Below are 273,528 nucleotides of genomic sequence, written 5' to 3'. Positions count from 1 at the left end.
GAACCAATCATGAGTGGGTTATAAGCAACTTTGAGTTGGATTATTAAGCAACAGTGTGTCAACTAACCCATCCCCCACCTGCCCTCCCCCTATCAGACCTCTGTCACTGACGTAAGTATCCAACGGTGCCTGCAGCACAACACAAAAAAACACAGTGGTTTAAATAACCCATTCTGCACAGACACGATAACCCACAATGGATTATATATAACCCACTGTGGGTTATTTAACCCATCGTGGGTTATCGTGTCTTCCGAATCCAGTCATTATCTCATAATTACTCCTTCTAACAGCTAACTCAGTTGGCTGAGTACAGACAGGATTGGAGCAAAATGGTGCCACTGAGAAAATTCAGAGAGGTATCAGCATGTTTTGGTGAACCCCAAGATATGTAGAAGTACAAAACATTTTTATTAAAAAAAATCAAAGGGGGGAGCCACCCCGCCACAGTAGCCCAATGGGGATTCAGCATGTTCAGTAGCATCCAAGAAATAGGAGGGCTGAGTATCAGTTGGAAAAGAAAAACAGAAGCAAGGATTGGGGGAGTGAATTAGTCCTGTTTGAGCCTCTTACAACTATAATATCCTGGATGTGGTTGACTGGCTAGCTGGAATTCTGAATAGGAGAATTTGTGCAAGGAGGTGAAGTACACTACAACATTTTATTACAGGTTTCATGTGTATTATGTAAACTTACAATATACATAATTTTAACCATCTAAGAATTTATCTACAGCAAATAAAACACACAAATCAAAGAAAATGTATAGACTTACAAGGGTAGTTGCTACTATAATTTTTAAAATGTATCTTAAGAACCCAAAATGTTCCGTATAAGTTATCTCTATCATCCTTGCAATGCCCCTGAGGAGGAAATCCGTAATAGTATGCTTGTATGATAAGGAGGGGACTTCAGTCTGACAATGTATAAGGCTGATTTTCCCCATGTTTTGATGGTAAACATATTGGACTTTGTGTGTACATTTTTTCAACTATGAATAGCAACTGTTGCCTTCCAAACCAAGGTGGGAACTGTGGGAGGGGGGATATGTCTTGTCTCCTGTACCAATGTCTAGATGAAAATATCACACACACACACACACACACACACACACACACCAGCAGCAGCAGCAGCTGTTTGACCCAGTGGGAAAGCTCCCATAGGTGCAATTAAAGGGAAAAATAAGGGGGGGGGCAGATGCCCCTTTTCTACTCACTACATTCAAGCTGTTGCTTCAACTACTGCAGAAGCTGACACAGGTTCTCTGGTTCTCTGGTTCCATACCAAAGCACAAAAAATCTCTTCAAGGGCACAGTGATATTTTGGATACAGCTAGGCAACTGAAAAATAAGATAATTTTGGATACTCCCAAATATGTGGCTTTGTGAGTGGAGAGGTGTTGATACCCCTAATACCTCTGTATTACAGAGTGAATGTATTTTCTGAAGAAAAAAAAGGTTCCTTAATGGTAGACATTGATTGACTTATGGAACTGTGTTTCTTATTTTATACTTATGTATATTTATACATTAGTTAGATTTGTATCTTGCTGTAAATGGGTCGGGTCAGATATGTAGGGAGAGTGTGAGTGTCATCAGACTTGTGTTTTGTCGCACGATTTGTGAGTCCTTTTGACAACGTCTGCCTCCCATGCATCTTTCGCTCCTCCTGGCCTTCTTTCCATCACAAAACAAGACCCTGGTAAGTTCAATTTATTTTTAGAAGCAAAACGTGCCACAATCTCCTGCTTTGTGCAGAAAAAGCGGAGTGATAAAAACATCCACTGAATGGGCCATATAGTCATTGTTTACTTCCTCTTTCTTCTCCATGAAGAAAGAGGAAGTACTGTGCAACAGAAGTGAGGGAAGAGAAGCATCGGTAGGGAACCATGATTTCGCCCCCGTCTGATGATCCTCTGTGACTTCCCCAAAACTGAAATAGAGCATTGCATAAATTATATGGCTTTCCCATATGCAAAACCAACGCCTCAGTCACTACACTACACTTGTTCAACATTTGCAGTGCTTGAAGCAATAAGGTGTTATTAGCTACATTAGGTTTGATCCAATGCTAGCTTGCCTGCCAGCAGAACTGAAACCGATTAGCAGAACAGATTTCCCCCTGCTGCTCCCTGTGCAACCCCGCCCCCAAATCTTCTCTGGAGAATTGAGGGACCATCTGGAGCAATTTTGGAGGAACATGGTGTTGAGAGGTCTGTAAGAGGGAGGAGAGCAAACTGAGAATTCCACTTGTGTTGCGTTGGATTTGACACATTGTACATTAATGTACTGTATTGTATTGTACATACAGTACATAAATAATAATAATAATAATAATAATAATAATAATAATAATAATGTAATATACTGTATGGACATATTTGTGGGAATGTTCACAGGCATGTGCAAACTAATTATTATTTTTGCAGCACTTTTAGTATGCAGATTGTTTTACAGTCTTGAGCAGTTTCACCGCCAATTCAGACAACACCATTAAATATTTTAATTTAGGATTTATTTTATTTTATTCCCTCTGCACTTACTTTGAAATATGGTTTCCCTTTTGTCACTTATTGACCCAGTTTGGAGAGCTGCCTTATCAGGGGTGGGGTGGGATGGGGTGGGGTGGGGTCTTCTGCTCCGAAAGGCAGCCTAGAAATATTTTAAATAAATAAATAATCCGTTCAGAGCCCTTTTCAGTCTGCTTGGCTTTTCACCACCCCAAATAATTTGGTGCCATCCACAAGGTGACTACTTCAATACATGTTTTTCTTTCTCTTAGAGATACTTCTGGTTCCTGTCTGTTAATTGTTTTCTCTAATAAGACAGTATTATATGCATCTTGTCGTGATTTGGTGTCTGGTGTTGTACCATGTTACTTTTTCTATAACTATGCAATCATCTGTCTGACAAGTATTATTATTATTATTATTATTATTATTATTATTATTATTTATTTATAAAGCACCATCAATGTACATGGTGCTGTACAGATAACACAGTAAATAGCAAGACCCTGCCGCATAGGCTTACAATCTAATAAGTTGTAGTAAACAATAAAGAGGGAAGGAGAATGCAAACAGGCACAGGGAAGTGTAAACAGGCACCGGGTAGGGAGAAGCTAACAGTATAGAGTCAGAACAAACTCAATATTTGAAGGCTATAGGGAAAAGAAAAGTTTTTAGCTGAGTTTTAAAAGCAGTGATTGAGTTTGTAGTTCTCAAGTGTTCTGGAAGAGCGTTCCAGGCGTAAGGGGCAGCAGAAGAAAAAGGACGAAGCCGAGTAAGGGAAGTGGAGGTCCTAGGGCAGGCGAGAAGCATGGCATCAGAGGAGCGGAGAGCACGAGCGGGGCGATAGTGTGAGATGAGAGAGGAGAGATAGGCAGGAGCTAGACCGTGAAGAGCTTTGAAGGTCAGCAGGAGAAGTTTATATTGGATTCTGGAGTGAATTGGAAGCCAATGAAGAGATTTCAGAAGTGGAGTGACATGGTCAGAGCGGCGGGCCAAGAAGATGATCTTAGCGGCAGAGTGGTGGACAGAGACCAGCGGACTGATGTGAGACGAAGGAAGGCCAGAGAGAAGAAGGTTGCAGTAGTCCAACCGAGAGATAACCAGTGCGTGAACGAGAGTCTTGGCAGAAGAGACAGACAAAAATGGTCGAATCCTGGCAATATTATACAGGAAGAAACGACAGGATTTAGCTACTGCCTCGATGTGAGGAGTAAAGGAGAGCGAGGCGTCAAATATAAAGCCAAGACTACGAGCTTCCTTGACCGGAGTAAGCGTGACATCGTTGACAGTAAGAGAGAATGAGAGGTGAGGAGAGGGTTTAGGAGGAAAAACAAGCAATTCAGTCTTTGCCATGTTAAGTTTCAAACGACGATGAAGCAGCCAGGCTGAGATATCTGAAAGACATGCTGAGATACGATCGTGAACATCAGGAGAAAGTTCCGGAGATGAGAGATATAATTGTGTATCGTCGGCATACAGGTGATATTGGAGGCCGTGAGATTGAATAAGCTTACCCAAGGGCAGCATGTATAGAGAGAACAACAACGGGCCAAGCACCGAGCCTTGCGGAACCCCAACTGAAAGGGGAAAAGAGGAGGACGAGCTGCCGTTAGCCGACACGCTGAAAGAGCGACCCTCTAGATAGGAGGCGAACCAGTTATAGACAGAGCCACAGAGTCCAAGGTCATGGAGGGAATCTAAGAGAAGATCGTGATCAACCGTGTCAAAGGCTGCGGTTAGATCGAGGAGAACATTAGAGTAGAGTAGAGTAAAGTAGAGACATTAGGCAAAAAAGTCACCCTATGATGCTCTTGTATCTTGTGCTGACATGGACATGGTGTCATTCATTCAATTCACAGGGCTCCTGCCCATAACCTGGGCAGGGGACATCAAAGTGGTCTGAAAATGTGCTTCCTTGTGAGCTGGCCCGTCTCTTTTTCAAATGCTTCAAGATCCAGCAGACAGAGATGTGCATTGTTTGAACAGCCTAAGAGAAATGTCTGATATTATATCTTCTGAAGTCTATATCCGCTAATGTGATTAGCTTTCTGTAGTGCTACTATCCCTTGCACTGCATAATCTAGATTTAATGGAAAACAGCTAAGAATGCATTAATGATAACTGCAGACCGATGTGATGTATTTGTCTCCAGCTGGTGCTGAATAGCTGAAACTGCACACAGCATATGCCTGGAGCAATTCCTTTGTCAGCAGCTAAACATGAATCCTTTGGCCTTGTAGGTTATTTCTCATATGAGACATCTCAGTTACATGGACGCTCCTGCAAATCAATCAATCAATCTTATGCTGAACACTTCGTGTGGAGTGTTCAGATTTGAGCCCACTTCACCTATGAATTGCCCAACTGTTTGTGGATGTAATTATGAGCATGAGCTAATGTGAGTAAGTACTTCATATTTAAGCCATACTTGACCAGACAGGCAGGAGACATCTGCAAAACATGACACATTAGAATGGTGTGTGAAAATCTTGGCCCATCCTTATGCAATTTCATGGCCACAGTTCTTTGGTCTTCAACTTGATCTCAAATTATTCTCCCCCAAGAAAGAAATGGGACTGGCATACCTAAAAGACCATCTGCTCTCATATGAGCTGGCATGTATGTTAATATCTGTCTACTGAATTTCTGTACTGCCCAATAGTCAAAACTGTCAGTCTAGGCAGTTCACAGAATCTCTTTGTTGTAGGGTGACCATATGAAAAGGAGGACAGGGCTCCTGACAGTTGCATAGAAAAGGGAATTTCAGCAGGTTCTTTTTGTATATATGGGAAATTTCCTCTTCATCACAACAGTTAAAGCTGCAAGTGCCCTGCCCTCTTTTAAATCTGCTCACTCTAGTATAGCCCCTGCAGCTTTAACTGTTGTGATGAAGAGGAAATTTCACCAGGTTCTCCATATATACAAATGGCACCTGCTGAAATTCCCTTTTCTATGCAACTGTTAAAGATACAGGAGCCCTGTCCTCCTTTCCATATGGTCACCCTATTTGTTGTATCTAGCAGTCTTCTACAGGGCCTCGACAACCTGTTGCATTCTGCCAACCTCTGAACTGCATTTGGCTAGAATATGGGAGACAGCTTTGTCTTTGGCCACATGAAAGCTCTGGAACACCCTTTCTAAGGAAGCTCCCGACTCTCTGGCGTTTCGCTCTTGCCATCCTTTTTGGCAATCAGTCCGTCAGATAGCTAACTTTAATCTCCTTGATGTGTAACTTTAAATTGTCAGTTTAAAAGTTTTATGTATTGTTTTCTGTCCCTTTATTTCCTAAAGAAGATCATTTTATTGTATTTTGATCTGTTTTTAATACTGGAAGTCACTTATACATTGTATGGAATGGCAGGGTAAATATAAACTTGGTAGGGATGGGAAAACCAAGGATGTTTGAGCTCACCTAAATTCCCCAAACTTCACTTTGAAGCTTGGTTGAGTTCACTCCCATTTTTGTTTGTGACCTGTTTTTCAGTTCCTTCAAATATAAAAAGTGTGCACTTTCCTCCATTGACTAAAGCGTGAAAATGCTTTTAAAACAAACAAAAAACACACACATTTCAAAGTGCACATTTTTTTAAAAAAATACGCATTTTTCTACATGTGATCAGAAGTTTGGGAATGTATGAAGGTTTTTCAAAAATGTGCTCTTGTTCAGGTTTGTGAAGAGGGCAAGTTTGGATGATTTGTGAACTGAAATTGTAGGACATGGTATGGAAAGTAGATGAGAACCTTTTCAGGGGGGCTTCCACACACAGTCTTCGGGGTGCCCCGAAAGCGCTTCAGGGCGCCCCGAAAGTCCTAGAGTAGCTACCTGGTCAGAAGAGAAGGAGGAAGAGGCGGTGGTGGCGGCGAAAAGTTCCCAGGGCTCGGCGGCTTCCTTGCCACCGAGCCCAACTCCCCACCGGCCTCCTGCTGCCGGCAAAAGAGCCACCCGGGTTGGAGAGCTCGCTCCAAGATCAGAGGTAGCATGTCTCTAAATACCATTTGCTGGGGAACATGGATGGGAGAGACAGTATTGCTCTCACCTCCTGCTTGTAGGCTTCCCAGATGCTCACAATCTGGTTGGCTATGGTAGGAAACAGGACTTTGGTCTGATCCAGCAGAGCTTTCTTATGTTCTTCAATGGCTGTAGTGGCTGAGGACTCATCTACACCAAGCAGGATATTTCACTATGAAAGTGATGTATAAAAGGCAAGAGCCACACTACTGCTTTATAGTGGTACTGAAGTGCCCTGACAACGGTTGGGGCCCATGACACATCTACACCAAGCAGGATATAACATTATGAAAGCGGTATATGGTATGTGTCAATGGGCCCCAACCGTTGTCAGTGCACTTCAAGACCACTATAAAGCAGTAGTGTGGCTCCTGCCTTTTATATACTGTTTTCAGAGTGGAATATCCTGCTTGGTGTAGATGAGCCCTGACTCTCCCTCTATGCCAGTGTTCGCTCGCCAACCCGGGTGGCTCTTTTGCCAGCAGCAGGAGGCTGGCGGGGAGTTGGGCTCGGCGGCAAGGAAGCCGCCGAGCCCTGGGAACTTTTTGCTGCCGCCACCGCCTCTTCCTCCATCTCTTCTGACCAGGTAGCTACACTAGGACTTTCGGGGCACCCAGAAGCGCTTTCGGGGCGCCCCGAAGACTGTGTGTGGAAGCCCCCCCCCCCCCAGGAAACAATACGGCAGGAATAGGATCTGGCCCCATTGCCTTGCATCAGTCTTATACGAGCCCAGCATGTGCTCAAGCTTTGCACAGAAGACCTGCCAATCTAGTCATCTGTGGTTTGAATATGACCCTCATTAGAAACCCTCAGAAACAGTATACTAGGGTGACCATATGAAAAGGAGGACAGAGCTCCTGTATCTTTAACAGTGATGTAGAAAAGGGAATTTCAGCAGGTGTCAATTGAAGAGGATGAAATTCCTTCTTCATCACAACAGTTAAAGCTGCAGAAGCCCTGCCTTCTTTTGTATCTGGTCACTCTACTATAGTTAGTGTAGCTTTAACTGTTGTGATGAAAAAGGAATTTCACCCTCTTCAATTGACACCTGCTGAAATTCCCTTTTTTACATCACTGTTAAAGATACAGGAGCCCTGTCCTCCTTTTCATATGGTCACCCTTCCTTCCTTCTTTCCTTTGCTCTGAAGAAATGGTCCTACAAACTGTTCACAGCAGGAAGGACTGGCAAGCAACCCTTTCAAAGGGTCATTAAGGTTTCCTTGCTGGCACAGTAAACTCAGCACATTGTGTTGACACAGGCTGTTGAACTCATGCATAAACTCTGCACAAAAACACCAAGCATTCCTATATGAGTTTTCGCAAACTTAAGCAATCAATGACTACTGCTATCTCCAAGATCAGAGGTAGCATGTCTCTAAATACCATTTGCTGGGGAACATGGATGGGAGAGACAGTATTGCTCTCACCTCCTGCTTGTAGGCTTCCCAGAGGCTCACAATCTGGTTGGCTATGGTAGGAAACAGGACTTTGGTCTGATCCAGCAGAGCTTTCTTATGTTCTTCAATGGCTGTAGTGGCTGAGGACTCATCTACACCAAGCAGGATATTTACATTTCCAAATTTAGGGGGTCCAGAATGAAGCACAGCCCTGAAGAACACTGGCATAGAGGGAGAGTCAGGGCTCATCTACACCAAGCAGGATATTCCACTCTGAAAACAGTATATAAAAGGCAGGAGCCACACTACTGCTTTATAGTGGTACTGAAGTGCCCTGACAACGGTTGGGACCCATGACACATCTACACCAAGCAGGATATAACATTATGAAAGCGGTATATGGTATGTGTCAATGGGCCCCAACCGTTGTCAGTGCACTTCAAGACCGCTATAAAGCAGTAGTGTGGCTCCTGCCTTTTATATACTGTTTTCAGAGTGGAATATCCTGCTTGGTGTAGATGAGCCCTGACTCTCCCTCTATGCCAGTGTTCTTCAGGGCTGTGCTTCATTCTGGACCCCCTAAATTTGGATCCAAATTGGGTTGGGGGAGGTCTGGATTGGTCCGGATCGATCCGAACTGATCTGGAGCTCCGGACGCCATTTTGGGTCAAACTGCGTTTTTTCCATTGACTATTATTGGCTAGGCTTACCCTGGAGTAAGTGAACTCTGACGGACCCTGAAAGGATCGTCTATTCAATGACATCTCAGTTTGATGTGTGTATCTTGAAAAACAAAAATGTTATAGCACTTTGAAATGAGTGGATGGCATGAACAATTTAAGTTTTAAGAAAGTATTGTGACACAAGCATAGCACCGCATGCCTAAGTGGCCAGGCTCAAGATCCTATATGGAAGCTATCATGGTGCCCAGTTACATGTGTGTATCTTGAAAAATGACAGAGATAAATGCATTTCTGTAAATTCCCCCAAAATCAGGGGATGATCCCATTTCCTTCAAAGTGGCCATGACTAAGGATATATTTAGAAGCTATCATGGTGCCCATTTTCATGTTTCTATCTTGAAAACTAAAAATGTTATAGGCATTTTTCTTTTCCAGTGTAAGTCTATGGGGGGAAATCCAGACCTTCCGATCTCGCTCCGGATTTGGCTCTGGATTGGTTCGGAGGTCTGTGTCGATCTGGAGCAGTTCAGACCCAATCTGGAACGTCCAGATTGGGATCCAGAGCAGATTGGGGGGTCCCTGCACAGCCCTAGTGTTCACTGTAATGCCTGAGGGCCAGTGACAGGCAGCTGCTCCCAGTCACTCCAAGTGCAGCCCTCTGCCTCTATCTCATTCCCCGCTTTCTCTCTTTTTGCAGCAGCTGCTCATGCTCAGCAGAGGCTCTCTAGCTTTGTCTTGTTTGCTTTAGCAGTGGCTGGTTGCTGTGATCTGGGCTACCAGAGGATGCTACAGGGGTTGGGAAGTCAGGAGGCCTGCTGTTCATCAGCTCTAAGATGCCTGGGGTGGGGAAGAGGCACACATGCAGGAGCAATCGTTGAAGTAGCTGTGGGGCGCAGCAAACCGAAAAGGCAAAGAACAATGTGATTGGCTAACTACAGTGATGCACTGTGCAGCTCTTAGAGGTGGAGGAGAAACTGAATGCATGAAAGAGAGAGAGAGAGAGAGAGAGAGACGCTGGGAGTTTTTGCAGCACTGAGTAGGGCAGACCACTCTCTCAGTGATGAGGAAAGGATCTGTTCTAAATCAAGGGCCAAATGAGACTGTTGGATTTTGTCTGCATGGCAACTGACTGATGATGCTGTGCTTGGACCATGCGGAGGGGAAAACAAGCCAGAGAAGCCCTCCAGCTCAGTACAGTGTACAGCACCATTATGTGAAAGAGGAGAGGCACCCACTGCCCCCAAGTCGTGCTTGAAAAATAGTGAAGGTTACATAGCAACATGCTACCTTATCCTGAGTCAGACCATTAGTCCATCTAGTCCAGTGTTATCGACACTGACTGGCAGCAATGGCTCTCCAGGGTTTCAGACAGGATTCTTTCCTTGTCCTTCTGAGAGAAGCCGGGGATCAAACTGGGGACCTTCTGTAGGCAAAGCATTGAGCTATGGCTGTATTGCTCTGTGCAGTCAAACCAGAGATCTATTGGACTGCATTTCTATGCTCTGTATATTTCCATGTTGGTTAAACCACCTCTTTGGGTTATTGACTGCTAAAAATCCAAACATGTGCATTTTCCTTTTAAAAATGAAGAACTAAATATTCTCTGAGGCTGTAGATTCTCAGAAACCGAGTGCTTATATTATAACAGCACTTGAGTCTACAGCTCATGAACTAACACTGAATTTTAAATCTAGCTGCCAGCCAGCAGTGACTCACCTCTCTTTACAATCCATTAGGTTTGGGATGTCATGTAGCGGGGCTCTTATTCAAGACAAATAAATGCTAGTCTGGAAATGATCTGCTTTCAGAATGGCAGCTCCTTATATCCTGAATTTGAGGCACAGAGAATTTGAGGCATTGTTGTTTGTGGCATTAGTTTGTTTAAAACGTTGGTTAAATACACTGATTAATACCATAAATTATGAGAACCTGCCAGCCTGCCTACCTCCTGTCACCCAGGGAGCTTAAAGAAGTAAATACTGTTTTTAAAACTGATGTAAAATGCCAGTCTGAGATTTTAATCATGTGGGATGGAATGCAGGTCAGAGGGTTATAGGTGAGTCATATATGAAGCCTCAGGATTAAAAAGAGAGCATGGGGAAAAGCATGCTCCCAGATGAAGCTTTTCATGGTGCCATCATTCACAGATGTTTATGGGGAGTCTGGATGTTATTGTCTTCTATTCGTAATCCTTCTGTGTGTTCACACCACTTAATTCTATCTTTTTTCTTTACACAGAAAATCAATTAACAGAGAAAAGATGGAACAGCTCATGATGCTTTCTGATTCCTAGTGCTAGGAGGCCTTTGTTGAGAATGACCCAGGCTGGATCTACACTACTGCTTTAAAGCGCTTTATAACAGTTTTATAGCGCTTTAAAGCAGTTAAAGCGCTTTATAACTGTTATAATGCGCTTTAAAGCAGTAGTGTAGATCCGGCACCAGAGAGGGGGGGGGGCTTTCTACACCTAAGAATTATCCCAAGAAAATGGAGGGATTGTCCCTGCCTGCTCCTGGGATCCCCTGTGTGGCATTTGAATGCACAGGAACAATCCAGCAACAATCCTGGGGGGAAAGGCTGGTGTAGAAATGGAGAGAGAGAGAGAGAAGATGGAGAATATAAGTGGTCCCACCCACTTACTTTTGCCTTCAGCCCACCACTAGTGTTTGAGTAAATGTGGCCCTCTGGCTGAAAATTCTGCCTCACTTTGGTCTTAAGTTATCCCTTTCTAGTAAACATATTGTTTATCTCTACATTAAGGGGAAAACTCATATCCTTACCAGGCTCATATCCTTACCTCCTCATTCCTCAGGTCTTTCTATGTTCGCTACCGGCTTCTTTAGACAGTGACCAACAGCGACTACATGATTTGTAATTGAGAACTTTCCCTCTGGGCAATACTTCATAAAATTCAATGAAATTCCATGACCTAGTGGTGGAATTAATCCTGAGATTATTTTAAATGCTGCATTATATCCGTTGGTTTTTTTTAAAGTGAGACTTCAAGGGAAAAGCACAGGAGATGTCCTGGAGGTTGATGGCATCATGTAAGGACCTGCAAACTTCCATGGGTGGCTAATCATGAGTGTGAAATAAATCACTCATGTAGAGAAGCTTATTGTTACAAATGCTGGCTTTGCCACATATTTGTTAAGGAAATTGCCTGGTAATGACCTAGGAGATAAAAGTAATACCTCTTTATTGGGACTAATTGTCAAATAGGATTTCTTTGGGCAGAAGATTGGCATTAATGTGAAATCCATCACTGGGAGGAACTTCTAGAAGTCTGTGGTTGGTGTGTGTGTGTACTGCAATTTCTCTCCCCCCCCCTCCGCCAACCTCTTATGCCATCTAGCCTAATGAAGAGTTCTAGAGAAGCCAAAAGTTTGAAAAATCTGTTGTGAAATGTTGGTTGGTCCTAATAAAAGTATTGCCTAAGTATGGATTTTGGATTCTGTCACATACACACACATGCACACACGACTCTAGATTTTGGATTTTTGTTTACTTCTGGCCATCTTTGTGTTTTAATGTAAAATAGATTGCAATTTGATTACTTCTGTCTCACTTGAGCTTTGACAGTGTGATTCCTTCTGTAGGACACGTAGCACACAGCTGGTGCTGAAATATTAATGGGTAGTAAATGAAGTTCCTATCAGAATATATCCACTTATAAATACTAATGCAAAATGATTAAGAAACATTTAAAGCAGCCTGCCTGGTACTGAAGGGTGGGAGGATGTGCCAATTGAGCAAAGCGCTCATTCCTTCTAAACTAATTAATTCTGAGAACTGATATAAGTGGGACTAAATTTAGAAACATTCTTATAATTGTGTGGGAGAAGAAACTGATATACTTGCAGCATCACTTGCATTTTGAAGGGATATTATTAGAACTAAACTGCTTATGGCCACAGTACACGAATAATTCAGTCCAGCTGAGTCTTGTTCAGATAAAAGCTAATCCCTAGACTGCATTTGAGGTTTAGAAAATTCCCATTTAGGTTGTATTCATGCAGATCAACCGATATGATTGTGCTTAATCAGAGGAAGGCTTTTAACTTCAATGGGCCATACACCTGATGTACAGAGAAAGAGTCCAAGTTTAATACAGGTTCTGGACAAAACAAAAATTGTGTGAATTCCAAAAGCCACTGTCTGGCAATGCCTTTATTAGAACCAACGCAAATATCTCAGAATAGTAATCATGTCTTCGGGTTCTCCAGAAATCTTGAGGACTTTCAGATGGGGGTGGGGGAGGAATTGCATTTCCTTCCTGGTTCTCTTCCATGATTGAAGCAAGCAGAACTACACAGAGAAGAGAGCAGCAACAATGTACAGGCAGCAACAATGTGGCCTGTACATTTCAATGAGATACCACCCTCTCTAGTGGCCATTTTATAGCACAACCTCCCCTGCACATGGCAGGAAATACTGACAAACCTGACCTATCTCAAAAGAGTCGGGTTTTCTGAGGTTTATTTTGTGATGCTAAACCTGAGGAAAGGAGCAGGAAGGCAGACGTCATCATCAAAATGACCCGTGAATATCGTAAATGACCAGTAACAAGCGTGCTATAAATCGCTCGTTTAAAGAAGCTCCTTCATCGGTAGAAGTTAAGCAAAGTAGAGGGGGAGAACAAAGAACCCGGCTTCTATTGTGGCCACAAAGTCTGCATTTATTCACAGTCTTGAAATGAAGCATAGTTTTAAAGAGGATCAACACTCCCATTTCAAAAAGTGTTGCAAGTAGCCTGACCATACCAACTGGAGAAGTCCAGACTCCTCAGGGAAAAGAAGGCCAACCAGAGCAACCGGAGTTGAGGGCCAACTCACCGGTAAATCAGGGGCACCTGGCCCTGCAGTTGCGTTAGGCCTTCTTTTCTCCGTCAGCCCGGCCTTCTTCCCCAGGAAATTGGAAGTCTCGCAAGACTTCCGGCGAGACGTCCGGTTTCCCGCGAGACTTCCCAGCCGAGATCTTGCAAGATTTAGAGTGCACTAAAGACCCGGCTGGCTGGCTGCTTCTGTGCCACAGCAGCAGTAGCCATTGTGGTGGGAGCAGCAGGCAGTGCAGCACAGCAGACGACAATGACCAGCAGCGCCAAGAAGGTAGGTGGCCGGGAGCGCAGCCATCCTCTGCCCCATCTTCAGGTGTGGGCCGGGGGCCGCTCAGTTGACTGGACTGGGCGACTGGGGCCTGGGCGTGGGCCAGCAGCACAGCCATCCTATTTTCCCCCCTTCGCTTGGGAGCTGGAGGTGTGTGTTTCTGCCTTTCCCTACCTGTGGCCTCGTCGTGGTTTCTATGGTGCCCTGCTACAAAGGCTGCTACAAAGGCTGGTTAGGGTGGGTGAGTGAGTGAGGGGACAGTAGGTGGGTGGATTTTCCAGAGGTGAGTCTTATGGAGTCTCCCCCTCCATAAATGCCTCCTCTCAATCTAACAGTCTCCCTTAAAAGTCTTCTCTATTGCTCTCCTTTTTCTCCTTCCCCTTTTTTCTCACCCCCATTTTCTAGCTGTTTTATTCCCCCCCATTTTCTCTTTTACCCCCTTTTTCTCACCCCATTTTCTGACTGTTTCCTTCCCTCATTTTCTCCTTCCCCCTTTTTTCTCACCCCATTTTCTGGCTGTTTCCTTCCCTCATTTTCTCCTTCCCCCTTTTTTCTCACCCCATTTTCTGGCTGTTTCCTTCTCTCATTTTCTCCTTCCCCCCTTTTTTCTCACCCCCATTTTCTGGCTGTTTCCTACCTCCATTTTCTCCCTCCCCCTTTTTTTTACTCATCCCCATTTTCTAGCTGCTTTATTCCCCATTTTCTCCTTCCCCCTTTTTTTCTCACCCCCATATTCCAGGGCACTTTGGAAGAAAAGTCTTAAAATTTGTACAGTAAACAAAAATCAATGTTGATTTCTGAAATGTTGAATGTCTCACTCATTCTTTATTTCAGTGATTTTAATATTAAGATATCATGTAGAACACTTTTGTGTTCATTGTAAGGTGTAGAATTACACCTTACACCCCTTGGGGCCGGACATGTTGAGTTGGCCCGCCTTGGGGTGGGCATGTTGGGGTGGCCACACCTCCTCGAGGGCGGCCATATTGTCCTCCTTTTTGGTTTCAAAAATATGGTCACCCTAGTTGCAAGTGCATTCATGAGGTTCGAACAAATCAATCAGTTCAGTATTGTTCAAAGTGTGAAAATGTATATAGCTACATAGTGAACAGAGACATTGGGTTTCATTTCTAAGGCAAAAATAGTCTGGTCCTAATCCAAAGCTTTTTGTGCAGGGCAGCAGCCTCTGTGCACATGCAAACTTGTCAGACGGCAGACACTGGCTGCTTCCAGATTAGATTTTTTATTGTGCAATCTCCCTGCCTCATTCATTGAATTTTAGGGAAGTCCCAGCGATGTCACCTTCTGTTTGTAATCCTCCTGTGCTTTCTCAGTGCTTCTTCCATTTTCTTTCTTACCAGAAAAAAAATCCATTAATAAGGAAAAAAGAAGGAATAGCTGCACAATGACTCTTGGTTCGTAGCAATAGGAGCTATCCATCTGGAAGCACCCATGGTCACTGTTTATCTCGCTGAACACCTCTTTACGCAAAGGGAGATGGGAGGTTGCATTCTCCTTGTGCTGCTGAGCAGTGCAACATGCCTGTGTTTTTTAAAGAGGCAGAAAGATCCATAGTGCTATTGCACCTCCTCCCCATTAGCCTTGCAAACCTCAGTCCATCACCTAGGAATGGATATTGTGTTGGCAGCACTGGGAATGGTGCACTAAGAATCAACTGTGAGGCCTTTAATCATCTGAATAACAGGAACAGTGAACACAGAGCAGTATGCTTCTGATGTGAAGTAATTTCCGTCCCAGACGTCCGGTCTTATTTGCAGTGCTAGCCTTGCAGAGGTTTTTACATGTGAAGTGAAAACTAAAACAGGGAAACAAGTGTCTCCTCTGGAATCTGTCCACTGTTTCTTCTTGTAACAGAAATGTGCCAAGAAAGGAAATCCAAAGAAAATGGGCAGAAAAGGCAGAGAGAGAGAGAGAGAGAGAGAGAGAACGATGGAGAGATGTTAGGCTTCGGGAATACAAAAGTGGTGATAAAGTGGGTAAACTGAAACTAGACAGGAGAAAGCTGTGTGCAAATGGACTTCTGATTTCACAAGGATGTGATACAATCCTGTCCTTTATTTTTATAGCTTCAGAATATATATATATTCAATCTAAAAAGTGTATGCCTGCACATGTAGCCAAGTCCGGCAGACCTCTGGCTTCAGCTTTGCAACTGGTTCACCCCATGACCCTCTTTACGGGAGGTTTTTTTTAATCATGCACTCATGGTCTGTCACGCATGGAAGTTCGCGGGTCCTTTTCACAATGTAATCAATCTCAATTGTTTTAAACTTTATTCTGCTGTTTTTTAACTCACCAAAAATGCAGTAATATTCCCGGAATTTTGCAATATTGCAGCGCCATCTACTGGCTGTAGAAATGGAACATATGCAACTTGCCCAACAAACAAATGGCAAAAAAAGAAAAAAGAGAGTATTGACTCAAGTATAATCCTGCAAGAACTCCAGGAGAAGAAACCCCAGCAAGGGTGGGAGATTTTAGCTTCAATGTAGAGTAGCCCCACAATTTGGCTCCCTCAAAGGAGACATTTTTTGAAGAGCTAAATTTCTCATGAGAATATGGTACAGTTGGATCAAAATTATTGAAAATATAAAACCATGTTGACAGCACATATGAAACGCCTAGCTAGTTGTGTATTTGCATTCATTAAAAACCTTGTGATTTAAACAAGTATAACACTTTTGTGACTATTTCTACATGGCGGGAGTCATGTGAAAGAAACAGTCAAGATCAGTGACATGTTTAATTGAATAATATTTTCCCAACACCAATTGAAGTGGAAACAAATGCCTGAGTTAGTGCTAAGGTTTTAACAACAACACCTGTATCATCGTAAAACTTACAACACATTTATGTTGCTGTCCTAGTAGTAGACTTTTTCAGAGACTGAGTAGCTATGACTACAGGACACTGAAGATACACACTACGATATGGCACACAGCTACTGCTTCCTACTTATTCACCATGACCAGACCAATATAGCAATATGATCATTCATGCTAGAGAATTTCTTATCTGGGTATTGGTTTTTTTCAGTATGGTTTCAGGACAGCGTGGAAGCTATTCAGCTCAACCTAATCCCTGAACTAGTTCACTTGCAGCTAAAGCATGATCACAGACTGCAATGGTTGAATTTGATTTAAGCAGCCTAACGCTGCACCAGTTTACAACCCAAGTGTGGAGGAACCCGAAAGGGCAGGTTCCCTTGGTTCACTGAGTGGCGGTCAAAGACTCTCAAAACACAATTTATCTCATCTTGGAAAAGTTTTATTACAAGCAGCCTGCAGTGCTGCAAGGTGGCAAACCCTATAGGATCTGAAGGACTGCCCACTAGTTGCAGGCAAAGCTAAGATACTTATAGGGTAACATCCTTAGAAGCAACAACAGAACTTCCTCATATAATAAACCAATCATAATACAGTTTTGCAATACAGTAACCAATGGTAAACAAGGCATTTTTGCATGTGCAGAGTGCAGATAATTCTAAGACTAGGAAAACAATACGTAGATTGCAATCCTGGAACATCTGTTCCTTTGTGGTTACTACTCTTCCTGTCCTCACTGGGAGGTTCACACTCTGACTAATGTGTCAACACTTCTTGTTGGTTGAGCAAGTGTTGCTCAATATATTTTCCATTACAGTTTGGGTCAAATTGCTATAGAACTTACTTTCTAATAGAAAGGGCTTACATCAAAACAGGGTGGGCACAGATAAAACAGCGCATTCACACATTTCCTCGACACAAGGCTATAGAAGGCATGATAAATAACCACTTTGTTTCGGAGGAAGGGCAGACAGTTATCCCAAGGGAAAAATGAAAAAACAGGAGTCAAGTTGCAAAGCTGTCAGTTTTAGGCTAAAGGTGGAAGTACTTCCTTGCTTTGAGAACAATTTGGGCCAGGTGACAAAAAATATTTTATTATTTATTTATTTATTACATTTTTATACTGCCCATCAGCTGAAGCTTTCTGGGCAGTGCACAATTAAAAACCATAAAATACAAGTATAAATTTAAAACATTAAAAGTTTAAAAGGCAATATAAAACCAGTTACATGAGAATAATAGAATCATAGTAGAATTGGAAGGGGCCTATAAGGCCATTGAGTCCAACCCCCTACTCAATGCAGGAATCCACATTAAAGACCAGGGAAAGCCTGTGTAAAAAGCTATGAATTCAGGAAACGTTTAAAAGATATTATGTTTTCCGCTTACCAAACCACACGAGGGAGGGTCTTTCAGAGGGTGGGTGCCACCACAGTTGCACAAGACCAGTTGCACAAGAGGTTTGGCACCTTTCTGTACGATGGAAGTCCAAAGCATTTGAGATTTTTTTGGTCTACGGAAAAAAACTAACTAAGGAAAGACATGATGGCAGTTGATAGAATTGTGAACAATAGCAATGGTCAGAAAATTATTTCTCTCCTGATAGTAGGTCTAGGAGGTCACCCAATAAAACTGATTTATGGTAGGCCAAGACACACAAGAGAAGGCCCTTTTCCCACACAATACATTTTTAATGTATGGTTGAGCTAGCATCAAGGGTGAACATAGTAGGGGCACCTGTTCCTTGCTTCTTCTTACCCCCCATTGAAACCTGCTTGTTCTCCTGCCTCTTGCTCTGGCCCAGGCAGTGGTGATGGTGAGAAAAAAAGAGCAACTTTCTTCCTGGCAAGCGAGCGAACAGGTGGAAGTGACCATGTGTTTGTTTCCAGGATGGTCTCAGTATAGCAAGAAAGGTATGCAGCTCAACCCAATCCCTAAGCATGCACACCTGGCAGTTAAAACTACTGTTCTATTCATTTTTATTTGGAGTTCCAGAAAGTAAAGTCATGTAGCAGAGTGTTCAAGGCCTAACAAAGGAATCGTATCTGTTAGCAGCTTGCCTCAGAAAAATGTCCCCACTGTTAACCTCAGGTGGTGAAGCCTGGGCACATTTATTTATTATTTTATTTGTTTATTACATATTGCGACTGCCCAAGAGCCATGCAGGCCTCAAGATGGTTTGTTCTTGTTTATTCATTATGTTTATATCCTGCTTTTCCTCTATGGAGCTAAATTTATTGATACTCAATTATATATTACATTTATAACCTGCCTCTTTTCCTCTTCAAGGAACTCAAAGCAGCATATATGGTCCTTCTCTCTGTTATAGATGGGAAAGCCTGAGGAAAATGAGAAAATGACAGGGAGGGGGGTGACTGGGAAAAAGACCCCCATTCCCCCCCCCCGGGTTTTGGAAATTTGTGGGGGATGACTCCCCCCACAGTGAATTTTGGGGTTTTCCCTGCTTTATTTTTCATACCTTCACATTTCTACTTGTCCTCTCATTTTATCCTCCCAAGAACCTTGTGAGGTAAGTCAGGCTGAGAAATAGTAACTGACTCCAACCTCACTCAGCAAGGTTCATCACTGAGCATGGATTTGAATCCAGGTCTCCCCAGTCCTAGCTCAACATGCTAATTGTTACACCACACTGTATTAATAGAAGGGGCACAAAGCAATCGCCATTGCACTGACTGGGAGGGGGAGGGAAAGGGGTGAAATCCTTCTCCCCCAGTGCGACAGGCCTGATCTAGTTCCCCCCGCCCCACAACAAACCCATACATCTGTTTTAACTTTTTTAAAAAAATGCAGGAGAGCTTGATATTCAACATGACCTGCCAAATTACATATTGAGAAACTTCCTGTATTGAGAAACTTCCCTTTTTCCCCTTTCTGTCTTGTCTGTTAGAGATGCAATCCTGCCTGTTCTTTGTACAGAGCACTTGGCGTAGTTTTTAAATGCTTAATTCTGTATTAAATGATAATAAACAAGATGACAAATGAGCCAAGTCCCAAATCAGCTGGCATTATCAAGCACATTTCATCTTTAAAAGAGAGAACCAATTTTGCTGTTTTTCGAGTTGACTTCCCACATTTGTGTTTAGACTTGGAGCAGGATGGAAGAACAATTGATGGTAATTGGCGTTTTTGTACTGGGATCTAAAGATGCTTGATATGACTGCCAATGATTGTGAAGGCACCACCTATCCAGTATCTCACATGGCAAACACACTCACCTGATCTCTATGAGTGTCAAGTATGAACCTTTCTTGTGACCTGTATACAACCTTTAAAAGACAGAAAACTAGATTTATGTACGGCCTTAAGGTCATTATTCTAGTAATGTTATCCAAAGGTTTATTTTACAGTTGATGAAGGACTGGGTCCTGATGTCAACCCTACACAAGTGGTTGTGCATATTGGGTTGTCGTAATGACCTACTTCCTCCACAACTGTAAGAAATACGTGTGATTCTCTTGCTGAGTGTGCAGTATAGGGCAAGTGTCTTTTATCCCCATTTTGTCATTTCCTTGCTAATCGGCAGAGTAGCTGAATTCACTCTATGCATTACCGCCTTGCTTTTCATTTCAAAAGCACTCATGGAGCATGCTGCTGAATTTAGCACTTGGGAAATAGAAACGAAGGTGGTAATGCAACTGCTCTGGGTATAACCTATAAAACCTTACACAGCTTGGGACCACAATACCTGACGGAATGCCTTTCCTGTCATGAACCTACCCAAACTCTATGTTCAACATCTAAGGTCCTCCTCTGGGTACCTACTCCAGGGGAAGCTCAGAGGGTGGCAACAAGAGAGAGGGCCTTCTCTGTGGTGGCCCCCCAACTGTGGAACATTCTCCCTGATGAGGCTTGCCTGGTGCCGACATTGTCATCTTTTCAGCGCCAGGTCAAGACTTTTCTCTTCTCCCAGGCCTTTAGGGATATGTAATGAGTCTGTGTCTGTTTTTTTTTTTTTTTTTTTGGCTCATCGTTTTTAAAGTTGTTATAGTGCTTTAAAATGTATGTGCATTTTGCATGTTTTGTGGTTTTAAATTTTTGTATATTTTTTTACATGTTTTATCTTATGTGAACCACCCAGAGAGCTTTGGCTATGGGGCGGTATACAAATTCAATAAATAATATTAATAATCCTGAATGGGGTATAAAACCAGAAGAAAATGTAATCTATTGACGGTTGATACATTAATGTTACATTAATAACAATATTACTTTTAATAATTACTGCACTATCCATATACTGTAGAGATATGTATGTGACATAGACAGGTCCCTAGACAGGTCCCCCAAGAGGGTTGGGGGGTCCCTTCTGAACAATGTGGAGCAGGGGGGCAATTGCAGGACTGAAGACTTGTCCCAAATTGGGTAGATCTCTGCTTGATCTGGGGAAGTTCCCTCCCCCCACCTTGTACAAATAAAGAGGATCTTTGGGGGGTGTATTTAGAGTACACAACTTTTGGATTGTTTTTACAGACATGTTCCTGGATAAAAGAAATCCATTGAAAACCAAGGATTTGACCCAGGGCTAGGTCTACACTACTGTTTTATAGCACTATTGAAGTGCACTGATAACTGTTGGGGCACAATCCACAGTCCATATACCGCTTTCATTGTGTTATATTCTGCTTTTTATTCCACATTTGTAATGATTTGACACAAGGTGTAGATCCAGGCCCAGATAGCTGATTCTTCACTTTAAATTCACTAGCTCTCCTTCCAGTTCTAATTCAACTGGTTCTGCAAGCCAGGTATTTGGCCTCTTAACTATACCTGGCAGTTAATGAACAACCCAACCTTTTCTTGTTCTCCAGTTACTTTAACTGATCACCAGTTTTGACAATTTACTTTTTTACTGTTTTCTTGCCTTTCAATCCACTCTAGGAATAAGTATCTTCAGAGACGTCTTAATTCATTTATAGGCAAAGGTTAGTCCTATTTAGAGTAGACCCATTTAAATGGTTGGGATTTAAATTAGACTAATATTACATACAACCCAAAGTAGCCAGGCAGCTTTTGCCAGGGCTCATGATAAAATCTTTCTTAAAGAGTTCAGTCTCAAGAACACCCATCAGAGAATTAAAATGATCATAGAATCAAAGAATAGTAGAGTTGGAAGGGGCCTAAAAGGCCATTGAGTCCAACCCCCTGCTCAATGCAGGAATCCACCCTACTGCATCCCTGACAGATGGTTTGTCCAGCTGCCTCTTGAATGCCTCTAGTGTGGGAGAGCCCACAACCTCCCTGGGTAACTGGTTCCATTGTCATACTGCTCTAACAGTCAGGAAGTTTTTCCTGATGTCCAGCCGGCATCTGGCTTCCTGTAACTTCAGCCCGTTATTCTGTGTCCTGAACTCTGGGATGATCAAGAAGAGATCCTGGCCCTCCTCTGTGTGTGACAACCTTTCAAGTATTTGAAGGGTGCTATCATGTCTCCCCTCAATCTTCTCTTCTCCAGGCTAAACATGCCTAGTTGTTTCAGTCTCTCTTCATAGGGCTTTGTTTCCAGACTCCTGATCATCCTGGTTGATGTTTAGCATAGATGGGTTGGTTACACATGAAAACCCCGTTTAAAAGATGGGTTGAGTTTTATTAATGACACACATCAAGAAATACTGCAAATAGAAAGGAAAAAGCAAAGGAGCAAATAATCATTTAAACCACACACACACACACATACACACACACACACACACACACGCAGAGAGAGAGACAGGTGGATAACCAAGGATGTCCTCCAGAAATGACCATGCTGGCGGGGATGATGGGGGTTGTAGTCCAACACATCTGGTGGGCACCAGGTTGGGGAAGGCTGACCTAGGGTATAGGACAACTATGGACCTTATTATTATTATTATTATTATTATTATTATTATTATTTATTTAGCACCATCAATGTACATGGTGCTGTACAGAGTAAAACAGTAAATAGCAAGACTGCCGCATAGGCTTACATTCTAATAAAATCATAATGAAACAATAAGGAGGGGAAGAGAATGCAAACAGGCACAGGGTAGGGTAAGCAGGCACAGGGTAGGGTAAAACTAACAGTATAAAGTCTGCACAACATCAAGTTTTAAAAGCTTTAGGAAAAAGAAAAGTTTTTAGTTGAGCTTTAAAAGCTGCGATTGAACTTGTAGTTCTCAAATGTTCTGGAAGAGCGTTCCAGGCGTAAGGGGCAGCAGAAGAAAATGGACGGAGCCGAGCAAGGGAAGTAGAGGCCCTTGGGCAGGCGAGAAACATGGCATCAGAGGAGCGAAGAGCACGAGCGGGGCAATAGTGTGAGATGAGAGAGGAGAGATAGGAAGAAGCTAGACTGTGAAAAGCTTTGAAGGTTAACAGGACCTACATGAAAGCAGAGGCAAATGGCAACAGGAGAACTCCAGTATTTTTATTTATTTATTGCATTTCTATATTGCAGTAGATATGCAACAAATGTGTAACAGACCACTACAGCATTAATGTCTCTCTATCAGTACAAGCCTGTACATATCTTCTCCAAAGTATGTCTCACTGAGTTCAATGGGGCTTATACCTAGTTAGGTGGGTTGGGGCTTGCAGCCTGTGACCCTGTTCAGACAACATGCTAAGTCATGGTGGTTAAGCATTTTGAGCTAAACATTATGGCTTAGTGTGTCATGCGAACTATGACTTAGCATATTGTGTGAACTATTCCTAACCATGGTGGATGTTGTGTGAACAGGCCCATCGTTACACAAACCTGAAGGTGTCTATATGCCCTATTTACCCTGTCGTGGCTGTGCATTGGTGCTGCATTATTTATATGCTGCAGTTGCCAACTGACAACCATGAAAGGCTTTCCAAACTGTGCCTTTTGAAAGTGTCGATTTAACGTGACTTTCCCCTTTGCTCTGAGGTCACCATGTTGTTTCTTCGTGTGTCAGTGGTGACCTTGGTTCGGGCTACGCAAGTGGCCATCACTCTGGGCAGATCAGGTAAGTGCAGGAGCACAGGGCAGGGGGCAGGGTTGACAAGCCAAAAGGCCACCAGCGCTGCGGTTTTTCTGGCCAGATGGCCTGAGCTCCCTTCTGCCGTCACTGCTGCGGGGTTTGGGGTGAACTGAATATCAATGCATAAGAACATAAGAAGAGCCCTGCGGGATCAGACCAAGGGACCAACTAGTCCAGCACTCTGCTCACACACTAGCCAACCAGCTGCCAGCCAGAGCCCAACCCTCCCACCCATGTTCCCCAGCAACTGGTACACACAGCCTTACTGCCTCGAATACTGGAGATAGCACACACCCATCAGGGCTAGTAGCCATTGATAGCCTTCGCCTCCAGGAATTTATCCACCCCCCTTTTAAAGCCATCCAAATTGGTGGCCATCACCACATCTTGTGGTAGTGAGTAGTTTAACTACGCGCTGTGTGAAGAAGTACTTCCTTTTATTTGTAGCCAACCAGCTGTCTGTGGGAAACCCACAAACAGGACATGAGTACAATAGCATCCTCCTGCCAATGTTCCCCAGCAACTGGTATGCATAGGCGTACTGGAGGTAGCATATAGCCATCAGTGCTAGTAGACATTGATAGCCTTTGCATCCAGGAATTTATCCAACCCCCTTTTAAAGCCATCCAGATTGTTGGCCATCACTACATCTTGTAGTAGTGAGTTCCATAACTTAACTATGCACTATGTGAAGAAGTACTTCCTTTTATTTGTCCTGGATCTCCCACCAATCAGCTTCATGGGATGACCCCGGGTTCTAGTATTTTGAGAGAGGGAGAAAAATGTCTCCCTATCCACATTCTCCACACTATGCATAGTTTTGTATACTTCTATCTGGTCTCCCCTTAGCCTCTTTTTCCCAAGCTAAACAATCCCAGTTGTTGTAACCTTCCCTCATAGGGGAGATGCTCCAGTTTCTTAATTGTTTTAGTTGCCCTACCCACCTTTATTCATCAGTAAAGACTTCTAGGCTAATATTGCCTTTGTGTATTTTTCTTCTCTTTTGGAGACTTTTCATGTGTGTGAGTGTGCGGGGTGGGTGGGTGGGTGTGGGTGTGGAGTTGCCATATATCACAAAAGAACTGTGAACTCTTGGGAATCCTGGCCTCCTCCTTAACCTGACTCGCAAGCCATCACCTCCCACAGTTTTGCCATCCCGTCCTTATACACATGGGAAACAATGGAATCAAATTCAGAGCAAATTTCAGCCCATTCTCCTCATCTTAGGTATACTCATCCTGCAGAAGTCAACTATCTACAGGTTTCCTCCCAAGGACTTGAGTTTAGGATTGAAGCTTAAGAGCCTGGTGGTCCATCTTTACTTTGAAGGAAGCACCCTTGAGTTCAATGGGAGCTACTTCCAAGAAGAGGAGTGCTTCCAGACGTGGCTTTTATAGTGCAATTGCCCCGTCTCATTCACGGAATCCTAACACTGCACCGCCAAACTTTGCGATCTTAATGTTGTGCAGTGTATTAGGATCTCAGTGCTAGCAGGAGAGTCCGATCCAGCGCAGAGTTCCAGGCGTGCCTGAGACACCCCACCCTGAGACCCGAGAAAAGACTCTCGGCTCCCTTTCAAGGAAAGAGGAGGGACAGGCCGGTGAAGTCCCTAAACTTGCCTTTAGGGCAAACCTCCCGTCGAACGCGCAGCCTCTTGTAACGGACTGATTTAGCCTGGAGCGCCAATCAGTCCCCAGTTTCCCGATGCCATGATTCCCTCTATGATGAAGCAATGGTACTTTCGGTAATGTTAACACCGCGGAGAAAAAGCGCGGGCTGATCCCGTGGCGTCTTCATAAACCCTGGACATCCGTTTCTGTCCCACACGAGTCTAAGCAGAGCCGACTCGGAAGGAAGCCCCGTCGAGGGCCACAGGTAAGTCTGCACGGAACGGTAGCCGGCATTTCGATAGGGAGAGGGTTTATTTCTCGCTCGCCGAACGACGCCGTTGGGAGGAGGGTTATCCGGAAAGCGATCGCGCCTTCTGGAGAACCGCGAGGAGACGCGATCGACGGGGCTGGGAGGAATGTTCCCAGCATTGCCGCTCTTGTTTACGGATAAGCGGAAGGATAGGCGAAGTTTGAGGGAGGGGCGGAGCCTTTGTCCAGGAATCGGCCTGCGGCGAAGGAGGGCAAAGGAGCGCAACGCAGGAAGCGTAACGCAGGAGGCGTGCGGCTAGTCCTCAGGCTCGCGGAGTGGCGACCTCGGTTGGAAAACGGGATTGCGCAGGGACGCCGCGGGTAGAGCCGGTAGCCGGCCCGCTCTGCCTTTCCCGCGCGCAAGGGGTGGAGCTGGTTTGCCCAGGGAGAGGGGCGAAGAAAGCCCAAATGAATTATTTTGCTTGGCAGGAGCAAGCGGGAGGCTTGGGCGACTGCGCTAAGGGCGAGGCTTTCCTTAGCTCAGTGGCAGAGGGCCTGCTTGGCACGCGGAAAGACTCACGTTCAGGCCTTGGGAAGTCCAGGTAGGGCTGAATGGGAATGAGATTCCTGTCTGAAACCCTGCAGACCCCCTGCGGGTGGGGGTGGGGGTGGGGGTAAATGCATGTCGAAGTGGGAGCATAGCTGCAGAGCCAGGGAGCCGTGGCCAAATCCAGCCCCAGATGGCCATGCTCCCTTCCCTGGCTCCCTTCCCCCTTGACCACTGATTATTTGGTGGTTACCCAGGTTTGTGCATCTCTTCCCCCTCCCCTTTTCTAGCAGTAAGAGCTTAAGTAAAACATGCTGGGATTGGGGACTCTTTAGCTCCAATGGAAAGTAGGCCCTGAGAGCTCCTCTGAAATAGAATTCAATCCTTGGGTTGAAAGAGCTTAACATAAGAACGTAAGAAAAGCCCTGCTGGATCAGACCAAGCGGTGCTGGATCAGACCTAGTCCAGTACTCTGTTCACACAGTGGCCAACCAGCTCTTGACCAGGGACCCACAAGCAGAACACTGTGCAACAGCACCCTCTTGCCCATATTCCCCAACAACTGGTATACATAGGCCTGCTATCTATGACACTGGAGGCTGCACATAGCCATCAGGACTCGTAGCCATAGATAGCCTTCTCCTCCAGGAATTTGTCCAATCGCTTTTTAAAGCCATCCGAAATAGTGGTCATCACTACAGGTTGGACACCACTGGTTTAGGGAGAAGCCCTCTGGCTTCACTCTGTTCCTGCCTCTGCTACAGCATCCCTGTTGATGACTGTGGCCACATCCTTTAACATTTTATCTTCTATTGTGGGAGGCAGCGGTTCATAATTGGAAATAACATACGTAGCAAGCCGAGATAAATTATCATCATTGAGAGATGGAGCTTAGTATCAGGAGGGCCATATGGAATAAGGCTCAAGACAGTGCTTCTGAGCATGTTTAAAATGCCTTTTCCTCCCTCTTGGATGGATACTGAACTCTGCTCCAGATGAACCATAGGAAGCAACATCACCTAAAGCATCTTCCATAAGAACATAAGATGTGCCATGCTAGATCAAACAAGGCTCCATCTAGTCCTGCACACTGTTCACACAATGGCCGACCAGCTGTCGACCAGGGACCAGCAAAGCAAGACATTGTGCAACAGCACCCTTCCACCCATGTTGCCCAGCAACTGGTGCACACAGGCTTACTGTCTCGGATACTGGAGATAGCACATAACCATCAGAGCTAGTAGCCATTGATAGCCTTCTCATCCAGGAATTTATCCAAATACCAGCAGATGATGATGATGATTTCTTACCTGCCTCTCACTATGGATCGAGGCGGGGAACATGAAATACAATAATACAATATAAATCAAATGCATAAAACTGATTAAAAGAGCATATAAAACTAAATGCAATATTAAAATAACAATCAGAACATCTTAAAATTCTTAGGTTAAAATTCATCTGGGTAGGCCTGCCGGAAGAGACTAGTCTTCCACAGTCTGGGAGCTGCAGAAGAAAAGGTCCTCCAGGTAACTGTTCCCAGGGTAGATATGGCTGACTGGAGTAAGTTCTCCCCAGAGGACCTGAGTATGTGGGGTGGATTGTATGGGAGGTGATCCTGGACCCAAACAATGTAGGGCTTTAAGGGTAATAACCAACACTTTGTACTTCACCCTGAAACTAATTGGCAGCCAGTGGAGTGATTTTAATGTTGGTATAATATGGTCACCCCTAGGTGTACTGGTGACCAACCTGGCTACTATATTTTCAACTAGTTCAAATGTCCGAACTAGGTACAAAGGTAGCCCTATGTACAGCGCATTACAGAAGTTGAGCCTCGAAGTTACCATTGTGTGTACTGCCATATTTAGGTCTTCCAACTTTAGGAAAGGGTGCATCTGGCGTATCAGCCGAAGCTGATAGTAGGCACTCCTGGCCGGTGCATCTATCTGGGCTGTCATTTGGAGCAACGGATCCAGAAGCACCCCCAAGCTGCAAATACAGTCTTTCAGAGGGAGTGTAACCCCATCCAGAACTGGTTGACACACCTCCAAACCCAGATGTGTTATTCTACATCTCACAGCATCCCCAAGACAGCAATTGTCTGGGATTGCTGGAAGTTGTAGCCCAGCACATCTGGAGGGCACCATTTTGGAGATGTCTGGCCTAAAGTGTCTTCCCCCACTTCCTTTCATAAGGATAAAGAGCTGAACTCTGAGAGGAGTGTATGGAGAAAGTGAATGAAAGAAAGTGCCCCTGATTATGTGCAGAGTTACTTTTTTCACCTATTTGTGTTAGCTATCTGTGTTAGGCTGCACACATCAGTGACTGGGAGTGAGGCTTGCACTTTGGTTCCTTAGGAAGTGAGCCATGGCACGTCTCATTTTAGAAATCTACCCCTACCATTGGGAAAACATGTGGAGAGGTTCTGGGATAGTAAAGTGCGGTTTATGAAAAGTTGACTACGTTGGTAATATTTTGCAGCAGTACCACAAAAGGAAATGATTGCTACAGATTAAGCAGAACACTTCTGTGCTGCGTCGCACTTTGGCCAGGGTTAAATATACATGTAAGAATTCTGCAACGTCCTGCCTTTTTCTACCACCTGACCTGGCAGTAGCAGCTAACTCTGGTTTATAAATAAAACTACATAATCAAACAAACCTGATAACATTTATTTATTATTACATTTCTATACTGCCCAATAGCCAAAGCTCTCTGGGCAGTTCACAAACATTCTGCCTTTTATGTGGGAACCATGTGTGCCACTCTTACCCTGTTGTTACATCTCATCCCCTTCCTCCTAATTTTGAATTACTGTTCACATTGGGATCCCAAGCTACGTTGGGATCCCAAGGAATATCTGAAGCTGCCTTATACTGAGTCAGACCCTTGGTCCATCTAGCCTAGTATTGCCAACACTGACGGGCAGCAGTGGCTCTCCAGGGAGATGCCAGGGATTGAACCTGGGACCTTCGGTGTGCCAAGCAGGTGTTCTACCACTGAGCTGTGGCCCTTCCCCATGAATGGATGGGCAGATTCACAGGAGGACAAGGCAGGCAGTCCTTGAGGCAGCCCAGTTCCTACAATAGCCTTACAAGGGGCGGAGGAGCAAGCTCATGGGCAGGCCGCGTGAATCCCAAATCAGTGTCCTCTCTCCTCCCCGAATTCAAGCCCTCCTTCTCTCCCTCTCCCTAATGAGCCACAGTACTATAGTTTAGCTATTCCCTGCACATGCTCAGAGGGCCAAACATGAGGCAACAGACTTAGGGGTCCGTCCCCACATGCAGAGCACACTTCTCTGCAAGTTCACAATGGGCTGGAAGGAATTTGGCTGGGAGGTAAGGAGGAAACCTCAGTGTGTGTGTCCCCAGAAGGGACTGGGAAGTGGGGAGTGGGAAAGGGGGCAGAGGTGGGTATCTGGTAGTGGTGATGAGTGATGTGGGGGTGGGACTTGACAAGGAAGGAGGTTCTGAAGCCTACTTGGAAAGGAGGGGAAATTACCTTCCATGAAGCCCCCCATCACTCCCTATGATATCACTCTTGACCCCTTCACTCCCTATGACGTCACTCTCAGCTCCTTTCACTCTCTGTGATGTCACTCTCGAACCCCTTTACTCCCTGTGATGTAACTCTTGACCCTCTTTAGGCCCAGTGACATCACTGCTACTCCAAACACCCCAGTCTCCACAACTTTCAGGACCGGACCTGGCTAGAGACTTACTGGAGACTGATTAAGGCCTAATCTACACCAAGCAGGATATTGCACTATGAAAGCAGTATGAAAGTGGTATATAAATGGCAGGAGCCACACTGCTGCTTTATAGCAGTATTGAGGTGCACTGACAACATACCATATATGCCCATTGACACATACCATATACCCCTTTCATAGTGCTATATCCTGCTTGGTGTAGATTAAGCCTAAGTTTTCTTGAAGATAGGAGTTACCCCTTTCCCCATTTGGTTGAACTTATTTTAGTGTCTTCTCCTCACAACCATTGTCTTTTAAATTAGACTGAATAATAATAATAATAATAATACCTTAATCATAATAATTTGTTCATTGCTGAAGTCATATTCAGTAAATGTTCAACACATTTTGCAGGAATTATTTTTTTTGGGGGGGGGGGTGTTTCCAGACGCAAGGAGCCCAGATGGTTTTGTCCTAGCAAGCACCCATGTTCTCCATGAACGCTTTCCCTGCAGTTAGACTGCTTGCAGACATTGCTGGAAAGAGCAATTTCACCCTGCAAGTTGTCATGTTGGGGATAGTGGTAAGCATAAGTGTGACTGACAGGTACCTGTTCGATGGCTGAATGGCAGGATTTTCCGTCCACATTTTAAGCAGAAAAAGAGACCTGCAATCAGTGCTCATTTCCCCCCCTCCCACTCATAGAATAAAATGTGTTTATAAGCCCTTCGTAGATAAGAGTTTATATATTGCTCATGGTAAAAAACCAAAAGATATGAGAATATCTATATGTATGGGTCCCATCTTGTAATAGAAGTTTGGCTCTTAACTAGCTACTTGCTGCCCTAGATGATTGCAGCAAGTAAAGGAATGCATTCATAAAATGGAAGACAATTGGTTTGGGGGGGTCCGTCCATGCCCCCGCTTTCAGGTCACTGGTGTGCCACAAACTGCTAACATAGGTGTGTATGGACAGGTTGGGTTGTAATTTGTATGGCTTTGCATTGTAAAGTTGATGTTGTTTTAAAATCTGCACCTAAAACACATTTTTAGATGCATATTCTTAAAGGACAACTTTAAAAAATTTATATATATATATCTTACCCACCTCTCCCTCTAGATCGAGGCAGGGAACAACATTAAATACAACAATACAATACATCCTTGGGATCATTAGGTACAGAAATAACATAAAATGTGAATTCATCTAGACAATTGGTGTGAGGAATAATACATTTTCTAGGTCAGTTTCTGTTGATGAAGAAATATAAAAACTTTGAATTATAGAGAGCAATTCGGTGTAGAATACAAATGTAGCTAATTCTGTGCTATAAAGAGACCTGAAAATAATTTGAAATACATAGTACATGCTGACCAGTCTGGTGTGTCGGATGGACTTATTTCTCTATTTGGATAGTTATAAACTGAGCTTCATCAAAAGATATCAGGGTGGTGAACAATAAATATGTAATGAAAACAATAAAATACCATTGTAAAACAATAAAGGTTTGTAATGGAAACCCCACAAAACAGACTGACTGGTTTAAAGGGCCCAGGAAAACAGAAAAGTATTGATCTGGTGCTGAAATGGCTACAAGGTTGGCGCCAGGTGCACCTTCATAGGAGTTTCACAAATGGGACACCATAATGGAGAAATCCCATTCCCTATTTGTCCTTCAACAAGTAGAAGGCATCTTGAGAAAAGCTTCCCCTACAGATCTTAAGACACAGGCAGGCTGGTATGGGGAGAGGCAGGTATTTGGCTCCCACGACATTTAGGTCTTTATAGCTTAAGCACCAGCCCTTTAAGTTGGGCCTGGAAGCAAAGACGTAACCAGTGGACTAGTGTAATAGGATCCTATCTGGCTGCACCCATTAAGGTTCCAGTAGCCACATTCTGCAGTAGTTGAGGCTTCCAGGTCGTCTTCCAGGGCAGGTCCAGATACAACACATTACAGTAGTCCAATCAGGAAGTTACCAGAGCATGGGCTACTATGGTCAGATTATTCCTAGCCAAGATGCTAAGGCCAAACTACATGCAGTATTGTGTTGAGTATTTGTACTGATGTTTCTGCAATCTACAGCGGGAAGAAGATACAGGAGCAGCCTTCTTCATCATGTTCCCTTAGCAGGTTTTCCACTGAAAATGGCCACTTCCCAGAATGCTCTTTTCCCCCCATGGAGAACAAAGATGCAAGTATCTTTACCTTTTCGCCCATGGGAGAGAAAAGTGTCTGAGGGGATTCTTAGTGGGTGGGTGGGTGCCAAAGGTAACCCTGCTCCACTCCCCATGCCAGTATTCCACTGCAGATTGTAACCTTTGCAGCTGGTGTAGGTTTAAAAAAAGAGTGTGGCAGGCTGGGAAAAAGTGTTTAATAAAAAGGAGGAGTCTGGCTTTTATCTGGCTGATATTTGTATATAAAATTATTATCAGCAGAGCATGTTAGAGCAGCTGGGAACAGCTGAAACAATGAATTCACTAAAGAAAGCATCAGATCTCATTTAATCTATTCAATCTGGTATTGACTTTAAGATGATTGATATTATAGTCCTGCAATTTTTTACCACTTTGTAATTATTTGCCTCATGTATCGTTGCTTTCGTTTGGGCCAAATGTACAAGTTTTTCCATTACCTTAATGATCAGATACTGTGCCCATGGATCATCATATTTACTTGCGGGTCAGTAAAAGTCATCCAATCAACAAACCAAACAGCCCTTGCAAGTCTGATTGCTGTAAATGGAAAATCCTCATTGCCTTGATTATTGGACTTGCTGGCTCTTCCTTTCCTGCTGACATCTAAGTGAGAGATTCACATGGCCCTTGGGAGTGTCAATAGCCTCTAGTTTCTGTCCTGAGTACTGAATGTTCTGAATTGCTTTTCTACATATGCAGCTGGTTACAGGAAGGTCAGATAACTCTTAGTATTAGTACCCTTGTGTTGTAGGGCCTGTTCCAGAAGACACCTTAAACCCTGCTGGTTAAAGCTTTTCGTTAAGCAGCTGGGTTTAAGGTGTCTTGCGTGAAGCATTTTGCGAAACCCTGCTCACTAACCACAATTGGATCATCTGTAGCTAAAAGCGTTGCGTGTGACAACACAGCTTGTGGTTAGTGCTAACCCCAGAGAACCACAGTTTCACTAACCAAGAGCCTGAAGTGTTGTCTGAACTGCCTTCTAAATAGGGCCTTAAGGGTATCCTTGGGTTAAAAAGAGGAACCTTGCACAAGTTCAACAGGTTAGAATGGCAGGAGTTAAAAATATAGCAGCCTTCTCCATACCTGGTGCCCTCCAGATGTTTTTGACTTCAGTTCCCATCATTCCATGTCAGCATGGCCAGTGGTCAATAATGCTGGAAGTTATAGCTGAAAAAGCCTGAAAGGTACCAGACTGGGGAATGCATGAAAGTATAGAGAAAACAATCTGGATTCTTTTTGTAGTTAAGCAAACCAGAGAGAACAAACTTGACTGGAATTTCAACATATCACAGGTATCACCCTTGAAGCTTTTTAGGGAAGAACTGTAATGTGTTCCTTCTGGGTGTTCCCATCTCACTTACTGGTGACAACTTCCTTGCATTGTTCAAGGCGTTTGTATGTACAGGGGAAATGATCTGATGAGTTTGTCACTTAAAACCAGAAGCAAGAAGATTCCAGTGTCTCTTTAAACTGGGGTGGGGGTGGGGACTTGGTTTAGCCGAGAGCAGAACTGGTTCCAGGCAAGCACATTGGCATCCACGTGCCAGCAGTGCATGGGGCCATCCCTCTGCTGGCACGTGGCCCCACACTCACACAAATCACACGCATTTCACTCCTCCCCACTGCAATCGGGCATTTTAAAAGCCTCCACTGGTGCCAATGGAGGCTTTTAAAAAAACTGATTGCTGAAGGGGAGGTGGGCTATTGGGGGGAGGTGTCCACCACATGAGGAGGACTAGTTCTTCCCTCTCTAGCAGCAACCCCCCTGAAAATACCCCCTCAACTGCAAAGGGCTTTTTAAAAGCCTTCTTGCAGTGTGGGAGGGGTGTTTTTGGAGGGAGGGTCACAGCATGGGGGGGGGAAGGGATTGTCCTTCCCTCCTTAGTAGCAACCCCCCCTTATACCCCCAGTGCTGCAGTTAGGCTTTTAAAGCCTCCATTGGCACATTTTTTTAAAGTATTATTGCAGTGTGGGAGGGAGGAGAGGAAATCGCTTGTTTCTAATCTCTGGCTGGGAATGATGGACGTTGTGGTTGTCGAAAACACTTGGAGGGCAGCAGGTTGGGGAATGCTGATTTAGAAGTGTGCTCTGGCCTAACCTGAATCTCGCCCATTTCTACAATAACTCTGTGATGTTGGTGATCTTTTCCTCCTATTTTCAGACCAGCTACCAGTCCAGGTCTGGGCTGGGTTGAGTTGGGCTATGAATGAAGCTCTCCGCAGTGAATGGGGGGCATTTCAGCCAAGGAACCTCACTGACCCTGGCAAACAGTCGGCAGCCATTGACCATGTTGCCATGGCTGTAAATATGAGCAAAAATGCACAGATCGTGTTTCAACGGTCACGCTCCAACCAGGATTCGCAAATTCATTCCCAGCTGTGACTGTAAACACGACTGTAGACAATGGGCCAATTCTTCCATTGCTCCACTTTGCTTCAGTGGAGGCTGGTGGTTCCGATGTCAGTGGAGTGGTGAATCCACTCCAGGTTTTAGTCAGAACCAGGCAGAACTCTAGAGGAGCTATCATAGCTCCTCTAGAGTTCTGCCTGGTTCTGATTGAAACCCGGAACAAATTCACCACTCCACTGGCATCGGAGCCACCAGCCTCTACTGTTTTGCTTTTGGCGGGGCTAGCAGAGTAGGGGGAGCTGAGATTTTTTAATTCAAATCTGGAAATCCTCCAGACAGTTCCCAAAGGTAAAGAAGTTATTGATTATGGCTCAAAGTTTATCGAGGCTGTTCCTAGCATTGCTGAGTACAAAGGGCAGGATTACAGAAAGCACGCATGAGAGCCTCTCTTCCAATCCACCAGCTCAGCATATGTTAACACAGCCTTATGCAACCTGTGTTGGACTACAACACCAAACAATTGAGGATGATGGGAGTTGTATTCCAACACATCTGGAGGGCATCTGGTTGGGGAAGGCTTTTCTAAACAAAAACAAGGCTAGGCATCCTGATGCCCTCCAAATGTGTTGGACTCCAACTCCAACAAGCCACAGCCACCATGGCCAATGGTCAGGGTTATAGGAGTTGGAGTCCAAAACTTCCAGAGGACATCAAATTGCCTCTTCCTGTATTAAAAAGTTCCCCTTCATGGATCTTTGAGATCAAGTTTCTGACTTCTATGTTAGAAGGTTCTTCAACAAAAAATGCACACTAATTGTGTTACAACCATAAAAACCTGTTGCTCTACAGCCAAATGGAACCTTTCTACTACGTGAGCTATGTAACGAAGTATAACATTTTAAATATATGTCATTGCTTTAATGTTTTAGAAAATGGTCCCAAGTTACATAGCTCATTTAATAGCTCATTTCGCTCATGATTGTATCATACTACATTAGGAAGTAAGCTGGCTAGAAGTTAATCAGATATAATAAATACAACAATTTGCTTTTTGTTTTTAAAAAAGAGAAATTCGGGACATTGGCTTTTGTTGAAGGCTTTCTGCATATGCACGTCACTGAGCAAGATCATTGACTTGAGCATCAACAACCCAGACCAGTTACTGGGCAAAATGGGATCTTTTTTTCATGTCTTCTTCAGTAAAATATTCATGCTGTTTGGAAGATGGAATCATAAATACTCATAATGAGTGGGACCTGCTGTGTTGCCCTGTATTCAGTATTGAAATTAGCCATGCCCTCCTCAACAATACTTCATTTTGCCATTATATTTCTAATGATATTTTTTTACTTCTGCAACCTTTGGGGTTTCTCCAAGCCTGCTGATGCCTCCATCATGTGTGTGTGTGTGTGTGTGTGTGTGTGTGTGTGTGCGTGCTGCTATTCCGGGTACATAAGAATAACCACTCTAATTTTGTTATAATTTGAAAACTGAGCCAATTGCAGAACTGCCAACCTGGCAATAAGTCTTCTTGAATTCAATGGGAACACAAGAAGAGCCCTGCTGGATCAGACCAAAGGCTGATTTTTGGTCTGATCCAGCAAATGCTATTTTGGGCTGCATTAAGAGAGGTACAGCTTCCAAATCGCACGAGGCACTGGTTCCCCTCTATTCAGCACTGGTTAGGCCTCATCCTGTTCTGGGCACCACACTTCAAGAAGGATGCAGACAAGCTGGAGGGAGTTCAGAGGAGGGCAACGAGGATGATCAGGTGTCTGGAAACAAAGCCCTATGAGGAGAGACTGGAAGAACTGGGAATGTTTAGTCTTGAGTAGAGAAGACTGAGGGGAGACCTGATAGCACTCTTCCAAGTACTTGATAGGTTGTCACACAGAGAAGAGCTAGGATCTCTTCTTGATCATCCCAGAGTCCACATAATAATGGACTCAAGTTATAGGAAGCCAGATTCCAGTTTAACATTAGGAAAACTTTCTGACTGTTAGAGCAGAACAACAATGAAACCAATTACTAAGGGAGGTAGTGGTCTCTCCCACACTAGAGGCGTTCAAGATGCAGCTGGATAGCCATCTGCTTTAAGGTGGATTCCTGCATTGAGCAGGCAGTCTCGATGGCCTTATAGGCCCCTTCCAACTCTACTATTCCATGATTCTATGATCTAGTCCAGCCTCCTGTTCCCCATGGTAGCTAGCCAGATGCCTATGGGAAGCCTTCAAGAAGGACATGAGCACAACAGTCCTTGCTTGCTGTTGATTCCAGCAACTGGTATTTAGTGGTGTGCTTCCTCTGATTCTGGAGTTAGCAGGTAGCCATTGTGACTATTGACAGAAGATCTCGTTCACCTTGATTTCGTATAATCCCCTATTAAAGCCATCTAAATTGGTGACCATCACCCCACCTGTGGAAGGAAATCCCATAGTTTAACTATTTGCAGAGGGATAGCCAATGTTAGATTGTTGCAAGAAAAACAACAAAGAATACTATGGCATCTTAGGGACTCTCGAGTTTATTATGGCTTTTGGATGCTTAAATGAAGATGTAATTCCTTTTGTTTGTCCTCAATCTCCCATCATTCAGCTTCATTTAATGATAGGATTGTGCCCTTACTCTTTTTTCAAGATATAAACATTGTAAACTTTCTGCATAGGGGAGTTGCTACAGCCCTTTAATTATTTTAGTTGCCCCTTTCTGCACCTTTTCTAGCTCTATAGTGTCCCTTTTGAGGTACAGTGACCAGAATTGTACACAGTATGTCATAGCTTTATAGATAAGAGCGTAACAATACTGGTAGTTTCATTTTTGATTCCTTTCCTAATGATCCTAACATGGGGATTTGCCATTTTCACAGAAGCTACAAACCCCAAAATCCCGTTCCTGATCAGTCGCCACCAGCTCGGACCCCATCAGTATATACGTGAAGTAAGGATTTATGTTGTCAGAAAGGGATTTTGGGGTCATGGTAGTTAGCTCAATGAAAATGTCAACTTGGTGTGCTGTGAAAGAAGTAACTTCCATGGGGCTTACTTCTGAGTAAACGTGTAGAATTGCACTCTTACTAGGAAATTACCCCCTCCTTTGACTCAGTGGGATTAAATTCTGTGTAGATATATTCCGGAGTGGTAGCCATGTTAGTCTTCTGCATCCAAAACAACAAAGAGTCTTGTGGCACCTTTAAAACTAACACATTTATTCTGGCATAAGATTTCATGAGCATCAGATGAAGTGGAACACAAAATCGTAAACCAAAATAAACATGTAGTTTTTAAGGTGCCACAAGACGCTTTGTTGTGTACATAGAGTTAGGATTGTAGAGTTAGAAGTTAGAGTTAGGATCTAGGATTACATAGAGTTAGGCAGGTTGATTCCTATTCTATACATCCTTGTGATGTATAGGAAAATAGAGCTCAGTTTCTGAAGGTTTTCTGTATAGTTTTTCAATGTGATGCCAGTGACTGATGTGATTAATGGAATAATTGTGACCTCTTCCTGTTGCTGTAGTTTTTTCATAGCCAGTGGTGTATATCATTCTATTATTATTAGGATGACCATACGGAAAGGAGGACAGGGCTCCTGTATCTTTAACAGTTGTATAGACAAGGGAATTTCAGCAGGTGTCATTTGCATATATGGAGAACCTGGTGAAATTTCCTCATCATCACAACAGTTAAAGCTGCAGGAGCTATACTAGAGTGTCAAGATTTAAAAGAGGTCAGGGCACCTGCAGCTTTAACTGTTGTGACAAAGAGGAAATTTCACCAGGTTCTCCATATATACAAATGACACCTGCTGAAATACCCTTTTCAATACAGCTGTTCAAGATACAGGAGCCCTGTCCTCTTTTCATATGGTCACCATTATTATTATTATTATTATTATTATTATTATTATTATTATTCCTTTTACACTCAGGAAATCCTGATTCAGGATTTCAGTGCTGTCAGCAAAAAGGACTGGGTTTAGCTCATTCTGCTGTTGCTTAAACAGTGGAAGACGTAGTTGGGTAAAGAGAAGGAACTGGCTGGGCTGCCCTTTCCTTCCCCACTTGCTTGTGCAACTGTGAGGGCAAAGTTGTTGAATGAAAACCACTGAATTACTTTTGCTAACTTTTGCAAACTTGCTTTGACACAACAATTCTACAAGCTGAGCTTAGAGTAGGGTGACCATATGCAAAGGAGTACAGGGCTCCTGTATCTTTAACAGTTGCATAGAAAAGGGAATTTCAGCAGGTGTTATTTGTATGCCTGCAGCACCTGGTGAAATTTCCTCTTCATCCCAATAATTAAAGCTGCAGGAGTTATACTAGAGTGACCAGATACAAAAGAGGGCAGGGTTCCTGCAGCTCGAACTGTTGTGATGAAGAGGGAATTCCACCAGGTTCTGCATGCATACAAATGACACCTGTTGAAATTCCCTTTTCTATGCAACTGTAAAAGATACAGGAGCCCTGTCCTCCTTTGCATATGGTCCACCCTAGCTTAGAGCAGAGTTCCTCTTTCCTTTGGGGTCATTTATTCAGTGCTGCTGTCTCTATGGCATTATAGGAATGCTTTTGACCACACCTAGATCTACAGAGGTGTGTTTGAGACTGTACTCCCTCCTGGTATGAAAATTTTCATTGCAGACAGGGAATCTTGGATTGCACTTCTGGTGGTGAAGCCTGGCTTAGGAGCCATTTGGTATTGAAGAGGAGAGATAGATGGGGTGGGTGGGTGAGGGGAAGACAAGAAGCCGGAGCTTGTGTACTGGGGCCAAGGGCAGCTGCCCTCCATCTTACACCTCCAAGAGCATGTAAGCTGAGATCTCTTCCTGCTTGTACAGGGAAGAATCATGTGGAGGAGATCTGGACTGATCAGCTGGACTGCAAATTGAGGCAAGAGTGTGCCTGCAGAGAGACAGAAAGCTGGGTGAGAGACTTAGTGTGTGTGAGAGAGAGAGAAGGGGGGAGGGAGGAGAGAGAGAGAAGGGGGGAGGGAGGGGAGAGAATGAGCGTGACAGGCCAATAGACTTTCATTTCCCCCCCCTCTTCTATGCCAGTGCGATACTGAATGATACATTGAGAGCACAGGTGGGCAACACACAGCCCGTGAACTGCATGTCTGTCCGTCCCCCAGCCTTGCAATGCAGGGCATCTCTACTTCAAGAAGAAGAAAAAAACTTTCACCCTTACCTCATCTGGGGTCGTTTCACATTCACATCAGCAGAAACGGACAGTGACCATGTAATTTTGAATTGAAAAGGGAATGCTAATGCAACCTATACTTTTCAATGAATCAGTGTCATCTAGTGGCAGAATAAATCCATTGTAAATTAAAACATGGAATTATCGGGGGAAGACGTCTTGGCTGTTAACAATGTCATCTAATCGACCCACAAATTTCCGTGAGTAGCTGGTTGTGGCAGTGCAATAAATCGCTCATTTAGAGAAGCCCACTGAAACTTGGAGTGGTAACAACAAAATCAGCAGTTTATAAGAACAAGCTAAATTTGATCTACAAACTGCTCCGTAGTGGTTTGCTGCTGAATCTCAACAGGAAACCACCTTTTTTTCTTTGTCTTTTTTTTTTGCTACTCTTGATTTTTAATTTGGCAGCAGCAGCAGCAGCATGGGCCCTGAGTGGCAGACCAGGGGGAATCCAAAAATGCCCCCTGGACTGCTGAAGTTACCCACCCTTGATAAAGAGAGGTTTTTTTATCCGTTTTATCTGTTAAATATCAATTTTTCTCAGGGAGACATAAATTCTTACAAATAATCCAAAAGATAAGATAACATCTATGCAGCTCTTTCTATAGTTATTATTGATGTTGGGAACAAGAGGCTCACCTCCAAGGAATACAGTTTATTCATTAATGAATTTTAGATTGCTCTTTTTTTTTTTTTTTTTACTGGCTTTTCTACATAAAATACACTCAAAGCGGCATATAAAATATTAGTACTAACATGAAAATTCTTGATTAGAAAAGCAAAGCCAAGAAACAGTAAAGGATCTGGGGGCAACCTTAAGGTAGCATAAAAGGAATTAAAGCAACAGGTTACCCCCAAATGGCTTGTAAATTGGGAACACACCATGGACTTAGGTACTCTTGGCTCCTCTCCTCTCCCTCCCTTCCATTTTTGGACCTAACTGGGTTGCAGTATTATGTCTGTACACTAATCATGGTTAGCTCAAACCAGAGTTCGCAATCTTTGTTGGACCGGGAATCAACTAGCAACTTCTGGTTTGAGCAAACCATGTTGTATGCGTTAAGACTGGTGCAGATTTAATACTACTCGGTGGTTAGCTCCCAAATGGAAAGGCAGATGGCAAGAATAGGGGGTCTACAAGGGTTGGGTGGGCTCAGTCTTCAGTAGAGATGTAAAATTTCCGGAAATTTTGAAGCCATGGAAAAAGCCCAGTTTTTTTTTTATGGAAAAAACGAAAATTTTTGGAAAAATTGAAATAATGCAATATTAGCACTTTTTACAAATTGAAAGTCACTTTGTTGCTTTAGGAACATGAAATGTAATTATGTCCAAGTTGGTTTGGCATAAAATTATTACATTTGGTACATTAAAAGTAGTGTATTCAAACAATTATTACAAATTGAATTTACTTTTTTTACTTTTTTTTGGTAACAAATGGAGCTTCATGCTCCTGAACTGTTAGGAACACCTGAACTGTAAGGAACCTCTTTGGTTCTGCCAGTTTATGAGGAGCAGGCAAAAACAATTTTAAAAAACAGCCACTGAAGAAACCACCGACATTAGTAACAAAGTAAATTATTTATGTCTCCGCTAGTCCTCCAGTGTCAAGACATAAAGCCCCCATTCCCATAAAAAGAACTGAGAAAAATGGGGGGGGGGAGACACCAAGATTCAATGAATATGCATGAAATTTAATCAGACTCATTTTCTGACCTATAGCTATCAGTATTAGTTTCAGTCTCTGCTTCCATGGAAGTGCCCCCTAGAGGCAGAAATGCATCTTCCTCTTGCATTTGAAAGTTGTAGTCTCAGTTTGACAACCTAGGACTTGCTTGTCCTTGGTGCACAGACATTGTAATAATCTGATACTGTACAGTTTTTAGAAATCATTTGGAGAAGTAAATATCTGAACACTTTGTCTTAAACATTTTATTCATCATGCTAAAATAAAACATCCCATAATCCATTTTTCTTCATTTTTTTTCATTTTTTCCCAATTTTTCAGGAAAAAAACAAAAAAGGCTTCAGAAAAAATGGGGAAAAACTGCTTTTTTCTGAATTTTTCTGGGTTTTTTCTGGGCCTTCACACCTCTAGTCTTCTGTAGTTTTTGTGGAACCCTCGCCCTTTCCCTCCCACCCCCAAATCCTCTGAATGTGCCAGTGAACTTGGGGGAGGACAGGAGAGGTCTTTCACGCTGCACGGTGCTTTAGAGCAGACAGCGTGTCCATCTGATACATAAAACCTGTCCTCACCCCAATCCACCCACAGTTCTCTGCAATTCATGGGGAAATGGGGAGGTGATCACAGTGCCATATAGTATCTTCTCCAGGAGGCTGGTGGCTCCAATGTTGGTGGGGTAATGAATCTGCTCCAGGCTTCAGTCGGAACCAGTCAGAACTCTAAAGGAAGAATGGCTCCTCAAGGTGATGGAATTGGCGGAGATGGCGAAATTAATGGCGCTAGTACATGAAAGAACAATAGCCTCATATGTATTGGACTGGAAACCTTTTATTGAGTATATACAAGAACAGCAAAAGGATGACTTATTTGTTTGTGGGTTTTATACATAACCTGTACTTTTGCCTTTGATATATATACATTAGTTTGTTGTTATGAAATTCATACCTGGCAATATAGAAACAATGGACGTTTGCCGTCTGACATGAAGATCGCTTTAAATGAAATACAGCCTTATGTATTGTGTTTATTTTACTAGATGTATGCGTGGTGTAGTAGTTTGTATAGTTTGTAGTGTTTCTTTCTTTTCTTTTTCTTTTTTTGTACCTTCCTTTTTGTGGAAAATAAATAAAAGTATTAATTATTAGATTGTAAGCCTATGCGGCAGGGTCTTGCTATTTACTGTTTTACTCTGTACAGCACCATGTACATTGATGGTGCTATATAAATAATAATAATAATAATAATAATAATAATAATAATAATAATTGGGGGTGGGGAAAAGAACTCTAAAGAAACTATCCAAAGTGCTCTTTTAGAGTTCTGACATCTGGAGCAGATTCACTGCCCCACTGTCATTGGGGCCACCAGCCTTCACTGAGATCAGCCTTCCCCAACCATGGCCATGCTGGCTAGGGATTATGGGAGTTGTAGTCCAATTCATCTGGAGGGCTCCAGGTTGGGGAAGGCTGGGTTAGATTCATTGCTCAGCTGCGTTCTGTCGAAATCCCAGGCTGCTCTTCAGTTAGCCACAAGAAACAATGCTTGAGTGAAGCTGTCCTGCTCCAAAAGACAGCAAAGGCTTCTAGTAATCCTCCCTTTAAAAAAGAGCATTTGTTCCAGAGGAAAAAAGATAGATAGATAGATAGATAGATAGATAGATAGATAGCAAGCAGTCTGTGTGAAATGCTGGCAGTCTGTACTGTTAATGCAGCAGTTTAGTTATTCAATATCTATAATTCATAGAATTGGCCTATTTGTTAATTACTGGCCCCGGGCCCAGTCTTTTCTCCCCCATGGAATACATTTATGGGATGGCTTGAAGGGATTTGGTTCCGCAGCAGTTTACACTTATTAAGTTTGAACACAATTATGCTGAAGGGTACAAAAATTCTCCCTCTGGTTCCCAGCCAGTTATTTCAGCTATAATTTTAATAAACTTTTTTCAAACACACACACACACACACACAGACAACTGTTTGCTTTTGTGCCATCAAAACATAGTGTTTTGTGCAGACTAAAACATGCCCTTTACAGCCTTCCCCAACTGGATGTCCTTCAGATGTTTTGGACTACAACTCCCAGTATTCCTGGCCAGGCTATGCTGGCTGGGGCTGATGGAAGTTGAAGTTCAAAACATCTGTAGTGCCCCAGGGTGGGGGTGAGTAGGGAAATTCCTTTCTGTAAGTCCAAAACATCTGGAGTGCACCAGGTTAAGGATAGGTGTTGAATCTGGGGCATGGGTCCAAATCTGACCCTATAGACCATGCCTGCTTCCCCTGGCTCCATCCCCAACCAATTGTTTTGTGGTTTCCTGCCAATTGCGTGTTTCCCCCCACCCTTTTAAAAACTTGAAATGCCTCTGTGAAAGCTTAGTTACTGGCACTAAGGGCTTTGGACTAAATTCTGGCATTTTTGGTATCTCAGAACTGCCCTTTTTGTCTTTGGCCAAACCCCCTTGTTGTCTGGCCTCGCCCACTGCTAGAATGCAGCCCCCAAGGGCTTCTGTGAGATGGAATTTGGCCCTCGGGCTGAATGAGGTTCAACACCCCTGCTCTATGTGGATAGCTGGCCATGCCACGGCCATTCCCAAGCAACAGTGCAAGTGCACAAGCGTGCTTTTGTGAAGCATCCCTCCTCTTCTTCTCTCCTTGGGGCAATAATGACCACAACAGGCAAAAGGGGTAGATTAGGGTGACCATATGGAAAGGAGGACAGGGCTCCTGTATCTTCAACAGTTGCATAGAAAAGGGAATTTCAGCAGGTGTCATTTGCATGCATGCAGCACCTGGTGAAATTCCTTCTTCATCACAACTGTTGAAGCCGCAGGAGTGACCAGAGACAAAAGAAGGTAGGGCTCCTGCAGCTTTAACTGTTGTGATGAAGAGAGAATTTCACCAGGTGCTGCATGCCTACAAATGACACCTGCTGAAATTCCCTTTCCTGTGCAACTGTTAAAGATACAGGGACCCTGTCCTCCTTTTCATATGGTCACCCTAGGTTAAATGGGTTATCCAGAGAGGAATAGGGCTGCCCAACCCTCGCTCTCCATCTCCCCCAACCTATAAACAAAAAAAGTTTAACAGCAGGAATCTGGTGTCTTGGTAAGTACAGATTTAGGGCGCAATCCTAGGCACGTTTCGAGAGAGAAAACGTCCTACAACTCCCAGCATTCTCCAGCCAGCATAGCTTCATCTTTCACTAACCTGATGCCCTCAGGTTACCGAAGGATGTCTTTAGATTACAACTTCTCACTTTGGCCCAGCCTACCGTTGCAATTCGGGCCCCGAAAGCTTTAAAATGGAAGCCCGCCCTCCGGTTGAAAGAGTTTCTGCACCTCTGCCGTATTGAAATTAGATCTTGGGGTTTTTCCTTGTAAGAAACCTCTGGGATATTATTACCAACCAGACACTGGAAACTTACATAACGTGTTTAACAACTGTCCTTGCTAGGGGTGACTGGATTTTGGTAAATAACTGTTCTGTCTGTGTGTAGTGTATTGTTGGGTGTCTTTCATGCCTTTGCCTGCTCATTGATAGGATGGGGGCATTAGGGATGTATGGGAATTTCATTCTGGTTTGCAAATGCACACTTGCGTAAATCCCCCCCAGAAGTTTTAAAAAAATGCCTCGCAAGTTCGCAACTTGGAAAAAGCAGGTCCACTACAGAATCCGCAGATTGAATTCACTGAAACCCAAACTCATTTGAATCCATAGCGGATTTTTCAGACGTCTCCAGCCCTTGCTAGATCTAAGCAATGACCTTGGCAAAGGCCAAGTAGCTTTCTTACAGGCTACTTAAATCAGGACAACATGACCAATTTGGGGACTTTACAAGATCTTGGCATATTTTTAGTTTGCTAATCCTGCATTGCTACGTAATCTAAGGCCCTAGTGGCATCCTGTTGATCTTCCCAACAATCCTGGCTGGTAGGATAGGCTGAGAAGACTTCCACCCCCGCAATCTTGTGCACCCATACTTGGAGCATTGACCACAGCGAGGCTTGTTTCTGAGTAAGTGTGTAGGATTGCGCTTTCGGTGAGTCTCATGTCTGAGCAATAGATTAAACCATGCTCATATTTCTTTTCAGCCGTTGGATATAATGACCAAATGGAACTTCCATCTTTAGAGGCAGTATACCTTGATTATCAAATGCAGGGGATGAGTAGGATGGCCGTCAATTTTATACCCTGCTTATGAGCTCACAGTGGCATGTGGTGGCCACTGTTGGAAATAGGATATTGAACTAGATGGCCTTTGCTCTATTCCAGACTTAGATTGCTATGTTTATCCCAGACCTCTGTTATCCAATGTGAATTACAATGCTGTCTTCTTTCTCCCCACCCTTTCCACAGGACAAGGGCACCATGCTTCGCCATCACCTCATATTTCTCATTGGAATGATGCATGCCCCCAGAGAAATGATGGCAGTTCCTCAGTTTTCAGCGGAAGGCAGGATTGCGTACTATCATTTTTGCAACCTCACATGGGTTCCACTTGTGCCTGAAACTGTTGTCTTGCTCTCTCTCGATTTCAATTACATCCAGGAAGTGAATGCCACCTCCTTCCCATATCGGGAGCGACTGAAGATTTTGTCACTTGGAACACAGTTTGCTTCTCCTGTAACCCTAAGAAGAGGAGCTTTTTGGAATGTGCCAAATCTTATTCAACTGGATTTAGCTGACAATAAAATGCTTGTGTTGGACCAAGGGGCTTTTGTGGGCCTGGTGAACTTACAGAACCTTCTGCTGTATGCCAACGGCCTTGATGAATCGATTCTGGAAGGCGCTTACCTTCGAGATTTGGTCTCTCTGCAGTATCTGGATCTTCGCTTCAATCTGATCACTCGGCTTCGTCCCCACCCACTATTTTACAACATGAAATTCTTGGACGTTTTGAGCTTGAAATTAAACCCCATCAAGACCATCTGTGAAGGAGATCTGGATAGCTTTCGGGGGAAAAGGTTCACGCTGTTAGATCTCAATTCGAATCACTTGTATACAGAGCATCCTGTGGACTGGGCAACCTGTGGGAACCCTTTGAAAAATATTCTCATAGACGTGCTGGATGTTGGTAATAATGGGTGGGACGTGGCTACAACCCAGCAATTCTGTGCGGCTATCCAAGGAACACCACTTCTGTCTTTGAAGGTCTCTTCTGGCTCAATCGGCTTATCATTTGGATTTAATAACCTCCAGGATCCAGACAATTATACATTTGCAGGGCTTGCCAGGAGTGGCCTTCTCGAACTCAATATTTCACACAGCTTTATTTTTTCTCTTAACCCATATGTATTTCAGTATCTTGCTGACTTGAAATTTCTTGATCTTAACTCAAATAATATCAATCAAATTCAAAAGGAAGCATTTTTCGGTCTTCAGAGCCTGGAACGCTTGTATCTGTCAGACAATCTGCTGGGCGAACTCCTTGCATATTCTTTCAAAGGCCTTCATAATCTGATTTATCTAGACTTGCAACATAATCACATTGGGGTGATTCAAGAGGGCACATTCGAACACTTACCAAGGCTTCAGGAAGTGTATCTCAGGGATAATGCCCTAAAAGTAATCCGGTCACTTCCGAATCTCAATTATGCTTTTTTAGGTGACAACCGGCTAAGCTCCACAGGCACTAACCGAATCACGGCTATAAATGCCACAAACCTTGACTTGGAAGGAAACAGGCTAGGTAACCTGGGTGATCTCTATGAACTGCTCCGAATTCCAGATGTGCAGTTTATCTTTTTGAGAAACAATCATTTCTCTTATTGCTACAAATACAACGACGTAGCAAACAACAGTCAGTTACGCTACTTGGATCTTGGCGACAATATGTTAAGCCTTGTGTGGCAGAGAGGTTTATGCTTAGATGTGTTCAAGGCACTTTCCAAGCTTGAAACACTCCATCTTGATAATAACTACCTTAGTTTGCTTCCAGAGGGTATCTTTAGTGGCCTAGTATCATTGAATAGGCTTAACTTGGCTTCTAACCAATTGAATTACATTTCTCACAGTGCCTTCCCTCCGAGCCTGAGGAACCTTTCATTATCATTCAACCAGCTGTTTCATCCAGATCCCCAGCTCTTTACAACTCTAGACTATCTGAATATCAGCTATAATCATTTTTACTGCAATTGCCACTTAAACAACCTGATTGTGTGGCTAAACCAAACCAACGTCACCTTAGCTGGATCACCAGATGAAATGTTTTGTTTTGGACCTCCTGAACTGGCTGGCGTTTTTCTTCATAAATTAAATTTTGATGGTTGCGATGAAGGCGAGAACTTGGAGTCTCTACAGTTGTCACTCTTCATTTTCACCTGCGTTGTTGTTACGATGTTCTTAGTGCTGGCGATTGGCTTTACTCGCTTTAGGGGGACTTGTTTCGTCTGGTATAAGACCGTAACAAGAGCATTTATGAACGAGCTCCAAGAGGAGCTGGATAAAAAGACATATAGATATGATGCCTACCTCTGCTATAGCAGCAAGGACTTTGAGTGGGTCCAAAATTGCTTGATCAAGCACCTGGACTCCAAATATTGTGACAAGAACAGGTTTGCTCTCTGCTTTGAAGACAGAGATTTCCTGCCAGGAGAGGACCACATCAGCAACATCCGTGATGCCATTTGGAACTGTCGGAAAACTATTTGCGTCGTGACGAAGCAGTTTCTGAAGGACGGCTGGTGTGTGGAGGCGTTTAATTTTGCTCAGAGTAGGTACTTTTCTGACCTGAAAGATGTCCTCATTATGGTGGTCGCTGGGTCGCTTTCTCAGTACCAGCTGATGAAATATCAGCCGATCAGGGCCTTTTTGCAAAGAGGGCGGTACCTGAGGTGGCCTGAAGACCACCAAGATGTGGAGTGGTTTCTAAACGTACTTTCTCACCAAATACTGAAGGAGAAAGAAGTTAAGAAGAAACCCGAGACATTGGAATTGAAAACTGTAAGGGTGACTTAGTTGGGAAGATGGCTGGCCGCCATTTCAGTGGTTTAAGAGAGCCAGTTCTCCAATGAATGTGCCAGTCCATTCTTAAGACACGCCGAGCCCTAATCTCTCTATATGAGCAAGGCAAATCCAGCATTGAAATTTGCTTGATGTCATTCCCCTTCACTCCTCTGGGCAAGACTCCACATCCAAGTCTTGCATGGAGGAAATGGCTTTCTTTTGTGCTTGTTATGGTTTTATAACTATACAAACTCCTATTGATTTAGGGAGTATTAATCATTGTGTTGTTTAGTCAGGGAAAAGTCTATTACTCTTGCCCTTAGACTTGAAAACCTGCTGCTGATCTCTTGGCTTGATGAGTTCAGGGTCTAAATTGAAACACTGGCCTAATCTATACCAAACAGGATATTGTGCTAGGAAAGCAGTATATAAGAGGCAGGAGCCGCACCAAAAAGGATATAGAGCCATTGTGGTGTAGTGGCTAAGGTGTTGGACTGGGAGTCAGGAGATCCAAGTTCTAGTCCCCACTTGGCCATGGAAACCCACTGGGTGACTTTGGGCCAGTCACATACTCTCAGCCCAGCCTACCTCACGGGGTTGTTGTTGTGAGGATAACATGGAGAGGAGGAGGATTATGTACACCACCTTGGGTTCCTTGGAGGAAAAAAGGTGGGATATAAATGAAATAAATAAATATAGCGGTATGAAAGCGGCATATGGTATGTATCAATGGGCCTAAACAGTTATCAGTGCACTTCAATACCACTATAAAGCAATAGTGTGGCTCCTGCCTTTTATATACCACTTTCATAGTGCAATATCCTGCTTGGTGTAGATTAGTCCATGGAGTGGCGAACTTTTCCCATTGGGTCCCTTTCAGCGCTCCAACAGACCTGGCTGCCTCCTTCTCATGGCTATGTTCTTTTCAAGATCACCCCCCCCCATGTCCTTGGGGAGCTCTCTCCCAATCATGATTTCTCAATTAACTGGAAGACTATAGCCTTATTGGGTGCTTCATTCCATTTAGATCAGCAGCACAGGACCTCATTCAACCTGGGACCCAAATTCCATTTTGGAGAAGCTCTCAGGAGCCACATTCCAAGTATGGGAGGGGTCAGGACTCCCCTAAATACCAGCATATTTAAGCTTAAACTTTTTACTGCCAGTAACTAAGCCTTAAGAAAAGCATTTCAACATTTTAGAGGGTGGGACTGAAGAAATGTTGGGAAACCATCAGGTTATTAGTGGTTTGGGGCCAGGGGAGAGGGATGAAATCCTGCACCCCTGATTTAGAATGAACACACCCAGGGGGAGGTGGGCTACACCGTGGCAAGCTCCACCCCATCCACTGATGCTTTTTCATTAGATACCAAGCCCTGCGCCTCTTTTTAAATGTTGTACATAGCGCTAAATTGATTGAAACATGGTGATGGATTCTTAATTCCAGTGCCCGTTTGAGTGCATTTTTTTCAATCTAACTACCTCAGAGTCTGAAGGACTGACCATAAAGGGAATATTCAGACAACTACGTTTGACTTAAAGTTACTGAGCTATATGTGCCGGGATGGATTTAAATGTCCACGCTTTGAATCAAGACAGAGCTTTTAAGTCTGCTGTTTAATGTGAAGTTGAATGAATAAATACGTCTAAAGACTTCAAAACAGGCCTCATGCAACTATAGGTGATATGAGTTCCTATGTGATTCAGCCAGGTAAATGAGTGGGCTGCCAAGAGGGGAGCAGAGCACTCAACCTCTTCTCCAGCACTCTGCCACATTTTTAAGCTGGAAGGAGGAAGGGAATTTGACTCTTCCCTGCCCAGCATAGAAACCAAGGAAGCTATCGGGAGAGAAATGGAGCTGTCGGCCCATCCTCTAACAGCCCACTTGGTTTCTACTCTGGGCAAAGGAGAGGGTGAGGCACCTCTTCCCTTTGAAGCGTAGATACCAAGTGGGCTACCAGTGGAGTTCTCCATGTGCACGCTGGATACGCTAGAGGTGAGGCTCCATCTTAGGCACCCATCATCGAAACCACCAATGGAGGGAGCAGCCTTCTACCTGCTGCTAGCCTGCAGAGTTTTGATGCTAGATATGTTTGGTATATTTTGCAGAATGAAATGAATAAAAATAAATATTGAAACTGTTTCTCAATGTTTGCTAATGAGAAGGCAAGACTCTTTTTGTCAGGAGAAATACTTTTTTGGAAGTTCATTCTTTTACATGATTTATTGGCTGGCATTAAGCTGGAAAATTGAAAATGGGTGCAATTCCTTTCCTTTCCAATGAGCGGTCAAGTTAGACTTGCAATTACATTATAAATGGAAGGTAGAAGTATTTGCATTTCTTCGTTATGCAGTCATTCCAATAAAACAAGGAAGAGGCTGGCTTGGGGAAGAAATACATCCGCAGTTATAAAGGAATTATATTCTATTAACTGGATCTGCAGTTGATCCTGTAATGAAAATTATGAAAACGAGAAAGTGATATTTCAGTCCTTATCCGCTGGGTGGTGCTGTGGGAATTTAAAAGCTCTCGGAATTTTGCCATGTATCTTTATGCTAAGTATCCTGTCCAGCTGTTTACTAGAAGAACTTAAATAAGCAATTTTGCCACAAAAAAGCAATTGCGTGTACTTACCAGTCCCATTTTTTCAACTTTTTGTCACCAAATGACATTACAAAAACAAGAATTAGGGCTCATCTACACCCAGCAGGATATTCCACTATGAAAGTGGTATGAAAGTGATAGGAGGCAGGAGCCACACGACTGCTTTATTGTGGTACTGAACTGCACTGACAACTATCGGGGCCCATGACACATCTATACCAAGTAGGATGCAGCACAATGAAAGCAGTATGAAAGCAGTACATGTATGTGTCATGGATCGGAACAGTTGTCAGTGCAATTCAATATCACTATAAAGCAGTAGTGTGGCTCCTGCCTTTTATATACCACTTTCATATCACTTTCATAGTGGAATATTTGCTTGGTGTAGATGAGCCCTTAGTCTTGTGGCACCTTTTAAAGACTAACAGATGTGTTGTAACCTTTGGTAGGCTATTGCTCACTTCATTAGATGTATATGTACCTGGGTATATCAAAAACATTGCAAATAATAGATGCAAATGGCCAAGAAATGCAAGTGCTACGGTTGGTGATATTTCTAAGGAAAACTCAGGTGGTGTACATGATAGCATATTTTCTGCTTATGTATGTATTACATTGCTATTCCACCCAGTAACTAATGTTCTCTGGGCATATATTCACAAGAACAGAAATGGACAATAACGCAATCTTCTTGACTTTATACTAATTTAACAAGAAATAACACATACTTGATTAAGTCCTAAATGAACAGAAACAAACTTGCAGGTAAGTTTTGATAAAGCATTTTCATGCTGGAGACTCATTGTGACGTTTTTGTATTGTTTTCTTCCAGTATCCTATGCTGCATCAGAAGAATGAAATGTTCTCCCACTGGTTTTATTTCTGAATGTTGCCATTTTTTTTCTTTGATAGATTTGTGTCTATTTAGTTTGCATAGAGTCTGGCCTGTTGATTCAATGGTTTGCGTCCAGTGAAAGCCAATCTCTGTCCGTCTGCGGGAGGCTTTTGCTACAGTAGAACATTTCCTGCTGGCTGAATGGGGGAGATCATAGAATCATAGAATAGCAGAGTTGGAAGGGGCCTACAAGGCCATCGAGTCCAACCCTCTGCTCAATGCAGGAATCCACCCTAAAGCATCCCTGACAGATGGTTGTCCAGCTGCCTCTTGAAGGCCTCTAGTGTGGGAGAGCCCACAACCTCCCTAGGTAACTGATTCCATTGTCGTACTGCTCTAACAGTCAGGAAGTTCTTCCTGATGTCCAGCCGGAATCTGGCTTCCTTTAACTTGAGCCCGTTATTCCGTGTCCTGCACTCTGGGAGGATCGAGAAGAGATCCTGGCCCTCCTCTGTGTGACAACCTTTTAAGTATTTGAAGAGTGCTATCATGTCTCCCCTCAATCTTCTCTTCTCCAGGCTAAACATGCCCAATTCTTTCAGTCTCTCTTCATAGGGCTTTGTTTCCAGACCCCTGATCATCCTGGTTGCCCTCCTCTGAACACGCTCCAGCTTGTCTGCGTCCTTCTTGAATTGTGGAGCCCAGAACTGGACGCAATACTCTAGATAAGGCCTAACCAGGGCCGAATAGAGAGGAACCAGTACCTCACGTGTTTTGGAAGCTATACTTCTATTAATGCAGCCCAAAATAGCATTTGCCTTTCTTGCAGCCATATTACACTGTTGGCTCATATTCAGCTTGCAGTCTGCAACAATTCCAAGATCTTTCTCGTTTGTAGTATTGCTGAGCCAAGTATCCCCCATCTTGTAACTGTGCATTTGGTTTCTATTTCCTAAATGTAGAACTTGGCATTTATCCCTATTAAATTTCATCCTGTTGTTTTCAGCCCAACACTCCAGCCTATCAAGATCACTTTGAAGTTTGTTTCTGTCTTCTAGGGTATTAGCTATCCCACCCAATTTTGTGTCATCTGCAAATTTGATAAGCATTCCCTGCACCTCCTCGTCCAAATCATTAATAAAAATGTTGAAGAGCACTGGGCCCAGGACTGAGCCCTGCAGTACCCCACTCATTGCCTCTCCCCAGTTTGAGAAGGTTCCATTGATAAGTACTCTTTGAGTCCGATTCTGTAGCCAACTGTGAATCCACCTAATAGTTGTTCCATCTAGCCCACTTTTAGCTAGGTTGGAATCTTCACAGATTCCAACCTCACATCACAGGCTCCTCTGTCTCCCCCAAATGTGCTCGGGAGGGTTGACAGAAGTGCAGAACATTGGAGGAGGTGGGGTTGAGGGCTGCAGAGGGAGGGGGGAATCAGCAAAAATTGCCTCCCTCCCCACGTCCACACCTTTCAGCCAGCAGGAACATTCTGAGTAGAACTCTACTTGGGGATACTTCAGGGCTAGATCTATACTACTGCTTATAGCAGTATTGAAATGCAGTGATAACTGTTGGGGCATATATTCACAAGAGCAGAAATGGACAATAACACAATCTTCTTGACTTTATACTAATTTAACACAAGCCATATTCAATATACTGGTTTCCTGCTTTTTATTCCATATTATCGAAAATAAAGCAACAAATGTCATTGTATCAGCTCCATCAGACGAGTGTTTCATTGCACACTCATTACTAGGTACACAGAGATTTTGAGCTGGCATAGTGTGTTCTCTCCTGTTGACTGCAATGGGAGGGAAAGAAGAGGGGAAATAGAACGACAGAGACAAGGTGAGGGAAATCAGCGCCTGCTACTTACTGGCCTGGCTGGGGTGTGCCGCCGGGGCTTTGAATTTGGCAGTAAATCCACCATGGAATCCCACCCCCTGCCCCATTAGGGTTGCTTGTTAGACTTTAAAACTGGTGTGGGGAGCCTCTGGCCCTGGGGCCAAATCCGGCCCTCTTGGATCCCAATCTAGCTCTCTGGGTTTCCTCAGATGGCCATCAGATGGGTTTCCTCAGATGGCCTTTTTCCTTGACCTCTCTGACAGCTTAGTTACACTAAGAGCTTTCTGCTGGATGTATTGCATGGAAAGGGGGCTTCAGGAAAGGCCCTGGTACATTTTATGACACAGGCCGCATAGGCTGTTGCTCTTGCTAACTAAACAGACCGACTACTATGGAGGAGGATGTACTGTGGCTTCTTGTACATCTGAGCTGTGTGGATTGGATCTGCTCCATGAATATTACGGAGGCTTCTGCTTCAGATTCTTTGTGAGATTAAGATTGGCTCCTTTCTTTCTTTCTCTGACTTTTTATATGTTCCTTAATACAACCACTAAATGGCAGTGTGGTTTAGCAGAATTGCACAATTATACGAGACTTCTATGGTGTTATGGAGACCATTCAGAATAAATACCACACTTCCTCTGTTAAGGAAAAAAATGCAATAACTATCACAAAGCATGGGAGAGGCTATGGAGGATGACAATGTCATGTAAAGGGCTTGCAAACTACTGTTAGTGAGCAATCACGGGCACAAAATAAAAGCCTCATGTAGAAAGGCTCTATATCTGACCCCTGCAAACACAGGATGTGCCCTATACCTAGGTATACAACCTGTGACCTTTCATATGTTTTGGACTGCAACGCCCAATAGCTCCAACCAGCATGGTCAGTGGTAAGGGATTATGGGAGTTGTAGGTCAAAATATCTGAAGGGCCCCAGCTTGCTCACCACAGCCATAAACTGTGGCAGAATACTCACTTAGTGCAGCTATTTAATCAATGTCCTCATCAACCCAATCTCTTTAGTGATTTTTTTCTGCAACAAACACAGTGAAAGAAAAGCACTCCTGCTAGGGTCCTGTTGAAAATAAAAGGAATGCCTTGAGTTGATTGATTGAGCCTGTGTAAATTGACACTTAGACTCATAACTATAGATTGGATTCCCTTTAGCCCTGCTGGGAACATTACAGCTTTATTTGAATTCTGTGACTCTAGTTAAGGAAAGCCTCATCAGTTTTACTCAGTTGATAGGATGAACGATATTACACAGCGAGAGTTTCCCAACATAGGTGGGGAGCATGATAGTTATTCTCTAAAGCTGATTGTTGGGATAAAAGCCACTGAGTTTATTCTTCAAAGCAACCTAGGAAAATCCTGATTTAGAACAGCCGCTCAGTACCAAAAGATGATGCAGAAGATGAGCTGTATGAATGCCTGTCCTCTTCTGCCCTTCAATAGTCCATCTACCCAAATATCTTCAGCAGGGGTTGGGAACCTAAGACTGTCCAGATGTTGAGCTCCAATTCCCATCATTTCTGACATTGGTCATGTTGCCTGGGGCTGATTGGAATTGGGTCCAACAACATCTGGAGGGCTACAGGTTCTCCATTCTGATCTATAGCTCTAAGCTTCCCTCCAAAAATTAGAAGGAAAAGTTCTATCTTTGTGGACTACAGCAAGTTGGGAACTTAGTATACCACCTTGAATGCCTACAAATGGATCTGCACATCAGTTGTGACCATCTCCGTGAGTTTCCTTCATGACTTTCACTAAGCAGGAGTTGCACTAGAACATCTCCAGTAGCAATGTGAGTTCAGAGACTGTGGGCTTTGCTAGACCTACCGGGTGTTCCGTCGTTGAGGAGCAGTGAAAGCGGATTTCCCCGTTCAGCCGTGACGCCTCATGATCCACACCTTCGTTAGATTTGTGGCGGAAGTTTGCGCCGGTTGTGCTGCTGCCGCCTCGAGCACGGTTGCGCAGCCACACTGGCCTGATTTCCGCGGGGGGGGGGGGTTTCGCTCGCCGCACGGTTTGCGCAAGTCTGAAAGACCGCAAACAGCGTAGATCGCTTGCGCAGCCGTCAGCGATGCTGCCGCGGCAGCAGCGGCGGCAGTGGCAGTGCCAGCTGAAGTGCTGCTGCTGCTGTTGGTGGTGCTGCTGCGTACCAGCCCCCTCAGGCACCAGCGAGTGCCGGTGTTGAGGGTGAACATTGATGCGGTCACTTCCTGATGGGGGTTGTGGCAGGTGTAATATGACCCGAGGTCAGTCGTCTGCATGGGCACTCTGTGCCTACATCTCCCATCATGCCTCTGAAGTGTCGGTGGCGATGACCGCCTCTGTGCCCTCCCCCCCATCCCACGGAGCCAACCCACATCTGGGCGTAGGCATGGCAGCAGCCCAGAAACAGCTGCGCCCTCTTCCAGCCGCGTACCCACACCAACAGGCACACAGCCCTTCATGCCTGGAGCGACCCCCTCAGTCCCCGCTAGCCTTTACATCTTTGGTGCAGCGTACAGCACTGCCATTATGCGGCCGCTGTGGCTGCCCACCCGAGGAGTCACTAACTTCCCATGACTGTGGGATGCCTGCCTTTCCGAAAAGTGACCCACGCAGAGGTTGAAATAGGAAAAACAGGTGCACATCCCCCACCCACCCCCAGCAGCACACCAGCCACTTTTCCGGTCCTCCGGTCCTGCACAAACTGCCACTGTGGGAATAATTTTAAAAAGTCGCTCAGCTGCGCTGCCCCAGCTGGCGGACTGGGCGCAAATGGTGGAGGCGGCTTGACCGAAGCCGCTGGCCACTCCCCTTAGCATGCCTTTTCCTGACCAGTGCAGACCACGGCAGAAACCGCACTGACCTCACATCCTCCCACACCTACTCCGAATTACCGCAGACCGGCAGGAAAAGGCGCACTAGAACTCACTTTTTTAAAGTCGGGAGAAAGAGGCTTCACCGCAGGATAACGACGGATCCTTGTGAACGTCATCTGGAAGCCTCGACACGACTGCGGAAGGTAACGCGCGCTACAGCCTCGTCTAGTAACGCCCTGTATTCACAAAAGCATCCAACTGGTGAACTAAAGATGGGTAGACGTTGACCAGATTACCAGACCTCCATCTTGCCCTGTAATCGCTGCCATCACAAACTGGTCTCTAGGAGGTATCTCTTTCTGCTGGTCAAGGGCTGATTTAATAATGCATTAAATTATTTTTGGCTTCTTCAAATGCAGAAAATGCTCTAGGTATGTCACACACTCCTTATTTCTCACAGCAAACACCAACTACCTATTAATAGAAGAGACTTGTGTTTCCTTCCTTCCAGGTAAGCCATTGTTTGCTTGACCACAGGACCGCAGGGTCTATTAATAAAAGTCTTTGAAAACAGGCAGTAAGAGGGAATGACGTAGTCCTCGAGAAATGAAGCACTGCTGAAAAGGAAGGATAGTTTATCCTGTTTAGACATTGTGTCCAAAAACAAGAAATTTGGAAGTTTGGTTACAGGAAGTTAGAGCAGTAGTTTGCAAGCATTAATCAAGGCTTGGATCCAGGTTTATGATGGATCAACTTCACTGACAGATGTGGAGCTCCCCAACCCTGTCTGCCTCATGGTGGTTCCTCCAGCCCCCTGAAAATGCTGCACAGCGGGTCAGGAGACCCTGCTGAAAGAGGTGAACTGTGGTATGAGGGAGGGGCATCCCCAGAAATTAGACAGAGGCCCAGTCCAGAAGTGGAGCATGTGTGGAAGATCCCTTCTTCTTGTGGAAGGCAGATCCTGGGCCCAACCCCATGTTTTTAGCATGTCTCAAAGCTAAGTTAGTTGTCCTGAACTTTCCTGTGCCTGGCAGTTCACATAGGCCACACAGATGTAACATGACTAAGGGTGCAGGCCTATTGTTTACACCCTCGATGGTTGCAAGCCTCTGAACTCGAGGGTTTAGAAGCATCAGTGCAGAGTGGGAGCAGCAGCAGAGATTATCATTGCCATCCGGTCCTCCAGCTCTGTATTTTTGCTAGACACGCTTTTTTTGCTCAACTAGCTGGAGCACTTCAGAGGAGGAGGGAAAGAGGCTGAAGAGGCCGTGGGATAACTCACAGCTCCAGTCTTCTCCTCCCCACCCACAAGAACGCCCCCTTTACCTGCTCTTGGAACTTGCATTCCCGACCTCAGAGAGGCAGCCAGTGTGGTTCTTTCCACGCTGACTGAGAGACAGGTGGAGAGAGGTTAGATCATGGATTCCCTCCTCCAATCTTGGAGCGCTGCCTCTGACTTTGAGAGGGGAATCTACTTCAAGGGGGGAAGCTAACGAACCCACCCACCCCAGATGCTGTCTCAGGGCCATAGGATTGCTTCCTAAAATAAATGAAACATGTAAAAGTAAAATGTAAATGAAATTTATCTCTAAGACGATAAATTGTCAGACGTGTTGGTGGAGGAATGTCAGATGCTTCTTGCCACGCTTGGCATTTTCAGTCTTCCAGTACTGCTTTAGAATCCACTTTCTTTGTTCTTGACTCAAGTTCGCTGCCATCATTCACAATATCAGTAAAAAACAACAACTAAACAACTGTATACCTACTTTTGGGCCTCACTCTCCACACCTGTCAACACCTGTCATTCTTCCCAACTGCCATTCTGCCTCTACCCACACATCTTCTACTCACACATGCTATCCCCCTCCCATCAACATTCTAAACAACTGTATACTACTTTTGGGGCACCTGGTACATTGGTAGCTCACAGCAATATATTGTTGCTAGGAAAATCCATTTTACCCCCTAAAATCAGAGGTAGGGATGTTGGAGAAATCCACAATAGATCAAAATGACACTGAATTTCTATGAATCTGTCCTTTGGACTGGGTTTTCAGAGCCATGTGGATTCTGCGGACATGCGGACCATTTTTAAAACTTTCCATAACCGTATGAAACTTTGGTCAGAGTGGATTATACAAGATCCTTACATCCCTACTCAGAGGGAACAAGGCATCCTATGGGGATGCTGGTGGTAGATGATGCCATGGCCCCCGCTAATCAAGAAGTCCTGACACCTTGTCCCTGTGGGCCCTGGCTAGACCACTGTAAATACTCTAAGGCCCCGTTCAGAAGACCGCTTAAACTATGTCTTTAACCGTGGTGAATAAGGCTTTCTGGCTTAACCACCATGCTTAAAGCCGTGGTTTAAGGTGTCTTCTGAATGTGACCTAAAAGTCAATGCATTGCAAGATGAGGAAGCAGGGGCTTCTCTCAGCTTGTCCACCACCCTACTGCAGGGGTGGAGAACCTCTTTAAACTGGAGGGCCAAGTTCAATTTGGAAGAAGCTCCCAGGGAATACATTCCAGTGGTAGGTGGGCCTGAAGCCAAAGGTGATGGGACGAAAGTTGCCAGCATATTTCAGCTTAAAGTGCTTACTGGCAGTAATTATGTCTTAGGAAAGGTGTTTTGACCTTTGAGAATGGGGACAAACCCACACAAAAGCCAGAATGCCAACAAATGACCAGTGGTTGGGGAAATGGGGCATCTGAGAAACCTCAGAGGACTGGATTTGCCATCTCTGCCCTACTGGTTCTGTTGCCTCTCTTTGCCTTTACCTGCACTGTGACATTCCCGGAGATCTGATCAGCGGCACAAGATGATGGTGGAATCCTTTGTTGCGGTGCCTAAATGATCCAGGTGCCAGTGCCATACTCCTGCCCCCAGCTTCTTCATGGCAGATGTTCCAGATGATGCCTGTTGCATGGGCCAGGACAAAGGTGAGTAAGGTCCCTGCCCCCTCTCTTCTGTAGAAGCTGGTGAGCATTTTAATCCATAGGAGCCACAGAGGTCAGTGCAGAGCTGCAACCACCACAATATGGAAGAAGGAAAGTTACAAAGATTTCTTCAGCTGGCTCAGCTGCTATATTATCAGCCCCCACTTTAAAAGCCATGGGTTGGATCCAATATCCGCCTTCTGCAAGGGGAAAGGCTCTGTTTGTGGAAGGCCGCTCGGCCCAATTTTGCGGACCACCCCTCCCTCACACTAAGCCCATCAGGGTTTCCTGACTTCCTGTGCAGATTTTCCAGGGGGCTGGAGGAACTGCCACAGGAAGGAGGGGGCATGAAAGTTCACTTCCAACAGTCAAGTTGCTCCAGTGTCAATCTGGCCCCTACCCATTCCCTGCGCCAGTCCAGTTTACCCTACTCATAGAATCATAGAATCATAGAATATCAGAGTTGGAAGGGGCCTACAAGGCCATTGAGTCCAATCCCCTGCTCAATGCAGGAATCCACCCTAAAGCATCCCTGACAGATGCTTGTCCAGCTGCCTCTTGAAGGCCTCTAGTGTGGGAGAGCCCACAACCTCTATAATATCATGTTGGAATAATATCTTGGAATCGTCGTAGATCGCAAGCTGAATATGAGCCAACAGTGCGATATGGCTGCAAGGAAGGCAAATGCTATTTTGGGCTGCATTAATAGAAGTAAAGCTTCCAAATCACTTGAGGTACTGGTTCCTCTCTATTCGGCCCTGGTTAGGCCTCATCTAGAGTATTGCGTCCAGTTCTGGGCTCCACAATTCAAGAAGGACGCAGACAAGCTGGAGCGTGTTCAAAGGAGGGCAACCAGGATGATCAGGAGTCTGGAAACAAAGCCCTATGAAGAGAGACTGAAAAAACTGGGCATGTTTAGCCTGGAGAAGAGAAGATTGAGGGGAGATATGATAGCACTCTTCAAATACTTAAAAGGTTGTCACTCAGAGGTGGGCCAGGATCTCTTCTCGATCCTCTCAGAGTGCCGGACACGGAATAACGGGCTCAAGTTAAAGGAAGCCAGATTCCAGCTGGACATCAGGAAAAACTTCCTGACTGTTAGAGCAGTACGACAATGGAATCAGTTGCCTGGTGAGGTTGTGGGCTCTCCCACACTAGAGGCCTTCAAGAGGCAGCTGGACAACCATCTGTCAGGGATGCTTTAGGGTGGATTCCTGCATTGAGCAGGGGGTTGGGCTCGATGGCCTTGTAGGCCCCTTCCAACTCTGCTATTCTATGATTCTATGTGTCCACTGGCTCATCAAACATCAAGCCCTTCAAGGCATGTAAATATTGGTGCAACTTGTGGCCTGCTAAGCGCTTGGGGTATTGGTTGGGTTGGGGGGCATTGTTGCAATCCCAAGTGGGCAACGCAAACAGGAAGTTTATGGAACATGTTTAGGCTGTTTAGCCTTGATGGATCACAAGTTGTGCAGGCTCGGCAGAGGTCATGTAACAAAATGTGGAGGATATTAATGAAACTGGCTATTTGGCAGATTGGGTTACATACGTTATCTTGAAAGTCTGGGACTCTCCTTTAAAAACTGAAATTCTATACCGAAGCTGGACATTTGCACCTTGAGGGTCCCAGTTTCCATCCTGGGCATCTCCCGTCCAAATGCTCCAATAGAAGGAAATGGGAAAGGGACCTCTTGCTTTCACACAGGGCCGGCGCTGCCATAGAGGCAGCTCAGGTGGCGGCCTAGAGCGCCAAAGTAAGGGGGCGCCGAACGGTGCGCCTGGAAGCTGCTCTCCCACAGCGGCTCTGGGAGAGTGGCTTCCGGGCACGCCATTCCAAAGCTGCCCCCCAACCCCAGTGTCCTGGCTTCGAAGTCAGAAGCGGCTTCCGGCCAGGCGCTGGCTTCAAAGCCAGGACACTGGGTTTGGGGGGCGGTGGGCAGCTTCGGAATGGCATATGCCCGGAAGCTGCTCTGGGAGAGTGGCTTCCGGGCGAGCCATTCCGATGCTGCCCACCCCCACCCCCCAACCCCAGCGTCCTGGCTTTGAAGCCAGGAGCGGCTTCTGGCTGGGCGCTGGCTTTGAAGCCAGGACGCTGGGGCGGGGGGCGGCTTTGGGACATGCCCGGCTGGAAGCCGCTCACCTGCCTAGGGCACAAAATAGTCTGGCACCAGCCCTGCTTTCACAGTAAGCAAAATTATGGGATAGATGAACAGGGATAGTTTCAGCTGCTGTATGACAGCCTCCGATATTTCATCCTATGGCAGTACAGTGAAAAAACTCCATCCGATGAGCGTTTTACTGCACGCTTGTTACTGGGCACTCGCAAATTTCTCACATGATGTTGTCTGCCTCTCACACGTCTTCCGCCCCTTCTGGCCATTATTGCGCCACAAAAAAGCCCTCATGAAGTTCGGTTGCTGCTCTCTCCTACCGGACTGAATGGGGCTAATTACTTCCTGTTTTCAGGAAGTTCCTGTTACTTGTTACCTCAAGTATACACCCCTTGATTGGGGGGGGGGAGTCTATTTTGCATTTCTTCTGGAAATGAGGAAAAGTTCCCATCTACCAGGCCCACAACAATGAGAAGATTTATTAGAGAGCCAGTGTGGCGTAGTGGCTAAAGTGTTGGACTGGGAGTCGGGAGATCTGGGTTCTAGTCCCCACTCGGCCATGGAAACCCACTGGGTGACTTTGGACTCTTAGCCCAACCCACCTCATGGGGTGGTTGTTGTGAGGATAAAATGGAGAGGAGGAGGATTATGTACGCCGCCCTGGGTTCCTTGGAGGAAAAAAGGTGGGATATAAATACAACAAATAAATAAATAAATAAATAATATTAGGTAACCATGCAAAATGTGTGTCGTTCTCCTGAGCCTGTGGTTATTTGTACTTAACAGTGTCTTTTTCATTGGTGTTCCTTTCTGAAGAGATTCATTCATCATATTCTTAGGTGGTGGCATATATGAGCTTCATTGATTTTTTAAAAAAATCCACAACTTAATTCATATGCTAAATACACATTCATTTGACAGCTGCTCTTTTTTTTTCCTTTTTTTTTTTTTTTTACCAACATCTAGGAAGTTGGTAACAGAGATACATTCTATTTTAAGCCTTAGGTTTGGTTTAGGGATTTTAACATCCAGAAGGTTTGGCAGCTCATCTAATATTTCCCAACCACAACATGTGCCCAGCCAGAACATGTGTGAAGTACACCATGTGAGGAAACTTGTTGCTTAAACAAATTATGATAAGAGATTAATGTTTTATTACATTCTGGCCCCAATTTATTTATTTATTACTGCATTTCTATACCGCCCAATAGCTGATGCTGTCTGGGCGGTTCGCAAAAATTAAAACCACAAAGTACAACCTAAAGTATAAAACTTAAACCACAAGATTAAAAACACAATAGAAAAGTACAATATAAAAGTACAACCAGAATAAAACTGAGCAGCAATGCAGAGATATATAATACGAAGTTAGAAAACAGCAAAGTTAAAAGACTAAGATGATAAAATTTTAAAGTACTGGATAAATAACGTTGAAAAGAGTATAACGTAGGTGTTAGTTGAGCCTCTCTAGGGAGCTCATTCTATAACTGGGGTGCCACAGCAAAAAAGCCCCTCCAAGTACTGACCCAGAACTTGCACAGTCTCAGTTATTTCCTCAGGGTAACAGAGCTGTGTGTCATCAGCATACAGATGGCACTCTGCCCCAAATTTCCTAATGAACTCTCCCAGCAGCTTCATATGGGTGTTGAACAACAAGATGGAACCCTGCAGAACCCAATTGCCAAGGAGCTGAGCAACAGTCACCCAAAGTTACTCTCTCTGAAAACCTGCAGGTAGGACCAGAACCACTGTAACACAGGGCCTCCAATGCTCAGTCCAAGGAGTCGTTCCAAGAGGATACCCTGCTCAATGGTAACAAAAGCTGATTAGAGATCAAGCAGAATGAACAGGGCCACGTTCCCCTGTCCCTCTCTCCCTTTTATATTGCTGGGAGTCCTATGATCCTGTTATGCAATCCTACCCGCACTTCAGCAGAGCTTCAATGGTAAACGTTGAAGTGCAGGCACTCATCAGGTAAATGGGCTGGATCCAATGGTGCCATTCTGCTCGCAGAAAGAAAACCACTGGCAAAACAGATTTCCCCTCTCCCCTGCAATCCCCCTCCACATCTCTCCCCTGCATGCCCTGGGGGACCCTCTGGAGCAGATTGGGGCTGCAGGAGGGAGGAGAGGTTGGGAAAATTTTGGTACACTAGCAGACTTCTGCTGGCACAATATTGGATCAAACACACAACGTACGCCCCCACTGCCAAAGGCCAGCAGTGCATAGCATAGTACCCAGTTTATTAGGATCAGCACAACTGCAATCTTGGGCAGAATGTACACTACAGCTTTAAAACAGTTTATAACAGTACTGACAACTGTTGGGGCCCAGGACACACTCCCTATGCAGTCTTCAAAACGTTTTCAAAGTGTTATATCCTGCTTAATGTAGATTTGGCCTTGTACACAGTTTCCACAGTGCTTCATCATGGTGTTTACATCTGACTGCTATATATGTTCATCTTGTAAAACACATTGAGCTTTAACCAAAGGTCCTCAGCCAACTGAAATGTAATGTTTAGCTTTTAATTAGAAATGAAAACCATCTTGCAAAGAAGTGTTATCATTCAACTGCTAGCATGAAGTAGGGATTTCATCAAGGGAAAGGAAAGAAGAATCCAGCTACTGCTTGATAATTTCCCTCATTCTCTGACTTTCTCTGTGTTAATAGCAATGCATGAAACCCCCTTGTGTTTGATAGCCTTCCTGGAGGAGAAGGCTATCAATGGCTACTAGTCCTGATGGCCAGTATCAGAGGCAGTAAACCTATATACACCAGTTGCTGGGGAACATGGGTGGGAGGGTGCTCTTGCACCTGTGTCCTGCTTGTGGGTCCCTGGTCGACAGCTGGTTGGCCACTGTGTGAACAGAGTGCTGGACTAGATGGATCCCTGGTCTGATCCAGCAGGGCTCTTCTTGTGTTCTCTTTATCACCACATTCACTTGCCAAAGCAAGGCAAGCACATCAATTACCCTGATGATCTGGCAGAGAACATCAAAGGCCCCACAGCTATGCTCAGCCACATTCCTCCTCCACTGCTCTATAGGTGTTAGAAAGTTCTACCCAAACATTGCTGGGCCACTCATGTGCAATTGGGCTACTCTTTGTCCAAAGCCACCTCAAGCTGTTCCTTATGCCACAGAATTGGAATGACTCTTTGCGCTTCCCCCATGACATACTCAAACCCTTACGTTTTTAAGCAGACAATGTGACAGGGTATCCACTTGTTCTGGATTAGTGTGACCATATGAAAAGGAGGACAGGGCTCCTGTATCTTTAACAGTTGTATTGAAAAGGGCATTTCAGCAGGTGTCATTTGTATATATGGGGAACCTGGTGAAATTTCCTCTTCATCACAACAGTTAAAGCTGCAGGTGCCCTGCCCTCTTTTAAATCTGGTCATTCTAGTATAGCTCCTGCACTTTAACTGTTGTGAGGAAGAGGGGATTTCACCAGGTTCTCCATATATACAAATGACACCTGCTGAAATTCCCTTTTCTATGCAACTGTTAAAGATAGATACAGGAGCCCTGTCCTCCTTTTCATATGGTCACCCTACTCATGAGACCATCTGCTATGCAAACCAATCCCAGACATAGTTGAGTTCACTGAAGGAAGTTGCTCCCAGGTAAGAGTGCATGGGATTGCAGGCTTCATTATCCATGTCTAGCCTCATCAAACAATCCTAAAACAGTGCCCCATTTCAACAGTCAGGAGAAATAAATATCTTTAAGAAATGTGCAGTGGAATCTTTTGAGGTTTGCTGATGGCCCGACTCCAGACACGTCCCATTAGATTAAAAGTAGAACACCCTCATAAAGAGACTGTGTCTTGCTGAGGAAACGTCATATGTAGGTGAGAGGAACAGCTAATAAATGGATAGGATGACTGGTAGTCATTGACTGGTTTTATCTCAGAAGCGACTTCTTTCTTTTTTAAAAAGCAACATCAATTTCAACACACATGTTCTGAAGCCAGTTAATTAAACTAGTAAGATTGTCAGGTTGGGGTAACTAGCCCTTCTCCCAGTATGAATCTACCAGTGCACTACAATCATCATCTGAGGTCATCCTTCAAGTACTTCCTCTGTGAGAGGCTTGGAGGGTGGCAACAAGGAAGAAGGTCTTCTCAGTGGTGCCCCCCTGATTATGGAACAATTTCCCCAGTGAGGCCCACTTGGTGCAGCCACTTTTCAGTGCCATGTTAGGACCTTCTTCTATTCTAAGGCATTTGACAAATAAAACACATTTGATTGTGTTTTAACAGGTTCTGGGATTTCCTACTGTTGATTGTTACAAATTGTGTGTGTGAGAGAGAGCTTTAGCTACTAGGAGATATAGAAGCATAATAACTGAAATGAAACAGGGCACTGGATGAGGAAAAAAGCAATTAGCTAATGATTTTTGCAGTCAAATAAAAGCAGCAGAAAGAATTTGTAATGCTACAATTTTAAGTTTAAACATGATGCAACATCCTCAGATAGAACATAACAAAACTGATGAGCTTCTAAGTAGGAAGTCAGGGGGAGGCAACCTGTCTCCAGTTGTTATTGGATTCCAACTCCCATCAGATTCAGCCAGCATGACCAATGGTCAGGGCTGACAAGTGATGAAGTCCATCAACACCTACTCTGTTTTCTGCATCACTTAACACAGCTGATAAGGCCCTTCTCAAAGTAATCCGGAATGGCTACGTGTGAAGCGGTTTGGCTATCAGGACAGACATTTCTGCATAATATTTTGCCATTGTGTTTTTTTTAAAGGCTTGCCCCCAGAGTAACATTGATATGCATTTAACTATGCGAAAACCCTTTAATGTACAAAATGCTAGCAATCTGGCTAGTTAAATTAGCTCCTCCATCAACGTTCAGAAATTAGATGAAACTCCCAGAAAATGGGGGAGTGCAGCAGTTGCTTTGTCAGCATGAGACGTGAATGGCATTTTAATAGGCTACTTAACAGTAATGAAACAGTAATTTATCGTAATTGGAAGGACTCTGATTATATAGGAAGCGTGATCTACTCATAGACACAGATGGCAAAGTGCAAAAACAAACAAAAAGTTCCAGTGTGGCGAGTAAGCGAAAATCTCCCAGCACAGCCACTGTCTTTATGCATCCCTTGTAATTTTCCAACCTCTTGGAACCCAGAATCAGCTTAAATTCAAGAGTAGGAGGGTAATCACAGCTATACAAGATAGATGTTTCACATAACCCTATATGACTGTAATTCAGGGGGCAAAAAGTGTGTGCCACAGGCAGCCCTGTCCCCTGTCCTCCTAAGCCCCCCCCAAAAAAAACAACTGGATGGGAGGGGAGAGGAAAATGCTCTAGGAATGGGATCTATGGATCCTACCGTAGAAGTTTCATTGCTAGAGTGTAGATGCAGTATCCTTGGAAGAATTTAGACAGAAACTTTCTAGGAGGGGTGGGTGGGTGGAAGAGAGAGAGAGTTATATGTGAGTTGTATGTGAATGTATGTGCATGTATGTCATCAAGGTATACATGTGCATGTATGTCAGGTATGCTTTAGGGTGGATTCCTGCACTGAGCGGGGGGTTGGACTCGATGGCCTTGTAGGCCCCTTCCAACTCTGCTATTCTATGATTCTAAGGAAGAGGAAAAGGGGTGGGCAATTCCAGTGGGAGCCAGGGCTAGTCCAAATGGCTGGCTCCACACATTCGTTACCTTCTTTGCTTCCTTCCTTATATTTCTATACTGCCCAATAGCTGAAACCCTGGGTGGCTCACATCAATTCAAACCATAACATACAGTATGAAAATATGCACTATAAAAGTTTAAACAGTATGAAATAAAAATCATCTTCTGATGCTGATGCCTTAGAGTAAATATTCCAGGAGAGGAACATATTAAACAGAGCAGCCAGTTTGACCCACAGTCTTCTGTAATGGGATTCCTTTTTAGCCCCAGTCCATCTGGGAGCGATGGAGAGAAAAATGAGAGGAGCATCCACTTTGGTTCTGATTACTTATGTGCATAACAATGTCCTGGAAGCATGGCCAAAGGAGAACTCGAAGTGAGTGAAACAGGATGATTGCCACTGAAATAGCTATGTGAAAGGCCAGCTTGTGAAAGCACTGGCAGATGTTTCTTAAAGAACCCTAAGGCAAAGCATGCAGTGTCTTGTGGACTCAGGAGCAACACCATTGTAAGATAGAGGCTTTTGCGATGTAGAACCTGGTCTTGGGGTGCTTTGACACAGCAGGCTCTTAGCATTATCACTTGTGGAGATCTTCTGTCTTTCCTGAACCTATTTTATTAGATAGTCAGAAGTGGGGCGGTGGGGGTGGGGTTACGAACATGACTAGGGCCCCTGTAAAATGCTGTGAATGAAGCAGGATGGTGGCATGCTAAAGTCTGTGTCTGGAAGCAGCCCTGGACCTTATGTATTTGTGTTGAAGTCCCATTTAACCATGAATTCACTTGGTGACTTTGGGAACATTAGCCCTAGCTTCAGCTTTCCACTTCTACAAAACACCAGCAGTTAGGAACATAGAAAGCAGACCTTTCCAGGGTCAGCCCCACTTGGACCACCCAGGTCAGTTTTTTCTACACTGGCAGGCAGAGACTTTCATGAGTTTCAGACAGAGAGCTTTTCCCAGCCCTACCTGATGATGACAGGGACTGAAAGGATTTCCAACTGAATTTTGGGGATCCCCCTTTTTTCCACCTCACAGCTCATCCCATTTAGTAGGTTCTCCTGATTCCCTGTGTAGCATTTTCAGGAGGCTGGAGGGGCTGCTGTGAGAAAGAGGGGGAAGGGAAGTTCACTTCCATCAGTACAGTTGATCTAGGGCCAGATCTACACCAAGCAGGATATGACATTTTGAAAACGGTTTGAAAACTGTATATGGAGTGTGTCCTGGGCCCCAACAGTTGTCACTACTATTATAAAATATTTTAAAGCTGGATTGTAGATACTGCCCTAGTGTAAATATGGATCTATTATTATTATTATTATTATTATTATTATTATTATTATTATTATTATTAATTTTCCATCTAGAATTCCTCTGGGAAGGCTAAGCCCTTTGGTAAAATCTAGTTAATGTTAACTTTAAAAAAATGTTGCCGTGGGAGTATGTATTACCCATGTGCTTAATTTGCACATTAAAACCAATGGAACTTAAGTGCTGAAGTGTGACCTGTATAGATACTTATTTTCATTGGCTCAGCTGTTGGCAAATTACTGGGGGAAGTCATGCACAGTTTTAGCAGATCCTAAATATGGAACAGGCTTTCTTTATACTATTCATCAGTATTTGTGGAACAAGAGTAAAACTTTGCCACCTATTTTTTTTTTTAAAAAAAGAACCAAAACAAAATGCGAGAATTGTGAGTGAACGAATAGAAGCAAGATTGCACTCTGTAAAAGGCCATCCTCAGAAATGTTCTCCTGTGAATAACATGCAATATTAGACGCTGAAAATATTTCTTCTACAGACATATTAGTCAGAGCCTTAAAATATCTAAACTGGCTGTGGGGAAGCCATGCAAACAGAGTTGTTGTTTGCTTTTTAATGTACTGAGAAGATACCTTGTAACTGCACAAATTATACAAGTAATTACAGTAATGACATCTTTTTTCTCTTTCTAAAATAGAATAGTGGAAATTAAATATGTTAAGCCCAATTAATTTCCTGCCAAGCCCCTAAAATAAATAATAGAATTATAGGCCTGGAAGGGACGTTTACCAAGTCCAAGCCTTTGCCCCAATCAAAGGCCGGCGTCAAAGGTAGCCATGGTTGGGCACCTACCAAGGTCCACACCCCAGCAGGGGCCCACTGACAAAAGCTCCCTGGTCTTGCTCCTCCTCTTCACCATGGCAACCTGCTTGTTTACCTGGCTCTCGTTTTGGCCCAGACAGTGGTGGTGGTGAGGAGGAGGAGGAGGAGGAGGAGGAGGAGGAGCAGTAGATGCCACTGCCTGCTTGCTTATTGGCTCTCTGTACCTGTCAAGCAAGGGAGTGGTAGCAATGATGACAAAGAGGAGGAGGAGCAAGAGCAGCTGGTGACAATGGCACTGAGATGATAGACTCACTGAGGAAGGGGGCTCATTGAGGGTGCCTTACCTCAAACATCTTGGCCCCAAGACATGGTTCACCATCTCTCAGTCTCTCCTTTCTCCCAGATGAGCCCATATATTTAAAACTGCTGGGGACGAGGAAAGGAGGACCTAGTCAAACACCTTCCAAATGTGCTTATTTCTATGGGTATATTCACACATGTGAGTTCATTACTCAGTGACTGCACATCACAGGGTGACAGCCACAGAGCCACCACAAATCAAATCACCCCAGACGGAGTATGCGTTGATTCACCCCATCTCGCATTTGAATGTTCACCTGCTCCAATTCTGTGGCACTCAGCACTGCGTTCTCTGTGTCTATGAGAATCTGCCTTTAAACCAGCGGTTGTGAACCTGTGGCTGTCCAGATGTTGTGGGAATACAACTTCCACTATCCTGTTGGCCATGTTGACTGGGGCTGGTGGGAGTTGGAGTACAGTAACTTCTGGAGGACCACAGGTTCCCCACTCCTGTTTTAATCCTTGAGCATGAAACAAGGCCCACAAACCAAAGATCAAATGCTATTCAAATGTGGGAATAGGAGAGTAGAAGTAATATTTGACTCCAAAATCCACCTTTACACACATCTGTATCATCCAGCAGACTTCTCTGGCTAGATTTGGGCAATTAAATCTTGCCATATGTCTTGGTACAATTCAGATCATGTGTACTGTTGGATCCAGACTGTGAACAAGAGTGTGTGAGAGGAAGGATCTGCTACGCTTGTGTCAAACGTGAGCAGAGCAAATGGTGCTCTTCTTTCAATCGTGTGTTCTGATGGTGTCATGATTCTAACCTCTGAATGAACCACACCACCAACACATGCAGATCCCTGCAGCCAAAATAACTCTCTTCACTCTTTTGCACCCTGCCACACAATGATGTATTATCCCCTGAAGCTGTTGCATTGGCGATCCAAATGAGGTTTCTCCTGAATCTTGTTAAGATTTGCTAGCATTTCAAAATTTGGCATAAAAACCCAGCATCAAAATCCATGTTCTTGAATACTGACTAGGGGAATTTATCTTGTTTTCTGCCCTTAGTGCCAAAAAGAATGTCTACCTTTTAATATAGATGTTTATAGCATTTTGCATGGAATCTGAGTTTTGCAGATAAAAACATGTCTGTGGCTGTGATGAATCAGGAAGGCATTAATTACTATCAGTCAACTTTCAGTTCACGGTAGACAGATTACTGTTTGGTTTGGCCGTGGTCCCTGAGTTTCAACATAGAGATAACATTGTTCTGCGGCTGAAATATAGCAAAATTGGTTGCATAACTGCTATTTAAAATAATTCTCCAGCAAAAACACACACTCCACACACACCAAAAACCTCCTAGTCATAAGTAAGAGCAATGAGCAAGGACATGTTTCAGAATGAATTGCTCCTTTTTTGTCACTTTACTGTCCTGGTACTGGTTAACTTGGAGAAAAAGAGTAACTGTGTTAATTAGAGAGATCAAGGATGGTTAGAAGTCAGAAAACCTAGATCCAGATCTTAAGTTTGTTATTGCTTTCCTGAGACAACAACCTTGTTTGTACATAATGCTGTTAATCCATTGTTTATTTAATCCATGGGTTGTTGAATTCTGGGTTGTTGTGGTGTGCAAACACAGCTGCGCTAACAAACCATGGGTTGTTAACCCTGAGCAACCCAGAAAAAGAATCCATGGTTTTCTGTTGAGTTGTGAACTCTGGGTTGTTGACACCATGGGTTTTCATGGCTCCTTCTCATGCTTTCTTTGGCACAGTTTCACAAGCTGTGACACTTGTGTGAGAAGGAGCCATGTTGTAGGTTCCTCCCACTCAAGTTTACAGAGTTACATGCAGTTGCTCCTACCCTTTCTTTACATTAGGGATGAGCAACTTGTGGCCCTCCAGATGTTTTCACCTACAACTTCCAGGATACCTTACCATTGGTCTTGCTGGCTAGGGCTGATGGGAGTTGTACACCAAAATATCTAGAGGTCTACAAGTTGCCCATCCCTGCTTTACACCAACATATGGCCTTCTAGATGTGGTTGGACTTCAGCCCTAGCCAGAACAGGCAGTGGGAAGGGCTCATAGGAGCTGTAGACCAAGAACTTCTAAAGGGCCCCTTCCCTATGATTTACCCAGGTGAACAAGGGCTCTGCAAGCAAGCTCTCTGGATTACTTTGAACAATCCAGGGACTATTCTGTTCAAGAACAAAATATATTCCAGAAAATAATTCTGGTCATACAAAAGAAAAGAAAGAACTATGAAATGACATTCAAACTAAAATTCAGAACTTCGCATCGATACTAAATGCAACATCAGGGCACTGTGCATTACTTTGCAATGGTGCAGGGGTGGAGAACGTCAAACCCTGAGGCCAATCCAGCCTGCCCTAGGTCTGAAACCAGCTTTCCAGAGTTCCCCAGGTGGCCCCACCTTCTTCCCCTGGCCCTGCCCACCATCCCCTGACCACCAATCATTCGGTAGTTACCCAGCTTGTGCCAGTTTCTCCCCAATCTACAAGCTTGAAATGCCTCTCCGAAGGCTTAGTTACTGGCAGTAAAAGCTTTACGCCGAAAGTATGTGGTAGCAATTGATGAGAAAGAGGAGGAGGAGGAGGAGGAGGAGGAGGAGGAATGGTGGTGAATAGGTAGACTCACCGGGATAGGAGATCCATTGACCTGCTTTACCCCAGGACCCTCCAACACCTGGAGCCAGCACTGCAGAGCAATGTCTACTTGCAGGTGTCCTACATTGGAAGGGCTGCCCAGTCCAAATCCAGATTACAGATGAAGAATCAGAAGGAGAGCAGGAGTGCAGGGGGCTTGAAGTTGCCCATCAACAGCTAGCACCTGGACATCAACAGTTAGCACCTGCACAATGAGTAGGCATGCCATTCATCTGGTCATGGTAACACAAATTATAGTCTGTTTAAATAATAGGAACATCTAAATTTTCAGCTATACACACAAATTACCATATGCAAATGTTATGCAAACTGCAACCCTCCATTGTCCTTTGTTGTTGTTGTTTTTAAAAAAAGATGCATACTTTCTTGTTTGACAAAGTGTAAATGCTACTCTACCCACTTATTTCAGTGGGACTTACTCTAAGGAAAGTCAGTAGGCAAATGTGCAGAAATGCAGCTATACCACCACCCCTGCTGCCTCTCACATTAAAGCAGCCTTCCCTAACCTGGTGCTTTACAGATGCCCATGCTGGGGACAATTGGACCTGTAATACAACACCTTTGGAGGGCACCAGTTTGGAGAAGTTGGTTTTAAAGGCTGTCACAGCACTTTGTCCTTATCATAAACTTGCATCCAGTTCCACTGAAGTCCCATAGAGCTGACAACCCACATTTCTACTGAACTGCACAAAACACATAACTATACAGTCATCCCGGAAATGGACACATCACTTCTATATTCCTGCTTAAATAGTCCAAAGACCTTACTATTCTAAACTGACTTTAAGCATTTACTTCCGAACACAGCTTGAAGAGACACTCTTGAACATTAGCTACACACACTTTGGAATATTTCAGCTATGTGGGTAAGGAACAATCTCCAGGATATTTCAGAAGTCCCCGTGTAACTAATACATAGCTTAGGGTGCAATCCTATGGGTGTTAAAACAGGAAAAAAAGTTCTACAACTCCCAACAGCTCAGTGGCTGGGGCATGCTGGGAATTGTAGGACTTTTTTCTGTCTACACATGCATAGGTTTGCGCCTTTAAAGTCGTGGGGGGGCGGGGCAGGCACAGGAAATGCTAGTGCTGGGAATCTTGTTAACAGAGATTATCGACTTAGATGTATCAACAGGAAAGCTCATGTTCTGTTGGAAAGCAGAAAAAAAGGCAAAGGATTTAGGGAATTAAAGGGTAGCAACATCTGGAAAGCACAGCCTTTGACCCTACACAGATGTTAAAGTCATGACGACTTCAGCCTTAGCATGCACTATGCTGGCCTGTTAATATGTCTACCACAGTGTCTTTCTCAACTATAAAATGAAGACGGGATGGCTAATCCAGAGGAACTGCAACTGTAACATGAAGCCTTTGAGACGATTGCTGTGGCAGCAATCGTGGAACTGTAGAGCTGGAAGACATATTATGGATATAATCCATTTCAATCACCTGCAAGTTAGCAGCTGGATTTTCTTTGGTGAAACTGCATTCAGTATGTGCTAAGGTGTTGTTGTGAAAGCCCTTTAGGAAAGGAAATTCCAGAGCATATGTCCCACTGCCGATCTATTTTTACATTAGGAAGCGTTTTCTGACATCCTGCGTAAATCTGATTTGCCACATAAACCTGTTGCTTCTTGTCCTATACTTAGCGGCTTCATATTAAACCACATTTCTCCCAGCGTAACACAGTACAGATATTGGTTGACTGTCTCCACTTGTATCCACTGTCATTACCACTTACCTTCTTTTGTTCATGTTTACCTGTTATTAGTGTTTACTGGGAAATTGCCTCTCCTCTGGAATTTCTCATAGATGACACTGAAAACATCGAAGTTCAAGCTAGTTCAGCATTTGTGGATGTAATAACTCAGGGCATGCTGACTTGCATTTAATCCAACTAATGCAATATTGCTCCAGCCTCATCTTTGCCACTTCTACATTTTCTGTGCCAATTTGGCCAATAATTTGATTAGATGTCGCTTTGAGAAAACTTAAGCAGGTTTTGTTTTGTTTTTTGCTTATGGGGGTAGTATTGTATATAAAGAGGTCACTGATCAATGGACCCAGAATTTCCTCTTATTCTCTTAAGTACTTGTAGAGTGACTTTGGAGAAGAGCCATAGCTTGGTAGTAGAGCATCTGCTTTGTATGGAAAAGGTCCCGGATACAATCCTTAGAATTTCCAGGTCGGGTTGGGAAAGATTCCTGTCTGAAATGATACTTTGCCACATGGACTATGGACATGCCAAGAGGCTGTCTCAGTAGAAGGCAGCTTCCTATGATTCTATTTCAGTGCATGCCGAGTCTCTGACGTTTGGTTCTGGATCCAAAAGCAGCTTGGCAATGCACAGATATTTCATAGAAAGTGACACAGCAAATACATTTCCAATGGTATGTTTTATATACAGAAGGCTGACTTTTAGGAGCAGTCCTCTATCTTGAAAAAAATCTAATGTAGACAACCGAACCCTAAATTATAGTCTTCACATCTTCATGCAGAAATATGGACCAGCTTAGTCACCAGCTGAAGAAAAAGTAAGCAGCATCTGTTTTTCACTTTATTTATTTATTTATTGCATTTCTATACCGCCCAATAGCCGAAGCTCTCTGGGCGGTTTACAAAATACTTTATATTGACATAACCTTCTTCCCTCCACCTCAATGTACACCTTTTTCATGCGTGTAGTTACCCCTCTTTGTATATGTCTTGTGCAATTGTATCAATTTGCATCATAAACTGCGACATTTTCAGTGTCACACATGTTTGCAGTTAAAGTTTCCAAAACCTGAGCCTAAAATGGCTTCATGGGACACATCTAAAACTAAGGAGCAAACTTTTCTGGAGCAGGTACAATCTCAAAGTCCTCCCCACCCCCTGTCCATAACTAAAGAGTAGTAAAAAGTAGTAAAAGGGTTTACTATTATCTTGTAGTACCTTTCCCCCCCAAAGTAGAGCAATCAGAGCTTGGAAGACATAAGATGTGAGCTATAGCATTGGCTACATCAGATGTTGAGGGAAAACCTTTGGCGGCAGTAGAGCAAAAACAGACTGGAGAGCACATGTGAGCAAAACCCTACAGCTTCCTTGCTTAAATCACACTAAAGTCTTTTAAAAAAACAAGAGATAGGTTAATGTAAATGTGATCACAAACAGAAAGTAAATCGAGAGCATTTGGTGTCATATACAATGCCAGTAAAGCTTCATTTGAGCCCAGGCTCAGCCAGTACACAAAGGAGAACATGCTGTTTTTATACCCTAGGAAAGCAGCCCTGTATCCAAGTCGTTTTGAAATGTTAGGCTCAGCAGCTCTTGTTGAAGCAGCTCAGCAGCTTAATGATGGAATGATAATAATGAGTAATTAGAAAGTTATTAGAGCTTTCAGGTGATTTTACAAGCATAGACATAACCCTAGTGAGTCAGACACTCGTATCTCAACTTACAGAAATGAAGGACCCTGAGACACAGAAGCAGAGATAAGTTGCCCACATACAACCTTATGGGGCAGAACAGGTCAGGAGCAGAGGCTGGTAGACTCTGGTGGGTCATCATGGGTGGAGTCAGGTGTGTCCAGAGACATAAAATACTTGTCAAACTGCTTCTGGAACTTACTAGCCTTTAAGATCTCAGTATTGGGCCGTAGCTAGACCTAAGGTTTATCCCAGGATTGTCCTGGGGTCAAACTTGTTCATCTAAGTGCCACACAGGGCATCCAGTGCTCAGGCAGGGACGAACCCAGGATGATCCTGGGATAAACCTTAGCTCTAGCTACAGCCTTGGTCACCTGCTAGAATGCCGTTTTATTAGATGAACCAGTAAAATAATGTCTGGTTGTTGACTATCCTTCTTGTGAAAGGCTGCAGAAGAAGAGTGAATTATAACATCCACATGGTGTTCCGTTTGACTGCTCATGCACCCATATGACTGCAAGCCCACACATACGATTAACATTTCACTAGGCACATAAACACACAAAGCTTGTCCATGAACTTGTCCTGGAGGCATACAGATAAAACCAATGCTCACATGACTTGCCCAAAGGGCCAATTACAAAGCACACCAAGTGTGGCCGGTTGTAATTTTGTGGCCTTCTGCAGCCAGAGCTTGGATAGAAATTTTTCATTGACTTCACTGCCTGAAAAATCACACAAGAAACTATACTGCCTACTGCCTCTGATACTGGAGGTAGCACATAGCCATCAAGACAAGAGGCCATGTATTTAAACACGTATTTTTGAACATATTTTCTATCCGAAGACATGTTTCTAAAACCATTTTTTCCTCAAAGTTCTAAATGTACTTCATCCTAAAAGATGCATTTTTATAGTCATTCACCTTTTTTGAGCTGAGAACTGCACTGCAAAATTCAGAGAAGCGCAAAAGGATAGCTGTATTTTGATCTGCACATTAGTCTGGTAAATACAGACCAAACAAAACCCTTGAGCTCCCCTACCTCATCCCACTTTTGCCCTCTAGTAGGATCTTATATTGCAAAAACCTACAAGGATGCATATCTGGCTAGAGAGAACTGTAGAACAAAAGAAAAGAGTGTACATCATCATGGGAAATGAGGCCTCTTTCAGCTCTCTTAAACTTCAAAGCAGAACAACAGACAAATAGTTTAAAGATGTCTTCAAAGTGTCACCTTCCTTGATACCCTGGCAATACAGGGCTTCCCATCAGGTTCTGAAAACATTGTTTAATACAAGCTTCATAAGTACAAAGAATAGATTTCTTGTTGGAATAGCAGATCAAACCAATGGCTGGTTTAGCACAGGAGTTTGCCTTTAATGGCATTCAACCAAATGCAGTATTATTTTTTATGGTTTTTCTAGCCAAGATCCTTCTTTCCAAACCCATTGCTACCTTCCTTAGGACAGAAGGGTTTTGTTTAGCCAAAATGTCAGTGACCAGCTAATTAAAATTGCATGACTTCATCCCATCTTGGTGAAGGGAGACGAGAAGGCAGCCTTCTCAGAGGGTTATCTGCCAAGGAAGAACGTCTTCATTCCATGAGATCTTCGTGTACAGAATGGAAATGAGTGCCCCATAAAGAACAGAAGTGGGTGGCAACTGTAACACACACATTTCTGAGGCAGCAGAGGATTTATGTCGATGCAGGTTTAAATGAATTGTTCCAAAACCCAAGACTTCCTGGGCAAGAGAGAGGGCCCTCCCCTCTCTCCATTTTAGAGGAAGGTAGGACCAGTTCAAGACATTTTGTTGCCTGATGCAGACCAGCAAATGATACTCTTCCCACAACTCAAGGTGTATAGTACCCAAGGATGATCACGTTCTTTTGGCAACTGAGGCAAAAATGACCATTGCAGCTTCCCCTCCCTCGCTGTAAAAATAAAGCAATAATAAATGAGGTAGCTAACAATTTGCTGCCCTTTTGTGACACCCCAATGAGCTGCCTCACTCTGCATATTGGTAGGAACAGCCTGACTTAAGGAATTCCAAAGGACCAGTCATGAGTAGAACAAGAATCATTTCACTGCCCAGTTGAACCAGCTAAACCAAAGTTATACATCTATATCTTGATTGTTGTGAACTTCCCAGAGAGCTTCAGATATTGGCTGGTATAGAAATATAATAAATAAATAAATATTTAGCCTAATCAGTGTCTAAATGCTAGAAGCAAACTTCTGAGTGACACAAAATTCTTTTTTTCCTTTGAACAGTTAAGGGAACATACCTATGCAAGTTTAGACAAGGGGGGAAAGTCCTACAACTCCCAGAATTCTCCAGTTGTAGGACTTTTTTTCCTGTCTAAACATGCATAGGATTGCGCCTTTAGCCTGAGAAAGACAGACAGACAGACAACTAATGTTTCAATATGGCCCAATCTGCTGTTTTCATTCAGGACAGTGTTTAGGAGATTACAACTAGGCCTTGATATTAAGGGTCTAGTTCCAAAAATCCTCTCCAGGAGCAAAGCAATAAATGAAAAATGTATACTCCCTTTGGAATTAGAACAAGCAGAAGCAAGGCTTATCTATATTTACAGGACTACTGGAATCTCCCCTGAACTCATGGTAAGCAGGGTTAGGGTAGACAAAATACTATAGTGAAAGGAGCAGAGTTAGAGAGTACATATTAGGCAGTGTGTCCATTGAAGTCATGGGAAATGATAGTGGTGGATGGAAGGAGGACTTGGGGATGTACCCTCTTAGAACAAAGTCCCATTTCTCAAAGTCATGGAGGATTTTATGGGCTCATATATTTGAACTTCCTGAGAGCCTTCGCTGTGTGGATGTCTAAGCCCCTTTGCCTAGTCAGTCAAATAACTTAATGTCAATTGTAGAGAGACGAACTCTGCATCAAAGGACAGATGCCCAATAAACCCAGTTGCCAGGTTGGGACAAGAGTGACTCATCTTGTTTCTTCTGCGCACTGATAAGGACTTGCCATGGAAACTTCCACCCCTGCCTCTTCCTATCATCTACTAGGAGTAAAAGGGCATGCCAATGGTGTGAAATCTCATAAGGTTAACTAAGCCTTTGTAATGTTCTGATTCAAGCCTGACTAATATTTAGAAGCTGGATTTTCCTTTCAAATCAGCCTTTTTCATCACAAGCTGACTGTGGAAAGGAGGCAGACTCATCGTCTTACAGGTACATTTGTTTCAAGTACCCTGCATAGAACAAATGGGAACAGGTTTATTTGCACGTGACGTATGAACAACAGGTGCTCACCTTAACCAAAAGTTAAACAATGAGTGGCTACAAAGTTAAGGAAATAATGAAACAATAAACTTATAACAAAAACAATCATATATATATATATATATATATATATATATATATATAAAGAATAAAATGTGAAACACTTTTTGGAGGCATACACACAAAGATGATAAGCATACAGACAACAGTAATACAATAATAAAGCTGCTCCACAATGTCTGTGAGTGAAGGGGAACAGGTTTATTTGCAAGTGAGACTCCCCAAATTGAAAGTTACTAAAAAGACCAGCTTCTTGTTTAATACTCAAACCGCTTGCCTACCTTTTCTGAACACCTATGGGGTGGGTGGGGGCAGGAATAGTACCACTTGAGGAAGTCCCACTGTGTTCAATGGAATTTACTCCCAGGTAGGTGTGCATAGGATTGCAGCTACCACTTCGTAGCTATGGACAAATCTGTCATTTTGGGTTTCTCTCAGTTTTTCATGTTTCCAATCTTGTTCAGTTCATCCCAAACTTGGACAATTCTTTGTTAAGTTAGCATGAAAATTCATGAGCATTTTTCTGCACATTTCTCCCATTACATGCATTTTGTATGCATTTTTGCCTAATATACACATTTCCTAAAATTATTTTTAAATGTTATTTCCCCTAACGTATGAACTTCTGTATGCTTTTTTTTAATTATCATTGAAGAGCTCCGCTGCAAAATTTGGAGAAGTGTGAACTTCAAAAGGATGAGTTTTTTAGTTTGCATATTGGTTCGAATGTGCGAAATTAGGTAAAATGTGAATTAATTCCACCCCCATCCCTACCATATAGACACAGTTACTACTTAGTCACATGTTTTTGATACTTTGAGAGTGTAAGGGGTTAAAGAGCAGCGCCAATTTAGAAGCCAATTTAGCCCTTCTTCTGATGAAACTGCATCCATTAGTGGAACAGGGACCAGGCAGTTCTACCTCCTCCCTGCAGTCCTCTGCTTCCCCTCAAAACCTGCTTCCCCTCAAAATCTGCTCCAGAGGGTTGGGGGACCCTCTGGAGCAGATTTTGGAAGGGTGTGGAAGGCTGCAGAGAGAGGAGAGGAGGAGAAAACCCCACTTGCACAATGCTGTTTTCTGCCCAAAGGTCCATCTAGATAAGGATGCTCCTTCCCACAGTGATCATAACTCAGTGGTAGTGCACCTACGTTGTATGCAGAAGTTCCTCAATTTAATCTCCTGTGTCTTCACATAAGGATGGAAAAACATCTGCCTGAAACCCAGATAGCTGTTGCCTGTCAGTGTCAACAATATAAGGATCTGTTCAGGGCCAGATCTATACTAGTCTTATAACATTGCTAGTGTCCCTTTCTAACGTGGTTCTCTGTATCGGTTCTCTGTAGCTGTAACGTTACTGCAGGGCACATTGTTAAATCCTTTCGTTGTTCTCCCTCCCTCTTCTCTGAGAGCTGCTGGGTTTGCTCTGCCCACTGCCTGCCTCATTCCTACCCAGCAGTGCAGGGCAATAGTCATAAGCATATACACAAACCTCCTCCCAAAACATCTTAATACAGGCCCCGGGGAATAGCCTGAGTGCATAGGAGCCAGCCACTTTGCGGAAGCTAAGCAGGGTTGGGTCAGGTTGGGATGGCAGACCAAATTGAAAAGTTTTAGCAGCAGCTGCATTTAAGCCCCGCTGGTCATGAGTTTTGGACTTTGGACCCTTGTTAATTTTCCTGCACGGAGCTACAGCGATCCTTTGAGCGCTCCTCAGCACCTTTGCAAAGAGGGGGGAAATGTTAAAAAAAAAATCATAAAAAATCAACCGATGACCCAATTTGATTCAAATTTTAAGGCAGGATGCATGGGAGTACTTCACAATAAAAGCAGATTCTAAGGTGGAAAACTTCTGAGTCCTTTGCATGCAATTGTCAGTGATTGCACAGTATAACGCTGGTGTGATTTATCTGCTGTAGCAGATAAGATAGCAAACGGGGCGAAGGAAGGATAACAGGAAGTGGGCGGAGCAAACCCAGCAGCTCTGAGAAAGGGAAAGGAGAGTTACCAGTAGGACGAGGCACATGAATCTGTAGCTACGCTGGAACTAAGAAATAGAACCTGTAAGTACGACTAATTTACAACGTTGGAGACCCAGGGTCACGTGACGCTATGCGTCACAGTAACCCATTCAAAACATTAGAATAACACCAGTGTAGATTCCCACCAGTATAAGGCAGCTTCAGCGCGGCCTGCTTCCGGCTTGAGATCTGGGCCTCAGTTGAAGCCGCAGCCAGACCGCGACGGACACAGGTAAGTGGGAGGGAGGGGGGCTTACCTGGCTCCGCCGCCCACCACCGCCGTGGTCCGTGCGGCGGCGGAAGGCAAAGCAGGTAAGGGGGGCTTATTCGGCCCCCATTTTGTCCCCCCTTCCCCACTTACCTGCCTCCGCCGCCCACCACGGAGGCAAGTAAGTGGGGGGGGGCAAATCTCGATCCGACCCTTCGGAACTCGCTCCAGATCCGGTTCCGGAGCTGGTTGTTGGAGGGTCGGATCGACCCAAAGCAGTTCGGGCCCTATCCAAAAGTTTCGGATCAGGCCACGAAGTGGTTCGGGAGGCTGGTGCACAGCCTTACTGTGCACAGAGGAAAAGGACAACAGTTCGACCACCAGCCAGTAGGACACAGTCTTCTTGTTGTTGTTGTTTATAACATTTATATCCCACCATTTTTTCCTATTGCAAGGGATTCAAGGCAGCTTGCATTGTCCTCCTCCTCTCTATTAGATCCTCTCAACAACCCTGTGAAGTAGGATAGGCTGAGGGTCAGTGACTGGACGAAAGTCACCCAGTGACTTCATGGCTGAGTGGGGAGTTGAACTCAGATTTCCCAAATCCCAGTCTAACACACTAAGCTCTAGTTGCCAGCAAGGCAAAGGCCCACTTACTTTTGCCACAAGACCATGATAAATCTATGCTTCAATATGGCTGGACCACACACTTCCATTGCAAACGAATCAGTTTTTCTCTCTCTAGCTTCTCAGCTGAGATGGCACCACAGCAACATTAACTGGTTTATTTGTAGGTGAGTCATTAAACAGTTTGATGCCCTCAGATGCTACTTCCAGACTTTCCCCACCCTGGTGCCCTGCAGATGTTTTGGACTGTTACCCCCATAATCCTCAGTTAGCATAGCCAATGCTCAGGGATGATAGGTGTACTCCAGAACATCTGGAAGTTGCCAGTTTGGGGAAGATGCTGCCTGAGAAGAGGACGTTGATTTTTAATTTTGGCAGGAGGACCAGAGAAGGCAGGAGAGGGAAGACCAAAGCGGTGGCGCTTATTTTTAGCTGCTCTCTAAGAACATCACTGTGGAGTTCAAAAAATCCTGTCAGGATTTTGCTGTACTCAATGAACTGCTTTTTCAGACACATTGGGCTTTGGCAGCATGTAGAAGGAATTCCTAAACCACAATGGTTTGAGGGGAAGGCTTGGACTTCCTACCTCACTTGAACTGAAGTTGTTTGATCTGTGTTTTGATTGAGCGCAAACTTTGCTTTGGCAGACACGCATATAATTTCCTGTGATCGTGTCAATATTTTGCAGTTCTGAGGCCCCCCAACTCCTCCACAAGACTATTATTATTATTATTATTAGGCACATACACACACACAAATATGAGAGGCTTATGCCAATATTCATAGCAGCTGCCAGCTAAAGGAAGCAAAACCCGAAGAAGGGAAAAACCTGGAATTGCTGCCATGGCCTCACCGACGCATTGTGTTCACTCAGTATTGCTTCTCCTTCACTGGCATGTTCTCCACAACTCTGGTCTACGGAGGCAGCTCTGAGAAAACAAAGCTGGATTACACAGCATGTATAAAGCGCAGCAGCATCTGGCATAATGCTAGATGGGATAAGTATTAGGAGGTCTCTGCATTGACAAAATTCAAAAGATTTAAGCTGATCCCCAGCTGAGAGAGGGCTAAAGGAATCCCTACTCTTCCCTCAGAAAAGAATATAATACCACTGCGCTAGGTAGAGAGAAGAGTTACACCTCCCTTGGAAAAATCCGGTCATAGCAGCTTTATCTGAATGGACGGGTCTCTGACTTTTACATGGAAACAGAACTTCAGAATGTTCTGAAGAGTATCTAACGTTTAGTTTTGATTGGACTGTTTGATTAATACAGGGGGTCACACTGGAAATATCTATCAGGCGGTGGATGGACAGCACTTACTCAGCAACAGGATTATTATAAAATTGTTATAATCAAGGGTGAGGAATATGCATCAGCTTTTCAAAAGTGGACTTACATCACACACAAAAGAATGTGGCCATTTTGAGAAGAAAATTTCCTTCCTTGATCTTGTTCCTCTAACCATTTTTGTCAGCTTGTATCTAAACTATGATGACTAGAAGCTTGGTTCTTAATAAGGGAAGGCTTTTGCAAGGATTCCTACAACCTCTCTCAATCTGCTCATCTTTCACCACTCTTCACTGGGAAAAGCCCCATGTGCAACAAAGATAGTCCCCAGCAGATGTGCCTTCCAACATGTCCACTGGGGACCAAATAACATCAAGGGCTGTGGCCCCACCCCCTTTGACACCATTCAGGCCATGGAATCATCTGCCCATCACCCAATTTCAAGTCTAATCTACACCAAGCAGGATATTGCACTATGAAAGCAGTATGAAAGCGATATATAAAAGGCAGGAACCGCACAACTGCTTTATAGTGGTACTGAAGTGCACTGACAACTGTTGGGGCCCATTGGCAAATACCATATACTGCTTTCATACCGCAATATCCTGCTTGGTATGGCTCCTGCCTTTTGTGTATGCTTTCATACCACCTTCACAGTGCAATATCCTGCTTGGTGTAGATTAGGCATCAATTGCCCAGCCATGTCTTACATTAACGGATGTTGGGTCCCTTTTAGAACATAGTCATCCTAGAGATTGTTAGAGTCTTTGCCTTGGCTGCAGGAAATACATGAGACCACAAAAGGAAAACTGGCAAAACCCACTAATAATAGAAAAGCACGGTTCCCTCAGGGAGCTAATTGGCCATGATCTGCGGATGGTGGGAGTTGTAGTCCAACACATCTGGAGAGCATTATGTTGTGGAAGTCTGAGCTAATCCCTTCAAGTTAGAGACCAGACTGGCAGTAACTATACAAATTCATTGGAAAAGTCCCCCCCCTCTTAATTTTCAGTAGTAGTGAACTGAACCAATCACATGCTGGTGTTGGGGGATACAACCAATGAGGTCTTAGCAATGGCAAGGGGGAAATCTTGCCATTGATTTGTACATTACAAGAAGCCAGTGTAATTTTAGTATGCTTTTAGTATGTTTTTTAACAATGTATACTATGTTTTTAATCAGTATTTTATGTATTTTATACTTGCTGTTGTTCCCCGCCTTGATCCAATCGGAGAGGCAGGTAAGAAATAAATAATAATAATAATTGCCATTCCTTTGCCCTCATTGGTCATGTTCTTCCCAAAGGCAGCTCTGATTGGTTTAGCGCACTGCTACTCAAAGAAGCAGCAGTCCTTTCCTTTAAAATGGTGATGTTGCGAGGTTGTGGCCTTTACCGGCTGGCTGCCCAACACTTATTTGCAGTCTAAATGAAATGGTTGCTTATTGCTAGAGTACACAGGGTAGAAAGAGAAAGGAATCAAAAAGAAACGTCTTGCTCCAGCCCATAATAAGTTATACATTTTGCCCCATCATAATCATTAATTTATCATGTTCCAAGTCTTTTTTTTTTTTAATTTAAAGCAAGAAATTCTAGTCATATCTTTGAAATTACATTCCTGTGCCTGCAATTCTGACAGTAGCTGCGGGGTAGGTGTGGGAAGGCAGGGATTTTCTCAACAACAATATAATGTTTCCTGCATTTGGGGGCGGCTTAGACTCGAATAAGCAATTAAGACCCATTAGCTTTACAAAAGACTTGCCCTTGATGGAGTGAAAACTGCAAGAACTGGTTTGTTGATATGGATCAACACAGCTGCCTGCATTATTAGACTCTCCTTGGGGACGTGGCTATGGAGACTGTCATGATGAGCGCCTACAGTTCAAAATGTACCACTGCACCAGATTTTGTTGGACTGCAATTCCCATCAACTTTCAACATTGCATATGCTGGCTAGGTCAAATGTTCAACAACATCTGAAGGGCCAAAAGTTACCCATTCCTGATTGTGCCCATTAAGAATATACAAGCTGACATAGTTCTCCATCCAACAATAATCCTTCACTAGAGAAAACAAAGTTGGCAATGGCCTGATTTGTACATGACAAGAAGCCAGTGGGGGTAAATTTTCCTGTTGGGCTTTTTGTTGTTACGACTGCCATTTTGAATATTTGAGCCATAGCAGGGCCACACCATAGCTTGTTATGTGTAAACACAGCAAGGATGGGTTGTTGAGTTGGTTATACTGTTAGTTTTACCCTACTCTGTGCCTGCTTACCCTACCCTGCGCCTGTTTGCATTCTCTTCCCCTCCTTATTGTTTTACTATGATTTTATTAGATTGTAAGCCTATGCGGCAGGGTCTTGCTATTTACTGTTTTACTCTGTACAGCACCATGTACATTGATGGTGCTATATAAATAAATAAATAATAATAATAATAATAATTAACAAGTCGAGCACAACCCTAAACCAGCTTCTGGTGGCTTGTCAACCACCCCAATAACCCCCGCTTGCCAGGTTCACACTAACAACAAACTATGGCATGTCCCTGCTGCAGCTTGAATATTCAAAATAGCCACCATCACAAAATCCTCTGGAGGGAAATCCACCCACGATGGCTTCTCATTACATGTGAACTAGGTCTATAAGTGTGAGTAAGTTCTAAGCTTCAACCCTCAGTTCCCCTCTCTCAAAAAACACCCTTGAACAACAACCTCATAGGAAGGCACAATCCGCTCTCTCCAAATCAGCATCAAGAGACTCCAGCTTTCTGACTTTCCTAAGAGTGGATTCAAAGCTAGGGAAAAGTGCAAAAAGAAGGGTGGGGAAAGAATGAGTAACATCTGATATAGATCTCTGTTCCCTTAATCCTAAATCATAACAGTGTGAAACCAGAGCAAGTGTGAGAGCTGCCATACCCAGCTGGTATTCACATCAGCTCTCTTCCTAAATGTTGAGAGAAAAAGAATACTGTTCATGATATGTAAAGGTTAATTGCAGCTCCCTATTTTGGCTTCATCAGAGTGGCCTCTGTGACGGCACAGGCGCCACCAGAGGTATTGGCCAAGTCAACTGATGGCCATCAAGATGCATCAGAACTCTTTAAAGGCTATTAATGTAGAACAAAGAGCTGCATTCAACTGGAATGTGGTCCAAAGCACAGGGTTTGTGAGCTTCCCTCCTTGTTGGCAAACACTTCAGGGCAAGGCAGTGCGTGAGTGTTTTGGAATGTGCACCAGGAAGGTGCCATGATGGACAAGAGCAGCTGCCAGCTAACTGGGAAGGAGAGTGCCAGGAGCTTCGTTCTGCATAACGAGGTGCGGTGATGCTAAAAACACTCTAAGGGGATTCTGAATGCAAACACCCCTGGATGGAACTAGCAGAGAAGCCAAAGGACAGCAAATTTAAAAGAAAAAGAAAAATTCAGACCAAATGTCAGGAAAATAAATTGCCGCAAGATCCATTAGGCTGGAGCCTTAATCCCCCAAGGGAAAGGAGGAGAAGCTTCATTGCTTTGCAATTAGGGCTGTATTCTTTTTCCATGGCAATAGATTGTGCATTTCATGGTACATTTTCCCACCCCCTTTCCACCCCAGTACTAAAATGGACCCTTATGCAATTTAAAAAACAAAAAACAAAAAAACACGCACGCACACACACACACACACACACACACACACACACACACAAAACTAGGGTTTGTTTTTTTTTCTCAGGGAACTGATATTACACAGCCCTGGGAAGATTTCACAGAAGTTATGAAATCCTTGATGCCTGTAGAATATATATAGTATTTCAGAAATAAAACATTCCTTGCAAAGGGTGACAGTGATTCACACATCACAGTCTGACATTTTGCACACACACACACACACACACACACACACACACACACACACATTCATATTCTCTCTCTCTCAGAGAGAGAGAGAGAGAGAGAGAGAGAGAGCGCAAAATGCCAGATTGTGATGGGTGAATCACTGCTGCCCTTTGCAAGGAATGTTCCCTTTCTTTTAAGAGAAAAAGTCGCATAAGCAAATCCAAGTTGGAAGGCCTATTATCAAAAAGACCTGGCCTACAATTACAAGGTCCACTTGCATAGACAGTCCATTGCCTATAAATATTATTTGGTAAACACAAGGGTAGGTTCCCCACCACCAAACTGAAATACATTCAATTGGTGTGTGCCAGATAGAAATAATTCATCTACCTCATCAAAACGACTTAACCTTTGAAAGGTCCCTTAAGAACAGGTAGGAACAACCCACACCTGGTCTGGTGTGGGTAGGAGAAATCAGTATGAACAATAGAGGAAGGAGACTACAGAGGTAAGTGAGGGAGGGGTGTTGTTTTTTAGTTTCTGGGGGTGTCTATATGATGCCACATTGTAGCCATTTCCCTCAAAATCCCTCAGCATCACTGCTGCAAGGTGGAATCAATAAATTTAGATGGCAGAAGGAAGCATGGGCTATCCAGCCAAAAACCACAGTGCCAGCAGCCATTCAACTTGTCAAGGCGCCCCCTGCCCCTGTCTTGCAGTCCTGCACTAAAAAAAACTGCAGTAAAGCTACACCACAAATAAAAATGCAGTTTCGGGGGTAAAAGCCCAATGCGGCTGCAAGTTGGTGGCTGCATCATATAAACAACGCAGCGCCACTGTGCATCCACGACAGGGTAAATAGGCCGTATAGCCACCCCTCTCTGATAGCACTGCTTGCCTGTGCTGACCACTGTTGCTAGAGATGAGAGTGGCTGTGCAGAGAACTGAGGGCTGATTCAAACGCTATGGCTCTCATAGGAAGGCTTCTGAAGCCAGTTGCCCCATGACAGCAGCTCATGTTGGTCACCTACATTATGAAATACTCCTGCTAACAGGCGAGCAAATTCCAGCTTGCCTCAGAGATCCTCTGTGGCTCTGCTGCCTAGGAGGTGATAGCCAAAAGGTGACACCAGGAAAGGCCAGGGCAGGAAATGCTACCCAAATAATCCCAACACCACGTGATTCCTCTACTTGGCTCTACGTTTTAAAATAGTCGTGTTGCCTGCATCATTTGTCAGCTGCTTTGAGAGCACTTGGGCACTATCAAGCAGGGGGGAAGTGTCCTAATTAAATGAATAATCTGATGGGAAGTCTTCAGGGCCGGGGACTGCTGGCACATGGTCCGTTTTAAATGCAATGGCTTCTGCATAGAAGCATTTCTAACAGCTTTCCACTATTGTGATCACATGTTTGGTCAAACGTATTATGAGAACAACAACATTAAAACATAAAACTGGATCCAAGGGACTGTGGTTAGGGAGCTGCATCACCATGGGTCACACTCACCCCCCCTCTGCCCCCACAGCCAGAAGTGGCCATGCAGCTGGATTCCCAGTGATTGTGCTGGGAAACAGGACCTGTGCACCTTGCATCCCTGCGGAATTGCTAGGAATATGGTGGTACGGTGGCAGCAGGGGGGGCGAATAGGGAGCGTAAAAATCTCTACGTTGGCTGCATGTTGCCCACTCCTGAACTAAATAGCTATGCATTTAGGCATAGGTATATTTGCCTATACCATTCCTTTAATTGCCTTCTGCAATCCACCGCCTTCCAAATGTTTTAGGTTACAACTGCCATCAGCCCCAGCCAGCATAGCCAATAATCAGAGATGATGGGGGTGGATGTTTAAAATATCTGGACAACACCAGGTTAGGGAAGATTTAATTCAAATAGTTTTCTTAATAGCTTTACACGTGGCAAACCGCCACAGCCCCCACTATTTACTCAACTTATATAGATCCTATCAAATTCATCACAGTCTGTACATTGCTCTTCAATGCCCCATTCAGGTATCATAAAGTTGGATAAATGGATCCTGACTTCCATGAAGAGACCTTTGCTTGCAAATGGGGCTTTCCTATCTCCCTTCCTAATTCAGGTTGGGATGGGCCGTCAAGAACAGCATGAAATATGGCACAGGGGTCATATCAAAAGAGGGAAATCATCGCAAAACTCACCAAACCTAAGTCAGTGTCACATATTACTTCCCAAATACTAGAACATCCAGAGTGACACATTGTGGACACACATTCCGGACACCAATCTCTTGAGAGATCTATTTGCCAAATTGTAATGTCAGGTCCAACAGGTAAGTCCAGTATTTAGGTACAAATCCAGTGCACACCTACTAACTGGTGGTAGACCAGGAGTGGGCCCTCCAGCTGTTTTGGACTACAACTCCCATAATCCCTGACATTGGCTATGCTGCCTGGGGCTGAAGGGTGTTGCAATCCAAAACATCTGGAGGATAGTGGCATGCTATCCTGGTATACATCCTTAGAAAATACATATATTAGAAAAGAAGCTATACATGTTTTCACACAGCAGCCTCATCCTCCCAGACAATATTTTTCTACCAGCATGACCCAACAGCATTCTTAAAGGGATGGGGGTCAGTTCAAATGCAGGTCGCAGTATTCTTTCTGCTACTGGCCAAAAAAACAATCTAACTTCCTTAAACAAGCCTATGAATGACCTCTCACCTTAGAGTGACCCATAGGTGACCATTGGTTCAAGACATCCTGTCTTCTGAACTTTGACAATCATATTTTTTAGACTTTATTCAGCATCATTTTGTAATGAGCCTAGGTCTGTCTTTTGGCTCATCGTTTGTAAAGTTGTTATAGTGGTTTTAAATGTATGTGCATTTTGCATGTTTTTGTGGTTTTTAATTTTTGTATATTGTTTTTAAGTGTTTTTATCTTATGTGAACCACCCAGAGAGCTTCAGCTATAGGGTGGTATACAAATGCAATCAATCAATCAATCAATCAATCAATCAATCAATCAATCAAATCATTTCTTGCCAGGGATGTTCCTGGATTTTAGAGCCCAAATGAAACTGGTTTGGCTTTTTCTGCTAATGATGATTTAGAAGTAATACTAAGAACGCATTCTAGTTTGCAATGCAACAATTGGAAATGCTGATACTACAGGGTGAAAGAAAGTGGACAATGGATTACCAATGTGGTGTGGTGGTTAAAGTGGGACTTGAGAGAACTGGGTTCTAGTTCCCACTCAGCCATGAAGTTAAGTGAATGGCTTTGAGCCAGTTACACACACTTCAGTCCAACTTACCTCACAGTGTTGCTGTGAGGATAAAAATGGAGAGGAGGACCATATAAGCCACCTTGGGTCCCTTGCAAGAGGAAAAATGGTGTGTGAGAGATATAGGGCCTGTTCAGACGATACACTAAGCCATGGTTAGGCCACTAACCCTTTTGCAGCAAATGGTTAGTATGTAGTTATGTAGCCACCATGGTTAGGAATTGTTCATACGACATGCTAAGTCATGGTTTCACATGACATGCTACGTCATAATGTTTAGCTCAAAATGCTTAATCGCCATGGCTTAGAGTGTTATCTGAACAGGGTCTTTATAAATAAATAAATAAATAAATAAATAAATCGGTATCTTTTAATGTAAAGCTTTGTTAATGGCTTTTAAAAATCATTTTAAGTTTTTGTACTGAAGAATTTGTGTATATATACCATACATTTGTGGTTGATATGATCATGATGGTTGAAACAATAAATAAATAAATAAATAAATAAAAATTAAAAATTAAATAAATTTTAAAGCATATTTGTATTTTAGCCACAATCATTTTGTATATTCAACCATTTTATGACTTTAGTCAATTGAGTCCAGAATCAAAGGCAGCCAATGCAGCTATTATATGCTCTGAAGGCCTTATGTTTTCTAACCTAACTTTTCTAAGCTAAGCCTTGTTGCTGCTTAAGTTTTGCCAAATAAAAACTGCATATTGATTTCCTAGTTAAGCTTTAAACCCACACACTTCAACCACAGATATTTTATAATTAAGAAGTCATCTTAAAATTAGCATCATAATTGGCAATTATGTAGCAATTTAGAATGTTCTAATATTTTGCATACAGTGAATCCAAGGAGCAAAGTGTTCATGCATGAAGCACACACACTTGCTAATTCCCCCGCCCCACACACATCATTTTAAATGCCATCTGCAGAGGCAGCAATAGTGGGGGAAGGGGATCTGGTTGCACATGACCACATTGGATCCCGGAGCATTCTCAACAATCCTCAGAACAACACTGTAAAGCAGCTGTTATTATGTCTGTGTTGCAAAGGATTGTGGGCTGAGGCCAAGATGGGCTGCCCCAGGTCACCTAGTGAGATTGTGGTTGAGACAAAAAGTGGGCCAGGAACTGCATGGCTCAAGAGTTCATTGTCTTAGATCAAGATTGCACAACCAGCAGGTCACATGCAGCCCTTCAAGGCCTTAATTGCATCTCACATGTGATCTCTCATCCTCCCAGGGATGCTGGATTCCTAGTGATTCTAATACAGATTGTTCTTCCCTTGCTGGTGGTATCATGGAGGAAAGCTGGATCTATAACAGATGTAGAGAAAGGGCTCTCTCCACTCCCTCCCCCAGCAATGTGCATACAGATTGCTGTTTCCTACTGCTATCAGGATCACTGGGGTGGGTTGGGTTGCAGCATTCACACGCTCACACACGTGTGGCCCCCACGCGGGCATCACATGCTGCCCTCAGGGTTGTGCACCCCGTCTTAGATGCTCTTTAAGAAAGTGAACTGGGTGGAATACATTTTAAAATGAGTGAAACTTCACTGCCATCTTTGGCAAGTGCATGGCTCTGGGGCACAGCTCTCTTGCTTTTTATTGGCCTAATAACTGATGTCTGTAGATTCAAGCTGTCCAGGTCACCCACTGAGCTGTCTCAAATTCTTGCTTAAGGGCTTGTATATATCCCCATTAAAATGCCTGAGTTCAAATCCCACCTCTTGCTACTCTCTCAGCAAACAATGAGAGCAATGAAGGAACACTCAAGAGATTGCCTTTATTAAGAGAGACTCAGGAGTATAATTCAATCATGAGATTGGATTTACCCAAATCTTTTTCGCTAACACTCAATTTACTGCATCTTTTCTGCCAACGCTCAAATTTCTGCATTTTCAAGTTTTTATTGAGGATTCTATCTGCCTGCGTAGCTATTTCTACAGTAAAGTCTCTTAAAATATAATTAGTTCTCCCCTAGAAAATACAAGGAAACTGTTTATAATGAGCAGATGGTTCCTCCTCATCCAGAGGAGGAGAAAAACCATTGTGGGGGAGGAGAAAACCACACATTCATTTTACCATCATAATTTGGTTTAATGAAAAGCAGGTGATTGGAATGGCATAGATGGGCTATAGAGTGGAGGGGTTGAAATGAGTCATGGCTGACAGGCAAAGCCTTGTGAGAGAATAGTGGGTAAAGTCCTCTGCACACCAGAAGATTTCTGAAACACTTCAGCCTACTTTCCCTGTGTGCACACTGATTATTTTTTAATTGCATATGTATTTATGTATGTATTTATTTATTTATTGCATTTATATACTGCCCCATGGCCGAAGCTCTCTGGGCAGTTTACAAAAGTTAAAAATAGTAAACATTAAAAACAAATACACAAAATTTAAAAACGCAGAACGCATAAAAACAACAGTATCCTTGTAAAAACAGCTATTCTGGGGTCAGTTAGAAACAAACAAACTCAGCCCATGTTGTTCATTGCCTGGGAGAAGAAAAAGGTCTTAACCTAGCACCGAAAAGATAACAATGTTGGCCGCAGGCGAGCCTCCTCGGGGAGATCATTCCATAATTGCAGGGTCACCACTGAAAAGGCCCTCTCCCTTGTTGCCAGAAAAGGAAAATGGCAGTAGGAAATGCAGAGAGAGCTGAGTGGAAAACGTAAGAAATGAGACGCAGGTCAGAGCTGGCTGGAAGGCGGCCACAACTGAAGGGTGTGGTTACTGCTACCCAATGTGTACCATGTAGAGGACCCCCTGTTGCCTTTGTGAAACAAAGACCAATTTGATCTTGTATGTGGTGGGTGTTAGTTCGATAGGCTTTATCCTCTCTCTTGTTTGGTTTTAAGCTATTAGATTGACTGGGTCAGTACATTTGTATTGTTTTATTCAAAGTTGTATGGATGGATTGACTTTTTTTCATTATGCATTTACTTATTGACATTATGCTCATCTGTAATGGTTTGATTGTTTGGGTTGCTATATTTATTGCTTATTCAATTGATAAATCGCAGGCCGCTTTGGACACAATTGTGTGAAAAAGCAGCATACAAATAAATGGAGGAGGAGGAGGATTCACAAGCCCTACCCAGGTGTTCCTCAAAGAGCTTAAGGAAGCATGTGGGCGGGGAATGTGCAGCATAGATTAGCCCCATGCCTAAAGTCACGGGCATGATGTTGTATCTCAGGTGTCTGTGCGCACAGCATGGACATCTGGAAGGAGGGGGATATGCTGGGGGGAACATGTGTGTGATGTTAGGGGTGGGACTACATGATGTGGCGCCCACTCTCATGTTTACTGGGACAGTGTACAAAGGAAATGATGCTGAGAATGTGAACAGTGAGAAGCAAGACTTGGCCTACAACTGTCTCTCTACAACTCATGGTTCAGTAGGGTGACCATATGACCGGATTTGTCCGGGGTTTTTATGGCAAATCCGGGAGTGGGAGGTGAAATCTGGATTTTTTTTCAAAGAGCAGCTCTAATGGGAATTAACAAAAATGCTTATTACTCCATCATTTTTTAAGATAAAGACATGAAACTTGGCACAATGGTAGCTCTTAGGAATGGCTTTAGTCATACCAAATTTGAAACAGATCCGTTCATCCATTAATTTTTAAGGATTTTTTTTAAAAAATTGATGTTTTAAAATTATTATTTTTAAAATCGTCATTTTTAAAGTTAAAGAGATGAAACTTTGTACTATGATAGGATTTAGGTAGAGCTTTAGCCACACCAAATTTGAAACAGATCTGTTCATCCATTGATTTTTTAGGAATTTTTTAAAAATTGAGGTTTTAAAATTATTATTTTTTAAATCGTCATTTTTAAAAATAAAGAGATGAAACTTTGTACCATGATAGGATTTAGGTAGAGCTTTAGCCACACCAAATTTGAAACAGATCTGGGGCAGTAGCAAACCCTGTTAACAACAACAGCAGCTTGCAATGAGTGAAGATACAGTCATAAAAGATATTTGAGGGAAGGGGAGAATGTAACACACAGCGTATAGCAAAAGCTTCAAACTACAGCAAAACCTACAAAAGTAGGAGTGAGTGAAGTTAATTTCAGATACATTGAATCTCTCACTTGTTCTTTATTTCAGTGATTTTAACATTAAGATGTTATGTAGAACAGATTTGTCTTAAATGTGTGCTGTAAAATCAGACTTGTGACCAAGGCTATGTTCAGGTGGGCATGCCCCCTTGGTACTGGACACGCCCCCTTGGGGGCGACCATGTTGTCCTCCTTTTTGGTTTCCAAAATATGGTCACCCTAGGTTCAGTGATGTATGAAATATGGGGTTGGATCCAATTGGGGCCTTGCATATAAGCCTGGCAGGCCCTAGTTCGCACATGCCCAACACTGGTCCGCATACAGCCCCTACTGCACACAGCTGTGATGTCGCACTACTGGGGAGAAGCCCTGAAATGAGTGAAACACTCATTTCTTTTAAGAGTGTGACCTGCCCTTTCCAGAAACGCGCATTTTGCTTGTTTCGGGGCTTGCCCCTGGAAGTGCTACATGGTGGCCATGCACGAACCAGGGCTGTGTGGATGGGTGAGTGTGTGGACCAGAGCTGGCAGGGCTGGGGTGCTTGAGCAAGGCCCCAATTGGATCCAACCCATGAACTCTCAGGCCTGTTCCTATAAGCTGATGTAAAGATGCTGCTACGCCCCTCCCACTTGCTACTGTAAGACACCTGGACAATGTTGCTGCAGAAATATGATTCCATTCTCTCCAATCCCAAATCCAGTACAATTTTTGAGTAAAGAATAAAGAAAGAGCTAAACAAGATGAAAGACGAAAGAAAGAAAGAAAGAAAGAAAGAAAGAAAGAAAGAACGGACGGACACTGGAATATATCTTCAAATGAGTTGAGAAAACACTTGCAGAACAGTATAAACCAACTATAAAAGAACGAACTCTTTAAGTATCCACTCCCATCATAAAACAGCTAGAGATATTTACAATGAACTAATGTTGAAATGCAGAGAGCATTTGAAAGCAAGCAGATGTGAATAACAATCATAAGTCCTGTTCAAAACAGCCCAAACACATTAGATTCCTATTGCTTAAGGAGGTTGTCCTCAGCCTTTTCAGACCCATGAGTCGTTTTATGATTAAAAAAAAAGTTTAGTTCAATGCTCTCCTCCTATCTGTTTCTGCCCCCGCCATTTATTCCTCTCTATTTTCTCCACTGAGAATTAAAACAAAACAAAAAATGGGGATGTTATTCCTCACTTTTTGGTATTGTGTGACTCATTTTTGCATCATGATCTGTGAAAGGTTTTGGGTAGAATCATAGAATCATAGAATAGCAGAGTTGGAAGGGGCCTACAAGGCCATCGAGTCCAACCCCCTGCTCAATGCAGGAATCCACCCTAAAGCATCCCTGACAGATGGTTGTCCAGCTGCCTCTTGAATGCCTCTAGTGTGGGAGAGCCCAAAACCTCCCTAGGTAGCTGATTCCACTGTCGCACTGCTCTAACAGTCAGGAAGTTTTTCCTGATGTCCAGCCGGAATCTGGCTTCCTTTAACTTGAGCCCGTTATTCCGTGTCCGGGTATAGTTGCTGCTAAACATTAAAGCAAAATGTATAGTATTGCTGTACAGAGCACAGATACTCTCCTAATGTGTGTACAAGTCTTCTGTCCAAAAAGATGTTGGAGTTATTATTTAAGACACCAGCATTTTACTCCTATCCCTATCTTCCTAGATGTTTGAGACTAGACAACTAAAATGATAGCAGCAATTTTTTAAAATAGTCATTATTTACTCTGTCTCTTTAATGCTATTTTTGCCAGAAGACTTCAAATTGTAGTGATTAGATTTAAAAGCAAACAATCCCTGGAGAATTACAAGCCTGCCATGGAGGGGGCTCAGCCAGGACTAGTTATGCCTGTACACACTTAGGCCAAGCAGGATATAGCACTATGAAAGCACTAAGAAAGCAGTATATAAGAGGCAGGAGCCACACTACTGCTTGATAGCGGTACTGAAGTGCACTGACAACTGTTGGGGCCCATTGACACATACCATATACCGCTTTCACAACGCTTTCATAGTGCTATATCCTGCTTGGTGTGGCTCCTGCCTCTTATATACCACTTTCATAGTGCTATACCCTGCTTGGTGTAGATCTGGCCTTAGTCTACACATACCATCTTCATTTGGCAGATCACACCAGGGTGGCCATGTGTCCTACTTTACAGTGGGCAGTCCTGTATTGGAAGAGAAATCCAGTTCAAGTCTGGTTTAAAGATAAAGAACCATAAGCAGGGAGAGCAGAGTGGGTGAGTGGGATTGACGTTGGCTATCAAAAGCAGACTAAGCAGGCACAGTGGTCACTTGGTCAGTGTGATGATGTATTTCTAAATAACTTATGGTTATTAAATAACCATATTAAATAACTTATGGTTATTAAATGCTGTATGCAATTGTGTCATTCCCTTAGTGCAAATGACATTGCACTAACGGAAGCTAGGTTCTGAATGAAGTGCAAGAGACAAATCCAACTACAGTTTCCTTCATGCAAGCACGACTGTATAGGCGGCTGTGCATTATGTTTGTGCAACCTGTTGTGCAACCCATTGCGCAACAAGGTGTGAAATTGCTTGCACCCATTGTGCAAATGGTTGCACATTCCACTTGTGCAACTGTTGTGTAAAGGGTTGCACAACCTCATGCACAAGTGTAATGGGCAACCACCTGTGCAACGGAAAGGTTCAGCTAGCACTATTTGAGTTTGTGGGATGACACCACTGGATACTGCCCATTATGCTTAAACGTAAATTAGCACATGCAAATTTTATGCAAATCTGTGTCCTGTTTTCAGGAGAGGCTTTTCCTCTTTGGGGGGCAAGGCATATTTGACCAGCCTCAGTCACACCCTGCTACACTTCCTTATTATTTTATGATGTTTATTTGTCAAAGTTCTCCGGGTGGCTTAGAATAACAAACATAAAAATTAATTTGGATATATTTTGGAAATAATTTGGATATATTTTGGATATAATTTGGATATATTCAGTATCTGATATGTCTACAGGCTTCCAGTTAAGTCTTATTCAGCCCAAACTTTTGTTTTGGGTCTGTTGGACAGCACCACATCTAAAAATGAAAAAGACCGTTCGTTACTATCGTTATATCTCCGAAAGTTCTTCACCGATTGCTTTGAAATTTTGACACAGCGTTGCGTTCGAATATGCGAGCGTTGTTATGTAACTATGTTCTCTATGGGGTCAAAGGTTTGTCTTAAAATCGAAGAAATAGGCCTCCTCAAAACCAGTCCTGCTGATCATTGTGACATCACCAACCAGTAGGCCAATCCGCTGCCTCTGCCTCCTCTCCTATTTGCATGTACTCTCGCAATTGGCTGAGTGAATATAGATGTCACACCTGTGACAGTTACACGTTCTGAAGAAAGGTAACTGCCAGGAGTTTCCAGTAACCTCCTCACTGTAAAAACATGCTTTTATATCTCCGAAAGTTCTTCACTAATTGCTTTGAAATTTTGACACAGCATTGCGTTCGAATACGCGAGCGTTGTTATGTAACTATGTTCTCTATGGGGTCAAAGGTTTGTCTTAAAATCGAAGAAATAGGCCTCCTCAAAACCAGTCCTGCTGATCATTGTGACATCACCAACCAGTAGGCCAATCCGCTGCCTCTGCCTCCTCTCCTATTTGCATGTACTCTCGCAATTGGCTGAGTGAATATAGATGTCACACCTGTGACAGTTACACGTTCAGAAGAAAGGTAACTGCCATGAGTTTCCACTAACCTCCTCAACGTAAAAAAATAACCTTTTTTAAAAACCAAACAAACTGCTTTACTTCATCCAAATAATGCCTCGCAGAATATCACACTTAGGTCGTCGTACTCGCGGAGCAGAAGCGCTGCGACGAGAAATTGCAAATCAGACTCAGAAAGAACGGGCTTCACAAATGAGAAAAAAAGAGAAAAAATGGCTCAAATACGTGCAAAGGAATCAACCAAGCAACGTTCAGCCAGACTTGAGGATACACGGTTGCGAGCACGGCAATTGCGTACTACAGCTACAGATCTGCTTTGTTCTCAACATAATGAATGCAAAAGGCTGAGAGGGGCTGAAAGACGTCAACGAGAAACAGCACATCAGCGTCAAACACGACTCCTTGGTAAACAATCACACGATTACAATCGCCTTGCATTCCGGTACAACCCAGCTGATGATTATAGTTTGAGGCGGCATGTTCTCATTGGCACTATGACTGAAGTGTGTCCTTATTGCAAGGCTCTTAAATTTAATGGAGAAACAAAAGGAATGTGTTGTGCTGCTGGAAAAATTAAATTGTCTCAACTTGGAGAACCACCAGAGCCATTACAAACTTTGCTTGCCGGATATACCGCTGAATCAAAGCATTTCCTATCTAACATCAGGAAATACAACTCATGCTTCCAAATGACGTCGTTTGGCGCAGAAATCATCACAGCTCCATTTATGCCAACTTTCAAAGTCAAAGGACAAATTTATCATAAAGCCGGCTCCTTCCTTCCATTTCAAGATAGTCAACATAAATTCCTACAAATGTATTTCATTGGTGATGGCAATGATGAATTGAATGCACACTACGGAATTTATACCGGCATAAAAAGGTCCATTGTTTCAAAACTGCAACAACTACTTCACGAAAAAAACAATTTAGTACATTTGTTCAAAACAGCAATTGACATGATGCCATCTGATACACACAAGATTGTTATTCATGGTGACAAAATGCCTGCTGGAGAACATGTGCGAAGATTCAATGCTCCAACTATAGACGAAGTGGCAATTGTTATAGTCGGAGATCAATCTTGACAGGACCTTTCAAAGGTGAAGATGTCCTCATTCCTCGCATTCCTATGATTCCAACAGATATGCCATTTCAATTTAAGAGATTGCAATTCCCAATTCGATTGGCGTTTGCAATCACCATCAACAAAGCTCAGGGCCAATCTTTAGAATTGTGCGGTTTAGATCTAGACACAGATTGCTTCTCACATGGACAATTATATGTTGCGTGTTCTAGAGTCGGCAAACCAGACAATCTCTATATCTACACAGACAATGGAACAACTAAAAATATTGTATATCCACAAGCATTGTGAAATTAAACATATTAGAAACATCCACTTTGTCTTTTCTTTCTTTTCAATTTAACCAGACTGAGCCACAGCAACGCGTGGCAGGGTACAGCTAGTCTCTTTAATAAAGTTTTTGCCTAACTGTTGGAGGTGTCATACAGTTAATACGTCCTTTATTCATTTATTTTGGAAAAGCCCAATAGTTGCTTCCTTTTGAAAGGAAGTTATCATACAGATAAACTTTGTATTGTAAAGCTCATTAGTGTTTACAGATGTACATGTTTTCTTAAATTACCTACCTGCTTCTTGAAATGTAACACATGGTCAGCATTAATGGATTTTTATTCACTACTAAAAGACTGATACTACAATACTGGAAAGATAAAAGCTCACTGGCTATAATGCAAAGGATTGAAGACCTAATAACACTAGCAACATTTGAAAGAGTGGTATAGGCACCACTCACGAATGGGCTTATATTTGGATAATTGGTCTGCTTTTACTGAAGTTTGTGTAATTTACTCCTTTTTCCTTTCTTTTCTTTTAGAATGTTGTAATTTCATTTCATCAAAGCTGGAAGACTCTGTTGTTCCAGCTAGCATTTGGCGAGAATAATTTTTCAGCTAGAAAAAAATCTGCTCTATAGAGGGAGCTTATTTGTTTAGTTTAAAATGTTCTTGAATTGTGTGGGTTGTAGATTATTTTTTTCATTTTGATTTTGAATATGTCTTATCGTTTGTATGCTGTTTGAGTTCTGTAGAAGCTTTATAATGACACCCACTAAACAATTGTCACAACAACAGCAGATGAGGGGGCTCAACCTGTTTGTGGACTGTACCAGATCAAGCTGCTGATGAGGGCCCCCGTGATCAGATGCTCCTGTAGACTGGGGTGGGCAGAAAGTAGTTCTCCAGATGTTTTGGACTTGAACTCCCAGAATTCCTGACACTGGGGCAGGCAGGGAGCGGCTTGTGGTGAAGTCCTAAACATCTGGAGATCTCCCTTCTTCCTACTCTGCTGTAGACAACAATATGCCCTGTCCATAGAAAATCAACTGTGCAAGAGAAGGGTTCTAATCTAGTCCCCACTCTCACAGCTAATTTTCTGAGTTTTTAATCAATGTTCTAATGGCCTAGTTCAGACAACACGCTAAACCCTGCTGCTTAACCACAAAATGGTTCCTTTAACCATTTTGTGGTTAAGCAGCAGGGTTTAGCTTGTTGTCTGAACCAGGCCTTTGTAAGTTTCAGCAAAACAAAACAAAAAAAATGCAAGTGTAACTGCATACTTTAAAGGCCTGTTTGAAATATTACAACATTCTAAAGAAGAGTGGTGGTGGAAATTACACATAAACTTTAGCAAAGGCAGACCAAATAACCAAATATAAGCCTATTAAAAAATGGCGCCTATATACCACTCTTTCAAATGTTGCTAGTGTTGTTAGGTCTTCTACCCATTGCATTATAGGTGGTGAGTTTTTATCTTTCCAATGTTGTAGTATCAGTCTTTTAGCAGTCAAGAGGGTGCGAAAAATCCATTTATGCTGACCATGTGTTATATTCCAAGAAGCAGGAAGATAATTTAAGAGAACATGTACATCAGTTAATATTAAGGAGCTGTCCAATGCAAAATGTATCCATCTGATGACTTCCTCCCAAAATGAGGCAACTATTGGGCACTTCTAGAACATATAAAATAAAAGAAGCATTAATTGTACAGGGCATTATGTTGTCTACAGAAACATTTGGTCATTCAAGACCCCATCTTAGTTCAAAGTGGTATAGTCCAGAAACAGGCTTACCTCTCCTGTTGTTTGTGAGAACTACACCTAAATGTTGTGCGAGGAATGTGGGGGAAAGTATTATAAAAGCACATGCACATTTTTAAGTAGTAGATTTTACTTACAATTAATAAAATACTTCCAACAATAAAACACATCAGAGGGTTGTAGTTGTTTTGTTTTAACAAAGGTGGAAAATAGTGCAGTGATAGGTCTTTTTAGCTATCTGTATGTGATGTTATATATTCACACAGATATTTTTCTTGGCCTGCGATTGCTCCGTTTCCATCTGGCGGAATGAGATGTACTCCGAATGTATTTTCAAGGGAGCATCCTCACTCTAATTTAATCAAGAGCAAGCTGGGAACTCGTGCCAGATGTCCGGTGATGAGTTAAGAATTGTATCGGGGGTGGAAAAAACTGGAAAGAGAAGAAAGTAAGCAAACATTTGGCTACATTCCTTTTCATTTTATTTTTAAGTTCTCCTGCATAGAATAGCAGAACTAAATTTAGAAAGTTCTATTTGAGATGTTTCAGGACAATGAAGTGTTTAATAAAGGCATTGCGACAGCCAGTTTCTGCTGCTTGAGGTTTGTAAACTAAATGTGCTAGGTATTGTATTAAGGTGCAGGGATATGCTGAAGATATTATCAAAGGCATTTAGTAGTAACTATATCATTGTTCTTGTTATCAAATTATAGTGCCGTAAACATAATCCCAGATCGTCACCGAAGCTTGACTGTAGAAGGCTTTTCCACTGAGTTCAATATCAAAAACCCTATCCTCATTTATTTGTCAATTTTTAAAAAGCCCACACCAGGTCTCTCACCTTAATTTCCAAATACCCAGGAGCACGTAGCTTATGCCAGTGCAATTTCTAGTGCTAGATATAGGAGCGGAAATGGAAACATGTTTAATATATAGAATTTGGCTACTGCTTTTCTTTTCTGTAATTTTGTTAATCTTGATTTGATTGTATCCAAATGGTTAATTTGTATTGGGTTAGATCCAGACTTAGTCATACTTTGAGTAGACCCACTGAAATCAAAGAAACTTAATTTAATCATGACTAATTTAAATCCCATCATTATAATGGATGTGCTGTAATCATAACAAGTATGGAAACCCCCAGTATGTTTTAATAAATATTTTTCTTATCATTTTATTGTATGCCATCTTAATTCTTTGAAAGGAGGGGTGTATTGTAGAGCTGGGGAAAGTGCAGAAAATGGAAACTGAAATGACAAAGGGGCTGGAGCATCTCCCCTATGAGGGGAGGTTACAACAGCTGGGATTGTTTAGCTTGGAAAAAAGGAGGCGAAGGGGAGACCTGATAGAGGTGTACAAAATTATGTATGGTGTGGAGAATGTGGATAGGGCGACCGTTTTCTCCCTCTCTGAAAATACTAGAACCGGGGGTCATCCAATGAACCTGGTTGGTGGGAGATTCAGGATAGATAAAAGAAAGGACTTCTTCACACAGTGCATAGTTAAATTATAAAGCTAACTACCATAAGATGTAGTGATGGCCACCAATTTGGATAGCTTTAAAAGGGGGTTGGATAAATTCCTGGAGGAAGAGGAGGAGGAGGAGGCTATGAATGGCTACTAGTCATAATGGCTATGTGCTACCTCCAGTATCAGAAGCAGTAAGCCTATAAACACCAGCTGCTGGGGAACATGGGTGGGAGAGTGCTCTTGCGCCTGTGGCCTACTTGTAGGTTCCTGGTTGACAGCTGGCTGGCCACTGTGTGAACAGACTGCAGGACTAGATGGACCCTTGACCTGATCCAGAATGGCTCTTATGTTCTTAAGTGTTTGTTTGTTTGTTTGTTTTTAAAATAAAACACGCAAAGCCAGTGCACAACATTTTCTTTTCCCCACTTCCTTCTCCTTGTGAGTTTATTTAGAATTTAAATTTTATATCATAAGATGGTTGGTAAGGCTTGGTTGACTTTTATTCTATATATTTAAAAACATCGTACAGCATTTTAATTTTTGCAGGGATTAAAAAAAAGAATCATCAAAAAATAATCTCCAATGTGGATGGCTACAACTGAAACAATTTGCTTGTCAAACATTTGATTTACAGGTATTTTAAATTGCAAAATATTGGAAACAAAACCAGCTCAATATGTTAGATGAGTATTGTAAGCTTATAAATACAATGACCGCAAATTTAGTTTATTTTCATTCCAAAATAAAACAGATAGGTGCTGTTATCTGTTTTATTTTGGAATAGAGAGCGAGTGTGAAAACGTATGGATGGTTTTGGTATAATTTTATATTTTTACCTCTGACATTAATAGAATTATGTGTAATGTACTGTGTGGATTTATGGTGTTGAATGTGTTTTTCTTTGTATGTATTTTTGAAGAGACATTTAATCAATAATATCTATTTTTTAGAAGTTTGACATGGAAACGTTTTGGCAGGAACACTGAAGATCTCAACTTGGATGTAAATCGCTAAGCTTTTTTTTTTTTAAAAAAAAAGTACATACAGCTTTGTTTTGTTCACCAGCCAAGAACACAGCTAATTTAATTTTATAAATATACATTACATCACAATGCCTTATCTAAATCCAGAAATTTTCTGATTTTTCTACACTAACAACATTACTTTAAAACAGTCTATCAATCTCGCAGTGTTTATACTTCACATTAAACTTGTATTAAATGATCATGTGGGACTGAGTTTGCAAACAACAGCACTTGTGAAGGCAAAACATGGCCAGGTGACATTTGGCCCTCCAGATGCTTTAGGCCCATATCTCCCATCAGGCCTAACCAGCATAGCTAATGGAGAGGACTCATGGGAGTTGTAGGCCAAACATCTGGAATGCCACATGTTGCCCATTCATGAGCTAGGTGGAAGTGATTTTCAGCAGAAAACGGGGCTCCGGTCTGGAGCCATAGGGTGTTTTGGTTTAGGGTTCCATGGCTTTTTCTCCAAAAAAAGAAAAAAGTGGCCAGGTTAAACACACCCATTTAAATGTGTGTTCCTAATACAGCTGCTCTTCTATAATTCCTCACAATTGCTTGGGGAAGGCTTTCAAAAAAGTGAGATGAGATACAAACCAAAACACGCATGACATTGCATCTCAAACCACTTTTAGAGCTCTCATTTTTTCAGTGCTTTTGCAGTGTTATACCTGTAGCTACAGATACTAGCTAATAGACTATACCCACTTGCCTTGCTATTTTCCCCTCCCTCCCAGAATCTAGCCTCACTATTTTTCTTTCCCCCCCCCCTACCTCTTTAGTTTACAACTGACTAGCCAGGCCCCCATGGCAGCCATTACATGACTAGCCCAATCTCTGTCAGAGCCATTTTATGTTGGTCTCCACTGCAGTTTCTCTCAAATTCCCAAATTTGCCTACAGGTCAAAAACAGTTAGGGACCCCTGGCTTTAGGTAACAAGGAATTAATATTTGTGTGGCAGGACTAAGATCTTCACTTAGTTCTGGTATGGAAGTAAGCTACATCTCAATTATTTGGTAGCATTGTGGCTTGATTTCAAACTGAAGCCCTCAAAGTGGCTCACCAAATTAATAACAAGCAATGATATTATACGCCACACATTTAAAATAAAACCAGCCCAGCAGGAGCAGGCGTTTGCTGCTTTCTTCACATCTTCCTCTGTCCTGGATTTCTTCCCATGGGGAATTAAGTGGTAGATAAATGAGTTCTGCAACAAAATGTTCCAGTGTGGCGTGCTCAGGGTCCCAGCCAGCCAGCCATGCCCTCTTATAGAAAACTCCATTCCATTCCACCATCTCCTTTGATTTTCTGCCCCCTCCCCAACAGACATTCTGTGTACTGTGAACACTGAGCATGTTTAGTCCTCAATGAGTTGTTTTTGAGGGGAACTCAACACCCTTGGGTTTTTTCTAAATCTTTTTTGTACTTCTGGATACCTTGGGGTTTCCTTTAGCCTGATGATACCCCCCACACACACACACACTTGTGTGTGTTGGGTCCCATTTTGGCTACTTAAGGATAGGCACTCAAAGAGTGTGTTCACTAGCATGTGATGGCTTGATGTGTGTGGTGGTGGTGGGGCAGGGACAGCATACTCGTTTACACTTTTCTGTGAGAAGGGAAGGAGTGCTTAGCTCACATCCTGTTTGGGACATAGCCCTATGGGACAAGCACCCTATTCCACGTCTTCTCCTGTACATGATCAGGGGAAAGCAGATCATGAAATCATATTGTGCTTGTCATCAAACAGTACTGGAGTTAAACTCCCACATGCCCCAACCTCTCCAAAAGGAGAACAATGAGAACCATGTGTCTAGATCAAATTGTGCAAAGGAACAAAAGCAGGGCTGGAGTGTAGCACACATTATTTGATCTAATCCTGGAAGCAACCCAGCAGTTTCTCCATAATTTTTGTCACTAACATGTCTGGTTAGACAGAATCATTTGCTATGAGGCAGGCAAGGGAAATGTAAGAAACCTGCTTGCTGAAGATACCTGGTGATCTTTGAGATTTAGCAGATTTCCCCCCCAACATCTAGTTTTGTGATAGTATTTCTTTAATGGCTATTCAAATGGGGTGTCCACGTCATTCATTTACGACAAAAAGGGAGGAGGAAAGGGTGCTACCTAAGAGTGACCAACCAAGAAACACAAAGGGGAGAACCGCACAAAAATTACCACAAATATTCAAATAAAATTTATGAGAATGGGCACGTGCTGAAATAATTTCTGCAATAGTAGTATTCTGTGAATTATGAACCAACGTAGTGACATTTGGCATCCATGCAATTTGTGATTGAGTTTAGTGTTCTTTTTAAATGTGGTACGATTTTGCAAGGTTTTGTTTCTGACATCACACTCACGGTCAGCGTGCTTCGGCGCCATCTTGAACTTCTAATGTTTTTGGACTGGAATCAATGCATAACACAATTTACACAGTAAAAGCAGATTGGTTAGATTGGTTCCTTGGGCAGCTGAAAGAACACATTCCTAAAGAATTCTTTTGACAGTAACTTAAAAAAACAATCCTATATTTTTGCATTTCCTTCTCTTTTTGCTACCTTTCCTTATCCTTTAGAGCAGGGCTGGGGATGTTGTTTCAGCTGAATTCAATTCTGGAGACCCTTTTAGGGACCATTTTCTAGTGGTAGGCAGGGCCAAAGGCAAAGGAGGTGTCACCAAAAATACCAAAAAACAAACAAACAAAAACTCCACACTCCACAGGTTGTAGTTCTTACTGCCAGGAAACTAAGCCTTTGTAGAAGCTTTGACCTTTTAGAATTGGGGGTGGGTGGGTAAAAGCTGGGAAACAACCAAATAATCGGTGGTTGGGAGAAGGGGAGCAGGGCCTTCTGGGGAACTGTGGAGGGCTGTCTTGGGATGCAAGGCGGGCTGGATTTAGCCCCCGGGGCTGAGGTTCTCCAACTCTGCTTTAGAGTTCATTTCTAGCTGGCCCCAAGTCATTAGATGGCACAATTCTACACTCATTTTGACAGAAAAAAAATCCTACAGTTCCCAGCGTTCCCAGCATGCATAGGGTCACATCCTAAATAAGAGCATGAATGGTAATACCATAACAGTAGCATGAGACAGGATAATCATAAACTCAAAGACTAAGGGCCTGTTCAGGCAACACACTAAGCCATGGGTAGGCCGCTAACCCTTTTACAGCGTGTTTAAACCGTGGTTATGTAGCCATCATGGTTAGGAATGGTTCACACGACACGCTAAGCCATAATGTTTAGCTCAAAATACTTAACCACCGTGGCTAAGTGTGTTGTCTGAACAGGGTGTAAGTTTCTCTTTCTGAATGTCCCAGGGAGAGACTAATTAAAATGCTTTATTTTTCAGCTTGGTGGGAAAATAATAAGCTAAATGCTTTTGGCATCCACGCAACAAGAATGGAGTTAAGCACAATTTGACATTCCTGAGAGCAATGTATAATCAACTTTAAAGGGTGAATAGAACTTGGAAACATTCATTTCTCTTTTAAGGAAGTTTTGAAATTCCAAAATGTTAACTTCAGTAAAATTGTCTCTGTTTAACCATTTGAACAGATTTCAATATTTTGACCTTTCTTTCAAAGAAAGACAGAAAAACCAAGCTTAAGATTTATTATAACGTTTTTATTAGCAAACTTTCATTGGAAAGTTCTGGGTGTGCTAAGAGAACAGGCACATGGGCTTCAGAGTTTGGCATATGACACTCAACGGAATTGCACTTGGTTGTTATGGTTCGGTTACAATACTGTGGATTTTCAGGGCAAGACTCATAACCAGCCTCTATTGCTATATTTTTTTCTATACATTTCCACTCATTCTGGTGAGCCTTCACACCTGGAGTAGTTTGCAGTAAGTCCTGGACCCCCTCCGTTTCTGCATGCCTGTTTTGCTTTGACGCAGAAATCACGTTTTCGTTTCCATTTACTTCAGTGATCCTAGCATCCCATTTGTCTCTGTAGTTATTACAGAGTCCCTTTTGATTATTAGACATGCTTTTCTCCATTTCACAACAAGATCTCGGGAGCAAACCAGCACTTTTGGAGATAAATGGAGAAGAACTTGCCTCCTTTGGAAGAGTTCTTAAGTTCTCCTCGGTATTGGGAAGACTGCGGGATTGAAGATGTTGCACTGAGTGGAGAAAGATGTTTCTGGGGAGTGAATTCTGAACTGGGGGTCTTTTGAATTTGCCTTGTAGACAGTTACAGTGAAGAACATGCTGGACAGTGTTAACATAACCGTCAGCAGAATGATGCACGGCATTTATGGGAACTAGAGAACTCTGGATGTGTATGTTTCCAGATGACGGAGAGCAGTGATAGCATAAAGTTTCATTTAACTGCTGGCATGAGCGGGGGCTCCATTTCATGGTCAAAGGTTTGTATGCATCTGAACAAGCACACTGTTGGTTTTGACACAACAGCTGGCAAGCAGTATCCTGCTCACCAGAAGACGTCACAGGTTCACTTTTACCGTTTATGTTCAGTTCGTTGTTATATGTTGACTGAGGAAGAACAAGTGCATTGGCGAGTCTACCATTGAAGAGTTCAGAGCAGATGTGTGTTTCTTCATAGGTTCTCTTCTCTGTTGCCGTGCAATTGTTGGTATGGCATGCTAAAGGCTCTAGCTCATAATGCTCATGCTCATGCTCCATGTCTGTTTTTTGACCTCTAGCGTCTAACTGATATTTACCGACAGTGTGAGTTTTGGTTTGCTCCCCATCTCTTCGGTTTCCTGACAACGCTTGTGAAAAGGCGCTGCACTGCAGTCGTTTCGGCAGAGGAATCTGACCAAAGGTACCTTGAGGCCCGAGGCAACGGCACATGCACTGGAAGAAAAAGGTTGCAAACGCCCAACTAATGCACATTATAAGCATCATGAAGGTGCCGAGCTGAGTGTATGCTAAAACCGTGGAAGGCATCATCATTGCACCAGCTACAAATGTGGTCAGTGCAGCCATAGCAATGGCTGAACCCATGCGGCTGAGGGAGAAGATGACTTTTCCTTCTCGGTCGGGATCAGGAGCCAAGCGGTAAGCAACTCCATAATGGACAGCAAAGTCTACCGATAAGCCAACAGCGACAGAAATGGTGACAGACTCCAATACGTTGAGCTCCCAACCCAGAAGAACCAAGGATCCCACAGTGACAAAAATGGTTCCTGCTATTGAGACTATTGCATAAAGGCTTATTATAATATTCCAAGTGGTGAGCAACATTATGCTGAATGCCACAGCAACTGAAAGACCCATGGCAATCAAAGTACCATCAGAGAGACTGTCCTGGAGATCATAGAACTCTAGATTACTTACAAACCAACCACTGCTCAGGCCCTCAGGAGCAGTACTCAGTTCATCCGAAATCCAGGTATCCACCTCTCTGTAGAACTGATGCATCTTTTCATAGGCCAAGGTGAAGAGGTAGGTGCTTTGGAACTCCAGTACCACTGCTCTGATGGTATCATTTATGTCAAAACGGGGCCCGGGGGTCTTGCTGTCTAAATGGTACCCTGTGCTTCTTTCAAGCTCCATGATGGCCCTCTTGATACACAACTCAAAAACCTCCTGTTTGTAGGGAAAGCTCCAGTGGCTGCAGCATGGGTAGAGAGCTGGCTCATCACAATCCTGATTTTCCATCCACTGCTTAAATGTCTCAATAAAGCAGCTTGTGAAGTCTTGCTCTTCTGTTTGATAAAAAAAGGTTTGATTCCTCAGCCGCTGGCAAAACTTCAAAATCCAGAGCTGTGAATCTGGGCTGGCAATATTGAATGCGCTGTCGAGTTTCAGCTTTCCTTTACTCTTAGGATTTAAGGGGTCCCCGCTATCCTCGGGAGAGACTCCCCAGATAATAGTTATGGGCATATGAAGCTCCTCCCCGTGATGGACACGTTCAAACATAAACAGCTTTTTGAACTCAGCATCGTAGCGTTCAAAAGGATGAGAAGACCTGAAGACTTGAAACTCCGAGAGCTCCAGCGATGGTAGCTTCATCTTTGGATTCACACACACTATGTACGCGCCCCCGACCGTTAAGGCTAGGAACCAGACTAACCAAATGTACCGAAACTTGATAACAATGCATGGCAATACTTTTTCAAAAAATATCCTAGATGCTTCCGAACCTGCAAAAACAACCTTCCGGAACGTTTGGCACAGCACTGTCCAGCAGCTCTTGTTACTGTAGCCTCTTGCCTGAGGCTTTCTGAAGCAACTAAATATATTGAGCAGATATCGTTCATGTAGCACGACAACTGCAGGTAACCACGTTACCATTAGGACATAATTCACCAATATGGCAGTGCCAGCATAAACCCCAAAACATCGGATTGCAGTAATATTGCTGACGTAATTGGCATAGAAGGCAGCAGCGGTGGTAAAGCTGGTGACAAACATGGAAAGGGCAGCATGTTGCAAGGTGATGCTCACCGTCTCTGAAGTTGCAGCGTGAGACTTGTCACATTTTGTGTAGTTCCACACGTCGCACAAGACAAAAGCATCGTCTGCTCCAATACCAACGAGAATAATCAGTGCAGTGAGGTTCATAAAGGGGAAAAATTCAAAATTAAATACTACCCGATAAAGGAAGTAGGAAACAATCAAGGAACTAATTATTGCAAACATGGTCATCAGTGTGATAAACATGGACTTGGTATAGACGCACATGACTACAAGAACAATCACGATGGCTATAGCAGGATACACGGTATCCATTAGCAGATAATCTTGGAACAAGCTATGCTTGATTCCAAACTCAATCCCTGTGATGGTGGTTATTCCATCAGAAGAGTTCCAGTTCTCAAAGTTATCCAAGTAGATATTCATCATGCTTTCCCCCTTTTCGGTGGGTGAAAAGAGCATGCTGTACTTTAAAGTTGGTAAGGCATAGTCCAAGGTCTTTGGGCTTAGAAAATCTTTATCCACTAGGTAGTGGAGGATCTGGTAAACAGCATTGTACTTTGTACATTTACGAGGCACATTTGTACACTTGAGTTGGTCCTTCCTTCTGGCTGCCATATCCCAGCAATCTGGTCCCAGGGTCCCATTATAGTAGTATTTGGCACATGTACGGAGCAGCTTCAGCGTGTGAGAAACATCTCTCTCGACAATTTTTTGACAGGATGATCTGTTGTTTAAAATGGCAATATAATTGCCGAGGGTCCAGCTGGGACAGCATGAAGCAGCCGTGGTCCTCTGGCAGAGATCACCGAACTGAGAATGGGATCGTATCTGTGGAAAAGAAGACATAACAGAATTATGACACAAAGCAGATATGCACAGCCGGATGGCCACTTGAACAGTTTCTCTGCCCAGGAAGACAACCAAACCAATCTTCCTACGACCCCTACAACTTATGACTGTGTGTTTCCCCTGAGAAGCGTTTGAGTGATTTGGTACCAGCACTGTATATCCTTAACTTGGCACACTTTGAACTCTGACCTTCCCCCAAACACATTTAGGAAAGGAAAGGAACCTCTTGTGCAAGCACTGAGTCATTACTAACTCTTGGAGGGACGCCAGCTTTCGCTGACGTTTTCTTGGCAGGCATTATAGTGGGGTGGTTTGCCGTTGCCTTCCCCGGCCGTTATTACCTTTCCCCCAGCTAACTGGGTTCTCATTTTACCGACCTCGGGAGGATGGAAGGCTGAGTCGGCCCGAGCTGGCTGCCTGAAACCAGCTTCCGCTGGGATTGAACTCAGGCCGTGGGGAGAGTTTCAGCTGCAGAAACTGCTGCTTTACCGCTCTGCGCCACACGAGGCTCTCTAAACACATTTAAAGCAAGAGTAATTTCAATTAAGGAATTGGTGCTTTACAGGCCTGCAAATGTTTTGCAAAGGGTATGAGCTAATGAGGTGTGATTTTAAGGTTAACTTTGGAGACTAAGGGCAGGTTCACACATCGCGATAAGCCACCTTGAGAACGAACTACCACAGGTTGTTATTTGATTGCTGACCCAGGATTGTGCGGATGGATGATCAGCCTCTCCAAGGCTTGTTGTGGCTTGTTTCCAACTTACTCCTCCTGCCCGCTCCCTGCATGTAGGGGGGAGCGCTTTGTGGGACAACTCCTCTATACTCCTGCTGCAATGAGTTTCTCCCCCTCCCTTTCTTGTCTTGCAAAGCGCCTGTATTGACATACATATGCCATATCTTTAGAGGGCAGGAGAGGGACTGACTTTTGAAGGATGAGGTGACTAAGAGGGTTTTATTTTCTTTCTGTAGCACTTTGAAAAAGCCTCCTCAGCTGCTCATCTTAGCCTGTTCTTTTTCCTTGCACTGCAATGCATGTGTGCATGATTGGCCTACTTATAGGTTAGTATGCGTGCCCCCGATTCGGGACCTTTTAAGGGTGGACTACACCCTGGGAGTGGTCCCCCACCTAGTTGTCAAACTAGAAGCAGCTTCACCAATAAGGAGGGAGAAGGGGAACTACGTTTTAGGCACCCAGAAAAAACGGGTGCGAGGGACTAGATACAGGATATCCTCATCTGCAACCCTGTATGTTTGCTAAATGCAACATACGGCTCCAGTTGGGGCAAGTTGGGATTCTTTAATAACCTGCTGTTGCGCAACTGTGCAACAGTGATAAACCAAAGAGATTTGTTTTAATAATAATAATAATAATAATAATAACAACAACAACAACAACAACAACAACAACAGGGGGACATTGCTGCACATTCTCTGGGCATGGGAAGTGCAAAATGATTTTCCCTAGCCTTGTCTTTGTGCTAAAACAGAGCTGGGAATTTCTTTTTTTTTTTTTTAAAAAAAAGGGCTCCAACTGCAATTGCAATCAAAGATTGGGGACTTGGCGGCTGACAAGATGGGTTCTGCTGCCCAGTCCTCTGGGATGCCAGGCAGAGTTGGCTGGAGGACTGAGAGGGAAATGGCCGGGAAACAAGCTATGCGCCGTGGGTGATGCACCTGATTGTCTGTCAGGCGCACCAACCATGTACTGTGGGTTGTTCATAAAACAACCTACAGTGTGTAACTTGTCACCCATCGTGGGTTAAAGTGTTGTGCGAGCACACCCATACTGTGTCCTAGAAGAGTGGGAAGACTGTAACACTCACCCATCCTCCCCTACCATTTCCTAATTTCTCAAAACATTCAGAGGTCAGACTGCAATGCTGACTCCCAGCAGTGGCACAGTCTGTGTCAATCCACCTATAAAGATCTGGAGATCTTGGTAGCAGTAGGGGCACGGCTCTATCTGGAGGGCCAGGGTAGCCATTTATTAGGCCTGTAAAGCTTTAGAATGAAAATGTTTTAAATGTACAGCTGGGCTCACAAGTCGAATTTCCTATTTGGAATGCATAACAAAGGGCCAATTCCTGAATACACTTATGTACTTTCTCAATATTATCATAGGATTAGTCTTACTGAGCTAGTTACACACATACTTAAGCATTTGAAAACCAGGCACATTTCAGACGTCCAAGTGCTCTGGTTTTGAGTCATACTGAAACGGCTTTGGCTTATTATGAACAATCCCTTTTATAGCACTGACAAAAAAAAAAAAACCTCACACACCAGGATTTAAGAATTCTCCTGATCGTTATGAAAGATTTAATACGGCCTTAATTTTGTCAAACAATTTCAGAACAAGAATGACCTGGCATTCCCCGGGGGGGGGGGGGGGGACTCACAGGATAATTCACATTTGATTGTTTCCAGATAAAAACACTCACACAGGCAAACTCAGGAAAAAATGAACAACCTAATAAATAAAAGGAAGCCCTAGAATGGCATCTCTTTATTTTTCATGGCACATGTCCAGATTTATCAAGGAGGATACAATATGCAAGCCCTTTGGGTCAGGCAGGCGAGCTGGAAGGAAAAGGCCATTGTCTACTTCACTTATTCAAGTTCAAGTTGAAATGCTGAGCTTTATTTGCTATTCTTCAGCACATGGCAGGCCATGCTCATTTGCTGCTAAAGCAACCGTCACTAAAGATAAAGACGAATTGGCTGCTAGAACTTGGAAGGAGAGCCTTTGCCTGGAACTTACCAAAATACCTCTTAAAAACATGGTTTTAGGAATATTGCTAGCACAACATTCAAGAGTTGGGTCTGTTTTTTGTTTTTGTTTGTTTTGCTTGATCAAAAGTTGTTGCTTGGCACATGATAGGTGAGATGTATGCTTAGGATATTTTCCACTTCTAAAGAAAACATTGTGCTTGATACTATCTTCTCAGTGGTTTTCAAATTTCTTACCCTGTTCCACATGGATTTGTCTGGCAATGGAACCCTCGGCACTGCAGGTGTAACTAGGGCACGCAGTGGATGATGGGTACCAGCTAAGCCTGTTATCCTATATGGCAGGGGCAGACCACCAGAATGGAATGAGGGCCAAATTACCTCCCACCCAGCCCTCCACAGGCCAAATAACATCAGGGGTGGGTGGGTCTTCTCCCATGGAAAAGGATCGCATGCTGTGAAACTGCTTTTCCTGACCTGTGCCTGCTCCCATTGGGGGCGGGAGGACCCAGGGAAGGTGAAGGACAAGTGTGCTGGACAAGGGCACAGCCACCAGTCCCAAATCCCCTTGTTATCTCTGATCTGTGATCGGAGATAACAAGGGGATTCCCATACGTGCCACTCCCTCTTCACTGGATCTATCACACATAGGCGATAAGAAGGTGATCTGCCATTACCCTCCCTGGTAATGACAGATCACCGTCTTTCATGGGGGACTTATCTACCGTTATTATCAAGGAGCCTCAAAGTCTGGAAGCTGCTATACATGGATGCAAATACTCGCAACACGATTTCACCTGGATTGGATGCTCACTTATATGAAAACCACCCAAGAGAGGTTAAGAACTTAGGAGAACCATGCTGGGTCAGACCAAGGGTTCAACTAGTCCAACATTCTGTTCACACAGTAGCCAACCAGCTGTCTGTGGGAAACCCACAAACAGGACATGAGTACAATAGCATCCTCCTGCCAATGTTCCCCAGCAACTGGTATGCATAGGCGTACTGGAGGTAGCATATAGCCATCAGTGCTAGTAGACATTGATAGCCTTTGCATCCAGGAATTTATCCAACCCCCTTTTAAAGCCATCCAGATTGTTGGCCATCACTACATCTTGTAGTAGTGAGTTCCATAATTTAACTATGCACTATGTGAAGAAGTACTTCCTTTTATTTGTCCTGGATCTCTCATCAATCAGCTTCATGGGATGAACCCAGGTTCTAGTATTTTGAGAGAGGGAGAAAAATATCTTTCTATCCACTTTCTCCATACCATGCATAATTTTATACACCTCTATCATGTCTCTCCTTCGCCTCCTTTTTTTCCAACCTAAACAATCCTAGTTGTTGTAACCTTCCCTCATAGGGGAGATGCTCCAGTCCCTTAATCATTTTAGTTGCCCTACCCCCCCTTCTATGTTAATATTGCCCTTGTGATTTTTCTTTTCTTCAGGAGACTTTTCATGTGTGTGCGGGGGGAGTTGCCATATATCACAAAAGGACTGTGAACTCTTGGGAGTCCTGGCCTCCTCCTAACCTAACACGCAAGCCTATGACAAACCATAATCTCCCACAGTTTTGCCATCCCGTCCTTATATACATGGGAAACAATGGAATCAAATTCAGAGCAAATTTCAGCCCATCCTCCTCATCTTAGGTATACTCATTCTGCAGAAGTCAAGGAGTCAACTATCTACAGGTTTCCTCCCAAGGACTTGAGTTTAGGATTGAAGCTTAAGAGCCTGGTGGTCCATCTTTACTTTGAAGGAAGAACCCTTGAGTTCAGTGGGAGCTACTTCCAAGAAGTAGGAGTGCTTCCAGACGTGGCTTTTACTGTGAAATTGCTCTGCCTCATTCACGGAATCCTAACACTGCACCGCCAAACTTTGCGATCTTAATGCTGTGCATTAGGATCTCAGTGCTAGCATTAGAGTCCGATCCAGTGCAGAGTTCCAGGCGTGCCTGAGTCACCCCACCCTGAGACACAAGAAAAGACTCCCAGCTCCGGGGACAAGCCGGTGAAGTCCCCCTTTGGGTTCTAGTATTATGAGAGAGGGAGAAAAAGTACAGCAGGTTTTCCAGATCCATTAAAATTTGGAAGCCTGTGGTTGATTTGGAAAAGTTTTAAATATTAGCTGTGTACAAAACAGGGGCCAGACCACTCTGCATATGGCATTATCATTAAGATTATGGTGGGGTGGGGGGAGTGCCATGTGTGGAGCAGTTACAGGATATAATCCTAAATACAAGTAAACCAGATGGCTAACGCTCATGCAGCATGCCCAAGACAATTTGTGTTTGAATGGTACACAGCTGGAAATACACACACACACATATATATATACTGTTATGGGCATGCTAGGAATTTATAATCAAGGCTTCCATTAAAACACATAATGGCACAGAAAGGCTAAGGGAAAGTGGCTAAACCTTAAATTAGTCCTTAAGCTTAACTTTTAAAACACCAAAGCAGTTGGATTTGTTTCCACTGGAGTTAATGACACTGACTTCAGTACAAAAAGGAGTCAGTCCTCTAAAAAAGCATGAACTGGAAAGCGATATGGACAGCAGCCAACAAGAAAGACTTTAATAAAGATTAAAGAGATCAATTCCTCATTACTTTGCAAAGCAGCATCAGTTCAACGATCCAGAGGTTTGCAATAGGGCAGAACTGTTTTCTAAACACCACACTCGAAAACACCACGTATTTCCACATGGCTTGAACAGTATAGCCAAGGAATTGAAAAATGATTAAAACAATAATAAGCTATTCATATTACACCACTCACACCATTAGCCCTTTTAGGACTGCAAATGTTTCTAACTGGAAGCCATCTGTATTAATATATTGCTGCTTCCAACATGATTTGGATCATGTCAGAAATAACAACAACAACAACACCACATGAACTAGAAGTAAAATGTTTGCTCCAAGTTAGATACTGGCCTGATCTCTAATTGTATGATATTAAGATTTCTAATGTCTTTTAATATTTCAGAACCTTTTATTTAGCTTACCCACCAAACTGTAGCTTCCTATAAAGTTCCTGGAAGCAAACCTTATATACAGAAGCCCAGGCAACAAAACTCTGACTGCCACTTCTATTAGACCCTAATTGCTAAAAACATTTTATTTCAACTTATACCTAGCCTGATCCCTGGAGCCTGAGATGGCTTGCACAACCTTTACAACAATTAAAGAAGTATTATGAGCCTCTGTCCTGAGAAGACGAAGAAATCAATTTCCTGCACATTCATTTCTACATCCATATCCCAAAGGGGCTCTACAGATTCTCACTAAACTGAACAACTGGGTTCGCACAACACACTAAACCACACTCAGTGGTTGTTGTTGAACCATGGGTTGTTTGTGAACTGTGGGTTAGCATGTTGCCTGAACCCAGAACATTTTCCATTTTCCACAGTGTGGCATGCAATATGGCTAAAAAAATTTTGAACAAGCCACCTTGAGAACCTATGGTTTGCTGTTGGGTTATTCAGGGTGGTTAACAAGCCACCCTGTGGAAAATGGTCTGGATTCAGACAAAACGTTAACCCATGGTTCAACAAACAACCCATACTCAACCACTGAATGTGGGTTAATGTGTTGTGTGAACCACCCCACTATGTGTCCCCCTGCACATTTTTCAGCTTGCATGTCTTCTTGCACTGTTGGGGCATAGGACTCTTATAAGCTATAAAAATGTAGCCTCCTGTTTTGTCTCATCAAACCTGCCAACTCCCTGCTGTGCAGCTGTATGAGATTCCCAAACTGCGGGGCTCCAGCACCTTTCAAAGAATACCGATCACTGTGCTTCTAGAGACTAACAAGCTCACATATCATCATAGACCTGCAATATGAACATATGCTCTTCACTTCAGTATAGACCTTGCGTTAATTAAGGTCCATTAGTTAAAACCAGACTTCAGTCTCAACTGTATGCATTGTTTTAACTTCTAACACATGCAAGAGGAACTCATGAGGTCCCTAAGGCTGTCTGTTACTTTTTACATTTTGTTTCCTTAGGGGAATAAAAAAAAAAGGCCCTAACTATTCTGGAGATGGAAAACATTCTCTCCTGATCAGAGCAGCCAGGACCAAAGTGTCTTCTTTCATCCCCTTGTGCTCTGAAGAGGAAGCAAACTTTGCTTTCTCAGAACACCATGGTCTGGATTGAATTATATCTATTGGGGGTGGGGGTGTATTTAAACAAGTTACTGTATATGTGTCTGAGTTCCCAACTGCCAACCTATTTCCTTCAGGTGACACAGACCTACATAACTGCTTCAGAATCACACACAACATAATGTTGACAAACTGCTTTATGGGATTTTTTAAACACACACACACACACACACACACACACGCAAGTGAAATAACACTTTCCAGCCTAGTTTTGGAAGAGGAGATGACAAAAAAGCCAACAAAGGGAAAAAGCAGAGTTTTGTTCTAAAACATTGTACTAAATCCTACGCCTCCCCTCCCCCAAAAAACAAATTTGTCAGAACAGGAAATGGTGGAGAAAAGAAACAGATGGCACTGTTAAGATTCAGAAGGCTTCAGGAAAAAATCTCGGGCAGATAAATGCCTTATCACTGAATAAGGCAAAGTCAATTTTGCTTTAACGGTGGCTTGATAATAGCTTACACTGCAACTAGAAAGCTGTTTAGTAGTTAGCACAGAATGTATATTGTCACATTTAGTTAGATATCTTTACTTACCCTCAAATTATCCACACTACACATTGATTTTATGCCAAGTAAATTCCACAAGTTCTCTCCATCTGCTGATGTGAATACCACTCGCGAATAGCGGTCACCTGAAAATAAGATTGACATACCATGAAAGTTTCTGACATCACAGGCCTTCAGAGCTAACATAACTGTCAGTACGACAGAAAATATCAGAGGGTGTTTACCTTGAGCCACTTATTATCTCTCAGCTTAATCTACCTCACAAGGATGCTATGAGGATAAAATGGAGAACCATGCACACCATTCTGGCTAAAAGAGTCTTTCTAAAACATCTTCTGTACTTTAATAAGATTCAGAAACTCATTGCCAAGAAAAAGAATATATTAAAACAATTCAATAGCAGCTCAGTTTATTGTGTTATTTTTATTCGGTTCTTTTCAGAAACTCCGAGTAACCATTTTATAATAACAAAAGTTATATAGGGTCAAGTGTATTATTTTAGAATGTTAATATACACACATTCAATATTACTATAATCTTTATCCTGGTGCCAAAGGGAACCATATGCTATTGAGAGTGGCTGGGCTGTCCTGAGCGGGGGAAGATTTACGTATCTTAGCAGCTGGAGGAAGAGGTCTGCAAAACAGGGGCGAGGAAACTCTTTCAGCCCGAGGGCCAACCAATTGTAAGGAGGCCCTCAGGGGCTGCATTCCAGTGGTGGGTGGGGCTAAAGGAAAAGGGGCGTGGCCAAAAGAAAAAGGGCTGGTGCTAATATACAAAAAATACCAGCCTATTTTAGCTTGAAGCTCTTACTGCCAGTAACTAACTAAGCCTTAGTGAAGCAGGTCAACCTCTTAGAAAGGGGGAGGGGGGAGAATTGCACAAAAAGCTGGGAAGCCGTGAAATGATTGGTGGTTGGGGGAAAGGAGGTGGGGCTTTCTGGGGAATCCCAGAGAGCTAGACTGGGACCTCAGGTGAGCTGGATTTGACCCCTGGGCCTGAGGTTCCCCCCCTGCACTCCCCCCCATCCCTATTTCTACAGAAGTACAAGAATGACAAAGAATCTTAGGACAATGGTACCCAGTTTATCCCCCCATGGCTATAACAGTCCTGCATCATTTGAGAAAAGAAAGCACTCAGCTACCCAATTATCTCCAGCAGTGAGATGCAATGTCATTTCTTCCCACGTCACACACTTCCCAAAGCTACAGCTGGCAAGAAAGTGGAAGTCTTGTAGGGGCCAATCCACACCAAGCAGGATATAACACTTTAAAAACGGGATGAAAACGTTATATGTAATGTGTCCTGGGGCTGAACAGTTGTCATAACCATTATAAACCGTTATAAGCAGTAGTGTAGATCCTGCCCAGCAGGGAAAAAAATTGGTGGGGAAAAGATACAATTCTGTATTTTTGTCCCCACTTGTGGGCACTGCAACAACAACCCACAGACATGCTAAATTGTGCAATACTATGGTGGTAATCCAAATGCAGTAGGTCTACAATGGTCATCGTCCTTTACTTTTCCCAAACGGGAAAGAACGATTCCTAGGAAATGGAAATGCTTGACAGAAAGCAGCAACTGCAAATAAAATATTAATTAGTTCAAATCCCCTTGTATACGAAGACAGTTTAATTTTAGCACTGGGGCATTTCCCAAAACATTTCATATACTTAACAGTAATCAACTCACTTGGAATGTCACAAAAAAAGCTGTCTTTGTGGAAATTCCAGTCTGCTTCCCTTCTCTCTCTTTCGTAGTGATCCTCTGACCATCTGTCATCTCGATGACTAAGAGAGAACAATTTTTATCTTAAAAGAAGAGCATCCAAAGAAATTACATCCACATTCTCCCCACAGCTGGTGCCCTCCAGATGTGTTGGACTTTAACTCCCATCATCTCCAGCCAGCTGGCTCAGGATGATGGGGCTGTAGTCCAACACATCTGGAGGGCACTAGGTGTGTGTATGTTCGCAGGGTGGGGAGAGGTTGGAATACAGATTTTCAGCAGTTGTTTTTGTTTCACTGATAAATGCACAAACAGAAAAAGGGCTATTAAGAGACCTAGGGGTGGAAAAAGCAGGGGGCGGAGGAGAAGGAAAATATTCTTAAAGTAGCCGAATCAAAACAAAACCCAGAGAGGGAAAACAATTGTTACTATTATGATTTTTAAGAATAGATCTATCCTCAAATGCACACTAACATTAAATACCATAAAAAATGGACAGCTCAGAGAAATAATTTCGTTTATGCTATATAGGAGAGATACAGCTCCATTACACATCTTCAACCAGTATACCTGGAGAAAGTTGGATTCCCTAAGAAAATAAATCAAGCCCCACGTAACGTCCCGGGTTTAAAAGCTCAAATATTCAAAATAGTTTTTATATCACTGTACACTTTTGTAGCATGCCACCTTGATATTAGCTCTGAGTGTATGGTTATGAGAGCCAGATGTTATATGCGCAATACTACTTTTTGTTATATGGTTGGAGAATTTTTCTTTAAGAACTCCCATATTTCATTGCTTACACCTGGCTTTAGTGTGTGTAAATAATCAGTAGAAAACAATGGCAGAAAAGAGTCCTTACCTCTTAGCCTGCTCATCTGCATACTTAAATGGGTAGTTTGCTAAGGTTGCTTTGTAGCCGGTGTTTTTCACCATATTATTCCAGGTGACCAGTCTCTGACCTATAGCGGTTCCTCTTGGCTCAAAACCCTAAGGCAGAATATTAGAGAGGGTGTTTTTTTAAGTGCATGCTGTCCTTTGATTCAACAGGAAGACAACAATTAATATGACTGATGAAAGTATCATAGAATCATAGAAAAGTAGAGTTGGAAGAGGCCTACAAGGGTCCAATCCCCTGCTCAGTGCAGGAATCCACCTTAAAGCCTACCTGACAGATGGTTGTCCAGCTGCCTTTTGAATACCTCTAATGTGGAGAGCCCACGACCTCCCTAGGTAACTGGTTCCATTGTCGTACTGTTCTAACAGTCAGGAAGTTTTTCCTGATGTCCAGCCGGAATCTGGTTTCCTGTAATTTGAGCCCATTATTCTGTGTCCTGCACTCTGGGAGGATCGAGAAAAGATCCTGTCTCTCCTCTGTGTGACAACCTTTCAAGTATTTGAAGAGTGCTATCATGTCTCCCCTCAATCTTCTCTTCTCCAGGCTAAACATGCCCATTTCTTTCAGTCTCTCCTCCTAGGGCTTTGTTTCCATCCCCTGGATCATCCTCGTTGCCCTCCTCTGAACATGGTCCAGCTTGTCTGCATCCTTCTTGAAGTGAGGATCCCACAACTGGACGCAACACTCAAGATGAGGCCTAACCAGTGCTGAATAGAGGGGAACCAGTACCTCACGTGATTTGGAAGTTTCATGAAAAAGCATTTCCTCTACAGTTAACAGTTTTAGAGTTAAATGGCTTCATATACCTAAGGGAGAACTACATGAGAAGATGTGTGGGACTTTGTCTTATCTGGTATCTCAATCTCTCTACACTACACATGTTCCTGACTCCCACCAGCCAGTGACATGGAGTAAGGGGACAGGGGATGTAGCCAGCATAAAGGAAACGCACAGCGTAATTATGACAGGGCACAAGACATGTGGTGCTACACATTGTGGAGTAAGAGAACCCAACACAGGATGGGGCTGCAGTTAAGAACATAGGAGCAGGCCTGTTACATCATCAGACCCACATCCGGTTTCCCATGCAGCCAATCAGATTCCTTTGGACAGCCCAAAAGTAGTAGCCTCATCTTTCTTTCAATATGTATTTCCACCCTGAGAGTTCAAACATGAAAAGATCCAATACTCAAGCCCAGTCACTGAATGTGTGAAAACTGTTCCTTGTGTGGGGGTAGTCAGAGGAAATGCTGCATGGCGCAACCATGCCACACTGTGGGGTTTTAAAATGGCCGTACTGCTATTTGGGCATGCTTGCCTTGCCAGAGATATGTGGCAGCTGAAGATGGAGCTACCTGTCTTAAACTGTGTCATTGATTGCACAGAGTAACCTGTGTAGAACTACTTAGTGAATGGATACTGCTACATTTCAGCCAGGGATTAGAATGACATGCAGCACCTTGCAATTCTACATATACAGTTCCCAACTGTACATTTTTTCCATCTTAAACCACTACCAGGTGAACAACCTTGCTCTTCCAGAAGTGAAGACGGACCAAACTGAATACAACATTAGTTGTGTGAATATAGTTAATGTGTAGACAAGACATGGGAAGCCTGAACTAGGGGTGGGCAAACTCCCCCGTGTCCTGTTCGCATTCTGCTCATTGGACTGGTTGCTCAACTCCCTCGGGCATACAGGGTGAGCCCCATGAAGGCCCTGAGAGAGCTTGTGTCTTTTTTTTTTTTTGCCACAAGCCGTGATTAGCGCAAATTCACAGCTAGAATATTTACAAAAATTGGGATTTGTGCAAATTCACATTCTTAAATAATGCAATTTGCGTAAAATTGCAAGCATAGTTGACTATTTACGCCTGGAATTTTGTGCAAATGCATGCGCTATTTATGGTTACAGATTTCCGCAAATCCGAAATTTCCATAAATATTCCCAGCCGCGAATTTGTGCATATCCCAATTTGCATGAAACTGCAAGCTTGGCAGACTGGTGTCTGGGGAGTCGAGCTGATGAAAATACACCAAGCTCCAACCCCAAACTGTATTCCTCCAACATCCCTAGATGTTGCCACAAGCTGTGATTAGCGCAAATTCACAGCTAGAATATTTACAAAAATTGGGAGATTTTTGAACCCTTAGAACTGTGAGAGGGAGGTTGGGAGCTGACGTTTAATCCTCTCTACCCCCACCAAAGGCACCTTTCTAAAGCTGGTGTTTGAATTTAAAGGTTCCCTTGAAATGCAAATAGCATCTTTGGAGAGGCAATTTTTGTCAGGACCATGGCAGAGACTATTACACTAAAATGAAGATTTAGGTTCATGTCATCAAATGGAAACTACTGAATTTCTCAACTGCTTTTCACAAAATTGGGGGTTGGTCTGGTTTAGAAGTCCATTTACAGATTCTCATACCTATGTCAACAATGACTCATTTAATGTCCAATGAGGACCATGCTGCAACCAATGCACCATGTACATTGATGGTGCTATATAAATAAATGATAATAAACCATCCTAAAGTGAATAGCACAAAACAGGTGGTTCTGTAGTAGCTTTTATTAGCTTAATTTTTATTTTATTTTAAAGAAGATCCTCACTTATTTTGATGGCCTAGTTCCTTGGTTAGAAAAATATCTATTACTATTTAGTTATTTATTTCACCAGCTGGTTCTGACAAATTTCTGGCAAGGACGGAAGACTGCGACAATTCCTCCTTGCCTTTTAAGATACAGGCTTTTAATAGATACAATTTCAACTGCAAATGGAAGAAGATAGATCTTCTGCTGCTTCCTGGGTTACTGCTTAAAGGTTTTAATGGTGTCAACACTCTGCATTTTAATTATTACAGTGGAATAGATCCATTAACCTAGGTATTACTGGAATGGCTAGCTATAATGCATTCAAAACTCTATTTCCAGAGGTGTTGCTGGAAGAGGCCTTTTCCATTTTTGTTACTGATTAACAGATTCAGCAGCAGCGCAGACATATTTGAAGACATCTGGACTCAACTACCAAACTTCATAAATGTTCAGGTTCAGGGTTTTGATTTGTGCTCATCTGTACGTCAAAGCAATATAATACATTCAACCAAGAATTCCTTGCTGCTGTCTTACAGCTGTTTTATCATTATAGCCAGAAAAAGAAGATGCGAACACAATGCTTTGACAGCGCAAGATCATAATGTTTACTTACCAATAACGGATCAGAGAAGTCTGGAAGATCTGGGACTAGGATTCCAACCAATGCACACACCACAATTAACACAGTACACATGCCCAAAACCACCACAGGCCAGTCAGCTATCAGCGCTGCATAGCTAGGACAAGACAGAAAATAGCAATTAATGGGGGATACGTTCCTGGAGGGAAAAAGAAGCAAGGAGACTAGGTCACTTTACATTGCCGCTTGTAATGCAGAAGACTGCTTTAAAGAAGATATTGGCCATGGCTAGACCAAGCCTATATTCTGGGATTGTCCCGGGATCATCCCTGTGCATCCAAATGACACACAGGGGATCCCGGGAGCAGGCAGGGACGACTCCTCCATTTGCCTGGGATAATCCTTAGGTCTAGCTAAGGCCTAAGTATTTTGGGCCTAATCTACACCAAGCAGGATATTGCACTATGGGTATATAAGAGGCAGGAGCCACACCAAGCAGGATATAGCGGTATGAAAGAGGTATGAAAGCAGTATATGGTATGCGTCATGGCCCCCAACAGTTGTCAGTGCACTTCAATATCACTATAAAGCAGTAGTGTGGCTCCTGCCTTCTATATTCCACTTTCATACTGCTTTCATAGTGCAATATCCTGCTTGGTGTAGATTAGGCCTTGGTTTTATTTAAATAGGAATAAATTGGATATCACACATATAGAATAAGACAGTGTTCCTCAACCTGGTGTCCTCCAGGTGTGCTGGACTATCACTCCAATCATCCTAGCCTGCATGGCTAATGACAATGCTGGCTGGGGATGATAGGTGTGGCAGTCCAATACATCTGGAGAGTACCAGGTTGAGGAAGGCTGGCATAAGAAACACCCATTCACTTTGTAGTCCTCTTAGAACAGGGTAAAAAACCTCAGGCCTGGGGCCAAATCCGTCCCCTCTTGGGGGCCAAATCCATCCCTCTGGGGTACCCCCGATGGACATGCCTCCTTCCACTGGACCCACCCCATTCCCCCCAACCACTGATCGTTCGGTGGTTTCTTGGTTTTGGTGCCGTTTCCCCCCACCTCCATTCGTGAAGAACCTCGATGGCGGGCCTTCTCCATAGCGGCACCCATCCTCTGGAAAACCATCCCTCTTGCAGTTTGGGAGGCAGAGAATACAACATCTATCAAACGCCTCCTGAAAACACTTCTTTTTAGACAAGCCTTCCCTGGGGTATAACTTTTTCTGGTTTTATATATTCTTTTAAAAAATTAAGTTTGAAATTTACCTTTGTATATTATGGTTTTAACGGTGAACTGCTCAGAGAGCCTTGGCTGTTGGGCAGTATAAATATGAAATAAATGATTGAAATGCCTCCCCTAAGGCTTGGTGCAGTAAGACCTTTAAGCTCAAATATGCTTGTATTTTGGCCCTGCCCTTTTGCCTTCAGCCACACCCACCAGTGGAATGAGGCCCTGAAAGCTTCTCCAAAATAAAACCTGGCCCTTTGCAGCCATTTCTGGAAATGGTGCTTTCAATAAGCATTTCTTTGTTTATAACCAACCCACCCACCCCCATCTTCAAATGATTCTTCTTCACAGTGTTGGTTTGAAAAAAACATTTAGATCAGTCAATGAATATTTCTCCCAAATGTGCAAAGGTACAGCCTAGCTCATTTTTAAAAAAAATATTTTATTTTTTGCACAGCAACTATTTACTATTTCTGGTCTGGCCAAAAATAGATTTCTTTGGCTCAGAGAACAGTAATGGTAATTGCTATATGTTTAATTCAAACCATTCTGGCACCTTCAGTTTAGAAAAACAGTGCCATTTTGAATAAAACTGTTATACTAGACTAAGCACACACACTATTGATTTTTAAACTTCTGCCTCAAGTTCATATTTTCAGTCTGGTCAGGAGGTTTCCAATTGCAATACCAAAAATAAACTCTACGGGATATTAGAACTTGAGAGGGGCTAGACTCCAGCACCTCTGTGAAAGTTTAAAAGGAATTTAATGCAATTTATGTGGCAAAATATGAAAATGCTGCTTGGAGCTCAGCTAACCGAAACAAACATAAAAGGAAACAGCACTCCATTACTCTGTACTGATTAAGCCTTGGAGAGCTATGTCCAGGTTTTGGACAACACAATTTAAAGAGGACACCAACAAAGAGGAAGAGATTTGGGAAAGCAGCATATACCTTTAAGGGCTGGGTGTGCGAAATGTGATGAAAAGGTGAAAAAAGACTGGCCATATTTACTTTTAAAAAAAATAACAGCAGGGCTGGGGCCAGATAATTGAAAACTACCTGCCATGACAAAAGGAGACCACTTATTTACCAGAAGCTCCAAGGGAAGGATAAGGAGTAGCAGATTTGAATTGCAGCAAAGCAAATTTAGGCTGGATATCAAGATACATTTCCGCACTGCAAGTATGCTTAGAGCAGTTTAATCTTTCCATAACTACTAAAGACTATTAGGTGTTGCTGCTGTCTTAAGACGTCCTGCAATTACTGCCTGTGTCTGTGCTGAGAGTTGATTCCACCACATGCTGGCGACTAATTTGCACCCGAAAAAACGGTCACACATGTGGTCTACTAATCCCAGCCGCAAAATGTTGAAGCCAATATTAGTGCCAATGTTCAGCTCATGCCAAATCTCACCTCCTCTTCTGGAAAGTCCCAGCTTGCAAGGGGGCAAGGCTTGCATGTGTTATTGATTTATTATTAATAATTACATTTATATCCCACCTTTTCCCCACTTTCAAAGAAACCCTGGTAGCTTGCATGGTCCTCCTCCTCTCCACTTTATCCTCACAATAACCCTGCGAGGTAGGTTAGGCTGAGAGTCAGTGACTGGCACAAAGTCACCCGGTAAAGCTTTGTGGCCGAGTAGGGATTAGAACCTGGATCTCTCAAGTCCCAGTCCAACACTAACCATTGCACCACACTTGCTCTGCTGCATTACTCACACAAGGAGGAGACAACAACTTGGATGAGCATCTCTTTTACTGTGTGCCAATCAATGTATTACTGGAAATCACCCTGTCTTGTTTTGGGACTCTAAGCAACATCTATGGGTGTCTACTATGGCCAAGTTTCTAAATATGACAACTAAATTCTCCTTTCATCTAAAGTGATGTCCGACACAAAACCAACCATACTAGGCTTTAACAGCCTTTGCAGGCATCCTGCTGAGCTAGGAAAGCTTACCTTCAGCACTCCTGGGGGTGGGGGAGAGGAGTACCACCTGCCACGTTACTCTCAGCAATGTTTGCCGACTAGGGTTAAAAGCATGCCTTGTCTTGCCGCTGCAAGCAACTCTCCTGGCTCCTCGTTGTTTTTATAAATATATTGGGAACAAGCATTTTCGTTTTAAATGGGGAGGTAGTTAGGCTTTCATTAGTGAATGACTGCAGAGATCTTTCACCAGTTATTAATATGAGTGATAAGACAGGCATCTTTTAGAGACAATTTCACAAGGAAAAGTAGATGAACCAGACAGATTTCTCTGCCTCCAGATGCTTTGTTTTTAGAAACAGCAACTCTATGACCAACTAATTGTGTGTAAAGGAGTTTGGGGAATCATCATCTATAAATGAGTAACACAGATGATTCAATTTGCACTTGACAGCATGCATTTTTGGTGACTTTATTGATTTGAGTCTTTATATATTGCTTTGAAAATGTTCTCAAAGCATGATAAAAAGGTGGCTTGCAAACGGGTTTCAATAAAGCGGTTTACTGTTTCAGCGGTGGGGGGGGGGAGGCTTCACATGGAGAGCTTCCACCCTTGAACAAAAGAACGGACTCCATCCCTACTGCCTTATTGTCCACGCAGGTTCTGGCTGTCTTGGAGAGCAAACCTGGGGATGGATCAGATAATGCCAGGCCAGGAGGGCCAGCTGTTCCTGCCACAGTTCTTCCCACGGCTGCCTTGATGGTAGCTGGAATCATCACAAGAAAGGGCTTGATGGAATTGTCCTCCTTCACTGCTCCTTGCTGATGTCAGTGACAGTCCTGTTCCCTGGGCTCTGGGACAGGAAGGGAGCGGTGCCAGACCCGTTTCACTACGCAATCAACAGGTCTACATCATATTTAGCAGGCTGGGCGTGTTTGCAAACATTAAAGTAATGTTTTTTATCCTCATAACAACAACCATGTGAGGTAGGTTGAGCTGAGAGTCTGTGACTGGCCCAAAGACACCTAGTGAGCTTCCATGGCCGAGTGGGGGCTAGAACCTGGATCTCCTGATGCCCAGTCCAACACTCTAACCACTACACCATACTGGCTCTCAATAGATGCACTGACCTAAGTATGTTTTGTTTTCTCTCTCATTTGTGCTTTGTTTTACCTGAATTTCTTATTGTTCTTATTATTAGTTGCTCTGGATGGATATGTATTATATTGATCACATTGGGGGATAAGCCCAAGAAGAGAAGGACATCCGCCCAACCTCTAGTATTTTTGCCACACAAAACCACAAAACGCTCTCCTCTCAAGCGCTGAGGTGGTTTGCACGGTTGCATAACAGATATTTGGTTTTCTCTGTCTCCCCTTTCCACTCCCGCCTTTTCTCAATGAATAAAAACCACAAGAGAAGAGAAAACATGCAAATAATTCATAGGAGACTGTATCCTACCTTTTAGGCAGTGTTAATGTTCTGGCTGGCCTGAAAATGAAAACACATAAGTCATTTTAGATAGGCAACTGTTATCAACTTATGCCAACTGCTCAGATCATTAAATGGCCCCAAAAGGACGAAACTAAGGGGGGGGGGAATGCTTTTCAAAGTTCTACACTGTGCTAGTCTTTTAAATGCACATTTAACATGTGTACTTCCAGTCATGAAGGACCAAAAGAGAGGCAAACTTTTTCAAGGTAGAAAATAAAAAAAATGTGTGTGTGGTGGTGGGGGAAACAACCCATTGCACTCCCTCTCCTTTCTCCAGAATGAGTGGCGGAAAGATTTCCCAAGCAGATTTTCAAAGGCAAGCCCAAACGTATGACACTCTTCACAAGACTGAGTTGCTTGGCTTAGGGGGAAATGCTGACAGGAAATTTAAAAAGAAACCCTCTTCCTACGCAACTCTTAATTATACCATGCATTTTGTGTTGTTTTTAATTGCTGTGTCTTGAGAGAAAAACACACACACACACATACACAGTTGTTCTAAGAGTGGGTAGTCTCTACAGGTAAGAAGAGGAAGCGGTACTTGCATGCTTGCTTTATCCATATCTATCATTATTATAGTCGTCATCCACATCGAGAAGACCACTGTCTGCTATGGGAAGCCCCGTCTATGCATGGAAGCTTTCAACATGAATGGAAACCCTGTTTTTCCAGGGTTATAAATCACATGGAGAACTCTCCATGGATAGGGAAGGCTCCCCCGCAGAAGACAGCGGTGTTCTAGATGTGGAGGATAACATGAATGGCTTGGGGGGCAGAGCTAGTCTTTTCCCCTTCCTTGTGTGTGGAGACGACTACACACTTAGAATGACTGAGCAGGGCTATATGTTCATACACACACACACCAAATGAGAATGCACAGTCTCCTTATTTGGTGTCATGTTTCTCAAAACTTCCTGCCTTCTTGGGAGACAATAACTAGGCCTGCTAAGTAATCTACAAAGCTTTATTCAAGCAATAAAATCTCTTCCCTCCTGAAGAGAGTCTAATCTCTTGGAACTTTCCCCTAGAACTATGCAAACTAAGCGAGACAATTGTCTTTTCAAGAAGAATGGAAAGCCTTTTCCCAAGACAACTTCAGAGAGATTAGTTCTGAGGCAGCTTCTGACAGGATGCGAGCCAGGCCGACTCTCTCTCACTTTCTTTTAGCTCCGCCTGTTTTAGTCTGCAGCGTACTCTAGGATTGGCTAACCTGTCTCTGCTCTCTCCTTCGGAAGAATGTTGGCTTCCTACTGAGTGTGTAGGATTTTCCCTTGACAAGATAAGCTCTGGAGAGGGTTCAGTCTCAGCTGGAGAAGAAAACGTGAGAATTTCTCCCCCACTGGTACAGGCTGGCCTGTTTCTGGCACAGACTCCTCTACTTCAAAGTCTGATTCTGATTGATCACCTGAAACACCTTCTTCCAACCCAGGGGGAGCAGGGCTAGACATGACATTTGGATCCTTAAGTAAAAGTACCAAACAGAGCACCTCTTCTGGTATGAACCTATCCATATGCCACAATCATCATCTGAGGCTCTCCTCCAAGTGCATCCTCTGAGGGAGGTTCAGAAAATGACCTTTTCGGTGGTACCCCCTCCTCCCCGATTATGGAACGCTCTCCCCAGTTAGGTCCACCGGGCACCAACATTGTCATTGTTCGGCACCAGGTTAAGACTTTCCTATACTCCCAGGCATTTGACAGTGTATAGGTTTTAACCAGTTCTGGGTTTTAACCAGAACTGTTAACTGTTTTTTAAAAAAAATTCTTTGTAAATGGTTTTTATATTATGTTTTATATTGTATTTTTAAGGTTTTGATCTTTTGTAAACTGCCTAGAGAGCTTTGGCTATTAGGTTGTATAGAAATGTTGTTGTTGTTTATTCGTTCAGTCGTTTCTTACTTAGAAAAAGCATTTGAATTCTTGCTTTCTAAATCCTAATCAGATAAAAAAGATGGCCTCCTAGGAAAGCTGCAAATCCTTTGGAAAATGACAGATATATGGACACAACAAACATAATAAATGTTCTGAAGTAAGAACTTCCAAATTATTTCAGGTAAAAATGGCAGCCACACACACCCTACACACACGGCAGCCTCACCATGGTTTAAATAACCCACAGTGGACTTCATATTGTGTGAACAGTCCCAATGGGTTATTGTTATGTGCACTCTCCCCATCTCTCCTCTACCACAGCCGTGAGGAAATCAGAAGCTTCTGCTTTCATTTCCATTAACCATGGTTCAGCATCATGTGCAAACTTTACAGCATAGTTAATTTTAACTACAGTTAGTTGAAGCTGGCTTGTTAAAAACTAACCATAGTTAAAGGTAATCACTGAAACTATGTTCTCACATCACAACAAACTATGGATTACTATGATGTGTATGTGCTGAAACAAGCCCAGGCAAGCCTCAGGTTATGCACTCCCCCTTCCACATAGACAAGACAATAATTTTGCCAAAGTTCACTTTCAATTTCCCTTAAATTCAGCTTGTCATTGTGTATGAACTGAGAATCATGATGTACACTAACTAAAGTTTGTTCAAACAACTTTGATTTGAAGTTGGATTGTTCTGAAACTGACCGTAGCTAGTGATAAACCATGATTCTGAGGAACTTTCTGGGGAACATTGCTGAAGTCCTCCTCCTAGCTGCATGGAATTTGGGGGGGGGGAGTGTGAAAGTCAGAGGCCATCATGCTAAACCATGGTTTAGTGTGATGTGCGAATGTGGCCAGTTTGTCCAGGTTTGGACACAATGCTTCTATGGTTAGTCTAAAATGGCTGCTGCAGCTCATTCCTGTAACAACCCATGGATTATTGTTCTGCCTAAACAAGGCCAGTGTTTTGCCCAAAGAAACAAAACATTTTAAACTCTATTATTGTTCTTAAGAGCAAAACTACAAATGTTGCTGAAACATATCTCTGCAACATGTAGCATAGCATACTGATAGCTGCATTTGGGGGCAAAAGGACCATTATTGTTTTATTTAGGCATTTGATAAGATGTGTTTTAGTGATACCAAGCACTTTTTGGAATGCACTTTTAGATAACATGTGGATAAATTACATAAAGCCACTATTCTCTCACTAAGAGCGGAGCGTGCTTTCCTCCTCATTGCCTTACACAATAGTCTCAGCAGTGTAGTATAGGTTTCCTCATTGGACCAAATTGAAGCATAACACTTTTAAAACTCTGCACGTCACCATCCATTAACTGAGCGGAAAAGTTCTATTTTGCCATGCATATCTATATTTTAGAGCATAACTAACTTTTTTCTTTTCTTTTTGCTATTGGTGAAGTCTAAGAGGGATAACATTTCTAACCAACCAACCTAATAAAGTTGTCACAAACAGCTGCAATGTATTGGTTACAGCACACGGATATTCATTTTGGCGCAGAGTTTTTGTAAGGCATACTTTTCGAAACAAAACAGTTTGACAGCAGGTGTGACCTTTAACATTTCAGATTTGAGGGACTTCATTATTGCTTGGTACAGGATGGAATATGCTTAAAACACTGACATAGAAGCGGTTAAGACAGATATCATGGGCTGAGATACCAAGAACAAACACCAGCTTGCAAGCACCTAGTAAGTTTTTTTATTAAATCCATTTTCTTTGAAAACAGTTCTTGAAACTCCCGACTTTTTTAAAAAGTGGCTTGCGTAGAAGCATTGCTGAAAGAGGACAGAGGCAATGCTGCTTTCTGAAAAACAACAGAGTGCAGTGTTGCAATTCTTTGGAGTTCAGCCTTTTCTTTCCCAGTGTGCAAATTATTTTATATAAAGCCAATTACTAAGAAAGTGTAAATACTCACTTGTAGTTTAACGCTAAAATCCTGAACACACTTACCTAGGAGGAAGCACCATTGACAACAATAGGCCTTACTTCTCAGCAGGCATGTTTAGGATTGTACTGACAACATCTGGAACACTGCATTCAATTTGATCAGCAATTGCCTAATGGATTCGGCTTTTTTCCTACCAGACCACATGCCATGGAGAAAGTTTAAGGTGAAATTAGCCAACATCATCATCAACATTTCTAAACTGTCCTTCATCCACAGGATCCCAAGGCGGTGTCTACAACACCGAAACAGACCATCTGATTGTATGTCTTGGATTGTAAAGTAATAGTGGAAAAATATGAATAGACCTTAAGAGTCCTACCCTATGTTGTTAATTCAAATTAAATTCATTGCATTTCTTTTTATTTGTTTATTTACTTCTTTTCTTTTTCTTTATTTTCTCCCTTTCTCTCTCCGTCTCTCTTTTTCTCTATCAATGTTGTTTTAGAAGACTAATAAAATCTTTAAAACAAAACAAAACAGACCATCTTGCCCGAAAAGCATCACCTTAGAACAGCTTTCCCCAACCTGGTGCCCGCCAGATGATTTGGGCTACAACTCCCATCATTCCTGGCCATTGGACATGCTGCCTCAGGCTGATGGGATTTACAGTACAAAGCATCTGAAGGGTGCCAGATTGGGGAATGCTGCCCTAGGAGAACAGAACAGATCATAGAATCATAGAATTGTTGAGTTGGAAGAGACCACAAGGATCATCTAGTCCAACCCTCTGCAATGTGTAGGAAAAACAATTAAACCAACCATGAGAGGTGGCTGTCCAGCCTCTTCTTAAAAACCTCCACAGATGGAGAACCCACAACCTCCATAGGTAGACTGTTTTACTCTTGTACAGATCTTACTGTGATAAAACTCACTTTTATATGGGGGCTTGATGCTTTTGACTTCAAACAGGAAGGTAATGGAGTCTTCATTTTCAGGTCAGGGAGGGAGGTTGCAGCCTAATTAAGGCCTTGTACACCACTGCCCTGCTCTTCTGCTTCATACCCTAATAACAATCTAAATTCCTTATGCAAGTATTATAGATTGATGTTTAAAAGAGTTCTATTTTCCTCTCTCCCTAGTACTGAAGCTAAATGTCTGAGATGTTATTCCTAGACCCATCTTTATATTATGTCATCATCCAACTACAGCACTGCAAAGCCCTGGCAGTCTTTGAATGTTAGGGCTATTAACATCTGGCATAAGAACCAAAGAGGATTAACTATAAATGGATGAAGTCTTGCTGTGATCCAAAATGTTGCTTAAGGTTTGGATTTTGGAGTGTAATTTATATGGCAGTCATTTTTACCTTGCAATTAATTCATTACAACCCATTTGACAAGAGACTATTTACTGAGTTCCATCTATTGAAATTGTTCGTTTCTTTCTTTCTGAAAATGTGTGCTAGAGGTATGTACAATCTGAGAGCTGTCAGGATCATTTCAAACATTACACTTTCCTATACAAATATAAATACATAAATACAGCATGATTTTGGTAGTGCTATGAATATGGGATACTTATGGTTGGCTTTCCCACTTGAGAATTTACCGAAGAACACTTGCGCTGACTTCAGGTTTCATAGTATATATACATTCCCACGCTCCCCACTGGAAATTATCTCCATAAAGGAAAAATGTCACTGTAAATCAACCATCAAACACCACCCATGTAAATTGATTAACTTAAGTTAACACACCTCAAACAATTCTCAAGTTACAAAGAAATCTTTATGTTAGAGTAACATGAATAGTAGAACTCAACAGCCTGGTTTGCACATAACAAGAAGCCACAGTGGGTGAATTTCCCTGCAGGGCTTCTCATTGAGATGGTGGTGAACTGTGGCGACAGTATGCTGTAGCTTGTCATTATGTGCGAACCTGGTGAGGGTAGGTTGTTGGGGTTCGTGACAAGCCACCCAGAACTCATGGGCTGTTAACCACCTCAACAACCCACCCTCACCAAGTTCATATGTAACAACCATCTACAGTGCCCCCCCCCCCAACCCCGAAAGCCATGGCTCAAATATTTAAAATGGCAGCTGCCGCCCAAGAAAAAGCCCTGCAGGGAAATTCACCCAGGATGGCTTCTTGATCCCTGCAAACCAAGTCTCTGGCTCAATTCTGACATGATGCGATCTCATAGTTTGGGCTAACTGTAGTTTGAGCTTCCAAACATACAGGTAAACTATGGCTTAGATCTGCTAGTCTGCTTTCATTTCCCATTAGCTCAGCATGCCAGTCTGTAGGTACAGTGGCCTATGAGGAGTAACAACTGTAACTATGGTTCACTCTCACGGCAACAAGGGCTGCCAGAAACAATGACTGCAAGCCCAAAGATTGCAGGTCTTACTAGGGTTGAGATTCACTAGTCACATCCCAGAGGTTTTGAGGAAGATTTGGGTTCATCAGCACAAAATGGCCACTTTGGCGCAGCCGGCAGGGCATAGCAGGCCACTTAGTTCTGTACATGTTTACAACATCTTTCAGCCTGAGAGCCAAATTCAATTTTTGGAGATGCTTTTGTGGGGGGCACACTCCAGTGGTGGGTAGGACCAAAGGCAAAAGGGGCAGGGCCAAAAATACCCACATATTTTAGCTTAAAGCTCTTACTACCATTAAATAGGCCTTGGGGGAAGCATTGCAATATTTTAGAATAGGGAAAAATCTGCACAAAACCTGGGAAACCACAAACAGTTGATGATTGGGAGAAAGTGGGCATGGCTATCTTGGGACCCTTGGGGGCACAGTTGGATTGGGACCCAGATTTTGCACCACTGATCTAAAGGAATTGCATAGAATTGTAAGCATGAGGTCTTTGCTCAGCAGTCTTTGCCATGGGAACACATCCTGCCAATAAGGGAAATGGCCATTCAACTTTGCTTGATCAGCTTTGAGAGCTGGAGAGGTCAACAAAATTAAAGCAAGACCCGGCTGCATTACACCCTTCCAAATGGCCCATTTACACGCACATAAAGGAAGGTGGCCTGCTAATCTACACAGATTAAACCAAATAAGCAAATAGTTTATAAATAGTTTCAGCTCTACGTTCAGATGTTAGGCCAAACCGTGTTACATGCAAACACATTTATTAAAAGTGTAATCGTTTTATGAAGGACAGCTTTCAGGACGTGGAGAGGAAGGAGTGCTTAATCCTCCTCTATTACCCGGCAACTCTTCCCCCTTACCAGGTGCTTTCCCCTTGACTGCAGTCTTCCCCCAACCTGCTGTCCTCCAGATGTCTTGTCAGCCAGCGTGGCTATTGTAGGGGTGTAGTCCAACACATCCAGGGAATACCAGGGTGGGGAAGGATGAACTACTGGTTGCAGATGCAGGTTTGTAAATGTCATCAGTTACTCCATGGGAGGAAGTGGAAGCAGCCGAGGAGGAGTTGCAAAGGACAAAGAGACGCCCTTCCTCTTCTCTCCTCCAAATCACCCTTGCCCAAAACTGCTTTGCCTTATTAGAAGTGGGAGTCGGGTTCTTGTTGCTCATATCTCTGCACATCATGGCCGTCCTCCACCTCTCCCAAGACATTTAATGGAAAGGTACGGTTTGGTGGGTAAGCTAAATAAAAGGTTCAGAGATACTCAAAAGGTAATAAAAATCCTAATATCACCATGAGTCACAGTTTGAGAACAGACCAACATCTAATATGGAACAGACATTTCACTTCGAAATACTTAATAAGCTGAAATCCTTTTGTGCCTCTTCTCCACATCCCCTTCCATCAGCTAACCAAATGAAACTCAATAGCAGCTGGACTAAAAGCCAAGTGGCTTTCAACAGCTTTTTTGGCACAGAGTGACTTCTGTAAAACATTTTATTTCTGGTCCCACATTGCACTTTCACAAAACATCACAAGGTCATAACTACAAATGAGTATCTCTGAGAGGACACTGAAGTGATTCAGCAAAGATCACCAAACCTCCACAAGAAGAGACATGGAGAACATGTGTTAAAAGTTCAATATATACTGGAAGCAACACATTAAAAATCCCGATTCTCTCTCTTAATTACTATTCATTATGAATTATTGATATTATTTATTATTACTATTATTATTTATTACACAACTTTGGAATCTGAATGTGAGTTGATGGTTTTCCAATAGCCTTAAATGGTTGCATTTACAGAAAAACCCTCAAGAGCTTTGTGCAAATGCATCAAAAGTTACAAATGTCCGCCACCGTTTCTTAGACTACAGAGTGGCCAAACACAGATTATGAATCAAGAGAGATGTTGCTCTGCCTTCTCAGGTTCTAAAAGATGAATAAACCAATGTGTAACCTAGTTCTGCTTTGGGCACTTTACTATTTAACAAGTGGAATTTCGAAACAGCCTAAAGAGCTTAAGTAATTTGGTCCTTTAAAGAAGAAATTCTACAACAAACATAACTATTCACCAGCTATCCAGTAGAATATCTTACATAAAACAATTTACAGTCGTAATTCTGCAATACAATATCTTTTGGCCTAAGTCAATAAGGGTGCGATCCTATGTATATTCAGACAGAAAAAGTCCTACAACTCCCAATTTTCCCCAGCCAGCCATAGGTTTGCACCCTAAATCACTGTAAATACTATTCTTGCTAGACCAAACATTATCTGAGTGACTTAAATGCCACCTAGGCATTTGAAAAATGTGGGTTATGTTTTATTTGCACATGAAGCTATACATTTCCCCTCATTTTATCCTCGTCAAAGCAGTTTCTTTCAGTTTTCCTAAAGAAATGGGAGCCCAGCACCAACGATAAGTTAATCTACTGGTACTCCATTACCAAGCATAAAGTTTGTACTCAGCCACAAGGCAATACAAGAAAAATATGTATTCCTTATAAATCCAGTAATGGGTTTAACTCGCTGGTGACACACCTAGCTATTAAAATTTCTTTAGCTTGTTTAGACACCTACTTTCTTTCCTGAGGAAAAAATCTCTCTTTACTTCCATTTGGTGTCTTCATTAAACGGAAACTAAAGGAAAGATTTGAGTCTATATCCAAAGAAAATGCCAGCAGTATTGCATTTTATTTGTGGAAAAAGAATTGAAATTAAATCAAATCAAAATGCAGATACAGTATACTAACAAAAACGGGATAGGACTTAACAGTATTATCACCATTAAAGTGCATAATTAGTATTTAAAATGTTAGCCTAGAGCAGTGGTTCCCAAACTTTTTCAGGTCACCGCCCCCTTGGTTCCACAAACTCATGCCCAGCGCCCCCTACCCTACACTATAAAAATCATTATTCAGAATAGCAGTTTTCAATGACCCACTAAGGAAGATAATAACAATAAAATTCAAAACAGTAACAACTGAATACTTTATTCAAAATCCAGTTGGTGTGCCCTGCCACGCTGGCTGCAAACAGCGGTGTTTGCTCTCTTTTCCTTCCCTCTCTCAGCAAGCCTGGGGCAGGTGCTTCCCATTTAGAGGGGATTCTAGGAGTTGAAGGACTTTTTTTCTGTCTAAACATGCATAAAATTGTGCCTTTAACTTATCATGTCACACTAGCATGAATACAGGAATCAAATAGGATTTCCTTCTTCAGTGGAACACACTTACTTAGGAGTAAGCACCATTTTGTTATTGGAAAAGATAATATATTTTAATTAAAATTATGAAATAACTATCTGCCACCTGGTACAGAGTTTTCCTATGGAAAACCTGGCTGGGACTGAAGTAGAGGGGCACTAATTTTACTGTACTCATTGTCTTTAAATATGGTTAAATATCCCACAGTTACCTTGCTATTCTGTTTCTACAATTCATTTTCTCCTGTCTTTTCTTCACCCTCTCTTCGTTTTCAGGCTGAATCCTATGCACATTTACCTCACAGTAAGTTCTATTGATCTCAGTGGGGCTTACTTCTGAGTAGACATACTTAAGATTGTGCTGCAGCTCTGTTTTTATGGTGACACAAGATACACACATACCATGTTTACCAAAAGAACACTTGAAAAAAGGGGGTTGGACACCCTGAAATATGCAAGGGCAGATAGGAATGGTTTCAGCAAGCATTCTGGAAAAAGGTGCTGCTGAATCTTCTTTAGCCAGGAAGGACCTGGGGAATTGCAAATCTCCCTCTCTCCCTCCCCCTTTTCTTTTCTCTCCCAATCTGTAGTCCAGATTTTTTGGGGGGTGGGAGCAAACACAGAGACACACAGCATCTCTCTCTCTCTCTCTCTCCAACCCCCCTCCCTCCAAGCCCCCCCTCTCTCTCCAACCCCCTCCCCCCAAGCCTCACAATAGCTGCCAGGCCTATTAGGACAGGAGGGCAGCAGTTCAGAAGGGAGATGGCCCCAACCTGCAACTCCTGATGGGGGAAGGGAGCCTGGTGATGTCCTGCTCCCCACCCAGCCGGATGGCAGCTGTTCTTGGCAGCTGCTCTGCCGCCCGCCATCCTCCATGTGCTCCTTCCTCTCCGCCGCAGGGCTGTTGCTCCCACCTTGCGCAGCAACTATTGCAAGAGGTCTGCCGGGGCAGCTTGTAGGAGGGAGCAGCTCTGGCCGAGGGAGGGAGCGGCAGTGTCTCCAGCAGGAAAGAAGCCCTGGGCCCTCCTAGGCAGGAGAAGAGTGGACAGAGCAGCTGAATTTGCTGCTGTTTCCTGCTCTGCTGCCTCCTGTGGGCGCTTCCCCCACCCCCTACTTCTGCTGGGGCTGCTGTGGGCTTGAGATAGGAGGAGAGAGCGGCTGCGTGAGTGAGAAAGACCTTCCTGAGCAGGAGCCGTGTGGGGAGAGCAGCTGAATTTGCTGCTCTTTCCTGCTCGGTCCCTGGGTTTTACGACCTTCTGGAGAGACCACCTCGAGCGCCCCCCTGCCTCCCCTTTGCCTGTTAACGCCCCGTTAGTGCCCCCTGCCATGCCTTTGCCTCTTAACGCCCCCCTATGCAATCCCACCGCTCCCAAGGAGGCAGTACCGCCCACTTTGGGAACCACTGGCCTAGAGAATGCTCACACACTGTTTCGATTTTTTTATTTCAAGCAAAAGAAAAAAAGATTTAGTAAGTTTAATGCAAAGATAACTGTGCCTACAAACACTGTTATATTACCATATTTCTTCGATTCTAAGACACACTCCCCCCCCCCATATAAACATCTCTAAAAACGGGGTGCGTCTTAGAATCTCGGGTGCGTTTATCATTTCTTAGAATCAAAGCTTTTTTTCTGTTGGTGGTACTGAAATTAGAGTGCGTCTTACAATCGATGGCATCTTAGATTCGAAGAAATACAGTAACTCACATGTCTATGCCAGCTCATCAAGCTTGAGCCAAACAGAATAAAAGTTTATCCACATTATAATGCCGTGATTTCACTCTAGTGGGCAGGGAATTCCGTATATGTGGGGCAAATATTCTGTATCAGCTGCACTGGTTGCCAGTGTTTTTCTGGGCTCAATTTAAAGTGCTACTGATCACCTTTAAAGCTCTAAACAGCTTGGGACAGGTTTATTTGGCGGACCACCTACACCTGTAGAAACCTGCCTGGATTCTAAGATCAGCGCTCGTGCACCTGTTGGTAAGGCCTATTAGCTTGCTGGGCACAAGAGGTATGGCCTTATTACGTGCCCAGCAAGCCAACTTTATGAAGTACTCTACCACAGGATGTGTGTAGGACTTCCTCCCTGACTGTTTTCAAATGGGCTTTAAAGCCCTGGGTGTTTCGATCTGCTTTTAAACTAGCATATGCTCATGGTGCTTTTATAAAAGCACCATGGACATACGTTAGTTTAAAAGCAGACCAAGTTTTATGTTGAGGTTTTAGTTAACTGTATTGTGTGTGTGTTTAAAAAAATTATCTTGTAACCTTCCTTGAGGTGATGTCACCTTGAAAGGAGGTATACAGATTTTAAATAAATAAATAAATAAATAAATAAATAACAATTAATAACACTGAGAACACTTCCCCATACCAAGAACACCGCTACTAATGAAATTTATTTATTTATTTATTTATTGCATTTTTATACCGCCCAATAGCCAAAGCTCTCTGGGAGATTTACAAAAATTAAAACCATGGAAACCATTCAAAATATAAAACAAACAGTATAAAAGCATAACATAAAAATACAATATAAAAAATGCTCTTCCAGAACATTTGAGAACTACAAGTTCAATCGCAGCTTTTAAAGCTCAACTAAAAACTTTTCTTTTTCCTAAAGCTTTTAAAACTTGATGTTGTGCAGACTTTATACTGTTAGTTTTACCCTACCCTGTGCCTGCTTACCCTACCCTGTGCCTGTTTGCATTCTCTTCCCCTCCTTATTGTTTTACTATGATTTTATTAGATTGTAAGCCTATGCGGCAGAGTCTTGCTATTTACTGTTTTACTCTGTACAGCACCATGTACATTGATGGTGCTATATAAATAAATAATAATAATAAATAATAATAATAAAAACACAACCAGGATAAAATCGAGCAGCAATGCAGAGTTTAATACAGATTTAAAATACAAATTTAAAACAACAAAGTTAAAATTAAGTTAATAAACTGTTAAAATGCTGAGAAAATAAAAAGGTATCTAAAAGAATATAGTGTAGATGCCAGGTGAACCTATTTAGGGAGCTCATTCCACAGCCGGGGTGCCACAGCAGAGAAGGCCCTCCTCTTGGTAGCCTTGTGGGCCTTTTGTTCACAGTAGTAAATGAGATGTAAAAATGTGTCTAGACTGAACCACTTCAGAAAAGAGGTGGGGGCTCATGGGGCTGAGCGTTCCTTCGTACAAAAAAACGTTCTTGCACAGATATGTCAAGGAGAATGGTGCTCACTTAGTCTTCTAGATTTCTATGCATAGAAGCACTGTATAAATCAAAAGGCTGCTTCAAACAGTATGGAAAAGAGATCTATGCAACATGCCAGCTACATTATCTAGTAATGAACCCCATAGTGTTCATGAAGGCTAAGGTATCAATGGCTGCTAGTTATGAGAGCTAAATATTACCTCCAGTATCAGAGGCAGTATGCTCTCAATACCAGTTGCTGAAGAATACAAGCAATGGGCCTCCTATTACGCTTGTATCCTGCTTGTGAGCTTCATGTCTAGTTGGCCATAGTGAAAACAATGGAGTGTTGGACCTAGAGAGGACTTTGGTCAGATCTCGCACGGCTCTTCTCACTTTCTTGTGTGTTACATCAGTTTTCGTGTAACAAACGTCAGCTTACACAAAATTATATCCCAACAAATTTTTAAATTAAAGCCATAAGGCTGTGGAGGGAACCCTCCAACTCAGGCTCTGGAGAGCTTCTACCAGTCAATATAGAACATACAAGGTTGGATCCAGACTTAGTCATACTTACAGTATACTCGAGTCTACTCTAAGTGTGGCTAAGTCTAGATCCAACACTGTGGGGTGGTTCACATGATCACCATAGTTTATTTAAGCCCTGTTTGGTTGTGGTGCGTGCTGTTGGCCATTTTGAATATTCAATCCCTGGCAGGGCTGCCATAGTTTGTTGTATCATCCAAACGCGGACAGAAGGCTGTTGTTTGAGGGTTAAACAACCCTCAAATAAACGTGGACCAGACCATGGTGTATTTGAGGGTTGTTTAACCCTCAAACAACTCCTGCTGCCTGGGCAATCTCCTGCAAGCGTTGAAGATTCAAAATGGCCACCAGCACACACCGCAACCCACTGTGGCTCAAATAAGCGCTGTGGGCTGCATTGTAGCCCCAACGCAAGCTTCTTTGCACTTCCCCTCCCCGCCAAATCACTTCTCTCCAGCTGTTTTCCCCCTGGATGATATTACTTCTCAAGCCTCACTGGGAGAAAAATAGCTGGGGAGGGGGTTTCTGGGAAGGGGGCAGGGGAAGGGTTCAGCCCCAAACTCACTGCCAAATTGCACTTTAAATCGCCCACCACCCAAACCCTTATATCCTGAAATGAGAGTACAAGCTAACACCACCAGTGATACATGATTTATTATTATTTTAATAATTAATAATAATTTATTATTGAACATGATTTATTATTCTTTAAGCAATGGAGAAATAAATTTCTTATTGGCACGGTGTTAGGGAGTTTCATTTAGTAAAATGCAATTTGTTCAAGAAGGCTTTAATCCAGTGCTTGGCTATACGAACACCTATGACCAGCTGAGAAATGAAGATGGAAGCTTCTAAAATTACTTGCTGTCATATCACAAGCCTGTAAACAGACGAAGGCAATCAAGGGAACTATATTTCTTGCAAAAAGTATGGATTTCTATGTTGGTCCATGAGAGAAAACAAAATATATCCAAACCTACAGTATAGTAATACCTTTATTAGGACCAACAAAAATGTCACAAAGTCATGAGCAAGCTTTCAAGTTCTCAGTATACTTCTGAAAGTATACAAATATTTGAAGTCCACCTTCCATAAATAAACTTCAGAAAACTAAAAAAAAAACCAACCCGCCCAGCACTTATACACACATTCAAGAATGCAGAAAAGCAAAGAGACGCTTGTTGAGTCTGGCTCTTTTTTTTCAGACTGTCTAGTGTCTTGTTTAGAATTAGAGTCTTGTTGCTTAAGTGTTTGGAAAAAAGGAAGGCATTCATCTATCTGACCAAAAGATCTCAGCTTTTTTGTCCTTAAATTACGATGCTCACAGCTCGTTCAAGTGTACATTTTTAGCACTGTTAAAACGCCCCTTGTGTATAATTTGCTACAAGCTTTAAAATGGTCTGACATAGTACTTTTCATCTTTAATTAACAGTGGGACACAGCTCCAGTTATTTTGAATAAACAGGGGAGGCTTTTTTAGTTGGCCATTCTTGTTATTATTAATTAACTCATTTGGACACCATAGTTCAAAGCATTAACAGATCGGTAGGTTATGTACTAACTATTTTGCTGTTACTTAGGTGAGGGATGCAGGGCATGGGAAATGAGTTTTCAAACAGTTTGTTGCTACCATTTGCAAATGCCAGACTCTAAAGGTCAAAAGACGTCAATACACCAGGCTTGTGGAGCAGAGGCCAAAGTGAGAATTTACAAAGTGCTTTTTGAAACTGCAAAGAAATCTACTTTTAAAAAGACAGTACACTTCATTAGAATGATTACAAGGCTTGAGGTTGAATGTTGAATGTGCTGCCTTATTAAACCGAGCAAATATAGCTTGTACATACTATATTTGTCAATCCTTAACTCTGAAATAGTTTTCAACACAGTCTGTTATATTAACACAGAGCCTAAGGCAACGGTTTAATGAAATTACTGCATATTGTTTTCATATGCATGCTAATAATCAAACTGTGAGTTGTGAAAAGATATCAATAAAGCCTGAACAAACTTTCTAAATTAATGTTGGCTGTGATTAATTTATTTGAGCAAAAAGCTGGGCAGGCAGAGCCTAAAAAGTGTGGGTGACAGGCTGGCATTCTAGAGCAGGAGTGGGCAAAAGGTATATAAGAGGAGCCCTGCCGGATCTGATCAAGGGTCCATCTAGTATAGCAGTCTGTTCACACAGTGGCCAACCAGCTATCAACCAGAGACCCACAAGCAGGACATGAGTGCAACAGCACCCTCCTGCCCATGTTCCCCAGAAACTGGGGTACATAGGCGTACTGCCTCTGATACTGGAAGAACTCTATAGCCATCATGACTAGTAGCCATGGATAGCCTTCTCCTCCAGGAGTTTGTCCAATCCCCTTTTAAAGCCATCCAAATTGGTGGCCATCGCTACAATTTGTGGTAGTGAATTGTATAGTTTGACTAGGCGCTGTGTGAAGAAGTCCTTCCTTTTATCTGTCCTGAATCTCCCACCAATCAGCTTCATGGGATGACCCCTTTGGGTTCTAGTATTATGAAAGAGGGAGAAAAATCTCTCTCTATCCATATTCTCAACACCATGCATAATTGGGATATATTGGTTGATCTCTAGGGGACTTGCAGGAAATCAGCAAAGATTTCGGACTCCCAATTATTTAACAAATGACCCCCTCCTATGCTGTTGAAATTAAGAAAGGTGGTAGTATTTATGTTCCTAAATAGGGGTGAGTGTGGAGGTTTCTATTTTGCTGAACATTGTATGTCAAGGAACCTTTGCACCAACAGCAGTCATGCACTCCCACGGTGAAGGACTTCACTTCGGTACTGTCCACATACACTGCTCATTGGGGCATCCCCAGAGTTTCCTATGCAGGCAGTACACAAGTGAAGAGCATTACTGCTAATGTGGTGGTACATTGGACCAAGTGTCAAACTAAGACGGGAGAGACCCAGGTTCATATTGCTACTCAGCCATATAGCTGACTGGGTGACCTTGGGACAGTCGTTGGGTTGTATCCAACATTAGTCCTACTTAGAGCAGGCCCATGGGAATGAATGGGACTTTATTTAGTCCTGCCTAGGGAATTTTCACTGGAAGCTCTGTACCTGGGTGAGTGACCTGTGGCCCTTAAGATGTGGTTGGACCATGACTCCCATCACCACTGAACATTGGCCATTAAGGTTAGAATACAACAACAGCGGAAGGGCTGCAGAATCCACTCCTCCTCTACACCAGGGGTCCCCAATGCAGGGACTTCCAACAGCACCCATAACGCTCTCCACTCCCTGCCCCTTTCAAAACAATATTTTAATAAAAACTTGAACAATGCTAGGGCGACAGGTTCTCCTTTCTGTTCCTGAAACTGCTGCTGGGCAGGAAGAGAAGGAAAGAGTTGCTTCCGGGCCCCATTCAATCCTTTGCATGCTCTCTGCCCCTCCATTGCGATTTCTCTCCACCCAACCCATTTCCTCACTATTTCTCTCCCTTCCCAACCCCTAGCCTTCTTCTTTCTCTCTTTCCTATAGTCCTTAGCCTCTCTCTCTCCTCCCCCCCTGCCACACACTTATCTTACTGATTTTCCCCACACCCAGCCTCTAGCACCACTATTTCTCACCCCTCTACTCCTTTGCCTTGCTGTTTCTCCCTCCCTCCCAGCCTCTAACCTTGCTATTTCTCTCCCCACCACCGGTTTTGACTAACCAGCCTCCCCAACACACCCATTTTCTGGCAGTGCCCACAGCCGTTTCTCAAATTCCCAAAAGTGCCCACAGGTCCAAAAAAGTTGGGGACTTCGGTCTACAACGATCAGTACAGGGAGGGGGGAATCTTTTTTGACTTGACAACCAAATTGCATCTGGGCAAGTCAGGAGCCACATGCAAGGAGTGGGTGGGGACCCCCACTGCTGATACGGGCCTCTGAATGGGTATGCCCAGATCCCATTCACACATTTTATTTATTTATTACATTTATATCCCGCCTTTTTTCCTCCAAGGAACCCAAGGTGGCGTACATAATCCTCCTACTTTCCATGTTATCCTCACAACAACCACCCTGTGAGGTAGGTTGCACTGAGAGTCTGTGACTGTCCCAAAGTCACCCAGTGGGTTTCCATGGCCGAGTGGGGACTAGAACCCGGATCTCCTGACTCCCAGTCCAACACCTTAGCCACTACACCACACTGGCTCTCATATACCCACACCCATTTGTACATCCTCAACCCACACACATTTTCACACAGAACACACACAGACACACCACAGAGCTCACTCTCCACAAAAAAATCCCCCTTCCCCCTGCATAGCAATTAGCCCTTTAAAAAGGCTCCATTTGCATTGATAGAAGATCCAATTAGGCTTTTAAAAGCCTCCATTGGCACAAATGGAGGCTTTTCTTTTAAAAGACTGGTTGCAGCTTGTGGGGAGGGAGCAGCAAGGACATTCTTTTATCCACTCTTTTCAAACCTGGGGAGTGGGGGGTGCTTGGGAGGAAGCCCGTGGGTTGGATGGAGAGCGCTCTCGGCAGGCCGTATCTAGCCAGCAGACCAGTGGTTCCCCACGCCTGGTCTAGGGGTATAACATTGTTCACGAAGACATTAATGTGCATATGGATTAGGATGCAATTATACTGATTTAAAAGGACACACACATAATGCATGTTGTTTTAAAGGGCTCCAACATTCAGTTACCGTGGCTCACGCTTCTGTAGAACTCCAAAACGTAACTAAAGAAAGCAGCTAGTGAGTGCAAGTTAATTAAACTTTGTACAGTCAGATTCATTTTCAGGACAAAAATGCGTACTGACTCCATTCCTTTGAAACACTGAGACAAGTCTGGAGTGTATACATTTTAAAATTTCAAATTCATTATAACTTTTCATAATTCAAAACTAAACACTACGCTGAATCCAACCGAAGTGAAAAACAGAGCAAAAGTATTGCTTCACTTTCTAGCAACCCATTTACAACAGCAAGAATCAACACTTCATTCTTTTAATGTTAGGTCACTGACAAATGTTAAGCTCTATAGGCTTGGAAAACATGCTCTAACCTGCTGTGCTGAATTGGTTCCTTGCCAAGTCTCAATTTTTAGTTAAATTTGTACAGAGTTCCTTTCCCTGTAATAGTACTGTGTCCCCCCTCCCCTCCTTCAATTCCCAATTAAATTGCACAATGTGGGTATATACTGTAATGAAAGGTGGTTTCATTATACACTAAATTTAATTAAAGTGTCATACAAAAATGGAAGGACACCTGCGTTTAATATTACACTGTCAGAACATGCACACTGCAGCACTGGATGACTTCCAACTGGGGTTGCTTTACACATAACCTTTTTAGAATGGGCTTCTCAGCCTTCGTACTCACGACAAAACAGATGTGTGCCTGTTATTCACATGACAACATGCAGGTTTTGTACATGATCTTTCCCACCCACCCCACACACAGACCATTTCTGTGCAGAGAAATGTAATAGGTGAAACAGCCCCTAATGCAGTGATGGAAAACCTCCGGTCTGGAAGATGGATGTTGCTCACTGAGTCTTCATCAAGGCCCCTGACTTTCCTGAAGCTCCACCCCTTGGGAAGGGCAAGAGCAACAGAGAAGAGGGAGAGCACTGTGTTTCTGGGCTGTGTGATGAGGAGGGAAGGCCTTCCTCTCTGCTCAGTTCGATAGCCCCATGAGCTGACACGGAGAAAGAAAAAAATCCTTCCTGCTGCACAACACAGAAGGCAAACTCTGTGTGTGTGTGTGTGTGTGTGAGAGAGAGAGAGAGAGAGAGAGAGAGAGAGAGGGGGGGGAGAGTGAGTGAATGCGATGTGTGCATGTTTATATGTGGAAGTGAATGGGCTGAGCTGTGCGTATGTATGTACAGTCGTGTGAAAAAGAAAGTACACCCTCTTGGAATTGTATGATTTTACATATCAGGACATAATAACAATCATTTGTTCCTTAGCAGGTCTAAAAATTAGGTAAATACAACCTCAGATGAATAACAACACATGACATATTACACCATGTCATGATTTATTTAACAGAAATAAAGCCAAAATGGAGAAGCCATGTGTGCATGGGGTGGCATCGAGGGAGAATGAAAGGAAGGTATGCAATTCACGTATGTCATAGAATCATAGAACTGTTGAGTTGGAAGGATCATCTTCACCATCTTCCCTGTGGCACCCTTTTATGTACCTGAACACTGCTAACATGTCTCCCCTCAGTCTTTTCTCCAGAATGAAGCCCCCAAGTTCCTTCAGCCTGTCTTCATAGGGCCTGCCCTCAAGTCCCTGTATCATCTTCGTTGCCCTCCTCTGAACCTGTTCTAACCTGTCAATGTCCTACTGGAAATGTGGTGCCCAGGATCGTACACGATACTCCAGGTGCTCTCTTACTAGTGCCAAGTAGAGAGGAATAAGGACTTCACACGTCTTTGATACAATGCTTCTTCTAATGCAGCCTAGAACTGCATTAGCCCTTCTAGTGGCTATCTCCTGCTGCTGACTCATGTTCAGATTTAAGTACACAAAACAGGTGTGAGTGTGGAGGCTGTATGTGTGAGTGAATGGTGTGGGTGTGAAAGAGAGAGAGCCATCTGAGTGAATGGGGTGTGTGCATACTATCTTGCATAATTCATAGCATCTCCAAAAAGTGAATGGGGTGTGTGAGCATACTTGTGTATGGTTTGGTTTTATTATTTTAATTTATTTCTCTCTCTCTCTAATTAATTACATTTCTATACCACCCAATAGCCAGGGGTCTCTGTTTTGTGAGAATGACAGGAAGTGTCACGTGGGTGGGTGGGTGGTCAATGGGCTACGGGAGGTGTGCATGCTCAAATACCGTGCCGAGAAGGGTTTAGTTCGGCGTGGCTTGCTGTAAAATCTCCACCTATATTGTCCAAAGTACAACAGAAAGGATTTAAAGCTGGAATCAGTTCGGACGCTCGAGAAAATGAAATCTACTTACCGTATACTGGCTATATGTTGTTGCACAGGCTGGTGCTGAAAATGTTCAGGCCACTGATGATGTAGGCAGAATGAGGGCGACGGTTGAAGGCAGCAAGCGGTCTGATACAAGGGGGGATGTTGTTGGCAAGCAGATGCGGAATATTCAGTATGAGGGTTTGGGCAGCAGGAAGTCAATGGAGATGGTGCTGAATTGCCAGCCAGTGAAAGACATTCTTGTGGGTTACTATGGCTATTTAGTGGATGATGATATGGGCAAGGCCGACAACACTGCGCTAACACCTGTGGAGTTCTTTGGTCATCGACAGGCAGAAACGATGCTTTTAGCATGCCATTAAGCTGAAGGCACCCATTTGCACTCACTGTTCTTCTTGTGGTTTCCTTGGACGGGAGGTTTTGGACCGTGACGGCGCCATCACTCGTTGCGAGGAGATCGGGGCTTGTTGCATTGGGTGGAATGCTGCCGTTGCTCAAAACGGCAAAGTCATTGTTTCCATTGCTTGTAGCCATGCTCCAAAATTCTGGTGAGGCCTGCAATGCTTCGAGGAGGAGGAGGAAAAAGAGAAAAGTTATTATTATTATTATTATTATTATTATTATTATTATTATTATTTTAAAGGGCATAGTTTTGTCCATAATAAACTACTCTTGGGGATTGATGTTATCTACTGGGTTAGCAGTGCACAACATCCTTTTTCGATACACGATGTTCCAGTTGCTGTACAGTTGCACAATCCAGACCTTCACTATTCCCTCGTGAGAAGACGCTCCACCACAGATTAACAACTTGGCAAAGCATCCCAGCCGAAGACTTTCCAGAGCTAATGGATGGTCTTTCCAAATCCTTTTTCAAAACTACATTAAACCAAAGCCATTGAACATGAGCCCCAGGGGCCTTTATCAGGTCTGTTTAGATTCCCAAGGCAGCCCGTGACACAATTCAGGCAAATTACTGAACCAAGGTCCAGAATAGGAAGTAATGGCTGAAGTAGAACTTACAGAGTGACCTTCCAATAACTGCTTCTACTTCTTCACACAGGCCTCTCTGCCCCTAATCAATTTAAATTAGCAACATCAGTAACAAGGAGTCTGGAACCTGCTGTTTTCTGGGAATTGCAAACGGAAGGGTATGGAATGGGGGAGTGAGCAGTAATAAGTGGAAACAGGGCTGGCCCTCCCCTTAGGCAAAATTAGCCAGTTCCCCAGCTATTCCTCCTGAGCGCCCCAGCCATTTCCCTTGTTGGAGGACAGGGCTGTGCGTGCCCACGGCCTATCCTACTGGCCTCAGGTATGATAGAGGACCCTGTCCCATCACCAGTGTCAAAGTAAAATTCAGCTTTCTGTATATGGAAATGGCAGCCGGGGTAGGTGGACGGAGCATCTTTTCCTTTGCCTCAGACAGCAAAATAGGACTGGGGATTAGGGCTGTGATGGCAAAATAAGCAAGATATGGTGAGCCTCATTTTTAGGTTAATCACTAGCACCTTCCTCCATCAAAGCCTATGATATTTTTTTTCTACCCATGAAAAATGACTGACGGGCATGGCGCTTGGGCACCTGCTGGGAGTGTAGATTTCTGGTCCTATTGACTTTCATGCCCCTGAATATGCAAGATCAAACCTGTCAGCTGGGGAAATTTCTCCTTCAAGCAGCAGCAGCAGTCATGAAGGCACCCGGAAGGCCACAGTTCCCCCACCCCGGTTCACACCATCAGCGGTGTGTGCTGGCCGCCACTGTGAATATTCAAGCCATGGCAGGCGGTCGCGATGGGTTATCTTAGTATGCGAACCCAGGCAGGATGGCTTGTTGTCATGGGTAACAAGCCACCCAGAACCCACGGGCTCTAATAGGGTTCTGGGGGGCTTGTTAATATAGCAATAAGCCACCCTGCCTGGGTTCGCATGTCACAATAAGTTGTGGGGATCACCTGCCATGGTTTGAATATTCACAATAGCGGCTGGCACACCCACCACCATGGGCCCCTAGAGTTAGATGGAATCTTGAGTTTCTGAGAGTGTGTCAAAGAGAGGTTGGGGACTGACTGTTATATAGGCCATCTTCAACCTGATGCCCTCCAGATGTTTTGGACTAGAATTCCTGACCATTAGCTATACCGGCTGGAGCTGATGCACCAGGATGGGGAAAGATGATCTGAACTGTAGGAGACGCAGTTAAAAAATCTCTTCCAACATCTAAAATAAGATACTGCCATCATTCTACTAATCTCTTTCGAATGCATATGGCATTAAAGCTTGACGTTTGTTAATAGCATCTTGAGATTCAGTTTGCTAATCTTTGGCCTTACAAGGGCCTTTCAGCGTTAGTTTTCTCTTCCTTCTCCGCTGCTGAGCTGCTAGAGTGCTACAAGCGTTCAGGCAGTCAAGCTATTTAATTGGCTCACCGCTAATATTGAGCAGAAGGTTCTTTGCACCCTGGAATGCTGCCATTAGCAACCCAGGGTGCTGCTTCTCAGAATCACTTAGGTTTGGAATCCTCAGTGCCTAAAGCTAAAGGGGGAAAATGAGTCCTGAGTAATGTAACTTAACACTATTTCTTCTATGTTATACTCAGACGCTTTGCAAAGTTAATACCAAACAGCAACTAGTCAAAACTTGACAGCACTTTCACAGCAGGAATATTTTGCTTCGGAATCCGATTCCATACATTCTTGCTTGATATTCTCTCCTGCCCCCCCCAAATCAGTAGATAATTCCTAAAACCTTATTGAACAAGCACTGCAGGATAAAAGCTGAAGCTGGTTTTTAAAGGTATTTTCTGACTGAAAATACCTTTAAAAAAATATGAATGGCCAAAGTAGCATAAATTGAAGTGGTTCACAAAAGCTGTTTGCGGTCTGAAAATACTACCTCCAGTATCCGAGGCAGTAAGCCTGTGTGTACCAGTTGCTGGGGAACATGGGTGGGAGGGTCCTGTTGCACCATGTCCTGCTTTGTTGGTCCCTGGTCGACAGCTGGTTGGCCATTGTGTGAACAGAGTGCTGGACTAGATGGATCCTCAGTCTGATCCAGCATGGCTCTTCTTATGTTCTTACTTATTTTGTTGAAATACTAAAAGGCGGATTTCTCACAAACCACATGGCGCTACAAACTGGCCACTAAACGGGATGGAACTGTAGGTATATGTTCCATAAAGGAAAACTTAAAAAAAAGAAACATATAAACACAGCACTTTCATGCATTAAATTCAGGGTCATGCTGAACAGGAAAACCAAGCACTCATGTCAAACCGACACTTTCCTCCATATGTTGCTCTCCCTAGCAAGGTCTGCCTGGCCCCAACACCGTCATGCTTTCAGCAGCACATTAAGACTTTCCGCTATTGGCAGGTATTTGATGGCATAAAATGGACTTCTTAATACATCAGTTGAATTGCCCATGGTCGTCACTGATGTCTTAGTTGTTAACGGGGCTATGGTATTTTGTTGATAATTGTTTTTAGCTATTTTAAATGTTTATATGTTTTAATTTTGTTGGAAGTCGCCTCAAGTTCTTTTTGTGGTTGTTGCGAAAGGTGTCTAAGAGATTTAATTGATGATGATGATATTATTTTGCTGCCTGAAGTGAAGAACAAGATGGTACCTCCTCCCATTCCATGTACAAAAGCGGACTAGACTGTCTATGAAATCTTTCTTCAACACTGTTGATAAAACAGCATCCTCTGCCACACCTGAAGGCAGCAGACTGCCTTAGGGCCGCAGGGCAGGCTGTGTGAACTCACGCGTCGCTCTCTCCTCCAATACTTTGCTGCCGCCTCTCAGCATCTGCCACCTGAGGCAAATGCCTCAGTCAGCCTAATGGTAGGGCCAGCCATGGATATTATATAGTAGTGTATACAGAAAACAATGGTTATGAACCGTTATTCACCTGAGCTGTCGATTAATGGCTTGATCAAAAGATGAAAAGGTAGAATGGGGATAAGAAGCCAAAAAGAATAAAAAAGCAAGCCAGATGGCCAGGACAGGACAAATTCCTTTGCTGTCAGGTTCATCCTCTTGCAATGCAGCTTGTTAACATGGATGGCTTGCAGCAACTTTCCCCAATCTGGTGTCCTCGAAATGTGTTGGACTACAACTCCCAGCATTCCTGACCATTAACCATGCTGGCTGGGGCTGACAGGAGTTCTAGTCCAAAACATCTGAAGGGTACAAGGTTAGGGAAGGTTGAACTGACACTAAAATAAAATTAAAAAATACGACAAGGAAGTAGACTGAAGAATGGCTTTACGACTTGGCCAAGACTACTGCAGCAAGCTAGGGAAAAAGAAAACAAGGCTTGTGTTCTTTGTTTGCCATGATAAAGAGGCAGAGATATGCAAGTTCCTGACTGTACGTGGCAAGACAAGAACACACACAAACAGACAAATCAGCAATACTACCAGTAAGCAAATCTCCCAGCAATTAAAAGCACAGTGAAACAAGCGTTTTTTAACCTGCTTGTGGCATACCAGAAGGGAAGATGCCAACCAAAGCAGCCTACGGAAGGGCATTCCGTAGCTCCGGAGGGAGGGGGGCACAAATGAGAAGGCCCCGCTGCTTATGGAGGCCAATCTGATCCTTCAGCAAGTAATTTCCCTCAAAGAAGGGCCGATTCAGGGAAAGGCTGTGATTGCACTTCTGATGTTAAGAATGGAGAAGGGACACCCACGGTGGCATTTCGAAAACTGGTTCGCCAGGCTTTATTAGGCTTGTCTGAATTTGTTAAGATCTTGGCACTGCGTAAAGTTATATATGACTAGCCAGCAGTTTAGCATCAAACTCCAGAAAGGGGGGCGGGGGGGGGCCTTTAAAAAAACAACCCAATCTTACAACTGATCCTTTATCCTTTTCTGTTCAGAGAACTTCTTCACAGGCATGGGACTTTATTATGGCATGGGAGGGTTACCACGCCAGCTGAAACAGTGGTGAGGATTAAGGGTAGATATGTTGGAATTCAAAAAAGGCAAGGGCTAACAGCAGATCAGCCACAGCAATGGGAGAGTAGGCAGCATACTTATCCTAAAAACAAACACTTTAAAAAGTTCCCTATACTTCAGATTTTTCAGCCTTCCTCCAACCTCAAGTCCTCCAGATGTGTTGGATTACAAGTCCCATCATCCCCAGCCAGCATGGCAATTTCAGGCCTTTGGAACAGATTAATAATTTCTGAGTTAGCCACTGGGCAAACAGAATGGTGCACTAGTTAGGAATTTGGTCTGATCCAGGATGGCTTTCCTTATGTTCTTAACTTACAACAAACGTAAAACACCAATATCTCAATAAGGTATTTAAAATTAAAAAACTAAAACCTAAACACATCCTTCCCCCATGCCTAAAAGCAAAATAAATAAATATATAAATAAAGACAGACAGACAGAAACCAGTCCACAAAAACAAAATATATGCCAAAAGACAGCAGCTCTTTATACGGCTTTCGAGGCAGAGGATGGGACAGAGCAAGTGGAAAAGCTCACTTCTGATGGTCAAAAGAATCCCTGCTCTGCTGCAATTCTTCAGCAGCTCTTCCTGGGGTTCCCAGGCAGGAAGGCAGGGCAGCGCCAATGGAAAACCTCACCCTTGATGGTTAATGAACAGTCTCTCTCCTGTTTGTATAAGATCGTCAGCCCAGCAAATGCTCCCAGCATGGGCCAAATTCAAGCCAGCGAGGGCAGCTGGTATAGCGTCAAGCTATGAAGTACAGGATCTCCTGTCTCCCATTGGCATCTGCTCCCACTGCCCATATTTCAAAGACAATTACTTCTGGATGGGCATTGAAAGCAGCTGTTCATCTAATATCATCATGTAATGCCACCCCTTGGTTCTACTCTCTCTCTCTCGTTCTCTCCTGGAGTGCTTAACTGTAATGAAAATGCTGGTGGAACATTGCCATACAAAAGTCGGGCAAGCTGCCAGGTGTAGGAGTGGCATGAGTTCCAGAGAAATACAGGATATCCTTATTCTATATTTGCTGATGGGAGATATCTTGGAATCCCAGTTACAGAACAGAAATTTATATTTGGCTGCAATCAGGCTGGAGACATCATTCATTGACCCTGTTCAGACGACACGCTAAGCCAGGGCGTTTAAGCATTTTGACCTAAGCATTACAGCTTAGTGTGTCATGTGAACCATTCCTAACCATGCTGGCTACATAACCACAGTTTAAACATGCTCACTAACCATTTGCTGCAAAAAGATTAGTGGCCACACCATGGCTTAGTGTGTTGTCTGAACAGGCCCGTTATTTGCTGTTTTGTCCTTTGTATATGGTTCCTAGAGGCAAATTTCTGTCATTTACTGCCCAGCGTATTCAGATCGGACACCCCAGGAAGAAGCAATAGAACTTCTAGCCAATAACCATTTATTTGTTACATACCCAGTTGCCCAGTTTCCCTCGGCCGCCAAGAAGTTGTGGTCTCGCCACATCAAGAATTATGTATTGTAAACCTTATTTTTTTAGTTTTGAGTGTACAAACCCTTTGGTGGCTGGTTAATACCATCTGTTTTTAACAGTGTTGCTGAATATTTTACAATAGCTTTTATTCAAATCAAAGTCTACATTGGGAGAGTGCTCTTCCCTTTTAACATTTTATGCACTGTAAAGGCTGTTCACTATATACAATAAAGTTATGTATATATTTGCTGATTCATACTATGGTCATTTGTAATGGGGACTGTTCATACTACTACATATTTATTCATTTATTGCATTTATATCCTGCCCGTTTTCCTTCAAGGAACCCAAGGTGGCATACAAAATCATCCTCCTCTCCTTTTTATTCCCACAACAACAACCATGCGAGGTAGGTTGGACTGAGAGTCAGTGACTGCCCCAAAATCACCCAATGAATTTCATTGGCCGAGTGGGGACTAGAAATCAGGATCTCCCGACTCCTAGTCCGACATTCTAACCGCTACACCACACTGAATTGTTATATTTATTACTGTTTATTTGATATGTTGTGAGCCACTCTGGGCACCATATTGTAGCAAAGTGACATCCAAATAAACTAACCTCCTAATGATTAAGCTCTTGCCAATCTTACCAACCCACACCATATAGAAATGTCTCATTTTCTTCCACCAGATTCTGTCCAACCTCTATTTTCATTCACTGAAATGGATATGGAAGACACAAATATACTTGCTTCTGAATGATTGGGTAGAACAGAGCCTGCACATTTCCCCCAATATCTTCAGAACCACAAGGGCTACAGACGTTTTGTAAATCAGCCTTCCCCATTCTGGTGCACTCCAGATATTTTGGACTACAACTCCCAGCATCCCTGACCATTGGGCATACTCTCTGGGGCTGATGGGAGTTGCAGTCCAAAACATCTGGAGGGCAAACCTGGTTTAAATGCAAGTTAAGAAACCAGGCTAGCTAATGGCCCCTAAAAAGATACCAATAGCATCCCCAAAACCTAGGCAAAACTCAGCTAACAACTCTACATATGCACAGTTTTCGTAACAATCTGCAATGTTGCTTTGCAACAACATTGAACATGGTTTCCTGAACAAAGAACTGCCCTCTGGGCTTCAGCCTTTTCAAGAGAACTGCAGTGATGTACAACACTCAAACGTATGTGTAGGATTTTGTGTTCACTCAAGTCAATGTTAATTTAGTTGCGGGTATAACTTTTCCATTCCTTTAGCCCCGGATGACGTTTTTCATTGCTCTAAATGGTGTATTTTTAAAAAAGGAGGAGTTAGAGAGAAGCAGGCTTAAAACAACATTGGTTCAAGAAAAGCCATCTGGACTAACACCACTTACTGTTCAAAAGGACAAGTACAAAATCAGGTGGGAATGATGTATTGGAAATGTGGATGAAATTGCTATATAGCTCAGAGCATTTATAGATCTTAACTCTCTTACATTTAGCCTCAATTCAGTTTATGCTGCAGTTGCATGTGAAGTCATTCATATGCAGAGAGAGAGAGACAGAGAGAGAGACACAGACAGACACACAGGAGAGATCCTCTGGGCAAACAACCAGTGGTCTGGGGGAGAGTTCTTAAACCCTTCTATTCCTGCCAAATAAAGACATCAGAGTGGCTGTAAAAGTATAACTGATGATGTGAAAATGCCTTCTCATGTTAAGAGGTTTCTGTAAGACAGGCTTCCTAAATGCTCCAAGAAGAGTAAACTTATCAATATGCAACAACCGGTACAATTAAATTAAAATTCTCTATTCTCAGTCATCATGACACATTTAGGTCCATGTTTACAACGTCATGCACAGTTTCCACTTTAAAAACAACAACACACCAATGTGAACATCAGCAGGAGGTAAGCTTTCCAACCCAACTTGATAAAGGGAAGCTGCAGAAGTTAGTTTTCCTCTACTACAATATTTTGGATTTTTTAAAAACACACACACAACGAAACAGAAGTAATAAGTGGTGGCGCCTGATCCTTTTATCAGTCAGGTCTCACAAGTCAGTACTCCTCAGGCAGTTACGGAGTTTTTCAAAAATGCTTCGTGTCATTGATCTTAGCTTCTGGCTCTCAGCTAGACATTTTTGAAATTCCCTAGCATCCTTGCTATTCACAATACATGGGAGCCTCTCACCATTTCCTGGCACTTGCTTGTTATTTTGTTTATGGGCCGCTAGCTATTCCTTCAAACATTTGTCTTATTTAACTATGCTTACTTGCTCATCAAATAAGTACTACGTCAAGAGAATTCTCTTCCTGAAACAAAGTAGTTCAGGTCTACCTTGAGATGTACCAAGAATATTGGGGTGGGTTTAGTTCAGCCCCTAACAGTGGTGGTGCAACACTAAAAAAAACCCCAAAAACAATTGTTTTAAATGCTTTTATGCTTTTGTTTTTAAATTTTGTATATTGATTTTTAATGTTCACTCTTTTTAATCTAATCTTTTTAATCTTTGTAAACCGCCTAGAGAGCTTTGGCTATGGAGCAGTATATAAATAATAATAATAATAATAATAATAATAATAATAATAATAATAATAACGTTCAGCTTGGTTAAAATGAAGTATTTTAACTCAACTACAATTGGTGTTCTTGGAAGAGCAAAAAACTCACAATACTTTCCCCTTACCCGGCAATTTGATTAGTACCTGGACTGACAGCGCTGTGCTAGCTTTTCTATCCTCCTCTCCTAAAAGGAGTTTAGAGGCAATGACACTGGTAAGTTGTTAAACAGCGTGCCTATTTTATTGGCTATTTCATCCCTGATGTGTATGGGCCATCAGCAACCTTTTCCCCTGGCAATGGATCCAAGTTGTGTGGCAAAACTTGCTTTCACCAACAGATTGCCTTCTCTTGACAAGGACAACCACCCTTAAAAGACTAACACATTAATTATGGCATTAAGATTTTGCGAGTCACAGCCTCATCCATCTGATGAATATAACACCATTCTGAGTTCACACACAAACACACGGGTGTAGGAAAAAGAAGACATTTATCAATGAAGTCCGATGGGAATGAAATGCAACAGTGTGAGCCAGTGTGGTGTAGTGGCTAGAGTGTTGGACTGGGAGTCAGGAGATCCCGGGTTCTAGTCCCCGCTCGGCCATGGAAATTCACTGGGTGACTTTGGGCCAGTCACAGACTTTCAGCCCAACCTACCTTACAGGGTTGTTGCTGTTGTGAAGATAAAATGGAGAGGAGGATTATGTACACCACCTTGGGTTCCTTGGAGGAGAAAAGGAGGGATATAAATGCAATAAATAATTAAATAAATAAAACAATAACAGTGACAATTACATTTATAATTGGGCCTTAAAGTCTAAGCTTCAATGTAATTACTACTGGGTTGGATTCAAACCAAGACCACAGCTAGACCTAAGGTTTATCTTGGGATCATCCAGGGTTCACCCCTGCCTGAGCACTGGATCTCCTGTGTGTCACCTAGATGAACAGGTTTGACCCCTGGATGATCCAGGGATAAACCTTAGGTCTAGCTATGGCCCAAGTTAGTCATGCTTTAGCCCCCTGAAATTAGTTTTAAGGATTAGGAAAAAAAATAGTTGATATGCTGATGAAACTCTGCTCTACTTCATCTGAGCCAGATGGGGGTGTGAAGGCACTGAACTGGCATATGGAATCAGTAATTGGCCAGATGATGGCCAATGAAATTAAGTTGAATCCCAACATGTTGGAGACCCAGTTGGTTTATGCTTTTTATGTCCAGGAATCAGGTGCGCAGTCTGTCCTGGATGGGGTTGCCCTCCCCCTGAAAAAGCAGGTGTGTTGCATGAGATACTCCTTGATCCAGCATTGTCAGCTGAGGCTCACTGTTAGAATGTAAGCCTTTGTGGCGTGAATTTGTTGCTTTATTGCTTTATTCTGTACAGTGCCCTGTGCACTGATGACACTATGTAAAGAGATGATGATGATAGGTGACTTCAGTGGCTAGGAGTGCCTTTTACCAGCTTCAGCTGGTCTCAACAGCTATGACCGTTCTTGGACAGGGACAGTCTGGTCACAGTGGTTCATGCTCTGGTAACCTCTTGACTGGATTACTGTAATGCATTTTATGTGGGACTACCCATGAAGACAACTCACAAGCTCCAACCAGTGCAGAATACAGGATCCAAAATTGTAACCAGTACAGCTAGTGAGAAACATATTATATGGATTCAGAAGGAGGTGCACTGGATGCTGATTTGCTTCTGAGCCCAATTCAAGGTACTTGTACTTACCTTTAAAACCATAAGCAACTTGGGATGCAAAAATCTTCAGGAGTGCCTGTCCCTATACCAAACTGCCAATGACTGAAAATCATCAGAGCCAGAGTGGTGTAGCGGCTTGAGTGTTGGACTAGGAGTCGGGCAATCTGGGTTCTAGTCCCCACTCAGCTATAGTAACTCATTGGGTGACTTCCACAGACTCACAGCCCAACCTACCTCACAGGGTGGTTGTTGTAAGGATAAAATAGAGAGGAGGATTATGTGTGTTCCTTAAGGGGGAAAATGGCAGGATATAAATGTAATAAATCATCACCATCACTGGAGGTTCTTTTCCCAGCACCTCAGGTACATTATGTATCAACAAACTAGGGAGCCTTCTTTGTGTGGCACCCTCACTGAAATCCCCTCCCCATGGAGTTGTGACAAACACCAACATTGCCACTGGTTTGCCCCCTGCCCCTCCTCAGCTGGTCTCCAAGGTCCAGAACTTGATCTCTGCAGCCTCCTTCCCTTCCCCTGTAAAGTGCCTCAGCTAGACAGGCAAAAATGCCCATCATATGCAAAATGCAGGAGTGGGGGGGGGAGGCAAAGACTGCCCCCACAGCTCCTTGCTTTCTGTGTAGGATGACCATAAGCCTCTGAGTTCAGGAGCTTATGGTCAACACAACAGGATTGCGACCTTAGTCTGGATCCAATCCCGTCTGTATTTATTACACTTCATTCACCTCACTCCTAACATTATTCTTCTCCGTGTGTGTGTGTGTGTGTGTGTGTGTGTGTGTGTGTGTGTGAGAGAGAGAGAGAGAGAGAGAGAGAGAGAGAGAGAGAGAGAGAGAGACAGAGACAGAGAGAGAGAGAGAGAGAGAATGTAAATACCTTCCACATATCTGATGCTCTGGCCATGAAAGCCTACATCATAACAAGTGTGTTAGTCTTTAAGTTGCACCAGACTCTTCATTGGTATTGACTATCAGTTATTACAGATGATGGGTTGGATCCACCCCTTGCACCATGGGACTTCCCCATCCTCTCCTCCTCCCTGTAGTCCCATGTGCATGCCGCCAATGTGCTCTGGATGGACCCCCAATCCTCAGGAGCAGATTTGGGGGTGGGGCTGCAGGGGGAGGGGGAGATCTGTTCCGAAAATTGTTCTCTCCCTCTGGCAGAATGACACCATCATACAATTTAGTAGTCCTTAATTTCACATCATCCTTAAACCAGAATTAATCATTTCCCTTTTGCATAGGGTTTACATTACCTCCCTTGAACATGAATTTGGAGCTACTCCTATCACACTCTTACTGATTCAATCACTCACTGGAACTCTCTCTTTATATACTCATCAGCTAAATTGTCCAATACCTTCCAAGCCGCAAAACAAAACATTGTAAATCGATCATCTCTTCTTTCGTTCAATGCCGTGTTACATTATGGCCAATCCACACCCCAACAGACTTTTATGTGCCTCTCCTGACTTTGAGAAATTATTTCATTTCCTGTGCTAAAGGCTGGGTCAGGAATTGCAGTTTCTCTGACACGGAGTTTCCAGTGATCACCATGCCAAGGTAGTAAAAAACACACACAAAAACCACTGCAGATAAGGCACCAAATGGATTGAATTTAAGACTGCACATTAATTCATCATTGGCAGCAATGGAGTGAAGGAAAGACTAATAGGAATAGGCACAAGGATGGAGGGATGAAATTAAAAGCCTCCTAAAAATTATTTTAACAGGTTAGCTTACCTAGAAGCAGCTAAGTTAAATATGAAGCAGTGTGGTTTGCATCCAATGACGACTCGTGAACTTGCGGAAAGCACTTCTGCTTTTGCACCTGATTTCTACAAATCCACAACCACCCGCCACTGCAGCCCCACCCACCCCATGTGGAACGGGGAACCTTCTGGAACAATATAAAATGTTGGGTTGCAGTTGGTAAGGGGGGGAATTGATAAAAATCAGGTGCCCCACCTTATATGCGCAGAAGATCTTTCCACTAGCACAAAGTCACCACTCGCTACAACCCTGTGCAATCAAATCAACTTCCCTGGGATCATTCCGCGCTAACTAAAAGCACACAATTGCTACTTCTGTTTCGGCTGTCACCTTGTACAGCACAAAGTAAAAGAAAATGGAAATAACTGAAGATCTTACATAAGATGTTGAAAAATAGGTAGAATCTGAAGTTAAATACATCAGTAAACTCTTCACCCCACCAGACAGCAGAAGACTATTGCCAGGCATTATAAAGAGTTAGGTAAATTTTCTAATCATATATTTTAGACTACAAATGATATAGCTCCAAGGCATCCCTGCATCAAGCAAGCGAGCTGCAGACTCTCAGCAGGACTTAAAAGGTTTGTTAAGAATCCTGATGCAAGATGTTTACATCCTACCCACTACAATTTCAGTAGACTCATTACATTAACTCTTATTTACACAGCTTAAAGCCTTTTCATTACTACATAAAATACCATTTTCATTATAGTAAATCCTATGCTTAAAATAATGTTCTCCACGCATGTGATAGGCTGTCTTTTTCCAGCTCAAAAAGAAGCTACTTGTACTGAATATTTCACAGGCACTTGCAATAATTTATGCAAACAGGGAAGGTCAATATTTAAACTAACACGCCAGTAGAAAATTCTGTTAAGATAAGGCATTACTGTAAAAGAGTACTACACGGACTTGAAAAGTTACATCATGCAAGAAGTTTAAAAACTCTTTTGGATAGTGTGCATTCTGGATTTACCATGCAGTCAGCTGCGCTAACAAAAGCTGCATAGCTGAAATAAATGAAACGGGCTTCTGACAAGGCAGGAATTGTTACAGACAGCTGAGCTATAATTCAAACATATAACTGGTTAAACATTTTTGTACCTAAACGTGGGAACTCTTTTCAAAGTGGCAGTATATTTAGAATACCTTAAGATGTCTGTCTCCAATAACTGTGTTTTGTCATTTTTAAAAAAAAAGTAATTTCACAACACCACACAATTCCAGCATGTTAAACCTACAAGAGATAAATATGCTTCTTTAGACGTCATCCGATACCAAAATGGATTGCTGTGTGTCTATTATCTCAGAGTAAATTTCAGATGCGCATGAAATTGAATAGTTTAGCTTCTACTGCCCAGTTCTGCAGGCACCATCCTGCTTTCTTTCAAAACACTCAACATGCATTCCTTCCCTGCAATCACTGTAAAAGCAACAAGTGGTGATGGGGGGAACCCTGCAATTTCTTCCTTAAAGGCATTCCCTGGCAGTAGATACTCTTATCACACAAACCCCATTAAGTTTTGTTATGCTCCTTCTCAATGATAGAAAAAGTCTCTCTCTTTAGCTGCAGTCTCCTTTTAAGCCAAATTTCTATGCGCACCAACAAGCCAAACACACCACTGCCTCCCCCACCCCCAAAAGGAAAGGAAAGAGCAGAATACTTACATTAACTCACGTAAATCTGAAATGCCTGGCTCTTAAGCTGTATCAAAAACGTAGCGCAGAAGCTGGAGATGAACAGTTAACACATTTCTTTTAGGGAGAGGGGAACCTTCCCTTGTTTGGCAAACAAATGCGGCATGCATTGAAGATCCTCTCCAAACGAACGGGTAAAAACTCACAGCTATGCGCGAGGAACCTTTCGGGAAGTCTTCAAGGCAAATGGTTAGCTGTTCAAAACAGCAGGAAGAAACAAAAAGGGCTGTTTGAGGCTGCTCTTGCAGAGAAGAACCTGAATGACGCGCACATGCAAATCGCCTTGAATCAGGCTTGCTGGGGGCTGGAATTTCAAGCTCGCTCCCTCTCTCCTATAGGACAGCTGAGTTTCTCTCCTTTTTAACCCCAAGGGGCAAGGGCTCAATGGTAACAGCTGGGATGGTCAAGGCTGGAAAGGCAGAAGAGGACCATAACGCAGCGTCCCGTCGCCCCATTTCCTATGGGGAAATTTGCGGCTGTTATTTGTGTATTATTATTTTTAAGTAGTTACTAGTTTAAAACCCCTTTAAATGGCTTTCTTTGGGTTTCAGAGAAACTTTTAACTCCAGCATCTAGCATAGCCTATCTGATCTCCAGATGTGTTGGGATGCTGAGATTTGTAGTCCAACACATCTGGAGGGCACCAGGTTGGGGAAGGCGGGTCAAGCAGTTTGGATGCATCGTATATATAATCTGTTGTGTGTGAGGATTATTTACTACACTTTGCTACCATAGGTCTGGTTCGTACTAAGATCACAAGAGCAGCCCTGCTGGATCAAAGCAAAAGCTCTGTTTCCTCCAACATCCAGAGTCCACAAGCAGTAAATGAAGGCAAGAATCCTCTCCCATTGTTCCCCACTACCCTGTTACTATCCCAGCAACTGGTATTTAGGGTGTAATTCTATGTGCATATTGTAGGCAGAAAAAGGTATCACCTCTGAACCTGGCAGGTTCTGTTTGTCTATCATGCCAAGCAGAATTCTCCCCCATCAATTTGTCCACCCTTTTAAAAGCCATCTAAGCCAGGGCCCACCACTACATTTTACAGCAGTGAGTTCATTAAGTTAGAGATCGTGTTTTGTCAAATAGTTATTTTGTGTCTCCTAAATCTATGGCCAAAGAACATCACCCTGTGTGACAAGGAGTCTGGAATAACCAGAGATTTATATAAAGCCATTACGATATTTGCACTTTTATTTCAAGTCCCTTTCCTAATCATTCCGAACAAGGATTTTTCCTTTTTCCACCACTGCCATACACAGTTCACGTTTTCATTGAGCTATCCACCACAACCCCAAGATCTGCTTCCTGGTTAATCACCAAGGCCACTTGCGAAGAAAGCATTTTCTTTTTAACCCCAAACATACATCATTTCTGCAATTACTTACACTTCCCATATTGTTGTCCATTCACACAATTTGGAGAGACTTCTAGGGGCAATCTCACATGCTGCAAATGGGCACATGTACTCCTTGGGGTGCCGTGCAGCAGACCATAGGGTGTGAACTAGCCTTCCATTTGATCATCATAAAAGAGTGCAGCCTATGAATCCCTTTAAAGTGGGGTGTATCAATCTCTCTATGGTATTTAAAACCTACTCTTTATCCAAAAAGGCTCCTGGAGTGGCTTACAAATACCTGTTGTAAGGCAGCCCCATTTCCTCACGTTTACCATCTAAAAAAACACAACACACAAAGAAAAAGGGATGGAGAGGAGGAAAAAAATTACACAGCCATATGGGACAGAAACCGCTTGGGAAGCCTGGTGGCTAGGTGGCTAGGTGTCAGCCGGGGAGAGTGAAAGACAGCTGGTTACCAGGGTTGCGATCACATGAACTTATACTAAGTAAAATCCAATGGTCTATCCAGCATAGTATTATCAGCTTTGACTGTCCGCAGCCCTTCAACATCTCAGACAGAGGTTTTCCCCAGACCTGCTATCTGTAATCCTGTAAACTTCCTATAGGCGACGTATGTGTTTAACCACTGAGCTATGTGTGAAGAAGCACTTTTGCACGTCCTGAATCAACTGCCAATTTCACTGGGTGACTCCATTGTTGGAAAGAAGTCACAGGTGTATATGGGGACTGTACAGAATGTATACACAAGAATTCAGTTTAGCATTATACTAAGCCCTAGCCACCAGATAACACAAGGAGAAAGGCGCAGCCAAACTTCCAGAAGTAAAAACAAACATTTTGCCAACTCAGGAAAGTCAGCATATGGACAATGGAAGATGACAGTGATGATATCTCAAGATGCAGGCAGCATCAATGGCAGCCATGTGTAAAGATTAAGCAAGATGCCTAGTTTGGCTGGAATATAAAGGCACAATTCATGCATAATACTAGAACATAAGAAGAACCATGCTGAATCAGACCAAGGGTCCATCTGATCCAGCACTCTGTTCACATAGTGGCCAATCAGCTGTCGACCAGGAACCCACAAGCAGGACAGAGGTGCAACAGCACCCTCCCACCCATATTCCTCAACAACTGGTGCACACAGGCAGACTGCCTTGGATACTGGAGGCTAGAAATCTGATGATGCCATTCCTATGGCTAGTGATGATCATTGCCACAAGCATGATTTAATCATGAAATATTCTGTTACCCATTGCTTTTCAGACACAAGATTATTCTCTTTCCATTAATAGGTGTGATTGTGATAGAGATGTTTTGAAGACAGGTATACACACACACATAAAAGGAAACCAACAGGATTTCACACAACAGAAACAGACTAATAACCTGCTTTAATTTCAGCTCCTTGTGGATAAGCTAACCAAAGATATAGGCTCTTGAGTTCAAAAGGAACACTACACACACCTGTGGAGTTTCAATCAAACCACAAAATCTGTTCAACAGGCTGATCTCCACAGCACTCTATGCAGCCAGCTGGTTGCAGCGAAGGAATGTGTGGCTTTGGTGGAGTTGGGTCACACACATCTTACCTTGTTGGCAACTTAAAAGCTCTGGTGGCTTATTATGAGATACAATAGCTGGCCCTATGCCAATCTTACTAGCACTTATGGCCCTATCAACATTATAGGCATGTAAAGTTCTTGCATTCTGCAAGAACAAGCTCTTAGAAATGAAATAATCCAAAGTTTGTGACATGCTTACCCATTGCGGATTAATTCAGTCATTTCTTGCGCCATCATTTATCTAAGGGCCAATGATTCTGACAACTGAGGTGCACGTTGACCCAATCATGGAATAATGGGGTGGTACTAGATGTGCACTATGACTTAAGCTTCTACTTTGAGATAGTTGGTGGCACGGCGTTCTTCTAGATCACATCCACCTTCTGCCAGCCACTCCCACATACTCAACCCAGAAGCTCTGCTCTGCCACATGGCCTCAGCCGCATTTAGCATGCCCTGAGCACGAGTGTACGAGTAACCAGTGCCATGCCTGGAGAGAGATGGCTGGATGAGTACATGGATGCTAGCCTAGTTCTCTTAAGAATAAGAAACGAACTGTGTGCCCAGGGAGTGGGTCCTACGCTGATCCCTTCTCACGTGTGCGTTAGTGCTCACATGGAGATGAATCATGCCCTCAAAGGATTTTTCAGTCATTTGAGAAAAAAATTCTCACTTTGCCACATTTCCTATGCGTCTCAGCAACTCGTAACAACAAACGTGCCATGCAGTTGCCGTGCCATTATAAAATAACCACATCCGGCAGTAGCAGAGGGAGTGAAGGGAGGCAGGGCCACCATCAGGTCTGCTGTGGAGTCGCCTCCCCCAGGCTCCTCCTGCCATCAGCTGTCACCTGGTAGCAGCCCATGACACCCGGGGTGGGTGGGGGCAACCTGCAGCCTTCACCCTGTATTCATTCATTCATTGCATTTATATGCCACCTTATTTCCTCCAAGGAACCCAAGGCAGAATACATAATTCTCCTCCTCTCCATTTTATCCTCTACCCTATGAGGTAGAGTCTGTGATTGGCTCAAAGTTGCCCAGTGAGCTTCCATGGCTGAGTGGGGACTAGAACCCAGATCTTCTAACTCCCAGTCCAACACTCTAGCCTCTCAAACAAACAAACACAGCTTCTCGAAAGCTTTTAGCATGTGATCAATCCAGATCTTTGGCAACAGAGATCTGCTAGCTGGGAAGGAAGAGGAGGAAATAAAAAAGAGAGTGGGGAAGAGAGAAATGGGTGATGCACTCTTTTGGCTCTAGGTTGCCCTTTGACCACCACTGACAATCAGTCCCTGATAGATTACTCGTAATGGAACGCAGCTCTCTCGACAGAAAAAGCATTAGCCATCTTCACGTTCATCAAGCTTATAGCACAGAGTGTGAAGGGAGGCAGAGCTACTCCATTAGCTCTGCTGAGAGACCAGCAACTTATGGGCCTCCTCTCCTTGAGTTGTATATATTCCAGCTGTTCACTGTAAGAACTTCGAAACTAAGAGCTAGCGCCTGAGCTTGCCTTTTTCCTCTTCCTTCCCAATCCTTTTCCTTTTGTGCCATGTCTTTTAGACTGCAAGTCTGAGGGCAGGGATTGGCTTATTATTGTTCTTTGCAAGCAGCTCTAGAAGCCTCTTTTCACTGAAGAATGGGGTTAAAATATCCTCAAGATAAATATTAAACAAATAAAGTGCTTTTTACTAAGCACAGGAGTAGTAAAAAATTATATATATATAAAATGTATTTAGGCTTACATTAATATATGAAAAATACAATTTAAAAAGTCACAAACAGATCATGCAGAAGATCAGTTTAGCTCTCCTATTGTATACCACAAAGGCTTGTTGAACCAATAGGTGCGCGATCAAAGTGTAAGCCGAAATTCTTGCAAGAATTTCAGTAAGTACAGCGTATGGCTTAAAAATACAAAACAGTCCCAAAAGGTGCATGTTTCAAATGTTATTCTAAAAGTGTGCCCTGATCCAAACTTATCAGATTGGATGAGAAAATTAAGTTGTTTTAATAACCACAGGAGCCTGGCTTTCTAAAGTAAAGTTTAAACAAGCCTGTTTGTAACTTCAAGTACGTTGCACGATCCTACAAACACGCACCATAATAAATGACTAACACCAGAGTGCAGCTGTACTAACATTTATACAAAGTTACACAGTCATATGCATTCCATTATCACAGGTGTTGGCTTTCCACCATGAGTTATAACTAATAGGAAACTTACGTGAACAAGCACATGCAAAACCCCTGGCTGGGCTATTTTTTTTACAAGCAACCAAGGCGGGAGATGGCATACGAGTCCATCACCCATAAACATAATATATGATGCAAATAGCCATATGCAGCACATCATAAATTGGCCAGGGCTGGAATATTATAAAAAATCCTACCATCTTGATGTTATAAAACGATTACATTGCTTGTTGGACATCTAAGTAAGTCACCACCTGCCTATTTAAGGCCTATGCTTTGAGAAAGAAAAAAGAAGAAAAGATGCTCAATTCTACTTGGAGAGAATGCTAAGAAAGTCCAGAAGGACAACCACCGTATTGGAGTGAATTGTTCTTAAATTTCCCCTCGAATCTCAGCAATAGCATGTTTGGAAAATGACTTCTATTTGAAGGAGCCACAAAGAATAACCGTTATGAGAGTCCTGGAGATCTGCAGTACCCTCATATACCGTACTGGTTCCAGCAAATATGGTTATCGACAGAACTACTAGTTCCAAAACAAACCCCCTCCCTTGCCACCCTCTGAAAGGTTCAAGACAGCCAATACTTTCAACACCACAAAGGATATAGTAGAGTTGGCAAAAGTGGTGAAAAGGACAACTAAAATGAGCAAGGGGTTGGGGCAACTCCCTTATGAGGAAAGCTTACAACATCTGGGACTGTTTAGCTTAGAAAAAAGGCAAGAAAGGGGAGACATGACAGAAGTATACAGAATGACGCATGGTGTGGAGAAAGTGGAAGTGGGTGGGGAGCCCTTTTTCTCCTTCTCTCATCATACTAGAACCCAAAGGGGTCATCCCATGAAACTGATTGGTGGGATAAAAGGAAGTACTTCTTCACAAAGCACATAATTAAACTAGAGAATTCACTTCCATAATGTGTAGTGATGGCCACTAATTTGGATGGCTTTAAAAGGGGATTAGACAAATTCCTGGAGGAGAAGGCTATCAATGGCTACTAGTTCTGATGACTACATGCTACCTCCAGTATCAGAGGCAGCATGCCTATGTACTCCAGTTGCTGGGGAACACAAGCAGGAGGTTGCTATTGCACTCATGTTGTACTTGTGGGTTTCCCACAGGCATCTGGCTGACCATTGTGCGAACAGAATGCTGGACTAGATGGACCCTTGGTCTGATCCAGTAGGGCTCTTCTTAAGTTCAGAAGACTCCACTGCATTCCCTACAGAGATCCAGAACGAATCTGTGTTAGTTTTTTCCATAGATATAAAGGGTTGGAGGCTGTCAGTGTTCAATTAGGAACAACTTAAGCTACGTACATAGCCCTTATAAATGTTTCTTTTACTGAACGAACAGTCCTGCCTTCAACCTGGGAGGTTGATGCTTAAGTCGTAGAACTGTAACACCAAGGACTCTAATCACTGCCTTTAGACAGCACCTACAGTGTTTCCTGCTTAGGGAAATGAAATAAGCATTAGACTGGGTGGTGTTTTTTTTTCCCCTTTACAAAAGAGGTCCAAGTGGTTTGAATAAACGGACACTGCAATAGCTCATACAGAAGGTTTTATCTGATCCGAGATTTGCTGACACACTAATGAGGGGCTGAAGCAGACAAGGCAAAGGGAACTGTTATTTGAGCACAAATTTAAATGTTTATTCACCAGGGCTGCTTAGTTTTGAGAGCACTGCCCAAACACAGCTCTTCCAGTGTGGAGACAATCTTTTCTAGTTGTCTCTTGGCAAAGAGATGGGAGCCTGGGAATTTCTCCCGCCTGCAGATAAATCAATGGCCAGGGTTTTAGCGAGCGAACCTTCAATGCCTTCAGAAGGATATGTTAAATTTCTCTGGGGCGTTCTGACTTTGCATAGCTTACACTACACGAAAGCTGCCAGCCCAGTTCTAATGATGATGAAATGGCAGCGATTAAAAATGTGATCATTTTAACAAATATGCAATATACTTTATTATTATTATTATTATTATTATTATTATTATTATTATTATTTCAAAGTAATAACCTCTAACTATTCATAAATATGCATTTAGGCTTATTTAGACATGTGTGTGCTCCCTCCCTCAACTGTAACAATTCATGACTTAAAAAAAAAAACTTTTTTTAATGAAGCATCAACATTAAAAAACAAAAACAAAAACCTTTATTCAGAGCTTCTCTCCCCTTCTCCTGTGTGAAGCAACAGAAGAAAAGGATCCCTATCAGAGAACACAAATTGACCAAGGTTATTTGAGTTTAGCACATTATTTCAACCCATCTACAATTACAGTAGCCTAGCATTAAACAGGGGGGAGGCATGCCATAGTGTTTCTGGGGGGAGGGCTAACTATTGGCCGTGCTGGCTGGGGATGATGGGGGCTGTAATCCAACAACCGGGAATCGAAGGTTGGGAAAGTTTGCAAAGGAGATATATAGGCAGCGGTTATAGAGGTGACTGAATCACCAAGGCAGGTGCTAGGCCATCCTGTGGCCTGTAGAAAGGTTTGCCAGTGTGCTCACCTCTAGGACTGCACATTTATTTAATAAAGCTGAGCCAATTTATAACTGAATGGTGACCCTCTAGGAAGAGCTTTAAGTTAAAATATGCTGAGCTTTAAGTTAAAATATGCTGGTATTTTCGCCACGCCCACACTGGAATGCCCCACGCCCACCCCGAGAGCTTGTCTGAAACGGAATTTGGCCCTTGGGACGAAAAAGGTTCTGCACCCGACCTACACAATAATGTTCTGATATTTCTACAACATAGGCCATAGCTCTTTTTTAAAAATGAACCTAAGTACCAAAGGCATGTTCCAGCAACATTTGCCCCACTCTGTCCATTGGCACTATGTGCTGCTCCATGTGCATGGGAGGAGGGGGGGTAGCGCTGGGCACCACCCCTTACATTAGCAGAACTGCCAGGAGTGAAGTGCTGCACTTGTAGAAAGACTATCTATGGCAACTGGTTTCCACCCCACACGGTGGCTGAGTTCAGACAACGCGATAGTCAACGGTGGGGTGATAATCAACTCAACAGTTGTTTATCTAGGGGATACTCCCCACACAACATGATAATAATCAACTGTAGTGTGGATTAGGATCAGCACTGAGTTTATTGTTAGTCCACGCTGAGTTGACTCACTCATCCCCTGCCCTCTCTCCCCCCTCAATCCTCCCACTAGTATCCCATCAGCTATTGCTGCCAAAAATCTATCCTGCCAGCTGGACTAGAGCAGCAGACACTGCTTTGACCACTCTTGCTTCGTGACTCTGTGGCAGATGAAATAACCAACGATGCCCTCTGCACAATACAATAACCAATGGTGGTTCTAATAGCCAACTCTGCACTGCATTGGTTATTTGTGTTGGTTATTCCAGTCAAACAAACAACTGTTTGTTAAAAAACTCCCTCCACACAACATGATAACCCATGGTGGGTTAAATAATCAACCATTGACTATTTAAACAACCATTGTTTATCGTGTTGTCTGAACCCAGTCACAGTGATTGACATCAGATGAGAATAATATGAAGAAACCGCTTATAGATAATTTTTTTAGAAAGCGTATTGTACTTCTCAGTGCTAGATTTTTGCTTTTTAAAAAGTTGGTAATTACTGGGCCTCAAACAACCTAGGGCCTATTGTCGGCTTACTCGAGGGTTGTTTCCCCCTCAAACTAACCATGCCACCCGGATTTGGGTGACACAACAAGCAGCGTCTGGCTGGATAATTAGGGTAATGATACCTGATATATGTTGACACATCTCGCCTACTTAAACAAGCTATTGTAGTCTTGGGTGCCATTAAATTGGCGATGGGTGCTGGGCACCATTTCCCAAATTACCCACCTACCATAACTTGTTTCGATTCTGTGAAGAGTGTCATAATGTTTAACACTATCATCTGGGTCAGTCTTTACACGGCAGGCTTCTAGCTGTGTTCTCACTCTCAGTACATGTTCTTTCAAAGATATTTTCAGTATTTCTAATTCTAGGGGAGGAAATGGGATAGCTACTACCGAAAATACAGAAGGGAACAAATTCCACACAACATACCCGAAGCAGGTATTTACTTTCTCACATGATTAGGATCAATGGAGGGGGTTGTAGGGACATGCTAGCTAGCTCCACTCCCTCTGGCACTGGCCTCGCTGCCCTTCACACACTGAAGAGCAGATGTCTATGGTGTGTGTGTATGGGGGGCTGCTACACTCATGCAGACCCCCAGTGTGATCAGGGTTCTAAATCACACAGGGAACCCACACAAGTACAGCAGGCTACGCACTGTCCTCCAACATAAGGAAGGCAGTGGAACCAGCAACAGGGGCGCAAAACTCCCCTCACACAATTCTCACCACATGAGAATGCAAAATGCCTGTGTAGGACTATGTTTTCCTTCCAACGGACTCCTTGCCAACTGCATTAATACATATCTTTCTGTCACATGCACACAGACTGCAAGCGTCAGACTCTCATTCTCCAACAGCCTGACCCAATGCTCTCTTCCTATTTGCCTCATGTGTCCTAAGGACTGTTCAGAAGGAAATGAAAACCACTTCCGGATAGAGAAAGATGCTTTACTCTATCTTGAAAAAATGGTATGTGTGAGTTGGTATGGCAATAATCCCAGAACTACTCATAGGTAGAGCACATGCTTTATGGGCAGAAGTTCAATCCCCGGCATCTCCAGGTAGAGCTGGAAACCCTGGAGAGTTGCCTTGAATCAGCCTGGGCTAGATGGCCCAATGGTCTGATTCAAGGCAGCACCCTATATTCCTATGATATTCAACAGGACTTACACCGATGTGAACATAGCAGCTTTTCCCAACCAGGTATTCTCCAGATGTTTTGGACTACAACTCCCATCATCCAACTGCCCCTGTAGGCTGGATTTGATGGGAGTTATAGTCCAAAAAAATCTACAGGGCATTGAATTAGTTTTATGATTAGGAACAGAAAATTTTGAATTAAAAGGTATCAGGATATATCATTTCTGATTTATACCAAGAGTCTTAAAGGGAACACTTTTAGAGCTTAGAGAAAGCTTAAATCCTCTTCAAAGTACAAAATCAACTAAACCCTGTTTAAATACAGTGCACATGCACCCATACCTTTCAACATGGTTAAAAAAAAATCCTCCCTAGGGGGAAAGGGGCCTAGCTCATAATTTCTGGATTAAACTCTGTACTATTAGCTAAGGAATGGAATTATTAGTGACAGGTTCACTGAATTACTTTTCAAGAGGTCACTAGAGCTTCCTCAAAATCTAAAACTGCCACTGTAAATTTAACTAATGACAAATGATTTTGTAAGCTACCAGAAGCTGATGTAAACAGGATATGAACTGCTCCAAATACTGGGTTAGGCACTTCATATTACTTCCAAAGACAATGTAGTCCCTGCAGCAGCGACAGGGGGATACAAATCCTCCTCATTGAAGAGGGGTACAACACAAATACACACCACCATAAAATCGATATCCCTTGATATCGATATCCCTCAGTGTAAATGTTTTATATTAGTGCTGTGCCGAAACCTTTCCCCTTATTTTGGGAACCTTTTCTCTCCCTACGAAAGAGGCACTGGTTTTTTTATGCCTCTTTCACAGGTAGGGGGAGAATTTCAGAGTTTTTCCTCCTGGGGCAGGGACTGCATTTCCACATACCTTTCCACGTACATAAACTGCCCCCAAACGGGTTGTTAACTGGATGTGGAAATGATGAGCACATGACCTGTCGCTTTGTTTGTCCCTGGCAATTCCGGGGAGGGGAGTAAACAGAACAGGAATTGCAACATGACATGCGGACCCGCTCAATAAGTGCATCTATTTGACACAAATTATGTTCTAGGCCATGAGTGCTGAACCACTTTCAGCCTGAGGACCAAGAAGCTCTTGCGGGTCACATTCTATTGGTGGATGGGGCCAGAGGAAGGGGGCATGGCCATCTGGGGGAGTCCAGAGGGCCAGAGTGGGCCCCCAGGCCTTAGGTTCTTCATCCCTGTTCTAGGCACTGTTGGCACACACAACATACAACTTAAGGTTAGAATCATAGAACAGCAGAGTTGGAAGGGTCCTATAAGGCCATCAAGTCCAACGCCCTGCTGAATTAAGGAATTCACATTAAAGCATATCCAGCCGCCTCTTGAAGGCCTCTAGTGTGGGAGAGCCCACTACCCCCCTAGGTAACTGGTTCCATTGCCATACTGCTCCAATAGTTAGGATTTTCCCCCCTGATGTCCTGTTGCAATTCCTGTAACTTGAGCCCATTATTCTGTGTATTGCAAACTGGGATGATTGAGAAGAGATCTGGCCCTTTTCTGAGTGACAACTTAGTATTTGAAGAGTGCTATCATGTCTCCCCTCAATCTTCTCTTTTCCAGGCTAAACATGCCCAGGTCTTTCAGTCTCTCCTCATAGGGCTTTGTTTCCAGACCCCTGCTCATCCTTGTTGCCCTCCTCTGAATACACTCCAGCTTGTCTGCATCCTCCTTGAAGTGTGGTGCCCAGAACTGGATGCAATACTCAAGATGAGGCCTAACCAGGGCTGAATAGAGGGGAACCAGTACCTAACGCGGTTTGGAAGCTATACTTCTATTAATGCAGCCCAAAATAGCATTTGCTTTTTTTTGCAGCACATCACCCTGTTGGCTCATATTTAGCTTGTGATCTACCTAGGGCATGTCTGCCTTGAAGTGAAATGGATATGAAAACCACTTGAGATGAGTTTGCATTGCAAAGAAGCAGCCATTCTAGGCTGCAATCCTATGCACATATCTGGGAGGAAGTCCTGAACGCAGTAGTGCTTACTTCTGAGTAGACCTACATTAGGTTGCTCTATTTAAAGCATTTCAACAGGATAGGAGCGCTACCCTTATTTTGAACCAATCCCTCTGGGATGATGGATCTCTCCCATGAGCCTTACCTAGCTATAAGGTCAGAAAGGAGGCCTATATGTTAGAGTGATTCCACACTGGTGCCCCCAAACTGTCAAAATAAAATACTCCTAATTTTAAAAGAATCACATGTTTAAGTTGCATAACCTTAATCAAAATGATCTCAAATAACCTTGGTAAAATTTGATTGCTGTAGTCATACATAAAAAGTAAATTACAAGCCATATATTAAAAGCTATATGAAATGCCAACAAGTTTCACATTTTCCATTAGCAAGACCCTTCCCCTCCCTCCAAGATATACTTATTAAATTGTCATCGGGTCTAATCTCTGGGCTGTGTCATGTAAGGCTTTTTTTTGTATATTTGGCCCCACAGTACAAACAACATGTGCAATGACCATGACATCACTCTCTAAAATTTAAGGGATTTTTCTTTCTTTTTTTTTGACAAGCATTCCCAGTGTCCCGAAGGCCAATGAACTCAATATTTTGAATGGCCCCACCCTTTTGGAACCTATGCTTTCCCAGCAGGGGTGGGGAGAGGTGTCTTACTGTATCACACTTCTACAGGCTATAATTCACAAAATTATGCACAAATTATAGAGAGAGAGGACCAGAATTGGTATCGCTTAAAAGGTAGGTAGGAACACTGACGCTGGTAGTTACCAAACTGCTCAGACAAAAGGGAACTTGAATTCTGCCAAACTGCAGGCCAAAACCCAGGTTATCTTTAGGTTCTTAGCATGTGATATACCAATGTCACATAACACAGAATGTGACGTAACTCAGTCTTCCCCAACTTGGCACCCTCCAGGCGTGTTGGACTACAACTCCTATCACCCCAGCATGCCCAATAACCATGTTTGTGGGGGATTATGGGAACTGTAGTCCAGCATACCTGGAGGGCACCAGGTTGGGGGAGGCTGCTATGAAGGCATCTAATTCCTCTGCTTTGGAATAGGACCTCTCCTTGGAATTCAAGTAAGTCCAGAGCTATGAAGCAAGGGGACAGACAGCTACAGCTCGTGGCAGAAGATGCATGTTGAAGTCCACTAAGTATGGCAAAGGAGTACGCCAGCCTTGCTCTCCTCATGTTTTGGATTACAACTCCCAGCATTCCTGAGCATAGGCCATCCTGGCTGGCAATAATGTAAGTTGAAGCCCAAAATGCCTGGGGGGCACCAGGTTGGGAAGGCTGGAGTAGGCTGTGGCAGCTGTGGTGGCAAAAAAATCTTCATTCACCATCACCATATCATCGGTGAAATGAAGTTCAGTCAAGTTGTTCTCGGTTATGAATGGGTTACTAAGGCTCAGAAAATTATCTAGTACCACCTGAAGACAGGACTTGACCAGGGCAGGTGGTTGTTTGTTAACATGCCCCCAACTATTAAGCTACCTAATTTGGCTGATGATAAAAATTGGCTAATCAGTTGCTACAGCTGAGAGTTCAAGCTATAAGGAGCTGGAAACATTTGGAACCCAGGACCTGAAGCGCAGTGGATAGAAGGCACTGGTCTATTTTCCTACCTGGTGACCTGTCAGTCATACAAAACAACCTTGCATTTCCCTTCAGTGTCTGATGTGCCTTGAGTGCTCCAGCTCAGTCACTCGCTAAAGTTATTTATTCAAATAATTTTATATCCATCCTGTCTACGTCAACTCTACTCCAGGTGTCTAGGTCCCAGCCTCAGGCCACATAGTTCCCAGTTAAGACTCTGGAGTCCTTGACAGGGCCTCATAGTATAAGATTTATATTAATGTGGACATGCTGGCTGTTTGCCATAATAAACTTGATTGATATTAAAGTGGTTATTTTTAATGCATATATTCAATGATTTTATTGTGAGGTGGAGCAGGTTTCTGATCACATGGAGGATAAATATACATAGATGCTCAACAATATTTGCAGTGCAAGATGATGAAATCTAGTTTTTTTTAGCTGTTAATCCAAATGTCATGTGTTCACCACATTTTATATAGGTTTCTAAAGCTCAGCTAAAGAAAGGTAGGGTATGAATGCTTAAATTAAACAAAGGTGTGAAGACAGCAAGGTACTACAGAAAGGTCACAAATCATTTTTTCAAAATCAAATTAAGAAGTTTAAAAGCACAGTAAATGCTTATTTTTGCTTTCTTTTGGGATGTGCAATAGGTTCCCCCCCTCCTCCCCCAATTTACACAACTGAACTAAAGAGGATTCCCCCTCCCCCTATCCTAAACTTCAAGCCAAATACGTTTTAGGATAAGATCCTGGCAAACTTTAATTTACTTCTCTTTTTGCTATTGTTACACAGTGTTTCTAAATATTTGCCCTTCCCAGATTACTAAAATGGACTGAAATGCGATTCCTTTGTAGTGCAGATGATTTGCACAAACCTCAAGAAGCAGAGAAATTCTCACGCCTTCAAGGGACAAACTGGATTTAAGAGATTCTTTGCTCACATGGCAGGGCAAACTAATCATGAAAGTCAAAGAGAACTTTGTCTTGCGACCCCTCTGGAAATTCTAACTAACTTGCCCCAAAGAAAAGGATGGTGCTACTACTATTACACCAAAGAAGAGTATGGCTTTCTAACTTTTTTTGCAGACTAAAAATCAAGCTGCATCTAAGCTTAAAAGGTTTTTTTAAGGCACCCAAACTCTAGCATTGTTACAGGTAAGTGATGATTTTGTTGTTATTATTTTCATTTAAAGTCATAGACCATCACAAAACAGAGTTATCACAAAGCAGTAACTCATAATGAATCAGCCTTCCCCAATTTGGCCCCGTCCACACGTCTTGGACTACAACTCCCACCATCCACAAACAGCTGGATAGTGGGAGTTATAGTCCAACACATCTGGAGTCTGGGGAAAGCTGCTTGTTTTTTCCCCAAAAGGATTTCCATGACAAGAAACATTTGATTAGATGTACATTTGTACAATTTCTGAGAGGTGTAGCATAAATATTCTCTGGCTTTAAGTAGAAAATATTTACAGCTCCTGTACAAAACAAGTACTGCTTAACCTTTTTTCCCCTTTTTCTTTTTCTGGAGGGTGGGGGTGGAAAAAGTGGGTTTATTCATAGCTTACTCAACACTAAAACAGATAGGAAGGAACAAAGGTATCTATAACAGATGAAAATCAATTGTTACAACAGGAGCTTCTGCTCCTTTTCTCTCCTAGAGAGCGTGCAAAGGTTATGTTCCTAAGCATACTTACATGGTAGTAAACCCACTGAGTTTAATCAGACAGAGGGCATTTCTACACCAGTGATTTATTGCAAGCTCATGATTGGCCACTCACAGACGTTTGCAGGTCCTTTACACAATGTCGTCAACCTCCAGGATGTCTCCCGCACTTTCTCCCCTTTCTCCCACTTTCAAAAAGAATGGAGATAAAGTGATAAGGTTAATGTGATATAGCAGCAGCGCCATCTAGTGGCTGTATAACAAAACATATAGAATTTACCAAGAGAGGAAATCTTTGATTCAAAGCACATGTCCACCCTATCCCTCAAAGAATCGGGAACCAGAAGCATAAGTAAATTGTGGGATAAAAAGCTTGGTGAGGTGAAGCCCTTAGTTTGGAGTAAACGTGCGTGGGATTGAGATGTTGCCCAATCTTGCTCCTCTACCCATATCCGTCTCTCTTCTCCCAGGCTGCTGCATGTGCTGTTTGCACAATACAATGATATAACTAATAGGCCTTGCCAGCAAAACAACTAACAACTCCTCTTGTTAGAACAAAAGTATCCATTAAATTGTATTGCTTTGCTCTCATGACATAGTACTTAAACTCTAGAATTCTTGGCTTTAAGCTGCAAGAAAGGAGGAAAGAAAAGGAGTTCCCTGACCTGCAATCCTGTATCTTTCTGTTTTACATAGGTTTCATATAAAGCTATATATACTGTAGTTGATATACACATCACCTAATACTTATGGCAAGTACCTCTGGTATGCCTCTGTATACCAGTTGTTGGGGAACATGAGGGTGTTATTGCACTCACGTCTTGCTTGTGGGCTTCCCATGAGCATCTGGATGGCCACAGTGGGAAGAGAATGCTGGAATAGCTAAGCCTTTGGTCTCATCCAGCATGGTTCTTCTTGACTTCTTAATTAAAAACCCAAACCCAAACCTGCAGCCCTTACAATGCTTCTGGATGCTGTTCAAATTCAGAACTTGTCAAGTCTCCAAGGGAAAGAGGTTCTATTGAGGTTCTATTGAGAATCTCTCTCTTGGTGCAGAGCTAGTTTACAGCAATGGTTTCTAACTTCTTCTTTTTTGCTTGAGGAACCCTGTATCATGATGTGATATGCTGTGGAAGCCCAATCCCCTCTGCCAGCCCACGCCCTCCCTGCACCACAAAAAAAGTTTAAACAAAAGGTAAAATCTCTAAACTATCCTCCTTTGTGCCAGTTTTAGATAGATATAAAATTAAATTGTCCCTATATTAAGAATTCTCTTTGCAAGTCTTTTTGCAGTAAACAAAATGGACTGACTAGGGAAATAATCGGAGGGTTTGCAGTTAACTCTTAACTGTGGTTTAGCACAGCCGTACCCTGACCTGATGTCCTCCAGATGTGTTGGACGACAGCTCACATCATTGCAAGTACACAAAGCAGACACCTGGAGGACACCAGGTTGAGAAAACATGGTTTAACGCAACATGCATGAGCAGAATGATGCCCAGACAAAGCCCTAAGCTTGGGCAGTCCCCTCTCCCGTCCCCTCCTCCTGCACAGCCGGAAGGAGGAAGAAACCAGGATTCAGTTTCACTTTTCCTGATTCCTGGCTTGTTACAAGTGAACCAGGGATTATGAATGGTAGATATGATGGGAAATGATGATAATCTTATATATGTAATGTATGTGGTGTTTTTTTTCATTTTCATGTTGTATTTTCTGTATGTATTCACAATTAAGGAAACACACAGATCAGAAGCTTTCACTTCCGTTTCTGATTAACTGCAGCTTGTCCATTTGTCCAAATCCAAAACTGTGGCTAATCTTAACTATGATTTGTTTGAAACAAGGCAACTCCAAACCATAGGTTATGAAACCAGCGTGCTTCAAATAAACCAGAATTAAGATTAAGGTTCTGATGCAATGCTAAAACAGTGCTTAATCAAATCAAAATCAAAAACTTTTGATCTCCTCCTTACAACCACACCAAAGGAGGAGAGGTTAGAGCCTGCAGGTGGGATGATATCATGACATCCAAACTAGCTGAAACAATATAATCTCTGCTTGTAAGTAGGAGTGAGATTCTAATTTTTACATGGCAAAATAACTTAGCCAGTACAAACTAAGTTTCAAAAATACACTGAAATTCCATTTAGCAGATGTGAATGTGAAATTTTTTAAATATCTTTCAAAAGGTGACAAGCTGTCATAAATCCTCTGCAAACCTTAATCAGTTTCAGACCAGCTACTTAATAACTATCAGGAAACCTAAACTGCTGGATATACCTCTATTAATTGCCAAAGCCACGGTATACTCAAACAACTGAAAGAGATTTGAAATGGCAAAGGCTTTATATTAAAAAAAAATCATAAATACATTAGTAGATTTGAGTGATATATTAGCTGCTTTAAAACACATTATATTTCCAGAAGACGATTTCTCTTTCTACAGAAATAATCTTACAAGTAAATTCTTGTGCTTGAAGTTTAAGAAACTGCTTGCTTGTCTTGTCTTTACAGTGCTTACTGATCATCAACAGCTCACCCCCTTTTCCTAGCATGTGGCAATACAGTAGGGTGTCCCAGCATAGATGACAATCCTTTGTTTTAAAGGAATAAAATGAAGTACTTTTTCACACAGCGCATAGTAAATTATGGAATTCATTATCACAAGATGTGGTTATGGCCACCAATTTCGATGGCTTTAAAAGGGGGTTGGATAAATTCCTGGAGGTGAAGGCTATCAATTGCTACTAGTCCTGATGGGTATGTGCTACCTCCAGTATCTAAGGCAGTAAGCCTGTGTGCACCAGTTGCTGAGGAATATGGGTGGGAGGGTGCTGTTGCACCATGTCCTGCATTGTTAGTCCCTGGTCGACAGCTGGTTGGCCACCGTGTGAACAGAGTGCTGGACTAGATGGACCCTTGGTCTGATCCAGCAGGGCACTTCTTATGTTCTTAGTAATACAGTGTTACTCAATTTCACATACCAAAATTTTACTCAAAGCATTTTTCTTATAGGAATACTTAAAAAAGACAGTGGGTGAAATTTCGAAGACCTACAGAAGTCATCGCCTGTAGGACAGGCAACAGCTAATAAGCCACCACGGAGAATCATAGAATAGTAGAGTTGGAAGGGGCCTATAAGGCCATTGAGTCCAACCCCTTGCTCAGTGCAGGAATCCACCTTAAAGCATCCCTGACAGATGGTTGTCCAGCTGCCTCTTGAATGCCTCTAGGGTGGGAGAGCCCACAACCTCCCTAGTAACTGGTTCCATTGTCGTACTGCTCTAACAGTCAGGAAGTTTTTCCTGATGTCCAGCCGGAATCTGGATTCCTGTAACTTGAGCCCGTTATTCCGTGTCCTGCACTCTGGGAGGATCGAGAAGAAATCCTGGCCCTCTTCTGTGTGACAACCTTTTAAGTATTTGAAGAGTGCTATCGTGTCTCCCTTCAATCTTATCTTCTCCAGGCTAAACATGCCCAGTTCTTTCAGTCTCTCTTCATAGGGCTTTGTTTCCAGACCCCTGATCATCCTGGTTGCCCTCCTCTGAACACGCTCTAGCTTGTCTGCGTCTTGAAACTTAACTCAGCTGACACTTAACTCAGAATAAACATGTTTAAAATCAAAGGCCCAGATGAAGCCCTTCCTAGACATGCACCAATTTCAACATACTTTTCCTACTCATCTTAAACCAGGTAGAAAATGGCCAGGAAGACAAGATTTTAACAAAGAAGTCAATTATAACGAATCCTGAATGGATCAGCTTTGAGAAGATGCCCTGACTGGCTTTATATACAAAGATTTAAGATGCCTCGTCAAGGATCCAAGAAAGGATTAATTTCTACACACAATGATTGCAATGGTGAAAGACCAGCAACACATGCAGTATGGATGCACATGCATCTTTTAAGTACCTAGGTGCATCCCACCTTGGAATCCTGGCCCAATAGGGCTCCCAGTATGAGGGTATGCAAGGCTGAGTGCACAACGTAAGACCAGTCTACACACAGCATTGATGCCATGTAATGTGAGTATAGCCCAACACACTATACCGCGTCTACCCCGTTTAGGACAGAGAAATAGCTGATGCAGACAAAACATTAATTTAATCCCTTTTAAGAATCAAATCTCATATAATCATTTTACAAAACAAACTTTAGGAATGATAACCAGACGTTTAAAGCATTTCTTTTTTAAATTACTACCTTAACAAATAAATGCTATTTTAAAATCTTCAAGTTAGTTGCGTGTAAACACTATTGTGGCTCTTCAAAGTTCTTCAAGCGGCTGCATTTTACAATGGAAATGGATCAAAGGGAAACATTAACTGAAGCTCTATTTTACTAGCACACGTCAATCTGTTTGATATAACAGCTAATCCAGCTGTTAACGTGGCATAGAACTTTTAAAATAGTGTTTAAACAAATAAATCGAAAATGAAATACAGAAACAAAAAAAGCAGATACATTTTATTGTGACTTTATAACATAACAACTGACTAATGTTTCTTACTACAAGTGAAGATTGAATCAGTCTTTTCCAAAAAAAACTTTGATCTATGTGAAGACAAGTTCTACTTGTCAGAACTTCAAACTTTGTTCTTCAGCCACTAGCAAAACAGAGACCCATAAGGCCCAGTCTACATTGTGAATCAAAGCAGCAATACATTTACAATCCAAAATGGCAAGTACGTCACAATACCATGTAATTTCAGAGCCCTAAGACAAGCCACTTCCAGCAGTTTTGCTTTGAAGAGATAAATCCACATTATAGAATATGGTCAGGGATTATATTTTTGTTTTATGATTGTTTATTGAAAGCATTGAAATGTCAGAATCTGATTACAAGCAGTCTCAATGCACACCTCCAGTTCTCATGAAACATACTTTGTTGGAAAGCTCTTGACATGCAGATTCCATGAATAACAATGATTTTTACTATAATTCAAAGTCCGGAATTTCTTTATGTCCATAAAGCGAAGAAGAGGAGGAGGAGGAGGAGGAGGAGGAGGAGGAGGAGGAGGAGGAAGAAGAAGAAGAAGAAGAAGAAGAAGAAGAAGAAGAAGAAGATCTTCTATAACAATGTACTATGAAATTTTATTTTTAATATCAAAAAATGTCAAGTATAATTAAACAAACACAATTAACTGCAAATTGGGGCAAAATGAAATCTGGACACAAAACGTCTCTGTACATCTTTATAAACTCAGGTGCAGGCCAAAGCACAATGATATCTCAGTAACATACGGCCTGTAAACAAATCATGAAGGGTTTAAGAGACACCTACAGTTAACAGTAACCCAGTCAAACTTTATTTACTGCTGAGACAGTAAGTCTTCAGCCATTAAATTTAACAAAATAACATGGAAAAGTCTCTGTAATCTTTAGTTAAGCTAAACCTTTCATTAGATTTGATTTTTCTCCACGTAGGAAATCAACTTGTTGAAAGGAGAATGGAAAGAAAAAGTGGGGAAAGGGAGGGGATGCATTAGGGCAAAGTATGGTTAGGATCCTGAGTTTGCTCCTGCTGGTAGGAGTTCTACTCATGGCAGGTTCCTAGTCTCTGTCCTAAGGAGAGTTCCACTCACAGCAGGCTCCTGCCAGTGGAAGAAAGGAGCTGACTTTCATCAGTTCCCTGTTCCCCCTGCATTTCCGTATGCCCCCGCCAAATCTGCTCTGGAAGGCTGGGGGGGGAACCTTCTGAAATGTGTGTGGGGGGTCTTCAGGGAGAGGGGAAAATAAATTAAAGTTATCTCTCCCTCCCATCCACTTCTGTAGGCAAGGCCCTCCACTAGATCTTGATCTAATCCATGAAAGACACTGTGAAGACACTATGGAACCTTCCAATGACAGTATGGGTAATGTAGTGCCTACAAAGTAATGCACAAACAACTCTGCGACATTATCAGGCCTATTCCGGAAGATCAATCCCAATTCCCATATCCATTACTGTTCTGCTGTGTCCCAGCCTAATCTGGGTCAGTCTGATGAGTAGGCCTCAGTTGCTTGGCATCAGCCAATCTGATGCGAAATTGACACGTAGAGGCAGCTGCTGCTGGCCAAGAAAGATCAGAGTTAGTCAGAAGCATTTGATGCCAGAGTTGATTTGGAATACTCTCTCTCACACAGACAATCTATCTGGCCTGCCCACTTGTCTTCTCCCAGCAAAGACAGAAAAGGGACAGGGGGAGGAGAGGGAGCGAGGTCCAATTGCTACTTTGCTGATGAAGTGCAAGAGTAGCCAATTCCAACTCTATAACATTGGCCCTATCCGCATGTCAAATGAATGAGCAGGAGCAAGCCAGCATGCTGGCACCCATCTACTCCTGCCAAGTTCAACAACAACACGTCTGAGTTGTTCACCATGATGCCCAAACCTGGAACTAGGGTTGTTGGGGGCAGGGAAAACAATCCAGACTTGTAACCCAAGAGCAAACATTGATCACAACTTTGGATTGTCCCCGACCCCACCCCCATCCTCCAATTCTGGGTTTGAGTATCAAGCTAAACAACCCAGGAATGGAGTGTCCCTTAGTTGTTTAACTTAGTGGGAGCGAGATTTGCTCCTGCTTCTCTAAGAAATACTGGACGTTCCACCAGGTTGAATCATTTGGTTCGTTGTTGGGTTATGTGAGGGTTCTTTTAACTCTCGTATAACCAACAGTTCCGGGGTTTGCACAAAACAACAAGCCTTGGCCAGGCATTGAATATGCAAATCCCACCCACTACATTTAAAACCCTCACAGTGGGCTGTTTTGATTGTGCAAACCAGGTCAATAAGTCTAACAGATGAAGAATTAGTCACCAACTACAATTTGTGTTTCTATGGTGAATTTCATTTAGATGTGATTTTAAACAGTCCTGGATCTATTTTTTAGGTTTGGCTTATTCCTCAAGGTTGTTTTTAGATGTATGTTCTTTGGGTGTATTGTGTGTTGTACGTTTTATGGTTTAAAATTTTGTATATCGTTTTTAACGTTTTAATCTTTTGTAAACTGCCCAGTGAGCTTCGGCTATGGAATGGTACTGAAATGTAATAAATAATCATACTATTCATGACACCACTTTAAAAATGTAATGTTTCATGCTATAGCTAAACAAAACAGAAGAACCCCAAAGGGTATAAATGAAAAAAGAAAAAGACACATGCACAGCATGTATTAACTTTAATACACATTTAGAATCAAAATAGCCAAGGCTATTGATTATTTTGACTACTGACCAATTTTAATTTATATCAAAAATATTCCATCCCTCCCCACTTGATAAAGGCCAGTTATTTAACAGTAGCCACCAGCGGACTCATGAAAAACAGTTGACCGCATGTGTATTTCCAGAAAGAGGGGCACACTGAATTAGGGTATAATGAGGGAGTTGTCAGCTTTCTCTGCATAAGAAAGGAAAACAGGAAAACACTTCCTGGGGGTTTTAAAATTACACTTCAAGAGCTATTACTACTAAATGGCAGCTCCAGGTTGTAAACATTTGCAGCCTGCAAGACCAAAGGGCAAAAAACCCCTACTGTTCCCTGTTCCCTCCTCCCCTCACTGCCTGGATTACTCACTCCATTAATAGGATCAATTGTAGTAAGCCATAAGGTTATCAGAAATTTCTAGTCACATGCCAATAACTTTCTCTGCATCAGCTTAACAATCTGGAACAGTGAAGCAGAAATAATTCTGCCTACGAATGGGAAAGTTAAGAGAAACCAGTAAATGCCTATTTTAACCTCTGGAACACAGAGATTAAAAAAGGAAGTAAACAGAATTTTAGAAACTCCATTCTGGTTTAAAAGTGTGCCCTATATTTCAAGAACCTTAGACTAGCCCAAGCAATTAATTGCTTGTATCAAAATTGCAAAATTTGATTACAGTAGAATTAAGTTCAGTATCCTTAAACATGGTCTGATTGGTCAAACATGTTTAAAGACATCAAATGGGAGTCCAAATTCAGGGGAAATACTGTCGACTAGGATTTAGTCATATAATTGTAGATGATGTTGCAGCCTTATTTACCTTCTGATGCACGTACAGCCCAACCCTGCTGAGACACTGCAATACAATGCCTTGAAAATAGTACACAACTCTTCAACAGACAGATTGGTAACTATGATCACCATATATGTGATTATTTTCTACTTTGCCTGATGCAGAGTTTTATGCAGTATGGCATACTTTATACTGGACCAAATGGATCAGCAAGAAAAAAGAAAGGAAAGATACTACCTTACTGTTTCCCTTATATTTCAGCCATAGATTTACAGGTTAGAGTCACTCTCTTCTGACTTAGGCCTTAGCTAGACCGGGCGAAATCCCAGGGCGAACCCCGGGATCATCCCTGTGCGTCCACATAACGCACAGGGGATCCTGGGATCAGGGAGTGATGATCCCTCCCTTGCCCCGGGATTTCACCCTCCCATTTGGGCCCGCTTTTTCTGTGGTCCCGGGCTGAGCCCGAGACCACGGAACAGGTGGCCCGTTGCCGCGGTTTGACCCAGCTCTGCGTGATTCCTCGCGCAGAACCAGGAGCTGCGCCCATCCGAGGTAGGGTGGGGGTAGCAGGGAAATTAATTAACCCCCCCACCTACTTTTAGCGCACGAGCGTTCGTACGTTCCGTCCTCTTTAAAAATAAAAAAATGGTGGGCACGACGCCTCTCTTCCTGAGGTCGTCGCACCTCATGTGTAAACAGAGGAGGGATCTCGCGTTAATCACAACATGAGATCTTCTCTCTTCCGTTGAAGACTATGAGGTAAGTCTAGCTAAAGCCTTAGAAACCCCTTCTCACTTTATTTTTTGACCGGTTAACTATTTTGATATATTTAGAGACACGTTCTTTAGAACCTAGTCTCCATCAACTGCAACATAGTGGGCCCATTCACACAACACCGTTAACCCTGATGGTTAAGGGGTTTTGGATAAGCAGCAGGGTTTACGGTGTGTGTAAAATGCCCCTGCTAACCACATTATGGTTGGCTTCACTAACCCTGTTATACAGCAGGGTTAGGGCCACTAACTTTGGCTTAAGGTGTCATATGTGATGCACCTGTGGTTAAGGGGCTGAAATCATAGAGCTAGCAGTATAGAGCAGTCCTAACCGCCCAGGTCACTCTAGCCTGTTACTGTTACTGTTTGCTGCAGTGCTGGTATGTATGCCCACGGTGGTCGCCATTTCACATCCTCAAAATGGCCAAATGCATATATCAAAGCCGTCGACCCTCCCAAAACAGCGTCAAGAGCGGGAAGGCGCCACTGCATCTTCCATGTAAATAAATCTGCTGGCATAACTCCTGGCCGCTGAAAGGATGGGGGATCAATAATCCTGAATGGCAAACAACGTTTGAGCCACAGAACACTGGAATCGCTTGCTTCAAGGGCCGCGTTACACAAGTAATGGCTGTGGACTGTAGAAATGGAACTAAAATGGTGGGCACAACTGCCGGCTCTCTTAGCTCAAGGACTGCTGGGATATGCAACTGGATCAGCAAGAAAAAGGAAAGGAAAAAAGGCCACCTTACTGTTTTCCTTATATTTCAGCCATAGATTTACAGGTTAGAGTCACTCTTCTGACTTAGAAACTCCTTTTTACTTTATTTTTTGATCGGTTGACCATTTTGGTATATAGAGACACGTTCTTTACAACCTAGTCCCCATCAACTGCAACGTAGTGGCTTGGATCCAGTAGTACGAGCACTCCCTGAGCAGAGTTCTATTCACAACACTCTGGCCAGCTGGAAGGGGAAAGGAGCTGCAGTGGAGGCTGGTGGCTCCAATGTCAGTGGGGCAGTGAATCTGTTCCAGGTTTCAGGCAGAGCCAGGCAGAGCTCTAAAGGAGCTATCCAAGCTGCTCCACAAGACAAAGATCTGTACTGTACATTAATTACTGAATAACAAACATATAAACAAGCAAAAGCAGTGGAAGGGACATTAACATGAGAGGTCTTTTCAGAAGAAAAATGCATCTGTGGCAAAGGACTCTTAAGAATAGAAGCTACGAAACAGACAGGGTGGATGAGTGGATAGGAATCAATAGAACACCTTTTCAAGTCTACTGGATAGCAATCATTTTTCTATTTACATCCCACTAGAAGGGAGCAGGAAACTGTGTTTGGTTACAAGATTGTTGGGCAGGTGAAGAGAACAGTAGAGAGGGTTGGTTTTTTGCTGTTGTTGTTGTTCTTTTAGGACAGGAATTCTTTAAGAGAAGAGCAATAGAGGTGGGGCCTGGGGCCATTGAAAGTGTACAGATTTTCAACTCTAAGGCTGAAGTACTTTGACCTCTTCTACCCTGGAGTTTGGATGCACCTTTGGAATTTTCCTATTTTAGTTGGCAAAGGTGCATTAGAAGTGAATCTGGATAATTTCACTCTTGGGAATCCTTAATTTGACTTCTTTAAGCAAAGTTAAAAAAAAAGCTTCACATTAATATTACAAACTTTTCAAGGTTGTCAGTTTTGATTTGCTGCCTTAAAGAGACACAAATATACATCTCTTAAATTCTTAGGGCTTTCACATTCCTGAAAATTATTAAGTACATTACAGTTCAAAGGGAAAAGAGTAAGCAAGTGGAAATCAAAGAGTGGTTCAAGCATGCATGAAAATAATGAGAGAGCATGCAGAATAGACAACTATTTCTGTCTGGCAGTTACAATGTGAACTGCACCATTAACACCTGCCCATCTGAGGTCATATTTTACTGTAAACATTTTTTTTTAAGTGGTATGCTTCCTACAAACCCCGCAAATTCATCTGGACTCCTAAATCTATCATTCTGCATGTTCTTACCACCTCCCTACCCCCAACTTTCTCTGCATGTTTATCCTTGAGAGACAACTCTAGTTCCGGCCTTAACAATCAAAATAGCCTAAGGCCTATTTGAAATATCAAGAATATACATGGTAGCTCCATGTAATTAAAACCACCACGCTTAGTTTTTATAAACAGTTCAGGCTAAATTCTTCTGTACAAGGAAGGCACAGAAGTCTGAATCCCGTGCGCATCCAGCTTACATAGGAGCTTATGTAAGACTAGCCTTTTCCGGCAGGCCTATCCAGATCAATGTAAAATCAAGAATTTTTAAGATGTATTGATTCCTGTACTAATGTTGTTCCCCGCCTCGATCCAAAGGGAGAGGCAGGTAAGAAATAAATATATATTATTATTATTATTATTATTATTATTATTATTATTATTATTATTATTATCTGACACCAAAATGAATTGTGTGAATTTAGAGAAGAATTCAGCTGCTTGGCAACAAAGTGGGTATATAGATAATTCAGGGTAATGAAGTAGGAACAATTCAATTTAGGACAGTATATCAAGTAATCAATGACTCAAAAACTAATTGTGCAATAGGCTTTGCCAACCACCCAGTACTTTTCTCTATCAGGAACATACACTATTCTTTTGGAAAATTAGAAGCTGGGTAGAAAACAGCTTCTCTTGAGGGCAGCGGTTCTCAGTTCAAAGCAGGGTGGATAAAAATCAATGATTTTTTAAAAATAAAATAAATAAAAAATTATTTAAATTGGATTTTTTTTATTTAAATCGGATTTTTTTAATAAAATGCTTTTTGAGGAAAAATCTATCTAAACATAGTTTTCTATTTAAGATACATTATAGTCCAAAGGTTATTCATCACAAAATAAGGATTAATTTTTAATTATGTAGCATGAGGCTGTATATTCATGCAATGTTTACATTTTTTGGTAAATGAATTTCATTAATCCATTCACAATGTCATGCTCTTCCAGGGGCTTCTGTAAGATTATTGGGCAATTTTTCTATCTAGAAGATATTATTACAGATGCTTGGTTTTACATTTCTCAAAACTGTGAATTTGCGTCTGCAGAGATCACAATCCCATTGTTCCTTTGCAAATCTATGTACACAGAATCAACCCCTTACCTCTTAAGTGCTAAGTTTCAAAAAATTCAATGAATAGAGTGCACTTTTTGGGGGGGGGTGTCACATGATTAAATCAAGTCTTTCTGAGTAGTGATTTAAATCGTGATTTAAATCATGATTTAAATCAAATTGATTTAAATCAAATCCACCCTGGTTCAAAGCATCACAGGACAACCACCACTGCCTAGCAGAGCCCACAATTCCATCTTCCCTTCATGGGATTTACCCCTCAGAGCTCCCACACTCCGTCTATACATTCCCCCATTCCTTCAGTCATCTGTCCCATCCTATAATCCCTCATCTTCTCCTACCTCAACCCTATTTCTCTAAATGCCGCCAAACTTTTGCTCATCCTCTTCCCCAATGCCCTTCCCCCACCCCATCTCCCCCAATCATTCCACAGACAGCTTTTGCCACATGGATTCTTCCCGGGTCTGCAATGTCCAGCAAGATGAATTAGTAAAGATGTTTTGGACTAAAAAAGGTGTCCCCAACCAATTACCAGTCTATTTTATAACAAATAAAAATAAATTTTAATACAGGTATTTATGAAAACAGGTGTCAGGTGGGTGCCATTTTGTTAGATGCATTCTCCTCCTCCCTGGTCAGCCTAACAAAGGTACCACAATAATATGAATCTTCTAAGATGGTGCCTGTCGTGACACATGTATCAACCGTCATCTAAAACATGAAAGTGTGTGGGGGGGGTAGGAGTTCTCCAAGCTATTTTTATTCATACGCCAATTCATGCAGATTTAATTAAAGCTTAAGAGTGTAAGAAGAGCTATGCTGGATCAGACCAAGGTTCCATCTAGTCCAGCATTCTGTTCACACAGTGGTCAACCAGCTGAAGACCAGGGTCCCACAAGCAGAAAAGAAGCACAACAGTTCCCTCCCGCCCATGTTTCCCAGCAACTGATGCACATAGGCTTACTGCCTCTGATACTGGAGGGAGCATAGAGGATTCAGGACTAGTAGCCATTGATAGCCTTCTCCTCCAGGAATTTGTCTAACCTCCTTTAAAAGCCATCCAAACTGGTAGCCATCAATACCTCTTCTGGAAGTGAATTCTATAGTTTGATTATGCACTGTGTGAAGAAGTTATTCCTTTTATCTGTCCTGAAGCTCCCACCAATCAGCTTCATGGGATGACCCTAGTTTCTGGTATTATGAGAGAGGGAGAAAAATGGCTCCCTATCCACACTCTCCACATCATGTATAATTGTGTACACCTCTACCGTCTCCCCTTTCCCCTCTTTTTCCCAAGCTAAACAATCCCAGCTGTTGTAACCATGTGCAGTGACCAGAACCATACGCAGTATTCTAAGTGTGGTTGCACCACAGACTTATATAAGTGCATTAAGATATTGGCAGTTTTATTCTCAATTCCTTTCCTAGTTATGCCTAGCATGGAGTTTGCCTTTTTTTTTTTTACAGCAGCCGCACACTGGGTGGACATTTTCATCAAGCTGTCCACCACAACCCCAAGATCTCTTTCTAGGTTGGTCACCACTAGTTCAGAGTCCATCAGGTTATACTTGAAGTTGAGATTTCCTCCCCACTGTGCATCACCTTGGCCATAGCTAGAAAGGGTGATATCCCAGGGCGATCCCTGGGATCATCCCTGTGTATCCACATGACACACAGGGGATCCCGGGAGCAGGGAGGGATGATCCCTCCCTTGCCCCGGGAAATTGCCCTACCCTTTCAGACCACTTTTTCATCAGTCTTGGAATGATCCCGAGACCATGGAACATGTGGGCTGGCGTCGCAGTTACTCGTGAGGAGCTGGGGACCGGGCATGGGGCACAGAGCTCCTCAGGAGCTCTGTGCCCATCAGGGGTGGGTGAATTTTTTTTAATTTTTTTTTAAAAACCCTACCTTTTAGCGTGCGAGTGCTCTTGCACTCATTCTGTATTCTTTAAAAAAACAAAATGGCGGGCGCGATGTCCTCTCCCGCTGTGTGTAAACAGAGGGGGAGATCTCGCGATAACAATATCACGAGATCCTCACCCCTCCGTCGCGCTAGACCCGTAGGTCTAGCTGAGGCCCTTGTGATTACTTGGTTAAGAATGCTTTAATCAGATAAGAGTCCTGCTTCTTTCAGCACTCTCTCCAATTAAAGTAGCAAGGACATGCTAGAGTGACCAAAAGAAAGCCACCAAACATGAGCAATGGAAAAGTGCTGGTTAGTGCATTGTTTTGCATTTCATTATCAGCACTTTTTTTTTACTGTTTACTTCTGTTCTCAAACCTCCCCTGCCCTTCATCCAAACCTCTTCATACCACTGCAACACACAATGTAATCTTGTGCACATTAAAAGTAATTTAACATCTTGCTCAGTGACAGTTTTGAGATCCTGGCATGTGGCCGGCTTGCAACTGATACTACAGTTTAAATACCTTCCCAGCAAAGTTGCACATTAACTTCAAAATACTCTGGGATTAAATATGTTTTTGTTTCAGTTACAAAGCTAATGAAAACCAAATGTTGGAATTTGTTTTAGCTCGGGTAATGCACGAGGGATTTCACTTAAAAGAGAAAGGTTTGAATAAACTTCCATTTACGCAGATGAATACATAGCCAGCACTACATTAAGAAGAGATATGACTAATTATAAACAAACTTTAATACAGGGAGAAATATTTAAACCTCTTGCTGAAATTGCTTCAGCCGCACACTATGAAAATATCCAATTAATTTGCAACATTATTTATTTTCAACACAGTTTCCTACAGCCTACTGAATTCTACATGTAGTTCAAAATTACAAAGTTGCTCACTGCAAAAAGAGATTCATAGTGCAATCCTATTCATGTCTACTCAAAAGTAAGTCCCATTGAGTTCATTGGGGTTTACTCCCATGTAAGTGTGTATGGGATTGCATCCTCCGTCTAGTAACATCCTGGTGAATGACCTAAAAACGACACAGGGTATTCTAGGCTTAGAGCAAAATCAAATTCTCTACAGCATGCTGTGACGACTTCATAGTTTCTGCCCGTAATGCAAAATGTTAGAAACAGGTGGTGCAGATCCTAAACCGGTGTTACAAATGTTTCAATTGTACAGTCAGCGACAGCTGTTGAGAACAATCAAATCAAAGTACAGGGAATTAATGAATGTTATAAGATCACTCAAAAAGGTCTTAAACTAAGAAAGATGCATTACAGTAAGGCAAGAGAATATTGTATTCATTAAAATATTTGTGTGCTGTGTTTCCACCTTACAAACCACAAAACAACTCACTGACTGACTATGATCTTTCTTGGAGAGGGAGGGTCTGTCTTGTTCTTACAGGAAAATCTGTTCAGTAGCTCTGATACAGTAGGTGTAGCTGCCTCCCCTTTCTGGAAAAGCATGTACATATGCCTCCCCCAACCTGGTGCCCTCCAGATGTGCTAGACTACAACTCCCAGCATAACGATCTGTCTGAGGGATCCAACACATGTGGAAGGCATAAAGTTGGAGAAGGCGAATGTACATGTTTAGATCCTCTTAAAGCCTGCAATGAGTTAACCTGGCTTTTGTTTGAAAGTTCTGGAGAGGGAGTCTCCTCCCAGTTAAATCAAGACCAGAGATTAGCTGTCAGTCATTTTAAGTAGCTCAATGACCTGGTATTACTGCTGGTTAGGTCGAGGTGGAGGTGAAGGAAGGGGCATCAGATTTATAAAGGTGTGTTTTCCTGGAAATCAAAGCAGGCAAAGATTGTGTGAGCTATGATCGCGACCAGCATAAGAACAGTCCTTCTGTATAGTCCGTGACTTGGATGAGAAAGATTTCTTGGTGGTGGTTTTATCTGCCCGCCTTTAAAGATTGTGATTGGATTTGGGGGTGGTGGGTTCCTTCCCCTGATCCCCCTATCATTTATTTATTATTAAAGCTCTCTGGGCAGTTCACAAAAATTAAAACTCTAAAATACAACATGATAAAAAGTAATAGAAAAACTTTAAAAAGTTTTAAACAGAATAAAACCAGAGCACGGAAAGATCTAGAAAAACAATAACACATTTAAAAACAAAACAAAAGGACTGGAATTTTTACTTCGGTAGCTCCTTTTCGCTGCTCTGAATTATGCAAACTAAGAAGCAATAGTAAAACAGTATATGTGTGTGTGTAAAACTGTTGTTGCCTACAGGAGCCTGGAACCTCCGGCCCACAAAGGTTCTAATCTGTCCTGAGGAGGATCCAAGATTGATTTATAGGTGCCTCTAAGCCAACTGGAAGAGAGAGAGAGCTCTGATCCATTGAGCACCACCCAGCTATGGACTATCAAGTCTCTTGCACAGTTCTTGTTTTTTTGGGGTGTGTCTGTGTGCAAAGAGTCCTTTCAGTGAGGCTGTGTCCCATGTCAGTGAAAAGGGGAATACTATGTTGATTTTCTGTATCTGGTACCAAAATGTCTTGGGCTAGCCCAGTGCCTAGAACATGATGGCCATTTCTCACATCAAACGTGTACGTTAGACAGGGGCTAACATGCCTTTCTAAAGGAGAATGAGAATTTGTCCTTGAAAAGTTTACACATGTGCCTGCCTGTTTCTGAGAGAAGAAAAACCAGACATCTGCCTTCCTGTACAACTCTGAAGCTAAGTATGCTATCTACATTGAAGTACGAGTCAGTTGCTAGACTAGTCAGCTACTATAGGCAGGGTGAGGAATGTCAGCTTGTCCTTTGTCTCAGGCAAAAACTGTATAGGCGCAGGCATTTCACTGAGAGGGTGCCACCACTGAAGAGGCCCTTTCTCTAATTACCACACACCTCACCTTTGAAGGCAGGGGTACCCAGAGCAGAGACTCTGGCCCTTTCTACACCTAAGGATTATCCCAGAAAAATGGAGGGATCGTCCTTGCCTGCTCCTAGGATCCCCTGTGTGTCATTTGCATGCAGAGGGATGATCGGGGGGGGGGGGGGGGAGGGAAGGCAGGTGTAGAAACGGCCTCTGTTCCATAGTTTAAAAATCAAGGCACATTCATTGTGAAGAAATACTCAGGTCCCAAGCCATTTAGGGTTTAAAGCAGGGGTGGAAACATGTGGCGTGCATGTGTACCCCGCTGCCCCCCGCTCCTGTCACCCCTGCTGCAGCACTGATAAAGAAAAAATAGGGGGAAGAAGCAGTTTGGCACTGAATATTGGTGGTAACCTGATACAGAGTCTTAGAGAAGACAAAATTAGCTTAGGCTTAGAATGGACACATGTATCTTGTTTTGAAGCCAAATTTGTCTCCTCTGAGACTCCGTTTGCTTTTGAATTTCAGAGGCAAACTGCTACTTTCCCCCACTTTTTTGCCACTGGCAGCACAAGTGTGGCCTGTGGCAAATCCAGGGGTAGGGGAATCGGCCACCTGAACGTCCAAAGTTGCCCACCCCGATTTAAAGGTTAACATCAGAACTTTGAAACAAGCTGGTGAGATATGATCAAAGCGGCTAAATTACAGATCAATAGCAAACATGTCACATACTACTGGTGGCAGGATGGGTGGGGGAGGGAAGAGAAAACATCAATAGATGTTCCCCCCCAAGCCCCCCAATTTAGCCAGCCAAATAACCTGCCCTAAACATTAGGGTTCACTTGAAATCCAGCTTGGTTTTGGGAATGAAATCGATTAAAAATGGGACAGGTGACTGAAAAGCTAACGTGCAACAGAATTCTGTAACAGATTTCTGAGCCATCTAGACATTTGCCAGGTTTGGTTACTGCAATAAAGTTCTGCCTTCCACACATTTTAGGATTGGCACAGTATTCGAGGCAGCTGTTGAAGATATGAAGCCGTGCATTTTTGGCATATGATCTAAGGTGATGAAGAAACCCATTATGGGTTTTATCCAATTCTGATGCGTTTCTAGCTGAAGTGTCTTTCAGATCTACGTTCTACAGTCATTGTGATTTATAATTCTACATATGCTCTTCCACAGAAATGCTCTACTATCTTCCAACATATTTTACAATTAACCTCTTATTGTTCAGGATTAGGAGATGAGCAGTAACCGTGTTACCTACACTTTACTATTCTATTTAAAAACATTTGGGATTTTCACCTGTTATTTGACATGTATTAGCACATGAAAGCAATTTTGTAAACAAGCAGACTGTTGGAGAATAGTCCACTGGCTACTCTTTATTTTGAACTTAAATTTTATTAATTTTAATACAAACACAAATCAATCAATGCAAAGGGTTATATCCAATGGCATTCCTCTGCTAATGGAAGGCTCTTTGATCAAGTGGTCTTCATGGAACAGGGATGGAGGTGATTTTCTCTGTTTCACCCTCCTCCTGAGGCTCCCTGTACCACCTCCCAAGCTGTTCTGAATGGTTTTCCCACCTTCTGTAGCAGATTTGGGGGATGTGGGGGCTGCAGGAGAAAGGGAAATGGCCAAAAATCCCCTATCTGCACATTCTGCTGATGGAAGCCTCCATTGGATCAAAGGGCTTTTTGCTAGTAGAGGGACATAGTTTGATATCATCCAAATAGTTTCTCATAAATGGCTTATTATCACTCAGTTTCCCCTGTCTCCCCTCAAAACATTGATACTGAAATATCAGCTTTCTGCAAAAGTTACTCTAGATCACGGGTGGGGAAGCTGTGGTCCTGCAGATGTCACTGGACTACAACTCCCATTGTCTGACCATTGACCATGCTGACTAGTGCTGATGGGAGTAGTAGTCCAAAACATCTGGAGGCCACATGTTGGGAAAGGCTGCTCTACTACTTCTTCTTACTAAAGGGAATAGGCAGTATCCAACGGGGTGGAAAGTACTCCACAGCAATGCCCTAGAAACTAGTGTGCCAGCAGACATTATTGGTGTTGCACTAGAGTACATTACACTAGTGCAAGGTAATTTACATTTGCAGTTGCGCCCTGTGGGATACTGCCCGATATTTGCATACTATAAAGCAGAAAACTCCTCATAACATAACAAAAAGCATACCTACAAGTTGGCTGGAGATCATGTTTAAAATTATAAACATTTATTTTGTATGTTCAGATAATTTAGGGAAATGAGCATCACAAATACCTTGAAGTGTCTCATTAAAATTAGTTTTTTTAAAAAAAAACAACAACTGTCATTTCATAAAATCACAAATTAAATCAGAATTTAACCTGGGCATATTTTAAATTTATTTATTTAACACTCTCACAAGGCGGCTTACAACAATAAAATACATAAAATACTAACAGCAATATTAAATATTAATATTAAAAATATGAAAAGCAATAAAACAGCAATTAAACAATAAAACCAAAAATAAAACAAGCAGGAACAACAATAGCAGCAATAATAACAATAACAGCAATAACAATACTCATCATGCGAAGGCCATGGTAAAATAAAATGTTTTTAAGGCCTTCTTAAAAGCCTGCAAGGAAGGTGCATGGCGGACGTCCAATGGAAGTTTGTTCCAGAGGTTTGAGGCCACCACAAAGAAAGCCCTCTCCCATGTGGACACCCACCTAATTGCCCTCACAGGTGAGCAAATGAGAAGAGCCTCTCTTTCTGATCTTAAAGTGGCTTAAGGTAGCTTCTCTACTAGAACCAGCTAAAAAGCAAATAAGCCTTCAAACTGCTAACCATCAAAGAAATAATGGTGAAAGCTCTACTTTTAGAGTGCATGAAAATGTATGTAATGTTCCACTTTCAGATAAGAATCCACTATCATCAGAGTTATAAAAACAAACTGAGAATGAAAGACTGGGATAAGGACTGGGATAAGGACAAGTTCTTCTCAAAAAACACCATTTGAGTTTTCTTTAAGAGAACAAGCTAATCTAAAATCACTTTCTTTACATTTTGCTAGTCACTTTGAGAATGTAAAAACTAGAAGGCCATAAATAAATCAGAGAGTTTTTAAAGAAGTGCTTGAAGTCTGCTTGGGGAGAAAAATATTTGAGCTATAAAAGCACTACAGGCAAAACAATATTCAGATGTGATTGTATGCCAAAGTGAAAAACTATATTTTGAGAACGCTTTTGGATGAACAGGAACGCATGATGTGTAGGCATGTCTGAAGCCAACTTGACACATGAGAAAGCAAGCAGGAACAAGCTTTGGAAACCCAGCAATCGACCCCATAGGAGGCTGGTTCCAAAAACGGTAAAGCTGCTATCTCAATAATATTTACTGGGAAACAAGCCCCACTGAATTCAGTGAGATTTGTTTCCAAGTACAATTGTTTTAAGTCTTGGGCTGCACGTCTCTCAACATCTGCATAAAACTGGCACTGAAATATTAAATTATACTGCAGAAGAACACAGGCACACACTGCTTTACAGATACCTTTTGGTTAAGTATGGCAGAATTTCAGAGGACCAATGTTTAGGATATTGACAACCATTAAGTGATTACCTTCTCACTAATCTGGTTAAATCTTTCCCTTTCATCAATAAAATTGTTTTCTGTATCCTGAGACTATTCTCTCCCCCTTGTGTTCATCTTGGATGTTCAACCACCTTGCAGAGGTGGTTGAACCTCTGGATGAACCATGAGAAAATCTTTTCTCATACAACTGTAAAAGATGTGTATATCTCATGGTATTCTTAAACAAAGCTAATGTAGTTATTAATTAAGATATTATGGTGATGGTTAACTTCATATGTGTTCATAGAGTTAGGCCTATGCATCTGAGCTAACAGAAGTAAACTTCCCTGCCCTCTCGTCCCCATGGCAGCCTTTCCAAACTCCCAAATTACAATTGGGGGCAGGGAACACACAACAAATAGCCAGTTTCCAGTGCCTTTGTGACATCAGATCCCAGCGGGCCAATACGCTTCCTTCCTTCATATCTATGCACATGTTTACAAAGCACCTCCAAGAGATGATTGAATTTATTCTGTAGCTTCACTACTGCCTAGTAGTGACATCTGCTTTAGGCCTACAGGGTCATTACATAGGCTCTGCTTGTGGGACAAAGATGGCCATGTGTTACAAAACTAGAGAGTGATCAAGGGTCCCACTTTTGCCAGCTCTTCACATCCCCAGGGATCAATATATGGACATGTTTGTAATATGAAGAATATTTGTAATATGAAGAAGAGAAGAGAACGGAAAAGGCAGTTGTGATGGGTCCAGGGAATTAAAAAAAAATGTGTGTAAGCGCACTCACAGGAGACACGGAAGAGTCTTGTGGCACCCTGAAGACGAACCAATTGATTGTGGCATAAGCTTAAGCTTTCATGGACTACTGCCCATGTAAGCAATGTGTGGTTATCGTTACAGGTATACACATGGTTGTTGTTGTTGGTAGTGTGTTGGTGGATCATAAACAGTGGTACCAGAGGGAAATGCAATGCAAGTAAGTACAGAGTGATAACTGCTTTATGAACAGTAAAAGTTGATGACAAATAGGCATCCTGGCATGAGTAAGTTCATTAACACATGGAGGCAGCAATTCTATGCATACGTTCCTGAGAGTAAGCCCGATTGAACACTGGAGTTATTGTTGAGAAACATGCATATGACTGCACTGCGTGATATAGATGTTTTGTTTTATTTTAAAAAAACCTTTATCCCGATTCAACCTACAGAGAAACTCTGCTCTTTATTCAAGAAGTCACCCATCCCTACATTTCTGTACACATTCCCACAATTGGCGGACATTTCAGCCTTTAAAGGTACCGCACATTTCGAGCCCTACATCACTCACCTCGTTTGCTAGTGCCACAATGTCTATCCCAGTTGAAATCTGCAGTTCTTCCAAGTCATCCAAAAGACCCACGGCTGCGGCCCGTCGCTTAATTTCATCTGGCCCGCGGCAAGTCTTGAAAAATAAAACGAAACAAAGTACCCCCACCTCCTTTGCCAAGAGAATTGCCCTAGGAACAGAAAGCGCTTGGCTTGAGCCAAGCGCGATTTTGCCCAAGTCTGAGAAGATGCTTTCAGAGCGGGATGGGCGGCAGCTATGCCGGGTTCCAGGGGACCATAGGCGCTGGGTCCGAGGGAGAGCACGTGATAGAAAAGGGCAGCTGAAGCCACTAGGAGCCCGCTTGGCTTTTTAGGTAAATAAGCTCCATGAAGCTGCGCCTGGGGTCCGGGACTCGTTCCGGGGTAAAGTATCAACGCTCCAAAACGGGAGGAATGGCCTAACTGCGGGAGAAAGAGGAAACCGGGATATCCAGCATCCGGTCCTTACCCCGGGGTCTCTTCTAAATAAATTAATCCTACCCAAGTATCTTCCCCCTCTTCCGATTTTCGCCCACCCATTAAGCAACGTAAGTCAAATTTCCTCGGCCTCTTTTTAATTCCCCCCCACTCCCGTCGTTCTCCCCCACTTGCAGAGAAAATGGGATCTTCCAGAACGCTGATTTATGTTTGCGGAAGGGAATCGCTTGCTGTTGCTTTCCACTGGGTGGAGGCGCGAGCGGCGGGCTCTGTGGAAGCTACTGCTGCTGCTGCTGCTGAAGCGAAGGGACGAAGGCAGGGAGGGAAGCTGGAAAGCCCGAAGCAGCGGAGGCTGGTGGCTCCGAAGTCGCTGGGACTGTGAATCTGCTCTGGGGTTCAGTCAGAACCAGCCAGTACTCTAAAGGAGCTATCTAAAGGTTCAACGCCTTGGATAGGTCCTTTAGAGTTCCGACTGGTTCTGACCCGAGTGGATTCGCAGCCTCACCGAAATCGGAGCCACCAGCCTCCACTGCCCTGAAGGTTTGGTGAGACTTCCCCAGGGATGGGGCGCACGTGGCCCTTGCTCAAGTATCAGATGGTGAAGGATGATGGGCGTTCCATTCCAAAAATATATGCTGGGTCACATGTTCCCCACCTCAAAGATGGAAGTGGGAGTGTAGGGCTGAGGGCCTAGCTATACACGACTTTACAGGGGTACTTCTATCGCGGCTATGTTTATTTTCATTTATTGCATAAAGCTCTCTCTATTTTGAAGGGAAAGCAGCCTGTAGAGTGAGGAGAGTAATAGGGTTAGAAACCTGATGTCCTTTCAGGAGCCACTGAGCACAAGCAGAGCAAAGGAGGGATTTCCTCATTCAGGAAGCCCATCTGGTCCCCAACACCACAGTCCTACTTCCTCAGCGTTGCTGCTTCTGTGGCAGGGAACCGTGCAAGCAAGAGAGGGCAGTGGCTGCTCTTACCTCCCTTCTCTTGCTTGCCCTGTTAGGGCAGTTTCCCCAAACCCAGTAGGGAAGGAACAAGTCCAGACTGGTCCAGATGCAGAGGCTTTATTTTACTACATACAAAGGAGAAAGCTCACCTCCAGCAAGCCAAAGACTGAACTCTCTGCCCATCGTCCACATCAGCATACTTTTAAAACATTCCAAGTCCCACCAATGAAATAATAAGATTCCCTCCTCCCATCCCTTATTGATTGCAAGTTTTCTATATGTTCCATAAATGTAACTATTCTACTTAAACCAATGCCCTATAGTGTGACAACTATGACCAGTGCATGTAACTCTTTGTACTTTGATTTTTAAAAAAAACCCTCTCGAGGTCAATAGGAAAGTTTCTCCAGCCAGCTGCGAGCCACTTCCAATGACCAATTGGGGGGGGGGGGGCTTAGGAGATAAACAAATATGAGATGCGCCTCCATGTCTATGTGATACAGAACTTGGTTCCGGGCCTCAAGGCTTTTCAAAAGTGTTTTAGGAAAGTAACATTTCTGACCGTGTCAGATTAGTGGGACAATGAGTGGGTGAGGAGTTTAGGACAGCCTTGAACGGCCAGGAGGCTCTTCTGTGTCTCTTTGTTAGGAGGCACGAAGGGGTGGGGGGAAAGTGTCAGGAGTGTGTTTTAGATGCTTGTGCACTTTATTCACATCTGATTGAGGGTTTTTTGATGGGGGTACTTCCAGATTTCCTTGTCAACCCTCTCTGGTCACCATAGTACAATGCTGCCTAGACAGGGGTGAGCAGCTGCCAATGCCCTCTTGCTCGCCCTCCCTTGCTGGGTAATGCAGTATGGCTGGTCACTGAAGGAGCAGCCACCTCATCCTCTCACTAACATGCCAGGTTTATGGGATCCTTCAAACCCAGAGTGCTCTGGTAGTGGAGACTGGGCCCAGCTAGCCCAATCCTTCAGTAGCCAGTGAGAGAGGGCAAGGTGATGGCCGCTTCTCCAAGGAGCAGCCAGCTTTTCCCCACTCGCTCCTCCTTCACACTGCTGCCTTTTGTTCCCTTCCTCCTGGTGGCCCTGCTAAGGCTATTCTTTCCTGATGAATTGCCCAAAGAGAGAGGATGAGCAAGCAGGTAGAGCAGACTTCCTCAATCTGGTGCCCTCCAGATGTTTTGGATTAGAACTCCCCCTTGGGTCTGAGGCTAGTCTCTTAACTCTGCTGTTTTACATCTCTATTTTAAATCTATGCATTGCTGCTCGATTTTATTCTGGTTGTACTTCTATATTGTGGCTTTAAGTTTCCATATTTTAGGCTGTACCGTATGGTTTTAATTTTTGTGAACCGCCCAGGGAGCTTCGGGCTATTGGGCGGTATAGAAATGAAATAAATCAATCAATAAAAATATTTGAAGGGCACCAGGTTAGGGGAGGCTGAGTTAGAGTGTTGTAGTGTGAAAGGGTAGGTGAGCAATTGGTGACAGTGGCAACTATCACTTGCCACTGTCAAGGGAAACTCATTGCTTACACACACATAGACCCACACAGAGAGATGCTAACAATGGATAACACTTCATGTATCTGATGAAGTGGACCTTAGTCCATGAAAGCTTATGCTATGATACATTCGTTAGTCTTTAAGGTACCATAACAAATTGACAGTAATCTCAAGTCAGGGACAAATGTGCTTCCAATTAGTCGTCCCCTAAACCAATTCTCATCCAGGTAATACCCACAACCCTCCACCATCTCTCACTTCCAATGGTCAACTGACACCCACTGTAATGCCATACTCCTGCTAACTCCCCCTTTCACTTACCTCAACATCCCATCCTCTAAGAAATCTTCTCCTAGACCCCCTCAAACACAAAACCTAACTGTAGCTCATCTATCTCTACCTACCTACATCTATCTATCTATTTATCTATCTAGCTTTCTCTGCTGTGGCACCCCGGTTGTGGAATGAGCTCCCCAGAGAGGTCCGCCTGGCGCCTACACTGTACTCCTTTCGTCGCCAGCTGAAGACCTTTTTATTCACTCAGTATTTTAACACTTAATTTTAACTTAAATTTAAATTTTACTGTTTTAACTCTGTATTTTAATCTTATATCAATTTTGCTGTGTGGTTTTATCCTGGTTGTGCTTTTTATACTGTATTTTGTATTTGTGCTTTTAACCTGTTGGTTGTTTTATTATGGTTTTAATTTTTGTGAACCGCCCAGAGAGCTTCGGCTATTGGGCGGTATAAAAATGTAATAAATAAATAAATAAATAAATAAATAAAATCTATCTATCTTAAAAGGTGCTTTTTTTACTTATGTAAGGTTATGTAATGGGTGAGTTAATGGCCCATTACAGAAAAAGTCTTCTCCCATCCCTGCTTTAAATGGATGTGGGAGACACCCTCAAAGAACAATACTATACATGCTTATCTGGAGTTGGCCCCATTGAACTCAGTGGGACTGTCTTCTGAATAGACATGCATAAGATTGCAGTGGAGTAAGAGGCATTTTAATTCTGAAAGAGTGGTGGGTTGTAAGAATAGTGTGGGATACAGCCAGGAGTTGGCATTTTGCACTAGAAGAAAAAGAGGTTATCTTTATCCAGTAATTTTGTGACATCTCAGGAGTTTATGCTAACAGTTCTGTTTCAGTAGACTAATAAGCATTTTCCCTCTGTTCAGGCAGACAAACACCCTATGCAGTAAACAGTAATTCATGGTTGTGAAATAAGAGGGTTCCAATGCATTTTTTTTTACTTCACACCTTTAAATTAGCCATTACCCTGAAGCACAACTGTAGAGAACTAACATTCTCTGCAGCATTCCAAGTGAAATGGAGGTATGTGAATTGTTGCCCCAGCTAATCCTTTTTTCTTTCTCTCCCTCCCTCCCTCCCTCTCTTTTTGAGCTCCCAAACCAATCCTTGAATTTCTAAGTAAGTTCAGTCTGGAACAACCAAATAGAACTCTCATAAAATAAACCCAAAGAATTCACTGCCCATGTTTCTCAAGGCATAGAGATTTTATTATTTTAAGAAGTTTTTTGTTTTGTTTTAAAATTATAGATTTGTAACTAGAATGTGTAATGAAATGCCACTTAACTTTCTGATAATTCTTTGACAGTGTTCTGTACAAAAATAATACTAAATTTTTTCAGCATACTTTCAGGATTAAAAAGGTTGGGTTGGAATCCAACTAGTATCTCTCCCCTGATAGAAGGCTTCCATCAGTGGAACGGGGGGCTCATCTACACCAAGCAGGATGTTACACTATGGAAGTGGTATGAAAATGGTATATAAAAGGCAGGAGCCACACCAAGCAGGATGTAGCACTATGAAAGCAGTATATGGTGTGTGTCAATGGGCCCCAACAGTTGTCAGTGCACTTCCATACTGCTATAAAGCAGTTGTGTAAATCCTGCCTTTTATATATTGCTTTCATACTGCTTTTATAGTGCAATATCCTGCTTGGTATAGTTGAGCTCAGGAAGAGGGTGACTCCCCCTCCCCTCTGCTGCCCTGTGCAAACCCCCCCCCCCATCCACTCTGGAGAGTCCCCCAATGCTCCAGAGCATTTGGGGTGTGTGTGAATTGCCTCCCTCCCCATTCTGCTGATGGAAACCTTTTGTCAGGCAGACAGCCACTAGTTGGATTCCTCTGTTATTTTGATCAGTTCTGCTATAGTAAAATAATGACATGGGTTTAAAGGATTCCATAAACCGGCTCTCCAGATGTTATTGGATTTTAACTCCCATCAGCCCCATCCAACATGGGCCAAGGTGGCCCATCCATATGAGCAAACTAGGTGGTCACCTAGGGCATCAAGTTAAGTGGTGTGGCAAATTTGAGGGGGGGGGGGAATACGAATTTAAAAAATAAAACAACTAAGATGTCATTATGCCAATTCCCATGAGCATATATAGGGAATAGAACCAAGGCTGCAGAGGTGAATGAGGGGCAGACTGGGGATGGTGGGGCTAAATCAGGCTGCCTACCCACACCCCCTGCCCACCTTTAGGATCCAGTCCTCCCTCAGGCAATGCAGCCGATCCTCCTGCCCCATTGTGACTGGGGGAGTTCAAATTGTAGGCAGGGAGTGAGAGGCTCCCCTTGGAGGGCTTAGCCTAGGGTCTGGCAGCACCTTGTTGACCATGTCGGCCCCAGGATGCAACTAAGACTCTTCTTACAGGGAAGTTGTAGATAGGACTTCTGTTCCTTCACACTTGGTTAGCTCCTTTAGAGTTCTGATTGGTATTTTTATATTCTTTGTATAACTTTTGTCTATGTAATTGGCTAAAACCTGTATTTGGTTGCCTCCAATAAATTTATTATTGATTGGTTCTGAGAATTTGGCATGTGGGTGCCATTTACCCTTTACCTCAGGCAACAAAGTGTCGTGAGATGACCAAGAATGATTCACTTCCTATGGGCTTGGCAACAGCTTGGGAACGTTCCAAGAATGTATCACATCAGCTGGGGTCAGAAACAACTTTTCCCCACTCCCAAAAGCTGACAAAAGCTGACTTTTCTTAACATTTAGTGGAACTACATTATCTGAAAGGATCCAGAAAGGGTACTGAATCCTCATCCACACTCATAAGTCCAGCCTACCCCAACCTAGTGCCCTCCAGATGTGTTGGACTGCAACTGATGGGAGTTGTAGTCCAGCGCATCTATTGGCCATCAAGTTGGGGAAGGCTGCATTAGACAGTTTGCACATGCCTAACAAAATCAGCCCTTTCAGGCTACCTAGCTCCACTTGTTTCTCATCATGTGGTGACTGCAGAATTCAAACTACCGGCAAAATAAATGGGGTGGTGGCACTGAATCCTTCTCTTCTGGGAAAGTTGTGTTCTGTACTAAAGTTTGCCAAAAGTTTGCCAAAGGCAAAAGTTTGCCAAAGGCCCCCAAGCAGGCAGGGGTGAGGGTGAATCTCAGAAAACAAGTAGCAATACAGGGGGGAGCTTAAACCTCCCCTACCTGTGCACGATCTGGATCCGACGGGCCTTGTACTTACTTGTGAGTAAAACCCAAAGCAGGTCACTTGCATGTTACATATTTAATATATCGTGTAGTTTGACACCAGCTAGCTAACTTTGAGGGTGTGGCTGTAATCTCAAAGAGGAATGCTGTGTATGGTATGTGAAAGGAGATATTTTATGTGGGAAACTGACACATGCCTCTATAAAGTCTGAAGATTTAGGAGTCAACATTATATGAACTCTTCTTTCTTTCTCTCCTGTTCAAATGGACTTCAGGTTCCCATGTTTGACACTGTCTACGTCTCTAACATAGAATTAACCGATGGGGTGCCGGAGGGGGGGAGGTAGGGAGAAGAAATATACATGGTATCTGTTCTTGGATGGTCCTTCCCCCCCACACACACTGATGACCCTCCCAAATTTAGGAGATCTAAAATGTTAAGATGACAAGAAGATGGCTAAAGACCGCTTGCATCTCACTAACCCAAAATCCCTGTGATATGATAGAGATGTTAACGGGTTGCTTTCTAGCCTCCAGAAAGCTACATCCTGTTCCAGCTAGGAAACCTAAATAACACTTGTGTACCTGGTAAGGTGAAGTTCAGAGTATTAGAGAGTAATTGTTTAGTTCAAAAATGTAGGCATGCTTTAACTTTAAAAATCTCAAACTTGGGAGATCCATATTGTAGGTTTGTAGACAGATGTCACTGAGGACACTCATGGTTCACTTTCATTTCATAACACTTAAATTATGGCAATACTACAGGGGTAGGATCTACACTACTGCTTTAAAATGGTTTATAACAGTAGCGACAACTGTTGGGACACAGGACACACATCATATACAGTTTTCAAACTGGTTTCAAAGTGTCAAATCCTGCTTGGTGTAGATCTGGCTAGGGTTGAAATATATGCAGAACAATCCTCTAATATTGGGGTGGGCAACTTCTAGGGGTCAATCCCCCAGAATCCCCTGCGGGCTGTGCCCCTGCTCATGCTGCATCGCTGAATTTGCCACCAAAATTCAGCAGCAGGGGAGCAAAAAAGGATCAGTGTTCGTTTAGAACAGCTATTTTCTGCTACTGTGCCACAGAATTTGGGCAGCGAATCACAGCTTGTTCTATTGGTAATAAAGGGAAACTGGCCCCTTTTTTGCTGCTCTGCCAACAAATTTGGGTGGCAAATTTGGCAATGGGGCTTATGGAAAAGGCCACGTCAGCCACATGCCAGGTGGGCCGCTTGCGACCCACCGGACATGTTTTGCTTACTCCTGCTCTATGTATTTACTCAGAACCTCCACTATGTTTCATGGACTTCCAGGTAAGTATGCATAGGTCTGCAGTCCTTGATTGACAGACCTACCAATGTTCTCACCCACCTCAACTATCAAATTGAACTATAGATATATGAAGACTAGACATATTTGAATACAGCCTTAGCATCCACTACTTCAGAGAAATGTAATTCTTGTTGCAGACTCAAAGTGAGTCCATTTCTTTCACCTCTAAACCCCCACCTCCACTCCAAAATTTGTTTCTACAACAGATTAATAACACCAGCAGAGGCTCATGTTAATTCTGAGCAATCCAGGACAAGCAGCGGTCTGGTTTCATAAATGTTATGGCTAAAGTTAAGAGGGCTCACTTTGCTTTGAATATGTGCTTAGCCCAGGAATGTAAATATTCTGATATAGTAGATTCTTGTTCAGCACATGACAACATTAACCACAAGTTGATTAGGACCATGGCTCAGTGATCATGCACAGAAGGTCCCACGGTTGCTCCCACATAGACATCACCAATTAAGAATATAAGAAGAGCTGTGCTGGGTCAGACAAAAAGCCTTCCTCGTCCTGCATTCTTAAAGCAACACTGATAACAGGGCTGGAGAATATCTCTGCATGCGACCCTGAGTGGTCGGCCACTCAGAAAGGTAATACCGTTTCTGAGCTCATAGCTGAAGAACATGCCGACCTGGCCTGTGTTACTGAAACCTGGTTGGATGAAAGGGGAGGAGTTAATCTCTCCCAAATGTGTCCGCCAGGGTTTTCTGTGTAGCACCAAGCTCGTCTAGACTTGATGCCATTGTTTTGCCAGAGTCTAATATGGATGGAACTAGTGCACCATCTGGTCATGTTATGTATACCTTTCAGCTTGTGCAACCTGAGGATGCAAATCTGCCAGAGCTAGGCTGGTTATCTGGACTTCTGAGGTGGTAAATGCCTCCTTGAAGTCTGCTGGGGTTCCCACAGCCTTAAAAGAAGCTTTTTTTAACCTTGGAAAAAGCAAATTTAGATCCAACGGATTTAGATAACTACCGCCCTGTCTCAAATTTATCATTCTAGGGCAACGTGCTGGAGCATATGGTGGCCTCACAACTTCAAGTTGTTTGGATGAAACTGATTACCTAGATCCATTCTAATCAGGTTTCAGGCCTCGTTATGGGACAGAAATAGCCTTGGTTGCCCTGGTTGATGACTTACACCAGAGAATGGATAGGAGGAGTGCAACCCTGTAGGTTCTCTTGGACCTCTCAGTGGCTTGAGATACCATCGACCATGGTATCCTTCTGGATCATTTATCTGGATTGGGCTTGGGAGGCATAGCTTTAAAGTGGTTCTGGAACTTTCTGGATTAGCGCTTTCAGAAGGTGGTGCTGGGGGACCCATGGCTGTTAGTCTGTGGGGTGCTGCAAGGTTCTATCTAGTCCCTCCATGCTTTTTAACATCTACATGAAACCGCTGGGGGAAATCATCAGGAGGTTTGGGAGAAGTGTCATCAGTACACCAATGATACCTCTCACTCTGAGCTAACTGGGGAAGCCCAAGTGGCTGCAGTGTCCAGAAGTACATTCTATCAGCTTAGGCTGGTACGCAGCTGCAGCCCTATCTGGAGAGGACTGACCTTACGTCACTTATCCATGCACTAGTCACGTCCAGTCTGGACTACTGTAATGCGCTGTACGTGGGGCTGCCTTTGAAGACGGTTCGGAAACTTCAGCTGGTTCAGAACGCATCTGAGAAGTCTCAAGCCAGTCAGTATAGTTGAAACAGCACAGATTCTGCTGCCTTCACTCTACAAGAAAATGTACTTAAATTTTCTCCAGGCCAGACAGGCAGCATCCATTCATCACAGAATTTAATAGCTAAAGAGAAGAGTCTTCCTTTAAAACTGTGATACAAGTATGTAAGTAGATTAATAATTTGGACTGTGCAGCCTAATCCTATGCATGTTTACTCCTACTTATTTCAAAGTGAGTGTGCATAGGTCAGTATCCTATTCATAGAATCATAGAATAGTAGAGTTAGAAGGGGCCTATAAGGCCATCGAGTCCAACCCCCTGCTCAATTCAGTATTCAGTACTAGCGCTATCATAAATTACATCATGCTAGTGTAAGCAAACACCATTGGCATTGTGCTAGGGGTTGTTTATGCTAGCGCAACATAATTTATGTTAGCACCAGTGCCAAATAGGATACTGCCCATAGTTTGTCACTTTAAGGTGCCTTCTTTGTTAATGCTTTGGTGTTCCAAAGAATGCTATGTGTCTATTTGTGATGATAGATCAGATAATTTTAATCTAATGGAAAGTTATTGGTGATTTGGCAGTAGTGATGTTTCAGTCTATACGAGAAGCATCAGATGGTATTCCATACGATGACTAATTGAGTACTGTAAAACTGAGGTATAAACAAAACATAAAATAATTGCAACAAATTCTCCCGGGGGGGGGGGGAACAGACTCCTTTTCATCATTTAATTTTGGTTGTATTCAAGAATCTTATTCTTCCCCTTGAAATGTGAAACAACGCCCCTGACAGAGTTCTTATCATCGTCAAGATAAAACAGTGTTCTTCCCACAGACGCCAACTGTTTCTGTGCTCATGTCTTCTTCGAGAAGAGTTGAATGTGCTCATGTCTTCTTTGAGAAGAAGAGTTGAAAGGCAAAGGCACCGTTAAGAAATTACTTTCACTCTCTTGGTCTGGATAACAAATGTAATCCCCTCAGGAACTTAATAACATGTCAGGTTACTGAGAGGATTTATTCTCAGTGAGGCTCCTAATCACCTAAAACATTGACCATCACCACAACATTTTTATTCACAGATGACTGTGATATCCTTGCACAACAGCTGCCATTATTTTATTCTATTTTCCCTGGCAGGCTCCTTTAGGTTTAATAGCTGTCTTGATGGGAGGAAGTTTCATCTGTGGAAAGCCTGATTGGCATGCAGCTTTTAAAGAACCTTGCGCATGAGAAAGATGGAACAACCTCATTGAACTCCTTTATTCCTTGAACAGCAAACGTATTCCCTGTGACAATATTCAATGCTTTCGATGACTGCACCACATATTGCAATGAAGAAAAAGGCCATGAAGTCATGCTTATCTTTACAGGGATTATTCTGGTCTGGGCACTCAGGTGAGAAATGAGTGTTTAACAGCACAATCCTATACATGTCTACTCAGATATAAACTCATTCACTTCAACCTTACCTCCAGGTAGGGATATGTGACACTAGGAATTCTGTTTCGCTTAAGCCCGATGGGATTTTGCAGCGTTTCCATTCCAGTAAGTGGTAGTGGACTGTAGCAGATTTTTTTTCCAATTCTGGAAATGTTTTGCACATTTTTTTCTGGGCCCCGCAATTTTCACAAATGGTGATTTGTGCAACTGGGGGCACTGTTGTTTTGATTTTTAAAAAAACAAATTAATTAGCAATCTTGTGCAGGTGCACACAATTGCAGTTCCATCTGTTTCCTATGCCAGTTTCACCCCTTCCACACACTATGCTGTTTAGCCCAGCACTGAAGTTGAGGATGAAACTGAAAAGTTCTTTGACAGGCATGGGATAAAGGGAGAGGATGAAACTGACAGGGATATTTACAAGAGGGGAATCTGCCTTTGGAGAGCTACAAAGTAGAGAAGCAGACTTATGATTGTGTGCACTGGTGCAAAATTGTATCTGGTCACTCTAGCTAAAGAAGGCAGGGCTCCTGCAGCTTTAACTGTTGGGATGAAAAGGGAATTTCACCAGGTGCTGCATGTGTACAAATGACACCTGCTGAAATTCCCTTTCCAATACAACTGTTAAAGATACAGGAGCCTTGTCCTCCTTTCCATATGGTCACCCTAGGTTTACCAATCACCCTCAGATAATCAGGGAGATTGTGTAGAGCACAGGGTAGACAATGAATCTTATAAGCAGGAGAATTCCGTAAGCCCCATTGCCTGTTGGTGTGATTTTACTATACTACCAATTCCAGTTTGGCTTCTTTGACATAGCTCCATCTTTTGTTAAAGAGGAAGGCACTGACTGTAGCGCCTCCCCATCTCTCTCTGCCTCTGTCCCACCCTTTCTCCACTCTAGGATTATGAGCTTTCTTTGTGAGGCTTTTATTGTACACTCGTGATTCCTCAGTCACAGTCTTTTACACAAAGTTGTCAGGGGGTCTCCTGTGCTTTGCAACTATTTTACCTTTTTTTATTCTACTGAGGAAAGTCAGGTATATCTGTGAATGGCGGCATGAAACCCTTATGTATTTCTGCAAGAGCCACCTAGAGGTTGTGTAAAGGAACATATAGTAAGGTAAAGAAAGAAACCCCCCCAGGAAAAAAAGCATGTAAAGGAACTGATCTTCATCCCACAAAAAATCCAGAAGTAGAAGTCTCAGTAAAGATGTGGGTTAAAAGCAAGGGATCTTGGTCAGTTGCATTGACTCCATCCATGTGTTTATTCTTGTAAACTGACAAATCTGGGACTTAGAACACTACTCTGCCAATGACAGTCATCCAACTCCAAGGCAGTGGTGAAGCTGGAACTAATCACAACACAGGCTACTATACTCATAGAATCATAGAATAGCAGAGTTGGAAGGGGCCTACAAGGCCATCGAGTCCAACCCCCTGCTCAATGCAGGAATCCACCCTAAAGCATCCCTGACAGATGGTTGTCCAGCTGCCTCTTGAATGCCTCTAGTGTGGGAGAGCCCACAACCTCCCTAGGTAACTGATTCCACCGTCGCACTGCTCTAACAGTCAGGAAGTTTTTCCTGATGTCCAGCCGGAATCTGGCTTCCTTTAACTTGAGCCCGTTATTCCGTGTCCTGCACTCTGGGAGGATCGAGAAGAGATCCTGGCCCTCCTCTGTGTGACAACCTTTTAAGTATTTGAAGAATGCTATCATGTCTCCCCTCAATTTTCTCTTCTCCAGGCTAAACATGCCCAGTTCTTTCAGTCTCTCTTCATAGGGCTTTGTTTCTAGACCTCTGATCATCCTGGTTGCCCTCTTCTGAACACGATCCAGCTTGTCTGCGTCCTTCTTGAATTGTGGAGCCCAGAACTGGACGCAATACTCTAGATGAGGCCTAACCAGGGCCGAATAGAGAGGAACCAGTACCTCACGTGATTTGGAAGCTATACTTCTATTAATGCAGCCCAAAATAGCATTTGCCTTTCTTGCAGCCATATCGCACTGTTGGCTCATATTCAGCTTGCGATCTACAACAATTCCAAGATCCTTCTCGTTTGTAGTATTGCTGAGCCAAGTGTCCCCCATCTTGTAACTGTGCATTTGGTTTCTATTCCCTAAATGTAGAACTTGGCATTTATCCCTATTCAATTTCATTCTGTTGTTTTCAGCCCAGCACTCCAGCCTATCAAGATCACTTTGAAGTTTGTTTTTGTCTTCCAGGGTATTAGCTATCCCACCCAATTTTGTGTCATCTGCAAATTTGATCAGCGTTCCCTGCACCTCCTCGTCCAAATCATTAATAAAAATGTTGAAGAGCACTGGGCCCAGGACTGAGCCCTGCGGCACCCCACTCGTTGCCTCTCCCCAGTTTGAGAAGGTTCCATTGATAAGTACTCTTTGAGTCCGATTCTGTAGCCAACTGTGGATCCACCTAATAGTTGTTCCATCTAGCCCACTTTTAGCTAGTTTGTTAATCAGAATGTCATGTGGTACTTTGTCAAAAGCTTTGCTGAAGTCAAGATATATGACATCCACAGCATTCCCACAGTCCACAAGGGAGGTTATCCTATCAAAAAATGAGATCAAATTAGTCTGACAGGATTTGTTCCTGACAAATCCATGTTGGCTTCTAGTAATCACTGCATTGATTTCAAGGTGTTTACAGATTGACTTCTTTATAATCTGCTCCAGAATTTTCCCAGGAATGGATGTCAGACTGACTGGTTTGTAGTTCCCAGGTTCCTCCTTTTTGCCCTTTTTGAAGATAGGGACAACGTTAGCCCTCCTCCAGTCGTCCGGCACCTCACCCGTCTTCCATGATTTTGCAAAGATAATAGACAAAGGTTCTGAGAGTTCTTCCGCTAGCTCCTTCATTACTCTTGGATGCAGTTCATCGGGCCCTGGAGATTTGAACTCATTCAAGGAAATTAGGTGTTCTTTGACCATTTGTTTATCAATCTCAAACTGCAATCCTGCCCCCTCAACTTCTGCTTCACTTTTTCCAGGGGGGTCATAGACCCGCTTTTGGGAGAAGACCGAGGCAAAGTAGGAATTGAGCACTTCAGCCTTTTCTTTGTCGTCTGTTATCAATTTGCCATCCTCATTAAGCAGTTGAACCACCATTTCTTTCCTCTGTCTTTTACTACTCACGTATCTGAAGAAAGCCTTTTTATTGCTTTTAGCATCCCTCGCTAATCTCAGCTCATTCACAGCTTTAGCCTTCCTGACGCCATTTCGGCACTTCTGCACCACTTGTCTGTACTCTTCTTTTGTAGCCTGGCCTTCCTTCCACTTCCTATATGTATCCCTTTTTGTTTTCAGTTCATCAATAAGCTTTTTGTGGAGCCACATTGGTTTCCTCTGTTGTCTTCTATCTTTTCTCCTTGTTGGAATTGTTTGTAACTGTGCCTTTAAAATTTCATTTTTTAGATACTCCCACCCATCCTGCACTCCTTTTCTCTTTAGGCTCCCTTGCCACGGGACCTTACTTATTATAGTTCTGAGTTTATTAAAATCAGCTTTCCTAAAATCCAGAGTACGTGTATGGCTACGCTCGACTTTTGTCTCCTTCATAATCAAGAATTCAAGTATGACGTGGTCACTTTCCCCCAGAGTTCCCGTAACTGCCACTTTATCCACTAAGTCATCCCTATTGGTCAATAACAAGTCAAGGATTGCCGATCCTCTAGTTCCTTCCACCACTTTCTGTAGGAGAAAGTTATCACCCATACATGTCAGGAATTTCTTGGAAGGGCCGCTTTTGGCAGTAATGGTCTCCCAACAGATATCAGGGTAATTGAAGTCCCCCATCACTACTACATCACACTTCCTTGAAACACTGGCAATTTGTTTCTCGTCTTCTCCTTGATTGGGTGGTTGGTAGTAGACTCCGATTATCATATTCTTTTTATTCCTAGCCCCATTTATTTTAATCCAGACGCTCTATATGCATACTGCCTAAATAATGCATCTGTTAAGGGTGTGGCCCATAACTGCAGTTTCCTGGTATTAACATTCAAAGCCTAAACAGCTTGGGGCCAGGCTATCTGAAGGAACGCCTCTTTCCATATGCACCTGGCTGGATCCTAAGGTCATCCTCAGGGGTCATTCTCCGTGAGCCCCTGCCAAAGGAAGGGCCTTCTCTGCTGTGGCACCCCGGCTGTGGAATGAGCTGTGGAATGGCATCTACACTATATTCTTTCAGACACCAGGTGAAGACCTTTATGCATTTTAACAGTCTATAAATTTAATTTTAACTTTGCTGTTTAAAATTTGTATTTTAAATTTGTGTTTCTGCACTGCTGCTGATTTTATCCTGGTTGTGCTTTTATATTGTATTTTATATCATGTTCTTATAATGTTTGTTTTATACTTTGAATGGTTTTAATTTTTGCGAACCACCCAGAGACTTTCGGCTATTGGGTGGTATAAAAATGCAATAAATAAATAAATAAATAATTTTGGAGCTTGAATGAGCATGGAAAGCCCTTAGCACAACCTGTTAAACCAAAAGTTATTTTTGTTAATAGAATGTAACCTTAGATCCAGCGAGTCCCCACGATTTACATGAAGAAATCATAGTCTGTGAATACTGTTAACAGAGGACAGAAAGAACAAGAGAGCCAGTGTGGTGTAGTGGTTAGAGGGTTGGATTGGGTATCAGGAAATCTGAGTTTTAGTCCCTAATCAGCCATGATACTCACTAGGTGGCTTTGGGCCAGTCACTGACTCTTAGCCTAACCTACCTCACAGGGTTGTTGTGAAGATGATATGGAGGAGAGGAGGAGTATGTGAGCCACCTTCGGTTCCTTGTGAAAGAAAAAATGTTGGGATAGAAATGCAAGAAATAAACTTTTCAAATTGAATTAATATGCTTTACATTCAAATTACAGATGTAGGCAATAGGGAATGGCAATGAAGCATAAGTTCAGAAAACAGAACCAGCTATTCTCATTCTCTCTCTCTCTCTCTCTCTCTCTCTCTCTCTCTCTCTCTCTCTCTCTCACGCACACACACACATTCACACACACTTTTCTTACTAGTGGAACAAGATAATCCTTCCTTGAGCTACTTTAAGGCTGTCAAAATCGGAGCTTGTTCTGCAGTGCCATCTTGTGGTGGAATGAAATGAGACGGACTGTAAAATAGATGCATCCATACTCCCACTACGAATGAATAATTTCACCATAAAGTTCCAGTGACAGAAGGTGGATATGTGTGGTTTTTATTGAATACATTTCATATTCATATTCTGCATTGCTTTCAGACTGCAAAATTTCAGGTTAGTTTAAAAGTGAGGGAGGAGGGTAATTCTGTACCCTCTCAATTCTTTCAGCGTATGGGAGACTGATTCTAATGTATGCTAGCAATTAGGAGAGCAGAACCAGAAGGTTTTTTTTTTTCCTGTTCTAGTGTTATTGCTGGTTAAAATTCTGCAATTCAGCTATAAGTTTCGCCCTGATGTTGGGCCACAATGGGACAGACTAACAGCCCACTGTGATGCTGCCCTTTTTCAAAACAACCTGATTGCTTGATTCAAGTTGAGATACATCCAATATAAATATTCCATTTGCAACCTTAATTTTTCCAAAGCAAATTGCCAACAACTGCAAAGAATAAAAAGAGACATAATTCATGAAAGCTAAGAAAAAAAATATGAAGGTTTAGCGTTCCTTCTTTTCTGTTGGACATTTGTTTTACCAATGCTTACGCTGGGTGAAAAGGGAGCCTAGAGTTGTATCCCATTGCCTGGGATTGCATGATCAGCTGGGGGAACCATGCAGTATGGGATGTTTCCCCCATCCCCAGGCATGCCTGCCATTCGCTTAATTACCTGTGCTGCACCACGGGTTGCTGTGACGTTCGAAACCAGTGGGCAGTGTGGCAGGGGGTGGCTTCTAACCCACCGCACAACTCATAGCTTGCAGTAGGGCTGCGGGGTGGGTTAGAAGCCACCTCGCCGCACATCGGGTTTGAACAACATGAGTAGTATATGGCCCTACTTCCTGTCAAATTTATGCAAATGAGCCATGTGGCTTTGTTTTGGTCACGTGACCAAAACAAACACCACGTGACCGGAAGTGACGTCACTAGCTGTCAAAACAAGCAGCACGTGACCGGAAGTGACGTCACCAGCTGTCAATACAAACAGCACGTGACCGGAACTGACGACACTAGCTGTCAAAACAAAACAGCACATGACCGGAACTGACGTCATCAGCTGTCATAACAAAACACCATGTGCCCAGAAATGCTGGCACTACCTGTCAAAAGAAAGGCCACGTGGCCGGAAGTGACGTTTTTTCTGCGGCGACCGGAAATGATGCTTTTTGCAGGCGACCGGTGGAACATGTCCAGGCATGTCTCCCCACAGCCTCTCAGTGGTTGGCTAAGGAATATCACATGGCCTGCCCCGCAACCAATAGGAAGAGTTTTCAGAACCCCTAAAGGATTCACCAGGGTGTGCAGTGCTTTTCAGACTTTCAAGCCGTCGGGAACAGTTGCTGATTTTAAGCAGGAGACAACATGGAAACCCCCAGCACCCCGATGAGGCCTATAAATCCTTAAATAAATAAATCTACCCCACTGGCACCAGACAGGCCTAACCCCAGAAAGCGTTATCTCAGCACCAGCTCGGACGATGAACAGTTCCCACCAACAAAGACCCCACAGGAGGAAGATGATGAGATCTCACAAATATGGCAAAGCTTGTTGGAATCTATCTTGATACCAAACTCTATAATGCAGGTAAAACTTTTTTTTTCCTGGCATCCTATTTATGTGCAAAAACAACTTGTAAGAGTTACAGAAAATTACATTTACCCCTTAAATTTCCAGGAACCAGCAGCAGAGGCTGTAACAGCTCAAGAATCTGAGAAGTGCATCAGTACTAGCACCCCACCGTCACCTATTGAGCTTTGGAATATGGCTTCTGCAAGTAACATTCTCATTCAGGTGTGTGTGTTTTCAGTGTTCTGTCTAAAAAGTTTTCCAAATAGATTTAATGTTAATAGTTTTAAAATATCTTTTAGGCTCCTGAAGCATTGGCAAACAAAATGACATTTCCACAAAACTACGCATTCTTTGTGCAAAGCTCTGGTTTCAGCCTGTGTTGCATGTTGTTATCCTCATTGGTTATTCTCTAAATTGTCTTGCTTTGACCTCAGAGAATGTGGACCAGGTCTTAATTCTGACTACAGAAATTAGTAGATCTATAACTCCTCGAATGCACCTTGAAAAAATTATGAAGACCACCGACCAATCCTTTCTTCAGCATGTAGAACGCATAATCAAAGATCGGCCCTATAAGTCATTTCTTACGTCTGTAAATGCTGTTTTTAGAAATTCTGTCTAAATTCCTTCATTGTTAAATTGTTTTGCATCATTGGGAATTAAAAAATAAAGAAAACTTTATTTCTTTATGTAAGCAATAGTTTTATTTTATTTCACACCACAGGTACATAATCCATCATGGAAGGAACTAAGTCAGGGTGGGGGTCAGGGAAGGAAATGAACAAGGGCAAATCTAATCACTGTTGCATGGGGCAGAAGGAACTAAGCCATTGTGGAGTCAACAAGGGCACACCCCAGAGGCAAATCTAATCACTGTTGTATGGGGCAGAAGGAACTAAGCCATTGTGGAGTCAACATTGGCTTTATCCAGGGGCAAATCTAATCACTGTTGTATGGAGCAGAAGCAACTAAGCCAGGGTGGGGGTCAGGGAAGGAAATGAACAAAGGCATACCCCAGAGGCAAATCTAAACACTGTTGTATGGGGATGGAAGTCTCAGCCAATGACAGTCTTCAAAACTAGAAGGACAACGCCCGGAGCCAAAAAGTATATAGAATCAGAGCAATGCAGAAACCATCTTTGGTGCCCATAGGGGTCTGAAGTTCTCGGCATGTAAATGGTGAGTGATTTTTTCTTTTCCTTCAACTCTCTATTTCTAAAGAAATATTTTTCGGCTTATTTATCTCTGCTAAATACACAGAATAGCAAATCCTAAATGCATGCTTATTTTAATTTTGATTGTGGTGGTGTAGAAACTCTATCTTTTCAATTGAGGGAGCATGATAAAAAATAGCCCAAGCATATGGCCGTGTGTATGAGAAGGTAGTTACTTTTACTTAAATATAAGGCGTTTTACATTTTAACTATGAACCCTTTAAATTGGAGCTAGGGTAAAATGCTTGTGCCTTGGGTAAGTGGCCACTACTGTAACAATAATAAAAAGTCCCACACTTATGGCTTAAGGTATTTTAATTCATAGACACAGCTGAAATTTCTATACAAGAAAAAACAGCCATTTCAGAGTGTAACATTTAAGAAAAAAGGACAGACATTTTTCTCCCATGCGGTAGGACGGTTTCTCGGCCTTAACCACATTGAATAATCCATTTTCCAGTGGTAAAGAGAGTAAAACAGTTTCAGTTAGGATATACAGTACTAATATAGTTTGCCTTTTACCCCGTTTCTTCAAAGGAGTCATACCCAGCCGCCATTTTCATTGATCCACTGCGCCTTGGTGTTGTGGATATATTCTGCCATGAACTCTACCATCTGTCTTGTGTTTTCATGAGTCATAAGAATCCCACATGCTTGTAGTTTCTTTAAAAGAGCAAACCCAAACAGAATAATTGATAATAAACGTCCAAAATTAATTTTTCCATCAGAAAATTCTTCTTTCATCACAAGATTGAAAATTCTACAGCCGTCCTCCATAGAACGCAGTTCAAGTGTATCCATAAGCGTCAACAGCTCCTTGTTAGCAAAATCGTGATACATAGAGGTAAGTTTCTGTAAAATCAGAGTTGTTCTGTATTGTGATGTTTTAGGTGAGGGTTGTCCAGAAGTACAGTTCAAATAGTTTACAAAGAGTTTGTAAACATAATCAAATGATACAGGATCCATTGGCCTTTGAAGCATAGTAAAAAAAAATGTCCGACGCTCTTTTGGGTTGTATCTGGTCATATGTGGGCTAGCCCCAGACATGTCCTTGAGGACACCGCCCACTGTTGTGTATTCAAACTACTTGTGTTTTACAGAGGGTGTTTGTGAAATGTCGCAACAAAAGAAAATCGCTCAACCAGGGAGCCAGAGCCCCATTCATGAACCTACCCATACTGAAAATCAGGGTAAAGACAAATATGATTATTATTTCATTTTTATTTTGGGGGTAGGGCTGTCTTGTCATAAAAATATTGTGTAAATGTTGAATGTTTATTTTTCCCCAGAACAATCTGATGACCACGCACCCAATGAGAATGTCAAACCTCAAGATTCAAAGACTGAGACAACACATGAGGGGCCCCAAGCGTCAAAGGCCGACAGACCTGGAGGCCACGGTAAAGCCAAACGAAAACTCAAACACCTCACGGGGAACACTTTAAAGCTGTTTAAAAAATGGAAAGTGGGCACTTCTGCTTCTGATAATTTAGATGACGTGCTTGAAAAGTACAAGCAATGTGCTGAGGAGGCTATGGCAGCTTTGAGTGCCAGCTTACTGAGACCCCATACGTCAACAAAATATTTGGAAACAGCCCAGGCTAAAATTTCTTTTTCTTTTTTTTTATTAAATTTTTTATTTTTATTTTTCTTCAACAACAACAACAAAAAGAACATAATACCTAAACATAAAACACCCTTTATATCATATATTCAAGCTTAATCTATTAAACATATTCATAATCAACATAACAGTGCACCCCCCACCTCGGGATCTCATTCCTGTTTCCAAAAACTCATAGTTTCTTCTGTTGGTGGTTTCCCGCTTCCCTTAGAAAACACAAACTCTAGGAACTTTTTCCAGATTCCCTCAAAATCATTCGTTTTTACTATACCTCTTTTCATTTTAATCTTGCATGTCAATTTATCATTTATAGCAAGGTCCCACACTTCTTTATACCATTCTTCAATACAATAATCTCCTTGAGTCTTCCAGTTCCTAGCTACGATTAACCTTGCAGCCGTCAGCAAATTCGTTATCAATTCCTTAGTTTCTTTACTACATTTAAGATCTTCTTGCAGTGAGAGTAATGCAATCCTTGGTGTGTCCTCTATTTTAATTCCAACAATCTGCTCAATCTCGAAGAACACCATCTTCCACAACTTTTGCACATATTTACAATCCCACCACATATGTAAATACGTTCCTTTTTCACCACAACCCCTCCAACAATCTGCTGAATGCTGATTATTAATCTTATCTAATCTAACCAGAGTTAAATACCACCTCCATAAAATTTTATAATAATTCTCCTTTATTCTTACTGACGTATTTCTCAACACTCTCTGTCTCCATAGTCCATCCCAACTCTGCTGTCCTATCTGTATCTTCAAATCAGTCTCCCAAACCACTTTTCCTACACTCTTCAACAATCCTTTCTCAGCTAATATATTATATAATTGACTCATTAACCCTTTTGTCCCTATATTTTTGTCCCTTATCGATTTCTTTTTTTCCTATTAGTTTCTCGAACTTCGTCATCTCTCCACACTCTCCATTTTCTCTTACCCAATTTTTAGTCCATTGTTCCAATTGCCCATAGTTTAACCACGTTAATTTTATATCTTTTAAAACCTCCTCCAACCTCTCTCTTGTATTCATCCCTCTTAGCCATTCTCTTAGTTTAATTTTATTTTTCTCTATTAAAACTTTACTTAATCTGTTCTTTAAATCTTCAGGAAAATTCTTTAACATTATCACCGGTGTTAAGGAGGAGCTGCTTGAAAGCAGTTCCTTTTTATATTTGTTCCAGAGTTCCCAGTGGAACTTCAAAAACTGATTATCTAAATCATTAACCCATTTTCCTTTCCCTCTTTCCTTAAAGAATACATTATGCAATTTTAATTCTATATTACTTGTTGATTTTTTCTCCGTCCAATCTAAATCACATACACCTAAAATTGCTTCAACAATATGTCTTAACCTATTTGCTACATAATAAGAATTAATATTTGGGAGTACCAATCCTCCCTTTCTTTGGCTTAAATACCATTTACTTTTATTAATCCTTGATTTCTTCTCTGCATTACAATAATTATTTATAAGATTCTGCCAACTTTTTAACTCTAAATCTGAAATTCTTATTGGTAGCATCCTAAAAATAAAATTAATCGTAGGTAAAATTTTCATCTTTATTAAAGCTATTCTACCAAACCGTGAAAGGTTCAGTCTCTTATATTTCTTTAATGTTTCTACTATCTCTTTTTTCAATCCATTTAAATTCTCGCTTTCCAAATCTTCTAAATTTTTTAGTAATCTTAATTCCCAAAAATTTAATTTTTTCTTTATTTTTCAAATCTGTAACATTCCCTTCCCACTCCTTTTCTTCCTTTTTAGTGTAATTAAATAACATCAATTCCGATTTTGCCCAATTTATTCTTAACCCCGTAACTTCTTCAAATTCTTTCAACTGCTGTTTAATTCTTTCCATTTTACCTATAGGATCTCTAATAGTTATTAACGTATCATCTACAAACATATTCAACTTTATTTTATTACTGCTACCTATCCCCTCTAGATCCCCAACTTCTCTTATTACATTTGCCAGCAATTCCATCACCAATACAAACAGGACTGGCGAGAGGGGGCAACCTTGTCTTGTCCCTCTGGCTAGTCGTATCTTATCCGTAATTCCATCATTTACTACCACTACGGCTGTATTTTGGGAGTATAACTGCTCTATTATTGCTTTAAATTTATTTCCAAATCCCATTTTATTTAGAACCATCTTTAATGCTTGCCAAGCTCACACAAAAGGAAAAAGCTAAAAATGGGATAGGATCAGTAAAAAATAAGCAAGGTAATTATTGTCACATGATGAAGGATAAAATAAAAAAATTTCAGGAATTTTTTGAAGATTTATATAAGGAAAAAGACACCCAAAGGAAGAGAATGGAAGTGTATGCAGCAGAGTCTTGCTATTTACTGTTTTACTCTGTACAGCACTAAAGCGGGTATCTGTCTTCCTGCTATAAAACCACATTGGTCTTCCCCTACATACTTAGCTATAAATTTGTTTAGTCTTATAGCCAAAATAGTTGAAAAAATTTTTGCATCTTGATTTATTAATGAAATCGGTCTATATGAATCAGGGAGAGTCAAATCCTTATCCAGCTTCAGAATTAAAATCATTATGGAGTGCTCCCTTGATTCTGGAATCTTCTCCCCTTCCATGATTGCATTATATAATTTCAATAACTTTGGCACTATTAATGATTTAATTTTTTTATAAAACTCCTAGACCATCTGCCCCAGGTGATTTCCCTACTTTAAGCTGGTCTATAACCTCCTCTATTTCACTTTGCAGTATAATTTTGTTAATTATTTCCTTATGCTCTTTTTCTAATCCCTTCTTCAATAATTTATCCACATACACTTCCATTCTCTTCCTTTGGGTGTCTTTTTCCTTATATAAATCTTCAAAAAATTCCTGAAATTTTTTTATTTTATCCTTCATCATGTGACAATAATTACCTTGCTTATTTTTTACTGATCCTATCCCATTTTTAGCTTTTTCCTTTTGTGTGAGCTTGGCAAGCATTAAAGATGGTTCTAAATAAAATGGGATTTGGAAATAAATTTAAAGCAATAATAGAGCAGTTATACTCCCAAAATACAGCCGTAGTGGTAGTAAATGATGGAATTACGGATAAGATACGACTAGCCAGAGGGACAAGACAAGGTTGCCCCCTCTCGCCAGTCCTGTTTGTATTGGTGATGGAATTGCTGGCAAATGTAATAAGAGAAGTTGGGGATCTAGAGGGGATAGGTAGCAGTAATAAAATAAAGTTGAATATGTTTGTAGATGATACGTTAATAACTATTAGAGATCCTATAGGTAAAATGGAAAGAATTAAACAGCAGTTGAAAGAATTTGAAGAAGTTACGGGGTTAAGAATAAATTGGGCAAAATCGGAATTGATGTTATTTAATTACACTAAAAAGGAAGAAAAGGAGTGGGAAGGGAATGTTACAGATTTGAAAAATAAAGAAAAAATTAAATTTTTGGGAATTAAGATTACTAAAAAATTTAGAAGATTTGGAAAGCGAGAATTTAAATGGATTGAAAAAAGAGATAGTAGAAACATTAAAGAAATATAAGAGACTGAACCTTTCACGGTTTGGTAGAATAGCTTTAATAAAGATGAAAATTTTACCTACGATTAATTTTATTTTTAGGATGCTACCAATAAGAATTTCAGATTTAGAGTTAAAAAGTTGGCAGAATCTTATAAATAATTATTGTAATGCAGAGAAGAAATCAAGGATTAATAAAAGTAAATGGTATTTAAGCCAAAGAAAGGGAGGATTGGTACTCCCAAATATTAATTCTTATTATGTAGCAAATAGGTTAAGACATATTGTTGAAGCAATTTTAGGTGTATGTGATTTAGATTGGACGGAGAAAAAATCAACAAGTAATATAGAATTAAAATTGCATAATGTATTCTTTAAGGAAAGAGGGAAAGGAAAATGGGTTAATGATTTAGATAATCAGTTTTTGAAGTTCCACTGGGAACTCTGGAACAAATATAAAAAGGAACTGCTTTCAAGCAGCTCCTCCTTAACACCGGTGATAATGTTAAAGAATTTTCCTGAAGATTTAAAGAACAGATTAAGTAAAGTTTTAATAGAGAAAAATAAAATTAAACTAAGAGAATGGCTAAGAGGGATGAATACAAGAGAGAGGTTGGAGGAGGTTTTAAAAGATATAAAATTAACGTGGTTAAACTATGGGCAATTGGAACAATGGACTAAAAATTGGGTAAGAGAAAATGGAGAGTGTGGAGAGATGACGAAGTTCGAGAAACTAATAGGAAAAAAAGAAATCGATAAGGGACAAAAATATAGGGACAAAAGGGTTAATGAGTCAATTATATAATATATTAGCTGAGAAAGGATTGTTGAAGAGTGTAGGAAAAGTGGTTTGGGAGACTGATTTGAAGATACAGATAGGACAGCAGAGTTGGGATGGACTATGGAGACAGAGAGTGTTGAGAAATACGTCAGTAAGAATAAAGGAGAATTATTATAAAATTTTATGGAGGTGGTATTTAACTCTGGTTAGATTAGATAAGATTAATAATCAGCATTCAGCAGATTGTTGGAGGGGTTGTGGTGAAAAAGGAACGTATTTACATATGTGGTGGGATTGTAAATATGTGCAAAAGTTGTGGAAGATGGTGTTCTTCGAGATTGAGCAGATTGTTGGAATTAAAATAGAGGACACACCAAGGATTGCATTACTCTCACTGCAAGAAGATCTTAAATGTAGTAAAGAAACTAAGGAATTGATAACGAATTTGCTGACGGCTGCAAGGTTAATCGTAGCTAGGAACTGGAAGACTCAAGGAGATTATTGTATTGAAGAATGGTATAAAGAAGTGTGGGACCTTGCTATAAATGATAAATTGACATGCAAGATTAAAATGAAAAGAGGTATAGTAAAAACGAATGATTTTGAGGGAATCTGGAAAAAGTTCCTAGAGTTTGTGTTTTCTAAGGGAAGCGGGAAACCACCAACAGAAGAAACTATGAGTTTTTGGAAACAGGAATGAGATCCCGAGGTGGGGGGTGCACTGTTATGTTGATTATGAATATGTTTAATAGATTAAGCTTGAATATATGATATAAAGGGTGTTTTATGTTTAGGTATTATGTTCTTTTTGTTGTTGTTGTTGAAGAAAAATAAAAATAAAAAATTTAATAAAAAAAAAGAAAAAGAAATTTTAGCCTGGGCTGTTTCCAAATATTTTGTTGACGTATGGGGTCTCAGTAAGCTGGCACTCAAAGCTGCCATAGCCTCCTCAGCACATTGCTTGTACTTTTCAAGCACGTCATCTAAATTATCAGAAGCAGAAGTGCCCACTTTCCATTTTTTAAACAGCTTTAAAGTGTTCCCCGTGAGGTGTTTGAGTTTTCGTTTGGCTTTACCGTGGCCTCCAGGTCTGTCGGCCTTTGACGCTTGGGGCCCCTCATGTGTTGTCTCAGTCTTTGAATCTTGAGGTTTGACATTCTCATTGGGTGCGTGGTCATCAGATTGTTCTGGGGAAAAATAAACATTCAACATTTACACAATATTTTTATGACAAGACAGCCCTACCCCCAAAATAAAAATGAAATAATAATCATATTTGTCTTTACCCTGATTTTCAGTATGGGTAGGTTCATGAATGGGGCTCTGGCTCCCTGGTTGAGCGATTTTCTTTTGTTGCGACATTTCACAAACACCCTCTGTAAAACACAAGTAGTTTGAATACACAACAGTGGGCGGTGTCCTCAAGGACATGTCTGGGGCTAGCCCACATATGACCAGATACAACCCAAAAGAGCGTCGGACATTTTTTTTTACTATGCTTCAAAGGCCAATGGATCCTGTATCATTTGATTATGTTTACAAACTCTTTGTAAACTATTTGAACTGTACTTCTGGACAACCCTCACCTAAAACATCACAATACAGAACAACTCTGATTTTACAGAAACTTACCTCTATGTATCACGATTTTGCTAACAAGGAGCTGTTGACGCTTATGGATACACTTGAACTGCGTTCTATGGAGGACGGCTGTAGAATTTTCAATCTTGTGATGAAAGAAGAATTTTCTGATGGAAAAATTAATTTTGGACGTTTATTATCAATTATTCTGTTTGGGTTTGCTCTTTTAAAGAAACTACAAGCATGTGGGATTCTTATGACTCATGAAAACACAAGACAGATGGTAGAGTTCATGGCAGAATATATCCACAACACCAAGGCGCAGTGGATCAATGAAAATGGCGGCTGGGTATGACTCCTTTGAAGAAACGGGGTAAAAGGCAAACTATATTAGTACTGTATATCCTAACTGAAACTGTTTTACTCTCTTTACCACTGGAAAATGGATTATTCAATGTGGTTAAGGCCGAGAAACCGTCCTACCGCATGGGAGAAAAATGTCTGTCCTTTTTTCTTAAATGTTACACTCTGAAATGGCTGTTTTTTCTTGTATAGAAATTTCAGCTGTGTCTATGAATTAAAATACCTTAAGCCATAAGTGTGGGACTTTTTATTATTGTTACAGTAGTGGCCACTTACCCAAGGCACAAGCATTTTACCCTAGCTCCAATTTAAAGGGTTCATAGTTAAAATGTAAAACGCCTTATATTTAAGTAAAAGTAACTACCTTCTCATACACACGGCCATATGCTTGGGCTATTTTTTATCATGCTCCCTCAATTGAAAAGATAGAGTTTCTACACCACCACAATCAAAATTAAAATAAGCATGCATTTAGGATTTGCTATTCTGTGTATTTAGCAGAGATAAATAAGCCGAAAAATATTTCTTTAGAAATAGAGAGTTGAAGGAAAAGAAAAAATCACTCACCATTTACATGCCGAGAACTTCAGACCCCTATGGGCACCAAAGATGGTTTCTGCATTGCTCTGATTCTATATACTTTTTGGCTCCGGGCGTTGTCCTTCTAGTTTTGAAGACTGTCATTGGCTGAGACTTCCATCCCCATACAACAGTGTTTAGATTTGCCTCTGGGGTATGCCTTTGTTCATTTCCTTCCCTGACCCCCACCCTGGCTTAGTTGCTTCTGCTCCATACAACAGTGATTAGATTTGCCCCTGGATAAAGCCAATGTTGACTCCACAATGGCTTAGTTCCTTCTGCCCCATACAACAGTGATTAGATTTGCCTCTGGGGTGTGCCCTTGTTGACTCCACAATGGCTTAGTTCCTTCTGCCCCATGCAACAGTGATTAGATTTGCCCTTGTTCATTTCCTTCCCTGACCCCCACCCTGACTTAGTTCCTTCCATGATGGATTATGTACCTGTGGTGTGAAATAAAATAAAACTATTGCTTACATAAAGAAATAAAGTTTTCTTTATTTTTTAATTCCCAATGATGCAAAACAATTTAACAATGAAGGAATTTAGACAGAATTTCTAAAAACAGCATTTACAGACGTAAGAAATGACTTATAGGGCCGATCTTTGATTATGCGTTCTACATGCTGAAGAAAGGATTGGTCGGTGGTCTTCATAATTTTTTCAAGGTGCATTCGAGGAGTTATAGATCTACTAATTTCTGTAGTCAGAATTAAGACCTGGTCCACATTCTCTGAGGTCAAAGCAAGACAATTTAGAGAATAACCAATGAGGATAACAACATGCAACACAGGCTGAAACCAGAGCTTTGCACAAAGAATGCGTAGTTTTGTGGAAATGTCATTTTGTTTGCCAATGCTTCAGGAGCCTAAAAGATATTTTAAAACTATTAACATTAAATCTATTTGGAAAACTTTTTAGACAGAACACTGAAAACACACACACCTGAATGAGAATGTTACTTGCAGAAGCCATATTCCAAAGCTCAATAGGTGACGGTGGGGTGCTAGTACTGATGCACTTCTCAGATTCTTGAGCTGTTACAGCCTCTGCTGCTGGTTCCTGGAAATTTAAGGGGTAAATGTAATTTTCTGTAACTCTTACAAGTTGTTTTTGCACATAAATAGGATGCCAGGAAAAAAAAAGTTTTACCTGCATTATAGAGTTTGGTATCAAGATAGATTCCAACAAGCTTTGCCATATTTGTGAGATCTCATCATCTTCCTCCTGTGGGGTCTTTGTTGGTGGGAACTGTTCATCGTCCGAGCTGGTGCTGAGATAACGCTTTCTGGGGTTAGGCCTGTCTGGTGCCAGTGGGGTAGATTTATTTATTTAAGGATTTATAGGCCTCATCGGGGTGCTGGGGGTTTCCATGTTGTCTCCTGCTTAAAATCAGCAACTGTTCCCGACGGCTTGAAAGTCTGAAAAGCACTGCACACCCTGGTGAATCCTTTAGGGGTTCTGAAAACTCTTCCTATTGGTTGCGGGGCAGGCCATGTGATATTCCTTAGCCAACCACTGAGAGGCTGTGGGGAGACATGCCTGGACATGTTCCACCGGTCGCCTGCAAAAAGCATCATTTCCGGTCGCCGCAGAAAAAACGTCACTTCCGGCCACGTGGCCTTTCTTTTGACAGGTAGTGCCAGCATTTCTGGGCACATGGTGTTTTGTTATGACAGCTGATGACGTCAGTTCCGGTCATGTGCTGTTTTGTTTTGACAGCTAGTGTCGTCAGTTCCGGTCACGTGCTGTTTGTATTGACAGCTGGTGACGTCACTTCCGGTCACGTGCTGCTTGTTTTGACAGCTAGTGACGTCACTTCCAGTCACGTGGTGTTTGTTTTGGTCACGTGACCAAAACAAAGCCACATGGCTCATTTGCATAAATTTGACAGGAAGTAGGGCCATATACTACTAACATGGCAACCCATGACGTGGGTTGGGGAATGCTGGGAATTGTAGGAGTGTTTTTCCGTCTAAAAATGCATAGGATTGAGTCCTAACAATTCCATTTCCTAAGGAACAGCCATTTTAAACAGGCCAGAGGTAGAGATTAACAATGGCATCTACATTTCCCAATAGCTAGGGTTCATTTTGGAGAGACTCTTTTGGATGTATGGTGTGGAGAAATTGGATCAAGAGATGGCATTCTCCCCTTCTTATAGTACAAGAAACTGGAGGCCATCCCATGAAGGTGAAACAATGGAATTTGCTTTCACAGAATGTGATGATGGTCATGAATCTAGATACCTTTTGAAGGGGATTAGAAAAAATCATGGAGGATGTATATCAATGACTATGAGTTAGGATAGCTACATATTACCCCCAGGATACGAGTTGCTGGAGAACACAAGCAAGAGGGTGCCCTTGTTCTGCTTGTGGGCTTCCCAGAGGCATTTGGCCGGCCACAACCTGTAGGAAAGAGGAGGCCAGTGTAGATAGTCCTGTGGGCTGATGCAGCGGAGCTCTGCTTACATTCTCATGGACCCAGCAAGCTGCCTTCTCCAACTTCATTTACGTTTGCAACCGTGTTTTCCTGAGGAAGGACAGCCATATCTTCACAATCAGTGGACCCATATCTTATGCCCTGCATCTCAAGGTGCTGCGTTTCATTTGGTGCGGCAGCTCCCTCCACGTCCTGCATCTCTTCCCCATCTTCGTCACTTTCACTGCCCTGAAACATATCCCAAACAATAAGAGGCTTGTTGGACCTCACAAAACCAATGCTGGTCATCTCTTGACGAAGGCACGTGAGGATGATGATAGCTAGGCAAGGGTTTCTCTGTCCCTTCGGAAAGGTTTTCTTTAAAAACATTGAGACTAGACAAAGTTGCTGCCTAAATGGCAACTGTCAGCTTTTTTATGTTGTAGTTAACATGAATTGATTTGGGAACAAGCCAGAGGTTGTGCATCAAATTTACAGCTGTATTCATGCACAGTGTTTGTATGTCAAATTGTCGATGTGCATAATCCATTCAGGCTGACTGGGCAGTAAACAAAATTTCTCAGATAAATTCACACCCTCCAGTTGTTGATGTTTACTCACATTCTCCACTCAACTCCCATTTACAAATGTACTAGTAAATAGCTGCATAATGTTAGAGAAATATAAAACCTTCTTGCAGGTATTGTAAGTAATGCTATTTTAGTTAAAATCCCTTAAAGCAATTTCCCCTAATTTACAGTGCCACCCTATACATATTTACTCATACCCAAGTCCCATAGGGTACAAGGATGCTTACTCCCCATGTAAGTGTTCATAAGATTGCAGCCTTATTTTCTAAATTTATGCACCTTTTTATTGCCAATCGGTCCAGGAAATGTTTTTAAACAATCAAGCACTCTAAAACCCACTAAAAATAGCAGATAAAAAGTAGGGGGAAGCAACCAAAAAGAGTACCAATTCAGGGGGAATGATAAACCATAAAAGCAATTAAATACCATTAAAAGCTTGTGTGAGTCACATAAAGTTAATATATATTGAGTTAATGTGCATCCTTTTTGTTCCCTAAAGGCTATCTGCAGGGTTATGGATGAGAGAGAGAGAGAGAGAGAAATTAGAGGGCCAGAAAATCCAATGTCATTTTGCAGATTAATATTCATGGAGTGTACTTGAATGGGCACACACCCACACAGAAAAACTGAAGTCTGGTAAAAAATTAAATGTCAGGAACTTGCTTTTTTCTGTTAGTACTTGCTGACAAACTATAAGCATGTCATATTTTCTCTTCCTAGCATGAGCAAAAAATGGTGGGTGTGAAATAGTAACCAAAGTGGGTGAACTGAAGGTGACTCTCTCCCACCGTTTCCTTAGCTACTTAAGTTCCCCCCTACCCCAGTTCCCATGAGGGCCAAGGGAACCTGCTGAATGGAGAGGGCTGTATTGCAGGGGGCTGAGTGGGATGGGGGAGGCTATGGAAAAATCAGGCATAGGGGAGGCTATGGAACCCCATCTTTAGTGAAGGCCAGCGCCACAGCCCACTCTATGCATCAAAGTCTCTGACCCTCGGGAGTGCTTTTTTTGAGGGAGGGGGAGAATGCTAGAGGGAGGGGGGGCATGAAAGTCACTTTCTGAACCAACCCAAATCCAACCCGGTTAGAATTTAAGTGAATCACATGTAAAGTAAGATCCCAGCAATTTACAAATGAGTCAGAAGCAAGAACAGTTGGCAACACAGTTGGAAACCTATTTTAGGTTTCTGCATGACAGGACTATTTCTCACACAAAGAGTCCATGAATGGATAAAATTGGGCCACTTGGTTTGGACCACTTCAGACAGGCCGTGAAGGCTTACTTGAAAAAATGTTCTACCACCTCCAAATCCTAGACACAAAAAATGAGAAGCCAGGGGCCCTATTCAGAAGTTCACTCTCCCCTCCCCTCAATTGCATGAGATGGGGAGCAGGGATGAGCCCCCCCTCCCCGCTCTCAATGGCATCCTCATTGTTAAGCCTCATAGCCCTCCATCCATGGAGGGGGGGAGAACTTTTTTCAGCAGAGAAACTATTCTATTCATGAAGACTCCCTGTGGCCCTGTTCAGAAGACACCTTAAACTATGGCTTTAACTATGGTGAATAAAGCAAAAAGCCTTATTCACCATGATTAAGGTCATGGTTTTAAGGTGTTTTCTGAATGGGCCCTGTGTGACTTAGAAGCATGTAAAAATCCGGGTTTCAAATTGCCTGGAGAGCCTACCTGAAAAGAACAGGCTCCCTGCTGCTGCAGTGGTTATCCCTCCAGGGGATGAGGGGTTGCAAGGACAACAACAGGGCTATGACAGAGGTGGTGGGGCCAACAACAGCCTTGTCCTGGATCTTACCCTGATACAACTCTCCTTGCATGGATGCAGCTGGTGGTAGTTCTCATTGCACAGGTGCCATATCTAATTTTCTAACTGCATGGATGGGGGATGGACATCTGAATAGGGCTTGCGAGAAGGTGAGGACTCCCATATTTAGTTTTCTAACTGTACATTCTAACCACCTGGTACAGGTAGTTCTTCCCTCATTTATCTGCTGTTTGTGAGAATTGGGCCATGATCATAGCCCGATTGCACTAACACCAATGCACTAACATCAATGCGAGGCACTTGTCTTGGAGGTGTGTGCTAACATATCTTCAAAATGTTCCTAAGTAACCAGCTTTCAAAGGACCCTCATTCATTCTTTCCCGCAGAACTTCACAGCTAGAAAGATTTTTCTTTACCCATGACAAGTTCCCAAGGCCCCAAGACGATTGCAGCTACATTCACTGGCCATCCCACAAGATGACTACTGCTTTAAAGCGCTTTATAACAGTTTTGACAACTGTTGGGGCCCAGGACACACTGCATATACAGTTTTCAAAACGTTTTCAAAGTTCTTTAAAGCAGTAGTGTAGATCCCCCACCCCCAGGACCTGTCTTTGAACAGCTTCACCTTCAAGAAGTACCCATTTAGCACGGCAATCAGTAACAGGTTTCTCAACATTTCAAGGTAACCAGGTAATTTTCCTCTGAATTCTCTGCGTTGTCAGAGAAAGAGATGCATATCTTGTTCCACAGAGGTAATTCAATAGAATCAGCGGTCAGGACCATGAACCATAATTATGCAATAGTTCAGTAGTATGACCGATCTGTAATGATTTCCTGTTAAGTTTGTCAAAAGTACTAAATGTTTAGAATATATATAACAGGTTGACCATTTCACTTCTCTGTTGCTATATGAGTATTGCATCGTGAAAGCTTACAAAATCTCGAATGGTTAGGCAGAGTTGTTCTTCTCTCACAATATTAGAAAGTGGGATGATCTCTCAAATAATTGATGGGGGAGTAGAAGTAGGACAGATAGAAAGAAGTCTTACTTTATATATGGCATAACTAACATCTGGAATTCACTGTGGTTTGTGTTTTTTGTTTTTTTCTCAATAAGAAAGCCACAGTTTATGCCAGCATTAAATAAATACTGGACCAAGAATCCCATTAGTATTTAAGAACTTGACCTAATCATCATCATCATCATTATTATTTATTGCATTTTTATACCATCCAACAGCCGAAGCTCCTTGAATCCACATCAATGGCTGGATGTCAATGTAAGCTATTTAGGCAGCAAATACCCATTTACCTGGGAGTAGGTCCCACTTAATTCAATGGGGCTTACTTTTGAGGAGACATGGACAGGATTGCATTGTAAGCATTTCCAATAACATTCTCTCTTCGATCGAGGGCCGCAGATTCAACATCTGGAGGGCTGCAGAAAAGCTCTTGAGGCTGTTTTTCAGTTAAAAAGGAGAAGAGGGCTTTGATGCACACATTGCATATAATGTGTAGTTTGTCCCTCGTTCATCCAGTTAGCAGGCTGATATGTTAACAAATACAGCACATGGAACACCCTGCTGTCTTTTCCAAGGGGAGCTTGTAAATAAAATTTAAGGGGGGAAAAAGACCAAAATATTAAAATGTTACCCATGGCATCAATGCCATGTGAAACAAGGATATTCGAGAACATTTTCCTTTACATCTTAAAAGTAACAATGAAGATACCCAGTAACTTCGATAGCAAATAAAACACATAATGCTTTTTACTGTCCACTTGGAGCTACGCTGTGTTTTACCTCTTTCTGTGTCCTGTAATATTCGTCTATTGCATACTGATATTTCGGTTCATTGAGTCCAAAGAATGTGGCTAACTTCCCACCCAGGAATTCGCAAGCTGTAAGGATATTGGAAAAACAACAACAATTGGAATCTTCATTTTAAGGACCGACGTCAAGTAAATGGTGGGAGGTGGAGCAGGGGGAAATATCAGTGCATCCAATAGCTCTAAGTCAGGCCTGGGTCCCAATCCAGCCCTCCTGGATTCCCCAAAGGGGATTCCCCCTTCCCCTGTTCCCCAATCACTGATCGTTGGGTGATTTTGTGCAGTTTTCCACCATTTTAAAAAGGTTGAAATGCCTCTCCTAAGGCTTCATTACTGACAATAAGAGCTTTAAGCTAAATGATGCTGAGTTTTTGGTACTTTTGGCCCCACCTCTTTTTGCCTTTAGCTCCGCCCACCACAGAATGCAGTCCTGAAATGTCTTCTCTGAGTCAAAGTCTTCTCTGAAATGGAATTTGGCTGAAAGAGGTTTGCCATCTCTACCCTAAGTTAGGGTGACCATATGAAAAGGAGGCCAAGGCTCTTGTATCTTTAACAATTGTTTGGAAAAAGGAATTTCAGCAGGTGTCATTTGTATGCATGCAGTGCCTGGTGAAATGCCCTCTTCATCACAACAGTTAAAACCGCAGGAGCCGTGCCCTCTTTAGCTAAAGTGACCAGATACAAAAGAAGGCAGGGCTCCTGCAGCTTTAACTGTTGGGATGAAGAGGGCATTTCACCAGGTGCTGCATGCATACAAATGACACCTGCTAAAATTCCCTTTTCTAGACAACTGTTAAAGATACAGGAGCCCTGTCCTCTTTTTCATATGGTCAACCCACTCTAAGTGGACAACGTTAGCTCATAAATCCTTCTGTGCCTGCTGCACCTTGTTTTCTGATGACTTCCAATGAGATAAACAGGCTTTCTTCCTGATTGCTGAAGGAAGATGTTAACAGTTTCTTACACAAGAGGAAGAGACTCGACCAACCGCTTTACCAACTGCGTAAAAGCCAGTGTGTTTTTCAATCATTACTAAAGATGGGGCAAAATAACCAAAAATATATACTTACTAAAAAAAGTTGACATTGCAATTCGAAGTACCCAAACGCGCAGGAAACTACCCCAGGAGATGTTGGCCTATGAATCAAAGACAAGATGGAAACTCCTGTGTGGCTACTGCCATAACATTAACAGCATGATAGTAAATTTCTGTCTCAAGAAGGAAAAGGATAGATTACTGCTGTATCTAAGCTAACGGTTTCTACTGAAATCTCATTTCTTCATGACATTCTAACAAATGTACAAAGATGCACTGTTTTTCTGAGGACATACTTCTACGGAAAGAGCAGAGCAGAGAACTGAGCAAAATTCTGCCTGGGATAATGTCTAAAAATAACAGTAATAATCTTACCATGTCAAGAAGCGGCTCATGGTTATTCTCCTCAGGATCTTCTTCCTCTGTACTGTATTCTTCCATAGATTCACCATTCGCAAAATAAATAATCCTTCTTGGAGTTCTATTTTCCTCTTTCTTTTGATCTTTCAGCTGCTTGTCACTATTTTCTTCCTCCTGCTCATCAGAAAGAAGATGAATATTATTGGATTGGATTGTAGTTGCAGTTGTCTTGTTGTTTTATTTTAGGCTGGCATAAGTTTTAATTTATGCTGGCGTTTGTTGTTTTTTAGAACGTTAGCTGCTGTTCCTGCTTTTTATCACTGCATCAGGTTATTATGTGAGACATTGGACTGGGGGCTCCTGCCCTGAAAGGCAGATAAGAAAGATTTAAAATAACTAAAAATAAAGAAATAAAATCAACTCAACTGAAACAGTTTCAGGAGAATGTGAAAATGTCAGCCTGCGCCATAGCTTTTATCTCACCTCAAGGGTTGAATTTATTGGAGTTTTGAAGACTTCATTCCAATGTTTCTAACATTAGAAAGACAACCTCCGTAGCACGTGAGGCAAGGCCTGAGTTTTATAAATGGCATGTAGATGATCATTATGGTACCTCTAAAGCACGAGTGGGCTACCCACAGGCCTCATGCAACCCTTAGAGGCCACCTTTGTGGCCCACCAAAGATGCCCCCTGCCCCCAATCCCATCCTTGCTATTGCCACACAGAGTGCGTGAGGAGAAGGTTTCATGTTTCCCAGCAGAATTGGGCTCTTGACAGCTGCTGGAAGCCCATTTCTGCAAGTAAATAGCACGTGTGGATGGTTGTTATGATTAAGAGCTCCTCTATGAATGGCTGTGATGTTTAAGGGCTCTGCTATAAAAAGAACGTTTAATATCCAGGAAAAAGCGGGACCTTCCACCACTAGATGGTGCTGTCTCAATATAAGTGAAGGGAAGTATTCAATTCAAAGCATGTAGTCGCCCCCCTTGTCCAATACAATGCAGCCCATAACAATTGCACAAATAGTGTCGCTTACAATTATTACTGCAATTGTAAGAGGTTGTCTTTCTACATTCCCCTTAATGTAGAGGCACTCCAGTTATTCAGAAATCAACCAACTGCTACCACCTTGTACGATGCAAAAATCATCTTCATGTTGACGATACCGGTTGCACTGACTCTTAGGAATAACGTGGACTTGGCTACCCATTCCGCTCGAATCATCTCATAATCTCCTGATAAATAAATAAGCAAACCCTCCACTGATCCTTCGGTTGCTAGGTATATATGCTTTTATATACTATATGCTTTTATCTGTACGCTGCCCTGAGATCTTATTGATATAGGGTGGGATATAAATGTTTTAAATAAATAAATAAATTGTGACAACCAAAGAAGAGGAGGAACAGGTGGTACCTCCCTGCTCCCTGGGGAAAATGGGAGCTGTATTCCAAGACATCTCAGGGGCACCAGGTTGGGGAAGGCTGATTTAAACTTTATTTATTTAAAACTTTTGTCTTCCGCCCTATATCACTAGGATCTAAGGGCGGCATTAAGGGTGCAATCTTATGCATGTTTAGAGTACTGGGAGTTGTAGGACTTTTTAATGTCTAAACATGCATATGATTGCAACTAATTTTATTATGTAGTGACAGACTCTGCCAAAACACATCTGAATTATTCTTAAGCGGAAGAGACTTATTTTCATTTATAACTGGATTCTCCACTCCCAGCCACAATGCCAAAAGACACAAGGGATTTTCTCCATCACTGTATGTAAAAAAAAGTTAGGATACATATCTATTGCTAAAGTATTTAACATTTTTTAAAAACACAATAGTAACTCACCTTCAAAATCTCCCTGCTATCTTCCATCGCAGAAATAAGACCCTGATTAAAATGCTGCTGAGGTGGTTAGGGGGGGAAAGAGAAAACGTAACTGGGAACCCATGCGTAGATCTTTTCGAAATATTAGCTGCTCAAAACCAAGAGGCCGGTTCAGGAAAAGCAGAACTATAAGGCTTCAGGATATTGCTCTCAGAAAAAGGGCTGGCTGTGTTTGAATTGTGGGTTGGGCTTTCTTCTTTTTTTGTTATACACTAGATCTAAAAGATTGCAACAGGAGCTGGAGGGAGAGAGGAAAATGCCTGTACAAGTGATACTTAGGTGTGTGTATCTGGGGGGAGAAGAGCTGCAATTCTTTTCTTTTCAAAAAATAAGCATTCCAGTCTTGGAGAGCCATTTTCAGTACCTCTTTTGACACACACACACTTCAAAAGGCTCTTATATTTCACAACGTTAAAAGCCACAAACGTAATATTTACTCTTTCCCAATAGATCTAAACCAACCAGAAGCAGACACCACACCTTTGTTGAAAAGAGTGTTTGCAACCCAAGACGCCACGCTACCTGGCTGCTTTGTGAAACTGCCACGTGTTAAGGAACTGCTATGTACGCATAAGGAGGTTTGTTGTGTGCACAATAAGGAATAAAGCATAAGCAAACTAGGCAAGTGGATATTTATGTGTTTTAAATGCTTCAAAGTTTGAAGCCTTCTTTCCAGCTCCTATCCAATCTACTAAAGCTAAGAATGGATAAGTACAATGCATGTCAAATGTTCTAAATACTTTATATTCTGATTCAATAGTCCTAACCAACCTGTAAGGTAGGCATGATGTTGTTGCCTATTGCAAGTGTAGGAGCACTGGCTGAAAGATGGAGTAGCCAGATACAAAATAGCATTGGGAATGTTGTAGGTGAATCTAAAACATTTTACCTGAGGTTTTTATTACACACTCATGATTGGCCATTCATGGACATTTACGGGTCATTTACACAATGCCGCCAACCTCCAGAAGACATACCCTGCACTTTCCCCCCTTTATCCTGCTTTCAAAATGATCTGAGAAAAGCTGTAATAAAAGTTAATGGTGAAATGTTGGCATTGCACTATAATTCAGCCACTAGATGGCGGTGTTTCATTGAATATATAGAGCCTTGTAGAGAAGAGAAATTTTCAATTCCAAATCACATTCGCCATTAAAGGAGCCCATCGTAAACCCAGAAAGATTCTGGAAGAAATCCCAGTAAGAATGCAGGGGGGGGGTTTCCTTAATGTAGAGAAGCCCCCCCCAAAACCAGATCACCCCCCATCTGACCAACAGTAAAAACTAGATCTAGGGTATGTCCTGCCTCATGTGTTGAGCCAATGATGTACTGAGACAGCTCCAGGTTTGTCATGGTAGCCATGAAGTCCCAAGCAAGCTCTGTTAGGACAGCCTCAGCATGGATATTGAAGTCCCCCAAAACCACAGTCCTAGAGTTCTCCAACACCACCTCCGAGACCACCCCAGCCAGCTCTGGCAGGGAGACTGCGGTAGCGGAGTAGGCAGCACACCAGCAGCATACCTGTTCTGTCTCTTTGGCCCAGCACAAGGTACAAACCCTCAAAACTGGTACTAGGACAGATGGGCTTCCTTGTGAGACAGATGGAATCCTTCTGGATGACAGCAACTCCTCCCCCCCCCCTCGGCTGGTGCTGCACCGAGTACCCAGGTGGACAGAGCTGACACAAATCCACTCCATCCAGCTCTCAGTAATGCACACCAGGTCAGCCATTTCACCCACAATCAAGTCATGGATAGTGATTGTTTTATTATAGACCAACCCGGCATTCAGAAGCAGCATCAGAGGGTGGGCTGATAGGGCAACCTGGATCTTGAAATATGGAGGAAAGACTGAAAGTTGGGCCAGATTTCAAGTGTCTGTCCTGCCTTTCCCTTACCTGATGTGTCCAACCCCCAATGCCATACTTCCCTCTTCCAGAGAATACACCAATAGGGGCACCCCATTCCTCCCCCTTCCCCTGGGATTCACCTGGGCAATTAGACAAACAGTAAAAAAGGGGAAAAAGCCAATTCAGGCTGGCAAATCAGGTCAGCAAGAGAGTGAAGCACCAACCAAAAATAGGAACAGGCCTAGTATAGCTCCCTCCTCAAGCAACTTTCAACTATTGTACAATCATACAAGGATGTTGTCCAGGCTATGGCCAGTCTCTCACCCAAGCCAATTGCCCCCACCTATCAGCTCTCACCTGAGAGATGTTTGGATCTCAGCCACATCAACTGTCCTATGCTCTTACCCTAGGACAGCTCATACACACAAAACATTCATATACACCCACACTTGTCCGGGAAGGGGGTACGGCCCTTGCCCTCCCTGGGCTTGCCACCTCAGCCAGCCAGCTTATATATCCCCTTCCAAAGAGAGGGACCGATGGAGGCTATCAGCAATGGCTGGCTCAGTACCTAGGGGGGCTGGTGGAGCAGCAGTCTGCCCGGCAGAAGTTCACAGGTAGAGATGGTTGTGGTGTGGCAGCTGCAGCAGGGTCTCCCTCTCTGTCTCTCCCAGATGGTGGTCTCTCTTCCCTGCAAGTCCCAGCTAGCTCTCCTAAGAATGCATAGTGCAATCATACTGAAGATGCATATGTAAAGCATTAAATGTGTGTAAAATTGGTATTAAATAACATGTTAAACCTTTTTTCCTGAGAAACAAAAATTACAAAAGGGAAACACACATATTTATAATTACAACACACACACACACACTTTTGAATGTGAAAGATCATGCCATAGTCTCATTAAAATTATATTCACTACATTACACAGGAATCAAAAACATGGTAAAAGACTAGCACTATATTGGTCCATTTTTATTTATTCTACATTGTTATATGTAAGGCTCAAAGGCCATCCAAGCATGGAAAGGGATCAGGTAGAAACGTACAGTCCCACTAGGAGGATTTAACAGCATACAGATTTCAAGCTTAAAAAGGAACATTTTCCTAATGCCAAAAACATGGTATTGTACAAACCGGAGCTTCTTCAGTGGTGTGCACGCGTGCGTACGTGAGAGAGAAACAAAGTAGTCAAACGAACAGTTATCGATATTAAATTCTAACTGCATACGTGCTAGAAATGTTTTAAAAATATATACATCTATTCCAGTCATACATGAGGCTCCCAGTAGTCCCCAGCCAAGTTAGTGATCAGGATTTACACTTCAATTCAGTGACTCTGCAGTATCTGCTGCTCCCAAATCATTCACCAGCGCCTCATTAGGAAATCTTCTCAAGGCAAAAACAGAACGGCATAATTTTACTATCACAATTATTTTTACAATCCTCAAAAAGTTAATTCTAGAAGGCCGCCAGGGCTGAAAAGGAGTTAATTAACGTTCTGCCTCACCAGTAAGCGAAGCATGAATATGTTGTGCCAAACTAGTGCAGACCCTTACGGTGCTGGGGGGGGGGGGCGGCATATCCTGCCCTCCAGTGGTTCTTAGATGGCCACATTCCACCACCCCCAACCACTGATCAGGTGGTATTGGAATAAATAAGAGCACTAGAAGTATTCACTTTATGTGAAAGCTCACTAAGGCTGCATTTATTTGGAAATCCCACTGAAATCAGCAAGGGCTTACTTCTGAACACACACTGATAGGATTGGATACACAACTGATTTTCTTTGCTAGTCTGTGGATGGATTGTTCACTGATAACTGTTTTTTCCTGGAGCATTTTATTAATTGATTAGTGGTGCAGTGGGCAAAACGGTTTATTTAATGTTCCTAACCACAACTTCTAATAAGAACACTACCATTCTTTCTTACACATTCCAAAGCTTGTGAAGCCATTCAGGCTTATCTGATCACTGTTGATCGTTGACTGAGCATCCTCCGGACCTTTTCATACCCAATAAGACTTCACTACATGAAGACTTTCATACAGGTTTCCATACAAACGTCTTCCCATTATTCCCGTTTGGTGTGAGGCAGCAGAAAGAGGGGAGTGTTGAGCTACATGAGCATGGCAAAAATTTAATAACTAAATATTTTGAATCATTTGGCTTTGGTATGGAATTCCAAGTCCAGCTAAGCTGATAGGAAAGGAAAGGAACCTCTCGTGCAAGCACTGAGTCATTACTGACTCTTGGGGGGATGCCAGTTTTCGCTGACGTTTTCTTGGCAGGCCTTACAGTGGGGTGGTTTGCCGTTGCCTTCCCCGGCCGTTATTACCTTTCCCTCAGCTAACTGGGTACTCATTTTACCAACCTCGGGAGAATGGAAGGCTGAGTCGACCCAAGCCGGCTGCCTGAAACCAGCTTCCGCTGGGATCGAACTCAGGCCGTGGGGAGAGTTTCAGCTGCCGAAACTGCTGCTTTACCGCTCTGCGCTACACGAGGCTCATATAAGCTGATAACATTCTGCATTAAATAATCTCACTCACACTCTCACCAAATACAGGCCCAAGAAGCAAGCCAGAACAATATTCAGAAGAAATTGCCACAAATTTATACCAATTCAGTTTATAAATACACAAACTGGAGTGTTGAATTATCCCAAGCACATGTTAACTATAGTTCTTATTACAGGACATTCTACTTCTACAAGTCCATGTATTACAGTCTTGCCTCTTTCCAGTCTCACAACTCCACACCTTCCTCCTTAACCATTTATTTCTCTGTGTGTAGAAGAACCTGTTGCATTGCTTTTAGCCTCCATTCCTGATTGTGACACAGCAATGGGTACAAACTAGAATACTTAAAAGGAATCCATTCATTTCTTCTGCATCCTTCTCACAAATCATATTATTTTGTCTTCTCTGCATTGTTCCTTAGTCCAATCTGCTCCTATATCCCTGACCACCTGTTTAAATCCCCTTCCAATTCCTCTTGTGCAGCAGTTATCTGTGCAACTTCTCCATAGGGCATTATTTTCTAGCCTCTGAAGTAAGAAATCTTTATATACCAAAACAGCTTAATACTTATTCATGTTCAATTAGGAATCGTATGGTTCTTCCATAAAAGTCTTACTTCCTTTGAGCAATTCTGGTTCAAACGCTGACTCATTCTTAATACATAGTTCTATAATCTCCCTTGTAAAGCCTTTGGTTTCTGTCAAAGGACTTCAAGGCCAAACACTGCCTAAATGCACGTTTTACTTGTATTTTCCTTAGAGTATTTTAAATGCGAAGATGGCATCAGTTGTAGCCCTTCTAGGGCTAAAATTACACTAGGTAGAAGAACCTTCTATTTTTCGTGTAAGGTATATATTTTCCTACCATTTCTTTACACCGTTTATTAGGTTGACAATCCTGTAAGTTCCAATGGACTCATATAATTGCCTTGCTCTTAAAATGTGGAGGTAATACCCATTATTTTCTTGTATCCTTGCCTTGTTTGTTTTCAATCAACTGTGTTTACACAACATCTTAAGAAGCCTCCATAAAATTCATCTTGTTCAGTCTCCCCACTGCCCCTAATCTCCTCTGTCTCATCCCTTCTATCGACTAGATTTTGTGTCATAATCAGGTGCCTTTTAATCTAAATGCTCACTTTCTAACTGAGATCATAACCCTTTTCCAACCCAGTTTTAATCTCTTCATTTCTGATAAGCTTCTTTTAAAATGCAGCAACACAACTCAGCCAAATATAGATATCTATAAAAGATGAAAAGCAGTGAATTAATTTTTAGGATGAAGAAGTCCAGAGGAGCCAGCAAATGGGTAGACAATAAAATCCCAGAGTTCACAAAATGTAGCTCACAGGGGGTATTTCAAAGCACTTGTGGAGTTTAAGAGATCTGGCAACCAGTGTCTTTTTGAGGCTTTATATCTGGCTCTTTCAGAGGTTTCACTTCCTCCTCTGGTTTTGGTTTAGCCTGCAAATGAAAGAAGAAATAATAATAATAATAATAATAATAATAATAATAATAATAATATATCATCTAATTACGTTACTGGGTATCACTTTTTTTTTAAAAAAAAGAGACAGCTTTCAACAATGTGACTTTTAGAATTTGGAGACTAACAAGTCGTAGAAATTTTTGCTTGCATTTTGGTAGACCAGTTCTTCAGCTATTATAAAATTGAAGCTGAATAAATTGGATAATGGTAAAAAGCGTCTTTTAAAAGCTTTGCAACACATGGCAACCTTTCGTGAAGGGAGGGTATGAGAGAAGGCAAAGATACCCAACAAACAAATACAAAGCCTTCACAAGATATTCATATTCTCTTCCTCTTTCTTGCTCAGCAGAGGAGTAATGGTGGTGGTGGTGGTGGTGGTGGTGGAGTGTGTGTGTGTGTGTGTGTGTGTGTGTGTGTGAGAGAGAGAGAGAGAGAGAGAGAGAGAGAGAGCGCACACTGATATAGAAGCAGACGATCACAGATAACATTAAAGGAAAAAAGCAAAACAGAAAGAACGATTGGTCTTACATTGTCCTCCTTTGGCCTTTTAGTAAGATCAAATGCTGCAAGGGATTCTGGGGTCCAGTGGATATGCACAGCAGGGAACTCAAAAGGAATTGGCTCAACCAGGCCATAGTTTGCTTTCAGCTCCAGCTGGGGAGCCTCTGGGGGTATCTTCTGGAAGTAACTAAAAGAAAGAACAGTGTGAATGTTAGCCATTTCTTAGTTCTTCTCATTGAAAAGGGTGATCAAAGCCACAAACAGCTTGCACAGTTTAACAGTACGCTACTCACAATTTGCACATTCGTTTCCTAAATATGGCAAGTGCCAAACACACTGTACCTACGTTGTACAATTTATTTATTGCATTGCCTTTCAAATAAGTTTCAAAAGGTAAAAGCAGTGCATGCATCCCATTTGGTCTACCATAACATACTCTTACATGCAGCTGCCTTTGAAAAGTATTTGGGAATTGCAGTTGGTCCAGAATGCCAGGGCTACGTTGTTAACTAGGCCAGTGACTAGAGCAGGTAATTGTTTCCTGGCACAATTCAAAACGCTGGTCGCGACCTATAAAGTCCTATACAATTTGGGGCCAGACTATTTGGAAGACTGCATACTCCCATAGGAGATGGAATAGAGAGCCTTCTTGGTGGCCACATCCAGATTCTGGAATCCCCTGCCAAGGCAAGCTAGGTTGACCCCTCTCCTTGTTGTCCTTCCACTGGCAGGCAAAGATATTTTTATTTTGGCAGGCCTCTGGCAGCTAAAATGCTTTGTTCCTGAAGGGGCTTTAACTGGTTGGTTCCTTTTTGTTTATTTTTATTGCTGCATTTTAAACTATGCTTTTAATTTATTTGTTTTTATGTTTTAATCAACATCCAGCTTTTATCTTTATTGCCTGCCAGTATCAGGGGAAATCTCATTTCTATTATGTATTTTATCTTTCAATTAGCATTAATTTCATGATCGGCTGAGGGTGGTAGAGCCTCAGTTATGTTGCTATAGCCACTTCCAACACTAAATAAATTGCATGTCATATTATAGCCGCCTCACTAGGAAGAGGAATGTAGACGTGACCACGTGCCTCTTCAGCCTAATAAGCAAACCAGAGAGGGAAAGAGAACACGACGACTGGGATGCAGCTGGAGTCAGCAGTCCAGGGCTGAGTTTGAGGCAATGAAGTTTTATAAGACCCCACAGCTCGACTAGTTGAGGCAGTGCTCCAAAGCTAGAAGCAACAGGGAACCAGCCCTCAATAAAGCTGCCTTTCCTGACTAGATGGTTTCCACTTTGCCAGAGGCATCACCAGCTCTAGTGCTGTATGGCCAAGGGATCTAGGCCATCATAAGTCAGTAGAGCTTAGCCAACCCTCCTGCTCCCCTGACACCAATACCATCTTTTGGCTACGTCCACTAGCTGAAGATCTTAAGGATCTATTGAACCCTTGTAACAACTTTCCCCAACCTTGTGCCATCCAGAAACTTTGGACTACAATCACGACCCAGCCAGCATGGTCAATGTTCAGGGACAATGAAGCTGTAGTCCAAAACACCTGGTGGGCTCCTGGTTGAAGACGGCTTCCTTAAGGGATACTTGTAAACCAGATGGGAATCCAGGCAATTTAAATCCCAACTTAAATTACCAAAAGAAAGGCTGATTTAAATCACATTGTCTATATTTTCTAGACAATTATGCACAGTGCTTGTGTAATCATATTACTGGAACATGTTAATTTGCAATAAAACGGCATATTAACACTAACAAGGAGCACACATATTCTATAATTTATGGGTTGGATCCAGACTTGCCCATCTTTGAAGAACTGAGATTGAGCAGAAGCAATGTTTGCCAACTCCCTTTCCCCCCTCAAGCCCCCACTGCCAGCTCCCAGGCTACTTTTGGGAGGAGTGGGGGAAGCGCAAGGAGCTGCAGGGGGAATTGTTGAGAAATGACCTCTCCCCATCCCCCAGCAGGCACGTCCCATAGGCAGTCTCCCACTCACAGGTAGATGTAGATTAAACCCCCTATTACATTCAAATAGAGCTCAATATTTTCAGTAGTTTTAGAAAGTGTTACACTGTCCTCAGCTTATTTAATAGATAACTTTGGTTATTATGCATATGAGTAGCAAGGGCTAGTGGTTACTGGGCAAGCACTGCTTGTTTAGAAACAGCAAATATTAATAGAGAACTGAGAAAATATCAAAGCCCAGAGAGTTAAAGCTTTTAGGAAGTTTAGCATGCTTTTAGGATTTTTTTTAGGAAGTTTTAACAACATATACTATGTTTTTAATCAGTATTTTATGTATTTTATACTTACTATTGTTCCCCGCCTCGATCAAAATGGAGAGGCGGGTAAGAAATAAATTATTTTTATTATTATTATTATTATTATTATTATTATTATTATTATAGCGCATAAATTAGGAGCATGCAAGACCATGCAGGTGGGCATAGTGGATGGGTTGGAGAGACCCTTCGAAACACCATGGAAGGTGGTGTTGGAGGCTGCAGTGGGCTGTCAGAGATTTGGCAAAGATCGCCCACCTCCTTTTCCAGCTGGCTGCAGTGACCCGAGTGGATCTCATAAGAATGTAAGAAAAGAGAGAGCCCCTGCTGGGAAATTTCCAATATTTATCTCATTTTAAAAAGTCAATATTTGTAAGCCCTCCAAAAATGTAGGAGCAGATTTCTTGGACTATAGATTAACATGTATTCTCATTCAAGGGTGGGTGACAATTGCCACATGCCATGGCCTATTCTCCCTTGCATGACATAGGAATAAACTGAATGGTCAAATATTTGTATAACTTCTCTTGTTTCTAGAGTTCAATCTGCTGGCATACAACTTGGGGGGTGAGGGTAGGAATGCAACTTTCCAGTTTTAGATTTGCAACCAACTAAAGGCCCCTAACAGCAAGATTGGGAGGACGGGAGGAGCCGGTTGGGTTTGAATGAGCTCCGTGATTTTGCTTACATATTTTCTATTTTGTGCACGTATTTTCTTTTTCTTCCCACCTTATTTACTCTCAACTATTCTATTTTATGGGGTTGTTACCTTGAGCGACTCCCACTGAAAACTGAGATAAACCGTTGTTGTTTTAACATGTATAAATAATTTTTACCTTGGTGCCCTTGGCAGAAAGGAAATTGAAGGGCTATCTGCTGCTGACCATGGAAGGTTTTTGCCTTTTTGTTTTTAATATTTTGACTTTTAATTCTTGGTTTTCTATTTTTTAAAACTTTTTAACTTGAACTCTTAATCTTTGATTTTAACCAGCAAGTTTGCTTTTCATTTACTGCGTTGCACTTAATTGCTTTCCACTGAGCTTAAACCAGGCCCCGAACAGTATTCTTATTTGGAAATAACTATTCCAAAAAGTTCACAAACTATTTTGTGAACCGCCCAGAGAGCTCCGGCTATTGGGCGGTATAGAAATGTAATAAATAAATAAATAAATATTCCAAGCATACAAAACACAAGCCAACCTTATAAAAAGCACAATATATAGACCATAATCAGGAATGCTCAGGTTAGGGAATAACTGGTTTTTATTTACTTTACTGTCTCCAGTTCTTCAGCACTTTTGCAATCATGATTTCAAATTTCTGAAGCCATGGGAGGAATTTTAATAACAGTAAGCTGGAATTCTCAAGTTTTTCTCATAAGCTCACAGACTGGAAGAGAGTGCAGAAGAGTAGCATTGTTTATTCTGGACTATATTCTTATTTACAATTTAAGAATTGTCTCATTAGTTTTGAGAATATAATGACAAGCAGGAGTCTCCAACATTTTGGGGCTCATTGACCAGCACATGCGGAATTGTGGGAAAGTTTCATAGCTGCTATCACAAAATGGATGCTATGGAGGATGTCCATTTACAAAATAGCTGCCATGGTGGGTGTGACCAGCCACAAAACACCCATTTCACAGAAAGGTAAACAGTAGAGGCTAAAGATAAGCAACTTGCTCAAGTATTTGAGTGCAAGGCAGAGGTGGAATCTGAGCCCCTGAACACAAGATCACATCTTTGAAACCACAGTTCTCTTTCTCTCTCTCTCTCATTCAAAATCAACCGCCTCCCAAACACACACCTCACACTCTCACAAGAGGAACCCAAAGCTATATAATAGACTTCTTTCTTTCTCCATGCAGGAACTGAGCAAAATATTGGTTGGCACAGGATCACACAACTGGAAGGGTCATCCACACAATACTCTTTCCATGATAGGCTGCCCTGCATTTAAAGTCTTCTTCACAGAAGCACAACTTGATAGCATTCAGGAATGAGTTTCACCACCATCCCCCGTGACTGTTTATTGGATGAAGTGTTTGCTCTTCCACCTTTTCATTAACCAGGGAAGAGGTAGAAAGGAATACAATCTGCTACTGACCTGTGACAATATCATTAGAATCTCAGCCACACAACACGGTTATTATTATATGCTCACTCATAACTATTGCTAGTAATAAATATTACTAGCAGCAAGACCTACTTCTTAGTAAATATGTTTAGGATTTGTCTGTTATCATATTTCAAAAACAGGAATCAATCATTTATATGTTTGCGAAAAGCATTAGACATGAAGGGGCCAAACCTATGCATGTTTTGATAGGAAAAAAGTCCTACAACTCCGTACATACTGGCTGGGGAATGCTGGGAATTGTAGGGTGTTTTTCTTTCTAAATATGCATAGGACTGCATCCTAAATATACTTACATGAATCCATTCTCTCGTTGGCATTTATCTAAGGTATTTTTCACCAGAGTTCCTAATTTCCTAAAGAAAAGGTGGCTGGAAGGCTTAGCTGTAGTCCCAGGTCCTTTGGTTTCACCGTATTCTTTGCACAATGCTTCAGCCTTGGCATAAACTATACAAGAAAGCAATGAGTGTGCTCTTTAATTACTTGTTTCTGTACAACTTTTAGTAAAGTTTAATACTTAAGTTTACAACTTATTGTATTCACTAGAGATGCATCTTTGAAATGTTAAGAATACATATATGGATATTTCCTTTGTACTCCTCCCTATGCCTGCAACTAGAACAGTATATAACAATTACATGTACCTAGAAAAATGGCTCCAAGCTGTGCAGTAACAAAATGAGTACAACTTTTGTTTTGTACTTTTGCGGCTTGTTTATGCTAGAGGATTGGAGAAACGTGACAACAAAAGCAACCTTAGAACTTTCCCTGAGTATATGATTCTAGTATTTTTCATAGAATCATACAAGGTCTCTCTCTATCCATCAGATTGCTATTGGGAAATGTACCACAGTAATCCCCAGACTTATCAAAACCTTATGAGGTGAGATGGGTGAACCATTCCCCTGACTCACTTCTACAAAAAAGTGAGAATTTCCCCCTCTGAATTTATATACATCAAAACCATTTATGTGGACATTGAAAGATTTAAACATAAATGTAGAGAATCCAAGTAACTTTAAATCTGCCTCTGAATTGGGTGCATTATTCCCACTCTATCCATCTTGCTTATTTCCCTTAAACAGGTGTGTGCAATTCGCCTGGCCAAGACAGAAAACTTTGGCTATAGGGACAGACCCAACTCAGCTGGGATTAATAATTCTGTTAGTGAGGTTGCTGAGTGGGGTCTATCCATATTGCCACAGTTTTCTTTCTTGGTCAGGTGAGTCACAGTCATACCTGTTCGGGGAAGGAAAATAAGCTAGTTGAATGGAACGGGAATGATTCACCCATCTCAGAGGTGAATTGAAAGTTAACATGTTTAAATCTTTGGATATTCATGTGAACGGTTTTGATGAGTGGAAATCCAGGAAAAAAACTCATTTTTTTTCTAGAAGGCAGGATCTAGTGAGGATCAAACTATGGTACTTACACTTCTCTGCTTCTTGTAGAGATCTAATAGATTCTCCACATTTATCACTGGCCAGGAGGGTTTGACCATGGTAGCAGTAGGCCTGGGGGAAGAAAGTATTTGTCAAATGATGTCAGCATGCTGTGAAACAACATTATTAGAGGAATGGGGGGGGGAACTGTGCAAAAGATAAAAAACCACCAAATGATTGGTGGTTGGGGAACAGGGCATAGACATCTGGAGAGCCCCAGTGGGCCAGGTTTGGCTCTGGGGCCTGAGGTTCTACACCCCTAATTTACAAGGAAGATCCTATGAAAAATAAAAACTTCGTGAAAAGTATGGCTTTAAATAGAACCTACAATACTGATTATAATTTTACGCAAGATTTTGATTGTCTTTTGAAAATCTGCATTTATAAACATGAACAGAGAACTCACATAGGCCATATAGAAACATGACTTTAGCTGAAGGTATTTCCGCCACTTAGTTGTATATGCTGGGTCCAGACTGGATAACATTTGATCTAGAAGGAGAAGACAGCATTATATTTACAACAGTAGTCTATTCATGAACTTGTTCTAATGTAGTGGCTGTCAAGAGACTAATTTGGTATGAAAGCCCTGGTTTCTATGTGAACTGTCTTTAACATACACTGTTGTTCTAAGGTATTTTGTACACAAAAGAAAGATGCACAGCAAATGACGTGTTAGATTGAAGTTTGGTTCTTGCCACACAAATTGTTATAAAATGGAAAGGGAAACATTATCAAGGAATCAACACAAACTCAAACCACGCCTCAGCTAAATCAGAGGGCTGTGGATTCCATTTGTTGTCCATGGCATTTCCTTGGTGTTCGTTCCATGTTTAAAATTTTACGCTTTAAGCCTTGCATATGAAATCATGAGGTATTCATAAAACAATTATTTTAACGTACCTGCTCTTTGATAAAAATTGGCCGTTTCATAGGCCAGGGCAGCTATTAGACCAGGATTGTGTTTCAGCTCAATAGCTCGGGCAATTGTCACTAAGACAAAATTAGATGTAATTATAAACATCATCATCCACTCCAATTACAGATTTAATATTTTAACTATGAATGACAAAATAGCCATAGAAGTCCTGTTCAGAATGCAACATGCTTTGCCTTTTATTCCTAGCAATGATTATAGTGGCATTGAACAGAAATATTCTTTTAAGATATTAGAATGAGAAAAAATGCTCAAAAAATAATCTATTAGCTTCATAACCATTTTTTTAAAAAAAAATCTGCCAAGAGGAGAAACTCTAGCTCAGAGGTATAGTACATGATTTGCATACAAATTCAAACCCTGATGTCTCCAATGAAAAGGAGAGGATGGGAAAGACCTCTCTCTAAAACCCTGGAGAGCTGCTGCAGTTAGAGACAATGCTAGATGGACAAATACTGCCGTGCTATAAGGCAACATCCTATGCTCGTAAAATCCCTGAAGCAGATGGATTTTTCATTGACACAGACTGCATAATTTACGCTGCATTTGTTTGACATTTCCCAAACATTGACTACGCTGGCTCACTTCAGACAACACATTTCTCAACAGTGGTTTTAGAACTTCACGGTGGAGCTTTTACACCACCATTGAGAAATGGGTTGTCTGGCAGGAAAACTCCACGCAACGGTGGAGGTTTTTTTGGAAAACACTCCATGCTGAATATCCATGCTGTGCAGAGGAGAGTTCCTGCACAACCGTTGTGTTGCGTGGCGGGATCCATGGAGTTTTCTGTGGCGCTGAGTTCACTTTTCCCACTGGCTACAGAGTTCCTGGGCAAGAATGGCAAAAGGAGCGAATGCTGCTCAAGGAGAACCACTGGGATTGTTTTTTTGCAGCAAAGGCTGATGCGTTATCATCGGGAGGATCAGGGGAGGAGAGAGCAGTTGAGGAACTCTCAAACATCACGATGGATTGTACTCAACTTCATGGTAGCCCACAGTCACACAACAGTGGCGGCGTTAGAACATGTTGTGTGGGGAGTACTCCTAAAAGCTCAACCGCTGAGTGTCTGAACTGAGCCAATCACATACGACTCTAACTTCCCAAGTAGAACAAATAGCTAAAGTAATCCAGAGAAAGAGAGCCATTAAAAATTGTATTAATACCTTCTTGCGCTTCAGCTTGGCACTGAATAATGTAGGAATCTATAAGCCGAGCTTCTAAATCTCTTCCTTTTTCTACAGGAGTGATCAATTTAGGGATGTGACTCTCCTAAGGAAAAATAATAATGATGCAATGCATCTGGAGATATGTACATACATAGACCATGGAACAGCACCCATTAGATCAGTACATATTAGCCTTGCAGTCAATCTAAACATTCAGGAAGGATATGTGGAGTAGCCCTACCTTTAAGTGTTTGAAAATTCCAGCTGCTGTTTTCATACTTCGGTGGACGTCTTTTGCTTCATCTTCTGTTATGCTGAAGGATTAGCAATGTATTAGTACTGCAACTCACCAATTAAATTAAATGTCACATAAATACTCTCACATTTAACCTCAAATTTGCCAGGATTCTCATTAACAAAGTTCCTATTTATTTATTTTATTTTATTTTTAATCTTCCCAATAACAAACATTCTCTGGGGAGTTTACAAAAGCAATAAAAAGAAAATCCAATACAAAACAGCACAGGAATAAAATATATAAAATCTAAAAAAACTAAACTCTATAAAAACTGAAAACAACTTTAAAATGCCTGGGAGAAATGAAAAGTATTCACCTGGCGTATTGTACCACTCTATTTCAGGACTGATCACTGGATAAAACGCTACTTTAAATGTTTAGAACAGTCTAGGGAATCAGAAGAAATTAGGAAATGTAGGTCAGTATAGTCTGTACTCACTGGCAGCAGCTGTCAGGTAGATGTCTTTCTCATCACTTACCACCTGAGATGTCAGGGATTGAACCTGGGATTTCTCTATGCAAAACACATGCTCTAGTACGAGCTATGGTCCCTGCCCAATTAGAAACTCTAGCCAACTCAGGGCAACAACCACAGCTTTTATATGTGTGTGCACCACCACAAATATTGAAACACTAGCCTATATTTCCATTCATAAAACTAACTGGACAGCACGATTCTAAGATGGGACTGTAAAGCAGCAGGAGAGCATAAAAGATAACATACCTTACCCATTAAAAACATAGGAGAAGACTGTCTTCATTGACATCTAAAAGCTACCAAAGGAAGGTGCCAGCCAAGTGTTCCACAATTGGAATGCAGCAACTGAGAAGACCCTATCTGGACACCAACTATTGAAACCTCTGAAGGCCAAGGCGTTTTAAGATGGGCTTCTGACCAAGATTCTAGAGAGGTCGCAGGCTCAGATAGGAGCAGCAGCCCTTCGGATCCCCTGGTCTCAACCCATACAGAACTTTGCAGATCAAAATTAGCACCTTGAATTTAAACCCACATGCTTTATAGGCTACGGAATACCGTTTTTCACTCAGTGCTGTCTGTTGCTTTAATTAATGTTTTTGGACTGTATTTTGTGAATTTAATTGTTGTACTCTGCTTTCAGAATCAATGTATTAAAAGGCAGGTTATAAATCTTCCAAATAAAGCAAACATGGTTGCAGCATCAATACAAGAAAACTTCTCACCCCCTTCTACCTCTACTGTGGGGGTAGCCAGAGCCAAGTAGCCTAGCTGTTTCAACACAGAGGAGAAGCTACTACCAGTGTAGGAGCAGCACATAAGGAAGCCATTTCAGAATGGGAGCAAGGACATCTGCGCTGCCTTGTAGCACTTCCATAGTGGGCTGCATGAACAGGTAATATGTAATGCAAGTATGAAGAAGCTAGGTTTCAAAAGTCCAAGCTTCTTTGTACTTTCAATGCTGCAATCCTCTGCAACTCGGTGGGACATTTCCAAGCAAGCATAGGCTGGGCTCTATATTGCTTGGACTAAGAAATGTGCATGTCATAACTAGAAATGTCTTTTGCTCTCCTATTTCAATGGGCTTAGGCGCATCCAATCCTGCACAGGAACAGTAGCTAGTCTTCTAATAAGAAATTATGATTAAAACAAAAACAAAAAAAAGTGAAAATACTTACTCTTCTTTTCCAGCCAACCTTGATGCATATTTAGTGTACCACAAAGCCACATTAAATCCCATGGAAATTAGTTCAAACACAGCATCTTGCTGGGCACTAAGGGAAAAAGAAGAAAAAACTATTATTTGAAACCTATTTCTGAACCATAACAAGAACAACTCCATCTATCTTTCAGAGACTTACAGCACAACCCTATCCATATCTATTCAGAACTGCCATTGACTTCAGTGGGGCTTACTCCCAGGTAAATCAGTCTAGGATTGTAGTGTTAGCACAAAAAGCCTGTGTTTTAGTTCCCTTTTCTCATTCTCCCATCCCAAAACATGTGAGCAAGTCACAAAGTATTCAAACGCATGTTCTTCACAGAGATTTTTAACAGCTTGAAAAGGACAACTGTTTTGTCAAAACAATTCATGCTTTGTTTTAGCCTGAAGAAATGACTGGCTGAAGCATAACTTTTGTACATAATCCAAGTCTCCATTAATACCTCCCCAGCAAAATGAAAGCACAAAAGTAGCAGTTACTACAGAACTTTTAAAGTTTTCCATTGAGCAGTCGAAAATGAACAAGTCACAATATTTTCATAGAAATGGAAGCTTCTCTTATGCAGAAATATTCATGCTCAACGCAAGGCTGAGGTTCATGTTGATTAATTTTCATTTGTCTGGGCTTATACTGCCATGCAAGAGCTTTTTTTTATAGGTCACTCACATAAATCCCAAAGAGATGCAGGTATTACGAAAGACTAAATCATATAAAGGGGTGTGTGTGTGGCGGGGGGGGGGGGGGGGGGAAATCAGCTTATATTTTTGTTTCCAAGCACCAATTTACCTAATTGCAGTATTTTTCTTTGATCATTGATATTTGGGGCTATATGGACTATTTGACAAAAAAGGAAAGCAACAGCAACTACACATAGCAGTAACAGCATAATGCCCATTAAGTAAATTGACATGATATAAGAGCTCAGACAAAGGTTTCATCTGGTCGGACATCCTGTTTGCAAGAATGGACAGACCAATGCTTGCAGGTAGCCTAAAAGTTGGGCATGAAGACAGCCCCTTTGCCCCAGTTTAGCTACCATGACTAATAACTTTTATTAAAACATCAGATATATTTGATTTGCATAATTTTATCATTTAATTTTATCATTTAACTTTCAAGTCTTCAAAGCGTTTGGATTACTTAGAAAGAGATGTAACAGGAGAAGAAAGGAGAGAAATAAGACCCTTGATATAGGTTAACAGTATCAGCCAAAATAAATAAATAAATAAATCCTAAGGAAGCTGATCACAGTACTAAAGCTCTGCTTAAAACACCATTTGGTTTCAAATAAATTTCAAATTGTATGGCAATCACAAGGACTAGAAATATGTTAAAGAAAAATAAAAGCAAGATTCACAGAAAGATGGAGTTTGATAAAAGGTTCAGTGCTTGTTAAAAATCCAAATACACCATTTTTCACTGCATAGTCCTGTGGTATAGGAGTAAGCCCTGTTGAACTCAGTGGGACTTACTTCCAAGGTATGCATGCAAAGGATTCAAGCTACAAGACTTCCACTGAGCATGGAGTGAAATTAAAGATGATAAGATACACTTTTTGTTATAAGCAGGCCCTTCGTTTTTGTGAAAGAAACAATGAAAATGGGGCCTGGTGACGCCATATGGTCTACTTGGTAATCTATTATGTTATTTACTATTTATACTATTGTCTAGGAAGATTTGCTCACAATAGTCCTGAAAATCATAATGCACGTATACCTTGGTACGTGTCCTTGCAAGGTGTCCGTCCACTTAAAATTCTGAATGTATCTCAGCTTGCTGTCCTGTGAAGAGTCATCCAGCGAAACTATAAAACCTGTTAAAACAATAACACAATGACAAATGAAAGGCAATTTCAAAATTATCAGCTTGATTCTCAACATTTGTGTTGTCTCTACAATATGTTCAAGTCTCTCAGCTTTATATCTGCATTTATTTTTCACGCACACAAAATACTGCTATTATTTTCACATATGGAATGGAATGACATATTCTGGAATATGGCTGCTGGCACCCTAAACAGAAACACTCCGCATTGCAACATTTTTTGCAGGTCTCAATTGTGGGGTTTTTTTAAAAAATGCTATACATGTATTAACAGGAGAATGGAGTCTATGACATTGAGTTAAATGCATTCAACAGACTTGCAGCAATGCATAAAAGACGTAAAAGACCCTGGCAGAAATAGCAGTTGCTATCAACTGACATTGCTCAAGACGCCATAGATAACCACATAGGTACAAGCGTAAGTTTTTCCATTTCAAGATGCTCAAAAGATTATAACTGCCTGGCATATAAGTAAAGGACAAATGGGAAATGCTGACAGAACATATCAAGTGCCTGGCCTCGGGACAAAGATGCCGATTACAACACGGTATTATAACACCAGCAATAAGTTTGTTATTTTCCCCATTCAACATGACATTTTAAACTTGATAATGGGGGAGTGGGGGAAACAAATGTCTCAAATAACTTGTGGCAACAAGAATACCTGTTTGCAAGGAAAGGGGCTGGAAGATATGAGCTCTTCCTCCTGCTAACTCAGCATGAAGCCACATGCCAATACTAATGTATTCATGAGTGAAACTGTATGCGTATACACAGGCATCAATAATGCCACTTGTCACCACCACGGACGAGTGTTCATGGCAGTGCAGCTTTTTAAAGAAGAACAGAAAAGCAGGGATTTCTCTCACTAATTCTATCCTTATCCTTGCCTCTGAGGAAGTGAGGCAAGACCCCAGTTCTATTTATTTATTTACAATATTTATATTCCCCTGCCCATTCAGAATTTCGGAGCGGTGGACAAATAAAATAAGAATAACTACAGAATAAAAACACATTAAAAGTACATTTTTAAAAGAAACAAAATGCAAATCAACTGCAGCTGGTCATCAAGGGAAGGCTTCCTGGAACAACGATGTTTTCAGGAGGCGCTGGAAGGAATATAAAGTTGGTGCCTGCCTGACCTCCAAAGGCAGGGAATTCCTTAGGAGGGAGGCCACCACACTGAAGGCTCTTCCTTTCAGCATACCTGATGGAACGCCTCTCCCGACATGAACCTACCCGTACACTGCGTTCAACATCTAAGGTCCTCCTCCGAGTGCCTACTCCGAGGGAAGCTTGGAGGATGGCAACAAGGGAGAGGGCCTTTTCGGTGGTGGCCCCCCGACTGTGGAATGATCTCCCTGATGAGGCTCACCTGGCGCCAACATTGTTATCTTTCAGGCGCCAGGTCAAGACTCTTCTCTTCTCCCAGGCATTTAATGGCATTGAATGCTAAGTTTGTTTTTAATGGACCCCAGAATTGTTGTTTTAAATAGATGCTGCTGTTTTTATACTGTTGTTTTTATGTCTCTGATGGTTTTTAAATTTTGTATACTTTTAATGTTTACTGTTTTTAGCTTTTGTGAACTGCCCAGAGAGCTTCAGCTGTGGGGTGGTATATAAATGTAATTAAATAAATAAATAAAAATAAATAGACTCCATTCGGATGATAGGTCTATGTGGAACCACCAGGAGCATGTCCTCAGATGAACTCAGTAACTGGGCAGGTTGATAGGGGAGAAGGCACTCTCTCAGGTATCCTGGTCCCAAGTTGTTTAGGGCTTTGTATACTAGTACAAGAACCTTAAACATGGCCAGGTAGTGAATAGGCAGCCAGTGCAGTTCCCTCAGCAAAGGAGTTACTTGCTGGAAAGGGGAAGCTCCCGACAAAGGCCGATCTGCTGCATTCTGCAGTAGCTCCAACTTCTGGAGAAGCTTTAAGAGCAGCTCCACACAGAGCACATTGCAGTAATCCAGGGTTGAGGTTATTAATGCCTGTACCACCGTGGCAACTATCCCTGTGCAGGAAAGGCCGTAGCTGGTGAAACCTATGCGGCAGGGTCTTGCTATTTACTGTTTTACTCTGTACAGCACCATGTACATTGATGGTGCTATATAAATAAATAAATAAATAAATAAATAAATAAATAATAATAATAAGAAGAAGTTGGTAAAAGGCACTCCGAGCTGCCGCAGCCACTTGAGCCTCCAGTGACAGCGATGGATCTAAGAGTACCTCCAAACTATGAACCTGATCTTTCAGAGGGAGTGCAACCCCATCCAGAACAGGCAATGAGCCTATCTCCTGGACTTAGGAACCACTCACCCACAGGGCTTCTGTCTTGCCAGGATTCAGTTTCAGTTTATTGGGCCTGATCCAGCCCATTATTGAGTCTAGGCATCGGTCCAGGACCTGCACAGCCTCCTCACATGATTCAGTTATCACAGGGAGATAGAGCTGCATGACATCCGCATATTGATGGCATTTAGCACCAAATCCCCTAATGACCGCTCCCAGTGGCTTCATATAGATGTTAAACAACATTGGGGACAAGATGGGGACCTGAGGAACCCCATAGCTCAATTGCCAAGGGGCCGAGGAATGGTATTACCATCTGAAAATGGCCCCGTAGGTAGGACCGGAACCACTGTAGCACAGTGCCTCCGATGCAAATCCCATGGAATCAATCCAGGATACCATAGTTGATGGTATCAAAAGCCGATGAGAGATAAAGCAGAATTAATGGAGTTGCACTCCCTCTGTCCCTCTCTCGATAAAGGTTATCCATCAGTTCTCTATGCTTAGAGGTCCTGAGGGAGAGGTGGGTCTTCTATCATTTGCAGGAAGCGTTAGAGAAATAGACAAAGAAGTGACTGCTGTTTCTCCTCTTTCCAAAGCTTCCTGTAAGACCTTGCCTCTTCTTCCAGTCTGCCATGCTTGGTAGAGGGCTGAAGGGAGAGGCAAAGGCTTTTCTGATTTGCAAAAAACAACCAAGTCTACTTTTTCTGACCTTATGCAAAGCTTTCTGCAATTCAGAAAAGCATTTTCCTCTTCCTTGTGCCCTCTAGCAAACAAAGAGAGCTTGAAAGGTAGGTGGGGATTTTTTTTTTCTTCTACTGTGGGAGTGTGGGTGGATTGGTGGCAAGGATAGATATATAGAGGCTGGGCTGCTAGGTAATATTTGGTACCCCTGGAATTCTCTACACATCCATGCTTTTGCAGAAGCAAACAAAAGTGAGTAATTTGGGGACTAGGAGAACTCACAGTTCCGTAACTCCTTTTCTGAGTTAAAAGAAAGGTCACTTCACCTTTCTGTTACTCAAATAGCAGCAGAATCCTATATATATTTATTCTGAAGTAAGTCTAACGGGCTTACTCTCAGGTAAATGTGTATAGGATTGCAATCTAATGCTGCAAATCCTATGTGCACTTAGCTGGAAGTGAGTCCTACTGCAGTCAGTGAGCCTTACTTCTGATTAGACATGCACTGGATTGCACTGTAAATCTTGCTTGTTATCTGGAAGCTTTATAAATAATCTGATATTATTAGCTATATGTTACAGAAAAAAATTAGTGGAAAACTATTGAAGTTAAGATATACATTAAGGGCCCCAAAAGTTTTGGGTCAGTGGGCATATTTGAAATGTTGAGAGTATCAAGGGCCCGCTCACAAAATGGCTGCTATGGCAAGAGGTGTGATCATTTATAAAATGGTTGCCATGATGGGCATGGCTGGTCAGAAAACATTAATTTCCCAGAAGGAAACCTGGTAAGACTAAAATAAAAGTAACTTGCTCAAGAATCTAAGTGCAAGGCAGAGGTGGGGTCTGCAGGGCAGCACTTTGCTTTGCAGCATTCTAACGTCCCAGTATATGCATATAAAATGAGAAGGGGCAGGGAGCCTGCGGGATGCCAAGAGGTGTATGCAGGTACGTTTGTACTCATAGGTGCCAATGGAGACCGCAGGTATGCACAGACTTGCAACCATTTTTCAACTATTTCCTGCATGTATCAAACACAGTGGGCCTGTTGACACATCATGACAACCCACTGTGGTTTAATTTCCTCATGGGGGCTATTGCTTTGTACCTGGTGCCGTGCTCAGCTTACAGTGTTGTGCGAACCCCAGATGCAGGGCTTGTTTGAGGGTTGTCTAACTTTCAAATAACCCTGCTGCCTGGGTTCACATGACGTAACAAGCCTGGGGGCACCCAGCATGATGCAACAACCCTTGCAGGTAAACTAAGCCACTGTAAGCTGTCAAGTCTTCCAAACCATGTTACTGAGTCAATGAGACAGCTTCTGGCCCACTGATATCCCCCTATGTCCCATTTCCACTCTGTTGTATCTACTTCGAGCCCTCTACAGCCACAGCACAGAGAAACTGCATCACAAAGAACCTGGCACAGAATTTTCAGAGGCTTCTGGGATCCATTTTTTATTTAAACAAGTTAACAGTAAATCCAAAGCAATTATGTCGTATTGATCTCTTACCTTTCAAAAGTGAAAAATAGGAATCAGTTGCATTTTTCATCATATCAGGATTGCAACTCAAATCTGTAAAAAGCTCCAGGAGTCGTGTTCGTGATGACCTTAAATCACTGTATTAAAAAAGCCACAAATAACCAAAAAAACACAGTTCAAAGGCAGTCAATTATTTAGTAGAACTGTTGTCTCTTACTTCACTATTTGTAAATGTATATTTATAAACCCACACATTTTTAGAATCACTTACTTGCAAATCTTTGTTGCAGCTGGAGTGGTGGCTACCCCATAGTAATTGAATGAGACAGGAGCTGTACCCTTCAGAGGGTTTCGATGAAACCAGTGAGTCATTTCTCTTGAAAACTTCCTACAGGATTTGAACTACAGCAACCCTAAAATAGCAAAGCAAGTTATATATTATACACATACATACAAGTCCAAAAATAAAAGCATCTAATAGCTTGAAAAAAACTCCATTCATTGCAGGAAAAAATAAAGCTACAATCTTAGACAAGTTTACTAGGGAGTAAGCCCCATTATATACAGTGCACCTTACTTCTGAGTAAACACATATAGGTTTACACTATGTAAAATGTTATTGTATATCTAATGTCAGTATGAGATGTAACAGTCATGATCACTGCAGCAGAAACGTACTACAGGAATGAGTAAGATTGCAAATGTGTAGTGTGTTATAATTTTAAAACCCTAAATGATTTTTCTTAAAATATCATCTTCATTCCAATTCTTGTAAACTAGGTATATTATAATACTTTATTGAGTACAATGAGTACAATGACCTTAACTTCATGGGTAAGTTATAATACCCTCTTTTGAGAGTCAAGAAGTGCATGGCACTCATACATACATCTCCATCAAATAGATTTGCTACTCAGAATTTCTATCAATGGAGCCATTATTAACTAGCTTTTTTTTGTATTTGTGAGGTCACTATAGTCCAGAAGGATTTTCATCTGGTGTCAGAAATACTTGCTAGAACTAGTAAAACTTGATCATTCAGGGCAGATATGTTTCACACCAACTCCTACACTAATTTGTTCAAATGGGAGGCTAACATTTTAAAAAAAGCTTTCAGCCCTTTCACAAGCTTAGCCCACAATAAAGTAATGGAAGATTACAGCAACTCCTTTCCACAACAGGTTAATGAACCATTTGGCTCAATATTTTCTAGCTGAATCGAGCCACAATGTAATTAAACTAATATTTAAAACAGGTTGATTGTTCAAATTGTCATTGTGATTATCCTAACAAACCTTCTAATTACTATAATTTCACACACAAAATGCCCAACTTTTGCAAAAATGTAAAAAGTAGGATAGCCCTTACAATAGCTGTCCCAAACAAAGTGCATTCAGGGGAAGTGCCTCTATAATTAGAATCTGCCTTTATTCTCTCTTGATGAGTACACTGATTTTTAGAATGTTAGGAACTTACATCAATTCCATTGAGCTCAAAACTCCATTTGATTCAACTGGCTAACACATCCCGCTAAACATATACAATATAAATGCTAACCATCATCTGATATTTCTTAGCAAGGTTCTTTAGAGTAAAACCCTCACCACAGGCTTATTTTGCACAACTAATAACATGACTAAAGGCTTTTCTAACTGTAGAAGAAATAAATAAGGGCTGTGATCCTAGAAAGCTTGTGTATATGCACAGGGGGAACCACACATGCAGTTGGAAATGTCTTTGAAATTTCTACTGTAGCCTCTCACATGGCTCAACGGGCATGCTGATTTTAAACTGAAAAGCATCTTGACTGATCAGCCACGCAAGAGGCTGCAGCAAAAAAATCACTTCCACCATAAGTGGAGCCCAAGATCTATCCTAGCACACTTGTGTGTCTAATATAGATTTTACAAAAAAAGCGAATCTTAGAAATGATTGCTGTCCTTTCCAAACTGGACATTATAGCTCACTATTACTGCTTAATGCTGATAGATAGATAGATAGATAGATAGATAGATAGATAGATAGACAGACACACACATATATACACACACACACACACACACACACTACTCTTCCTTATTAGACCAGCTCTTTAAGAAACTATTGCAATGACAATACAATGGATTGATTAATGCTAAGACTGTAGCTTTAGTTAGCCATCATTCAACAAACCTCCCCGCATCCACAAAGCAGTAGACTTTTAGCTTGTAGGACCTATTCCATTGCAGTAACCATTTCCCCCTTGTGTGAGTTTGTATTGTTAAAAAGGGCAGAACACTATTGTTCTCAAGGCAATTGGACAGTAACAATTTCTATGAAATGAAAAAATGTAAAAATGTTTAAAAATCCACTAATAAGTTTATGCTATAGCCTATTTCCCAAGAATTTCTACAAAACATTCTAAGTTTGTATCCTCAATAAGCCCTATTATATACGAAATGTTAAATACAAACTGTAAGGATGCAATCCTATGCATGTTTAGATAGAAAAAAAAGTTCTACAATTCCCCCTGCTGGCTGGGGAATGCTTTGAACCATAAGACTTTTTCTGTCTAAACATGCAAAGGATTGCACTCTTCAAATGTTTGCCTCCACTTTTTATTCACCTTTTCATTCTCTGGCAGATAAACTATTATGCTTTAAAACCATTCTATTTTATTTACCTTTTACCATTAACTCAACTTTCTCCCTAAAATTACATTCTGAGGTACCTTACATCATTTATTCTTATTATCTATTATTATTATTATTATTACTACTACTACTACTACTACTACTACTATATTTCTATACTGCGCCATAGCTCTCTGGGCAGTCTACAAAAGATTAAACAATTAAAAACAATATACAAAATTTAAAACCACAAAAACATGCAACATATACAGAAGAATACATCTAAAAACAACTTTATAACCAATTATAAAAACAGATCCTGGATTGATGAAGCTCATTACATATTGCTAAATGCCTGGGAAAAGAATTTTTTTTAACTTGGTGCCAAAAAAATAGCAATGTTGGTGCCAAGCGGGCCTTGATGGGGCGATCATTCCATAATTGGGAGGCCGCCACAGAGAAGCCCTCTCCTTTGTTACTGTCTTCCGGGCCTTTCTCGGAGTAGGCACACAGACAAGGCCCTCAGATATTGAACGTAGTGTACGGGTAGGTTCATGTCGAGAAAGGCGTTCCGTCAGATATTGTGGTCCCAAGCTGTGTAAGGCTTTATAGGTTAGAACCAGCACCTTGAATCAGGCTTGGAAGCATACAGGCAGCCAATGCAAGCAGACAGAGTTGGTCTTACATGTTTGAACCTCCTGGTTCCCGTTATAAATCTGGCTGCCGCAGTTTGCACAAGCTGCAGCTTCTGAACCATCTTCAAAGGTGGATGCCAATTAGTTTCCGGGCGAAGTATATAGTGTTGGTCATTACCTTTAAAGTCCTACATGGTTTGGGTCCAGGTTACCTACGGGAACGCCTTCCCCCATACAATCTGCCCTGCACACTCAGGTCCTCTGGGGAGAATTTATTTCAGTCAGCCAAAACTAGGCTGACAACTGTTACCCAGAGGACCTTTTCTTCGGTTGCCCCCAGACTGTGGAATGGCCTGCTGGAGGAGATTCGTCAATTTAACACTCTTTCCGAGTTTAAAATAGCTATAAGGACTAGTCTCTTCTGGCAGGCCTACCCAAATGAATTTTAAACTTAAGAATTTTAAGATGCCCAGATGGTTATTTTAATATTGTATTAGTTTTATATGCTCTTTTAATTAGTTTTATGCATTTGATTTATATTGTATTGTTGTATTAATGTTGTTCCCTGCCTCGATCCAAAGGGAGAGGCGGGTAAGAAATAAATCCACGGGGCCGAGCAATGTCCCCAAGCACCATCTTTTGGAGCTGACCCACCAAGTCGGAGCGGAACCACTGCAATGCAGTACCTCCCACTCCCAACTCAGACAGTCGTCCCAGAAGGATACCATGGTCGATGGTATCGAAAGCCACTGAGAGATCAAGGAGAATTAACAGAGTCACACTCTCCTGTCTTTCTCCTGACAGGGTGACCAAGGCAGTTTCCATACTAAAACCAGGCCTGAAACCTGACTGAAATGTTTATATTTATACAGAACAGAACTATGAGATGTAATTCCCACTAACAAAGGCAGATGTATCCAGTGAAATAGTATGGCAGCGCAACAGGGGCCACCCAGAGAGGACAGGTGATTTCCAAGGACATCAATGGTACACAAAGCAATATTTTTTAAAATATTTTTCAATCACAATCACACACACTCGCCACCCAAATGCACATATTGCATTTAGCAATACATGATGAGCTTCATTGATCCCAGATCTGGTTTAGGTTTGGCTGAGAGCTTAAAGTTTATAGTTGTTTTTAGGGTTGTGTGTGCTTGCTGCTGTCATCCTGCCATAGCAACATAAAAACCTCATCTGGAAACACGGACATCTATACAGACAGTAAAAACAAGACCTGGAGCTGACTGTAGTTCAGATCACGAACTTCTTATTGCACAATTTAGAATCAAACTAAAGAGAATAGGGAAGACCCACAGATCAGTTAGATATGAGCTATCTAATGAATTCCTAATGAATATGCAGTGGAAGTGAAGAATAGATTTAAGGGACTAGATTTAGTAGATAGGGTCCCGGAAGAACTATGGACAGAAGTTTGCAACATTGTCCAAGAGGTGGCAACAAAAAACGTCCCAAAGAAAAAGAAAACCAAGAAGGCAAGATGGCTGTCTGCTGAGACACTGGAAGTAGCCCAACAAAGAAGGAAAGCAAAATGCAACAGTGATAGGGGGAGATATGCCCAATTAAATGCAAAATTCCAGAGGTTAGCCAGAAGAGATAAGGAATTATTTTTAAACAAGCAATGCGCAGAAGTGGAAGAAGACAATAGAATAGGAAGGACAAGAGACCTCTTCCAGAAAATTAGAAACATCGGAGGTAAATTCCAGGCAAAAATAGGTATGATCAAAAACAAAGATGGCAAGGACCTAACAGAAACAGAAGAGATCAAGAAAAGGTGGCAAGAATATACAGACGATCTATATAGGAAGGATAATAATATCGGGGATAGCTCAGACGGTGTGGTCAGTGAGTTAGAGATAGACATCCTGAAGAGTGAGGTTGAATGGGCCTTAAGAAGCATCGCTAATAACAAGGCAGCAGGAGACGACGGTATCCCAGCTGAACTGTTTAAAATATTGCAAGATGATGCTGTCAAGGTGATGCATGCCATATGCCAGCAAATTTGGAAAACACAAAAATGGCCATCAGACTGGAAAAAATCAACTTATATCCCCATACCAAAAAAGGGAAACACTAAAGAATGTTCAAACTATCGGACAGTGGCACTTATTTCACATGCCAACAAGGTAATGCTCAAGATCCTGCAAGGTAGACTCCAGCAATTCATGGAGCGAGAATTGCCAGATGTACAAGCTGGGTTTAGAAAAGGCAGAGGAACTAGAGACCAAATTGCCAATATCCGCTGGATAATGGAGAAAGCCAGGGAGTTCCAGAAAAACATCTATTTCTGTTTTATTGACAATTCTAAAGCCTTTGACTGTGTGGATCATAACAAACTGTGGCAAGTTCTTGGTGGTATGGGGATACCAAGTCATCTTGTCTGCCTCCTGAGGAATCTGTATAACGAACAAGTAGCAACGGTAAGAACAGACCACGGAACAACGGACTGGTTTAAGATTGGGAAAGGAGTACGGCAGGGTTGTATACTCTCACCTTACCTATTCAACTTGTATGCAGAACACATCATGCGACGTGCTGGGCTTGACGAATCGAAGGCTGGAGTTAAAATCGCAGGAAGAAACATTAACAATCTCAGATATGCAGATGACACCACTTTGATGGCTGAAAGCGAGGAGGAGCTGAGGAGCCTTGTGACAAAGGTGAAAGAAGAAAGTGCAAAAGCTGGGTTGCAGTTAAACCTCAAAAAAACCAAGATTATGGCAACCAGCTTGATTGATAACTGGCAAATAGAGGGAGAAAATGTGGAGGCAGTGACAGACTTTGTATTTCTGGGCGCAAAGATTACTGCAGACGCTGACTGCAGCCAGGAAATCAGAAGACGTTTACTTCTTGGGAGGAGAGCAATGACAAATCTTGATAAAATAGTTAAGAGCAGAGACACCACACTGACAACAAAGGTCCGCATAGTTAAAGCAATGGTATTCCCCGTAGTAACCTATGGCTGCGAGAGCTGGACCATAAGGAAAGCTGAGCAAAGGAAGATAGATGCTTTTGAACTGTGGTGTTGGAGGAAAATTCTGAGAGTGCCTTGGACTGCAAGAAGATCAAACCAGTCCATACTCCAGGAAATAAAGCCAGACTGCTCACTTGAGGGATTAAAGGCAAAACTGAAGTACTTTGGCCACATAATGAGAAGACAGGATACCCTGGAGAAGAGGCTGATGCTAGGGAAAGTGGAAGGCAAAAGGAAGAGGGGCCGACCAAGGGCAAGATGGATGGATGATATTCTGGAGGTGACAGACTTGACCTTGGGGGAGGTAGGGGTGGCAACGGCCGACAGAAAGCTCTGGCGTGGGCTGGTCCATGAAGTCACGAAGAGTCGGAAATGACTGAACGAATAAACAACAATTAAACTGTGGTTATGTAGTCACCATGGTTAGGAATGGTTCACACAACATGCTAAGTCATGGTTCACATGATGCACTAAGCCATAATGTTTAGCTCAAAATGCATAACCACCACAGCTTAGTGTGTCATCTGAACAGGGTCTGTGTCTGTGACACACGCTTCCTGCCATAAGAATTCATGATCCTTCTCCCAGATTTCCCTAATCTGGTGCCCTCAAGATTTGCTGGAATACAACTCTCATTAACCTCATCACATCAGTATGTGCCTGGGAAGTGAGGTTATTTGGCTAGGAGGAGCTGCATGTATTTCAGTAGTCACGGGCAGAGGAATTTATGGCAATAGGAGTTAGATAAGCCAGTTACGGAGAAGAGTGATAAGACATCACAAACCTGTCCCCTCTTTGGACCTCCCCTCAACCAGAGGGTTTGACGTTGTCCTTTCAACTTGCTTTCTGGTCTTGAGGAGCTGCTTTCAAATGCCAGAATGCTTCTACAAGATATCTGTTATTCACCATTTAATAATGGATGAAGGGGATGATGTGTATAACAAAAACCTGGGTGGATGGAATGCATCTTTTCCAGCATTGTCCAGCCAGGTATGTGGTGCATTACTCACAATGGCTAGAAGGTCAGGGAAGGGATGGCACTATTATGTATAAGAATTTTATCTTCCTCATCAGGAGACCAGTTTGTCAAGGGTTTGATTGTTTATACCTGTTGTTGGGCCGAAAAGACAGATCAGGGATTCTGCTAGTGTGCCTGCCACCCCATTGTTCTTCCCTGCTCAAGGTGGTCTTAAGGTGTGGTGTTGGAAAACCCCAGGGTGTTTTTCTTGAGCAATTTCAATATTCAAGTTGGGGTCACTTTAGGACAGCCTGATCAGAACTTCATGTCTGTCATGACAACCCTGGGGCTGTCCCAACAGCTCATTGGCTCAACATATCTTGCAGGACATGCTTTTGTCCTAGTATTTTAGATAGAAAAGGAAGTTGGAATTTCATGGGGGGGGGGGAGTTCTGTAACTTCTGTAACTGTTTTTATGTATTTTATTGTTGTAAGCCACCTTGTGAAGGCTCCTTCCCTGAAAGGTGGCCAAGAAATGTTTGAAATAAATAAATAAAACTCAAGTCAACTGACTCAATGAAAGTTGTAAAGGAGGACGACCCCTAAACAGTTTAATGGATTTGGGGGGATGCACCATCAGAAGTGCACCCCCAACCCCAATTTCCCCTGAACTCTCCCATACAGGGTCACCCTCCCCCCAGCACTATACCAGTGGATTCAGGGACAGCTGCATGCCCCAGCCCCAAACTAGAACATCATAGGTTTTGAAAAGTAATGCACCTATTGTTTATCTCCCCTCACCATCACACACACCATAGATGTTCGCTGACCTACCAAAGCAGGCTTGAGACAAAGTCGCTCTCCAATTTGGCAGCCAGGAAAAGAAGCATAAAGGGTTCCCATACTTTGCTTAAAAGCGAACATATGCCCTATGATTTTAAACTTTCTGTACATGCTCAGGAACCCTGTGTGTCCCCTATGACTTCTAGGCCCTGCCGAGTATAATTTCGGCTCCTCCGACTCGACACAAGCCAGGCCAGAAAGTTAAAATACCCCCACCCACCCCGCGTAAACAAGGGTACAAAATGGGCCCAAAGGAAATCTCCGGCCTTCGGCCAAAGCCCCCACCCGTTATTGTCTCCTCTCCTCAGGGAGGGGCTGCTCTGTTTACCTTCCTTCCCTCTCTGTGTCTCTCTCTCCAAAGAGGCTTTCCTGCTGCCGCCGCTGCCACGGTAGCCACTTCCTGCTGCGGGTGGAGGAGGAAAAGACACAAAGCTATAATTAAAGAGCTGGGGGTGGAGGAGAAACTCCAAGGCGCACCAACAGCTCCTCCACTTCCGCCCGTCTCTATGGCGCACGAAATGGCTGCGCCACGAAAGCAGATAGTATCGCTAAGGGAGCGGACCCACCCGCGCGCATCGATTCCCCTCAGGTGCGCTAAAAGGAACTCCTCACGGCCTCCACCCTCCATCCCATCCCCAGGCTGCAAGGCCAAACACACTTCGAATGGCCGCAATGGAGCTTTACTCTTGAGTCAACAACGGGCTTTAAGGCTGCGTTGCTGGCCAGCCAGACTCCACCCCACAGCCGACCGGTTGTCCTAGCCGCCTCGGTTCAAGCCGCATTTACTTGGAAGCAAGGCTTATGCTTGCTGGGGCTTCCTCCCAAGGAAGCGTACAGATTGCCGCCTCACTTAGCCAGCTAAGCACTTTAGCACTTCCTCCGCCCGCTCTCTCGCTCTCTCTCCGAGGGACTCCGGAGTTACTTCCTCCCTCTCCTCCCACCACGGAAGGGAAAGAGCCGAGAGGGGCGAGAAGGTGCAAGAGGAGGAACGAAGACATGATGTGTGCAAGCAGCCTTCGTCTGCATGCTGGGGAACAACAGCGGGAGGGGGCTGTTTCCTTCACGCCCCGGGGGCGGGGGCTTCCCAGGAGGAAATGGGATGCTGAGCTGGATGGGGGCTGGTTGCTCCGATTTCGGTGGGGCTGTGAATCCACTCTAGGTTTCAGTCAGACCCATCCAGAACCCTAAGGGAGCTGTCAAAGGTGCTGAACCTAGTTTGGGGATAAGGGTCAGCACCTTGGATAGCTCCTTTAGAGTTCTGGCTGGTTCTGACTGAAACCCAGAATGGATTCACAACCCCGCCGACATCGAAGCCACCAGCCTCCGCTGGATCCCTGCCAGGCTCTTCTGATCCGTTGTTAAGGACGACTGCCTTTCCACAAGCCCCATAGCTGGGAGGGGAGGGGGGCGCATTCCACAGTAGTCCGGTTGACGAAAGCGAAGGCGGCCACTTTGCGGACTGGCCGCACCCTCTCCGGTTCCAGCCTATGGACCCCACGGACTATCAATCACTCCAGAAAGCGGGCGGGGCTCATTGTTTTCTGCCTGCTTGTTGTTATTACCACCGCTGCTAGAAACACAGAGAGCGGACAGACAAAAGGGGGGAATTAATCGGGCCCATCTCTCGCGCGATCAAGGCTGAGACCCTATCTCAGCCTTGATCATTTACTGGGGAGTAAGCGCTACGGATCGCATGCGGGGGCTTTCTGCGAAATAAAAATGCAAAAGATCAGATTGCGAATTTGGCAGGTTATATTATATTAATAATAAATAGCAACGCTGCGTTCGCGACTTTTGTTCCCAAGTACCGCCTAACAGCACTGCACAATCCTAAACATATCTACTCGGAAGTAAATCTCACTATGCCCACTTACTCCCACGTAAATGGGCATAAGATTGTAGCCGTGGTGTTTTCGGCTGCAGTCGTCAGCGTATTATTACGAAAGAAATCCCACTGAAATCAATGGCTAGCTGGATCATATGTGTAGATTTGGGGGGGGAGGCAGGAAAGTGGTCTAAAGTCCACTAAAGTTATGCAAAAGTAAACTGGTTAAGCTTTCTTTTTTTAAAAAAATCAGTGGGATTCCCTAGTAAACCAGGTGAAGTTCGGGTTACCGAAAGTTAACAGAATGGCTACATGCAATGTCTTTGTGCAGAAACTTTAATCTTGTCCTTGATGGTTTCAATCCTCTCCACCTTGCAGCCCTAAAATAAGCCATCCTAATACCGTCCGATGTGACTACAGCAGCATTAAGACTAAACACTTTCTTAATATAAATATTCTCCTGTCGTCCACCCTTATTATAGACTGAGACTTCGCTTCCCCAATATTTTCCCAAAGAGCATCTGCCGACGCGTACTTTACCAAACCGCTGCGACTTTGTCCTGTCTCGGATGGGGCGTGGGGGCATCTTCGCGTAAGCAAATATTTTTTAATAAGCATTGGAAGCAATTTATTCCGGACAAACCAGAAAGTATAACAAACTATGTTAGAGAATAAACTGTCTGCGCTACCCTCAAATCATTTAAATTCAACGGACCTGAAGCCAAAGTGAGAATAAATGGGTTTAATGAAAGTACAATCCTGGTCAACTGAAATCAATTCCATTTACTCTGGAGACTGTATTGGGATTGAATATCAAATGGCTTGTGGATTGTAATGAGAAGAGAAATAGACCACCCTACCTAATTGTGGACAGTGATGACTGTCAACGTCTTAAAGGGGTGAGGGAAGATAGACTCTAAACTAGCTTGAAAACGTACCAACAATTGAGAAGCCACGTGATAACATACATGCAAGAAAACAAAACAAAGCTGAGGAAACAATTAGGTAGAAGTAGAATAGTAAACAAATTGTCCTCCCCCACTCTGATCGCATCCAAACGATCTCTCTTACAAAATAACGCTGAGATCGTACCCAAATCTGCATAAGATCGGGCTGTTACTGAGGCTACTGAACTGAAGGGCACTTACTGCCGTGCATACATGATGTACATGCAAGATTGGGCTGTGGAAACACAATACGATCAGCCCAGGAAGGGTGGCTGGATGGGATTCGTGGTTGTAATTTAGTTCAGGTGCTGTACAGAGAGGGAAACCTTTTGAAGCCTTCAGGTTGAAAAGCAGAATAAAGGTGGTGTTTTGGATAATGAAACCTACCTGCCACAGAGGATGCTTCACTCTAGAGCTAACTAGAGCCAAAAAAGAAAAAGAAAAGACGAAGGGCAGCGTGAGGATCAAGCAGACACACACTCTAACTTCTGTAGAATGACCCCAGCAATAATGTGCCAAGAGTCCCTTCGCGGCTCCTGAGACAAGGCGAAGTGCCGTAGATCACGCGTTCCCCATCGCCCAGGCAAGAGCCAGGTAACGAGGCGGAAGTGCTTCGGTTGCTCACAGAAGCCGGGCGCGTCGGCTGCCCGACTAGCGGTGGCACCTGGAGAATCCTCTGTCTGCCTGTCCTAGGCAAGTTACGTCTCTCTATGAATAAGATCGGACTGCTGGAGAACTCCAGAAGAGAGCATAGACATAAAAAAGAAAAGAAAAAAGAGGATAAGCGTGTACTCAGAAGCTCGCTTCCTGATTCCATTTAAAAGTCGTCATAGGTCGAATAAAGAGCATAATGAAAAACGGGGCGGCCGCTCTACAGTCATGTCTCTATGATGCCCTTTTCTGTTTCTTCGCATTGGTTAGCCGGCATGTTCAATCATAAAGACAGAAAGGGTAGATAGTCACCCCCTCTGGCTCCTGGTTTGAATTTGAATGTTTATACATTCGGGGTGCAGAGTAAAAAGCATCGCGAGTTGAGCGCGGGGTTTAGGACTGAGGGAGAACAACTTGCTTTTACAATTGATGGTGGTGGGTTTTTTGTACAGAGCTTTTATTGTTGCTGGTGGAAATCCAAACCAACAGAACCTTGATATGAGGGGGTTATTTAAGAACCCTAACAAGGCTTTTGCCTTTCTCTGTATACACGGAAGTATCCTCCCAGGTAACTTACTCCCAGGTAAAGTTGTATAGGATTTCAGTCTCATTATGGTACAATTATTTATTTATTTATTACATTTTTATACCGCCCAATAGCCGAAGCTCTCTGGGCAGTTCACAAAAATTAAAACCATAAAAAAACAACCAACAGGTTAAAAGCACAAATACAAAATACAGTATAAAAAGCACAAGCAGGATAAAAAGCACGCAGCAAAATTGATATAAAACTAAGATACAGAGTTAAACAGTAAAATTTAAATTTAAGTTAAAATTAAGTGTTAAAATACTGAGAGAATAAAAAGGTCTTCAGCTGGCGACGAAAGGAGTACAGTGTAGGCACCAGGTGGACCTCTCTGGGGAGCTCATTTCTCATGCCACAGCGGAGAAAGCCCTCCTCCTAGTAGCCACCTGCCTCACTTCCTTTGGCAGGGACTCACAGAGAAGGGCCCCTGTAGATGATCTTAAGGTCTGGGCAGGTACATATGGGAGGAGGCGTTCCTTCAAATAACCTGGTCCCAAACCGTTTAGGGCTTTAAATGTCAATACCAGCACTTTGAATCGGGCCCAGACCTGGACTGGCAGCCAATGAAGTTGTAAAAGGACTGGCGTAATGTGATCTCGTCGGCCAGTCCCTGTTAGTAAACGGGCTGCCCTGTTTTGTACCAGCTGAAGCTTCCGGACCGTTTTCAAAGGCAGCCCCACGTATAACACATTGCAGTAATCCAAACGAGAGGTTATCAGAGCATGGATAACTGTAGCTAGGCTATCTCTGTCCAGATAAGGGCGTAGTTGGTATATCAACCTAAGCTGATAAAAGGTGCTCTTTGCCACTGAGTTCACCTGTGCCTCAAGTGACAGTTCTGGATCCAAGAGCACCCCCAAACTACAGACCCGATCCTTTAGGGAGAGTACAACCCTGTCCAGGACAGGGCAAACATCACCTCGCCGGACAGAAGAACCACCTGCTAACAGTACCTCCATCTTGTCTGGATTGAGTCTCAGTTTGTTAGCCCTCATCCAGTCTATTACCGTGCCCAGGCACTGGTTCAGAACAGTCACAAAAGGGTATTGTATGATAGGGTGACCATATTTTGGAAACCAAAAAGGAGGACAATATGGCTGCCCTCAAGGGTGTGTGGCCACCCCAACATGCCCACCTAAAACTAATAGTGATAGCTATAGGTCAGAAAATGAGTCTGATTAAATGTCATGGATGTTCATTGATGTTGAATCTTGGTCCCCCCCCTTTTTTCTCAGTTCTTTTTATGGGGATGGGGGCTTTATGTCTTGACACTGGAGGACACTTTGTTACTAATGTTGGTGTTTTCTTCTGTTGTTTTTTAAAATGTTTTTTTTTTTTTGCCTGCTCTTCATAAACTGGCACAACCAAAGAGGTTCCTTACAGTTCAGGTGTTCCTAACAGTTCAGTAGCTTGGAGCTCCATTTGCCACTCTGCTCATCAGGGCAAAGTAGGTGGACTGTGGGAGTGGTAGGCCCAAGGAGGAGTACCCAGCTGAGCAGCCTGCTTAATGTGTGTTTCTGCCTTGCAGGAGCCCTCAGGAGCAGGAGCCCCAGCAGAGGGCTGAAGCAAAGAAGGTAGCAGCGGCGCTGGATGGATGGCAGAGATAGACCCCCCTCCCCCCTCGATGGAAAGAGGGCAAGTGGGGGGATTAATAAATAAATAAAATATTATAAACGGATAATAAATCTCCTTGAAGCCTCTCATTTATTACAGTGAACACATTAGTGTTCACTGTGTTTAAGGATGAAGAGCACATACAGCATTCCACCATGTTTTAAGGCCGTAATTGGGGTGTGTGTGTCATTCTAGCATCCTATAAAGAGTACATATAGCATTCCACCATGTTTTAAGGCTGTAATGGGGGGGGGTGTCCTTCTAGAATCCCATGAAGAGTACATACAGCATTCCACCATGTTTTAAGGCTGTATTTGGGTGTGTGTATGTGTGTCATTCTAGCATGTATGACGTTTCGAAGTATACAAGAATGGACCGGATAATCACAACTGCCACTCTCACCTTCACCCGCAGCGCAATGGGGGACTCCACTGGAGGGCTCTGTCCCACGCCACTGTCTCCCAACCAGCAATAGGGAGATAATAATGACGGACTGCGTTTGCAATTGCACCGCATTTTAAAACATGATTTTGAAAAATAATACTTCCCACACGCAATAAGATCGGAGTTCAAGCAGGAACTCTACTTCTTTTTCTCGGCGCGACAGGGCACGCTGTTGCCCTATCACAGTATCTCTAACACTTCAATCCCATGCATGCCTACTCAGAAGTAAGTTCTTCTACGAGACTTACTCCCAAATAAGTGTGCACAGGATTGCATCTTCAAGTTCCTGGATTTCCTGCCATTGATTCCAGCTGCCACTTTT

General features: G+C 42.6%; 4 protein-coding genes across 6 annotated transcripts; 1 reads left to right on the top strand and 3 right to left on the bottom strand.

Annotated features, from left to right (window-relative positions):
- The first annotated feature begins 25,365 nt into the window (after nt 1-25,365).
- On the top strand, nt 25,366-48,090 carry TLR5 (toll like receptor 5). Its single transcript, XM_063125590.1, has 2 exons — nt 25,366-25,410; nt 45,415-48,090. Exon 2 carries the CDS (start codon nt 45,427-45,429, stop codon nt 48,013-48,015), a length of 2,589 nt encoding a protein of 862 aa, XP_062981660.1. The 5' UTR covers nt 25,366-25,410; nt 45,415-45,426; the 3' UTR covers nt 48,016-48,090.
- A 58,709-nt stretch (nt 48,091-106,799) lies between these two features.
- On the bottom strand, nt 106,800-199,599 carry DISP1 (dispatched RND transporter family member 1). 2 transcript variants are annotated; one of them, XM_063124107.1, is made up of 8 exons: nt 199,321-199,599; nt 148,464-149,001; nt 128,365-128,394; nt 123,763-123,886; nt 120,521-120,648; nt 119,623-119,720; nt 117,958-118,055; nt 106,800-110,482 (listed from the first exon to the last, which is right to left on the bottom strand). In XM_063124107.1, exons 2-8 carry the CDS (start codon nt 148,970-148,972, stop codon nt 106,874-106,876), a joined length of 4,596 nt encoding a protein of 1,531 aa, XP_062980177.1. In that variant the 5' UTR covers nt 148,973-149,001; nt 199,321-199,599; the 3' UTR covers nt 106,800-106,873. The 2 variants fall into 2 exon arrangements, with proteins under 2 accessions (XP_062980177.1, XP_062980178.1); XM_063124108.1 differs by lacking the exon at nt 199,321-199,599 and adding an exon at nt 162,567-162,602.
- A 29,041-nt stretch (nt 199,600-228,640) lies between these two features.
- On the bottom strand, nt 228,641-236,576 carry FAM177B (family with sequence similarity 177 member B). Its single transcript, XM_063125589.1, has 5 exons — nt 236,441-236,576; nt 234,607-234,765; nt 234,266-234,332; nt 233,170-233,267; nt 228,641-229,247 (listed from the first exon to the last, which is right to left on the bottom strand). Exons 1-5 carry the CDS (start codon nt 236,465-236,467, stop codon nt 229,053-229,055), a joined length of 546 nt encoding a protein of 181 aa, XP_062981659.1. The 5' UTR covers nt 236,468-236,576; the 3' UTR covers nt 228,641-229,052.
- A 2,714-nt stretch (nt 236,577-239,290) lies between these two features.
- On the bottom strand, nt 239,291-268,145 carry BROX (BRO1 domain and CAAX motif containing). Of its 2 annotated transcripts, XM_063124106.1 has the most exons (14): nt 267,926-268,145; nt 267,468-267,542; nt 259,368-259,509; nt 259,127-259,233; nt 254,524-254,620; nt 252,763-252,858; nt 251,053-251,125; nt 250,809-250,914; nt 249,609-249,698; nt 249,112-249,197; nt 248,696-248,777; nt 247,560-247,710; nt 242,864-243,023; nt 239,291-242,310 (listed from the first exon to the last, which is right to left on the bottom strand). In XM_063124106.1, exons 3-14 carry the CDS (start codon nt 259,466-259,468, stop codon nt 242,224-242,226), a joined length of 1,236 nt encoding a protein of 411 aa, XP_062980176.1. In that variant the 5' UTR covers nt 259,469-259,509; nt 267,468-267,542; nt 267,926-268,145; the 3' UTR covers nt 239,291-242,223. The 2 variants fall into 2 exon arrangements, with proteins under 2 accessions (XP_062980176.1, XP_062980175.1); XM_063124105.1 differs by lacking the exon at nt 267,926-268,145 and having other exon boundaries at nt 267,468-267,812.
- Between the last annotated feature and the right edge of the window lie 5,383 nt (nt 268,146-273,528).

The sequence above is a fragment of the Elgaria multicarinata genome, chromosome 4 (genome assembly GCF_023053635.1).
Source record: "Elgaria multicarinata webbii isolate HBS135686 ecotype San Diego chromosome 4, rElgMul1.1.pri, whole genome shotgun sequence".
Lineage (NCBI taxonomy): Eukaryota > Metazoa > Chordata > Lepidosauria > Squamata > Anguidae > Elgaria > Elgaria multicarinata.
The sequence above is the reverse complement of the archived record's forward strand: the minus strand, read 5'-3'. Positions and strand labels throughout refer to the sequence as shown.

What these genes read in the sequence shown, in the direction of transcription:
- TLR5 (XM_063125590.1), top strand. Translation starts at nt 45,427, where the DNA reads ATGCTTCGCCATCACCTCATATTTCTCATTGGAATGATGCATGCCCCC.
- DISP1 (XM_063124107.1), bottom strand. Translation starts at nt 148,972, where the DNA reads ATGGCTACAAGCAATGGAAACAATGACTTTGCCGTTTTGAGCAACGGC. An exon ending in ACATTAACACTGCCTAAAAG is followed by an intron (nt 123,887 to 128,364) that starts GTAGGATACAGT and finishes GTCTTGTCCTAG; the next exon opens with CTATGCAGCGCTGATAGCTG. An exon ending in GTAGTGTGGATAATTTGAGG is followed by an intron (nt 110,483 to 117,957) that starts GTAAGTAAAGAT and finishes TCTTTTCCACAG; the next exon opens with ATACGATCCCATTCTCAGTT.
- FAM177B (XM_063125589.1), bottom strand. Translation starts at nt 236,467, where the DNA reads ATGGAAGATAGCAGGGAGATTTTGAAG. An exon ending in ATGAGCCGCTTCTTGACATG is followed by an intron (nt 234,333 to 234,606) that starts GTAAGATTATTA and finishes TTTGATTCATAG; the next exon opens with GCCAACATCTCCTGGGGTAG. An exon ending in TGCAATGTCAACTTTTTTTA is followed by an intron (nt 233,268 to 234,265) that starts GTAAGTATATAT and finishes ATATCCTTACAG; the next exon opens with CTTGCGAATTCCTGGGTGGG.
- BROX (XM_063124106.1), bottom strand. Translation starts at nt 259,468, where the DNA reads ATGACTCACTGGTTTCATCGAAACCCTCTGAAGGGTACAGCTCCTGTC. An exon ending in GAATTTTCAAACACTTAAAG is followed by an intron (nt 250,915 to 251,052) that starts GTAGGGCTACTC and finishes ATTTTTCCTTAG; the next exon opens with GAGAGTCACATCCCTAAATT. An exon ending in AAAGGCCAAAGGAGGACAAT is followed by an intron (nt 242,311 to 242,863) that starts GTAAGACCAATC and finishes TTTCATTTGCAG; the next exon opens with GCTAAACCAAAACCAGAGGA.